The sequence below is a fragment of the Hypanus sabinus genome, unplaced genomic scaffold (assembly GCF_030144855.1).
Source record: "Hypanus sabinus isolate sHypSab1 unplaced genomic scaffold, sHypSab1.hap1 scaffold_236, whole genome shotgun sequence".
In the NCBI taxonomy this organism is placed as follows: Eukaryota; Metazoa; Chordata; class Chondrichthyes; order Myliobatiformes; family Dasyatidae; genus Hypanus; species Hypanus sabinus.
In genome coordinates, this window is record NW_026780476.1 from 645 (window position 1) to 289,002 (window position 288,358).

The 288,358-nt window shown below is 45.4% G+C and overlaps 1 protein-coding gene across 1 annotated transcript; it reads left to right on the forward strand.

The window, feature by feature from the left end:
- The first annotated feature begins 13,161 nt into the window (after positions 1–13,161).
- Positions 13,162–199,072, forward strand: LOC132387927 (NACHT, LRR and PYD domains-containing protein 3-like). The gene is made up of 8 exons (XM_059960244.1): positions 13,162–13,430; positions 14,822–14,918; positions 16,709–16,996; positions 18,538–18,704; positions 176,910–177,081; positions 177,192–177,257; positions 190,213–191,935; positions 199,063–199,072. The coding sequence occupies exons 2-8, from the start codon at positions 14,909–14,911 to the stop codon at positions 199,070–199,072; spliced, it is 2,436 nt and encodes an 811-aa protein (XP_059816227.1). The 5' UTR covers positions 13,162–13,430; positions 14,822–14,908.
- Positions 199,073–288,358: the final 89,286 nt, after the last annotated feature.

Sequence of the window (288,358 nt, forward strand, 5' to 3'; positions counted from 1 at the left end):
ATCAGAATTAACGAGCTGTTGTACAGGTGCACTTCAAAAAATTACCACTGAGTTTATTTCCGAATTAGACAACCCACTCACCCCCATCTCGGGTGGTATCAAGAATGAGATCTGGATCTATTGATTCATAACCCCTATTTCCACAACTGGATGCCGCAGACCAGACCGTGAACTAAACACTGTCGTGATGACAAGGGTGGGTTAATCTTAAGGGAACATAAAATCCTGGAATTTGTGCATACTAATCGCGAAGAGCAAATACATTTGAAAACGGCACGGTATCGCACTTCCCTGTCGCAGACGGGATATTGAGGCTGAAAAAGCAGCAAAAACTGTTTTATCGGCGACACACAGGCATCATGGAAATGGTAATGTGTAGCACAGAAAAACTGAATTCACCTCGTCAAGGGAATTGTACCGTGAGGCGATCAGGCAGTGCAGACAAGCCCTGTGGACGTGCCCCTCAAAAAGTAAATATACCACTCTGAGTATACACCGAGTGTGAGGGATGACCTATCAGCTGGAAGCACAACCTCTGTTGTCTCTGGCTCGGAAGGGAACAGAAGTGACGAGGTCTACCATGTGTATAAAAGATTCCATAGTCAGAGAAACAGAGACGAGATTCTGGAATTATTTTGCCTCCCAGGTGGCAGGGTCAGGGATGTCTCAGATCGGGTACATGGCATTCTATAGGGGGTGGGTGAGCAGCCAGATAGATGCCTTGGTGCATACTGGCACCAATGACATAGGCAGGAAAATGAAGGGGTTCCTGGGAGATATTATAGGAAGCTCGGTAGAAAGCTGAGAAACAGGACCTACAGGGTAGTAATCTGTGAATTGATGGAATGCCATGTGCCAGCGAGGACAAGAATGGAATGATTTTGCAGTGGCTGAGGAACTGGTGCAGGAGGCAGAGGTTCAGCTATATGGACGATTGGGATCTCGGCTGGGCAAGGTGTGACCTGTACAAAAGGGATGAGTTACACCAGAATCCCAGGGGAACCAAGATCCTTGCGGGCGGGCAGGTTTTCCAGAACAACTCAGGAGGGCTAATTTTGCAGGGGCATGGGAACTGGAGTTATAATGCTGAAAATAGGGTAGTCGGTTCATAAACAGAGGCAGCGTGCAGTGATTCTGCTAGAAAGGGGAGGCTGATGATAAGGCAAAATTTCAGCCAATGGTATGAGTTGCAATGTAAATGGCAGACAGAATGGGAAAGGGAGAGTACGAGACTGACGGTGTGACGGTTGAATGCGAGCAGTACGGGGAATAATAGACGGATGCAGCATATTGACAGATTGGCATGCATGAGATTGTGGGCGTCACTGAATCGTGGCTGAAAGAATATTTTAGTTGGGAGTTTAACATCAAATGATACACACTGTATGGAAAGGACAGGCAGGTCGGCAGAAAGGGTGGAGTGACTCTTGGTGGAAATGAAATCAAATCATTCGAAAGAGGTGACAGGGTATGAATGTTTTAAATCATTGTGGATAGAACTAGGAAACTGCAAGGGTACAAAGACTCTGATGGGGATTATATACAGACTCCCACACAGTAGTAATGACATGGTCTGAAAATTACAACGGGAGATAGAAAATGTATGTTAAAGGGACTACGTTACGGTAGTCATGGGATATTTTAACATGGTAAAATCGTGTTGCTATGGTGTTTTATTACCCCACGTCATCATAGTGTTTCTAGACCTTCCACCAGTTCAATATTGTCCAGAAAATTGCCTGAATTTACGGATGCGTGTTTTTTTTTTATTCTGTGTAATTTTGTGAGGATAGTCGGTGTATATCTGGCAATGATATTTAAAATTAAAAAATCCTGTAGTAAATCTCACTGGCAGTTGTTAAAACTGTGGACGTCTACACTTACTGGGCAATTCTTATCTACTTCCCGTACCAAATCATGTGGCCACTGAGCGTCCGTTCGGGGTTTACCGCGGCTGTACCCCGTCCAAATCCGATGTTCGGCTTTCAGTGACGCTGTTCTGCACCCTGGCTTTGGAGCGCATGGCTGTTTAAGATACTGTCACCTTACAGCATAATTCACTGGACCAACAATTCGTTAATCAGATACCGGACGAGCCCCCAATTTGTCACGTACCCCGTAACTGGGTGTCTAACCAGCAGTTATTTTATTAGTAAAATGCACAAATCAATATCAACAATGCAAATATATAGATAATACACGTTAGCAATACTAAACCAAAAAGTGTGGGTATAATAATAATCAATAATAAACAAGCTCTATCAATGTCTAGGGGATAATGAAATGTCATATGTGAATATACCGTACAGTTCAGTTCATACGTGCTGAGGTAGATGTTGGTCGTTGTGTTCTAATTGTTGGAGAGAGAGAGAGAGAGAGAGAGAGAGAGAGAGAGAGAGCAAGATGTAACAGCTGCAGGCAGGCACACTTCCTTTACGTTCCTGATCCGTCGATGTGTTGTGGCCATACAGGTATGACCTCTCTGTTCTTCAGCTAGACCGTTCTTCTGTGGTGGACTCGTCACTCTGGCATGAGTTGACACACACACAAGCCCCCATCGGCCCTGCTATAGCACCGTGAGTTAAACTGACCGATCCCTTTGTTCGGTTTCCGAAGCCCTACACCTTCACGTGGGTTCCAACACTCAAGCAGTGCTCAATAGTTGTGTTTCTGAAGGGTGTCTCCCCAGACCTCACTTGTATCCCTACTCATAGAGTCTCAGTTGTCCATCAATTTTGAATGGCTGTGTCCATCAAACCAGCCCACTCCGGCTGTCCACTGAGGAATTTTAATGAACAGAATGGTACAAGGTGAACAACCCTCTCAGAAGACATAAGTCTTTCAGAAGTCATAATATGGTGGATCAACAAGTCTCACTCCCCTGCTTTATCTCTCTCTTATCTGCAGCAGATGTTCCAATTCCAGCATGCTTTCTCTTACATCTCTCTCTCTCATTAGCAGCATAGCAACAGCAACGGTGTGTGATTCTCCAAAGGGGGGCGGGGGTCATGGGCAGCTCTGCACCCTTCTTCCCATCGGAGCTGTTCATCCTTCGTAACACCCCCATCATTCTGATAATTTTCACTAAGGTATAAATTATCTAATACAGCGTCTTACAGGATTACAGAGTTTAACAAAAATACAGAAGTGTTCTTAACTACAAAGGTAATGCAATTATACATTCAACTTAGCATCACCTTTAATATGTTGTATCTCAACATCTAATTCCTGTAGCATCAGACTCCAATCCAACAACCGCACACCTCCTTTCTTTTCGTCAGTAAAAACAAATTACCAAAGGGCTGTGATCCTAGCACAAAATGTGAACCAATGCATGTGTAAGTATACTGTGGTACATTACAGAAGTTTGTGCAAATACCAATCTCCATTTTACTTTCAAACCCAACAGTCAATCTTCCATGGTGTTGTCTTGATTATTCACATGCTTTGTCAAATTCCCTCCAAACCAGATCCTGCCATTCAACGTGGCACCTGTGCAATCTTTGCCCCTTTTCCACTTAACTCTCACATGGTTAGCTTGCTCACCAGTGTGGAATAGGCCTTCACATACTCCTTTCATAGGAGTTATATTATCACCAATATTTTCCAAACTTAGCCCATTCTCTGAACTTCCACACAATTCTTTATTTTTGAGCAAGTCATTAATTCTATCTTCAGGACCCTTCATTCTATTAATTTCCAATTTAAAATCCCTCTTTGCCAAAACAACACTTTTGGTTCTGTCTCTCCCAATCACCTCCTTGAATAACATCAGGCAGTTGTTTACCTTTAAATTCCAAAACAAACTGTAATTGATTCACAGGCATCTTGTTAACAAGCCATTATTCCTTCAGCCTGGTTACTGCTTCTAAAACCAATCCACAGTTTAAATTTTCTTTATTCAATTTAGGAACAACACCTTTCCCTTCTCCTTCAATAATATTCACATCACCATCTTTCATCTCCTCACTAACTTTTAACACACCTTTTAATACAAACAACTGAGAATTCTCACTTTCCACTGGTACCAAGGTTAACCCTTTCTTCACTAAACCAAGTCCATCTCACCCAAAATGACTGCATTCCTATTCAACTAAATCAGATATCTCAGACTTTTTCTGAGCTTCAACACGAGGTTCTGTATCCTGTGACTCCACAGGTACTTCAACAACCTGAACACAAGCAAACGGGATATCTGCCTCTTCTAGGCTTCCAATACCAGTCCCCATTTCAAGTTCCCCTGATCCTCCCATTTACTCTCTGGGCAACTCCCCTTCGGAGTAAACTCAACCCTGCCGGTTAAAACAACTCCATCTGCTAACCCAGCAGACTCCATCAAGGTAATGGCATCCTTTTCATCTAGTACTGCCCTAACATCATTATCGGGAACACATTTAAATTTTTCAACTTCTTCAAACAGTTCTGTCAAGCCAGACAGATCATCCATGTCCTATCCTGGACCTTCTAACTGCCTCATCTGTTTCTCATCCTTACTCTGTGCCTGTATAAATTCCCTCTTGGCTAAGGTTAAATCTACCTCCTCTCCTTTACCTTCTTTCACCTCCCTATTCTCCGATTTACCATCCCCTAACCCCTCTTGGTACAGAGTCGGTAAAAACGTCTCAGCCAAATCAACAGTGGACTCATTTAAACTGTCTTCTTTCTCAGCCGCCTTTCTCGACATGCTGCGAGTGATTGCGCATGCGGGGTAGATCTTAGAATTTAGGGCCGGGTCCTGAGCACTCACAGGCTTACTTGTCAGCTTCACTGCTGAACACACGTCACCACCTGTTAAATCATTACCAAGAAGGACGTCCACGCCGTCTCTCGGTAATTCTCAACGCACTCCGACTTCAACAGGTCCAGATACCAGATCACATTGTAAAATGATCCTGTGCAAAGCTACAGCTTCTGTCTCTTTTCCTATGCCTCTAAATACCACCTCTCCAGTTTCAGGACCGAAATCCAGCACCTTACTTAGGATCAATGACTGGTCATCCCCAGTATCCCTCCAGATTCTCACTGGAACTGGGGTTTCTCCTTCTTTCACAGACACCGTCCCTTCCAAAATAAATTTCTGACGGCCCTCTGGTACTCTATCTACATTTGCCTTCCTCGTTGATCTGCTGATCGACTCAATGCATCCTGTAGGGATTGCTGTTTTCCCTTTTCCTGTCTCCTTTTTCGGAGCAAAGCACTTAGATGCAATATGACCAAACTTTCCACAATTATAACAGGTCAAGCCAGGAACCTTCCTGCCAGCTTGCTTGTCCTCCTCCTTATCTTTACCACTAGCTCCCAGCTTATTCTCTACCTTAGCCCGTGGACTTTCTCTACCGTCTCTACTGCCTTTCTGGTAACTCTTAATTTGGGAATCAAATCCCGGACGAGCCCCCAATTTGGTTATGTACCCCGTAACTGGGTGTCTAACCAGCAGAGAAAGAAGTATCCGTTGGAGTCTGGTGGTACTATTTTCAAACAGTGTTTATTAGTAAAATACACAGATCAATATCAATCATGCAAATATATAGATAATACACGTTAGCAATACTAAACCGAAAAGTGTGGGTATAATAATAAGCAATAATAAACAAGCTCTATCAATGTCTAGTGGATAATGGATTGTCATATGTGAATATAACGTACAGTTCAGTTCATACTTGCTGAGGTAGATGTTGGTCGTTGTGTTATAATTGTTGGAGAGAGAGAGAGAGAGAGAGAGAGAGAGAGAGAGAGAGAGAGAGAGAGAGAGAGAGAGAGAGAGAGAGCAAGATGTAACAGCTACAGGCAGGCAAACCTTCCTTTACGTTCTTGATCCGTCGATGTGTTGTGGCCATTCAGGTATGACCCCTCTGTCATTCTGTGGTGGACTCGTCACTCTGGCATGAGTGGGCACACACACGAGCCCCCACCAGCCCTGCTATAACACTGTGAGTTAAACTGACCGATCCTTTGTTCGGTCTCCGATGCCCCACACCTTCACGTGGGTTCCAACATTCAAGCAGTGCTCAATAGTGTGTTCCTGGTCTGTCTGAAGGGAGTCTCCCCAGACCTCACTTTTATCCCTTCTCACGGGGTTTCAGTTATACATCAATTTTGAATGACTGTGTCCATCAAACCAGCCCACTCCAGCTGTCCACTGAGGAATTTTAATGAACAGAATGGTACAAGGTGAACAACCCTCTCAGAAGCCATAAGTCTTTCAGAAGTCAGAATATGGTGGATCAACAAGTCTCACTCCCCTGCTTTATCTCTCTCTCTTATCTGTAGCAGATGTTCCAATTCCAGCATGTTTTCTCTTACATTCTCTCTCTCATTAGCAGCATAGCAACAGTAACGGTTTGTGATTTTCCAAAAGGCGGGGTGGGGGGGGGGATGGGCAACTCTGCAACTCTGCACCCTTCTGCCCATCAGAGCTGTTCATCCTTCGTAACACTGGCAAATCCACATCTGACATTATTCCAAATGCATAATATTTCATCAGAGTTGAGAGCGCCCTTCCTTCTGCTCACTCTGTGCAATAAACCCACAGCGATCTTTGCCCTGAGCTATCGCTGGAGTTTATAATCTGACAATAAACTGGTCCCAAGTTGAGCAATAACTCAAAGCGACGGCACCAACCGAACGGAACCAGGATGCGGGTTATGATTCCTCTCTGGAGGTGGTCAAATGTCGCGCACTGAAGTATTAATTCTAGTTCGGACCACAAGTTAGAAAAACTCATTCAAGCAAGGTGAGTCTTTGTGTGGTTTAACACAAGCGTTGTGGAACAAGGTGTGGCGTTACATGCTGAATAGACTGAAGTTCAGGTTTAAGAGCGTGTTATCAACTGAACTTTGCTCAGGGTGTGTTCACTTACTGGTAGGGACATAAAATTCAGATACTCGGATTCACTGAAACTAGACCTAGGAGTCCTGCATCAAGTAGGAACATGGACTGTATCCGGCAATGTTATGGTGTTTTAATAATGCTACTTGTAACGGCAGTATTTCTAATATTTCTACCATATCGATATTACCACTGAAATCGCGCGGCTTTAAGGATCTGCGAGCTCGATTATTCTGTATGTGTTTTTTCAGCGAAGACGAGGTAGATCTGACGGTGATATTTATATTAACAAATAATGTGATAATTCTTACTGGCCGTAGACCAAAATAGCAAATTCTACACTCAATGGGCGCTTTACTATGTACCTACTGTACCTAATAATGTGGCCACTGAGTGCATGTCCGGGAGCATCTGCTGCTGTTACCAGGCCGCTTCAATGCTGACCTCTACTCTGTGTTCGCTGGAACTCGATAAAGACGGGAAGTTGATTGTATTCGCTGTCATTTAGATGAAAGTGAGGAGATTTTATCCGCTGGTGGTTACATAAATGAATTAAGCTTATGCTGGGGACATCGAACATCACCTGGATTCCGAACAGGAATGTGGGGAACATGTTTGCTGCTGTAAGGGGAAACAGTTTTTTTTCCACTGAGGTGGAACTAGTGTCACTTTTCCTCAGTGGAAAAGAGAAGAAGAGTTTTCTGTCAATGTGTTTAATTCGGCAGCGCACAGATCCTCGACAGAGAACGGAGTGAAGTGTTGCAGACGGTCGCAGGGACGTGTCACTGAGATCACGGTCCAGCTGTGATCATAGAGAATGGCGGAACAGGGCTGAGGGGACGAATGTCCTGTTACTACATCAATAGACCAGTAGCACATTCTGACAAATAAGAGACTCGGTGTATTTAACATTTGGTGTTTTTCCTTCGATCTCAGACGAGGAACGGTAGATGTATTTGTAAAATAAGTGCAATGCCTGCCAAATTGGCCGGCGGGATATGATCATAATTTCATATAATTCTACTTTGCCATGGTAACTTGTTTCCAGTAAGTGAGCAATAATCTGAAGGAGAAGGGCGTTCTTATCTCGCTGTTGACTTTGACCGGTTGTTATCTCTGGGAGATGGTTATCTCGGTACAGTTGCTCCACAATCGGCCCATTACTGTAATGGACCAACTGTGGACTTCTGTTAAAACTGGTTCTTTCTGAACAGGCTGACCTTCAAGGCAGCTCCAGGCAGCTGGGGCAGACTTAGGGAATGTCCTGTGTTCAAAAATAAACCAAATATAAAAATGACTCCAAACGCATAATATTTTACAATCCCCCTTCCTTCTGCTCTCTCTGTGCAATAAACCCACAGCGATCTTTGTCCTGAGCTGTACCTGGAGTTTATAACCCGACAATAAACTGCTCCCAAGGCGAACAATAAATCAAAGGGACAACACCAACAGAACCGAACCAGGATACGGGTAGTGCTCCCTCCCTGGAGCAGATCAAATTTTTGAGAGGAATGTAATCATTGGATCGGGCAGTGAAGTCGCACTTTTGGCTCGAACCACATGTTAGAAACGAGTTTTTGCGTTTTTCACTACAAGCGTTGTGGAACAAGATGCGGTGTTACATGCTGAATAGACTGAAGATCTGGTTTATGAGCGTGTTATCAACTGAACATTGCTCAGGGTGTGCTCACTTACTGTTAGGGCCAATAAAATTCAGATGCTCGGATTCACAGAAACCAGACTCAGGAGTCCAGCACCAGGTAAGAACAGGGACTGTACTGGGCTGTGTTATGGTGTTTCAATAAGCCCACTTGTCACGGGAATTATTTCTAGTTTTTCTCCCGTATCAATACTATCAGTTGTTGTTCCAGGGGAAGCTGAAACAGGTGAAGACAGATGAGGTTATTTTTATGAGGTGGAACAATTTTCAATGGAAATGAGGAGCAGAGTTTTGTTTTTTCAATGTTTTAAATTCCGCAGGGCAGAAATTCTGGACAGGCAAGAGAGTGAAGTGTTGCAGGCGGTCGCAGGGACGTGTCTCTGAGTTCTTAGTCCAGCTGTGATCATAGAGAATGGCGGAACAGGATGAGGGAGTGAATGTCCTTTTACTAATTCCACACCCTATGTGGTGTAACTTGTGTGTGTTTGGAATTCTCTTCCTCAAAGGAAACGAGAAGCAGGGATTATTTTCAGTGAGTTTAATTCCGCAGCGGAGAGATTCTTGACAGGCAAGGGAGAGAGATGTTGCAGACTGTCGCAGGGATGAGTCGCTGAGATCACAGTCCCCTGTGTTCATAGAGAATGACGGAACAGGACTGAGGGGGCGAATGCCCTGTTACTAATTCCACACCCTATGTGGTGTAACTTGTGTGTGTTTGGAATTCTCTTTCTGAAAGGAAACGAGAAGCAGGGATTATTTCCAGCGAGTTTAATTCCGCAGCGGAGAGATTGTTGACAGGCAAGGGAGAGAGATGTTGCAGACTGTCGCAGGGATGAGTCGCTGAGATCACAGTCCCCTGTGTTCATAGAGAATGACGGAACAGGACTGAGGGGGCGAATGCCCTGTCACTAATTCAACATAACAGCAGCACACTCTGACAGAGAAGAAACGCAGTGAAATTAACGTTTTTACCCATCGTTCTCTGACGAGGAACGGTACAAGCTCTTGTAAAATAAACGCGAAGCTGGTGGATGTATGTGCGAAGTAAACGGGTTGCCAGGCAAATTCGCCAGCGAGATATGATGATAATTTCATTTGATTGCTACTCTGATGTGGTTACTTGTTCCCAGTAAGTGAGCAATAAGCTGAAGGAGAAGGCCGTCCATATCTCGCTGTTGACTTTGACCGGTAGTTATCTCTGGGAGATGGTTATCCCGGGGCAGCTGCTCTCCAGTCGGCCCATTACTGCAATGGTCCAACTGCGGAGAACTGTTAAAGATGGCTCTTTATAAACAGGGTGACCTTGAAGTCTGCTCCAGGCAGAGGGGGCACAGTTAAATCTGGAGAAAAGGAATGCCTACTGTTCATGAGGGAACATTATTCCAAATACATAATATTCCATCAGAGTTGAGAGCGCCCTTCCTTCTGCTGTCTCTGTGCAATAAACCCACGGCGATCTTTGCCCTGAGCTGTCGCTGGAGTTTATAATCTGACAATAAACTGGTCCTAACTGGTACAATAAATAGAAGTGACGACGCCAACCCAACCGGACCAGGATGCGGGTTGTGATTCCTCTCCAGAGCAGATCAGGTATTCTGGAGAGAGGAAATTACTGCACCGCTTGCACTGTAGTATTAATTCTGGTTAAAAGTGACATTGTTCATGGAAATAAAGCTTTTATGTGGTTTAACACAACCATTGTGGAGCAAGGTGTGGCGTTACATGCTGAAGAGGCTGAAGTTCAGGTTTATGAGCGTGTTATCAACTGAATATTGCTCAGGGTGTGTTCACGTACTTGCAGGGACATAAACCTCAGATGTTCGGATTCGCTGGAAACAGAATCAGGAGTCCAGCACCAGGTAAGGACAAGTTCAGATGGGAAATGCTATGGTGCTTTATTACGCCCACTGGTCGCCCAGACAAGGAGGATAGGGAGATCAGTGCGGAGAGTACAAGTATACACAGGCATTTTAACGTAAGGGAGGAGACAGTGTTGGGTCTCTTAGAGTGCATTAAGACGTAAAAGTCTCCAGGCCCTGATGGGATATACCACACGTTACAGAGAGAGGCAAGTGAAGAGATTGCTGGGGCCTTGACCAATACACTTGTGACCAGCCTAGCCACAAGCAAACTCCGGGAGAACTGGCTAGTACCTCATATTGATCCGTCATTCAAGACGTGATCCAGGGAATAATCCTGATGAACATTGAAACTGCCGAGATACAGTCGGCTATGAACCAAGTGCTGATAAATGGGACCAGTGTAGACAGTGAGTGGATGGTCAGAACAGGTAAGGCCGGCCAAAGGCTGTTCCCGTGCTGTGTGACCCTCCACTCCGAACACGCTGAATTAAAGATGGTGGCACCACAAGGCATGGATTTCAAAACTCCACACACCTCTCCAATTTGAAATAAACCAGACTGAATCCCTTTGTCACCACTGCGAATATCTGTTTCTGTCAAGGTAATATACAGATTGGACACTTCAGCAACACAACTGGCAATTGACGACGTTCCTTTGTCTTCATCGATTAATGTTGCTTCCTTGCAGCAAAACTAACCCTCTGACTGAGTCAGAATCAGTGATTTAAACCTGTCCCAAAATTCAGATGTTCAGACCTGGAGTCCAGCACCAGGTCTGGACAGGGTCATAGGGGAAATGCTATTGTGCTTTATTGCGCCCACTGGTCGCCCTCGCAATGCTATTGTTTCTGTCAGTTCAATATTGTCCTTAGTGTTGCGTGGATTAACGAATATCTGTGTTTTATTCTGTTTGTGTGTTTTTTTGTTTTTACAAATACTTTATATATCTGGCAGTGATATTTAGAATAAAAATTCCTATAATGAATCTCACTGCCAGTTGATAAAACTATGGAGGTCTACACTCGGGGGCACGTTTTTATGTACCTCTGTTCCTAATGATGTGACACTGAGTGAATGCTCGGGTTTACTGCGGCTGCACCCAGTCCACATTCTATGTTCGGTGCTCAGTGACGCTCTCTTGCACTCCGCTGTTGGAGTGCGTGGTTATTTGAGTTCTTGCCGCTTTCCTGTCGGATTTAATCTGTCTGCCCAATCTCACTGAGTTCTCCCATTAACACGGCCTTTAGAACCGCTGTTCACTGGAGTTTCCTTTGGTTTGATTCCGGACCATTCTCAGTAAACCAAGAGATTTATACTTGAGAATCTAAGCTGCTGATCAGTTTCCGTAACACTCAGACCTCCCGGTCTGGCACCAGCGATCACTCCACGGTCAACGTCACTTACCTCACATTTATTTCCTATTCAGATGTTTGGGCTGAATAACCAATGAACCTGTTGACCGTATCTGCATGTGTTTGTGCTTTGAGTTGCAAGCAGATCATTAACAGATTCGCATTAATGAGCTGGTATACTCTTGTACCTACCGAAGAGGCCATTTAGTGCATTTCCCATTTAGGCAAACCCTCACCCATCTCGAATATGAACACGGATGAGTTCGGGCCTGATTGTTGACGATTTGCATGTTTCTAACAACAGGCTGTCTCAGGCAAGGCAGTGGTCAAAACACAATTACAAGGTGGGGATAATCTGGAGAGAGAGAGACCCGTCACTGTTCCCTCTAAACTGCGCGTCTGCATAACCAAAATGCTCCCGCGAACGGAGCCTTTGTTGTAGCGCAGATGGAATTAAACACTGTCGGATAAACGTTTATGAAACCTGATTTTTTTTTCTTTTTGTACTGCATTTTTATCCTATACTTTACTTAGTAATTAAAATCAAAAGAATGTTTGTTTTTTTCTCGTCTGTCTTCATCCTAAAATATTCATAGATGAATTTTACAAAAGAGGACACAACAACGATGTTGTGCTTTTTTCAGGCTGTGTGAAAATTCCCGGCTCAGAGCAATGGTTAATCCACGCAGCTGCAAAAATAGTAATTAGAGGGAACATTGGGGACGAAGCACGTTGCATTCTATGCATATTAATCACGATTGAATATGGTACATTATCGTGCTTCCCGTTATAGAGGAGATGTTAAAAGTCAATAGAGTGGACAAAACAGTTTCACCGGGAACCTCTCGTATCCAGGAAATAATAATGAATAACGCAAGAAAAATTATTAATAATTTCGCCTTGCCCGTGGGAGCGTACTGTGAGGCAATGTTGCTCAGCTGCTTAACAATATGGAACGAATTCTGAACAGCGAATAACTAGACGGTCCATTTACTATAAATTCAAGAGCTTTTCGTTTTCGTCTCTCGAAAGATCACTATTAATGCCCCGATAATCACTTTTACTACATTTTCAGAACACTGTGTGTAGTACAACCCCCATTATAGGTATGAGCAAGGATGAGATCTGGGCCAAATTGCGCAATTAAGCGTTCAGCATATCACGCATCATCCTGCATAATCCCAGTTCTGATACTGGGTCTTCCACGGTGTCTTTTTCCACAGATGCAATCTGATGCACCGAGTTTCCAGCACTATAAGGGGACGTAGGAATATGGCATTGGGGCAAAACAAAATCAACCATGATTGAATGATGGAGGAGACTCGATGGACTGAATCACTTCATTCTGCTCTGATATCTTATCATGACTGAATGATGAGTCCTTCGTATCCCGTATCCGGATTTGTGACGTGTGAGGGACAATTAATGATTTGTTCCATGAGATCCTTTTATTTGTCTTCAGCGTTTAAATTTCAGTGAGATTCGCTTTTGAAAAAATTGAGCAGAAATATTTTGTCTCCTTTGTATTGTTAATGTGCTTCATTATCTCTCTGGTTAAAGTTAGACCTGCGGTGAGAGATTTATTGGAAGAAAAGCCCACAGCTGGAAAGAAGCCACGACTAAGAACGAGGGAACAGCGACAAGTGAACCAGCCCGAGGACTGAGAGTACCAACTGAAGAGAACCCTCTGACTCAGAGTTTTCATTGATTCAGTCAGGAGAAAGTTTGGTGAGTCTCATTCACTCGAACATTGGTCCTGTAAACATTACAGACCTGTACAAAGGAAGTTACGAAATAGGTGGAATGCCTCGGTCAGAGCAAGTTGCAATCACTCCAGGTCCAGTAATGTGCTTTCAGAAGCCCAGCTCTTTAAAGTCACTCACATTCTCTGAGTGTTTGCTCATTTGAAGGTGCTGCATCATCTGAAGAAGCTTTTGGTTAGTTCTGATGTTTGTTACGTTATAATCATCTTAAAATGCGTTGACAATTTCCTCCCTTTATAAGAAGCCCCAACTGTGTCGTGTTGTAGTGATTGTAGAAATGTGGAATTACCATGAACTGCAGCAACATGCCCTTGATCCCATTGGCTATTGCAATCTGCAGTGATATACTTACCCTCGAATATATCGTCGCGTCGGCTTCTGCAGAGAACAGACCATTTATAAAGCAAAATATCCCAACTCTGCATTTTATTCAGTCCTAACTAGCACATGGCAACCCATAATTTACCTTGACATACATTTGCCTCATCAAGTACTTTTCTGGTAATTACATTGTCAGAACCTGTGAAGGTGACATTAAGCAGAGGTGGAAATTCAAAGTTATGTTCCCATGGACGTTGTGCATGGGACTTCAGCAAAGCATTTGACAAGGTGTCACGTGGCAGCTTGGTCTCGATGATCAGGTCCCATGCTGTCCGGAGAGAGCAAATTGGATGTATTCAAAATTAGCTTCAAGGTAGCAAGCAAAGAGTGGTGGTTGAATATTTCTCCTCGCAATGGTGGCGAGTAATTAGTGCTGTGCCGTGAGGCTACAACTTGGGACCTTTGATATTCGTTATTTTATTCGCAATGACTTGGATGCGATTACACAGGGATTACTTAACTGGTAAGTTTGCAGAAAGCACAACATTATAGTTCTGTTCACAGAGAAAATTATCGTAGCATCTAGGGGATCTAAATGGACAGGGGCTGGTAAAGAGATTGCAAACCCAATCTGATCAGCAGTGGATTCATGCAGATGTTGGGGATCATGTGGAGGAAACAACCAGAGGAAGTGGATGAGGCAGGTGCAGTTCCATAATTCAAAAAGCAGTTGGGGTGTGTAGATGGAGTGAAAAAGCCAGAAGGGATATGGCCCCATCGAGGCAATTGTGACCATCTCAGTGGGCACTGTAGTTGGCATTGTCTCGTTGGGCTGAACACTCTGAATTTGCATTTTATTGCTCTGCAACTCTGTCAGTAGATGTGCCAGGTATTAGTGGACAGATATGGTGTGGAAGTGGTTACTAGCAGTGAATGTTTGGTCCCCATGCCAAATGCTACAGCGGATGGAAATACTGTCATATTTGCAAAGTAGTCATACTCTGTGACTCACTGTCTGCTTGTTGTGAAATTTAGAGCCTCACCAGCAGGTGGAGCTGTCCTGCAGAGCGACCAAAGTGTAAACAAGACGACGACAATCAACAATCGTCAGTCAGAATCAGAATGGACAAAGGTATGATCACAGGGGTCTCTGAATTAAACTTTTGTCGCGTTTGTACACAATAGTTCAGATGAAAAAAAAACTGACACAGGTGTTAACAGCGCATAGAAAAGTTTCATCAAGCAGTGTCATTTATCCCACTGGTAAAGCGGCCTTGTGTAATTGATCAATCCAACAGTTCCAGCGCAGGGACCTGACACCAGTAATAGTCGAATCACTCCGCTCACCACACAAACCTTCAGCTGAGTGAAAGGAACAGGGGCTCCTGAATCAGGTGGTCGTGAGTGAAACACAGACAGGAATGTGACAGCAGTCTCATGCTTTATGTGAATGTTCAGGGTCAGGGTCCATTTCACCTCCAGACAGGCCCTGATATGTAAGACATCTTCAACTTTCACTTATAAAATTCAGAAGCAGATGATAGGAGCATTTCCGGGATTTCCGAGATTCTATGATAACACAGCATTTCAGGTTTTGGAAGGAAAGCTACCAACTCGCCCCTGGTTTTTCTTTCCTGCTACGCAAAGGAGGAGGGGTGTCACCGAAATCTGTTTTCTGTAGCGGAGCGGAGATCGTTGCCGGTGCTGGGAATGGCTGAGGATCAGGAGGCAGCTCATTGTAGATACATTTGTGATCTGCTTCGGAGTTTTAACACCCCAGTGAATGTCTGGGCTGTGGAGAAATGGTGAACCTGAGTTTCTAAATATTTCCCTCTTGATATGATCTTCTACCTGAATTTAAATTCCCAGGATCTTGGCTGGGAAACCCGGCATAACCAATGACCAAATGTCTCTGTCACCTGTAGACAATGTGATTGTGCTCATATCTGAGATTCCAGCTGGAATAAAAACGATGCTCCAGCCTGGAAACGGGTCCTTCGTCCCAGATAATTCATGCTGATCTAAATGTCCCATTTTCCTGCAGTTTTCCCAAACTTCCCTCGTAAACTTCCTCTCCCCTTTTTCCTGCCCACATGCTCTCAATTTTGTAATTTTATTTGTGTTTGTGGCCTCCTCCGGATGCATGTAATTTATACCCATCAGCCACCACGTGACAAAATGCCCCTTTGGTCCCTTTTAAATCTTTGCCCTTGTAAGACTCCCTTACCCGGGCAAAAAGACTGTGACCATCTACCCTATCTGCAGGTAGGTGTGTGTGTGTGTGTGTGTGTGTGTGTGTGTGTGTGTGTGTGTAAGATCACCCTTCAAGCTCCTGAGCTCCAGGGCAAGCTGTCCCAGCCCAACCATATAACACAAAAAACAACACCCTAGCCCAGTACCGTAGTGTTCATTCTTCACTTCACACTTTCCAGCTTCATCACCTCCATCCTATAGATTAGCAACTGTAACTACACACAAAGCTCTATAACCAAGACTTTGCCAATGACATGCATAGTTGTTACATGATGTTCAGCAATTGGGGGAGAAGATGGCAACCAGGGGAGAGGACAGCATAGATCGCAAGGGAATGGTCAGCCTGAGACCCAGGGGACTGGACAACGTGCGTCTCAAGGGAATTGTCAGTCGGTGACCAAGGGGACAGGAGAAAGCAACTGCAGTTGAACTCCAGTTCAACGGCCGTGATTAGTATTACTGTGCCTATCCTGCTATTTTACTGGGAGTAAATGTGTCCAGTCACCGGCTTATCGGGATGGTCACCTGACAGGATGTACGGTTCACATTAACCAGCACAGTTCCACTCCAAATCTGGTCAGCCAGAGTCTCGGCTCCTATGCAGTCTGAATCAATTTTGATCATCTCTAAATCATACTCGTATATCCTGCAATTCATCACTTATTTCAGGTGGGAAATTGAATCCAGTAGTGAAAGTACTGAAGAGGATTTTACCAGGCGGATCATCGAGGGAAGATGATCGGGACACGGGAAGTAAGGTACCAAAGCAGGGTCAGATTGAGAGCGATGTCCCAGTGGAATGCGATCCGGCCGCAGAGGATGAGGAGAAAATTCAGCCCACAGACAGTGACGTCAGAGACACTGATCCGGACCCTGGAACCGGCACAAGGGAGGCGACTGTCTGTCAGCTCGGAAGCTCATTAAACACAGAATTGTCAAGTCCCCAAGATGGAGCGGGTGAGTGAAATATGAGGGCAATGTGCTCACAAAATGCGGCAGGGTGGAGGGCTAAGGTGAGGCCTTGTTGACAGGTTGTTCAGAGGAGAGGGAAAACGGGTGGGTGTGGTACATGTGGTGCACTGGGCAGTCGTTACCCGACTACAGGAAATGTACTACCTGCTCTGAGGATTTCCAAGATGTGAATCGGGGGAAATGTATTCGCCAGGATGGAGAGAGTAACTCCGGGAAGCGAATATTACCAACAGTCCCAAAAGTTATGCCCATCCAAATTTAAATAGGTGAATGGGTCGGATTGGGGATGGGCTGCTTAATATTAAATGTGGTCCTTCTTTTACGTAATGCCTAGAACACTATTGGGTAGGCTTTAAGGCAAGTGTTAGATTCAAGTTAAGTCAAGTCACTTTTTTATTGCCATTTCGACCATAACTGCTGGTACAGTAAATAGTAAAAATGAGTCGTTTTTCAGGACCATGGTGTTACATGACACATTACAAAAACTAAACTGATCAACGTAAAAAAAAACAACACAGAGAAAAGAAAAGAAAAAAAAATACACAACAACTACACTAAACTACACACCTATCTAGGACGCATAAAGTGCACAAAACAGTGCAGACGTTACAATAAATAATATACGTGACAATAGAGCAGTAAGGTGTCAGTCCAGACGCTGGGTATTGAGGAGTCTCATAACTTGGGGGAAGAAACTGTTACATCGTCTGTCCGTGAGATCCGGAATGCTTCAGTGCATTTCCCAGATGTCAGGAGGGAGAAGAGATTGTATAAGGGGGGCATTGATCCTTTATAATGCTGTTTGCTTTACCGATGCAGCGTGTGGTGTAAATGTCCGTGATGGAGGGAAGAGAGACCCCGATGGTCTTCTCAGCTGACCTCACTATCCGTTGCAGGGTCTTGCGATCCGAGATGGTGCAATTTCCGAACCAGGCAGTGATGCAGCTGCTCAGGATGCTCTCAATACAGCCCCGGTAGAATGTGATGAGGATGGGGTTGGGGGATGGACTTTTCTTAGCCTTGGCAGAAAGTGGAGACGCTGCTGGGCTTTCTTGGCCATGGAGCTGGTGTTGAGGGACCAGGTGAGATTCTCCGTCAGGTGAACACCAAGAAATTTGTTGCTCTTAACGATCTCTACTGAGGAGCCGCCGATGTTCAGCGGGGAGTGGTCGCTCCGTGCCCTCCTGAAGTCAACAACCATCTCTTTTGTTTTGTTCACATTGAGAGACAGTTTGCTGGCTCTGCACCAGTCCGTTAGCTGCTGCACCTCCTCTCTGTAAGCTGACTCGTCGTTCTTGTTGTGTGTTGCAGCACAGCCGTGGGTCAGCAGAGTGAACAGCAGTGGTCTGTGCACACAGCCGTAGGGGGACTTCGTGCTCAGTGTGATGGTGTTGGAGATGGAGAATTAATCCAATTTTGTATCTGGAGACAGGTTCAAGACACGGTTTTTTTGTCGAGTTGGGTGAGAGCGGTGGAGACGAGGGATATCTGAGTTCAAGCCTACATTTTCCTTTTTATATTCACAGAGCCGCAGTTTACAATCTCTGACCTCCTGGCACAGGGGGAGGAATATCGACTGTACCAACTGACAAAGTTCTACAGGGACAGACTCAAACAAGCAATTGAAGAAAAGGTTGAGAGACTCGGTTTGATGTTGACAAAGGAGGGACATTTCAGTAGAGAAGAAAATGAGGTGAGAGCAGTTCGTGTATTGTCACTGATCTACTGGTATCAGAGGGAATAGTGATCAACATTAATCTCCTGCAGGTTTTAGGAGATCGACTTGGGAATGGAGACTTTGATCTCTGACTTGTCTCTCGCAGATCTGGTTTCAGTTTTTAAGGTGGGGAGCACTGGGAACTGCAGGTTGAGCATCACCTTTTCCTGTATCACCTGCTGTATTTATCAGTGTGAAGTAAGAGCAGTGGCTGCATATCAGGACTTCCAAAAGGCATTCGGTGTGAAACATTTCAAATCTTGGCTGAACCGACGGGTAGCTTCACCTCATCTCATTAATCCAGGATGAGTATTAAACTGTCAATTGGGCCAACCGGCTTCACTGCGGTACCAGAGGGAGGGAAACCAGCTAACCACAGCTTGTCTTGGTTCCGTGAGTTCCCAAACAATGTGTGGCTGACTTGTCATAGTCACAGAAAAGTACAGTACAGAAACAGGCCTTTTAGACCATCTGTTCCATGCCAGACTACAGAATCTACTTATTCCCACTGACCTGCACCGGGCCATGGCGCTCTATACGCTCATTACGCAAACATCTATTCAGAATTCTCTTCACCACTTGCACCACTTGCCCTGCTAGCTAGTTTTGCACTCTCACCACCCTCTGAGTAAACAGGTTTCACCTTTGTACCCTTTGAACTTCTCACCTTTCACCCTTTAGTGATAAACTCTTGTTGCAGTACCTCTTTACCTCAGTACAAAATGCCTGCTTGCATTTATCCTACCTATATCCCAATGTAATTGTGTACACTTCTGTCAAATCTCCGCTCAATCTTTCATGTTCCAATGAATAAAGTCCTAATCAGTTCACTCTTTTCATATAACTTATGTCTTCCAGTCCAGGTAACATCCTTGTAATGATTTTTCTGTACTCTTTCAAACTTATTTCCATCTCTCCTGCAGGTCGGTGTGCGGAACTGCACATAATATCCAAATTAATGCTCTCCAAAGTCTTATACAACATCATATCGTACACGATATTTTCATTTACCAAGCTTAATGCGCTAAGAAACTTTCATTCAGAGCCTATCAACATTTGCTGCCACTTTCAATGGCTTATGAACCTGTATTCCCAGATCACTTTGTTCTACAAGCCTCTCAGTAAGATCTACCCTGATTGGTCCATCCAAAGTGCAACATCTTGCACCTGTCTGCATTAAATTGCATCGGCCTCTTTTAAGCCCATTCTCCAGATGGTCCGGACCTCGCTGCAATCTCGTGTAGTCTTCCTCTTTGTCCACTGCACCTTCCCAATGTTGAAGTCATCAGCAAATTTGCTGATGCTGTTAACCGTAATTTCATCCAGATCATTGATATAGAAGACAAACAACAACAAGCACAGCACCGATCCCCGTGACACTGCATGAGATACAGGTGCCAATCAGAAATGCAACAGTTTATAGTGACACTCCGGATTCTTTCCAAAAAGTTAGTGTTTAATCCAGTTTACTACTTTATCTTGAATTCTAAGCAACTGAATCTTCTAGACCGTCCTCCTATACGGGAGCTTGACAAATACCGTGCTGAAGTCCATGTAGACAATATCCACAACCTTGCCCGCATCAACTTACCTGGTAAATTCCTCGAAAAACTCTAAGATTGATTGGATGTGAAAGATCACGCACAAAGCTGATATCTCATAACCACAAGCATCAATAGTTTTATCTAAAAGGGCAGAAGAAAGCACAGAACATAAATCTCCCGGCTGGCTGATATCTCATGAGACCAAAAAAATCAACAGATTGTCTTGAAAGGGAAGGGGCAAACAAAAACAACATCTGCTAACTTGCTGAATATCTGACTAATGAGATACAGGGACACACCTTTTCAGGTCACTCTCCTTGGAGCTCACAAACAGCGATTGTCTTGTCCTAGATCTGACCTATTCAGCCATGAGTGGTATTAGAAAATCAAGTGCGTTACATCCGTGAATAACTCTGTTCTCGTTGGGACTCATTGGCGCTGTCTGTAATGAATCACACAGGCATTATCCAAAGGCAAGAGGTAATCTGTAAATATGATGCTGATCTATAAATTCATCATCTGGAGACATCTGTTTTACTAGTTAAATTTCTTTCACAACGGTAACTCCTCAGACCTGGTAGCAGTGAAACTGAGGGATTATTTTACAGTGCAGTGGACCATCAGAGAATGATGCTGATTTGTTCCATAATTGTTGTCCATTATTCGTATAATGGGAAACCTTTCCAATTCCCTACTGATATCTGTTCTAGGAGATCAATCATTCAAATCCGGGACACAGAACATAGAACAGTACAACACAGTACAAGCCCTTTGGCCCACAATGTTCTACTTACCCTTAAACGCTGCCTCTCTTATTTCTCAGAGCAATGTCCTAAGCCCATCCATATTCAGTTACCTTAATTCCATCATAGGTGTATATTGCTTGAAGACTATTAAACGTTCAATTCATAATTCCTCAGTTAATCAGGAAGCCCATGCCTGCATTCAGGAAGTCATTACCATTTTACGGTATGAGTGCCAGGCAGTAACCATCTCCATTACAAGATAGCCGCACTGACATTTCTTAATCTTCTTTTGTCTTTACACATCATGAGACCATAAGGCATCAGAGCACAATTGGCCATTAGGCCCATCGCTTCTGCTCCGCCATTACATCATGGGTGATTTACTATCCCTCTCAACCCCATTCTCCTCCCAGTGAACTTTGCTGACCAGACGAGTCAAGAAGATACCAACCTCTGTTTCAAATATACCCAATGACCTAGTCTCCGCAGCTGTCAGTTCCAATGGATTCTACAGATTCACTACTCCTCGGCTAAATAATATCCTCATTTCTGTTCCAAATGGACGTCCCTCTAATCTGAGGCTGTTCCGTCTGGTTCTAGACTCCCCCACTTAGAAACATCATCTCCACGTCCTCTCAATGTCTTTCGATATTCCACAGGTTACAATTAGATTCCCCCTCATCCTTCCACACTCCGGCCAGTACAGGTGCATCCAGGATCCATTCCCATCAAAATCTGGTTTAATATCACAGGTTCTGTTCGTTTAGATTTCTCTCTGGATTTTTCACAATGCCATCACATATTTTCTCTGATCAGGGGATCAAAATATGAGAGTGTGGTCTGGCCAGTGCTTGTTCTTATATTCTGATCCTCTCGAAGTGAATGCTAGCTTTGTATTTGCCTTTCCGAACACCAACTCAAACTGCACGGAATCCTGCACTAGGTCTCCAGAGTCTCTTTACAACTCTGATTTCTGAATTTTCTCCCAGATTCAAAAATAGTCTACGTCTTCATAATTTCTGCTAAATATATGGCCACGTACCTCACTGTACTACATGGCAGATGCCACTGACGTGTCCATTTTTACATCGGTCTATGTGGGACACCTGGTCAAATATCCTCGGGAAAACAAGTAAACAACTTGCACTGACTGTCTGTTGTCGACCGAGCATGCTGTTCTCTCAAAAAACTCCAACAGTTCAGTCAGGCAGGATTCCCTTCCATGGATGTTGGCCTTTTTCTTATCATGTGCATCCGAATACCCCGAAACCTTATCCTCAATTATCGACTGCTGACATCTTCCCAAACGCTGATCAGGCTAACTGGCCTATAGTTTAAAATGATCAGTCCTCCGGAACCATTCCAAAATCTAGTGATTCTTGAGTGATCATTACTAATGTCTCCACAATCTCTTCAGCCCCCTCTTTCAGAAGCAATCGGGTGAGTTCATCTGGGCTCATCTATCTTCAGAACTTTCAGCTTGCCAAGCGCCTTCTCCGCAATAATGGCAAATACGCTCACTTCGGCCACCTGACATTCTCAAATGTCTGGCACGTTCCAGTGTTTTAGGGTAAAAACATCCCAGTCCTCCAGCTTTCTACTATATTTTGTAATATTCTGTGCCCTCACCTTTGCTTTTGTGCTGCTTTGACTACCTTGTCAGCTACGGTTGATCATCCTCCCTTTAGAATAATTCTTCATCATTGTGATCTTTTGTCCTGCACCTTCTGAATTGCTCCGAGAAACGTCAGCCATTCCTGTTCTGTCATTCTCCCTGTTAGTGTCTTTTTCGAATTTATTATTGCCCAGCTCCTCTCTCATGCAGAGGTAATTCCTTTATTCTACTGTAGCACTGATACCTCTAACTTCACAATAGACAATAGACAATAGGTGCAGAAGTAGACCATTCGGCTCCTCGAGTCTGCACCGCCATTCTGAGATCATGGCTGATCATTCACTATCAATACCCAGTCCCTGCCTTGTCCCCATATCCCTTGATTCCCCTATCCATCAGATATCTATCCAGCTCCTTCTTGAAAGCATCCAGGGAATTGCCCTCCACCGTCTTCCGAGGCAGTGCATTCCACACCTCCACAACTCTCTGGGAGAAGAAGCTCTTCCTCAACTCTGTTTTAAATAACTGACCTCTTATTCTCAATCCATGCCCTCTGGTACTGGACTCTCCCAACATCTGGAACATATTTCCTGCCTCAATCCTATCAAATCCTTTAATTATCTTAAACGTTTCAATCAGATCCCCTCTCAATCTCCTCAATTCCAGCGTGTACAAGCCCAATCTCTCCAATCTCTCTGCGTAAGACAGCCCTGCCATCCCAGGAATCAACCTAGTGAATCTACGCTGCACTTCCTCAATTGCCAGAATGTCCTTCCTTAAACCTGGAGACCAAAAATGTACACAATATTCCAGATGTGGTCTCACCAGGGCCCTGTACAAATGCAAAAGAACATCCTTGCTCTTGTATTCAATTCCCCTTGTAACAAAGGCCAACATTCCATTTGCCCTCTTCACTGCCTGTTGCACTTGCTCATTCACCTTCATTGACTGGTGAACTAGGACTCCTAGGTCTCTTTCACCTTCTCCCTTTCAACCTGCTGGCTGAGTTTTGCTATTTTATGATCACTGCCTCTTAACGGTTTATTCAGCTGAAGCTCCCTAATCAAATCTGGTTCAATACACAACACAGAATACAGATCTGCCTTTCCTATAGTGGTCTCAACCATAGGCTTCTCTCAAAAGCCATCTCATAGGCATTCTATAAATTCTCTCACTTGGGATTCAGCACCGACCTGATTTTCCAAAGCTACCTGCATTTTGAAACTGCCCGTGTCAATTTTAGCATTGACCTTTTTCCATGCGTCTCCTCTCCCCCGTTGTAATTTTTAGCTCACATCCTGGCTACTGTTAACACGCCTGTATGTAATTTCCATCAGGGTCATTTTACCTACGCAGTTTCTTAACATCCACATCGTCTAATCCGACATCACCTCTTTCTCAGGACTTTTCATTTTTAATGACAGCAGCTTCGACCCAACACTTTCACCTACCTGCGTATCCTTTCGATTCAATATTTATCCTTGGATTTAAGGACCCAACTGTAAACTTTTGTCAGCCACGATTCAATGATGCCCGCCATCCATTTGATTTTGCTCTCTCTCTCTCCTCTCTTCCGTTCTTGTTGGCACATCTTGTTGATGTAATGCTGCACATTGACAGATCGAGGAAATTAATCACATTGCATCTACTGCAGGGTGCCAGTATCCTTATTCTTACACACTATTGATTTAGAATTTCCTTCAGTTGCTGTTTCTCTGTTAATGTCTGAACCCAGAGAGGATGAGGCAGCAGCCCAGTGACTGCATCTGTTCTGAAGCTACTGGTGCAATGAACAGATACATTCCTGCACATTCTCCATGTCTGTCTGTCTGCTCCACAATAATTACATTGTTTCCTTTTGTAGACAGTCACTGAACTGACAGAGAATGGAAACCGGGCAGAGAGTTCTAGACTCTTCCTCAGTTTGGTGATGGGCAAAGGCGCCCGGGCCCGGAGGGCGATGTGGGAATCCTTTGTGACATGGAGGACTGAGTTACCAAAGTTGGACAGAATACTGAGGGAAATACAGGAACTCGGTATGTTAAAACCACGCACTGAACACAAAGGCACATTGAGATAAACATTTTAGTTATTTTAATTATTTTAGCTCTGTTTCCATGGATGTTTTTATTTAATATTTAAACAGGTCCTGATCTACAGGAATACATGAACATCGGCCAAGGTTTATCGGAATTACCCACTCAGCTGATCGGTGAGTGATGAAATGCACAGTTCAAACCACAGCTCAAGTGTTAGTCTGTGTCTTGGCAAAACCTGGGAATCAAAATTCGCCATTAATCATTCGCTGATCTCTGGAATCAAGTAACAATTCAAAACATCTCTCTTTGCAGCCTGAATATTCTACAATATATTTTTCTAGTAATCCAGCTGTTGGTTCTGATGAAGCCTTCACTCCAGGTGCTAACGCTCTGGGAATCCCAACACACCCTTGGTAGGCTCCCGATATACTGTATGACCCAGTCCAGGTGACTTTTCTATCTTCAGACCTTTCATCTTCCAAGCCCCTTTTCGTTTGTAACAGCATTACACGCAATTCTGTTCGCTGATGTTCTTTACCTTTTGGAATTCTGCCATTGACTTGCACAGAGTTTGTCTGGCATTTCCTTTTCACCCGTTACTGCATCTACAACAACAGTTTCTAGTGGTCCGATATCGACCCTCTCCCATTTTCCACTCTTTATATATCCGGGAAAGAAAGGAAAAATACTTTGGTATCCTTTCTTATATTATTGACCATTTCCTTGCATTTCCTGCACATTCATGTATAACTAGGAGCATCTATAACATAGTTGCCTCCGACATGACCCTAGTCACTAGACTCTAGACACTAGAATACTACAGCACAGTACAGGCTCTTCCGCCCTGGATGTTGTGCCGACCCATGTATTCCTTTAAAAAGAGTACTAAACCCACACTACCCCGTGACCCTCTATTTTTCTTTCATCCGTGTGTCTGTTCAAGAGGTTCTTAAATACCCTTAATGTTTTAGCCTCCACCGCCATTCCTGGCAAGTTGTTCCAGGCACCCACAATCCTTTTTAAAAAACTTACCCCTGATGTCTCCCCTAAACTTCCCTCCCTTAACTTTGTACATATGTCCTCTAGTGTTTGCTATTGGTGACCTGGGAAACAGGTACTAGCTATCCACCCTATCTATGCCTCTCATAATTTTTTAGACCTCTATCAAGTGCCCTCTCATCCTTCTACGCTCCAAAGAGAAAAGTCCCAGCTCTGTTAACCTTGCTTCACATGACTTGTTCCCCCAGCCAGGCAACATCCTGGTAAATCTCCTCTGCACCCTATCCATAGCTTCCACATCCTTCCTATAATGTGCTGACTGGAACTGAACACAATACTAAATACGGACTGACCAGAGATTTGTAGATTTGCAACTTGGCCTCTCTACTCTTGAACTCAATCCCCCTATTAATGAAGCCTAGCCTCCCATAGGGGTGCTTAACTATCCTATCAACCCGTGCAGCGACCTTAAGGGATGTATGGATTTGAACCCCAATGTCCCTCTGTTCATTCACACTCTAAAGTAACCAACGATAAAACTTGTACTCAGCAATCTGGTTTGTCCTTCCAAAATGCATCACCTCACACTTATCCGGATTGAACCCAATCTGCCACTTTTCTGCCCAAATCTGCACCCTGTCTATTTCCTCTTGTAACCTTCAACAACCTACAGCTCCATCCACAACTCCTCCAACCTTCATGTCATCCAGAAGTTCACTCACCCATTCTTCCACCTCTACATCCAGGTCATTTATAAAAATCAAAAATAGCAGGGGTCCCAGGACAGATCCCTGCAGCACTCCACTAGTCACCGACCTGCAGGTAGAATACTTTCCTTCCACTACTACCCTCTGCTCTCTTCCTGTAAGCCAATTATTTATCCAAACAGCCAAGGTTCCACTTATCCCATGCTCATGATTTTCTGGATGAGTCTCTCGTGAAGGACCTTGTCAAATGCCTTGCTAAAATCCATGCAGACCACATCTACTACCGTACCTTCATCAATTGCTTTTTGTTACATCTTCAAAAACTCAATTAGCCTCGTGAGGCACGACCTTCCCTTCACAAAGCAATTTTGACTCAGACAGTAAATTCCAGGCACCCACAACTCTGTTAAAAAAACTATCCACAATTTCTGTAAATTTACCCCATCTCACCTTAACCAAATGCCCTCTGGTATTAGACACCAGTCATATGTAAAAAAAAATAGCAAACAAAATACAGGCTGTCGAGCCAGACTCATATCTCTCAAACTTGTACAACTCAGTCCGATCTCTATTCTAACTCCAGTATAAACAAACCAGGTTTATCAAACCTCTACTTGTAGCACATGTCACCGAATCCAGGCAACATCCTGATGAACCTGTTCTGCACCCTCTCCAATCCTTCCAAAACCGGAACAATCAGAAGTGAACACAATACTACAGATGCTCCTTAAAACCTTAAGACCTAGTAGCAGAATTAAGCCATTCGGCTCAGTGAATTTGCTCTTCAATTCCTCTCTACCCCATTATCCCAGTAAACGTTGACGCTCTTCCTATTCAGGAACATATCGACCTGCATTTTAAATATATCCAATGAAGAGTCTTCCTCAGCCGTCTATGACAATAATTTCACAGATTCACCACCGGCCAGCCAAGACATTTCTCCCAGTTTGTGTCCCCGGCAGCCAGGACAATTCCCCACAGTTCTCAAGCATGTTAATATTCTGTATGAGCCTCCCATGTGGGACTTTGTCAAACACTCTACCAATATACAAGTAGACAATATCCATGTGTAACTGCATCCATCACCTTTGTCACCTCCTGGAGGAACCCAATCAAGCTGGCAAGACACAAACCTGACACAAAGCATTGCTACTGAACCCCAAACCACCTCATACTTCCTTTCCGTCCTACTCCCATGGGGCAGAACATATAAAAGGCTGAAGGTATGTACCACCAGTCTCAACGACAGCTTTATTCTGCGTTTATAAGACTACTAAATGGTCACCTACTATGTTATTATTGGCTCTTAATAATAATAAGACAATTTTATATCTAAAATTATAGCATCGTACATCTCGTAACTAATAACAACTCAGATAACAACTTAGATAATCACAATATACTCACAGGAGAGCAGACAGAATACCGTTCGGGTTTGAACAACAGATAGCAGATTATGTAATTCTATTTCAAACGCTGTGGAAAGCAGAAAACTTTCAGTGTTATATTGTCAATCAAAAAAAAAAACACATCTGTTTCTGTTCCTTGTGTGTTTAAGAGAAGTTCCAAATATATATAAAATTCATACAATACTTGTAATTTCTGCAACTGATGAAGCATTCGCGTAAAATAATCGTCCGATTAACAACCACAGAGGAACAACGACCACTATCAAAATAAATGGAGGGATTTTCCAGAGCGTCTCACTAAGCCCACTCTGGTTTTGTCTGGCTTTAATCGTACTCGTAATTTACCGAAACAGACAAAAATCAAGTATCTAATCAGAAAAAATACGAATTATGCCTTGATGCATCAATACATTGATGATTTGAAACTATTTGCTCTTGCATCAGTAAAGCTGAAACAAATAATTCAAATAATGGAACTAATTTCCAAATATATAAGCATGACCTTTAGACTAGGAAATGTACAGAACATGATTAAACATAAAGAAAGGTGCAATAGAGCCGGTAGAATATCAAACAGAGCATCAGGATGCAATGCAACAGAATATGAAACGGATATTTATGATATCAATAAGCAAAGAAAATAGACAATAGTGTGATGAAGGAAAACCTTCCAACAAAATTTACTTCAAGGCTGAAGAAAATCTGAATTTACTGCAAAGCTGAACAAACTTTGAATTTACATCAAGTATCAAGAAAATCTGCCAAACAGATCTGAAAAGTAAAAATATAACGAAGGTAGTAAACACTCACTGTGCCCATATTGACGTTAATTTTGGTAAAATATCCTGGTCTGAAACAGATCTGGAAAATATGCAAAACAATAAGAACTTAAATAGCAATTTCTGGAAAACACCATGTGCACTGGAGCGCGCTTGGATTGATATGAACGAGGACAGTATGAGGATGATGAATAACAGATCTAAAAACTGAGACAACAGCCAGAAAACAAATTTCATGATCAGGGTTAATATCATGGACACATGTAGTGAATTTTTTTTATCTGCCACAGCAGCACGAATACAGTAAAGTGTCTGAAGGGAGTCAGTATTTATGTATACAATTGTGGAAAATGTAGAATTGTATCAGCGTAAGTTAATCAGTTTGATGGCCTGGTGGAAGAAGCTGTCGCGGAGCCTGTTGGTCCTGGCTTTTAAGCTGCGGTACCATTTCCCGGATGATTGCAGCTGGAACAGTTTGTGCTTGGTGAGACTTGTGTCCAGATTGATCCTTCGGGCACTTTTTACCCCCTATCTCTGAAATGACCTTAGTAGTAGCAAGTTCACACCTACAGATGCACTGGGCTATCCGCACCACTCTCTGCAGAGTCCTGCGATTGAGAGAAGTACAGTTCCCAAACCAGGCAGTGATGCAGCCAGTCAGGATGCACAGAATTGTGCCCCTATAGAAAATCATTAGCATTTAGGAGCCATCTCAAACGTCCTCAACCATCTGTTTCTCTGTTTTTCTTTTTTTTTTGTTCAGACTAGAGGATATGCCAGGTAGTCTGTTGGAATTCTCCTCTTGCAGGATGTGGGAAGTCAGGGAGATATCCAGTGTCCCTGACAACGATATCTGTAAGAAGTGCATCCAGCTGCAGCTCCTAACAGACCGCGTTAGGGAACTGGAGCAGGAGCTGGATGTCCTCCGGATCATTCGGGAGACTGAGCAGATTATAGATAGTAGCTTCCGGGAGGTAGTTACACCTACGAAACAGGGCAGAGGTAATTAGGTTACCATCGGGCAAGGGAAGGGGAAAGGACAGTTAATGCAGGGTTCTTCTGTGGCCATTCCCCTCCAAAATTGGTATATCAATTTGGATACTGTTGTGGGGGAGGCTTACCTGCGACAAGAGGAGAGCGGTAGTGATAGGGGATTCCAGAGTCAGGGGTACAGACAGGAGATACTGTGGTTGTGACAGAGACTCCCGGATGGCTTGTTGCCTCCCGGGTGCCAGGGTCAGTGATGTCTCTGATCGCCTTTACAGTATTCTGAGGTGGGAGGATGATCAGCCAGATGTCGTGGTACACATCGGTACCAATGACATAGGTAGAAAGATTCAGGATGTCCTGAAGAGTGAGGACAGAGAGCTTGGTAGGAAGTTGAAAAACAGGAGATAGAGGGTAGTAATCTCCGGATTGCTGCCTGTGCCACGTGCCAGTGAGGGTAAGAGTGCGATGCTCTGGCAGATGAACACGTGGCTGAGAAACTGGTGTAGGGGGCAGGGTTTCAGATTTCTAGATCATCGGGATCTCTTCAGGGGCAGGTGGGACCTGTACAACAGAGCCGGGTTACACCTGAACTACAACGGGACCAAAATACTTGCAGGGAGGTTTGCCAGTTTTATTGGGGAGGGTTTAAACTAGATTGGCAGAGGGGTGGGAACCAGATTGCCAGAGTAGATAGTGGAACGAGGGTAAAAATAAATGATGTTGGTTGTTCATGCAAATTCATAAATAGTAAGGTTGGATGTGGTGGTAACAATTTCCTGAGGTGTGTATATTTTAATGCGAGAAGTATTGTGGGAAAGGCAGACGAGCTGAGGGCCTGGATTGACACATGGAATTATGACATCATAGCCATTACTGAAACTTGGCTACAGGAGGGGCAGGACTGGCAGCTCAGTGTTCCAGGGTTCCTATGTTTCAGACGTGATAGAGACAGAGGGATGAAGGGTGGGTGGTGGCTTTGCTCGTCAGGGAAAATATTACAGCCGTGCTTCCGCAGGACAGATTAGATGGCTTGTCCACTGAGGCCATATGGGTGGAGCTGAGAAACAGGAAGGTATGACCACATTTGTAGGGTTGTATTATGGACCACCCAATAGTCAGTGAGAATTGGAGCAAATCTGCAGAGAGATAGCAGACAACTGCAGGATACAGAAATTTGTGATTGCAGAGGATTTTAATTTTCGACACATTGATTGGGACTCCCATACTGTTAAACATCTAGATTGGTTAGAGTTTGTAAAATGTGTTCAGGAAAGTTTTCGAAATCAATATATAGCTGTACCAACTAGGGAGAATGCAATATTAGATCTCCTATTAGGAAATGAGTTAGGGCAGGTGACGGAAGTGTGTGTCGGTTAACACTTTTTTCCCAGTGATCATAACGTCATTAGTTTCAACTTAATCATGGATAAAGATAGATCTGGTCCTCAGGTTGACGTTCTAAACCTGAAAAGGGCCAAGTTTGAAGAAATGAGAAGGGATCTAAAAATCGTAGATTAGGGCAGGTTGTTCTCTGGCAAGGATGTCATTGGTAAGTGGGAGACCTTCAAAGGAGAAATTTTGAGAGTGCAGAGTTTGTATGTAAGTTAAAGGCAAAATGAATAAGAATAAGGAGCCTTGGCTATCGAGGGATATTGGAACTCTGATAAAGATGAAGAGAGAGATGTATAACATGTACAGGCAACAAGGAGGAAATAAGATGCTTGAGGAGTATAAAAAGAGTTAGAAAATACTTAAGAAAGAAATCAGGGGGGCTAAAAGAAGACATGAGGTTGCTTTGGCAGTCAGGGTGAAGGATAATCCTAAGAGCTTCTACAGGTATGTTAAGAGCAAAAGGACAGTAAGGGATAAAATTGATCCTCTTGAAGATCAGAGTGGTCGGCTGTGTATGGAACCAGATGAAATGGGAGAGATATTAAATGGGTTTTTTACATCTTTATTTAATGAGGAAACTGGACTGGAGTCTAAAGAAACAAGGCAAACAGGTAGGGAGGTCATGGAACTTATACAGATTAAAGAGGAGGAGCTGCTTGCTGTCTTGAGGCAAATCAGAGCAGATTAATCCCTAGGATCCGACAGAGTATTCCCTCGGACCTTGAAGGAGACTAATATTGAAATTGCAGTGGCACTGGCAGAAATATTTAAAATGTCGATATCCACGGATCGGGTGCCGAAGGATTGAAGGATAGCTCATGTAGTTCCGTTGTTTAAAAAAGGCTCAAAAGGTGAGTCGTGAAATTATAGGCCGATAAGTTTGACATCCGTAGTAGGTAAATTATTGGAAGGAATACTAAGAGATAGGATCTCCAGGTATTTGGATAGACAGGGACTTATTAGAAACAGTCAGCATGGCTTTGCACGTGGTAGGTCACGTTTAACCAATCTATTAGAGTTAATCGAGGAAGTTATCAGGAATGTGGATGAAGGGAAGGCGGTGGTTGTTGTCTACACGGACTTCAGTAAGGCCTTTCGCAAGGTCCCGCATGGGAGGTTAGTTAGGAAGATTCAGTCACTAGGTATACATGGAGAGGTAGTAAATTGGATTAGACATTGGTTCAGTGGAAGAAGCCAGAGAGTGGTAGTGGAGGATTGCTACTCTGAGTGGAGGCCTGTGACTAGTGATGTGTCACGGGGATCAGTGCTGGGTCCATTGTTATTTGTCATCTATATCAATGATCTGGATGAGAATGTGGCAAATTGGATCAGCAAATTCACTGATGATACAAAGATTGGAGGTGTAGTGGACAGTGAGGAAGGTTTTCAAAGCTTGCAGAGGGATTTGGGCCAGTTGGAGGAATGGGCTGAAAAACGGCATATGGAGTTTAATGCGGACACGTGTGAGGTATTGCACTTCGGAAGGTCAAACCAAGTTAGAACATACAAGGTAAATGGTAGGACACTGAGGAGGGCAGTATAAGAGAGGGATCTGGGAGTATAGATACATAATTCCTTAAAAGTGGCGTCACAAGTAGATAGGGTCATAAAGAGAGCTTTTGGTACATTGGCCTTTATAAATCAAAGTACTGAGTATAAGAGTTGGAATGTAATGGTGAGGTTGTATAAGACATTGGTGAGACCGAATTTGGAGTATTGTATGCAGTTTTGGTCACCTAATTACAGGAAGGATATTAATAAGGCTGAAAGAGTGCAGAGAAGATTTACAAAGATGTTGCCGGGACTTGAGAAAGTGAGTGAAAGGGAAAGTTTGAATAGGTTAGGACTTTATTCCCTGGCATGTAGGAGAATGAGAGGTGATTTGATAGAGGTGTATAAAATTATGCTGGGTATAGATAGAGGGAATACAAGCAGGCTTTTTCAACTGAGGCTAGGGGAGAAAAAAGAACAGAGGTCATGGGTTAAGGGTGAAGGGGAAAAGTTTAAAGGGAACATTAAGGAAGGTGCTTCTTCACGCAGAGAGTGGTGGGAGTGTGGAATCAGCTGCCAGATGAAGTGGTGAATGCGGGCTCACTTTTGACATTTAAGAAAAACTTCTCCAGGTATATGGATGAGCGGTGTATGGAGGGATACTGGCCAGATGCAGGTCAGTGCGACTAGGCAGAAAAATGGTCCGGCACACCCAAGAAGGCCTGTTTCTGTGCTGTAATTTTCTACGGTTCTATCTGAGGTGATAGAGGTGCTGTTGTGCCTTTTTTCACCACACAATTGATGTGTACAGACCAGGTGAGGTCCTCAGTGATGTGAATGCCGAGGAACTTGAAGCTGTTCACTCTCTCAACCCCAGATCCATTGATGTCAATAGGGGTTAGCCCGTCTCCATTCCTCTTGTCTTTGCGACATTGCATCCAGCTCCTTTCTTTTTGCGACATTGAGGGAGAAGTTGTTTTCTTGTCAACACTGTGTCAGGGTGATGACTTCTTCTGTGTAGGCTGCCTCGTTATTATTTGAGATTTGGCCAATAAATATAGTATCCTCAGCAAATTTAACTAGCAGATTGGAGCTGTGGGTGGTGACACAGTCATGCGCATACAGAGAGTAAAGGAGGGAGCTTAGGACACAGCCCTGAGGGGCTCCTGTGTTGAGGGTCAGAGGGGCAGAGGTGAGGGAGCCCACTCTTACCACTTGCTGGTGATCTGACAGGAAGTCCAGGACCCAGCTGCACAAGGCAGGGTGAAGGCCGAGGTCTCTGAGCTTCTTGTCAAGCCTGGAGGGAATGATGGTACTGAATGCTGAACTGTAGTCTAATAACTTCATTCTCACATAAGCATCCCTCTTCTCCAGATGTTTAAGGAGGTGTGCAGAGCAGTGGCTGTTGTGTCATCTGTTGATCGGTTGTGTCGGTAGGTGAATTGTAGGGGGTCCAGTATGGGTGGTAACAAGCTGCAGATGCAGTCCATGACCAGTCTCTCAAAGCATTTGCTTATTATTGAGGTGAGTGCGACAGGACGCCAGACGTTCAGACATGTTGCCTTAGTTGTTTTAGGTACAGGAACAATGGTGGATGATTTGAAGCAGGAGGGAACTCTACACTAGGAGAGGGTGAGATTAAAAATATCCATAAATACACCTGCCAGTTGTGCCGCGCGCATCCTGAGTACCCGCCCTGGGACGCCGTCCGATCCCGCAGGCTTGCGACTGTCCACTCGTTGGAAACACCTGCGAACTTCAGCCTCAGAGATGACCAATGTGCAGGTCGCTTTGCCGGTTCTCCCCGGGGTCTCAGTGTTGGCGATATCGAACTGAGCGTAAAGAGACTTAGATCCTCTGGGAGACAGGCAGCGATGTTGGCAGCACCACTGCACTTAGCTCTGAAGTCTGCATTGGGGTGTAGAGCTTGCCATAAGCTGTGTCTGTTGTTGGTGGAGAGCTGTGCCTGAATACGATCTCTGTGTTGTCGTTTCGCTGCCTGGATGACTTTGCACAGATCGGAGCTGAATTTCCTGAGCTCCTGCTGACACGACAAGTGCTGTTCACACTGAACTGTTGGTACAAATTTTGTGGTTTGGGAAGTCCTGACCGATTTCTGAAGGAAATCATCTCCCCTCTGTGACAATAACACACAAATGGGGGATGTTGTTATTACACAGCTGTGATAATAACAGCCGGGAACTCCCTTGGCAGCCGGAAAGGTTTACACAGCAGCACCAGGTACTCCAGATCCGGGGAACAAAAGGGTTTGAGGGCATGGACATTCCGGGGTTCCACCAAGCATTAATGATCATGAAACATACCCTAAATCCGGTTCTCTTCCGAAATAGGTGTGTGTGTGTGTGTGTGTGTGTGTGTGTGTGTGTGTGTGTGTGTGTGTGTGTGTGTGTGTGTGTGTGTGTGTGTGTGTGTGTGTGTGTATGTGTGTGCTTGTGTCTGTGTGTGTGTGTGTGTGTGTGTGTGTGTGTGTGTGTGTGTGTATGTGTGAGGTGGGGTTGGTGGTACTGGATGACAACACGATTGTTGATCCCGGTAGGGGCCAATTCTGGATCTGTGGACTCGGGAGCAGTTGGGCAAGAGGGACAGCTGGGATGCAGGCGCTTGGGTAGTTGGAATCTTCTTGCATCCCCTCTTCTTTTCAGCAGTCACTCTTCTGGGTTCCTCAAAATTCCTGGCTTTTCCGTGGATCAGCGGCTGCCACTCGTTGTCCTCCATATTTTCCTGAGGGAGCCTCTGCTTAATTTGGCCCTTGTACCTCCTGCGCGGGGCACCACGATCTCTCTTGCCCTGAGAGAGTTCTCCGTAGTGTACTGCTTTCGGTAACCTGGAGCTGTCCATGCGAGACATGTGGCCTGTCAGACGGTGGATCTGGCTGAGCAGCGAAGTGGCTTCAGGGCTGGAAGTTGAACATATATAGCTGTGCATGTCTGTGTGATTATATGAAATATTAAACTAAATAAGTAGTGCAGAAATAGAAATTTAAAAAGAGATTAGTGAGGCAGTATCGATGGGTTCAATGTCCATTCGGAAACTGCATGGTAGAGGAGAAGTTGCTCCTGAATCGTTGAGTGTGCACCTTACTCCGTTCCTCGTGAACCAGACGGTGTTGCAGCCAGTTACAATGCGCTGCAAGTTATACCTGTAGAAATACTCGAGTGATGCTGGAAACTCCTGAAGAAATATAGCCACTGTTGTGCCTTCTCTGTAGCTGCATCGATATATTGGGTCCACGTTAGATACTCGGAGATATTGACAGCCAGGAATTTGGAATTGCTCACTCTTTCCATTTCAGATCCCTCTGTGAGGACTGGTGTGTCGTGCTCCCTCATCTCGCCTTTTCTGAAATCCACAATTAGCTCTATTGACATAGATGTCGACAAGGAAGTGTCGAGCTCCTGTCTCAGAGTTGGAGACTTCTTCCCAGAAACAGAAGGGATCATTGTAGCAATACAGGACAAGGTTGTTGACACATGTAGTTATCAATAATACAGAATAAACGACCAATAGGTCCAAAACGATATATGCTGAAAATTATAAGAGAAACTACAAACAATCCGACTTTACATGATCCTGCAATAGTTCAACTGAATCTCATTACTTGCACAAGCACAATAAAATGGCGGACAACATTCACAAAAACATTGCTTAAACTACAACTGATGAAAAACACCATAATTTACTAAACGTACAAGCCTCTTCCACTTTTAGAGTTAGAGTCCTTCATTTCATACTGCGGCCGATCATTATTTCAGATAGGATAATACATGATCTGCGTTCGGATGTAATTTTACAGGATAAACAAGCAAAAGCAACTTTTTAAATATATGTAGAGATTCTAAACACACATAAATTACAGAAATGAATTAGTAAAAAAATACCAGAAATATGTTGAATTGAAAGGGCAAAATGAAAGACTATGGAACACGAACAGGGTATTATTTATCCCAATCGTAATATCGATAACTGGTATCATCCTAAAGGCTTTACAGAATAGTATTAATAAATTAGGCCCACACGGCGATACTTGTGTAAATCTTCGAAAAGCCATAACACTATACACCACAAGAATAGTCTGAAATCTCCTGTCAATTGAGACATGAGTGTGCTTGGCTATGCCTGTACCTCAAGTTTTACCAGTTTAGGCTAAGATAATAATAATAATAATAATAATAATAATAATAATAATAATAATAATAATAATAATAATAATAATAATAATAATAATAATAATAATAATAATAATAATAATAATAATAATAATAATAAGAACAACAACAACAACAACAACAACAACAACAACAACAACAACAATAATAATAATAATAATAATAATAATAATAATAATAATAATAATAATAATAATGACTTATTTATAAAGCACCTTTCATCCAGACGATGCTGTTCAAACTGCATCACAACGGGATAAAGTGCAAACTAGAAAATAAAAGCCAAAATGTTGTCGGTCGTAATATACAAGTCAAGTCACTTTTTATTGTTATTTCGACCATAAGGGCTGGTACAGTACATAGTAAAAATGAGACAGCATTTTTCAGAACTATGATGCTGCATGACACAGTACTAGACTACAGACCTACCCAGGACTGCATACAGTGCACAAAACAGTGCAGGCATTACAATAAATAATAACCAAGAGAATAGGCACAGGAGACTTCTGCACAGTGCTGTACTTTAAGGTGTTGAATTCTACACTTTAGGAACATAGACCCAAAAAAACTCAACGCTGACCTCCCAATGATCCTTTGGCCTTCTACCTTATCGTCTGCCTGCACTGCATTTTCTCGGCAACTGAAACACTGTTTCCCTGAACTATTCTGTTCCATTTTGCCTTGTACAACCTCACTGCACCGATGTGATGTAATGATCTATTTGGATCGCATGCAGAAAAGTTTTCCATTTTACAGTGGTGCATGTCACAATAATAAACCAATTTACCGATTCATTGTCAATAATACATCGCCCCTCGGTTGCTTAAGATTGTTATAACCGGGGGGTAGGGGGGGGGGTGACAGTGCGGATGAGCTGCCACGACCTATTAAATGCTCCCAGTGGCGAGTAGCCTCTGTCCAGCTCTTGTCCTTCACGTGCGGTTTAGCCACTAATCCCGGTGGAAGTGTTTCTTCTGACAGGAGAAGGGGCAGAGGTGGGTTACTGGTGCCTTACAACCAGTCGCTTTGGGCAGATGGAGCTCATTGGCCGTGATTGTTAGCTCCCCAGGAGTAGGAAAACTCTACTCTCAAAACTCCACTGCCTTGTAACTGTAACCCCTTATGGGGAAGAGTTTGGGAGTAAGGTCAGTAGGAAAACTCTAAACCTGGAGTCCCTGAGGCAGTTTTAAATGGTGTTCAACGTAGACTGGCATCTCCTGCGACACCTCTGGTGCCAAGCTGTGTCAGTCTCTGCTGTTCCTTTGTGCACATCAGATGCATGGAGAGAGGGAGCTTGCTACATCGGCAGAAGCTTCCTCTCCATATCGGAGTGTCCCGGCTTGCAGGGGCAGGACATCCATGGTCGACTCTGACAGACGGTGGCCTCCTAAGACAGAAACCACACCCCCACAGCAAGACTGATGAGTAGCAGTTGCCAAGACTTCACCACCCTCTCACACAGACACAATGTACTTCACTGAGACAGACCCTTGTGGCTTCTTCCATTAACACAGATTCCATCTTTCCACCAATCCTCCATCACTGCGATTGAAAGCTACCCTTTTTCATTCCTGTCATTCCGGTGGGTTATCGATCCGCAACTTCACTGTGATTCTCCCCCAGACGCTGCCCGACTTGAGTATTTCCCGCGTATTCTGCTCCTGTTTTGATGCGAGCAGTGGACACCTGTGACTCCCCAGTGTGCAGCCTTGCCAAAATGCACAGTGACCTGCTCTCCATAGTTCCACACCAGATCAACATTAACATCGTCTGTTAATGAGTCAAACAATGCTTTAAATATAGTGAAATGTTGTTATAACGGGAGGTGCAGTCAGGATTGCAATAGGATATTCAAGTTTCAAAAACTTTATTGTCGTTCCAACCGTACATCAGCTCTGCAGGGCAGAATGAGTCAGCGGTTCCCAGGAGCAGTGCAATCATAACATAACAAACGCAACACTAAATAATAAACACAACAATAAATAATAAAACACAACAGCCACATGTCGGTTTAAATCAAGTTATAAGTGTCCGGTACAATTTAAAAGTGTAGAAAGCAGAGTCAGATAGAGCAGCTATTTAGCAGTCTGACTGCCTGTGGGAGGAAGCTGTTTAGTAGCCTTGTGGTTTTAGTTTAGATGCTCCTGTAACGTTTACCTGATGGCGGAAGAACAAACAGTTCATGGAGAGGGTGTGAGAGGTTTTTAATGATGTACCGTGACTTCTGGAGGCATCGACGTTGAAGGAGGTCTTGGAAGAAGGTAGGGAGACCCCAATAACCTTCTCTGCTCCCCTAACCACCCCCTGCAAGGCTTTAATGTCGGCAGCACTGCAGCTGGAGTACCAGGTTGTGATGCAAAAGGTAAGCACACTCTCACCACGCCTCTGTTGAATGTAGTTAAGATGTTAGTGGGAAGTGATGCTTGTTTAAGCTTCCTCAGAAAGTGCAATCAGGGGAATGTTCACCTTCACAAATTACTAGAACCAGAACATGAGGATTGGACATTTTCTGGGACATCCATTGCTGTCAGTTCCGTGTCTGTGAACAGAATTTAACTTTCTGTCCTAATATCCATGGAAGCAGTGAATTTATTCATGTAATCTCAAACACTGAATGCTGAAATACCGTTATAAAGTTCTTTGTCAGATGAGCCATTTAACGTTTTGAATATGTTCTCTGTTCCCATGGAAGATGTTCAACAGAAACACAAGGAGACTCTGCGGACACAAACTGAAACACTGAGAGTGAACACGATCCTGATGACGGAGAAGGTGAAGGTTTTCCAGCTGGCTGATCGATACGCTGAGCTCACGGTCATTTCTACTGTTCGAGATCGGACACTGGTGGAACATGAGCTGCTGGCAAGAGGCAGAGACCATGAGGATTATAGAGAGAAACAACTCCGCAGACAGCTGGAAAAAATCCGGACTGATCAGTTATTCCAGAGCAGTTTTTCCCGGAGTAAATCCAAATCTGGGAGTTCAGCAGCAGTGGCCGGAGTCCCGGGGATCGGGAAAACAACGATGGTACAAAAGATTGTTTATGACTGGGCCACGGGGAGAATATACCAACAATTCCAGTTTGTCTTCAGTTTCAAATTCCGAGATTTAAACAGTATTGACTGTCGAATAAACCTGAAGGAACTGATTCTGGATCAGTATCCTTACTTTGGGAATATCCTGAGAGAAGTCTGGAAGAACCCAGAGGGATTACTGTTTATATTTGATGGTTTGGATGAATTCAAACACAAAATCGATTTTGCGGACAGTCGGAGAGATACAGAACCAAAGCACCAGTGCCCAGATCCCGAGTGGTGGTGTGAAGTGTCTGACATTGTGTACAGTTTAATCCAGGGCAAGCTGCTCCCAGGGTGTTCAGTGCTGGTGACCACCCGTCCCACTGAGTTACATTTGTTGGAAAAGGCGGATATCAGTGTCCGGGCTGAAATCCTGGGATTTGTTGGTGAGGAACGGAAGGAATATTTCATCAGACATTTTGAAGATCAGACGGTGGCGGAAGCTGTTTTCAAACACGTGCAGGAGAACGAGATCCTGTACACCATGAGCTACAACCCCTCCTACTGCTGGATCCTCGCTCTGGCACTGGGTCCCTTCTTCACACAAAGAGTCAAGGACCCACAGCGAGTTCCCAAGACCATCACCCAACTGTACTCCTACTATATTTATAACATCCTGAAAAACCACGGCCGTGAGATTGGGAGACCCCGTGATGTGTTTCTCAGGGTTGGTCAGATGGCCTTCAGAGGAGTGTCCGAGAAGAAGATTGTGTTTACAGATGGAGATTTGGTCAAGCACAATCTTCAGCCTTCCCAGTTCCTGTCCGGGTTCCTGATGGAGCTTTTGGAGAGAGAGGATTCTGCCTGGAGCGTGGTGTACACATTCCCACACCTCACCATCCAAGAGTTTGTAGCTGCAGTCGCACAATTCCTGACTATACATCCCAGGGAAATCCAGAAATTCCTGACTGAGACACACAACAGGAGAGATGGACAATTTGAGGTATTTTTCCGTTTTGTTGCTGGTCTCTCCAACCCAAGTACAGCTCGGGGCCTGGAGGAGATTCTGGGTCCATTTCCTAATGAAACAACCTGCCGGGTGATTGACTGGGTGAAGGAGGAAGTTAAACGCCAGAGTGGAAACACGGGGAGTGAAGCTGGTAAAAGGAGCCTCCTGAACACATTGCACTACCTGTTTGAGTCTCAGAATCGTGGACTGGCTCAGGACGCACTGGGATCTGTGAAAACACTTTCATTCCGTGGAATGACGGTGAACCCGATTGACTGCGCGGTCCTGTCTCATGTCATCGGACACTGCGATACAATAAAACATCTCGACCTGGAGGGCTGCCACATTCAGTGTGAAGGGATCCAGCGGCTGGGTCCCGGGCTGCACAAGTGCCAGGAGTTGAGGTAACTTGATTTATCTCTCACTCTGAACTGTGAAACTGTTCTGTTGTTTAATTTCAATGTGAAGAGATTTGGGTTAAACTGTGATAAATCAGATTGTGAAGAATTGTGACAAATGCCCAGGGGATCAGTCAGTAATTCCCCAAGGACGGGAGGATTCTGTGGTTCCTTGTGAAGGGATGTTGAAGACTTCATCAGATCAGTGAACAACGACCATTGGTTTAATGGTAGTAAATCACAGGAATGGCCGTGTTTCCTGCTGCCTGTGACACGGCCATTGACAATGTTCCTTCTCACTGTTACTGACACCCAGACTGACACTGACTGCAGCAGGAGGGTCAGAGATTCACACCCCCTTCCCGGTGAGGGACAAGAGACCTTCTGCAGACTGTCCCAGTGTGAAGGAAAGAAATACCACTGTGAGATTGTCCTCCCTGTCCTTTCCTGTTTGTGACTTTGCTCGCTACCAGATACACAGAGAGCGAGGCCGCATCTCCTCTGGGTCTCTGTTCAGAACCAACACACACGTACAAAAATTCCCCTTCCTCCTTTCGGATCTCTCTTCCAATCCCCCTTCCTCCTGTGGGATCTCTCTGCCTCATCCCCCTTCCTCCTCTCAGATCTCTTTTCCCCATCCCCCATCCTCCTATGGGTTCTGCATCCTCTCGTCTTGTAGGATTATCGTTTACCCTTGGAATCCCAATCCCCCTTCGATTCTTAGGGATCTCTTCCCCATCCCCAATCCTCCTGTGGGCTCTCTATTACCCTTTCTTCATCCTCCAGTGGAATGTCTTTCCCCCCCCCCCTTTCTGCGGGATCTCTCTTCCCCATCCCCCTTCCTCCTGTGGGATCTCTCTCCCCCTTCCTCCTGTGGGATCTCTCTTCCCCACCCCCTTCCTCCTGTGGGAACTGACCTCTCCATATTCCTTCATAGAATCGTAAAATCATAGAACACTACAGCACAGAAAACAAGCCATTCGGCCCATCTGCTCTGTGCCAAAACTTTAATCCGCTATTCCCATTGACCTACACCCTGTCCATAATCCTTCAGACCTCTCCCATCCATGCATCTATCAGATTTATTCTTAAAACCAAAGAGTGTGTCCGCTTTTTCCACATCAGATGGCAGCTCGTTCCGCATTGTCACAACTCTCTGAGTGAGGACGTTCCCCCTAAACATTTCCCCTTTCACCCCGAAGCAAAGTCCTTTTGTAATTTATCTCTCCTAATCCGTGTGGAAAGAGCCCATTCGCATCTACCCTGTCTATAACCCTCGTAATTCTGTAAACTTCTATCAAATCTCCCCTCACTCTTCTGCGCTCGAAGGAATAAAGTCCTAACCTGTTCAATCCTTCCTTGTAACTCAACTCCTGAAGAGCCGGCAACATCCTCGCAGATCTTTTCTGCGCACTTTCAGTCTTACCGATATCGGTCCTATAGTTCAGTGACCAGAATTGCACACAATACTCCAAATTTGGCTTCACCAATGTCTTGTACAACCTCACCATAACATCCCAACTCTTATACTCAACTTTGATTTATGAATGCCAGGATGCCAAAAGCCTTCTTTACAACCCTGTCTACCAGTGTCGCCACTTTCAGGGAATTATGTATCTGAACTCCCAGATCTCCTTCTTCCTGCGCACTCCTCAGTGCCCTACCCTTTACTGTCTATGTCCTTCCTTGATTTGTCCTTACAAAATGGGACACCTCACACTTGTCTGCATTAAATTCCATCTGCCATTTTCTGGACCATTTTGCCAATTGGTCCAGATCTCTCTGCAAGCTTTGAAAGTTTTCCTCGCTGTCCACAACGCCTCCATCTTAGTGTCATCAGCAAACTTTCTGATCCAATTTATCACACTATCATCTAGATCATTGAAATAGATAACAAACAACAATGGTCCCAGCACAGATCCCTGAAACACACCACTAGTCACTGGCCTCCAGTCTCAGAAGCAACGATCCACTACCACTCTCTGTCTTCTCACACACAGCCAATTTGGAATCCAATCTACAAACTCTCCATGGATACCTACTGTCTGAACCTTCTGATCTAACCTCCCATGTGGGACCTTATCAAAAGCCTTACTAAAGTTCATGTAGACAACATCCACAGCCATTCCTTCATGTGCATTCTTGGTAACCTCCTCGAAAAACTCTACAGGATTCATTAAACACGATCTGCCATGAACAAAGACATGCTGACTATCTTTAATCAGCCCTTGGTTGTCCAAATCCTTGTATATCCGATCTCTCAGAACACCTTCCAATAATTTACCTAATACCGATGTCAGGCTCACTGGCCTGTAATTACCTGGTGTACTTTTGGAGCCTTTTTCAAACAACGGAACAACATGAGCTACCCTCCAATCCTCTGGCACCGCACTTGTGGCAAAATACATTTTAAATATTTCTGCCAGGACCCCTGCAACTTCTACATTAGTCTCTCTCAAGGTCCAAGAAGTTATCATGTCAGGCCTGGGGGATTTATTTACCTTAATTTGCTGTAAGGCAGTAAGCACCTACTCCTCTTTAATCTCTATATGTTCCATAAAACATAGAATATTACAGCACATTGCAGGCCCATCGGCCCTCAATGTTGTGCCGACCCTCAAACTCTGCCTGCCATATAACCCCCCTCCTTAAATTCCTCCATGTACCTGTGTAGTAGTCTCTTAAACTTCACTGGTGTATCTGCCTCCACCACTGACTCAAGCACCAAACACTCTCTGAGTGAAAAACCTTCCTCTAATATCCCCTCTCCTTACCTTAAAGACATGTCCTCTTGTATTGTATTGGAGAAGAGGCGCTGGCTGTCCATTCTGTCTAATCCTCTTAATATCTTGTACACCTCTATCATGTCTCCTTTCATTCTCCTTCTTTCCAAAGAGTAAAGCCCTAGCTCCCTTCATCTCTGATCATAATCCATACTCTCTAAACCAGGCAGAATCCTGGTAAATCTCCTCTGTACCCTTTCCTATGCTTCCACATCCTTCCTATAGTGAGGCGCCCAGAACTGGACACAGTACTCCAAGTGGCCAAACCAGAGTTTTATAGAGCTGCATCATTACATCGCCTCTCTTAAACTCTACCCCGTGACTTATGAAAGCTAACACCCCATAAGCTTTCTTAACTACCCTTGCTACCTGTGAGTCAACTTTCAGGGATCTGTGGACATGTACCCCCAGATCCCTCTGCTCCTCCACACTACCAACTATCCTGCCATTTACTTTGTACTTTGCCTTGGAGTTTGTCCTTCCAAAGTGTATCACATCACACTCCTCTGGGTTGAACTCCATCTGCTACTTTTCAGCCCACTTCTGCATCCTATCAATGTCTCTCTGCAATCGTCGACAATCCTCTACACTATCGACAACACCACCAAACTTTGTGGCATCTGCAAACTTGCCAACCCAGCCTTCTACCCCCACATCCATGTCGTTAATAAAAATCGCGAGAAGTGGAGGTCCCAGAACAGATCCTTGCGGGACACCACTAGTCACAACCCTCCAATCTGAAAGTTCTACCTCCACCATGACCATCTGCCTTCTGCAGGCAAGCCAATTCTGAATCCACCTGGCCAAACTTCCCTGGATCCTGTGCCTTCTTACTTTCTGAATAAGCCTACCGTGTGGAACCTTGTCAAATGCCTTACTCAAATCCTTGTAGATCACTTCCACAGCACTACCTCATCTATAGGCCTGGTCACCTCCTCAAAGAAATCTATCAGGCTTGTTAGGGACGATCTGTCCTTCACAAAGCCATGCTGACTGTCCCTGATCAGACCATGATACTTTAAATGTCCATAGATCCTATCTCTAAGAATATTTTCCAACAGCTTTCCCACCACAGATGTAAGGCTCACTGATCTATAATTACCTGGACTATCCCTACTACCTTTTTTGAACAAGGTGACAGCATTCGCCTCCCTCCAATCCTCCGGTACCATTCCCGTGGATAACAAGGACATAAAGATCCTAGCCAGAGGTACAGCAATCTCTTCCCTTGCCTCGTGGACCAGCCTGGGGAATATTCCGACAGGCCCCGGGGACTTATCCGTGCTAACAACTCCAACACCTCCTCTCCCTTAATATCAACATGCTCCAGAACATCAACCTCACTCATGTTGTCCTCACCGTCACCAAGTTCCCTCTCAGTGGTGAATACCGAAGATAAGTATTCATTGAGGACCTTGCTCACTTCCACGGCCTCCAGGCACATCTTCCCACTTTTATCTCTATTCGGTCCTACCATCATTCCTGTCATCCTATTGTTCCTCACATAATTGAAGAATGCCTTGGGGTTTTCCTTTACCCTACTCGCCAAGGCCTTATGCCCCCTTCTTGCTCATGTCAGCTCCTTCTTAAACTCCTTTCTTGCTACCCTATATTCCTCAATAGACCCATCTGATCTTTGCATCCTAAACCTCATGTATGCTGCCTTCTTCCACCCGACTAGATTTTCCACTTCAGTTATCACCCATGGTTCCTTCATCCTACCATTCTTTATCTTCCTCAGCGGGACAAATTAATCCCTAACATCCTGCAAGAGATCCTTAAACATCGACCACATGCCCATAGTACATTTCCCTTCAAAAACATCATCCCAATTCTCACCCGCAAGTTCTAATCTTACAGCCTCATAATTTGCCCTTCCTCAATTAAAAATTTTCCTACTGTCTCTGATTCTATCCTTTTCCATGATAATGCTAAAGGCCAGGGAGCGGTGATCACTGTCCCCTAGATGCTCACCCACTGACAGATCTGTGACCTGACCCGGTTCGTTACCTAATACTGGATCTAGTATAGCATTCGGCCTAGTCGGCCTGTCAACATACTGTGACATGAATCCATCCTGGACACACTTAACAAACTCTGCCCCATCTAAACCCTTGGAACTAATCAAGTGCCAATCAATATTAGGGAAGTTAAAGTCACCCATGATAACAACCCTGTTATTTTTGCACCTTTCCAAAATCTGCCTCCCGATCTGCTCCTCGGTATCTCTGCTGCAACCAGGGGGCCTATAGAATACCCCCGGTAGAGTAATTGCTCCCTTCCTGTTCCTGACTTCCACCCATACTGACTCAAAAGAGGATCCTGCTACATTCCCCACCCTTTCTGCAGCTGTAATAGTATCCTTGACCAGTAATGCCATCCCTCCTCCCCTTCCCCCCCCCCCTCTCTATTCCTTTTAAAGCACAGAAATCCAGGAATATTGAGAATCCATTCCTGTCCTGGTGCCAGCCAAGTCTCTGTAATGGCCACTACATCAAAATTCCGTGCATGTATCCAAGCTCTCAGTTCATCACCTTTGTTCCTGATGCTTCTTTCATTGAAGTACACACACTTTAGCCCTTCTACCTTACTGCCTTTATACCCTTTATTCTGCTACTCTTTCCTCAAAGCCTCTCTATGTGTCAGGTCTGGCTTTACTCCATGCACTTCTTTCACTGCTCTATCGCTCTGTGTCCCATCCCCCTTGCAAATTAGTTTAAACCCTCCCGAACCATGATAGCAAACCTACCTGCAAGGATATTGCTCCCACTTGAGTTCAGGTGCAACCCAGCCAATCTGTACAGATCCCACTTTCCCCAGAAGAGATCCCAATGATCCAAAAATCTAAAACCCTGCCCCCTGCACCAACTCCTCAGCCACGCATTCAACTACCATCTCTTCCGATTCTTACCCTCACTATCACGTGGTACTGGCAACAATCCTGAGAACACCACCCTTGGGGTCCTCTTCTTCGGCCTTCTGCCTAGTTCCCGAAACTCACACTTCAGGACCTCATCCCTCTTCCTGTCTATGTCGTTGGTACCAATATGGATCACGACTTCTGGTTGCTTTCCCTCTCGTACCAGGATGTCATGCACCCTGTCAGAGACAACCCGGACCCTGGTACCCGGGAGGCAACAAACCATGCGTGTTTCCTTCTCACGTCCAAAAAATCTCCTCTCTGCTCCCCTGACTATAGAGTCTCCAATGACGACAGCTCTCCTCCACTCCGTCCCATCCTTCTGCACCACAGGTCAGACTCAGTGCCACAGGCCCTGCCGCCGTGGCTCACACCTGGTCGGTCGTCCTCACCAACAGCATCCAGGACTGTAAACTTTTTATTCAGGGGAATGGCTACAGAGGTGCTCTGCACTACCTGTCTACTCTCCTTCGCTTTCCCCCCTCGGACTGTCACCCAACGACCTGCTTCCGGCAGCCTAGGTGTGACTACCCCCCTGTAGCTCTCATCTATGGCAGCCTCATTCTCCCTTATGAGTCGAAGGTCATCCAGCTGCTGCTCCAGATTCCTCACACGGTCTTCCAGATCGCCCAGCCGCAAGCACTTCTGGCAGATGTGACTCTGCGGGAGCGGGGATTTCCCCCAAGACTGCCTCATCTCACAGGAGAGGCACATCACCGTCTCAGGAGGCATTGTAAAGACCTGTCAAAGCCTCAAATCTCTACTCACTCACTGGCCGCTTTCCACAGGCCGCTCAGCTTGAGCTACCCCTCTATTTATTTGTTTGAGCTTTTCAAACTGCTTGGTCAATCAGCTGCTTTCTGCTGAGTCTGAGCCATTCAAATATTGGTTGTCTTAATTTGCACAGTCCAATTGCCAAAACTGCCAGAATCTCTCAAGTCAAAGCCTCATATTTCCACTCCTTCACTGGCCCACTCACTCACTGGCCGCGTTCCATGACACTACTGTTTGTTTCCTTTAATTCCATATCCGCTATGCCAGTTTTCTAAGTAGACACTGACGCAAAAAAAAAAACGTTTAAGACCTTCCCCATCTCGTGATGCTCCACACATAGACAACCACTCTGATCTTCTAGGGGACCAATTTTGTCCTTTACTATCCTTTTACTCTTAATATACTTGTAAAAACCCTTCAGGTTTACCTTCACATTATTTGCCAACACAACCTCATATCTTCTTTATGCCTTCCTGATTTCCTTCTTTAGTATTCCCTTACATTCTCTATACTTTTCAAATATCTCATTTGTTCCTAGTTGCCTGTACGTGCTAAACACCTACTTAACCAGATCTCCAATATCCCTTGAAAAACAAGGTTCCCTATCCCTGTTAACTTTGCCTTTAATCCTGGCAGGAACATGTAAACTCAGGATGTAAGCGCAGTTCAGTAACTCCACTTACTGAATACATCACTGCCAGAAAACAACTTATCCCAATCCACTCTCCCCAGATCCTCTCTCATTTCCACCAAATTGGCCCTTCTCCAATTCAGAACCTTAACTGGTGGACTAGTCCTATCCTTATCCATAATTATCTTGAAACTAATGACATTATGGTCACTGGACCCAAAATGTTCGCTGACACATACTTCTGTCACCTGACCTGTCTGATTCCCTAATAGATCAGGTACTGCACCCTCTCTTGTTGGTACCTCAATGTATTGATTTAGAAAACTTTCCTGAACACATTTGACAAACTCCACGCCATCTAACCCTTTCACAGAGTGGGAGTCCAGGTCAATATGTGGGAAGTTAAAATCCCCTACGATTACAAATTTCTGTTTCTTACATTGGTGTGCTAACTCTCAACAGACTTGCTCCTCCGATTGGGCCGTATATAATAATACCCTATTAGTGTGGTCACACCTTTCCCGTTACTCAGCTCCACCCATACGGCCTCTGTAGACGAGCCCTCCGGGCTGTCCCGTCTGCACACAGCTGTGAGATTCCCCTGACGAGTAATGCCACTCCTCCCCCTTTCATCCCTCCCCCTCTATCACGTCTGAAACAACATAACCTCGGAACATGAAGCTGCCAGTCCTGCCCCTCTTGCAAACCAAGTCTTACTAATAGCAATAATGTTGAGATCATCATGTGCCAATCCACGCCCTAAACTCATCTGCCTTACACACAATACTCCTTGCATTGAAATAGATGCACCTGAGAACATTTCTATCACCGACAAACCATTGATATCTGTCGAAACAGGCAGTCCTCGCATGACCATTAACCTCCTCCACATCACTATCTGCACTAAAACTCTGCCCCGTCCCCGTGCAACCTTGATTAAAACCCCCAGAGCAGAACTTGCTAGCCTACCGATAAGGATGTTAGTTCCCCTCCAGTTCAGGTGCAAACTGCCCAATTCGAACTGGTCTCACCTCCCCTGGAAGAAATCCTAATTGTCCAGAAACATGAACCCCTCTATCATTCACCATCCCCTCAGCCACGTATTTAGCTGCATTATTTCTAGAATCACTAGCACGTGGCACGGGTAACAATCCTCCTGTGGGATCACTGTTCCCCTTCCTGCTTCCACTTGTGGGATATCTCTTCCCCATCCTCCTTCCATCTTCGGGATCGTTCGTCCATCCGATTTACTCCTGTCGGCTCTCTCATCCCCACCCCCTTCCACCTGTGGGATCCCTCTTTCCCATCCCCCTTCCTCCTGTTCCCATTACCTCACTTCCTGTGGGATCTGCCTTTTACATCCACATTCATCCTCCTGCGGGATCTCTCTTCCCCATCGCCCTTCCTCCTGGGAGTCCTCTGCTCCCATGCCCCCTCTTCCTGTCTGATCTCACTTCCCCATGCTCCTTCGTCCTGTGGGATTTATCGTCCCCATCCGCATTCCTCCTGTGTGATCTCTCTTCCCCAAACCCCTTCCTCCTGTGGGGTCTCTCTTCCCCATCCCCCTTCCTTCTGAGGGATCTCTCTTCAGCATCCTGCTTCCTGTTGTTGGGCCTCTGTTCCCCATCCCGCTTCCTCCAGTGAGATCTCTCTTCCCCATCCCCTTTCCTCTTGTGGGATCTCTCTTCCCCATCCCACTTCCTCCAGTGTGAACTCTCTTCCCCATCTTGATGGGGATGACCTACCAGGAATGAGTTGTATTGGTCCTGCCTCTGGCACAGAGGTTGAATCCTCAACTAGAAAGGGGACGAGGGAAGAGAAGAGAGCGATAGTTTTAGGGGATTCTATAGTCAGGGGGGCAGATAGGAGATTTTGTGGGGCTGATCGGGAGTCTCGGATGGTATGTTGCCTCCCTGGTGCCAGGGTCCGGGACATCTCAGATAGGGTGCAGGTTTTTCTTGAGAAAGAGGGCATGAACCCAGATGTAGTTGTCCATGTAGGGACCAACGATGTAGGTAAGGTGAGTGAGGGTGTCCTGCTTAGAGAGTTCAGGGAGTTAGGAGTGAAGCTGAAAGGCAGGACCTCCAGGGTGACAATCTCGGGATTGCTACCTGTGCCACGTGCGGGTGAGGCGAAGAATATAATGATTATGCACATTAATACGAGGCTGAGAGCATGGTGCAGGAAGGAAGGGTTCAGGTTTTTGGATAATTGGTCTTTGTTCCAGGGATATTGGGATCTGTTTCGAAGGGACGGTCTACATCTGAACTGGAGGGGTACTAACATTCTTGCAGGAGTGTTTGCCAGTGCTGCTCGGGGGGGGGGGGGGTTTAAACTAGATGTGCAGGGGGCAGGGATCCAGATTACGAGAGAAGATGATATGATGAAGGATAAGGGCCCGGTGGGGAATACACGTTTCCCAAATATTAATTGTGTAAAGGAGAAAGGTGAGACAGAACATGTGTTGGACAAGTTACATGTACTGATGGTTGGTCAGAAGGAGCATGGGGTTAGATGTGTAGAAGGTTTGGGTGATCTTGAGAAGGTCATCAAAATTCAAGGTGCAATTAGCCCGATGGAAGTTCAAGGAGCTGGGTTAGGTACAATAGACAGTGTTTTAAGCAAAGAGAGGAGGAATGGGCTAAGAATTCTATACTTGAATGCGCGTAGTGTCAGAAATAAAACAGATGAGCTTGAAGCTCAGATGAAAATGGGGAATTACTATATTGCTGGCATAACGGAGACATGGCTGCAAGGGGTTCAGGCCTGGGAATTGAGTGCACCAGGGTATTCGTGCTATCTTAGAGACAGAAATATGGGAAGAGGGGGTGGGGTGGCCCTGTTGGTGAGGAATGAGATTCAGTCCTTAGCAAGAGGTGACTTGGGAACAGGGGAAATAGAGTCGGTGTGGATTGAGCTGAGGAACAGTAAGGGTAAAAAGACCCTAATGGGTGTTGTGTACAAGCCCCCAAACAGTAGCGTGGATATTGGATACAAGTTGATTAGGGAGTTAACACTGGCATGCGTTATGGGAGATTTCAACATGCAGGTGAACTGGGAGAATCAGGTAGGTGCTGGACCCCAGGATAGGGAGTTTGTGGAGTGTCTAAGGGATGTATTTCTGGAATAGCTTGTGATTGAGCCAACCAGGAACGAGGCTATTTTGGACTTGGTGATGTGTAATGAACAGGAATTGATAAGTGATCTTGAAGTAAAGGGGCCAGTAGTGATCATAACATGATAAGTTTTTATCTACAATTTGAGAGGGATAAGGGCAGATCAGAGGTGTCAGTGTTGCAATTAAATAAAGGAGACTACGGAGCCCTGAGGGAAGAGCTGGCCAAAGTTAAATGGCCGGATGCCCTGGCAGGAAAGACAGTCGATCAGCAGTGGCAGATATTCTTGGGGATAATACAAAAGATGCAAAAGCAGTTCATTCCAATGAGAAGGGTGGATTCAAAGAAGGGGAAGGGGCGACAGTGGTTGACAAAGGAAGTCAGAGATTACATAGCATTAAAGAAAAAGAAGTATGACAGGGCTAAGATGAGAGGGTACACAGAAGATTGGGAAAATTTTAAGGAACAGCAGATCTTAACTAAAAAAGCAATACGGAGAGAAAAAATCAGGTATGAGCTCAGTCTTGCCAGGAATATAAAAGGGGATAGCAAAAGCTGTTTTAGCTATGTGAAGAGAAAGAAGATAGTTAAGAACAATGTTGGCCCCTTGAAGAATGAATTAGGAGAAATTGTTATGGGAAACAAGGAAATGGCAACAGAAATTAATGCGTACTTTGGATCTGCCTTCACCAGGAAGGACACAAGTAATTTCCCAGATGCATGGATGGGCCAGTGGCATAAGATATCAGAGGAATTGAGACAGATTGACATTAGGAAAGAAACTGTGATGAGAAGACTGGTAGGACTGAAGGCTAATAAATCCCCGGGTCCAGATGGTCTGCATCGGACGGTTCTGAAAGAGGTGGCTCAGGAAATTGAGGATGCATTGGCAATCAGTTTCCAATGTTCCTTAGATTCAGGATCAGTTCCTGAAGATTGGAGAGTGGCTAATGGTATCCCACTTTTCAAGAAGGGCGGAAAGGAGAAAACAGAGAACCTAACGTCAGTCGTGGACAAGATGCTTGAGTCCATTATTAAGGACGAAATAGTGGCACATCTTGATGGCAGTAATAGAATTAGGCCGAGCCAGCATGGAGTTACCACGGGCAAATCATGCTTGACTAATCTGTTGGAGTTTTTTGAGGGTGTAACTGGGATGTTAGACGAGGGTAAGCCAGTGGATGTTGTGTACCTAGATTTTCAGAAGGCATTCGATAAGGTGCCACATAGGAGATTGGTGAGTAAAATCAGAGCTCATGGCATTGGGGGCAGGGTTTCAACATGGATAGAAAACTGGTTGGCAGATAGAAAGCAAAGGGTAGCAGTGAATGGGTGTTTCTCAGACTGGCTGGAGGTGACTAGTGGGGTACCACAGGGCTCTGTATTGGGACTACAACTCTTTACGATTTATGTCAACGATTTAGATGCGGGCATTGAAAACTATATCAGCAAGTTTGCTGACGATACTAAACTGGGTGGCAGTGTGACATGCGAAGAGGACGTTAGGAGAATACAGGGAGACTTGGATAGGCTGAGTGAGTGGGCAGATACTTGGCAGATGTCATTCAATGTGAATAAATGTGAAGTTATCCACTTTGGAAGCTGGAACATGAGGGCAGAGTATTGTCTGAACGGTGTAGGGTTAGGTAAGGGAGAAATGCAAAGAGACCTAGGAGTCCTAGTTCATCAGTCAATGAAGGTGAATGAGCAAGTGCAACAGGCAGTGAAGAGGGCAAATGGAATGTTTGCCTTTATTACAAGGGGCATTGAGTACAAGAGCAAGGATGTCCTTTTGCATTTGTACAGGGCCCTGGTGAGACCACACCTGGAATATTGTGTACAGTTTTGGTCTCCAAGTTTGAGGAAGAACATTCTGGCAATTGAGGAAGTGCAGCGTAGATTCACTAGGTTGATTCCTGGGATGGCAGGGCTGTTTTACGCAGAGAGATTGGAGAGATTGGGCTTGTACACACTGGAATTGAGGAGATTGAGAGGGGGTCTGATTGAAACGTTTAAGATAATTAAAGGATTTGCTAGGATTGTGGCAGGAAATATGTTCCAGATGTTGGGAGAGTCCAGTACCAGAGGGCATGGATTGAGAATAAGAGGTCAGTTATTTAAAACAGAGTTGAGGAAGAACTTCTTCTCTCAGAGAGTTGTGGAGGTGTGGAATTCACTGCCTCGGAAGACGGTGGAGGCCAATTCTCTGGATGCTTTCAAGAAGGAGCTAGATAGATATCTGATGGATAGGGGAATCAAGGGATATGGGGACAAGGCAGGGATAGGTAATGATCAGCCATGATCTCAGAATGGCGGTGCAGACTCGAGGAGCCGAATGGTCTACTTCTGCACCTATTGTCAATTATCTATTATTATCTTCCTCATATGGGATCACACTTCTCCATCGCACTTCCTCCTGTGGGATCTCACTTCCCTATCGCCCTTTCTCCTCGGAGTCCTCCGCTCCCATGCTCCCTCTTCCTGTCGGATCTTTCTTCCTCATCTCCCTTCCTCCCATGGGATCTCTCTAACCAACCAACTTGTAGGGCCTCTATTCCCATCCCCCCACTTCCTGGGGGGTTTCTGTACCCCATCCCCTTACCATCTATGCGATCCCTTTTCCCCCTCCCAAATCCTCCTCTGTTCCCCTTCCTCATTCCACCTGTTGGATTTCTCTTCCCCATCCTCCGTCCTACTTCGGGATCGCTCGTCCATCCGATTTCCTTGTGTGGTCGCTCACATCCCCAACCTCTTCCAACTGTGGGATCCCCCTTTCCCAATCCCCTTCCTCCTGTGGGGCCTCTGTTCCCATCACCCCACTTCCTGTGGGATCAGACTTTTCCATCTACATTCATCCTGAGGTATCTCTCTTCCGCATACCGCTTCCTGCTGTTGGGCCTCTGTTCCCAATCCCCCTTCCTCTAATGGGTTCTCTCTTCCGATCCCCCTACCTTCTGAGGGATCTCTCTTCCCTACCCCCTGGAAGTCCTCTGCTCCCATGCACCCTCTGCCTGTTGGATCTCACATCCCCATGCTCCTTCCTCCAGTGGGATCCCTCTTCCCCATTCCCCCTCCTGTGGGATGTCTCTTCCACATCCTCTTCCTCCTGTGGGATCTTTCTTCCTATTCCTCCACCCTGCTATGGGATCTAACTTCCCGAACCAATTTCCTCCCGTGTGATCTCACTTCCTCATCAAATTTCTACTGTGGGATCTCTCTTCACCATCCCCCTTCCTCCCATGGGATCTCTCTTCCCCAACCACCCCTCCTCCTGTGGGTCTTCTTTTACCAACCCACTCTTCCCGTGGGATCACTCTTTCCCGTCCCCCAATGCTTATGAGGTATCTCTCCTACTCATCCCCATTTCTCCTGTACGATCACTCTTCCCCATCCCACATCCCCTGTGCGATCTCTTCCCTATCCCCCATTCATCCTGTGCCTTCTCTCTTCATCCACATTCCTCCTGTTGGGCCTCTGTTCCCATCACCACACCTCCTGTGGGATCTGTCTGTTCCATCCACATTAATTCTGATGTATCTCTCTTCCCCATCCCCCTTCCTCCTATGGGATCTCTCTTCCCCATCGCCTTTCCTCCTGTGGGATCTCTCTTCCCCATCGCCCTTCCTCATGGGAGTCCTCTGCTCCAATGCCTCCTCTTCCTGTCTGATCTCACTTCCCCATACTCCTTCGTCCTGTGGGATTTCTCTTCCCCATCCGCATTCCTCCTGTGGGATCTCTCTTCTCCTTCCTTCATTCTCCTGTGGGATCTCCCTTCCCGGTTCCCCTTCCTCCTGTGGGATCTCTCTTTTGCATCCCCGATCCTTCTGAAGGATTTCTCTTCGCATCCCGCTGTTGGTCCTCTGTTCCCAATCCCCCTTACTCCGGTGGGATCTCTTTTCCCCATCCCTTTAGCTTGGCTGTGTCTTTTGCACTGTGTCCCATTCGGTCAGCATTTCGGTCAGGAGCACTTTTCTCTCCATCAGGGAATGAGAGAGAATATGTGGAGACTACAGGGTTACACCGACAGACGAAATTACTGACATTCGGCGAATACCCTGGAGCTGGACAGTGAGGGACATTGACAGTGATGGAAACTCCGATCAGTGATTGACTGAAGGGTTTAATATTTCCTGAAATATCCGACTGAGAGAAATTCCCCCAGACACTCGGTTGGAATCACTTTGTTCATCAATCTCTCTGTTTGTGTTTAGACTTGGGCGAAATGACCTGGGAGATTCAGGAGTGAAACTGGTGTCTGCGGCTCTGGGGAACCCGGAGTGTAAAATACAGATACTGTGGTAAGTACCAGACTGTGGGAGATTGTGTTTACAGTCACTGGGTGTCTGACACTGAACATTAATGTGATCAGTAATTGTGTTACTGATAAACACTGGGGATTTGTACCGTCTCCTGTCTCTCTGTTTCCTTCACCCTCACACTCTCTCATCTCCAGGCTGTGGGGTGTCGGTCTCACAGATTCTGGTGCCGACGATCTTGCCTTCGCTGACAGTAAAACCCCATCACTGACGGAGCTGGACCTGGGATCAAACTCTCTGACAGATCGATCTGTCCCCGCTCTCCGCCGCCTCATACTGACCCTCCTGAATCTGGAGTGGATCGGGTGAGTGTTTGTGTTAATGTTCAATGTGATAAAATATCAGCGGATCCGCGGGTTTTCTGGTGATATTTGTCTGTGAGTGTTGTTGAAACATTAACCCCGGTCCCCTGTTACTGACATTGTTGTGTGCTCTGTTTATTTCATCTTTATTCTCCAATCTGTTTCAGGCTGGCGAAGAATCGGTTCAGTGAGACCATGAGGAAGGAACTGAGATCTCTGCAGGAAGTCAGACCCGGACTGACAGTGTATCTGTGAACATCTGAATGTGTGATCATCACCGCCGGCCGGATGGCTGCATTTTGGCCGACTCCCCGCCCTTCCCTTTAACTCCCGCCCTTGCCTTTAACGGCCGCGCGCCGGGGTGAATCACAACGGTTTTAACGGAACCGGCTCCAGTCGCGAGCTCGGTGACATCAGAAGCGGTCCCGCAGTGACGTATTTCCGCCTGTAGTCCAGCGGCGCAGCTTCCGCCAGATGTGCGGGTTCGAGACTCCCCGACGTCAGACCCCGGGGAATTACCCGGACAGGAAGAGCCCGGAGTCCGGGGCTCAGTCTGGGACACCGGTATCCCTGGGTGGGATTATCTGTGGAGAGAATCCTTTTGCTCCCTTTGCTGAGGACGGTGCATTCGGCAGCCTGGCCGATATAATGATGTTAAATGGACAAATCCCTCGGCAGTGACCCTGGATCTGCAGCGATCTCGGACACGGCCCTGAAGTGAGGTTCCCCGATGCAGAGTGACGGTGAGAAACGGGACTGATTATTCAAAATGCCACCCGTTGACGCCGGTCAATTAATTGTGTGTGACTGTGAGTGAGCAGCTCAGTTGTCCCCGCACATTTACTCACACCCGGGACCAGACACAGAGTGAATTTCCATCTGCACCGTCCCATCACACACTCCCGGGGTCAGACGCAAATTGGATCTCCCTCCGCACCGTCCAATCACACACACCCCTGGCGTCAGACACCGAGTGATTGTCCCTCCACACCGTCCCATCACACACTCCCGGGGTCAGACACAGAGTGAATCTCCCTCCACACCGTCCCATCACACACTCCCGGGGTCAGACACAGAGTGAATCTCCCTCCACACCGTCCGATCACACACTCCCGGGGTCAGACACAGAGTGAATCTCCCTCCACACCGTCCCATCACAGACTCCCGGGGTCAGACACAGAGCGAATCTCCCTCCGCACCATCCCATCACACACTTCCGGGGTCAGACACAGAGTGATTGTCCCTCCACACCGTCCCATCAAACACTCCCGGGGTCAGACACAGAGTGAATCTCCCTCCACACCGCCCCATCACACACTCCCGGGGTCAGACACAGAGTGAATCTCACTCCTCACCTTCCCAGCACACACTCCCGGGGTCAGACACAGAGTGAATCTCCCTCCACACCGTCCCGTCGCACACTCCCGGGGTCAGACACAGAGTGAATCTCACTCCTCACCTTCCCAGCACACACTCCCTGGGTCAGACACAGAGTGAATCTCCCTCCACACCGTCCCGTCGCACACTCCCGGGGTCAGACACAGAGTGAATCTCACTCCTCACCTTCCCAGCACACACTCCCTGGGTCAGACACAGAGTGAATCTCCCTCCACACCGTCCCGTCGCACACTCCCGGGGTCAGACACAGAGTGAATCTCACTCCTCACCTTCCCAGCACACACTCCCTGGGTCAGACACAGAGTGAATCTCCCTCCACACCGTCCCGTCGCACACTCCCGGGGTCAGACACAGGGGGAATCTCCCTCCACACCGTCCCATCACACACTCCCGGGGTCAGACACAGAGTGAATCTCCCTTCACACCGTCCCGTCACACACTCCCGGGGTCAGACACAGAGTGAATCTCCTTCCGTACCATCTCATCACACACTCCAGGAGTCAGACACAGAGTGAATCTCCCTCCGCACCGTCTCATCACACACGCCCGGGGTTGGACACAAAGTGAATCTCCTTCCACATTGTCCCATCACGCACTTGCAATGCCAAACACACAGTGAAGCTCCGTCTGCACCATTCCATCACTCAATTAATTCTACCCTGCAAAATGTCATCTCAGGGAAGCAGGCACAATCAATTTGCGGGAGACTTCCGGAACTCCCGGGAGTGGCGGGATGTCTGCAATAATGCAGCTCCTTAGCAGCTAGCCAGCTTGTTTAAGTAGCGTTATCTATGCTAATGAACGAATGTCAGCCATTAAACTCACCTCAACAGTGTTTTAACCCAGCATGGGCAAAGGAAAAATCACTGTTGGAAACAGTGCAGAGCGTGACACTGTCATAATTTTGACCCCTATTACGCAGGGGTACACTTTAGTGTTGTCTGGGTGAAATACGTTTTGTATTTTCTTTTTGTTTTTGAATACTATGCCATGGCTCTCTCTCTCTCTCTCTCTCTCTCTCTCTCTCTCTCTCTCTCTCGCTCTCTCTCTCTCTTGCTCTCTCTCGCATTCTTTCTGTCTCACTTTTTCTCTCTCTCAGTCTCTCTCTCGTTCTCAAAAAAATCGATTTCCGGGATATTGTATATAATTCGTTGGCATCAGGGGGCGGCTATCAATATGCGGGAGACTCCCGGAGCTGCACTTGAAATGGCCGCTGGGGAGGGAGTGACGGCTTTGGTAGAATTGAGCACAAGAGAGGGACGGACGCGCTGATTTAAAATGGGCGAATCCTTGGTTAATGTGGCCGCCAGGGATTGAGTGAGACACTGACTTACAATGGCCACTGTCACACACTGAATCTATGGTGAAGGAACATGCGGTGCCCACGGATACAATCCCGGGATCAAGTGTGTTATTGATTGTAATAACAGTATTTTAATTTGTGTTTTATATCGTCTTCCATATTGTATATATGTTTTAATTCTAATAATGTTGTCATTAAATAAACGAATGTATATATCTCAGATATTCACATATACACATATACATGAGGGTTTTGGTGAGGAGAGTGAGGGGTTTGGGAGGAAGCGGAGTGACGGGACGAGGAGTGGACTGATGAGACGGTGAGCGCGGCGAAGTCACTGACTCAATAGGGGACGGAAAGGGGAGGGGCGAAAGTCCCTGTCACAAACTGGTGGCCGACATGGAGAAGACAAAGACGGGGTGAGGAGGAGTGAATCGACAGGAAGGGAGCGGAAGTAGTGGGACGCAGAGAGGGGGGAAGTGGGAGGGAGTCGTCTGATTGGACAGGATGGGGGTGTGGGAGAGTGTCTTTTTCAATCGTGGAGGATGAAAGGGTGGTGACATTTCCTTCGCAAATAAGACGGGCGGCAATAAAGTGGGGAGTGGGCGGGAGAAAGGGGGACCGGGGGTCGGGGACGCGGTCAGGGCAGATGGGTCGGGGAGTTCATTGTCTCAACGAGGGAGAGGGGAGCGACTCACGCAACGGACGGGGGAGTTGGGATTGGGTGGGGGAGCGAAATTTCCCATTAGAAAATGGTCACCAAAATGTGGTGGATGGCGGGAGAAAGGGCAAGGGGTCAGAGAGGGGAAAGGGTGTCAGGAGTGAAGGGGTGAGTAGGGAGTAACAGAGAGAGAGTGGCCGTTGAGGAGAGGCGAAGGTTGGCACCGCAAAATGGCAGCCAACCAGCGTACGATGCAGAGCATCGATTAGCGAGGGGAGGGAGGGAAGGGGTATGCGAGTGATGGGATGGGAAGGAGGGTGACAAGATGGTGAGTGTGAGGGAGTGACACACTTCGTGGCGGAGGAAGTGGGAAGGAGGGACTCACACTGTCACAAAATGGCTGTCGGCAGCAGGTTAAATGGAGAGTCAGGAGATCGGGCACCGAGGGAAAGGAGAGGAGGAAGGAGGAGTTGAGATTGAATAAACAGAAATGGAAGTGAGTGGAATGTGAGGAAAAGGAAAATTGTACAATGGTGCGAGAGCGGTTGTCAATGGTAACCATCACAAAATGGCCGCCAGCCAGGGTGAGATGGGCGGTGAGAGAGGGGACAGAGAGCGAAGTATTTCAGGAATGACGGGAGCCGAGGGTGGGAGAGTGTAACTCGTAACAAGGGAGCAAGAACTGGGGGGTTCCCACGGGGGCGGAATGGGACTACGGAAAGAGGTTAGCACCGTTACTCTACCCTCTGCTCCTCAGTCTCGAAAGTCCTGCTTTGATTTTTTTTCGGGCTGAGCCTCAGGTCGCTCGGCCCGAATCCTTCAGGCTGTCCCGTGGAGTGGGGGGACGTGTCGTCACTGAGGCCCGTCAAAGGCGGCAGTGAGCGCCGGCTTGCCAGAGAAGACGGACGCGAGGTCTGGTGGTGCGGGTCTGGTTGGCGTGGATCACCACCATTTTCTGCAGGGTGGGTTAGAGGGAGGAATCTGAATGAGGAGGAGAGGGGAGAAAGATAAGGTGAGGAGAGGAGATGAGACCCACTGCCAACTCCTTCAGCCTCTCTCTCTCCCTCAGTCCGCTCTGTCCCCTCTTCACTCTCCACCTCTTCCCCCACCTCTCTCCCCACCCTATCCTCCTCTCTCCACCCCTCTCCCCACCCTATCCTCCTCTTTCTATCCCTCTCCCCACCTTTTATTCCTTTTCTGCCACCAACTCTCTCTACCCCGTCGCGCTCTTTTGCTTCGTGCCCACGCTGTTCACCTTCCCTATCTCTTATACCCATGCCCCATCCCTCGCCGCCCACACACACACACACGTGCACCGGAAGATCCCACTCACCACCGGAGGCTGTGCGGCGCAGCACTCGAGGTCCCTGCAGTTGGCGATGGCCGTGAGGACGGAAATCACTAGCGAGACCAGGCAGTTGTAACCAGATCACCGTGATCCCGCTGAAAAACCTCTGCGAGATTCGGTGTTTGGCGGAGGGACAGAGCGGAGCGAGCATGGGAGGGGGGGAGAGAGCCAGACGGAAAAAGAGAAGAAGGGGAGAGGTGAGCGGAGAGAGAGAGAGCGGGAGGGAGGGGCATGGTTGGAGATGGCCGGGGAAGAGAGAGGGGTGAGGGAGAGTAGGTATTGGGGTAGTCGGCGGAAATACCCAGACCGGGATGAAGAGTTGAGCAATGGGTGAGGAAGAGAGGGGTGGGTGGGAGAGATATGGAGGTAGGGAAGGGGGAGAAAGAAGAGAGGGGGTAGAGGACAGTTGACAGAGGGAGAGACATGAGAGTCAAATGGGGGAGAGAGAGGTGAGAGGCAGGAGATGATAGAGGTCGGACAGGGAGGGTAGAGAAAGGTGGAAAACAGGGGGGCAGAGACAGAAAGGGTGAGACATGGACAGGGTGAGAGGCGGAGAGGGATGAAAGAGGGAGAGTGGTGAGAGACGCAGAACTGTAGCCTTTGATTAAAGGAATGCGCCAAGTGTTGGTTTATAACCATATAACCATTACAGCACGGAAACAGACCATCTCGGCTCTTCTAGTCCGTGCCGAACGCTTACTCTCACCTAGTCCCACCGACATGCACTCAGCCCATAACCCTCCATTCCTTTCCTGTCCATATACCTATCCATTTTTACTTTAAATGACAAAATCGAACGTGCCTCTACCACTTCTACTGGAAACTCGTTCCACACAGCTACCACTCTCTGAGTAAAGAATTTCCCCCTCGTGTTACCCCTAAACTTTTGTCCCTTAACTCTCAACTCATGTCCTCCTTATTGAATCTCCCCTACTCTCAATGGAAAAAGCCTATCCACTCCAAATCTATCTATCCACCTCAGAATTTTAAATACCTGTATCACGACCCCCCTCAACCTTATACGCTCCAAATAATGAAGATCTAACTTGTTCAACCTTTCTCTGTAACTTAAGTGCTGAAACCCAGCTAACATTCTAGTAAATCTTCTCTGTACTCTCTCTATTTTGTTGACATGTTTCCTATAATTCGGTCACCAGAACTGTACATAATACTCCAAATTTTGCCTCACCAAAGCCATGTACAATTTTAACACTACATCATAACTCGTATACTCAATGCACTGATTTATAAAGGCCAACATACCGAAAGCTTTCTTCACCACCCTATCCACATGAGATTCCACCTTCAGGGAACTATACACCATTATTCCTAGATCCTAGATTCCTACATTTTCCTAGTTTTTTGATTCCCTGAAAGTGGGGTCACAAACAGACGGGGCAGTGAAGACGGCGTTTGGCATGCCCACCGTCGTCGGACAGGACGCCGCGTACGAGGACTCGAGGGACTGAGTTACGGAGAGAGTTCGGGCAGGTTGGGACTTCCCTGGAGAGTAGCGGTGACCTTACAGAGGTGTGAAAAAACCAAGAGGAGGCACAGATGTGAACAGACGTTTCCCCAGAGTTACGAACCTGTGACACGTGACCGTGGTGTTGAAGCTAAAAGATCGAGGAAAATCGATTTCGACGGTGAAACAGGTTCGACCTTGTTTGATCCTCATTTGGAAGGAATTCGTTGGCTGTCCCGATGTTAATCCCTGCAAATGGTAGCAGAAAGGATTGGGTACAGTGTTGTAAAGGAAAGGTCATTGCCTTTAAGCCATTACATTTTCATCTTCGTAAGTTCTCCGTGGGAAAAGTATAGTTCGACTGGGAACCGGAACGACACGACGTGAAAGAGAATTTAAATCGTCTAAAAAGTATCTCCTTTAATGAACTGTAAGCATTTTGAACTTTTGCAGTAATACTTTGAAGAACTGTTTTTTTTTTCAACATCGCTTTCAGAACTGTTTGAGCTTTATTGCTTTAAAAACTGTTTAAGCTGCCGCACAGCAGCTGATTTCCGGTTACGTTAGTGATTTGTTTGCTTTTGGGGGTTTGTTTTTCAGTGTTTAATAAATGTTTTATTTGTTATAAAAACACCTGCCTCACTCATATTTTTATAGTTGCTGAGTCCGTAACATAAATATGGGGGCTGCATCCGGGATGAATCATTTTTGAGTTTAAATGCTTGTTAAGTTTTAAATCGGTGTTTTGGAAAGGGGAATACTCGATTATTTTGTTTGATTGGCTTGTGAGTGGTATTCGGCAACAATGAATATTGATGAGTTTCTGGCTTCGCCAGACGCGGAGTTGTTAGCTAAGGCGAAAAAAACTGAGGTGTCTGAGATAGCTAGTAGATTGCAACTTAACGGTATTTTGAAGTCTACATCGAAGGCTCTAATACAGAGATAAATCGCGTCACGCTATGTAGATTCGGGTGTATTTGATGAATCGATTTTAGAGTCGTTTCCAATAAATAAGCTACAGATGCAGTTGCAAATCGAACAAATGAAGTTAAAGCGTTGTAGGTTAGCTGATAATAAAAAAAAGGAATTTGAATATGCGATGGCGAAATTAAGGTCTGGGAATCAGTCTTCTGGTTCTAGAAAACCGTTTGTTTCTAGTCAAGAAATTAAATTGGTCCCTCCATTTAGTGAAACAGAAGTGGAAAGATATTTCCAACATTTTCCAACATTCAAAAAACCAAGAAGTAGGCAGATGGGTGACGGTCCAGAGAGGCAGGGGGAGCAGGCAGAGAGAGCAGAGCACCCCTGCGGCTATTCCCATTAACAATAAGTATACCGTACTGGATACTGTTGATGGGGATGACCTACCAGGAATGAGTTGTAGTGGTTCTGCCTCTGGCACAGAGGCTGAACCCTCAACTAGAAAGGGGAGGAGGGAAGAGAAGAGAGCGATAGTTTTAGGGGATTCAATAGTCAGGGGGGCAGATAGGAGATTTTGTGGGGCAGATCGGGCGTCTCGGATGGTATGTTGCCTTGCTGGTGCCAGGGTCCGGGACATCTCAGATCGGGTGCAGGCTTTTCTTGAGAACGAGGGCATGAACCCAGATGTAGTTGTCCATGTAGGGACCAACGATGTAGGTAAGGTGAGTGAGGGGGTCCTGATTTGAGAGTTCAGGGAGTTAGGAGTGAAGCTGAAAGGCAGGACCTCCAGGGTGACAATCTCGGGATTGCTACCTGTGCCACGTGCGGGTGAGGCGAAGAATAGAATGATTATGCATATTAATAGAGGCTGAGAGCATGGTGCAGGAAGGAAGGGTTCAGGTTTTCGGATAATTGGTCTTTGTTCCAGGGATATTTGGATCCGTTTCGAAGGGACGGTCTACATCTGAACTGGAGGGGTACTAACATTCTTGCAGGAATGTTTGCCAGTGCTGCTCGGGGGGAGGGGGTTTAAACTAGATGTGCAGGGGGCAGGGATCCAGAATACGAGAGAAGATGATATGATGAAGGATAAGGGCCAGGTGGGGAATACACGTTTCCCAAATATTAATTGTGTAAAGGAGAAAGGTGAGACAGAACATGTGTTGGAAAAGTTACATGTACAGAGTGTTGGTCAGAAGGAGCATGGGGTTAAATGTGTAGAAGGTTTGGGTGATCTTGAGAAGGTCATCAAAATTCAAGGTGCAATTAGCCCGATGGAAGTTCAAGGAGCTGGGTTAGGTACAATAGACAGTGTTTTAAGCAAAGAGAGGAGGAATAGGCTAAGAATTCTATTCTTGAATGCGCGTAGTGTCAGAAATAAGACAGATGAGCTTGAAGCTCAGATGAAAATGGGGAACTACGATATTGTTGGGATAACGGAGACATGACTGCAAGGGGATCAGGCCTGGGAATTGAGTGTACCAGGGTATACGTGCTATCGTAGAGACAGAAATATGGGAAGAGGGGGTGGGGTGGCCATGTTGGTGAGGAATGAGATACAGTCCTTAGCAAAAGGTGACTTGGGAACAGGGGAAGTAGAGTCTGTGTGGATTGAGCTGAGGAACAGTAAGGGTAAAAAAACCCTAATGGGTGTTGTGTACAAGCCCCCAAACAGTAGCGTGGATATTGGGTACAAGTTGATTAGGGAGTTAACATTGGCATGTGCTAAAGGTAATGCAGTCGTTATGGGAGATTTCAACATGCAGGTGGACTGGGAGAATCAGGTAGGTGCTGGACCCCAGGATCGGGAGTTTCTGGAGTGTCTAAGGGATGTATTTTTGGAACAGCTTGTGCTTCAGCCAACCAGGAACGAGGATGTGTAATGAACAGGAATTGATAAGTGAAATTGAAGTAAAGGAGCCAGTAGGAAGTAGTGATCATAACATGATAAGATTTTATCAACAATTTGAGAGGGATAAGGGCAGATCAGAGGTGTCAGTGTTGCAATTAAATAAAGGAGACTACGGAGCCATGAGGGAAGAGCTGGCCAAAGTTAAATGGGCGGATGCCCTGGCAGGAAAGACAGTGGATCAGCAGTGGCAGATATTCTTGGGGATAATACAAAAGATGCAAAAGCAGTTCATTCCAATGAGAAGGAAGGATTCAAAGAGGGGAAAGGGGCCACAGTGGTTGACAAAGGAAGTCAGAGATTGTATAGCATTAAAGAAAAAGAAGTATGATAGGGCTACGATGAGTGGGAATACAGATGATTGGGAAAGTTTTAAGGAACAGCAGATCTTAACTAAAAAAGCAATACGGAGAGAAAAAAGAATCAGGTATGAGCTCAGTATAGCCAGGAATATAAAACGGGATAGCAAAAGCTTGTTTAGCTATGTGAAGAGAAAGAAGATAGTTAAGAACAATGTTGGCCCCTTGAAAAATGAATTAGGAGAAATTGTTATGGGAAACAGGGAAATGGCAACATAATTTAATGCGTACTTTAGATCTGTCTTCACCAGGGAGGACACAATCAATCTCCCAGACGTATGAATGGGCCAGGGTCATAAGATATCAGAGGAATTGAGAGAGATTGACATGAGGAAAGAAACTGTGATGAGTAGACTGGTAGGACTGAAGGCTAATAAATCCCCGGGTCCAGATGGTCTGCATCCGAGGGTTCTAAAAGAGGTGGCTCAGGAAATTGCAGATGCATTGGTAATCATTTTCCAATGTTCCTTAGATTCAGGATAAGTTCCTGAAGATTGGAGAGTGGCTAATGTTGTCCCACTTTTCAAGAAGGGAGGGAAGGAGAAAACGGAGAACTATCGCCCTGTTAGCCTAACGTCAGTCGTGGGGGAAGATGCTTGAGTCCATTATTAAGGACGAAACAGTGGCACATCTTGATGGCAGTAATAGGATTAAGCCGAGCCAGCATGGATTTACCAAGGGCAAATCATGCTTGACTAATCTGTTGGAGTTTTCTGAGGGTGTAACAAGGATGTTAGACGAGGGTAAGCCAGTGGATGTTGTGTACCTAGATTTTCAGAAGGCATTCGATAAGGTGCCACGTAGGAGATTGGTGAGTAAAATCAGAGCTCATGGCATTGGGGGCAGGGTTTTAACATGGATTGAAAACTGGTTGACAGATGGAAAGCAAAGGGTAACAGTGAATGGGTGTTTCTCGGACTGGCTGGAGGTGACTAGTGGTGTACCACAGGGCTCTGTATTGGGACCACAGCTCTTTACGATTTATGTCAACGATTTAGATGCGGGCATTGAAAACTATATCAGCAAGTTTGCTGACGATACTAAACTGGGTGGCAGTGTGACATGCGAAGAGGACGTTAGGAGAATACAGGGAGACTTGGATAGGCTGGGTGAGTGGGCAGATACTTGGCAGATGTCATTCAATGTGAATAAATGTGAAGTTATGCACTTTGGAAGCAGGAACAAGAGGGCAGAGTATTGTCTGAACTGTGTAGAGTTAGGTAAGGGAGAAATGCAAAGAGGCCTAGGAGTCCTAGTTCACCAGTCAATGAAGGTGAATGAGCAAGTGCAACAGGCAGTGAAGAGGGCAAATGGAATTTTGGCCTTTATTACAAGGGGCATTGATTACAAGAGCAAGGATGTCCTTTTGCATTTGTACAGGGCCCTGGTGAGACCACACCTGGAATATTGTGTACAGTTTTGCTCTCCAGGTTTAAGGAAGGACATTCTGGCAATTGAGGAAGTGCAGCGTAGATTCACTGGGTTGATTCCTGGGATGGCAGGGCTGTCTTACGCAGAGAGATTGGAGAGATTGGGCTTGTACACACTGGAATTGAGGAGATTGAGAGGGGATCTGATTGAAACGTTTAAGATAATTAAAGGATTTGATAGGATTGAGGCAGGAAATATGTTCCAGATGTTGGGAGAATCCAGTACCAGAGGGCATGGATTGAGAATAAGAGGTCAGTTATTTAAAACAGAGTTGAGGAAGAACTTCTTTTCCCAGAGAGTTGTGGAGGTGTGGAATGCACTGCCTCGGAAGACGGTGGAGGTCAAGTCTCTGGATGCTTTCAAGAAGGAGCTAGATGGATATCTGATGGATAGTGGAATCAAGGGATATGGGGACAAGGCGGGGACTGGGTATTGATAGTGAATGATCAGCCATGATCTCAGAATGGCGGTGCAGACTCGAGGGGCCGAATGGTCTACTTCTGCACCTATTGTCTATTGTCTGTTTTGAAACAATTGCTCAGATTTCACAGTGGCCGAAAGATAAATGGTCAGTGTTGTTACAAAGTGTAATTAAAGGCAAAGCACAACGAGTTTATACAGCTTTCACTGCTACGCAAACACTTGATTATGATATTGTGAAAAAGCATAATTTGAAAGCATACGAATTGGTCCCAGATGCGTATAGAGAAAGATTCAGAAGTCTGTGGAAAAAAACGTATGTGGAATTTGCCTATGATAAAGCTGCGTGTTTTGAGAGATGGGTTTCCTCTAAAAATCTAAATGGGGACTATAATACATTGAAAGAGCTGATTTTAATGGAGGAATTTAAAAGAAGCTTCCCTGTTTAAGTAAGGACCTACTTAAATGAGAGGGATACTGATACATTGCAGGATTCTGCTAGATTAGCTGATGAGCATATTTTAATCCATAAGAACAAATTTCCTCAGGGCAGAATTTTTAAGCGGAAAAATAACACAGAGACTCAAGGTAAATCAGAAATTAAATCAGAAGTTAATGAGAAAGGTAAGGAGAAAGGAAAACCTGTGAAGGAAAGACAGGTTGATCCTATTTGTAACTATTGTAAGAAACCTGGCCATGTAATAGCTAACTGTTTCCGATTGAAAAAGAAAGAGAAGCAGTTCTAAATGCTTGTGTGCAACATAGTGAACCACCTGTAAAATTACAGGGTTTGATAAACACAGATGAGGTTTTGTTCGAGTCTGACCAAGTTAAAAAGGAATATGATCACTTTATAACTGAAGTGTTTGTATCCTTGAAAGAAGGATCTACTCCGGTGCCAATAAAAATCCTTAAGGATACTGGAGCTTCTCAATCACTGATGTTAGACAGTGTGTTGAAATTTAATGTAGAGTCTGATACTGGCGAGGTAAATTACATAAGAGGTGTTGGAAGTGATTTTATGCCTGTACATTTACATAAAGTAAATTTAAAGTCAGGGTTAGTTACAGGATTTTTTAAAGTAGGATTACAGCATAGCTTTCCTGTGAAGGGTATTTATTTATTGTTAGGTAATGACTTGGCAGGTGGACAAGTTTTTCCTGATATAGATTCTTCCTGTGTTGTGACTAGAGCTCTGGCTAAAAAGATTGATGCGCAGAATGAAGTTGTTACTCATTACTGTTCAACTCAGGATTGAGTTTTGAGGATGTGTCAGAGACTTTCTCACCTTCATTGTTTGAACAAGTTTCTTGGAATAAGTCTGACTATGAAGATTTATCTCTGTCTCGGTAGGAGATGATAGCAGAGCAGAACTGAGACCGTGAAATTATAAAATTAAGAGAACAAGCTCGACTAGATAGTGAAATTGAGTAGGTGCCAGTAGGATACTGCTTGGAAAAAGGAGTGTTGATGTGGAAGTGGAGATCACCTACAATTCCTGCAAGTGATGAATGGAATATTGTTTACCAGGTAGTTGCCCCTAAAATTTATCGAAATGAGATTTTGACTTTAGCTCATAGTGTGCCCTTAGGGGGACATCAAGGGGTAAGGAAAACTGTGGACAAGATTGTCAAACATTTTTACTGGCCTGGTTTAAGAAATGATGTGACGATGTTTTGTAAAACGTGCCATACTTGTCAAATTGTGGGTAAACCAAATCAAGTTACACCAGTGGTTCCATTGCAATCTATTCCAGCATTTGGTGAACCGTTTTCTAAAGTTGTTATTGATTGTGTTGGTCCATTACCAAAGACAAAAACTGGTTTTCAGTATTTGTTGACTATCATGTATACTTCGTCTAGGTTTCCAGAGGCAGTACTACTTAGGAATATAACAGCTAAAACTGTGACAGAGGCTCTTATAAAATGTTTTACTTATTTTGGATTACGTAAGGAAATACAAAGTGATGAAGGCAGTAATTTTATGTCTGGATTGTTTCAACAGATAGTTTATAAATTGGGAGCTAAGCAAATCACTTCGTCTGCATGGATGTGATGTTGAGGCTCCATAAGGCACTCGTGAGACCGCATTTTGAATATTGTGTGCAGTTTTGGGCTCCTTATTTTATAAAGGAGTGTTAGATTCACAAAAATGATTCCGGAATCGCAAGGTGCCTTGGAGAGGTTTCATTCTACCCTCAAGAATGTGATTAGGACATATTGTGTGGAAAATGAAAGTGATTGTGATGAGGGTATACACTTACTTTTATTTGCAGTAAGGGAATCGGTACAAGAATCTTTAGGTTTCAGTCCTTTTGAACTTGTATTTGGTCATAGAGTTAGAGGTCCTTTAGCTTTATTATAAGAACAGTGGATTAGTAAGGAAGTACACTCTAATTTGTTGGACTATTTTGAAATTTAAGGACAGGTTACATAAAGCTTGTAGCTTAGCCAAGGAAAATTTAAAATTGGGTCAGGAGAAAATGAAAATTTGGTATAATAAGGAAACTAGGATGAGGATGGTTAAGCCTGGAGATAAGGTGCTGGTGCTTTTCCCAGTGCAAACAAATCCTTCACAAGCTAGATTTCACGGTCCTTATGAAATTGTGTCTAAAATCAATGATGTGGATTACGTGATAAAAACTCCAGATCGTAGAAGGCCAACCCAACTTGGCCATATAAATATGATAAAACCATAGTATGAGAAACAATCTGTTACTGTGACTGTTGTGGTTAATGATAATGAGTTTGATTTAACTAGGAACATGATAGTTGATTCATCTGAATTTCATTTTAATTCCAACATTGTTTCTGTCAGGTTACCAAATTCAACCATTTTTGAAAATATTGATGAGAAACTAGCACATTTACAGCTAGAGCAGAAACAGCAGATGAAGAAATTAATTTTTAAATATAAGGATTTGTTTCCAGATGTTCCGAGAAGGACTACTATAGCTTCACATGATGTAGATGTTGGAGATGCCAAACCTATTAAACAACACCCATATAAGATGAACATAGAAAAATGTGAACTTGCTGAGAAAGGTATTAAATATATGTTAGAGAATAATATTATTAGACATTCTAACTCAAATTGGAGTTCACCTTGTGTTATGGTGCCAAAACCATTGGTAATATTAGGTTTTCTACGGACTATAGGTGAATGCTGTAAAGAAAACAGATGCATATCCAATTCCTAGAGTAGATGATTGTGTAGATAAAGTTGGAAAAGCAAAGTTCCTTACAAAGATTGATTTATTGAAAGAGTATTGGTGTGTTCCACTGACGGACAGAGGTAAAGAGATTTCTGCATTTGTAACTCCATCTGGATTGTATGAACATAATGTTCTTCCATTTGGGATGAACAATGCCCCCGGTACTTTCCAGAGGATGATTAACTCTGTGATTCAGGGGTTGAAAGATACTGATGCTTATATGGATGATTTAGTGACAGGAAATTATACTTGGGAAGCACACATTATTGCGGTGGAGAAATTGTTTGAAAGGCTTTCAAAAGCTAACTTAACTGTTAATTTAGCTAAGAGTGAATTCGGAGATGCCACTGTGACTTAGCTTGGTTATGTTGTGGGTCAAGGTAAGGTAGCTCCTATTCAGGCAAAAGTTCAGGCAATTTTAGAGATTCCTACTCCAACGGGGGAAAAAACTCCCAGAAAATTCTTGGTAATGGTAAGATATTACCAAAAATTTTTGTAAGAATGTTGCTAATGTTACCCTTCCATTAACTAATCGTTTGCAGAAGAATGAGAAGCTTGTGTGGACAGTGCTTTGTCAAGAAGCATTTGATAAATTAAAAACTATGATACGTCAACAACCTGTGCTCAAGGCACCTGACTTTGAAAAACATTTTTCATTAGCTGTAGATGCTAGTGATGAGGCTGCAGGAGCAGTATTAATGCAAAGGACTGAGGGTGATGATATTGATCATCCAGTAGCTTACTTTTCTAAGAAATTTAATAAGCATTAAATAAACTATTCGACAATAGAGAAGGAATTGCTATCTCTTGTTTTAGCGTTGGAATATTTTGACGTATGTGTTGGTCCAACTCAAAAACCACTTATTGTTACACTGATCATAACTCGTTAGTGTTTCTGAGTAAGATGAAAAACAAAAACAGAAGGTTATTAAATTGGAATTTGATGTTACAGAGTACAATATTGTGATAACTCATATTAAAGGTAAAGATAATGTGGTTGCTGATTGTCTATCTCGATGTTGAATGTACAATGTAATTATTTTTATGGAGTTTTTTTTTTACAATTGTAACACTCCTACTGTATTGTAAGTTGTAAGATGTTATATGATGTTATGTGTATACTGTGTATGTTATAAAATTTATACATTTGTTTTTTTCTTGTAAATATTTATTAAAATTTTTGTTCTTGACAGACTAATTTTTTTCGGAAGGAGTTGTTACGTACCCGTGACACGTAACAGCAGTGTACTTGTCACGTGACAGTGGTGTTGAAGCTACACTGGACTTAAGGTCGTGGTCCTGTGATGGTGGAGTGATGTCATTTCCCGCAAGTAGAGGTCATGTGACAGCTTTTTTGTTACAGAGTATCAAAGCAGGACCCCTCCCTGTGAGGAGGGGCTGTTCGTGGCTGAATTTGCCATTTCGAATTTATGCCACTGCGTGGTCCAATATTATGACGCAGTTTAGTTGAAAGATGGAGTTTTATTTAATGCCTAAAGTTTAAAAGGTCATTGCCGGCAGTTTCTTTATAATACCGCCAGTTCAAAATCAGTGGAGTGTGAAGATTGGAGTTCGGGAGCTAAAAGATCGAGGAAAGTCGATTTCGATGGTGAAACAGGTTCGACCTTGTTTGATCCTCATTCGGAGGGAATTCGTTGGCTGTGCCCATGTTAATCCCTGCAAATGGTAGCAGAAAGGATTGGGTACAGTGTTGTAAAGGAAAGGTCAGTGCCTTTAAGCCGTTACATTTTCATCTTCGTAACTTCTCCGTGGGAGAAGTATAGTTCGACTGGGAACTACAACGACACGAACTGAAAGAGAATTTAAATAGTCTAAAAAGTATCTCCTTTAATGTACTGTAAGCATTTTGAACTTTTGCAGGCCTACCTTGAAGAACTGTTTTTTTTTCAACATCGCTTTCAGAACTGTTTAAGCTATATCGCTTTAAGAACTTTTTAAGCTGCCGCACAGCAGCTGATTTCCGGTTACGTTAGTGATTTGTTTGCTTTTGGGGGTTTGTTTTTCAGTGTTTAATAAATGTGTTATTTGTTATAAAGAGCCCCGCCTCATTCATATTTTTATTGTTGCTGAGTCCGTAACACCAGGGTCGAGGCATCTTGAACCAGATGGCACAGATTTTAGAGATTTAAAAGGGGACCCGAAGGGAAACTCTTTCACACAGAGGGTGGTCCGTCTCTGGAAGGAGCTGCCGGAGGAAATGGTCGAGGGAGGGAGGGGGGAGGAGAGGACAGAGGGTCCGCTACAACAGAGGGGAAAGAGAGTTCGGAGGAGGCTTTTGCGTGGAGTGAGGGAGCGCTACCGCGAGGGGAGCAAGGTAGCGCCGCGGGAGAGGGGGAAGGCCGTGAGTGGGGGGTGGGAGTGTGTGGATGAGGGCTGGCTCGTGTGTGTGTGTGTGTGTGTGTGTGTGTGTGTGTGTGTGTGTGTGTGTGTGTGTGTGTGTGTGTGTGTGTGTGTGTGAGTGTGTGTGTGTGTGTGTTGGGGGGCGGGCGGAACACTCACCATCTGGCATCCGGTGCAGCAGTAGCCGATGCAGGGGAAGATGCGGACGTTCAGCGACTACAGGCTGACGGCGGGAGTGCAGGCGAGGGCGCAGATCACATTCGCAACCAGGCAGGCGATGGTCTGCCGTAGAGAGAGACAGAAAGAAACAGAGTGAATGAGTGTGGGAGGACAGAGCGAGGGGCGAGGGACAAATTGAGAAGAGGCAGAGGAGGGGGGAGGAGGAGGGAGGGAGAGAGGGAGCGGGAAGAGACAAAGTGCTTGAGAGATAAGTTTGAAAGGGACAGTGGAAGTGATGGGGTGGGGGGAGACCAACTGAGCAGGGAAAACAGGGAGTGTGTGTGGGGAAACGGTGCGTGAGGAGGGACACAGAGAGTGAGGGTGGGAGAGGAATTGAAAAGGGAGGAGAGGGAGAATAGAGAGAGGGTGAGAGACAGAGAGGGATGCAGAAAGAGAGGGGGAGAGAGATAAGAGACGGGGGGGGGATGGAGAGAGAGATCGAGGGAGAGAGAGAGAGAGAGCCAGAAAGTCGAAAGGAAGAGGAGATAAGAACAGGGATAGAAATAGAGAGAAATTGTAAGGGAGGTGGGGGGGCGGGGGAAAGAAAGTTATCTGATGGACAATGAATGTTTTTCTTGCGGCTTGTTTTGAATAGAACACTCCAGCACCGTACAGGCCCTTCAGCCCTCCATGCTGTGCCGACCCATATAATAATTAAAATTAGTACTAAACCCACACTACCCCGTAACCCTCCATTTTGGACTGTGACTCCTGTCAACTGAGCTTGAATGAGTTTGAGAACTTTATTTTTACCTCTATATATGCATAATATTGTTAACTCTTGGTTTACTTTCTTACTATATTTGGTAGTTACGATTAAAATAGTGATTTGTTAACAGCAACGCCGGGCTCCAGCTGTATTCTGTTCTATTCACAGGGTTGCGTGTACGTGACGAAATGTAGAGGGGCGAGTGAAAGACTAAGAGAGAGAGATATAAGGTGGAAATAGAACAGGAGGGAGAGAGGGGTGGAAAAAGCGAAACGGGAGAGGTGGAAAGAGAGAGAGAGGTTGGAAAGGAAGAGGGGAGAGATAGAGAGGGAGGGGAGCGAGGGAGGTGGAATGGAGGAAGGGGCAGACAGAGAGCTAGAGAGAGGAAGAAAGAAAAATGGAGGAGAGGCGTGGAGGATTAGAGGCAGAGGGAGAGAAGGGGAGCGTGAGAGGGCGAAGAGAAGAAAGAGAAGAGTGGACAGAGGGAGAGGGTGTAGAGAAGAGATGAAGAAAGCGGGAGAGATGGAGAGCAGGGAAAAGGGAGGGAAGAGAGAGAAGAGATAGATAGATAGATAGAGAGAGAGAGAGAGAGGGAGAGAGAGAGAGAGAGAGAGAGAGAGAGAGAGAGAGAGAGAGAGAGAGGAAGAGAAGAGAAATGTGAGAGACACCGCGATGGGGGATAAAGAGAGGGAGAAGAGAGAGAGGGAAGTGAGAGAGAGGATGGGGAAGGAGAGAGAGAGAGAGGAGAGGGAAAGAGTGGGGAAAGATAATGGGGAAAGAGAGAGGGGAAAGTGGGAGAGAGAGAAGGGGAAGGAGAGAGAGTGGGAGAAAGGGGAGAGAGGGGGAAGGAGACAGGAAGAGGAGAGAGGGGAGGAGACAGGGAGGAGGAGGAGAGAGAGCGAAGGGGAGTGGAGAGAGGGAGAGGAGACAGGGAGGAGGAGGAGAGAGAGCGAAGGGGAGGGGAGAGAGGGGGAGGAGACAGGGAGGAGGAGGAGGAGAGAGAGCGAAGGGGAGGGGAGAGAGTGGACGAGGAAAGGGGGAAGGAGAGCGGGCGAAAGAGAGGCAGGGGAGGAGAGAGGGGTGGAGGGAGACTGGGAAAAAGCGAGAGAGAAGGCTGAAGGGGAGAGAGAAGGGCGAAGGAGAGAAAGAGAGAGGCGGGGAAGGGGAGAGAGTGGGGGGGGGGGGAGGATACGGAGACAGGGAACTGCAAACTCACCGTGGATTTGTTTGGACACTTGCGAACAGCCTTGATTAACATCCCGGCCACTGTGGACTGAATAAACCGCGTCAGGCGATCAATTCTGAGCAGGTGTAACTCCCTCCTCCCGCCCTCCTCTTCCTTTCTTTTCCCTCCCTGTCCATCTCCCTCTTGCCTCCCCCTCCGCCCCTCTCTCTCGTGGCCGCCTCCCTCCTCGCTGACCCGGCCCTGCCCGCACTCACAATGACGCCCGTCCACCAGGGAGTGCCGACCAGCATGGCGTAACCCAGCTGCCACCGGGCGATGAACAGGATCAGCAGACCCAGCAGAGCGCTGGAGATCCCCGAGGCCATTTGCCCGAACTGCGGGGGAAAGAGAGGGGGGAAGGGGTGAGAGGAAGCGGAGGGAGGGGGTGAGAGAGTAGGAGGGAGCTTGAGGGGGAAGGGAGTGGAGGAAGGCGAAGCGGGCAGAGATGAGGGAGGGGGAGAGGAGTGTGAGGTACGGGGAGGGCGGTAGGGAGGTGGGGAGAGAGAGATGAAGCGGGAAAGTGGGGGGAGTGGGGGAGAGGGAGAGTGTCGGTGTGAGGGCAGGGAGGTGCAGGGACGGGGATGAGTGGGGACTGAGAGACAGGGAGTTAGAGGGGGTAGGGTGCGGGTGTGAGAGGGCGAGACGGGGCAGACACAGCAACAAAGAGTACAGGCGGAGAACAGGTCGTTCAGCGACATAGTAGTGGCAAACGGTGCGGAGTGTGGAGGGATAGGGGGACCTCGGCGTTCGAGGTTTGGACACGCACGATGAACGGTGGGTAGTGTCGAGGGTCGGGGGGACCTCGGCGTATGAGGGTCGGACACACACCGTGAACGGTGGGGAGTGTCGAGGGATGGGGGGGACCTCGGCGTACGAGGCTGGGACACACACCGTGAACGGGGGGGAGTGCCTAGAGTCGGGGGGACCTCAGCGGACAAGGGTAGGTCACGCCCCGGGAACGGTGGGGAGTGTCGAGGCACAGGGGGACCTCGGCGTGCAAGGGTCGGACACGGACCGTGTCCCTTCCCTCCCCACTTCCCGATATCGGCACGGCCCCGCGGCGGATCCCTCGGCCAGGTTTCTCAGTCTCCTCCTGGTCACCTCCTCCTCGAGGCCGGGGGTCACGTAGGTCCCCCGCGGGATCTGCGCGCTGGCGTAGGACGGCAGGAATCCCGGGATCTGGCACAGCGGCTCCGTCACCAGGAACGTTGTGTCCGCCTTCGCCGGGATCGGCATCATGGAGAGAGGCTGAGGGGGGGGGGGGAGGAAGGGAGAAGAGGGTCTTTAACCGTTGTGCTGTCCGTTAAACCCTCCCTCAGTCCATCGTCCTGCATCATAGACCATAGAATGCAGCAGAAGAACAGGCCATTCGGCCCACAATGTCGTACCGTCCAAGCTGAAAATCAAGTCAAAAACAACACCAATCCCTTCACCTTCCTCATCTCCACGTGCCTCTCCAAACGTCTCTTAAAAGCCCCTAATGTATTTGCCTCTACCGGCTGATCAGGCATCCACAACTCTCTGAGTAAAAAAAAAACTTACCCCTCACATCCTCGCCCGTCAACTTCAGTGTCTCCCCTCTTGAGTTCGAAGTTTCGACAATGGGAAACAGATTACCCCTGTCCACTCTATCTATGCCTCTCATAATCCTGTAAACCTCTCTCAGATCTCCCCTCAGCCATCCGGCGAAAACAACAAAAGTTTCTCCAGCTTCTCGTGAGGGCACCCTGGTGTATCTCTTCTGCACCCTCCCCAAAATCGCAACGTCATTCCCGTACTGGGACGACCAGAACTGCCAACATTACTCCAGGTGTAGCCTGACCAGAGTTTGATAAAGTTGCAACATCACCCGCTGACTCTTGAGCTCAAAGCCCCGACTAACAAAAGCGAGCCTCCTTAGCCGCCTTATCGACCTGCGTGGCCACGTTCAAGGAGCTGTGAACTTGGATCACAAGATCTCTCTGCTCTGGTCCTATACTCCCCCACTATAGGAAACATACTCTCCGCATCTACTCTATCTGTGTCCTCAGGTCCCTGACACCCCCACTATTGGAAATATCCTCTCCACATCCACTCTATCTGTGTCCTCTGGTCCTAGATTCCCCCACTACAGGAAACATCCTCTCCGCATCCACTCTATCTGTGTCCTCTGGTCCTAGACATCCCCACTATCGGAAATACCCTCTCCACATCCACTCTATCTGTGTCCTCTGGTCCCAGACTCCCCACGATAGGAAACATCCTCTCCACATCCACTCTATCTGTGTCCTCTGGTCCTAGACTCCCCCACTATAGGAAACATCCTCTCCACATCTACTCTATCTGTGTCCTCTGGTCCCTGATACCCCCACTATTGGAAATATCCTCTCCACATCCACTCTATCTGTGTCCTCTGGTCCTAGACCCCCCACGATAGGAAACATCCTCTCCACATCCACCCTATCTGTGTCCTCTGGTCCTAGACTCCACCACCACAGGAAACATCCTCTCCACATCCACCCTATCTGTGTCCAGTGGTCCTAGACTCCCCCACGATAGGAAACATCCTCTCGACATCCACCCTATCTGTGTCCTCTGGACGTAGACTCCCACACTATAGGAAACATCCTCTCCACATCCACTCTATCTGTGTCCTCTGGTCCTAGACTCCCCCACTACAGGAAACATACTCTCCGCATCCACTCTATCTGTGTCCTCTGGTCCTAGACACCCCCACTATCGGAAATACCCTCTCCACATCCACTCTATCTGTGTCCTCTGGTCCCAGACTCCCCCACTATAGGAAACATCCTCTCCACATCCACTATCTGTGTCCTTTGGTCCTAGACCACCACCACAGGAAACATCCTCTCCACATCCACCCTATCTGTGTCCAGTGGTCCTAGACTCCCCCACTATAGGAAACATCCTCTCAACCACTCTATCTGTGTCCTCTGGTCCTAGACTCCCCCACTATAGGAAACATCCTCTCAACCACTCTATCTGTGTCCTCTGGTTCTAGACTCCCCCACTATAGGAAACATCCTCTCAACCACTCTATCTGTGTCCTCTGGTTCTAGACTCCCCCACTATAGGAAACATCCTCTCCACATCTACTCTATCTGTGTCCTGTGGTCCCTGATACCCCCACTATTGGAAATATCCTCTCCACATCCACTCTATCTGTGTCCTCTGGTCCCAGACTCCCCCACTATAGGAAACATCCTCTCCACATCCACTATCTGTGTCCTTTGGTCCTAGACCCCCCACGATAGGAAACATCCTCTCCACATCCACTCTATCTGTGTCCTCTGGTCCTAGACTCCCCCACTATAGGAAACATCCTCTCCACATCCACTCTATCTCTGTCCTCTGGTCCGAGACTCCCTCACTACAGGAAACATCCTCTCCACATCCACTCTATCTGTGTCCTCTGGTCCTAGACTCCCCCACTATAGGAAACATCCTCTCCACATCCACTCTATCTGTGTCCTGTGGTCCTAGACCCCCCACGATAGGAAACATCCTCTCCACATCCACCCTATCTGTGTCCTCTGGACGTAGACTCCCACACTATAGGAAACATCCTCTCCACATCCACTCTATCTGTGTCCTCTGGTCCTAGACTCCCTCACTACAGGAAACATCCTCTCCACATCCACTCTATCTGTGTCCTCTGGTCCCTGATACCCCCACTATTGGAAATATCCTCTCCACATCCACTCTATCTGTGTCCTCTGGTCCCAGACTCCCCCACTATAGGAAACATCCTCTCCACATCCACTATCTGTGTCCTTTGGTCCTAGACCCCCCACGATAGGAAACATCCTCTCCACATCCACTCTATCTGTGTCCTCTGGTCCAAGACTCCCCCACTATAGGAAACATCCTCTCCACATCCACTCTATCTCTGTCCTCTGGTCCGAGACTCCCTCACTACAGGAAACATCCTCTCCACATCCACTCTATCTGTGTCCTCTGGTCCTAGACTCCCCCACTATAGGAAACATCCTCTCCACATCCACTCTATCTGTGTCCTGTGGTCCTAGACCCCCCACGATAGGAAACATCCTCTCCACATCCACCCTATCTGTGTCCTCTGGACGTAGACTCCCACACTATAGGAAACATCCTCTCCACATCCACTCTATCTGTGTCCTCTGGTCCTAGACTCCCTCACTACAGGAAACATCCTCTCCACATCCACTCTATCTGTGTCCAGTGGTCCTAGACTCCCCCACTATAGGAAACATCCTCTCAACCACTCTATCTGTGTCCTCTGGTCCTAGACTCCCCCACTATAGGAAACATCCTCTCAACCACTCTATCTGTGTCCTCTGGTTCTAGACTCCCCCACTATAGGAAACATCCTCTCCACATCTACTCTATCTGTGTCATCTGGTCCCTGATACCCCCACTATTGGAAATATCCTCTCCACATCCACTCTATCTGTGTCCTCTGGTCCCAGACTCCCCCACTATAGGAAACATCCTCTCCACATCCACTATCTGTGTCCTTTGGTCCTAGACCCCCCACGATAGGAAACATCCTCTCCTCATCCACTCTATCTGTGTCCTCTGGTCCTAGACTCCCCCACTATAGGAAACATCCTCTCCACATCCACTCTATCTGTGTCCTCTGGACGTAGACTCCCACACTATAGGAAACATCCTCTCCACATCCACTCTATCTGTGTCCTCTGGTCCTAGACTCCCCCACTACAGGAAACATCCTCTCCGCATCCACTCTATCTGTGTCCTCTGGTCCTAGACACCCCCACTATCGGAAATACCCTCTCCACATCCACTCTATCTGTGTCCTCTGGTCCCAGACTCCCTCACTATAGGAAACATCCTCTCCACATCCACTATCTGTGTCCTTTGGTCCTAGACCACCACCACAGGAAACATCCTCTCCACATCCACCCTATCTGTGTCCAGTGGTCCTAGACTCCCCCACTGTAGGAAACATCCTCTCAACCACTCTATCTGTGTCCTCTGGTCCTAGACTCCCCCACTATAGGAAACATCCTCTCAACCACTCTATCTGTGTCCTCTGGTTCTAGACTCCCCCACTATAGGAAACATCCTCTCCACATCTACTCTATCTGTGTCCTCTGGTCCTAGACTCCCCCACTATAGGAAACATCCTCTCCACACCCACTATCTGTGTCCTTTGGTCCTAGACCCCCCACGATAGGAAACATCCTCTCCACATCCACTCTATCTGTGTCCTCTGGACGTAGACTCCCACACTATAGGAAACATCCTCTCCACATCCACTCTATCTGTGTCCTCTGGTCCTAGACTCCCTCACTACAGGAAACATCCTCTCCACATCCACTCTATCTGTGTCCTCTGGTCCTAGACTCCCCCACTACAGGAAACATCCTCTCCGCATCCACTCTATCTGTGTCCTCTGGTCCTAGACACCCCCACTATCGGAAATATCCTCTCCACATCCACTATCTGTGTCCTTTGGTCCTAGACTCCCCCACTAATGGAAACATCCTCTCCACATCCTCTCTATCTGTGTCCTCTGGTCCTAGACACCCCCACTATCGGAAACATCCTCTCCACATCCACCCTATCTGTGTCGTCTGGTCCTAGACTCCCACACTATAGGGAACATTCTGGTGGCATGATCATCGATTCCTCTTGCCGGTTAATTGCCTACTTCCTCTCTTTCACCACTCCTCTTTCCTGTTCCCCCCTTCACCTTGTCTTTGTACCTGCCTGTTACCGCTCCCTGGTGCTCCTCCCACTTTCCGTTCTTCCTTGCTCTTCTGTCTTCTCCTTTCAGATTCCGCCCCTTCTCCAGCCCTGCATCTCTTCCACCAATCAAACCACCCCCTTCTCCAGCCCTGTATCTCTTTCACCAATCAGATCATCCCCTTCTCCAGCCCTGTATCTCTTTCACCAATCAGATCCAACCCCTTCTCCTGCCCTGCATCTCTTTCACCAATCAAATCACTCCCTTCTCCAGCCCTGTATCTCTTTCACCAATCAGATCACCCCCTTCTCCAGCCCTGTATCTCTTTCACCAATCAGATTCCTCCTTAACCAACCCCTTCATCTCTTTCACCAATCAGATGACCCCTAATCCAGCCCTTTATCACTTTCAGCAATCAGATCTCTGCTTCTCCAGCCCAGGTATCTCTGTCACCAATCAACTTCCCAGCTCTTTACCTCACCCTGTCCCGGTTTCACCAATCTGTGGTGGATTGGTGATAACATCTTCTCCTCGCTGTCGAGCAACACTGGCTCACTTCAGTGGTGTGTGCTTAGCCCACTGATCTACTCTCTCTATACCCTTGATTGTGCGGCTAGACAGAGCTCAAATACCATCTACAAATTTGCAGATGATACAATTATTGTTGGTAGAATCTCAGCTGGTGACAAGAGGGCGTACAGGAGCGAGATAGGCCAACTAGTGGAGTGGTGGCACAGCAACAACCCGGCACTCAACGTCAGTAAGACTAAAGAGCTGATTGTGGACTTCAGGAAGGGGAAGTTGAAGGAACACATATCAATCCTCATACAGGGATCAGAAGTGGATAGAGTGAGCAGCTTCAAGTTCCTGCGTGTCAGCATCTCTAAGGATATAACCTGGTCACAATCTATCGATGCAGTGATAAAGAAGGCAAGACAGCGGCCATACATTATTAAGAGTTTGAAGAGATTTGGCATGTCAACTAATACGCTCAAAACCTTCTTTGGAGCATTCCGACAGGCTGTATCACTGTCTGGAATGGAAGAGCTAGTGCACAGGACCGAAAGAGGCTGTAGAAGGTTGTAAATCTAGCCAGCTCCATCTTGGGCACTGGCCTACAAAGTACCCAAGACATCTTCAGGGAACGGTGTCTCGGAAAGGCAGCATCCATCATTAAGGACCCTCCAGCACCCAGGGTATGCCCTCTTCTCACTGTCACCATCAGGGAGGAGGTACAGAAGCCCGAAGGCACACACTCAACGATTCAGGAACAGCTTCTACCCCTGTGCCATCCGATTCCTAAATGGACATTGAGCCTTTAGACACTACCTCACTGTTTCAAAAAAATATATTCTGGCGACCCACTTTCTCACAAATAGCCAGCGCGCAAGGAGAGACTTTGGTAATGTACCTCTGACGTCATTTCCGCCTGGAGAGTGCGGGACCGAGGGATTAAATGCCAGCTCCGCGAAGATTGAATAAACTAGTCTCGAAACGACTTACTGACTGCGAGTTGTTATTTCTAGCTCGGTATGTGGTACCTCGCTACATTGGTGACCCTAACGGTCCAAACGGGATTTGCACCAAAGATGACCGACTCTTCATCTTTTCTCGCAGTTTCGCTAAAATTGCCGACTTTCTGGACGCTGTGTCCACGCGTGTGGATTAGCCAAGCAGAAGCCCAGTTCCAGGTTCGGCAGATATCTTCTGATTCCACGCGTTATTATCACGTGGTGAGCGCCCTTGACCAGGAGACGGCCGCCCAGTTTGCAGATTTCATACAGTCGCCCTCGGAAGAAGGCAAATATGAAACATTCAAGGCCCTGCTCATTGGGAGCTTTGGCCTCTCGCGGCGTGAGCGGGGTGCCCGCCTGCTTCACCTGGACGGTTTGGGAGACAAACTGCCCTCAGCATTGATGAACGAGATGCTGGCCCTGGCTGACTGACACAAGCCCTGCCTAATGTTCGAGCAAGCGTTCCGAGAGCGACTGCCCGAGGACATACGTCTGCTGCTGGCCGACGCAGATTTCAGTGATCCCCGGAAGGTGGCGGCCCGGGCAGACGTGCTGTGGAAAGCCAAGAGGGAGAGCGTGACGTCCGTCGGTCAGATTACCAGGCCACGCACCCAACAACAGACCAGACCAGGCCCGGCAGAGGGGCGCACAGAACACAGAGGCAGGAGTGAGGAGGACAGTGAACAGTGGGGTTTCTACCACCAGCGGTGGGGCACAAAATCCCACCGTTGTCGCCTGCCCTGCAAGGGCCAGGACCAGGGCCAGTTGCCGCTAATGACTATGGCGGCTGGCCACCAGGACAGCCTCTTGTACGTCTGGAACAAACAGACGGGACGCCGCTTCTTGGTCGACACCGGAGCGGAGATCAGCGTCTTGCCCCCGACGGGGTACGACACCCGCAACAGGAAGCCAGGACCCACCCTGAGGGCTGCAAACGGCAGCACGATACGGACCTATGGCACCCGCACAGTGCAGCTGCAGTTCAGCGCCAGCCGGTTCACGTAGGACTTCACACTGGCCGCGGTGGCCCAACCACTCCTGGAGGCGGACTTCATGCGAGCTCACAGCCTCCTGGTCGACTTGCAAGGGAAAAGACTGATACATGCCGAGACTTTCCAGACGTTCACCGGGGTGAAGCCAAGTTGCCGGCCCCACACCTGGACTCCATCACGCTGTCGGACAACAAATTCACCAGAATCCTGGTGGACTTTCCATTGATTCTGGCACCGCAGTTCACGGCAGCCATGCCCAGACACGGGATTCAGCACCACATCCCGACCAAGGGACCACCCCTCCAAGCCCGCACACGAAGGCTCCCCCCCGGAAAAGCTCTGCCTGGCGAAGGAGGAGTTCAAGAGGATAGAGGAATTGGGGATCGTACGGAGGACCGACAGCCCATGGGCCTCCCCCCGGCACATGGTGCCCAAAGCAGCTGGGGGTTGGAGACCACGCGGCGACTACCGCAGACTGAACGATGCTACAACTCCATTCCGCTACCCCGTGCCGCACATACAGGACTTTGCAGCAAACCTGCACGGGGCAAGAATATTTTCCAATGTAGACCTCGTCCGGGGATACCATCAAGTCCCGGTGCACCCTGAAGATATCCCCAAAACGGCACACATCACCCCGTTCGACCTGTTCGAATTCCTCCGAATGCCGTTCGGCCTGAAGAATGCCGCTCAGACATTCCAGCGGCTAATGGATACGGTGGGACGCGACCTGGACTTTGCGTTCATCTATTTGGAGGACAACCTCATAGCCAGCAGTCGTCGGCAGGAGCATCTGTCCCACCTCCACCAGCTCTACTCCCGCTTGAGTGATTTCGGCCTCACGATCAACCCGGCCAAATGTCAGTTCGGTCTCGATACCATCGACTTCCTGGGCCACAGGATTACCAAGGACAGAGCAGCAACTCGGCCCGGCAATGTAGGCGCGATCCACCGCTTTGCCTGGCCCGACACAGTCAAAGGCCTGCAGGAGTTCGTTGGTATGGTGAACTTCTACCTCCGCTTCCTCCCTTCAGCTGCCCGAATCATGCGCCTCCTGTACACCCTGATGTCGGGTAAAGGCAAGGACATTACTTGGGACGATGAGGCCGAAGCCGCTATCGTTAAAGCCAAGGAAGCCTTGGCAGATGCTCCGATGCTGGTGCACCCCAGAACGGACGTTCCGACCGCCTTCACGGCGGACGCATCCGACACAGCAGTCGGTGGGGTGCTGGAGCAGCTCATCGAGGGGTGCTGGCAACCCCTAGCGTTCTTCAGCAAGCACCTACGACCACCCGAACTCAAGTACAGTGCTTTCGACCTGGAGCTGTTGGCACTGTATCTGACAATCCGGCATTTCAGGTACTTCTTAGAAAGCAGGCCGTTCACCGCGTTCACGGACCACAAACCGTTAACCTTCGCGTTCACGAAGGTGTCCGAACCTGGTCGGCCCGCCAGTAGCGACATCTGTCCTACATCTCCGAGTACACGACGGACATCCACCATGTCTCGGGGAAGGACAACGTCGTGGCGGACGCACACTCCAGACCAGCTGTCCAGTCCCTGTCCCTGGGGGTGGACTATGCAGCACTGGCGGAGGCGCAGCAGGCAGACGACGAGATGCCCAGCTACAGGGCCGCAGTCTCGGATTTGCAGCTGCAGGACTTTCTCATAGGCCCAGGTGAGAGGACTCTCCTGTGTGACGTGGCTACCGGCCAACCTCGCCCCATTGTCCCGGCAGCCTGGAGGCGGCGAGTTTTCGACTCCATACACGGTTTGGCGCACCCATCTATCAGGACAACCTTCCGGCTGGTCTCCAACAAGTTCGCGTGGCACAGACTTCGCAAGCAGGTCAGTGAATGGGCCAGAACGTGTGCGCTGTGCCAAACAGACAAGGTGCAGCGGCACACTAAAGCCCCGCCACAGCAGTTCGAACCCACCCACCGGAGGTTCGACCACATTCAGGTGGATATCGTGGGCCCCCTACCAGTGTCCCGAGGAGCGCGGGACCTCCTAACTATGGTAGACCGGTTCACGAGGTGGCCAGAGGCGGTCCCGCTCACCGACACTTCTGCCGATTCCTGCTCCCGAGCACTGATTGCAACCTGGGTAACACGTTTCAGGGTACCGGCCCACATTACCTCCGACAGAGGCGCCCAGTTCCCCTCCAGCCTGTGGTCGGCTGTGGCCAGCCTGCTGGGAACGCAGCTACACCACACTACTGCCTACCACCCACAGTCGAACGGACTGGTGGAACGCTTCCACCGTCACTTGAAATCTGCTCTCATGGCCCGCCTGAGAGGACCTAACTGGGTGGATGAGCTTCCCTGGGTCCTGATCGGAATCCGCACAGCGCCCAAAGAAGATTTTCACACATCGTCGGCCGAGTTGGTGTACGGCGCACCTCTGATCGTCCCAGGAGAGTTCATACCAGCCCCAAGGGGGCAGGAGACAGAACCCGCAACAGTCCCGGGCAGAGTACGCGAGAGGCTCGGTAACCTGGTCCCCATACCCACTTCGCAGCATGGGCAGAACCCGACCTACGTACCCAGAGACCTGCAAAACTCTAAGTTCGTTTTTGTACGACGGGGCGGAAATGGGGCACCGCTACAGCGGCCCTACGAGGGGCCGTTTACGGTGATCAGAAACAACGGGTCCACATTCGTGCTGGACATTGGGGGGAAGAGGAGGTTTTCACGGTGGACCGACTCAAACCGGCCCATGTGGACTTGGCGCAGCCGGTCGAGATTCTGGCACCGCGGCGCAGAAGCAGACCTCCCAAACAGATTGACCCAGACTAAGGACATTGGGGGGTTTATTGCCGGTTCTGGGTGGGGGTTATTATGTGGCGACCCACTTCCCAGCGCACTCGAACCGGCTCACAAAGCGATGCACGCCGGCATTGAGGCCGGTCCCAAAAAGGGCGCCAAGTGTGCTTCACCAGCAAGGGGAAAAGCCCACGCGCGGGAGGGGACTGTGAGTACGCGCCCCTTATAGCATTCCCGCCCGGGGGGCGGGAATCAGGACGGCTTTAAAGCGAGGCCGCGAAGTTTGCAACTGCAGCTCACCGACTCCGTGTCATTATTTCAGCGCTGCCTGCAGCACACCGCTACAATTGGTGACCCCGACGGCCCAAACGATATTTGGGCCGGAGATGAACGATGCCGTTTCTGTTCATGCGGTTTCGTTGAAACTGCCAAGCTTCTGGATGCTGCGACCTCGCCTATGGTTCCAACAAGCTGAAGCCTAATTCCACATTCGGCAGATAACCTCAGAGGACACACGTTACTACTACGTGGTGAGCACCCTCGACCAGGACACAGCGACCCAGGTTGAGGAGTTCATACAGTCGCCCCCGGAGGACGGCAAATACACGGACTTCAAAGCCCTGCTCATAAGGACTTTCAGACTCTTACGGCGCGAGCGGGCTGCCCGTTTACTGCACCTCGATGGTTTGGGGGACAGACCACCATCGGCTTTAATGAACGAGATGCTCTCCCTGGCCGGAGGTCACATGCGCTGCCTCATGTTTGAGCAGATATTTCTGGAGAAGCTGCCCGAGGACATACGCCTGCTGCTGTCCGACGCGGATTTCAGCGAACCCCGGAAGGTGGTGGCCCGGCCAGACGTGCTGTCGAAGGCCAAGAAGGTGAGTGGGGCGTCCTTCGCATAGATCACCAGGCCATGCTCCCAGCAGCAAACCAAACCAGGCCCGGCCACAGAGCCCGCTAATCCCATAGGCAGGGGTGAGGAGACCAACGAACAATGGTACTTCTACCACCAGCGGTGGGGCGCAAAGCCCGCCGCTGTAACCCGCTCTGCAAGTTCCCGGGAAACGCCAAGGTGAGCCGCCGCTGTTGGCTACGGCGGCTGGCTATCGGGATAGCCTCCTGTATGTAGTGAGGCAGTTCTCTTTTGGAAGCAGACAGCGAGGCTTTGAGAGGAAGTGCGGCGGCGGCGGCCATTTTCAAATTACTTTTCAGATCGGAGTTCTGAGAGGCGGGACTGCGCAGGCGCGTGAAGGAGGCCTGGGAAGGATGGAAGATATAAAAAGGAGAGAAAGAGTGAGGTAGTTCTCTTTTGGAAAAAGACAGCGAGGCTTTGAGAGGAAGTGCGGCGGCGGCCATTTTCAAATTGCTTCTGAGATCAGAGTTGTGGGAAGAAGGGAAGATATAAATAGAACGCAGCCTTATGCAGCGGGCAGCTTCGTTTGCGGGCAGCGGAGTGAGCCGGGAGCAGAGTGTAGGGCTTGGGCTCAGAGGGCTTAGGCGGAAGAGGGCACAGTAGGCTTATCTATTAGTTCTCCTTGTTATTGTCAGTTATTCGGGAAGTATGAGTGTGAGGGCAGCTTGTTGTTCTCGGTGTCGGATGTGGGAGGTCCTGGAGTCTCCGAGCCTCCCGGACATCCATATCTGTGCCAGGTGCGCCGAACTGCAGCTCCTGAAGGACCGAGTTAGGGAACTGGAGCTGCAGCTCGATGACCTTCGCCTGGTCAGGGAGAGTGAGGAGGTGATAGAGAGGAGTTACAGGCAGGTGGTCACTCCGGGGCCACGGGAGACAGATAGGTGGGTCACGGTCAGGAAGGGGAAGAGGCAGGTACTAGAGAGTACCCCAGTGGCTGTACCCCTTGACAATAAGTACTCATGTTTGAGTACTGTTGGGGGAGACAGCCTACCTGGAGGAAGTGACAGTGGCCGTGCCTCCGGCACAGAGGACGGCCCTGTAGCTCAGAAGGGTAGGAATAGAAGAAAGAGGACCATAGTAATAGGGGACTCGATAGTCAGGGGTTCAGGCAGGCGGTTCTGTGGAGGTGATCGGGAGTCCCGGATGGTAGTTTTCCTCCCTGGGGCCAGGGTTCGGGACGTTTCTGATCGCGTCCAAGATATCCTGAAGTGGGAGGGTGAGGAGCCAGAGGTCGTGGTACATGTAGGTACCAATGACATAGGAAGGAAAGGGGAAGAGGTCCTGAAACGAGAGTATAGGAAGTTTGGAAGGCAGTTAAGAACAAGGACCGCAAAGGTAGTAATCTCGGGATTACTGCCTGTGCCATGTGACAGTGAGAGTAGGAATAGAATTAGGTGAAGGATGAATGCGTAGCTGAGGGATTGGAGCAGGGGGCAGGGTTTCAAGTTTCTGGATCATTGGGACCTCTTCTGGGGCAGGCGTGACCTGTTCACGAAGGACGGTTACACCTGAATCCTGGGTGGACCAATATCCTAACGGGGAGGTATGCTAGGGCTACAGGGCAGACTTTAAACTCGTAAGATGGGGGGGGGGGGTTGGCGGGAATCAATTTGAGAAAACTATGGGAGAGGAGGTTAGTTCACCAGTAGAGCAAGTAAGTAGGCAGTGTGTGAGGGAGAAAAGACGGGTGATGGAGAAGGGATGCGCTCAGCCCGAAGATGTAGGGGAGAAGAAATAAAAGGATAATAAATTTGAATGCATTGTTAGGGATGAAAAGAGAGGAGGTGGTGGAGAGTATCTTAAATGAATCTATTTTAATGCTAGGAGCATTTTAAGAAAGGTAGATGACCTTAAAGTGTGGATTGATACCTGGATTTATGACGTTGTAGCTATTAGTGAAACATGTAACAGTAAGGGTGTGATTGGCAACCAAATATTCCTGAATTTAGTTGTTTCAGTTGTGATAGAGTAGGAGGGGCCAGAGAAGGAGGTGTTGCATTGCTTGTCCGAGAAAATCTTATGGCGGTGCTTTGGAAGGATAGATTAGAGAGCTCCTCTAGGGAGGCTATTAGGGTGGAATTGAGGAATGGGAAAGGTGTTATAGGGGTGTATTATAGGCCACCTAATGGGGAGCGTGAGTTGGAAGAGCAAATGTGTAAGGAGATAGCAGATATTTGTAGTAAACACAAAGTGGTGATTGTGGGAGATTTTAGTTTTCCACACGTAGATTGGGAAGTTCATTCTGTAAAAGGGCTGGATGGTTTAGAGTTTGTGAAATGTGTGCAGGATAGTTTTTTGCAACAATACATAGAAGTAACGACTAGAGAGGGGGCAGTGTTGGATCTCCTGTTAGGGAATACGATAGGTCAGCTGACAGATGTATGTGTTGGGGAGCACTTCGGGTCCAGTGATCACAATAGCATTAGCTTCAATATAATTATGGAGAAGGACAGGACTGGACCGAGAGTTGAGATTTTTGATTGGAGAACGGCTAACTTTGAGGAGATGCGAAGGGATTGAGAGAGAGTGGATTGGGTCAAGTTGTTTTATGGGATGGATGTAATAGAGAAATGGAGGTCATTTAAGGGTGAAATTATGAGGGTACAGAATCATGTATTCCTGTTAGGTTGAAAGGAAAGGTTAAAGGTTTGAAAGCACCATGGTTTTCAACTGATATCAGAAACTTGGTTCGGAAAAAGAGGGATATCTACAATAGATATAGGCAGCATGGAGTAAAGGAATTTCTCGGGAAATATAAAGAATGTAAAAGGAATCTTAAGAAAGAGATTAGAAAAGCTAAAAGAAGATACGAGGTTGGTTTGGTAAATAAGGTGAAAGTAAATCCGAAAGGTTTCTACAGTTATATTAAAAGCAAGAGGATAGTGAGGGATAAAATTGGTCCCTTAGAGAATCAGGGTGGTCAGCTATGTGTGGAGCCGAGGGAGATGGGAGAAATTTTGAACGATTTCTTCTCTTCGGTATTCACTAAGGAGAAGGATATTGAATTGTGTAAGGTGTGGAAAGCAAGTAAGGAAGTTATGGAACCTATGACAATTAAAGTGGTGGAAGTATTGGCGCTTTTAAGAAATTTAAAAGTGGATAAATCTCCGGGTCCTGACAGGATATTCCACAGGACCTTGAGGGAAGTTTGTGTCGAAATAGCAGGAGCTCTGACGGAGATCTTTCAGATGTCATTAGAAACGGGGATTCTGCCGGAGGATTGGCGTATTGCCCATGTGGTTCCATTGTTTAAAAAGGGTTCTAGAAGTAAGCCTAGCAATTATAGACCTGTCAGTTTGACATCAGTGGTGGGAAAATTAATGGAAAATATTCTTAGAGATAGTATTTATAATTATCTGGATAGACAGGATCTGATTAGGAGTAGCCAGCATGGATTTGTGCGTGGAAGGTCATGTTTGACAAAACATATTGAATTTTTTGAAGACGTTACGAGGAATGTTGACGAGGGTAAGGCAATGGATGTAGTCTATGTGGACTTCAGCAAGGCCTTTGAAAAAGTTCAACATGGAAGGTGAGTTAAGAAGGTTCAGTCGTTAGGTATTAATGCTGGAGTAATAAAATGGATTCAACAGTGGCTAGATGGGAGATGCCAGAGAGTAGTGGTGGATAATTGTTTATCGGGATGGAGACCGGTGACTAGCCGGGTGCCTCAGGGATCTGCTTTGGGTCCAATGTTGTTTGTAATATACATAAATGATCTGGATGATGGGGTGGTAATTTGTATTAGTAAGTATGCCGATGTTCCTAAGGTAGGAGGTGTTGTGGATAATGAGGTGGGTTTTCAAAGCTTGCAGGGAGATTTATGCCGGTTAGAAGAATGGGCTGAACGTTGGCAGATGGAGTTTAATGCTGAGAAGTGTGAGGTTCTACATTTTGGCAGGAATAATCGAAATAGAACATACAGGGTAAATGGTCGGGCATTGAGGAATGCAGTGGAACAGAGAGATCTAGGAATAACAATGCATAGTTCCCTGAAGGTGGAGTCTCATGTAGATAGGGTGGTGAAGAAGGCTTTTGCAACGCTGGCCTTTATAAATCAGAGCATTGAGTACATAAGTTGAGATGTAATGTTAAAATTGTACAAGGCATTGGTAAGGCCAAATTTGGAATATTGTGTACAGTTCTGGTCAACGAATTATAGGAAAGATATCAATAAATTAGAGAGAGTGCAGAGACGATTTACTAGGATGTTACCTGGGTTTCAGCACTTCAGTTACAGAGAAAGGTTGAACAAGTTAGGTCTCTATTCATTGGAGCGTAGAAGGTTGAGGGGGGATTTGATCGAGGTTTTTAAAATTTTGAGAGGGATAGATAGAGTTGACGTGAATAGGCTGTTCCCATTGAGAGTAGGGGAGTTTCAAACGAGAGGACATGAGTTGAGAGTTAGGCGGCAAAAGTTTAAGGGAAACACGAGGGGGTATTTCTTTACTCAGAGAGTGATAGCTGTGTGGAATGAGCTTCCTGTAGAAGTAGTAGAGGCTAGTTCAGTTGTGTAATTTAAGGTAAAATTGGATAGGTATATGGACAGGAAAGGAGTGGAGGGTTATGGGCTGAGTGCGGGTAGGTGGGACTAGGTGAGTTTAAGAGTTCGGCACGGACTAGGAGGGCCAAGATGGCCGGTTTCCGTGCTGTGATTGTTATATGGTTAAGGTCCATTTACTATAAATTCAAGAGCTTTTCGTTTTCGTCTCTCGAAATATCACTATTAATGCCCCGATAATCACTTTTACTACATTTTCAGAACACTGTGTGTAGTACCTGCCCCATTGTAGGTATGAGCAAGGATGCGATCTGGGCCAAATTGCGCAATTAAGCGTTCAGCAAATCACGCATCATCCTGCATAATCCCAGTTCTGATACTGGGTCTTCCACAGTGTCTTTTTCCACAGATCCAATCTGCTGTACCGAGTTTATTATGACTGAATGATGAGTCCTTCGTATCCCATATCAGGATTTGTGACGTGTGAGGGAAAATTAATGATTTGTTCCATGAGATCCTTTTATTTGTATTCAGCGTTTAAATTTCAGTGAGATTCGCTTTTGAAAAAATTGAGCAGAAATATTTTTTTCTCCTTTGTATTGTAAATGCGCTTCATTATATCTCTGGTTAATGTTAGACCTGAGGTGAGAGATTTATTGGAAGAAAATCCCACTGCTGGAAAGTAGCCACGACTGAGAACGAGGGACCTTGCAGCAAACCTGCACGGGGCAAGAATCTTTTCCAAAGTAGACCTTGTCCGGGGATACCATCAAATCCTGGTGCACCCTGAAAACATACCCAAAACAGCACTCATCACGTCGTTCAGCCTGTTCGAGGTCCTCCGTTTGCCGTTCGCCCTGAAGAATGCCGCACAGACGGTCCAGCGGCTAATGGATGCGGTGGGATGCGACCTGGACTTTGCTTTCATCTATTTGGACGACATCCTTATAGCCAGCAGCAGTCGTCAGGGGCATCTGTCCCACCTCCGTCAACTCTACGCCCGACTGATTGAATACGGCCTGACAATCAACCCCGCCAAGTGTCAGTTCGGGCTCGACACCATCGACTTCCTGGGCCACAGGATTACTTAAGACGGGGTAACCCCTCTGCCCGCTAAGGTAGAAGCAATCCGCCATTTCCCCCGACACAAAACAATCAAAATCCTACAGGAATTCGTGGGTATGGTGAATTTCTACCACCGCTTCCTCATCTCAGCTGCCCGAATCATGCGCCTCCTGTTCGCCCTGATGTCGGGTAATGGCAAGGACATTACCTGGAGCAAGGAGTCCGCCGCCGCTTTCATTAAAACCAAAGAAGCCTCAGCAATGCCGCGATTCTAGTGCACCCCACTACGGACGTCCGTACCGCCCTCACAGTGGACGCATCTAACACAGCAGTCGGTGGGGTGCTGGAACAACTCATCGAGGGTCGCTGACAAACACTTTTCAGCAAACACCTGCGGCCACCCGAGCTCAAATGCAGTGCTTTCGACCGGGAACTGTTGGCACTATACCTGGCAATCCGGCATTTCATGTACTTCTTAGAAGGTAGGCCTTTCACCGCGTTCACGGACCACAAACCGCATACCTTTGCGTTCACGAAGGCATCCTACCTCTGGTCCTCCCGCCAGCAGCCACATCTTTCCTACATCTCCAAATAAACGACGGATGTCCGAAATATCTCGGGAAAGGACAACGTCGTGACGGACATCTTCTCCCGCCCTAACATCCAAGTCCTGTACCAGAGGGTAGATCATGAAGAACTGGCGAAGGCGCAGCAGGCAGACGAGGATATCCCTAGCTACAGGACTGCAGACTCCGGTTTGCAGCTCCAGGACCTCCCTGCAGGCCCAGTTGAGAGGACCCGACACTGTGACGTCGCCACCGACCAACCCCGTTCCGTCGTCCCGGCACCTTGGCGGCGACGCGTTTTCGACTCCATTCATAACTTGTCGCACCCCTCCATCAGGACAACCGTCCGGATGGTCTCCAGCAGCTTCGTTTGGCACGGACTCCGCAAGCAGGTCAGTGAATGGGCCAGAACGTGCATGCACTGCCAAACTGCCAAGGTGCAGCAGCACACCAAAGCTCTGCCACAGCAGTTCCTCTCCAACCACCGGCGTTTCGACAACATTCACCTCCTGACTATCGTGGACCGGTTCACAGGATGGCCAGAGGCGGTCCCGCTTACCGACACCACCTCCGAATCTTGCGCCCGGGCACTGCTTGTCACCTGGGTATCTCGCTTTGGTGTACCGGCCCAAGTTACCTCTGACAGAGTCGCCCAGTTCACCTCCAGCCTGTGGTCAGCTATGGCCAGCCGTTTGGGGACACAGCTGCACCACACAACTGCCTACCACCCACAGTCGAACGGACTGGTAGAGCGTTCCCACCGTCAGCTGAAGTCGGCTTTCATGGCCCGCCTCAAAGGGCCTAACTGGGTGGACGAGCTTCCCTGGGTCCTGCTCGGAATCCGCACAGCGCGCAAAAAAGATCTTCACACATCGTCGGCCGAGTTGGTGTACGGAACACCCCTGGTCGTCCCAGGAGAGTTCATACCAGCCCCAAGGGGGCGAGAGGAAGAACCCGCACCAGTACTGGACAAACTACGCGAGAGGCTCGCTAACCTAGCCCCCATACCCACTTTACAGCATGGACAGAACCCGACCTGCGTACCCAGAGACCTGCAAATCTGTAAGTTCGTTTTTGTATGACAGGGTGGACATCGGGCACCGCTACAGCGGCCCTACCAGGGGCTGTTTATGGTGATCAGAAACAACGGGTCCACATTCGGACTGGACATTGGGGGGAGAGAGCAGGATTTCACAGTGGACCGACTCAAACCGGCCCATGTGGACTTGGCGCAGCCGGTCGAGATTGACGCAACGCGGCGCAGAGGCAGACCTCCCAAACAGAGTCCGACCCAGACAGTGGATATTGGGGGGTATATCGCCGGGTTCTGGAAGGTGGGGTTATATGGCGACTCACTTCCCAGCGCCCTCGAGCCGGCTCACATAGAGGGGGCGCGCCGGCATTGAGGCCGGTCCCAAAGAGGGCGCCAAGTGTATTTCACCAGCAAGGGGAAAAGACCATGTGCGGGACGGGACTGTGAATACGCGCCCGCTACAGTATTCCCGCTCGGGGGGGGGGGGCGGGATCAGGAAGGCTTTAAAGCGAGGCCGCGAAGTTTGAATAAACATCATTTGCAATTGCAGCTCAACGACTCCGTGTCGTTATTTCAGCGCTCCGTGTAGCACACCGCTACAAAGCAGTAATAAACAAGCTCTATCGATGTCTAGGGGTGAATGAATTGTCATAGGGAAGTATAGAGTTCAGTTCATAAATACTGAACTAGTTATGGTTGTTGTGTTGAAATCGTTGGAGAGAGAGAGAGCGAGAGATAACAGCTACAGCACCCAAACTTTCCTTTGCTTTCTTAATCCGTCGTATCGTTGAGGTCATTTAGTTATGACCCCTCTGGTCTTCAGCTAGACCGTACTACTGTGGTGGACTCGTCATTCTGGCATGAGTGGACACACACTCGTCCCCACCGGCCTCTCTGTGACACTGACAGTTTTACTGACCTTTCTCCTGATTCCTGTGGGTTTCCAACACTCAATCAGTGTCCACTGGTGTGCCTGTCTTTTTCTCCCCACTCAGGGGCTGTCAGCTATCCATCAACTCTGAATCACCGTGTCCATCAAATCAGGCCACTCCTGCTATCTCCTGAGGAATGTTAACGAGCAAAGTAGTAATTTAATAATCCTTGTAGAAGTCATAATACAGTAAATCAACAGTCTCTCACCCCCTTATTATCTGTAGCAAATGTTCTTGCCTGGGCTTTATCTCTCTCTTTCAATAGTAGCATAACAGCAGCAATAGTTCCTAGTTCTCGGGGGCCGGATGGGGGACGGGGTTGGGAATGGTTAACTCTGCACCCTATTGTCCATCACGTCTGTTTATCACTCATAACACTCTGCGAACCCTTTTTCAACAATGGAACAACATGAGCAATACGCCAATCCCCCTTTCTAATGACATTTGAAATATTTCTGTCAGAGACCCTGCTATTTCTACACTAACTTCCCTCAAGGTCCTGGGGAACATCCTGTCAGGACCGAGGACTTATCGGCTTTGTATTCTTTAAAAGCTTTAATACTTCCTCTTCTTTAATCCTCATAGTTTCCATAACTACCCTACTTGTTTCCCTTACCTTACACAATTCAATACACTTCTCCTAGGTGACTACCGATGAAAATATTTTTTTTCAAAATCTCCCCCACTCCTTTTGGCTCCACACATGGCTGTCCAATCTGATTCTCTAAGGGACCAATTTCTCCTCTCACTATTCTTTTGCTATTAATATATCTGTAGAAACCCTTTTGATTCCCTTTCACCTTACTTTGCCAAACCAGCCTCATATCCTCTTTTATCTTTTCTAATGTCTTTTTACATTCTTTATATTAAATTATTTTTACATTCTTTATATTCCTCGAGCACCTCATTTGCTCCATGTTGCCTATATTTATTATAGATCTCTCTCTTTTTCCCAACCAACTTTCCAATATCCCTTGAAAACCATGGCTCTCTCGAACTTTTAACCTTTCCTTTCAACCTATCAGGAGCATAAAGATTCCGTACCCTCAAAATTTCACCATTAAATTACCTCCAATTCTCTATTATATCCTTCCTATAAACACATTTTCCCAATCCACTCCTAAATCTTTTTGCATCTCCTCAAAGATCTCAACCCTCGTTCCAGTCCTATCCTTCTCCATAATTATTTAAGAGCTTTTTAAAAGCTATTTATTAAAGCTTTTTGGGAGAGTGATTTTAGATGCATATCATATTTATATTGAGTTAAATACTTATGTAATTAGATTTGCTACAATTTGTGTATGGGACTGGAAAAATGTTGAATTTCACCATGGGGATGAATAAAGTATCTATCTATCTATCTATCTATCTATCTATCTATCTATCTATCTATCTATCTATCTATCCATCTATCTATCTATCTATTGAAACTAATGGTATTGTAATCACTGGACCCGAAGTGCTCCCCAACACATACTTCTGTCACCTGACCTATCTCATTCCCAGCAGTAGATCCAAAATTGCCACTTCTCTAGTTGGTACCTCTATGCAGTGCTGCAAAAATCTATCCTGCACACATTTTACAAACTGCAAACCATCCATCCCTTTTACAGAATGGGCTTCCCAGTCTACGTGTGGAAAGTTAAAATCTGCCACAATCACAACCTCGTGCTTACTACAAATATCTGCCATCTCCTTACAAATTTGCTCCTCCAATTCTCGCTCCCCATTATGTGGTCTATAATACACCCCTGTAAGTATAATACACCCCTGTAACTACACCTTTCCCATTCCTCAATTCCACCTAAATAGCCTCCCTAGACGAGCCCTCTAATCTATCCTGTCACCACCCCAATATTTTCTCGGACAAGCAATGCAACGCCTCCCCCTCTTGCCCTTCTTGCCCCTCCGATTCTAACACTCCTGAAGCAACGATACAGAGGAATATTTAGTTGCCAATCACACCTCTTCTGCAACCATGTTTCACTAATAGCTGCAACATCATATTTTCAGGTGTCAATCCATGCTCTACACTCATCCACCTTTCTTACAACGCTGCTTCTTTTTCAATATTTTTATTAATATCAACATGATAATTTATCTTAAGCTTAAGTTATAAGCTTAAGTAATTAGGATTACAAAATTACAAAATTAAAATGAACATAAATGAATTCACAAGCAGTAAGTACAATATAGTTAAGTCTTCCCAAATCAGGAATGATACAAATACCATATAAAAGAAAGAACAAAAAAAAAACAGGTACATCATGTTGAGAAAAAAAAGAAAAGGGAAAAAGAGAAAAAAAATATTGCCCCAAGAAAAACTCATCTAACAAACTAACCACTAACTAACAAAGATAAATTAAGGAATAAAGGGAAGAAAAAAAGAATAAAATGTGCTGTTTATAGTATCTATAAAAAGACAAAGAATCTTCAGAGTCCCCCAACTCCGATCCTCTCAAGGTACATATAATCAAAACCGGGAAAAAAAATAGGACTGGAACAGGGTCTAATTACATCATGTGAAAATATTGAATAAATGGCCTCCAAGTCTTTTCAATTTTAATAGAAGGGTCATATTTGGCACATATTTTTTATCCAAATTTAGACATAACATTGTTTGAGAAAATCAATGAAATATGGTGGGGGGATTAATTTCTTTCCAATTCAACAAACTAGATCTTCTAGCCATTAATGTAAGGAATGCAATCATCCGACACACAGAAGAAGATAAATGAATTGACTCTTTCATTGGTAAACCAATGATTACATTAATCGGATGAGGTTGTAAATCAATGTTCAATACTGTGGAAATAATATCAAAAATGTCTTTCCAATATTTTTCTCAAAAACGACATGACCGAAACATATGAGTTAAAGAAGGTATCACAGAATGACATCTGACGCATAGAGATTTATATGGGAATAAAAACGAGCCAATTTATCGTTAGACATATGAGCCCTGTGCACAACTTTTAAATGCATCAATGAATGTTTAGCACATATAGAGGATAGATTAACTAATTGAAGAATTTTATCGCAATTTTCAATAAGGATAGTAAGGTTAAGTTCTCTTTCCCAATCATTTTTAATATAATAAAAGGTCTCTGAGCGGGTTTTCATAATTATATTGTAAACATTTGATATTACACCTTTCTGTAAAGGATTTAGTTCTAACAATTTCTCCAAAATACCTGAAGAAACAAGATTTGGAAAAGTAGGAAGTACAGTGTTTAGAAAATTCCTCATCTGTAAATATTTTTAAAAAATGAGATCTAATCAAATCATATTTATTAGATAATTGTTCAAAGACATAAAACAATTATCCAAAAAAATCAGAAAATCGTAGTATACTTTCAGTCTTCCAATCTGTATAAACTTGGTCCATAATAGAGAGATGAAAAAATAAATTGGATACAACAAGAGTTGCTAAAACAAACTGATGCAACCCAAAAAATTTCGGAAATTGAAACATATTCGTAAAGTGTCATTAACTATCGGATTGTCAATTCGTTTATGCCATATAGAAAGAGCAAAGGGAAAAGAAGTCCCGAAAATAGAACCGAAAGAAAATCCTTGTAAAGATTTAGTTTCCAGATTTAACCAATGAGGGCTAGGTGATGAATCCAGATCCCTTAACCAACATTTCAATATCGAATATTAATTGCCCAATAATAAAATCTAAAATTAGGCAAAGCCAATCCACCTTCCTTCCCTGACTTCTGTAAATATCTTTTACTAAATCTAGGATTTTTATTTTGCCATATATATGAGGAAATTTTTGAATCAACATTGTCAGAAAAGGATTTTGGAATAAAAATTGGTACCGCTTGAAATATATATAAGAACTTGGGTAAAATAATCATCTTAATAGCATTAATCCGACCTATCAGAGATAAAGACAATGGTGACCATTTAGTAAACGAACATTTAATCTGATCAATTAAGGGAAAAAATTAACCTTTAATAACTCCTTATGATTTTTTGTAATTTTAAACCCTAAGTATATAAAAAAGTCATTAACTAACTTAAAAGGTAAATTTAAATAAATTGGAACCTGTCTATTTAAGAGGAAAAATTCACTCTTATTAGGATTCAATTTATACCCGGAAAAACTACTAAACTGGGCCAATAATGATATAACTGCAGGAATGGATTTCTCAGGATCAGAAATGTATAATAGCAGATCATCTGCGTATAATGATAATTTATGTATATCTATCCCTCGAGTAATGCCAAAAATGTTAGGTTACTCTCTAATAGCAATTTCCAAAGTTTCCAGAGCAAAATCTAATAATAATGGACTAAGAGGACAGCCTTGCCTGGTACGCCGAAACAAACGGAAAAAGGGAGATCTTTGATTATTAGTAAAAACCGAGGCTACTGGAGTGTGATATATCAATTTAATCCAGGATATAAATGTTGGACTAAAATTAAACTTTCAAGCACAGTAAATAAATATTGCCATTCAACTCGATCAAATGGTTTCTGCGCATCTAATGAAATGACACATTCTGAGGTACTGCGTGAAGGAATATTATGAATGTTCAATAATCTCCTAATATTGAAAAAAAGAATAAAGACTTTTAATAAAACCAGTTTGATCCTCCGAGATAATTTGTGGTGATACCTTCTCCATCCTGGTCCCCAATAACTTGGAAAATATCTTAGAATATACATTCAATAGAGATATTGGTCTACAGGATGCACAGTCAGTAGGGTATTAAGGGTATTCAATATTAAAAAAATGGGTTGTGGTAGTTTACCTAGTCTAATTGCTTCTTCAAAAACCCTGCATAACCAAGGAGAAAGAGTGGAGGAAAAAAACTTTTAAAATTCCACTGCATACGCATCTGGACCTGGTGCCTTCCCGGAATTCATAGAGGAAATAACACCTTTAATTTCTGCATCCGTAATAGGAGTTTCTAATATTAAAATTTCTTCAGATGATAATTTTGGAAAATTCAATTTCCCTCGAAAGTCATGTGTTACGAATGCGCCACAACTCTGACGGGCCGAAGGGCACAAAGTCGCCCCCTCCTTTTTGAGAATCGCAAGATCGCTATTAATTCGGGTCTGGGACCCAGGAAATGAGAGAAAGACACGCAGTATTCACAAGGTTTTGGAATGTGTCCTGGCCTCCGCAAAAAAAAGCCACTGATAACGGCCATATAACCATATAACATATAACAATCACAGCACGGAAACAGGCCATCCCGGCCCTCCTAGTCCGTGCCGAACTCTTAGTCTCACCTAGTCCCACCTACCCGCACTCAGTCCATAACCCTCCACTCCTTTCCAGTCCATATACCTATCCAATTTTACCTTAAATGACACAACTGAACTGGCCTCTACTACATCTACAGGAAGTTCATTCCACACAGCTATCACTCTCTGAGTAAAGAAATACCCCCTCGTGTTTCCCTTAAACTTCTGCCCCCTAACTCTCAAGTCATGTCCTCTCGTTTGAATCTCCCCTACTCTGCATTGGAAACAGCCTATTCACGTCAACTCTATCTATCCCTCTCAAAATTTTAAATACCTCGATCAAATCCCCCCTCAACCCTCTACGCTCCAATGAATAGAGACCTAACTTGTTCAACCTTTCTCTGTAACTTAAGTGCTGAAACCCAGGTAACATCCTAATAAATCGCCTCTGCACTCTCTCTAATTTGTTGATATCTTTCCTATAATTCGGTGACCAGAATTGTACACAATATTCCAAATTTGACCTTACCAATGCCTTGTACAATTTTAACATTACATCCCAACTTCTGTACTCAATGCTCTGATTTATAAATGCCAGCGTTGCAAAAGCCTTCTTCACCACCCTATCTACATGAGACTCCACCTTCAGGGAACTATGCATTGTTATTCCTAGATCTCTCTGTTCCACTGCATTCCTCAATGCCCTACCATTTATCCTGTATGTTCTATTTGGATTATTCCTGCCAAAATGTAGAACCTCACACTTCTCAGCATTAAACTCCATCTGCCAACGTTCAGCCCATTCTTCTAACCGGCATAAATTTCCCTGCAAGCTTTGAAAACCCACCTCATTATTCATAGCACCTTCTACCTTAGTATCATCGGCATACTTACTAATCCAATTTACCACCCCATCATCCAGATCATTTATGTATATTACAAACAACATTGGGGCAAAAACAGATCCCTGAGGCACCCCGCTAGTCACCGGCCTCCATCCCGATAAACAATTATCCACCACTACTCTCTGGCATCTCCCATCTATCCACTGCTGAATCCATTTTATTACTACAGCATTAATACCTAATGACTGAATCTTCTTAACTAACCTTTCATGTGGAACTTTGTCTAAGGCCTTGCTGAAGTCCATATAGACTACATCCACTGCCTTACCCTCGTCAACATTCCTCGTAACCTCTTCAAAAAATTCAATAAGGTTTGTCAAACATGACCTTCCACACATAAATCCATGCTGGCTACTGCTAATCAGATCCTATCTATCCAGATAATTATAAATACCATCTCTAAGAATACTTTCCATTAATTTACCCACCACTGATGTCAAACTGACAGGTCTATAATTTCTAGGCTTACTTCTAGAACCCTTTTTAAACAATGGAACCACATGAGCAATACGCCAATTCTCCGGCACAATCCCCATTCCTAATAACATCTGAAAGATCTCCGTCAGAGCTCCTGCTATCTCTACACAAACTTCTCTCAAGGTCCTGGGGAATATCCTGTCAGGACCCGGAGATTTATCCACTTTTAAATTTCGTAAGAGCGCCTCTTTAATTGTCATAGGTTCCATAACTTCCTTACTTGTTTCCCACACCTTACACAATTCAATATCCTTCTCCTTAGTGAATACCGAAGAGAAGAAATCGTCAAAAATCTCTCCCATCTCCCTCGGCTCCACACATAGCTGACCACCCTGATTCTCTAAGGGGCCAATTTTATCCCTCACTATCCTCTTGCGTTTAATATAACTGTAGAAACCTTTCGGATTTACTTTCACCTTTTTTGCCAAACCAACTTCGTATCTTGTTTTAGCTTTTCTAATCTCTTTCTTAAGATTCCTTTTAAATTCTTTATATTCCTCGAGCAATTCCTTTACTCCATGCTGCCTATATCTATTGTAGACATCCCTCTTTTTCCGAACCAAGTTTCTGATATCCCTTAAAAACCATGGTGCATTCAAACCTTTAACCTTTCCTTTCAACCTAACAGGAGCATAAAGATTCCGTTCCCTCATAATTTCACCCTTAAATGACCTCTATTTCTCTATTACATCCTTCCCATAAAACAAATTGACCCAATCCACTCTCTCTGAATCCCTTCACATCTCCTCAAAGTTAGCCTTTCTCCTATCAAAAATCTCAACTCTAGGTCCAGTCCTCTCCTTCTCCATAATAGACAATAGAGACAATAGACAATAGGTGCAGAAGTAGACCATTCGGCCCCTCGAGTCTGCACCGCCATTCTGAGATCATGGCTGATCATTCACTATCAATACCCAGTCCCTGCCTTGTCCCCTTCTCCCTTGATTCCCCTATCCATCAGATATCTATCTAGCTACTTCTTGAAAGCATCCAGAGAATTGGCCTCCACCGTCTTCCGAGGTAGTGCATTCCACACCTGCACAACTCTCTGGGAGAAGGAGCTCTTCCTCAACTCTGTTTTAAATAACTGACCTCTTATTCTCAATCCATGCCCTCTGGTACTGGTCTCTCCCAACATCTGGAACATATTTCCTGCCTCAATACTATCAAATCCTTTAATTATCTTAAACGTTTCAATCAGATCCCCTCTCAATCTCCTCAATTCCAGCGTGTACAAGCCCAATCTCTCCAATCTCTGTGCGTAAGACAGCCCTGCCATCCCAGGAATCAACCCAGTGAATCTACGCTGCACTTCCTCAACTGCCAGAATGTCCTTCCTTAAACCTGGAGACCAAAACTGTACACAATTAAAATCTATTGAAACTAATGCTATTGTGATCACTGGACCCGAAGTGCTCCCCAACACATACATCTGTCAGCTGAGCTATCGCAATCCCTAACAGGAGATCCAACACTGCCCCATCTCTAGTCTGCCATTGTCTCTTGGAGACGGAATTATGTATTGAGTACTGTACAATTCATTGAAGCCCCTCAGGGGACGACCAGAGTGGGCTGGTTGAGCGATTGCATCATCCCAACCTGATGGACATCTGAGACCCCGTGAGTAAGGATAAAAGAGGGTCTGGGGAACAACCCCTTCAGACGCACCAGGAGAAACACTAGAAATCCCGTGACAGCGTTTAACAGCGACAGCCGGTGGGGCTCGTGTGCGTCCTTTCCCTTGCCTGGGATTGGCGGTCTCACCACGGAAGAACGTCTTTAGCTAAAGGAGAGGCCACAAGTGAACGGCCACCCCAACGGGACTCCCGAAAGATCGAAATCATAAGAGGAAAAGCCGGCAAATGTCTCAAAAGTCTCTCTCTCTCCAACCAAAGGCTGCAGCCTGCATGAACTGCAGTGAACTTTATATTTCCATCGGACAATACATTTATCCCCGAGACAACGATAGAGCTTATTTCTTATTGATTATTATTATACCCGCACTTTTAGATTTAGTATTGACGGTTTATATTATCTGTATGGTTGCCTTGATATTATTTTAGTGTATTTTTTCTAATAAATACTGTTAAAAATATTACCATCAGACCTCAATGGACCTCTCTATCTTTGCTGGTATTACGGGGTTCGTAACACATGCATGGTATTATGATCATGAGGAAATTCAGAATGATACAGGGAGGTATAAAAATCTTGAAAAGATTTATTTATCTCATCATGATTAACTGTCAATTCACAATTCTGTTGGCGAATCTTAATAATTTGACGTTCAACAGAAGCATTCGTCAATTGTTTGGCTAACAGTTTACCCGATTTATCACTATGTATATAAAAATTACTTGTGGTTTTCAATAATTGATTTTCAATCGAAGATGTAAGTAACAAAATGTGGTCCATTTGAAGCTCAACCCTTTGATTGTAAAGCTCCTTATTAGGAGCAATCGAATATTTCTTGTCAATTTCTTTAATCTGATCAACCAATAAAAAAGTTTTCTTCTTAATACGTTTTCTCAAACCAACAGAATAGGAGATAATCCTTCCACATATATATGCTTTAAAAGTGTTGCAAAGTGTTCTGCAGGAGATTTCATCCGTGTAATTAGTTGAAAAGAAGAAATTAATCTGCTCTTGTATAAATTTAATGAAATCCGGATCTTGTAGTAAGGTAGAATCAAATCGCCTTTTCTTAGTACTAGCAGCTGTGTCCATTAATTTAATAGACAGTTTCATTGGAGAATGATCAGAGATGGCTATAATGTCATAATTACAATCAATTACAGATGGAATAAAACGAGAGTCAATGAAAAAGTAATCAATTCTCGAGTAAGAATGATAGACATGTGAGGAAAATGAAGACTGTTTGTCCTTAAGGTGTAGAAATCTTCAAATATCGAAAATTCCAGTATCAGTCAAAAAATAATTGATATAAGTGGCCGACTTATTTGGTAAAGTCTGAATGTATATAGATCTATCCAGCAAAGGATTTAAGCAACAATTGAAGTCACCACCCATTATTAACATATATTCATTTAGATTAGGTATTTATTTATTCATTTAGAAGTAAGTAAAGACTTAAATATCAGGATAATCCACGTTTGGATAGTAAGCATTAACCATAGCAACCTTCTTATTAAAAAGTATCCCAGTAGTTAACAAAAACTCTACTATTCGGTTCCGAAATAATATCGTGTTGAACAAATGTAATAGAGGTGTCAATAAAAATTGAAACTCCTTTTACTTTGGCATTCGAATTCCAATGGTACTGTTGATCCCTCCAAAAGCTAAAAAAAACCGTCGATTGTCCTCTTTCCTTACTTGAGTTTCTTCTGCAAAACTAATATGCGCTTTCAGTCTTTGGAATACTTTAAAAATCTTTTTTTCCGTTTAATCAGATGGTTTAAGCCATTAGTATTCCAAGAGACAAAATTAATGGTTTAAACCATATTTCTCAAATCAACCCTTTGGTATATAAAGAGTTAACCAAAGTATGAACTCATGCACCCGCAAGAGGAACAAAAATAAGTGGAGGAACCGGCAATGACGACACAGCGGACATTTTAGTAGTTCATTTCAGCTCAAATGAAAAAAAAATAGAAAAACTAATAAAATAGCCAATAGAATTAGAAAGGAATCTGCCGCCCGCTACCCAAAAAAAGAAGTATCCCCTGAGCCTAAAGGAGGCCAGGAGAAAAAAAGTGTGATACCAAATTTACCCCCATGCCTCCAGAAGGCGACTCCAAATATATAAAGGAGGAAAAAAATCCACCCAAAATCCAAAAAAGTAATTAACTCTAGGCTAAAACAGACTTCTTAATATAATTGCTAGTGAAAAGAAAACAAAACGAATATGAACACTGGTAACTTATAAATCGGGTTAAAACCCGAACAAAGAAATGTTGGGATGTGATAAGAACGGCATTATAAGAAGAAGACAAAAAATAAGCCGAAATAAAAAAAAGCAATAAGTAATTTAGAAAAGAAACGGCCATCTTAGTTACACAAAAAATGAAAAAAAGATATATATCAAAACGTTAAAAAATTCCCCTTCAAAGGATTAATAATAATGACCAAAAAATGAAATTCGATGGTGAAAGTAAGTTCATTAAAAAGATTATTACGTCGATAAAGAAAAGCTTTAATAGGAATATAAAATGTAAAATAAACCTACACAAAAAACCAGAAAAAAAATCTGGTTTGGGAAACAAAAATTATTTTGTAACGATCAAAACCAGTACTTATTAGAAACGAGAATCCGAAGCAGTAGGATAATTCTCATTCAGAAAGCTTTGAGCATCAGATGTGGAAATAAAAAACACGTCGTGGTGCATTCGAAGGCGGGATTCTAAGTTTTGCAGGGTATAAAAGCGCTGGTTTAAGGTTTTTCTCATAACATTCAGACATCAAATGTCTAAAAGCGAGCCGCGCCTTCTTCACTTCTGGGCTGAAATTCTCCACAAGCCGAAATTGGAATTCTCTTAATTTAACCATCCCTAAACGACGAGTCAAACGAATAAGTTGCTCTTTAACATGCACATAATGAAATCGAACAATTACAACGGTGGTTTAGATGAAGAACTTGATTATCGGCGCATAATTCTGAGGGCACGATCAAGTAACAGAGGACTGTCCGGGAATACAGAAGGGAACGCATCCTTTAAAAGTTGAGCGAAATACTTCGAGGGGTCCCCTTGTTCGATACCTTCCGGGAAACCAAGTATGCGTAAATTCTGTCTTCTAGATCGATTTTCAAAATCCACACTCTTGGCTTTAAGTATTTCGAACTGTTTAATCGCCAAAGATAATTCCTGCTCCATTTTCTCGATTTTCAAGTCTCGCTTCCGAGCGTCCTCTTGCTGAGTTACGATTAAAGTTTGATGCTGTTTAACTTCATGACCAATCTTATCCAGAGAATCCTGGAAAGCCTTTAAATCTTCTTTCAAAGTTTGTCGATATTCTTCAAATGTTTCATTTAAGAGCTCCAATAACGTATCATAAGTCAATTCAGTACGTTTAGGATCAGTCTTTTTTTTTCTTTCCATTGCCATTAGAATCTTTACCTGGATTTCGCCCTTTAGATCTTGAAGCCATTTCTGTACTCATATCTTCGAAATTCACTGTACACTCTTAAAGATAAGTCCAAGAAAGTAACAAGAATCGTCTGGTGTTGAGGAAAAATAAGTTAAATAAGGGTGATCATAGGTTAAAAAAATAAAGGTTATGGAAAAAATCCAAAATAGTGCTCACACCATGAGCGTCTCCTGGTAACCTCATCTGGGTTTCTGCAGAGATCTCAGTTCCTTCCTCCCGCTCTCACTGAACCGATTTCCCCCCAGCCTGAAACAGATGGGAGAATAAAGATGAAATAGACAGATCACACAACAGTGTCAGTAACAGGGGACCGGGGTTAATGTTTCAACAACACTCACAGACAAATATCACCAGAAAACCCGCGGATCCGCTGATGTTTTATCACATTGAACATCAACACGAACACTCACAGCATCCACTCCAGACTCGGGAAGGTGCGTTTGAGGCGGCGGAGAGTGGGGACAGATTCGTGTGTCAGACAGTTTAATCCCAGGTCCAGCCACGACAGTGATGGGTTTGTACTGAGAGCAGAGACGAGATACTCGGCACCAGAATCTGTGAGACCGACATCCCCCAGCCTGGAGATGAGAGAGAGTGAGGGTGAAGGACACAGAGAGACAGGAGACGGTTCAAATCCCCAGTGCTTATCAGTAACACAATTACTGATCACATTAATGTTGAGTGTCAGACAACTGTAAACACAATCTCTCACAGTCCGGTACTTACCATATAATCTTTATTTTACCCTCCGGGTTCCTCAGAGCCGCAGACACCAGTTTCACTCCTGAATCTCCCAGTTTATTACTATTCAGGTTCAGCTCCGTCAGTGATCGGTTTGTGCTGAGAGCGGAGGCGAGATCCTCGGCACCAGAATCTGTGAGACCGACATCCCATAGCCTGGAGATGAGAGAGAGTGAGGGTAAAGGACACAGAGAGACAGGAGACGGAACAAATCCCCAGTGTTTATCAGTAACACAATTACCGATCGTATTAATGTTTGGTGTCAGACACCCAGTGACTGTAAACACAATCTCCCATAGTCTGGTACTTACTCCAGTCTCTGTATTTTACACTCCGGGTTCCTCAGAGCCGCAGACACCAGTTTCACTCCGGAATTTCCCAGTTCATTATAACCCAGTCTAAACACAAGCAGACACATTGATGAACAAGTGATTCAAACCATGGGTCTGGGGGCATTTCTCTCGGATATTTCAGGAAACATTAAACACTTCAGTAAATCACCGATCTGTGTTCCCATCACTGACGATGTCCCTCACTGACCAGCTCCAGGGGATTCACCGAATGTCAGTAATTTAGTCTGTCGATGTGACCCTGTAAACCCTACATACTCTGTCCCATTCTCCGATGGAGTGAAAAGTTTTCCTGACAGAAATGCAGAAATGTCAATGGGACACAGTGATATAGACCCACCCGAGCTAAAGAGATGGGGAACAGAACTTCCACGGGAGGAAGGGGGTTGAGAAAGAGAGGTGCAACAGAAGGAAGAGGATGGAAAAGAGAGATCCCAGAGGACGAAAGCCGGTGGGGCAGATAAATCCCAAAGGAGGAAGAGGAATTGGGACGAGATATCCCACAGCAGGAAGGGAGATAGTGAAGAAAGATCCCACAGGAAGAAATGGTATGGATAAGATGAATCCCAGAGGAGGAAGGGGTTGGGGAAGAAAGATCCGATAGGAAGAGGAGGGACAGGGAAGAGCGATTATACAGGAGGATGGGGATGAATAGGAGAGATACATCAGGAGGAATGGAGATGGGAAAGAGAGATCCCACAGGAAGAGGGGATATTGAACAGAGGAAACACAGGAAGAAGGGGATGGTGAAAAGAGATCCCACGGGGGGAAGGGGGTTTGGGGAAGGGAAATGCAACAGCAGGAAGTTGATGGGAAACAGAGCCCAGAGGAGGAGGTGGCATGTGGAAGAGAGGTCTAACAAAGGAAGTAAATGGGAAAGAGAGATCGCATAGGATGAAAGCTGGTGGGAAAGATAAATCCCTCAGGAGGAAGGAGATGGGGAAGAGAGAGCCCACAGGAGGAAGTCGGATGCACAAGCAATCAAACAAGAGGAAGGGGGATAGGGAAGGGATATCCCATAGGAGGAAGGGGGATAGGGAAGGCTGAGCCCACGAGAGGAAGGGGGATGTGGAAGAGCGATCCCATAGGAGGAAGGGGGATAGGGAAGAGAGATCCCACAGGTGTAAAGCGGATGCCGAAGTGAGAACCCACAGGATGAAGGGGAATGGGGAAGAGAGATCCCACATGAGGAAGGAGGATGGGGGAGAGAGATCCCAGAGGAGGAAGGGGGATATTCAAGAGAGATCCCACAGGATCGAGTAAAGAGATGCCAGAGCAGGAAAGTAGATGAGAAGAGATATCGAATAGCAGGAAGGTAATGGGCAGGAAAGATCCCACAAGGAGGATGTGGAAGAGAGATCCGATAGAAGGGAGGTGATGGGGAAGAGAACCCAGAGGAGGAAGGTGATGGGGAAGAGAACCCAGAGGAGGAAGTGGGATGTGGAAGAGGGATCCCACCCGATGTAGTGGATTGGGAAGAGAGATCCCACAGTAGGAAGATGTTCGGGAAAGAGAGATGCCACAGGAGGAAGGGTAATGGGGAAGCGAGATCTCATAGGAAGTGGGGAATGGGAACGGAGCCCCCACAGGAGTAAGGTGGATGGGGAAGAGAGTTCCCACGGGAAGAAAGGGGTGGGGAGGTTAAATCTCACATGAAGAAGGGGATGCGGAAGAGAGATCCAATAGCAGGAAGTTGATGGGGAAGAGAGGTCCCACAGACGGAAGTGCGATGGAACAGAGGCCCCACAGAGTGAAAGGGGATGGGGAAGATATAACTTTCAGGAGGAAAAGGGCTGGGGTAGAGTGATCCCACAGGAGCATGTAGGGTGGAGCAGAGAGATTCCAATCTAGGAATGGGAATGGGGAAGATAGATTCATCAGGAGGACGTGAGCTGGTGATGACAGATCACACAGGAGGAAGGTGTATAGGGAATAGAGAACCAACAGGAGGAAGGGGGATGGGGGAGAGAAATCCCACAGGAAGAAGGGGGATGTGGAATAGGGATCCCACACGAGGAAGGCGGTGGGGAAGAGAAATCCCAGAGGAGGAAGAGGGATGGGAAGGGATACCACTGGAGGAAAGGGGATGGGGTGGGGATCCCACAGGGACAATACGATGGGGAAGAGAAATCCCACAGGAGGAAGGGGGATGGGGACTAGGGATCGTACAGGGGAAATAGGGATCGTACAGGCAGAAGCAGGAATAGAAAATGAGATCACACTGTAGGAAGGAGATGGGGATTAGAGATTCAACATGAAGAAGAATGGGGAAGAGAGATTTCACAGGAGGAAGGGGGTGGGGAAGACAGATCCAACAGGATGAAGGGGGATGGGGAAGAGATATTCCACAGTAGGAAGGGGAATGGAGAAGATAGATCCCAGAGGAGGAAGGGGGAATGGGGAACAGAGATCCCACAGGAGGAAGGAGGATGGCAAAATAAATCCCACAAGAGGAAGGGGGATGGTGAAGTGATCACACAGGAGGAAGCGGGATGGGGAAGAAAGATCCCAGAGGAGGAAGCGGGATGGGGAAAAGAGATCCCACAGGAGGAAGGGGGTGCGGAAAAGAGATCCCACAGTAGAATGAGGAAAGGGTAATAGAGAGCCCACAGGAGGAATGGGGATGGCGACGAGATCCCTAAGAATGGAAGAGGGATTGGGATGAGAGCTCCCAGAGGAGGATTCCAAGGGTAAACAATAATCCTACAAGACGAGAGGATGCATAAATTTTTGTACGTGTGTGTTGGGTCTGAACAAAGACCCAGAGGAGATGCGCCCTCGCAAAGTGAGCAAAGTCATACACGGGGAAAGGCGGTGGGAGGACTATCTCACAATGGTATTTCTTTCCTTCTCACTGGGACAGTTTGCTGACGGTCTCTTGTCCCTCACCGGGAAGGGGGTGTGAACCTCTGACCTACCTGCTGAATCCAGTTTCGTTCTGGGTGTCAGTAACAGTGAGAAGGAACATTGTCAATGGACGTGTCACAGGCAGCGAGAAACACGACCATTCCTGTGATTTACTACCATTAAATCAATGGTCGTTTTTCAATTATCTGATTAAATCTCCAACATCCCTTCACAAGGAACCACAGAACCCTCCCGTCCTTGGGGAATTACTGACCGATTCCCAGCGCATTTGTCACAATTCTTCACAATCTGACTTACTACAGTTTTACCCAAATCCCTTCACATTGAAACAACACAAGGAAACCGCTTCACAGTTCAGAGTAAGAGATAAATCAAGTTACTTCAACTCCTGGCACTTGTGCAGCCCGGGTTCCAGCCGCTGGATTCCTTCACACTCAATGTGGCAATTCCACAGGTTGAGCTTTTTTATTGGATCACACAGTCCGCTGACATGAGACAGGACCGCGCAGTCAATCGGGGTCAGTGCAATTCCATTGAATGAAAGTGTTTCCACAGATCCCAGCGCGGCTTGAGACAGCTCACTATTCTGAGACTCAAAAAGGTAGTGCAATGTGTTCAGGAAGCTCCTTTTACCAGCTTTACTCTCCGTGTTTCCACTCTGGCGTTTAACCTCCTCCTTCACCCAGTCAATCACCCGGCAGGTTGTTTCATGAGGAAATGGACCCAGAAACTCCTCCAGTTCCCGAGTTGTCTCTGGGTTGGAGAGACCAGCAACAAAACGCCGAAATATCTCAAATCGCCCATCTGTCGTGTTGTGGGCATCAGTGAGGAATTTCAGGATTTCCCCAGGATGTGGATTAAGGAATTGTGCTACTGCAGCGACAAACTCTTGGATGATGAGGTGAGGGAATGTGTACACCACGCTCTGGGCAGAATCCTCTCTCTCCAAAAGCTCCATCAGGAACCCGGACAGGAACGGGGAAGGCTGCAGATTGTATTTGATCAAATCTCCCTCTGTAAATACAGTCTTCATCTCGGACACTCCTTCGAAGGCCATCTGACCAACCCTGAGTAACACATCACGGGGTCTCTCAATCTCACGGCCGTGGATTTTCTGGATGCTGGAAATATAGTAGGAGTACAGTTGGGTGATGGTCTTGGGAACTCGCTGTGGGTCCCTGACTCTTTGTGTGAAGAAGGGGCCCAGTGCCAGAGCGAGGATGCAGCAGTAGTAGGGGTTGTAGCTCATGGTGTACAGGATCTCGTTCTCCTTCACATGATTGAAAACAGCTTCCGCCACCGTCTGATCTTCAAAATGTCTGATGAAATATTCCTTCCGTTCCTCACCAGAAAATCCCATGATTTCAGCGCAGACAGCGATCTTTGCCTTTTCCAATCCAAGTAACTCAATGGGACGGGTGGTCACCAGCACTGAACACCCTGGGAGCAGCTTGCCCTGGATTAAACTGTACACAATATCAGACACTTCACATTTCCACTCGGGATCTGGGCACTGGTGCTTTGGTTCTGTATCTCTCCGTCTGTCCGCAAAATCGATTTTGTGTTTGAATTCATCCAAACCATCTAATATAAACAGTAATCCCTCTGCGTTCTTCAACACTTCTCTCAGGATATTCCCGAAGTAAGGATACTGATCCAGAATCAGTTCCTTCAGGTTTATTCGACAGTCAATACTGTTTAAATCTCGGAATTTGAAACTGAAGACAAACTGGAACTGTTGGTATATTTTCCCCATGGCCCAGTCATAAACAATCTTTTGTACCATCGTTGTTTTCCCGATCCCCGGAATTCCGACCACTGCTGCCGACCTCCCAGATTTGGATTTACTCCGGGAAAAGCTGCTCTGGAATAACTGATCAGTACGGATTTTTTCCAGCTTTTTGCGGAGATCTTTCTGTCTCTCTTCTTCGTGGTCTCTGCCTCTTGCCCGCAGCTCATGTTCCACCAGCGTCCGATCTCGAACAGTAGAAATGACCGTGAGCTCAGCGTATCGAACAGCCAGCTGGAAAACCTTCACCTTCTCCCTCATCAGGATCGTGTTCACTCTCAGTGTTTCAGTTCGTGTCCGCAGAATCTCCTGGTGTTTCTGTTGAACATCTTCCATGGGAACAGAGAACATAGAAAAAAATGTTAAATGGCTCAACTGACAAAGAATAATATAACTGCATTTCAACATTCTATGTTTGAGATTACATGAATTAATTCAATGCTTCCATGGATAATAGGATTGAAAGTAAAATTCTGTTCACAGACACAGAATTGACAGCGATGGTTGTCCCAGAAAATGTCCAATCCTCATATTCTGGTACTAGTTATTTGTGAATTTTAACATTCCACTGATATCCTATTCCAATTCTGACGGCACTCCCGTTACAACAACATTTCACTATATTTAAAGCATTGTTTGCCTCATTAACAGTGGATGTTAATGTTGATCTGGTGTGGAACTATGGAGAGCAGGACACTGTGCATTTTGGCCAATCTGCACGCTGGGGAGTCACAGGTGTCCACTGCTCTTGCATCTAAACAGGAGCAGAATACGCGGAAAATACTCAAGTCGGGCAGCGTCTGGGGGAGAATCACAGTGAAGTTGCGGATCGATAACCCATCGGAATGACAGGAATGAAAACAGGTAGTTTTCAATCGCAGTGATGGAGGATTGATGGAAAGATGGAATCTGTGTTAACGGAAGAAGCCACAAGGGTCTGTCTCAGTGATGGACATCGTGTCTGTGGGAGAGGGTGGTGAAGTCTTGGCAACTGCTACTCATCAGTCTTGCTGTGGGGTTGTGGGGCGCTATCTTAGGAGGCCTCCATCTGTCAGAGTCGACCATGGATACCCCGACCCTCCAAGCCAGCACAAGCTTTTGCCAAGGTTGCAAGCTCCCTTTCTCGATGCATCTGATGAACAGAAGGGAACGGCAGAGACTGACACAGATATACCAGTCTGCGTTGAACACCGTTTAAGACTGCCTAGGGGCTCCAGGTCAAGCATTTTGCCACTGAGTTTACTCCCAAACTCTTCCCATGAGGGGTTACAATTGCAGGGCAGTGCAGTTTTGAGATCAGAGTTTTCGTACTCCTGGGTGAGCTGCCAATCATGGCCGACAAGCCCCATCTGCTCAAAGCGACTGGTTGTAAGGCTCTAGTTACCCGCTGTTGCCCCTTCTCCTGTCGGGAGAAACTCTTCCACCGGGATTAGTGGCTAATTCACATGTGAAGGCCAGGAGCTGCACTTGGTTGTCAGAGGCTATTTTAATCGCACGCCACTGGGGGTTATCCCCAAAGCCAACCCTGAGTATAACGAACTTAAACAACCAAGGGGCGCTGTATTATTAACAAAAGTGAATCGATAAATTTGTTTATTATTGTCACCTGTACCACAGCAAAATGGAAACATTTTCCGCATGTGATCCAAATAGGTCATTCCATCAAATTGATGCAATGAGGTTGTACAAGGAAAAACGGAACAGGACAGTTCAGGGAAACAGTGTTTCAGTTGCCGAGAAAATGCAGTGCAGGCAGACAATAAGGTCGAAATTCAAAGGATCATTTTGAGGTCAGGGTTTAGTTTTTTGGAACTACTCTCCTAAAGTGTAGAATTCAACAACTTAAAGTGCAACACTGTGCCGATGTCTACTGTGCCTATTGTCCTGTTTATTATTTATTGTAATGCCTGCACTGCTTCCAGCATTGTATGCAGTCCTGGGGAGGTCTGTAGTCTAATGTAGCCTTTTTTCCTGTGTTGCTTTTCCGTAGTTCGGTGTAGATTTTGGATTGTCTCATGTAACACCATGGTCCGGAAAAACGTTGTCTCATTTTTATTGTGTACTGTACCAGCAGTTATGGTCGAAATGACAATAAAAAGTGACTTGACTTGACTTGTATTGTTTAAGTACAATACTGTTGTGTAAATACTATTGTGTAAATCCTTTGGGATGATACCAGTTATCGATATTGTGATTTGAATAACCTGTTCGTATTGCATAGTCTTTCAATCTCCCCTTTTATTTCAGCATATTTCTGGTGTTTCCCACTAATGCATTTCAGTAAGTTCTGTTTGGAATGGCTATTTATATTTATTCAAAAAAGTTGTTTTTGCTTGTTTATACTGTAAAATTATATCCAAACGGTCATCATTGATTATCCTATCTGAAATAATGTTTGGTCACAGTATGATATGAAGGACTCTAACTCTATAAGTGGAGCAGGCTTGTACATACAGTAGGTTATCGAGTTTTTCATCTGTTGTAGTTCAAGCAAGATTTTTGGGAATGTTTTCCACCACTTGATTGTGCTTGTGCAAGTCATGAGATTCAGTTAAATTACTGCAGGATGCTGTAAAGTGTTGGATTGTTTCTAGTTTCTCTTGTAATTTTCGGTTTTAATCGTCTTGAACCTAATGGTTGTTTATTCAGTATTATTGATAACTACATGTGTTAACAACCTTGTCCTGTATTGCTACAATGATCTCTTCTGTTTCTGGGAAGAGATCTCCAACTCTGAGCCAGGGACTCGACACTTCCTTGTCGACATCTAATCGGCTCAGATCGTGTGGATGTCCTCCGTGGCGAGTCAGACTCTTCCATTGGTTAACGTTTTCTACTTTTATGATAGTTTCATCATTTTTATGGGTTATGCATTCATTTACGTTCAGTGATGTGTACCCCTTATCGGATTTGCATATGCTTGTATGGAGTGCTGAATCTGTTATGAAATATAACCTTAGAACTAATTGTGGATTTCAGAAAAGGCAAGATGAGGGAACACAACACACGCGTCCTCATAGAGGGATCTGATGTGGAAAGAGTGAGCAATTCCAAATTCCTGGCTGTCAATATCTCCGAGTCTCTAACCTGGACCCAATATATCGATGCAGCTACAAAGAAGGCACAACAGTGGCAATATTTCTTAAGGAGTTTCCAGCATCACTCGAATATTTCTACAGGTGTAACTTGCAGAGCGTTGTAACTGTCTGCATCACCGTCTGGTTCATGAGGAACGGAGTAAGGCGCACACTCAACGATTCAGGAGCAACTTCTCCTCTACCATGCAGCTTCCGAATGGACATTGAACCCATCGATACTGCCTCACTAATCTCTTTTTTTAACTTCTATTTTTGTACAACTTATTTAATTTAATATTTCATAAAATCACACAGACATGCACAGCTATATGTGTTCAACTTCCAGCCCTGAAGCCACTTCGCTGCTCAGCCAGATCCACCGTCTGACAGGCCACATGTCTCGCATGGACAAATCCAGGTTACCGAAAGCAGTACACTACGGAGAACTCTCTCAGGGCAAGAGAGATCGTGGTGCCCCGCGCAGGAGGTACAAGGGCCAAATTAAGGAGCAGCTCTCTCAGGCAAATATGGTCACCGTCTCTCTCTCTATCTCTATCTTTATATCTATCTCTACCTCTATTCTGTGTAAACCTTTCTGGCTGCGAGAAACATCCCCCAGCTGCCTGTTCTTATCACAGAGGGGGGAGGTTTTCCACCAGAAACCGGTCAGGACTGCCTAAACCAGAAAATCTGGATCAACAGTTCCGTGTGAACAGCACTTGCCGTGTGACCGACAGCTTACATTGCCGGTGATCAGCAGGAGCTCAAGAAATTCAGCTCCGATCTGTGCAAAGTCATCCAGGCAGCGAAACGACAATACAGAGATCGTATTCAGGCACAGCTCTCCACCAACAACACACACAGCTTATGGCAAGCTCTGCACCCCAATACAGACTTCAGAGCTAAGTGCAGTGGTGCTGCTAACATCGCTGCCTGTCTCCCAGAGGATCTAAGTCTCTTTACGCTCGGTTCGATATCGCCAACACTGAGACCCCGGGGAGAGCCGACAAAGCGACCTGCACATTGGTCATCTCTGAGGCTGAAGTTCGCAGGTGTTTCCAACGAGTGAACAGTCGCAAGCCTGCGGGACCGGACGGCGTCCCAGGGCGGGTACTCAGGATGCGCGCGGCACAACCGGCAGGTGTATTTACGGATATTTTTAATCTCACCCTCTCCGAGAGTAGAGTTCCCTCCTGCTTCAAATTATCCACCATTGTTCCTGTACCTAAAACGACTAAGGCAATATGCCTGAACGTCTGGCGTCCTGTCGCACTCACCTCAATAATAAGCAAATGCTTTCAGAGGCTGGTCAAGGACTGCATCTGCAGCTTGTTACCACCCACACTGGACCTCCTACAATTCACCTACCGACACAACCGATCAACAGATGACGCAATAGCCACTGCTCTGCACACCAGTTCAAAAAGAAGGAAGCTTATGTGAGAATGTTGTTCTTGGACTACAGTTCAGCATTCAATGCCATCATTCCCTCCAGGCTTGACAAGAAGCTCAGAGACCTCGGCCTTAACCCTGCCTTGTGCAGCTGGGTCCTGGAGTTCCTGACAGATCAGCAGCAAATGATAAGAGTGGGCTCCCTCACCTCTGCCCCTCTGACCCTCAACACAGGAGCCCCTCAGGGCTGTGTCCTAAGCACCCTCCTTTACTCTCTGTATGCGCATGACTGTGTCGCTACCCACAGCTCCAAACTGCTAATTAAATTTGCTGAGGATACTATATTTATTAGCCAAATCTCAAATAATAACGAGGTAGACTACATAGAAGAAGTCACAACCCTGACACAGTGGTGTCAAGAAAACAACTTCTCCCTGAATATCGTAAAAACAAAGTTGCTGGTGTCGCAAAAGCAAGATGAATGTAGACGGGCTAACCCCTATTGGCATCAATGGATCTGGGGTTGAGAGGGTGAACAGCTTTAAGTTCCTCGGCATAAACATCACCAAGGACCTCACGTGATCTGTACACACCAGCTGTGTGTTGAAAAAAAAAAGCACAATAGCACCTCTTTCACCTCAGATGCTTGAGGAAGTTTGGTATGGCCTCCCAAGTGCTAATGATTTTCTATAGGGGCACAAGTTTGTGCATCCTGACTGGCTGCATCACTGCCTGGTATGGGAACTGTACTTCTCTCAATCGCAGGATTCTGCAGAGAGTGGTGCGGACAGCCCAGTGCATGTGTAGGTGTGAACCTCCTACTATTCAGGTCATTTCAGAGATAGGGGGTAAAAAGTGCCGAAGGATCATTCTGGACCAAAGTCTCACCAAGCACAAACTGTTCCAGCTGCAATCATCCGGGAAATGGTACCACAGCTTAAAAGCCTCCGTGACAGCTTCCAACAGGCTCCAACAGGCTCCGTGACAGCTTCTTCCACCAGGCCATCAGACTGATTAATTCACGCTGATACAATTCTATTTCCACAATTGTATACATAAATACAGACTCACTGCACACACTTTACTGTAATCGTGCTGCTGGCGCAGAAAAACAATTTTCACAACATGTGTCCGTGATATTAAACCAGATTCTGAGAACTTTTATCTGGTTGTTGTCTCATTTGATTTAGAACGGTTATTCATCATCCTCATACTGTCCTCTTTCATATCAATCCGAGTGCGCTCCAGTGCACATGGTGTTTTCCAGAAATTGCTATTTAAGTTCTTATTTTTCTTACCATATTTTCTAGATCTGTTTCAGACCAGGATATTTTACGAAAATTATGCGTCAATACGGGCACAGTGAGTGTTTGCTACCTTCGTTATATTTTTACTGCTCAGCTCAATTTGGCAGATTTTCTTGATCCTTGATGTAAATTCAAAGTTTGTTCAGCCTTGCAGTGAATTCAGATTTTCTTCAGCCCTAAAGTAAATTTTGTTGGAAGGTTTTCCTTTATCACACGATGATCTATTTTCTTTGCTTATTGATACCCTAAATATCCGTTTCATATTCTATTGCATTGCATCCCGATATTCTATCGGCTCCATTGCACCTTTCTTTATGTTTGATGTTCTGTACTTTTCTAATCTGTTCATGCTTATATCTTTGGAAATTAGTTCCATTATTTGTATTATTTCTTTTAGATTTACTGATGCAAGTGCAAATAATTTCAATTCGTCAATGTATAGCTGTGTCAACGTACAATTCGTATTTTTGCTGATTTGATACCTGATTTTTTCCCATTTCTGTAAATAATGAGATAGTTTAAAGCCAGATAAAATCATAGTGGCCTTAGTGAGTCGCTCTGGAAAATCCCTCGATTTATTTTGATAAAAATAGGAACTCCAAGATGGTGGCCACTCCGGAGCTGATTATCTGTTATTTGTGAAGCAGGGTGCTGTGCGCAATCATAACCGATTGAAAACGGACGTGGGAGCACGGTGGAACACCGGGAAATCTCTAGGAAGACCGTCTTCATTGCTGCTGTGAGGTCCGGGACTCTGCCGGGAAGAACAGGCCCCCAGTCGTCGGCGTCGCGTTGCCGATGACCCTTGGCGGGGCCATCTTAATACGCACGGCAGCGGATGGTCCTCGAAGAAGCTGTGCCGGAGGAGATGGTGAGAGGCTCGGAGGTTCGACGGACTCGGAGTCCGCTGCGGTCTGGTCGCTTTCGGTTTCTGCTGCGTCTGCGAGGCTAAGTCAGGCGGCGCCGTGTAAGTCCAAAGCGGGTGTATTCCCTTCGGCCGCCGGCGTGGGATGGCGAATTTGTCAGGACCCTGGGTACTTGTGGAAACTGTGTGATGATTTCTTTTAAACTTATAGTCCTTTAGCATCTTTGGACTATTTTTACTGTGTCCATGGTCTGTTTTTTTTATCAATTATGCTATTGTTTGCTCTGTTGTAACTATATGTTGTAACTATGTGGTTTTGTGCAGGGCTTGTAGCTTTAGTTTTTGGTCTTGTTTGTCTGGTGGATTTGGAGCTCCTTTCCGGGGAACGCGCTAGACGGCAGCGCGATATTAATACGCAGCAGCCTCTCCGGACTCTGGATTGGGGATTGCCAAACGTTATGCGGACTTTCTGGTGTAGTCTGTTTTGTCATGTGCTTTTGTGATATCATTCTGGAGGAACGTTGTCTCATTTTTTAACTGCATTGCATTTGTGATTTCTAAATGACAATAAACTGTATCTGAATATGATAATGGTTATTGTTCCTTTGTGGTTGTTAATAGGAAGATTATTGTACCCCAAAGCTTCATCAGATGTTGCCGAAATTTCACAAGTATTGGATGAATTTTCCATATATTTGGAACTTTTAACCATGTGAGGGAGAGAATCAAATGTTTTTTGATAGACAATCTAACACTGAAAGATTTCTGCTTTCCATAGGGTTTGAAAAATAATTACATAATCTGTTCTCTGTTATACATCCCCTAGCGGAATTCTTTCTGCTCTCCTGTGCATATATTGTGGTTATTTGAGTAACTTGTTATTAGTTACGAGATGCACGATGCTACCATTTTATATATAAAATTGTCTTATTAATAAGTTGAACAAGTTAGGTCTCTATTCATTGGACAGTAGAAGGTTGAGGGGGGATTTGATCGAGGTATTTAAAATTTTGAGAGTGATAGATAGAGTTGACGAGAATAGGCTGTTTCCATTGAGGGTAGGGGAAATTCAAACGAGAGGACATGATTTGAGAGTTAGGGGGCAAAAATTTAAGGGAAACACGAGGGGGTATTTCTTTACTCAGAGAGTGATAGCTGTGTGGAATGAGCTCCCTGTAAAAGTAGTAGAGGCCAGTTCAGTTGTGTCATTTAAGGTAAAATTGGATAGGTATATGGACAGGAAAGGAGTGGAGGGTTATGGGCTGAGTGCGGGTAGGTGGGACTAGGTGAGATTAAGAGTTCGGCATGGACTAGGAGGGCCGAGATGGCCTGTTTCCGTGCTGTGATTGTTATATGGTTATATGGTTATAAGAACCAATAATAACATGGCAGGTAGTCTTAAAGCTGTCATTGAGGCTGGTGGCACATACCTTCAGCCTTTTATTCCTTCTGCCCCATCAGAGTATGAAAGAGGGAATATTTGAAGTGGTTTAGGGTTCAGCAGCAAGGCTTTGGACGGGGAATGCGTCTTGCAAACTTGATTGAGCTCTTCCAGGAGGTGACAAAAGTGATGGATGAAGTTACACATGGATAGTTTCTATGTGTATATTGGTAGAGTCATTGGCAAGGCCCCACGTGGGAGTCTCATACAGAAAATTAACATGCTTGGGAACTGAGGTGAACCGTCCTGGCTGGCGGGGATCCACATTGGGAGAAATGTCTTGGCTGGTGTGTGGTGAATCTGTGAAATTTTTGTCATAGACGGCTGAGGAAGACAAGTCATTGAATATATTTAAAATGCAGGTGGATATATTCCTGATTAGGAAGAATGGGATAGTGGGGTCGAGAGGAATTGAAATTCACTAAGCCGAATGGCTTAATCCTGCTCCTAGATGTTATGGTTTTAGGGAGCATCTGGAGTATTGTATTCACTTCTGATTGTCCAGCTCTTGGACGGATTGGAGAGGGTGCAGAACAGGTTCGACAGGGTGTCGCCTTGATTCGGTGGCATGTGCTGCAAGTAGAGGTTTGATAAACTTGGTTTGTTTATTCTGGAGTTAGAATAGAGATCTGACTGAGGTGTACAAATTTGAGAGATGAGAGTTTGGTTCATCAGCCTGTATTTTGTTTGTTTATTTTACATGAGACTGGTGTCTAATACCAGAAGGCATTTGGTTAAGGTGAGATGGGGTAAATTTACATCAACTGTGGGTAGTTTTTTCACAGAGTTGTGTGAGCCTGGAATTTACAGCCTGGGTCGTCTCGGATGCAACTATGATATAGATGGTCCTAGATATATATGAATGTGCAGGAAATGCAAGGATTATAATATAATATAAGACAGGATACCAACGTCTCATTTTTCTCTTTCCCAGATATATAAAGAGTGAAAAAAGGGAGAGGGTCGATATCGGACCGCTGAAAAATGATGTTGCAGTTATAGAACGGGTGAAAAGGAAACGCCAGACAAACTCTGTGGAAGTCACTAGCAGAATTACAAAATGCAAAGAAAATCAACGAACAGAATTGCGTGTAGTGCTATTACAAAGGAAAAGGGTATTGGAAGATTAAAGGTCTAAAGATAGAAAAGTCACCTGGACTGGGTCATACAGTGTATCAGGAGCCTGCCTAGGGTGTGTTGGGATTCCCGCGTTAGGACCTGCAGTGAAGGCTTTACCAGAACCAACAGCTGGATTAATAGAAAAATAGAATGAAGAATATTCAGGTTGCAAAGAGAGATTCTTTGAACTGTTACTTGAATCAGAGAATGATTAATGGCGAATTTTGATTCCCAGGCTTTCCCAAGACCCAGACTAATATTTCAGATGTGGTTTGAACTGTGCATTTGATCACTCACCGATCAGCCGAGTGGATAATTCAAATAACCCTTGGGCGATGTTCATGTATTCCTGTGGATCAGGACCTGTTTAAACATAAAAATAAATCCATGGAAACAGAGCTAAAATAATTAAAATAACTAAAATGTTTATCTCAATGTGCCTTTGTGTTCAGTGCGTGGATTTAACATACCTAGTTCCTCTATTTCCCTCAGTATTCTGTCCAACTTCGGTGACTCAGTCCTCAATGTCACAAAGGATTCCCACATCGCCCTCTGGGCCCGGGAGCCTTTGCCCATCACCAAACTGAGGAAGAGTCTGGAACTCTCTGCCCGGTTTCCCTTCGCTGTCAGCTCAGTGACTTTCTACAAAAGGAAACATTGGACTTATTGTGGAGCAGATAGACAGACATGGAGAATGTGCAGGAAAGTATCTGTTCATGGTCCCGGTAGCTTCAGAACAGATGCAGTCACTGGGCTGCTGCCTCATCCTCTCTGGGTTCAGTCATTAACAGAGAAACAGTAACTGAAGGAAATTCTAAATCAATAGTGTGTAAGAATAAGGATTTACTGACACCCTGCAGTAGATGCAATGTGATTAATTTCCTCGATCTGTCAATGTGCAGCATTACATCAACAAGATGTGAGAGTGCAAAAGAAAATTTATAGGATGCCTATGAGATGGCTTTTGAGGGAAGCCTATGGTTGAGCCAACTATAGGAAAGGCGAATCTGGAATTGGTGTTGTCTATTGCACCAGATTTGATTAGGGAGCTTCAGTTAAATAAACCCTTAAGAGGCAGTGATCATAAAATAGCAGAACTCTGCCAGAAGTTTGAAAGGGAGAAGGTAAAGTTAAAGGTATCAGTGCAACAGCAGAATAAAGGAATTACCTCGGCATAAGAGAGGAGCTGGGCAATAATAAATTCGTAAATGACACTAACAGGCAGAATGGCACTAAATGGCAGAACAGGAATGGCTGAAGTTTCTCGGAGCAAATCAGAAGGTGCAGGACAAATGATCACAATGATGAACAATTATTCTAAAGGGAGGATAATCAACCGTGGCTGACGAGGTAGTCAAAGCAGCACAAAAGTAAAAGAGAGGGCATAGAGTATTACAAAATATAGTACAAAGCTGGAGGACTGGGATGTTTCTACAAACCAGCAGAAGGCAATTCAAAAATCTTAAATAGAGAAGATATGAAATATGAAAGCAAGCTAGAGAATAATGTAAAATAGCTTACCAAGCGTTTCGTCTGATATATGAAGAGTGAAAGAGAGGAGAGTGGATATTGGGCCACCGGAAAATGGCAGTGGAGAGGTATTGTCAGGGGACAAGGAAATGCCGGAAGATATTGGTCGGCATTTTGCGTCAGTCCTCACTGTCAAAACACTAGAACGTGCCAGATATTTGAGAATGTCAGGTGGCCGAAGTGAGCGTATTTGCAATTATTGCGGAGAAGGCGTTTGGTAAGCTGAAAGTTCTGAAGATAGATGAGTCCAGATCAACTCACCCGATTGCTTCTGAAAGAGGGGGCTGAAGAGATTGTGGAGACATTAGTAATGATCGCTCAAGAATCACTAGATTTTGGAATGGTTCCGGAGGTCTGATCATTTTAAACTATAGGCCAGTTAGTCTGATCAGCGTTTGGGAAGATGTCAGCAGTCGATAATCGAGGATAAGGTTTCGGGGTATTTGGATGCACTTGATAAGAAAAAGGCCAACATCCATGGAAGGTAATCTTGCCTGACTGAACTGTTGGAGTTTTTTGAGAGAACAGCATGCTGGGTCGACAACAGAGAGTCAGTGCAAGTTGTTTACTAGGACAAGAAAGACACTGGCATGGATAGAGGATCCAGGATTTTCTCCAGACAGATTTGTCTGACTGCCGGAAGCACAGAATGGGAACAAATAGGGCTTTCTCTGGTCGAATGTTGGTGACCAGAGGTGTTCTGCAGTGGTTGGTTTTGGGACAGTTTATTTTTCCGTTATGTCAATGATTTGTAGGCTTTATGGCCATTATTGTGGGCGTTACGAAGATATGGGGAGGGAGGGGAAGCGTTGAGGAAGCAGGGATTTCGCGGGAGGACATGGACTGATGAATAAAAGGAGAAATCAGTGGCAACTGGCATATGGTATAGGGAGATACGTGGCAGAAGTTGACTATTTTCGAATCTGGGAGAAAATTCAGAAATCAGAGTTGTAAAGGAGTTTGAGTCAGTGAATGCCAGCATTCATTTCCAGTGGATTAGAATATAAGAACATGTACTGGCCAGCCCGCACTTGCATATTGTGATCAGAGAAAGTATGTGATGGCATTGTGGAGAGGAATCAAAACTAACAGAAACAGTGATATTAAACCAGATTTTGATGGGAATGGATCCTGGATGCACCTGTACTGGCCGGAGTGTGGAAGGATGAGGGGGAATCTAATTGTAACCTGTGGAATATCGAAAGGCATTGAGAGGACGTGGAGATGATGTTTCTAAGTGGCGGAGTTTGGAACCAGACGGAAGAGCCTCAGATTAGAGGGACGTCCATTTTGATCAGAGATGAGGAGATTATTTAGCCTATTAGTAGTGAATCTGGAGAATTCATTGTCACTAACAGCTGTGGAGACCAGGTCATTCGGTATATTTAAGTCAGAGGTTGGTACCTTCTTGACTAGTCAGGTCAGCAAAGTTCACTGGGAGAAGGCAGGAGAATGGAGTTGAGAGGGATAGTAAATCACCCATGATGAAATGGTGGAACAGAATAGATGGGCCAAATGGCCTAATTGTGTTCCGATTGCTTATGGTCTTATGTTGTGTAAAGACAAAAGAACATTAAGGAACGTCAGTGCGGCTATCTTATAATGGAGATGGTTACTGCCTGGCACTCATACCATAAAATGGTAATGACTTCCTGAATGCAGGCATGGGCTTCCTGATTAACTGAGGACTTATAAATTAAACATTGAATAGTCTTCAAGCAACATACCCCTATGATGGAATTAAAGTAGCTGAATATGGACAGGCTTAGGACATCACTCTGAGAAATAAGAGAGGCAGCGTTTAAGGGGAAGCACAACATTGTGGGCCGAAGGGCCTGTACTGTGCTGTACTATTGTATGTTCTATGTTCTGTGTCCCGGATCTGAATGATTGATCTCCTAGAACAGATACCAGTAGGGAATTGGAAAGGTTTTCCATAATACGAAAAATGGACAACAGTTATGGAATAAATCAGCATAATTCCCTAATGGTCCACTGCACTGTAAAATCATCCCTCAGTTTCACTGCTACCAGGTCTGAGGAGCTACAGTTGTGAAAGAAATTTAACCAGTAAAGAAGACGTCTGCAGATGATAAATTTATAGATCAGCATCATATTTACAGATTACCCATCTTGCCTTTGGATAATGCCTGTGTGATTCATTACAGACAGCGCCAATGAATCCCAAAGAGAACAGAGTCACTGCCGGGTGTAACACACTTGATTTTCTAATACCACTCATGGCTGAATAGGTCAGATCTAGGACAAGACAATCACTGTTTGTGAGCTCCAAGGAGAGTGACCTGAAATGGTATGTCCCTGTCTCTCATTAGTCAGATATTCAGTAAGTTAGCAGAATTTTTTTGTTTGCCCCTTCCCTTTCATGAAATCCTATTGATCTTCTTCCCTTTCAGGACAACCTGTTGATTTTTTGGGATCATGAGGTATCAGCAAGTAACCAGATTTATTTTATGTTTTATGCTTTCTTCTGTCCTTTTAGATCAAAGTATTGATGTTTGTGGTCATAAGATATCAGCTCTGTGCGTCATCTTTCACATCTAATCAATCTCAGAGTTTTTCGCGGAGGTTACCAGGAAAATTGATGAAGGCAAGGTTGTGGATATTGTCTACAAGGTCTTCAGCGCGGTATTTGACAAGGTTATAGGAGGTTGTTCTAAAAGGTTCAGATACTTAGCATTCAAGATAAAGTAGCAAACTGGATGAGACACTAACTTTTTTGGAAGAATCCGGAGTGTCACTATAGACTGTTGCATTTCTGTTTAGTGCCTGTAGCTCGTGCAGTTTCAGGGGGATCGGTGCTGTGCCTGTTGTTGTTTGTCATATATATCAGTGATCTGGATGAAATTACGCTTAACAGTATCACCAAATTTGCTGACGACTACAACGTTAAGAAGGTGCAGTTGACCAAGAGGGAGATTACAAGAGCTTGCAGTGAGATCTGGACCAACTGAAGAATAGACTTGAAAGGGGCCGATGTAATTTAATGCAGACAGGTGCAAGATGTTGCACTTTCGATGGACCAATCAGGGTAGATCTTACACAGAGACCGGTAGAACAAAGTGATCTTGGAATACAGGTACATAAGTAATTGAAAATGGCGGCAAAATTTGATGGGCTCTGAAAGAAAGTTTTTTAGCGCATTGACCTTCATAAATGAAAATATCGTGTACAGTAAATGGGCTATAATAGTGCAGAAGACGTTGGCGAGGCCTAATTTATAAATTATGTGCAGTTCTGCTCACCTACCTACAGGGTAGCTGGAAATAACATTGAAACAGTACACAAAAAAACAACAAGGATGCTGTCGGGACTAGAAGACCTAAGTTGTGAGAAAAGAGTGACCGTGTTAGGACTTTATTCATTGAAACGTGGAAGATTGAGGGGAGATTTCAGAGAAGTTCACACAATTACATGGGATCTAGACAGGATAAATGCAAGTACCATTTTGTACTGAGCTAAAGAGGTGATACAACAAGAGGTTATCAGTAAAGCGTGAAAGGTGAAAAGTTTAAGGGGTAAAAAGGTGAAACTCGTTGATTCAGAGGTTGTTAAGATTGTGAAACTAGCTAGCAGTGCAAGTAATGCAAGCGGTTAAAAAATGTCTGGATAGATCCATGAATGTTAAGGGTATAGAGCGCCATGGCCTGGTGAAGGTCAATGGGAGTAGGTAGTTAAGTAGTCCAGCATGGAATAGATGGGCCAACAGGCCTGCTTCTGTGCTGTACTTTTCAATGACTATGACAAATCAGCCACACATTGTTTGGGAACTCACGGAGCCAAGACCAGATGTGGTTAGCAGGTTTCCCTCTGTCAAGTACTGCAGTGAAGCCGGTTGGCTCAGTTTACAATTTGACAGTTTAATATTCATCCTGGATTGATGAGATGAGGTGAATCTGCCCGATGGTTCAAACAAGATTTGAAATTAGTTTCAGACTGAATGCCTGTTCGAAGTCCAGATATCTATAACACCATATAACCATATAACAATTACAGCACGGAAACAGGCCATCATGTACGTGCTGATGCTTACACCCACCTAGTCGCATTACATCCCTGTCCATATACCGATCAAATTTTACTTTAAATGACAATACCGAACCTGCCTCTACAACTTCTACTGGAAGCTCGTTCCACACAGCTACCACTCTCTGAGTAAAGAAATTCCCCCTCGTGTTATCCATAAACTTTTGTCCCCTGATTCTCAAATCATGTCTTCTTGTTTCAATCTCCCCTACTCTCAATGGAAAAAACCTATCCACGTCTAACTTAATCTATTCCCCTCTTTATTTTAAATACCTCTATCAAATCCCCCCTCAACCTTCAACGCTCCAAAGAATAAAGACCTAACTTGTTCAACCTTTCCCTGTAACTTAGGTGCTGAAACCCAGGTAACATTCTGGTAAATCTCCTTGGTCCTCTCTCTATTTTGTTGACATCTTTCCTATAATTCGGTGACCAGACCTGTACACACTGCTCCAAAGCTGGACTCACCAATGCCTTGTAGAATTTTAACATTACCTCCCAACTCCTATACTCAATGCTTTGATTTATAAAGGCCAGCTTACCAAAATCTTTCTTCATCACCCTATCCACATGAGATTTCACCTTCAGGGAACTATGCCTCATTATTCCTAGGTCACTCTGTTCTACTGCATTCTTCAATGCCTTACCATTTGCCAGGTATGTCCTATTTTGATTATTCCGACCAAAATGTAGCACCTCACACTTATCAGCATTAAACTCCATCTGCCATCGTTCATTCCACTCTTCTAAGTGGCCTAAATCTCTCTGCAAGCTTTGAAAACCTACCTCACAATCCACAACGCCACTTCTGCATACTTAACATCTGCATACTTACTAATTCAATTTACCAACCCATCATCCAGATCATTAATGTATATGATAAACAACATTGGACAGATCCCTGAGGCACACCACTGGTCACCGGCCTCCAACCTGACAAACAGTTATCCACCACTACTTTCTGGCATCTCCCATCTAGCCACTGTTGAATCCATTTTACTACTTCAATATTAATACTTAATGATTGAATCTTCCTAACTAAACTTCCGTACATAACCTTGTCAAAGGCCTTACTGAAGTCCATATAGACAACATCCACTGCCTTACCCTCGTCAACATTCCTCGTAACTTCTTCAAAAATTTCAATAAGGTTTGTCAAACATGACCTTCCACGCACAAATCCATGTTGACTGTTCCTAATCAGACCCTGTCTATCCAGATAATTATATATACCATCTCTAAGAATACTTTCCTTTTATTTACCCACTACTGATGTCAAACTCACAGGCCGGTAATTGCTAGGTCTACTCTTAGAAACCTTTTTAAACAATGGAACCACACGAGAAATACGCCAATCCTCCGACACCATCCCCGTTTCTAATGACATTTGAAATATTTCTGTCAGAGTCCCTGCTATTTCTACACCAACTTCCCTCAAGGTCCTAGGGAAAATCCTGTCAGGACCCGGAGATTGAACCACTTTCATATTCCTTAAAAGTGCCAGTACTTCCTCCTCTTTAATCGTCATAGTTTCCATAACCTGCCGCCACTGCTCTGAAATCACTCTGATAAATACAGCAGGTGAGAGAAAAGCTGAGGCTCCCCACCTTAACAGCTGAAACCAAGTCAGAGATCAATGTCTCCATTGCCAGATAGAACGCCAAGAATGTGAAGATTAATTTTGGTCTCTATTCTCAGCAGTTCTGTGAAAATGCACAAACTAAACTCACCTCTTCTTCTTCTCTACTGAAATGTCCCTCCTTTCTCAACATCGAACCGAGTCTTTGAACCTTTTCTTCAATTGCTTGTTTGAGTCTGTCCCAGTAGAACTTTGTCAGTTGGTACAGTCGATATTCCTCCCCCTCTGCCAGGAGGTCGGATATGGTAAACTGTGGCTCTGTGAATATAAAAAGGAAAATGTAGGGTTGAACTCAAATATCCCTCGTCTCCACCGAGGGAAAAATGTATTGATTCCCCATCTCCAACACTGGCCTTAAAACCCAACAAACAATGTCCGAGGCATTAGGTTAATAGAAGGGCCATATTTAATGCAAACCAGTCCATCCCCCATCCCACCCACTCCCCTATTTTAGTTTTGGATGGGCAATAAATGCTGGGACTGCAGGTAATATTCATTTTTCAGTGATACTCTTTCAATTCTGGCGAATACATTTCCCCTGATACACATCCTGGAAACACTCTTCTCATCTGCTCAGTTGCATTTCCTCCATTGCACATTCTGGAAATCCTCAGAGCAGGTAGTGCATTTTCTGTAGTGGGGTAACGGCTGCCGACAGCACCATATGTACCACACCCACATCTGATCAGCCCTCGAAAAAGGCCTCACCTTTGTCCTCCTCCTTGCCACATTCTGAGAACCCATCAGTCTCATATTTCACTCACCTGCTCCTTGTTGAGGACTTGACAATTCCATGTTTAATGAGCGTCCGAGCCGACAGACGGTCGCCTCACTTGTGCTGGTTCCAGGGTACGGATCAGTGTCTCTGACGTCACTGTCTCTGGTCTGACATTCCGTTGCCTCACTTGTGCTGGTTCCAGGGTACGGATCAGTGTCTCTGACGTCACTGTCTCTGGGCTGACAGACAGTCACCTCACTTGTGCCGGTTCCAGGGTCCTGATCGGTGTCTCTGACGTCACTGTCTCTGGGCTGAATTTGCTCCTCCTCTTCTGCGGCCGGAGCACATTCCATTGGGACATCGCTCTCAATCTGACCCTGCTTTGGTACCTTGCTTCCCGTGTCCCGATCACCTTCCCTCGATGATCCGTCTGTTAAAATCCTCTTCAGTCTTATCGCTGCTCGTTTCAATATTCCACCTGAAATAAGTGATGAATTGCAGGTTATACAAGTATGATTTAGATCTGAGCAAAACTGATTCAGGCTGTAATGGAGCCGAGACTCTGGCTGACCAGATCTGGAGTGGAATGGTGCTGGTTATTGTGAAACGTACATCCTGTCAGGTGACCATCCCAATAAGCCGGTAACCAGACACATTCACTCCCAGTAAAATTACAGGAAACACACAGTAATACTAATCACTGAATTCACTGCAGTTGAACGCACGGATGACCACGGGATCATAATGCACCGGTGTCAGGTGAAACTGGGAAATATCACTGCGATTATCTTCCACAAGCTAAAATCTCCCTCGGTCACTAACTGTCCAGTCGTCTGTGTCACACACAGACCAACAACGGGATTACACGTGGCCCGGTCTGCTGGATCACACATTTTCCAATCACTTTGTAACACCATGTCCAGTCCCATTGGTCACAGACTGACCATTACCTTCAGACGCACATTGTCCGGTACCCTGGGTCGCAGGCTGAACATTCCCTTGAGATCTATGCTGACCTCTCCCCTGGTTCCCATCTTCTCCCCCACCTGCTGATCATCATGTAACAACTATGCAAGTCATTGGCAAAGTCTCGCTGAGAGAGCTCTGCGTGTAGCTGCAGTTGCTAATCTGTAGGATGGACGTGATTAAGCTAGAAAGAGTGTAGTGGAGAATGACCACTACGGTACTGACAGACAGACAGACAGACAGACAGACGGACAGACAGACAGACAGACATACTTTATTGATCCCGAGGGAAATTGGGTTTCGTTACAGCCGCACCAACCAGGAGTAGTGTAGATATATAGCAATATAAAACCATAAATAAGTAAATAATAATATAAATCATGTCAAGTGGAAGTAAGTCCAGGACCAGCCGATTGGCTCACGGTGTCTGACACTCCGAGGGAGGAGTTGTAAAATTTGATGGTCACAGGCAGGAATGACTTCCTATGACGCTCAATGTTACATCTCGGCGGAATGAGTCTCTGGCTGAATGTACTCCTGTGGAGTACTTTATGGAGTCCAGTACTTTATGGAGTGGATGGGAGACATTGTTCAAGATGGCGTGCAACTTGGACAGCATCCTCTTTTCAGACACCACCGTCAGAGAGTCCAGTTTGGCCCTTACAACATCACTGGCCTTACGAATGAATGTTGATTCTGTTGGTGACTGCTACACTCAGCCTGTTGCCCCAGCACACAACAGCAAACATGATAGTACTGGCCACCACAGACTCGTAGAACATCCTCAGCATCGCCAGGCAGATGTTAAAGGACCTCAGTCTCCTCAGGAATTAGAGTCGGCTCTGACCCTTCTTGTAGACAGCCTCAGTGTTCTTTAACCAGTCCAGTTTATTGTTAATTCGTATCCCCAGGCATTTGAAAAATCCTTTACCATGTCCATACTGACCAATGGATGGAAACAGGTGTCACCGGTGCATTACCCCTCCTCAGGTCCACCACCAGCTCCTTAGGCTTTTTCACAGTAAGGTGCAGATGATTCTGCTCACACCATCTGACAAAGTGTCCCACCGTAGCCCTGTATTCCACCTCATCGCCCTTGCTGATGCATCCAACTATGGCAGAGTCATCAGAAAACTTTTGAAGATGGCAAGATCCTCAGACAGTCAGAGGGAGGGGACGGAAAGAGAGAGAGGGAGGGAGGGGTCGGACAGACAGACAGACATACTTTATTGATCCCGAGGTAAATTGGGTTTCGTTACAGCCGCACCAACCAAAAATAGTGAAGAAATATAGCAATACAAAACCATAAATAATTAAATAATAATGTTAATCATGCCCGGTGGAAATAAGTCCAGTACCAGCCTATTGGCTCAGGATGTCTGACACTCCAAGGGAGGAGTTGTAAAGTTTGATGGCCACAGGCAGGAATGACTTCCTATGACGCTCAGTGTTACATCTCAGTGGAATGAGTCTCTGGCTGAATGTACTCCTGTGCCTAACCAGTACATTGTGGAGTGGATGGAAGACATTGTCCAAGATGGCATGCAACTTGGACAGCATCCTCTTTCATATGTTTCGGCTTGGACAGTTTTTCCTGGAGCTCAGGAGCCTGAAGAGTGACCATATACACATATATGAACATAAATAATCCGGGTCGTAGATAGGGTAGATGGTCACAGTCCTTTTCCCAGGGTAGACTTGAGTGCAGAAATTTAAAAGGGACCAAAGGGGTATTTTTTCACGTGGTGGGTGATGGGTATGAATAACGTGCAGCCAGAAGAGGCTGAAAACACAAATAAAATTACAAAATTGAGAGCATGTGAGCAGGAAAAGGGATAGAAGTTCACAAGAAAAATTTGGGAAAGGCTACAGGAAAATGGGACATTTAGATCAGCATGAATAAAAGGGCCGAACGACCTGTTTGTAGGCTGTATCTTTTTTTTTTTGTTGCACCTGGAATCACAGATTTGAGCACAATCACAATACCTGCAGGTGACAGAGACATTAGTTCATTGGTTATGCCGGGTTTCCCAGCAGGGATCCTGGGAATCTAAATTCAGGTAGAAGATCACTTCAACAAGGAAAAATTTAGTAACTCACGTTCCCAATTTCTCCACCGCCCATACATTCACTTGGCTATTTACATTAAGCTCCCTCCTGATCCTCAGCCATTCCCAGCACTGGCAATGATCTCCGCTCTGCTACAGAAAACAGATTTCGGAAACACCCCTCTTCTCCATTGCGCAGCAGGCAATAAAAACCCGCTGGATCTTGATAGATTTCTTTCCAAACCCTGAAATGCTATCACACAATCTCTGAAATCCCGGAAATGCTCCTGTCATCTGGCTTTGAGTTTTATGAATGAAAGTTGACGATGTCTTACACATCAGGGCCTGTCTGGAGGTGAAACGGACCCTGAACCTGAACATTCACATAAACCACGAGACCGCTGTGAAACTGCTGTCTGTGTTTCACTTACGACCACCTGATCCAGGAGTCCCTGCTCCTTTCACTCAGGTGAAGCTTTGCAGGATAAGCGGAGTGATTCGTCCATTACTGGTGTCAGGTCCCTGCGCTGGAACTGATACGTTAATCAATTCCTCCAAGCCGCTTTACCAGTGGGATAAATGACACTGCTTGATGAAAGTTTTCTATGCCCTGTTAACATCTGTGTAAGTTTATTCATTTGAACTACTGTGTACAAACGCGAGAAAAGATTAATTCAAAAATCCCGGTGATCATACCTGCGTCCATTCTGATTCTAACTGACGATTGTTGATTGTCGTCGTCTTGTTTACATTCTGCTCCCGGTTTTGGAAATCTCCACCTGCTGGTGATGCCCTGAATTACACAACAACAGACTGAGTCAGAGAGAGTTCGATTACTTTGCAAGTGTAAAAGTATTTCCATCCCCTGTATCAGAGAAGCAGTTGGCTGCGGTACCCTATTAACAACACCTTCCACACGATGATTCCTGGCGCAACTACTGATAGAGTCACAGAGCAACAGAGCACAAATATACACCGTTCAGCTCATCGAGACAATGCCAACCACAGTGCCACCGAGATGGCCACAGTTTCCTGTGATGGGCCCATTTCACTTCTGTCCTTTTCACTACATCTACACATCCCAGCTGCTTTTTGAATTATGCGAATGTTTCTGCCTCTGGCTGTTTCCTCCACATAATCCCCAACATCTGCATGAATCCGCTACTGCTCGGGTTACTTTTGCAAACTCTTTACTACGTGCTGTCCATTTAGATCCCCTATAGCTAAGATAATCTTCCTTGTGAACAGCAACTACAAATCTTCATTTTCTATCCTTTTATTGATTTTCAAATAAAGAATAAACAAATCAGAGAAAAAAATCCTTCCAGTCATCTCCGAACCTTCATGGATAAGGATTTTTCCCAAAGAGAATAAAGAAAAATAAAAAAAATTAAGCAAAATCCTTTTTTAAACCATCAACTTTGGAGAAGGCTTTTTAACATGGAAAATTAAGGGAATAAAAACTTTTTTAGATTTGCTTTTACAAGACTGTTTAATGTCTTTTTCACAGTTTATGCATAAATATGATATCTCTAATACACATTTTTTCAGAGATTTACTTTTTTATGAATTTTGAACGTGATATTTCGCCGAATTACCCCTCGACCTTCTCTTTAAATTTGGCTTATGCTATTTTTCAGTTAAAACCTTTCCAAAAACGATTAATAGCTATCATTTATAAACAGTTAATGAATGCTGGCATGTCTCCTAATGATTGGGTTCAACGCATCTGGAAAGTAGAACTTCAGCATTCACTTTCAGATCATCAACAGAGTAAAATGTATTACGTAGTTACTAATTCATCTATCTGCGCACGCCATATCTTAATTCAGTTTAAGATAGTACACAGGGCCCATATTTACAAGATAAATTGGCGTATAGTTTTCCTAATATAAGCCCTAATTGCCACAGATGTAATGCAGAAGTGGCTATTCTAACTCATAAGTTTTGGTCATGAGTAAGTTTAAACAATTTTTGGAGGGATGTGTTTGGAATATTATCTAAAGTTATAGACGTGGATGTTCAACTTAATCCACTTACAACAATTTTTTGTCTGCTTCCGCCCAGCATGTGATAGCTTTTTCATCCTTACTGCTAGGAGAGTTATTTTGCTACACTGGATAGAATCTAATCCGCCTACTGTTTTTTTTTATTGGCTCGCCTCCATTATGTCATGTCTAAGTTAGGAAAAATTAAAAGCTGGACATTTGATACATCCTTTAATTTTGAACAAGTCTGGCGACCCGTTATTCAATATTTTCACATGACTTAATTTATTTTTCTTTATTCTCTTTGGGGAACAGCAACTACTAATGTTGAGCATTCTGCGAACTTACCTGTTAAGTAATCCTTGTGCATCCGCATCCAAATCATTGCTATAAAATAACGAATATCAAAGGTCCCAACTTGTAGCTAATGACGCGCCTCCATTGCGAGGAGAAAACTTCAACCACCACTGTTTGTTTGCTACCTTGAAGCTAATATTGAATACATCCAATTTGCTCTCTCCGGACAGCATGGAACCTGATCATCGAGACCGAGCTGCCACGTGACACCTTGTCAAACGCTTTTCTGAAGTCTTATGTACAACATCCATGGAAACATAACATTGAATTTCCACCTCTGCTTAAAGTCACGTTCACAGGTTCTGACAAAGTAACGAGCAGAAAAGTACTTGATGAGGCCAAGGTATGTAAATGTAAACTGTTGGTTGCCATTTGCTTGTGAGGACTGAATAAAATGCAGTGTTGGGTGTTATGAAGGTTGAACAACTCTGATGGGCAGAAGGGTACAGAGTTGCCCATGCCCCCCCCCGGAGAATCACAAACTGTTACTATTACCACGATGCTAATGAGAGAAAAAGAGAGACAAAGGGAAAACATACTGGGACTGGAACATTTGCTTCAGATAAGGGAGAGATAACACCGGGAGAGAGAGACTTGTTGACACACCATGTTATGACTTCAGAAAGACTTATGGCTCCGGAGCGGTGCTGTTTACTTCGTACCATTCTGTTCATTAAAATTCCTCAGTGGACAGCCGGAGTGGGCTGGTTTGATGGACTAAGCAATTCAAAATTGATTAACACCTGAGACACCGCGAGTGGGGATAAAAGTGAGGTCTGGGGAGCCACCCCTCAGACACACCAGGAAACACACTAGTGTGCACTGCTTGAGTGTTGGAACCCACGAGAAGGTGTGGGCATCGGAGACCGAGCAAAGGAACGGTCAGTTTAACTCAGTGTTATAGAAGGGCGTGTGGGGGCTTGTGTGTGTGTCCGCCCTTGCCTGGGTGACGAGTCCACCACAGAAGAACGGTCTAGCTGAAGGACAGAGGGGTCATACCTGAATGGCCACAACACATCGACGGATCAAGAACGTAAAGGAAGGTTTGAAGGTTTGCCTCACAATAATTGTCACTGTTTGCTCTCTCTCTCTCTCTCTCTCTCTCTCTCTCTCTCTCTCTCTCTCTCTCTCTCTCTCTCTCTCTCTCTCTCTCTCTCTCTCTCTCTCTCTCTCTCTCTCTCTCTCTCAGACGATTAAAACACGAGCAAACAACTACCTCAGCACGTATGAACTGAACTGAACTTCATATTCACATATGACAATTCATTATCCCCTAGACATCGATAGAGCATGTTTATCTTGTTTATTATTGATTATTATTATACCCACACTTTTAGGTTTAGTATTTGCTAACGCGATATTATCTATATACTTGCATTGTTGATATTGATTTGTATATGTTACTAATAAACACTGTTTGAAAATAGTACCACCAGACTCCAACGGATTCTTCTACCTTGGCTGGTCCGACACCCAGTTATGGGGTGGGTAACAAATTGGAGGCTCGTCTGGGATTTAATTACCACCTTAGGGGCCAGTGAATCGGGCTATGTCCATTATTTGATCTGGCTGCGAGGGTAACCGGACGAGAAACCAGCAAAGATGGATACTGACAAAATTTTAGAAAGCCCGACTTTGAAGGCGATAGAGGATGCCACAAAGACGGACTTGGTGAATATTGCGAAACGGTTAAATCTCACAGAGGTGAAGTCGTCGGGCCTACGAGTTGGTACCGGAAGCGGATGGACAAAAGTTCAGAGATTTAAAGAAACTGGAGTCAGACGTATGCAGAGTTTGCCTATGAAAAGGGTGTGCTCTTGGATCTTTGGTGCGCTGTAGAAAGGGTGCAGAAGGATTTCCATCGTTTCAGAGAGTTAATTCTGATTGAGGAATTTATAGGTTGTGTTTCCGATAATATCCGGACGTATCTGAACGAGAAGTCGAATAAGTCTATAACGGAATTTGCCAGGTTCGCAGATGAATATGCCCTAACCCACAAGACAAAGTTTCCCCCAAATAAGAGTTACCAGAAAGGCAGTAGAGACGGTAGAGAGTCCACGGGCTAAGGTAGAGAATAAGCTGGGAGCTAGTGGTAAAGATAAGGAGGAGGACAAGCCGGCTGGCAGGAAGGTTCCTGGCTTGACCTGTTATAATTGTGGAAAGGTTGCTCATATTGCATCTAAATGCTTTGCTCCGAAGGAGTCAGGAAAAGGGAAAACAGCAGTCCCTACAGGATGCATTGAGTCGATCAGCAGATCAACGAGGAAGGCAAATGTAGATAGAGTATGTGAGGGCCGTCAGAAATTTCTTTCGGAAGGGGCGGTGTCTGTGAAAGAAGGAGAAACCCCAGTTCCAGTGAGAACCTGGAGAGGTACTGGGGCTGATCAGTCATTGATCCTAAGTGAGGTGCTGGATTTAGGTCCTGAAACTGGAGAGGTTGTACTAAGAGGCATAGGAAAAGGGGCAGAAGCTGTGCCTTTGCATGGGATCATTTTAAAATGTTGCCTGGTATCTGGACCTGTTGAAGTTGGGGTGCGGTCAGAATTACCGAGAGACGGCGTGGACGTCCTTCTTGGTAATGATTTAACAGGTGGTGACGTGTGTTCAGCAGTGAATCTGACAAGCAAGCCTGTGAGTGCTGAGGACCCGGCCTTAAATTCTAAGATCTACCCCGCATGCGCAATCACTCGCAGCATGTCGAGAAAGGCGGCTGAGAAAGAAGACAGTTTAAATGAGTCCACTGTTGATTTGGCTGAGACGTTTTTACCGACCCTGTACCAAGAGGGGTTGGGGGATGGTAAAGCGAAGAATAGGGAGGTGAAAGAGAATAAACGAGAGGAGGTCGACCTACCCTTAGCAAGGAAAGAATTTATAAAGGAGCAAGGACGTGACGAGGAGCTTGTGGCATTGAGAGAGTCAATTCTCTCTGAGACAGAACAGGATAAAGAACCAGAGCGCTACTACCTGAAGGACGGAGTGTTGATGAGGAAGTGTAGGCCAACCACGGTGCTACTCGATGAGGACTGGGCGGTGGAACATCACGTGGTGGTCCCGAAGGTGCATCGGGATGAACTTTTGAACTTAGATCACAAAGGACATCCAGGTGGACATTTGGGAATAAGAAAGACAGTGGATAGGGTTATGAAAGATTTATGATGGCCAAAAATGAGGAAAGATATAGCTGATTATTGTAAAAGGTGCCATACGTGTCAGGTGGTAGGAAAGCCAAACCAGGTTATCCCTAAGGCACCCCTCCGACCGACACCCGATTTGAGGAGCCTTTCTCCTGAATCATTGTGGATTTTGTGGGTCCTTTGCCCAGAACAGCGAGTGGGCGGCAGTACGTCATGACCATGATGTGCGCCGCTACACGATTTCCAGAGGCTGTGCCCCTGGGGAATATTAGGACCCCTGCGGTGGTGAAGGCCCTCATTAAATTATCTACCACAGTAGGGCTACCTAAAGAAATGCAGTCGGATCAGGGGAGTACATTAACATCCACAGCATTTCAGCAAATGTTGGCTCAGATGGGAGTTAAACAAATTATATCCTCTGCATACTATCCGGAATCTCAAGGAGCGTTGGAAAGATTCCACGCTACTTTAAAGACCATGATCAAAACTTACTGTCAGGAAAACACTCGAGACTGGGGTGATGCATTACCACTTCTGTTATTTGCAGTGAGGGATCCGGTTCAGGAATCTCTGGGGTTCAATCCGTTTGAGCTTGTTTTTGGTCACAAGCCCAGAGGACCTTTCATCCAACTTAAAGAGAAGTGGTCTAGCCCGAACGTTCAAGTCAATGTGATTGAATATGTTTTAAAATTCCGGGAAAGACTCCGTAAGGTATGCGCCTTGGCAAAGGAAAATTTAAAAGACTGCCAGATGAGAATGGTATGACAGACGTACCCGAGAGCAAGAATTTCACGTGGGCGATAAGGTTTTGGTCCTATTCCCTGTAGTTACCAACCGCCTACAGGCAATGTTTCAAGGACCATACAAAGTAGTTGAGAAAATAAACTCGCTGAATTATGTGATTGAAACACCTGATAGACGCAAGCCGAACCAGTGGGTTCATGTAAACATGCTGAAAGGTTATCATGAAACGACCCCCGCGGTGCTCGGTGCAGTCACGAAAAATGATGAGGCAGAGAGGAGTGTTGAGGAGGAACCAAAGCGTTTTGAAAAGATAAGTATAATACCCACCAGACTGGAGAACTCTGTTATTCCAGCCAACCTTGCTGATAAAGTCAATCACTGAGAGCCTGAACAAAGAGAGCAGTTAACACAACTCAGTAAACGGCATGCAGATTTATGTCCAGATGTTCCGAGGAGGTGTAAAGGAACAGAGCATGATGTCATTGTTACCTCGACCCAGCCTATTAAACAATCCCTTTATTGGATGAATTTGGAAAAGAGCAAGCTAGTAGAAAAATAAATTGAGCATATGCTAGCCGCTGGTATAATTCGTGAATCCTTTTCTGCGTGGGCCTCTCCCTGCTTGGTAGTACCGAAACCGGACGGTACCATAAGATTCTGTACCGATTACAGAAAGGTGAATGCTGTCACGCAGACAGATGCTTACCCGATCCCTAGGATGGACGATTGATTTGATAAAATGGGGAAAGCGAGATACAAAACTAAGGTTGTCTTGATTAAGGGATACTGGTGCGTTACTTTAACGGACAGTGCTCGAGAAATTTCAGCCTTTGTCACCCCAAGCGGGTTTTACGAGTACAACGTCTTGCCGTTCGGAATGAAAAATGCACCAGGGATATTTCATAGGATGATTGACATGGTGATAAAAGGGTTAACAAACACAAAGGCTTATATTGACGATGTGGTAGTTTGGAATGGTGATAAAAGGGGTAACGAACACAAAGGCTTATATTGACGATATGGTAGTTTGGAATGGTGATAAAACGGTTAACAAACACAAAGGCTGATATTGACGATATGGTAGTTTGGAATGGTGATAAAAGGGTTAACAAACACAAAGGCTGATATTGACGATATGGTAGTTTGGAATGGCGATAAAAGGTTAACAAACACAAAGGCTGATATTGACGATGTGGTAGTTTGGAATGGTGATAAAAGGGTTAACAAACACCAAGGCTTATATTGACGATGTGGTAGTTTGGAATGGTGATTAAAGGGTTAACAAACACAAAGGCTGATATTGACGATGTGGTAGTTTGGAATGGTGATAAAAGAGTTAACAAATACCAAGGCTTATATTGACGATGTGGTAGTTTGGAATGGTGATAAAAGGGTTAACAAATACCAATGATTATATTGACGATGTGGTAGTTTGGAATGGTGATAAAAGGGTTAACAAATACCAAGGCTTATATTGACGATATGGTAGTTTGGAATGGTGATAAAAGGGTTAACAAACACCAAGCCTTACATTGACGATGTGGTAGTTTGAAATGGTGATAAAAGGGTTAACAAATCCCAAGGCTTATATTGACGATGTGGTAGTTTGGAATGGTGATAAAAGGGTTAACAAATCCCAAGGCTGATATTGACGATGTGGTAGTTTGGAATGGTGATAAAAGGGTTAACAAACACAAAGGCTTATATTGACGATGTGGTAGTTTGGAATGGTGATAAATGGGTTAACAAATACCAAGGCTTATATTGACGATGTGGTAGTTTGGAATGGTGATTAAAGGGTTAACAAACACAAAGGCTTATATTGACGATGTGTTAGTTTGGAATGGTGATAAAAGGGTTAACAAACACAAAGGCTGATATTGACGATGTGGTAGTTTGGAATGGTGATAAAAGAGTTAACAAATACCAAGGCTGATATTGACGATGTGGTAGTTTGGAATGGTGATAAAAGGGTTAACAAATATCAATGCTTATATTGACGATGTGGTAGTTTGGAAAGGTGATAAAAGGGTGAACAAATATCAATGCTTATATTGACGATGTGGTAGTTTGGAATGACCCCTGGGATGACCACATTGACGCTGCAGAAAACCTGTTTAAAAGAATGTCTGCAGCCCAACTTATAGTGAACCTCGCAAAGAGTGAATTTGGTCATGCCTCAATCACCTACTTGGGGTATCTGGTAGCAGGGGCAGTTGGCTCCTATGCAGGCAAAAGTACATGCTATTTCTGAGGTTCCTGTACCGACAAATAAAAGACCCATGAGAAAATTGTTGGGCATGGTGGGATACTATCGAAGATTTTGTAAGAACTTTGCTGATATCGCTGTCCTGCTTACAAAACTCCTACGGAAGGAAGAAACATTTGAGTGGAAAAATTCTTGTCAGGATGCTTTTGACAAGTTAAAAACCATACTGTGCTATCACCCTGTGTTAAAGGCACCTGACTTGTTAGAAACTTTCTCCCTGGTGACTGATGCAAGTGATGAGGCTGCAGGGGCAGTCCTACTGCAGAAAGCAGGGGATGGGGTGGAACACCCAGTAGCGTATTTCTCTCGGAATTTCAATGTGCAACAGAGGAATTACTCTACCGTAGAAAAGGAATTGTTGGCACTTGTTTTGGCAATACAACATTTTGAAGTGTACATTTGTTCAGCAGAAGGACCCTTAATTGTTTACACAGATCACAACCCTTTGGTATTCCTGGCTAACGTGAAAAATAAAATCAAGAGATTACTAAGTTGGAGTTTGATGCTCGAAGAGTTTGATATTCAGATACAACATATTAAAGGAAGTGACAATGTAATCGCTGACTCTTTATCTAGATGCTAAGTTGAACGTATATATATATTGCTTTGTAGTTGAAAAGCACTTCTGTATTTTGTTAGATTCTGTAATTCTGTTAGACGATGTATTAGTTAATTTTCCCCTTTGGTGAAAATTCCTAGAAGGATGGGGGTGTTATGAAGGATGAACAACTCTGATGGGCAGAAGGGTACAGAGTTGCCTATATTTCCCCCCCACCCCCCGGGAGAATCACAAACTGCTACTGTTACCACGCTGCTAATGAGAGAGAAAGAGAGACAAAGGGGAAACATACTGGAACTGGACCATTTGCTTCAGATAAGGGAGAGATAACACCGGGAGAGAGAGACTTGTTGTTCCACCATATTATGACTCCTGAAAGACTTATGGCTCCGGAGAGGGCTGATTACTTGGTACCATTCTGTTCATTAAAATTCCTCAGTTGACAGCCGGAGTGGGCTGGTTTGATGGACTAAGCCATTCAAAACTGATTGACACCTGAGACCCCGTGAGTGGGGATAAAAGTGAGGTATGGGGAGACACCCCTCAGACACACCAGGAGACACACTAGTGTGCACTGCTTGAGTGCTGAAACCCACGAGAAGGTGTGGGCAGCGGGGACCGAACAAAGGATCGGTCAGTTTAACTCAGAGTGTTATGGCAGGGCCGGTGGGGGCTTGCATGTGAGTCCGCCCTTGCCTGGGTGACGAGTCCACCGCAGAAGACCGGTCAAGCTGAAGGACAGAGGGGTCATACCTGTATGGCCACAACACATCGACCGTAAAGGAAGGTTTGCCTCACAATAACTGTCACTGTTTGTTCTCTCTCTCTCTCTCTCTCTCTCTCTCTCTCTCCATCGATTAAAACACAAGAACCAACAACTACCTCAGCACGTATGAGCTGAACTGAAATGTATTTTCACATATGACAATTCATTATCCCTGAGGCATCGATAGAATTTGATTATTATTGATTATTATTATACCCACACCTTTATGTTTAGTATTTGCTAACGTGTATTATCTATATATTTGCATTGTAGATATTGATTTGTATATGTTACTCATAAAGACTGTTTGAAAATAGTACCACAAGACTCCAATGGATTCTTCCATCTTTGCTGGTCAGACACTCAGTTACGGGGTACGTAACATGGGTTATTTTGCTTTATCTGAACGCTTATTTTTGCAATTAGGCCCAGATGTCATCCTTGCTCAAACCTATAATGGGGGCGGTACTACACCTTAAAAGATAGTAAAAGTGATTATCGGGGCATTAATAATGATCTTTAGAGAAACGAAAACGAAAAGCTCTTGAATTTATAGTAAATGGACCGTCTGGTTATTCGCTGCTCAGAACTACTTCTGTATTGTTAAGCAGCTGAGCATCATTGCCTCACAGTACGCTCCCACGGACAAGGCGAAATTTTATTATTTTTCTTGCGTTATTCATTACTATTTCCTGGATACCAGAGAGGCTCCCATTGAAACTCCCAGTTTCCCAGTTTCCCAGCTCCCAGGCTCCCAGTTTTGTCCGCTCTGTTGACGTTTAACAACTCGTCTATAAGAGGAAGCACGATAATGTACCACATTCAATCGTGTTTAATATGCACAGAATGTAACGTGGGTCGGTCTCCGATGTTCCCACTAAATTACTATTTTTCAGCTGCGTGTATGAACCATTGTTCTGAGCCGTAATTTTTCACAGGGCCTGAAAAAAGCACAGCATCGTATATATATCTTTTTTTGTAATATGTATCTATGAATATTTAGAATGAAGACTGACAAGAAAGAATCATTAATTTGATTTAATTATTAATTAATGGATAGGATTAAAATGTAGTACAAAAAAGAAAAATTGTCAGGTTTCGTAAACGTTTTTCTGGCAGTGGTTAATTCCATCTGCGCTGCACCAAAGGCTGCGCTCGTGGGAGCATTTTGGTTCCACAGACGCGCGGTTTAGAGGGAACAGTGACGGGTCTCTCTCTCCAGATTCTCCCTACCTTATAACAGTGTTTTGTCCACTGCCTTGCCAGAGACAGCCTGTTGTTACAAACATGCAGATCATCAACAATCAGGCCCAGATCTCAACCGTGTTCATACTCGAGTTGGGTGAGGGTTTGCCTAAATGGGAAATGCACTAAATGGCCTCTTTGTTAGGTACAACTCTATACCAGCTCATTAATGCGAATCTGTTAATCATCTGCCTGCAGCTCAAAGCATAAACACATGCAGGTATGGTCAACGAGTTCACTTGTTATTCAGGCCAAAACACTGAATAGGAAATAAATGTGATGTAAGTGACGTTGACCGGAATATACACTGGAATTTAGAAGGATGAGAGAGGATCTGATTGAAACATATAAGATTATTAAGGAATTGGAGACGCTAGAGGCAGGAAAATTGTTCACAATGTTGGCAGAGTTCAGAACCAGAGGCCACAGTTTAAGAATAAGGGGTAGGCCATTTAGAACAGAGTTGAGGAAAACCCTTTTCACCCAGAGAGTTGTGGATCTGTGGAATGCTCTGCCCCCGAAGGCAGTCGAGGCCAATTATCTGGATGCTTTCAAGAAAGAGTTAGATAGAGCTCTTAAAGATAGCGGGGGTATGGGTAGCAGGCAGGAACGGGGTACTGATGGTAGGTTATCAGCCATGATCACATTGAATGGCAGTGCTGGTTCGAAGGGCCGTACGGCCTACTATTGCACCTATTGTCTGTTGACCGTGGAGTGATCGCTGGTGCCATACCGAGTGGAATGACCGTTACGGAAACTGATCAGCTACTTGGATTTTCACGTATAAATCTCTCGGTTTACAGAGAATGGACCAGAATCAAACCAAAGGAAAATCCAGTGAGCGGCGGTTCTAAAGGCCCCGTTAATGAGATAGCTCAGTGAGATTGGGCAGACTGATTAAATCCGACAGGAAGGCAGCAAGAAATCAGCAGCGGCGTGCAGAAGAGCGTCACTGAAGGCATATCCTTGGATTTCGACGGGATACAGCCGCAGTAAACCCAGAGCATTCACTGAGTGTCACATCATTAGGTACAAGGGTACATAAAAACGTGCCCCTGAGTGTAGACTTCCATACTTTTATCAACTGTCAGTGAGATTTATTACAGGAATTTCTATCCGAAATATCACAGCCAGATATATAATGTTTTTGCTAAAAAAAAAATCAAACAGTATAAAACACACATATACGTTAATCCACGCAATCCTAAGGACAATATTAAACTGGTAGAAATGTTAGCACTACTAGGGCGACCAGTGGGCGTAATAAAACATAACATTTCCCCTATGACTCTGTCCTGACCTGTTGCTGGACTCCTGATTTTGTTTCCAGCGAATCCGAACATCTGAATTTTTTGTCCCTAACAGTAAGTGAACACACCCTGAGCAATGTTCAGTTGATAACACGCTCATAAACCAGAACTTCAGTCTATTCAGCATGTAACGCCACACCTTGTTCCACAACGGTTGTGTTAAACCACATAAAAGCTTAATTTCCATGAACAAGTCACTCTTACAAGCGGTCTGAACCAGAATTGATACTACAGTGCAGTAATTTCCTCTCTCCAGAATACCTGATCTGCTCTGGAGAGGAATCACAACCCGCATCCTGGTCCGGTTGGGTTGGCGTCGTCACTTCAATTTATTGTACCAGTTAGGGCCAGTTTATTGTCAGATTATAAATTCCAGCGACAGCTCAGGGCAAAGATCGCTGTGGGTTTATTGCACAGAGACAGCAGAAGGAAGGGCGCTCTCAACTCTGATGGAATATTATGTATTTGGAATAATGTTCCCTCATGAACAGGAGGCATTCCTTTTCTCCAGATTTAACTGTGCCCCCTCTGCCTGGAGCAGACTTCAAGGTAACCCTGTTTATAAAGAGCCATCTTTCACATTAGTCCGCAGTTGGACCATTGCAGTAATGGGCCGACTGGAGAGCAGCTGTCCCGAGATAACCATCTCCCAGAGATAACTACCGGTCAAAGTCAACAGCGAGATATGGACGGCCTTCTCCTTCAGCTTATTGCTCACTTACTGGGAACAAATAACCACATCAGAGTAGCAATCAAATGAAATTATCATCATATCCCGCTGGCGAATTTGCCCGGCAACCCGTTTACTTCACACATACATCCACCAGCTTCGCGTTTATTTTACAAGAGCTTGTACCGTTCCTCGTCTGAGAACGATGGGTAAAAACGTTAATTTTACTGTGTTTCTTCTCTGTCAGAGTGTGCTGCTGGTATGTTGAATTAGTGACAGGGCATTCGCCCCCTCAGTCCTGTTCCGTCATTCTCTATGATCACAGGGGACTGTGATCTCAGTGACGCAACTCTGCGACAGACTGCAGCACTCCCCTCCCTTGCCTGTCAAGAATCTCTCCGCTGCAGAAGTTAACTTACAGAAAATAATCCCTGCTTCTCGTTTCCTTTGAGGAAGAGAATTCCAAACACACACAAGTTCCACCACATAGAGTGTGGAATTAGTAACAGGACATGCACCCCCTCAGTCCTGTTCCGCCATTCTCTATGATCACAGCTGGACTGAGAAATCAGAGAAACGTCCCTGCGACCGCCTGCAACACTTCACTCCCTTGACTGTCCAGAAACTGTGTCCTGCGGAATTTAAAATACTGAAAAAAAAACAAAACTCTGCTGCTCATTTCCATTGAAAACAGTTCCACCTCATAAAAATAACCACAACTATCTTCATCTGTTTCAGCTTCCCCTGGAACAGCAACTGATAGAATTGATACGGTAGAAAAACTAGAAATACTTGCCGTGACAAGTGGGCTTATTGAAACACCATAACACAGCCCAGTACAGTCCCTGTTCTTACCTGGTGCTGGACTCCTGAGTCTGGTTTAAGTGAATCCGAGTATCTGAATTTTCTGTCCCTAACAGTAAGTGAACACACCCTGAGCAATGTTCAGTTGATAACACGCTCATAAACCAGAACTTATGTCTATTCAGCATGTAACGCCACCCCTTGCTCCAAAACGTTTGTAGTGAAAAACGCAAAAGCTCGTTTCTAAAATGTGGTTCGAGCCAAAAGTGCGACTTCACGGCCCGATGCAATGCTTACCTTTCTCTCGAAAATTTGATCTGCTCCAGGGAGGGAGCACTACCCGTATCCTGGTTCGGTTCTGTTGATGTCGTCCCTTTGATTTATTGTTCGACTTGGGAGTAGTTTATTGTCGGGTTATAAACTCCAGGTACAGCTCAGGACAAAGATCGCTGTGGGTTTATTGCACAGAGAGAGCAGAAGGAAGGGCGATTGTAAAATATTATGCATTTGGAGTCATTTATATATATATTTTTCCTTTTGAACACTGGGCATTCCCTAAGTCTGCCCCAGCTGCCTAGAGCTGACTTGAAGGTCAGCCTGTTCAGAAAGGACCAATTTTAACAGAAGTCCACAGTTGGTCCATTACAATAATGGGCCGATTGTGGAGCAACTGTGCCGAGATAACCATCTCCCAGAGATACCAACCGGTCAAAGTCAACAGCGAGATAAGAACGCCCTTCCCCTTCATCTCATTGGTCACTTACTGGAAACAAGTTACCATGGCAACGTAGAATCATATGAAATTATGACCATATCCCGATGGCCAACTTGGCAGGCATTGCACTTATTTTACAAATACATCTACCGTTCCTCGTCTGAGATCGAAGGAAAAACATCAAATGTTAAATACACCGGGTCTCTTATTTCTCAGAATGTGCTACTGGTCTATTGAAATAGTAACAGGACATTCGTCCCCTCAGTCCTGTTCCGCCATTCTCTATGATCACAGCTGGACCGTGATCTCAGTGACTCATCCCTGCGACCGGCTACAACATTTCACTCCGTTGCCTGTCAAGGATCTGTGCACTGCCGAATGAACCACATTGGCAGAAAACTCTTCTTCTCTTTCCCTTTGAGGAAAAGAGACACGAGTTCCACCTCAGTGGATAAAAGACAGTTTCCCCTTACAGCAGCAAACATGTTCCCCACATTCCTGTTCGGAATCCAGGTGATGTTCGATGTCCCCAGCATCAGCTTAATTCATTTATGAAACCACCAGCGGATAAAATCTCCTCACATTCATCTAAATGACAGCGAATACAATCAACTTCCCGTCTTTATCGAGTTCCAGCGAACACAGAGTAGAGGTCAGCATTGAAGCGGACTGGTAACAGCAGCAGATGCTCCCGGACATGCACTCAGTGGCCACATTATTAGGTACAGTAGGTACATAGTAAAGCGCCCATTGAGTGTAGAATTTGCTATTTTGGTCTACGGCCAGTAAGAATTATCACATTATTTGTTAATATAAATATCACCGTCAGATCTACCTCGTCTTCGCTGAAAAAACACATACAGAATAATCGAGCTCGCAGATCCGTAAAGCCGCGCGATTTCAGTGGTAATATCGATATGGTAGAAATATTAGAAGTACTGCCGTTACAAGTAGGATTATTAAAACACCTTAACATTGCCGGATACAGTCCATGTTCCTACCTGATGCAGGACTCCTAGGTCTAGTTTCAGTGAATCCGAGTATCTGAATTTTATGTCCCTACCAGTAAGTGAACACACCCTGAGCAAAGTTCAGTTGATAACACACTCATAAACCAGAACTTCAGTCTATTCAGCATGTAACGCTACACCTTGTTCCACAACGCTTGTGTTAAACCACACAAAGACTCACCTTGCTTGAATGAGTTTTTCTAACTTGTGGTCCGAACTGGAATTAATACTTCAGTGCGCGACATTTTACCACCTCCAGAGAGGAATCATAACCCGCATCCTGGTTCCGTTCGGCTGGTGCCGTCGCTTTGAGATATTGTTCACCTTGGGACCAGTTTATCGTCAGATTATAAACTCCAGGGACAGCTCAGGGCAAAGATCGCTGTGGGTTTATTGCACAGAGTGAGCAGAAGCAAGGGCGCTCTCAACTCTGATGAAATATTATGCATTTGGAATAATGTTCTCTTTTGATCAGCGGACATTCCCTTTCTCCAGATTTAATTGTGCCCCCTTAGCCTGGGCTGGCACTGATTTTTGAGTTGGCCCATTTAAAAGCCATCTTTAACAGTTGCCCGCAGTTGTTAATGTCGGGTAATGGGCGACTGTGGCGAGATTGCTATCTCCCAGAGATAACTACCGGTCAAAGTTGACAGCGAGATATGGATGCCCTTCTCCTTCAGTGTATTTTTCACTTACTGGAAGCAAATTGCAGGATCGCAGCGCCATCATTTGCATTTTAGACCATTTCCCGCTGGTGAATTTGCCTGATATCGCATTTACTTTGCACATACATCAATCCTTTTCAATCAGTGAACGATGGAAAAACTCGAAACATTAAATTCACGGGGTCTCTTATTTGTCGGTGGTTGTTGCTGGCTTATTGAATTAGTAGCAGGATGTTCGGCTATTTTTATTTGAAGAAAGAACAAGCAGGACAGAGAGAGGTGACTACGTTGATGCTGTGTACTTGGATTTTCGAAAGGCCTGTGACAAGTTGCCACACTTGAGGCTGCTGAACAAGCCAGGACCCCATGGTATCACAGGAAAGGTTCCAGCATTGATGAATCAGTGCCTGATTGGAAGGAGGTCTTCTGGTCTTACGGAAATGCAGCTTCCCTGGAGGTGGAGGAAAGAGGTGGAAGAGGCAGCGGGAAGACATGGTTTGTCAGCTCTGAGAACGAGTTGAATGTACCATAACCTTCAGGGTGAATCGGAAAACCATCTGAGGGAATTGGAAAAGTCAGAAGCAGAGGAGTTGTGATCACATGTGTTGAGGGCAGGGGTTGTGTCTCCATCAGACCCTCAGTGAGATGGTTCAAGTTACAATGTGCAGGGAAATGTGCAGATGAAAGCATAGTGTTTGGGGTAGGTTTAAATGACTGATTCTAACACAGTGAAATGGTTAGTTTTGCTGTCAGGAAGCAAGATTAATCGATAAAGACAAAGGAACTTCGTCAATTGCCAGTTGTTTAGCTGAAGTGTCCAATCTGTATATTACCTTGACAGAAACAGATATTTACAGTGGTGACAAAGGGGTTCAGTCTGGTTTATTTCAAATTGGAGAGGGGTGTGGAGTTTTGAAATCAATGCCTTGTGGTGCCACCATCTTTAATTCAGCGTGTTCGGAGTGGAGGGTCACACAGCACGGGAACAGCCTTTGGCCGGCCTTACCTGTTCTGACCATCCACTCACTGTCTACACTGGTCCCATTTATCAGCGCTTGGCTCATATCCGACTGTATCTCGGCAGTTTCAATGATCATCAGGATTATTCCCTTGATCACTTCTTGAATGACGGTTCAAGATGAGGTACTAGCCAGTTCTCCCGGAGTTTCCTTGTGGCTAGACTGGTCACAAGTACATTGGTCAAGGCCCCAGCAATCTCTTCACTTGCCTCTCTCTGTAACGTGTGGTATATCCCATCAGGGCCTGGAGACTTATACGCCTTAATGCACTTTAAGAGACCCAACACTGTCTCCTCCCTTACTTCAAAATGCCTGTGTATACTTGTACTCTCCGCACTGATCTCCCTATCCTCCTTGTCTTTCTCCTTGGTAAATACTGATGTGAGTTACTCATTAAGGACCTCACACACATTCTCGACGGCTCTGTTTGATTCGACCTTCCTGAGCTTTACATACTTTTCCTTTTCCTGATTGACTAAATTCATCACTTCTCACGATATTTTAGGTTATCTGACGCTGCCAATCTTGTCATTTCGTCATACTGGAATATACCCGTCCTATACTCGGTGCAGATGGATTATAAGCACACTCCCTATGTCAGATGTGGACGCCAGAGATACGAAGAATGAACAGCTCTGATGGGCAGAAGGGTGCAGAGTTGCCCATGACCCCCCCCCCCCCGCTTGGAGAATCACAAACCGTTACTGTTGCTATCCTGCTAATGAGAGAGAGAGAGATGTAAGAGAAAACATGCTAAAATTGGAACATCTGCTACAGATAAGAGAGATAAAGCAGGGGAGTGAACTTGTTGATCTACCATATTATGACTTCTGAAAAACTTATGGGTTCTGAGAGGGTTGTTCACCTTGTACCATCCTGTTCATTAAAATTCCTCAGTGGACGGCCGCAGTGGGCTGGTTTGATGGACACAGCTATTCAAAATTGATGGACAACTGAGACCACGTGAGTAAGGATTAAAGTGAGGTCTGGGGAGACACCCTTCAGACACACCTGGAGAAAAACTATTGAGCACTGCTTGAGAGTTGGAACCCACGTGAAGGTGTGGGGCATCGGAGACCGAACAAAGGATCGGTCAGTTTAACCCACAGCTTTATAGCAGGGCCGGTGGGGGCTTGTGTGTGTGTCCACTCATGCCAGAGTGACGAGTCCACCACAGGAGAACGGTCTAGCTGAAGGACAGAGGGGTCATACCTGAATGGCCACAACACATCGACGGATCAAGAACGTAAAGGAAGGTTTGCCTGCCTGTAGTTGTTACATCTTGCTCTCTCTCTCTCTCTCTCTCTCCAACAATTACAACACAACGACCAACGTCTACCCTAGCATGTGTGAACTGAACTGAACCTTATATTGACATATGACAATTCATTATCCACTAGACATTGATAGAGCTTGTTTATTATTGATTATTATTGTACCCACACTTTTAGGTTTAGTTTTGCTAACGTGTATTGTCAATATATTTGCATTATTGATATTGATTTGTGTATTTTACTAATGAACACTATTTGAAAATAGTACCAGCAGACTCCAACGGATACTTCCTTCTCTGCTGGTTAGACACGCAGTTAAGGAGCACGTAAACAAATTGGGGACTCGTCCGGGATTCAAATAACAAATAGGGAGCCAGTGAATCGGGGTATATGTCCGTTATCTGATCTGGTTGCGTAGGTAACCAGACGGGAAACAAGAAGAGATTGACATAGACAAATTTATAAAGAACCCGACTTTGGGTGCATTGGAGAATGCCAAAAAGTTAGAATTGGTGAGTGTTGCGAGACGATTAAATCTCTCGGCGGTGAAATCGTCGATGAGAAAGTGGGAGATAAAGAGGGCCATTGTCCAGAATTATATATCCAAGGCTGTGTTCATGCCTGATGCATTGAACCTGTTCCCTGGGAAGAAACCAGTTGATGGGGGGGGGGGGGCTCAGTTAGAGATTGAAAAAATAAGGTTGGAGATGGAGAGGAGGAAAAGGGAGTATGAGATCCTGCTAAAGGAGTTGGAGGCGAAAAGGGAGAAATAATGTGCAGAGTTGGTTGAGAAGGAGAAGCAGAGGCAGCATTTACTTCAGATGAGGCAGCTGGAAGCAGAGGAGGAAGGAAGGAAAGCTGAAAGGAGGAAAGAGGAAGCTGAAAGGAGGATAGAGAAGGAAGAGAAACAACGGCAGTTCGAGAGGGAGTGATGGCAACATGTCGGTAGCGGTGCAGATCGAGCGGAGAACTTTAATGTTAGTAGGGTGTTTAGGTTAGTAACTCCGTTCGAGAAGTCGGACTTTGATAGTTACTTCTTGCATTTGGAAAAGGTGGCCTGAATCAGAAGTGGCCCAGAGATCAGTGGGTGGCGTTGTTACAAAGTGTATTAAAAGGAAAGGCTCAACAGGCATATGTGGCATTGTCCATGGAAGAGTCTGAGGATTATGAGGAAGTAAAACAGTCTATCCTTCGGGCCTATGAGTTGGTAGCTGAAGCGTATAGACAAAAGTTCAGAGATTTAAAGATACTGTGGAATCAGACGTATACAGAGTTTGCCTATGAGAAGGGTGAGCTCTTGGATAGTTGGTGCGCTGCAGAAAGGGTGGAGGAGGATTTCTATCGTTTAAGAGAGTTAATTCTGATTGAGGAATGTAAAGGTTGTGTTTCGGATAATATCCGGACGTATCTGAACGAGAAGTCGAATAAGTCTATAATGGAATTTGCCAGGTTAGCAGATGAATATGCCCTAACCCAAAAGACAAAGTTTCCCCCAAATAAGAGTTACCAGAAAGGCAGTAGAGACGGTAGAGAAAGTCCACGGGCTAAGGTAGAGAATAAGCTGGGAGCTCGTGGTAAAGGTAAGGAGGAGGACAAGCAAGCTGGCAGGAGGGTTCCTGGCTTGACCTGTTATAATTGTGGAATGGTAGGTCATATTGCATCTAAGTGCTTTGCTCCGAAGAAGGAGACGGGAAAAGGGAAAACAGCAATCCCTACAGGATGCATTGAGTCGGTCAGCAGATCAACGAGGAAGGCAAAGGTAGATAAGAGTCCGAGAGGGCCGTCAGAAATTTATTTCGGAAGGGACGGTGTCTGTGAAAGAAGGAGAAACCCCAGTTCTAGTGAGAATCTGGAGGGATACTGGGGCTGACCAGTCATTGATCCTAAGTAAGGTACTGGATTTCGGTCCAGAAACTGGAGAGGTGGTATTAAGAGGCATAGGAAAAGGGACAGAAGCTGTACCTTTTCAAAAGATCATTTTAAAATGTGACCTGGTATCTGCACCTGTCGAAGTAGGGGTGCGTTGAGAATTACCGAGAGACGGCGTGGACGTCCTTCTTGTAATGATTTAACAGGTGGTGACGTGTGTTCAGCAGTGAAGCTGACAAGCAAGCCTGTGAGTGCTGAGGACCCGGCCCTAAATTCTCAGATCTCTCCCGCATGCGCAATCACTCGCAGCATGTCGAGAAAGGCGGCTGAGAAAGAAGACAGTTTAAATGAGTCCACTGTTTATTTTGCTGAGACGTTTTTACCGACCCTGTATCTAGAGGGGTTAGGGGATGTTAAAGCGGGGAATAGGGAGGTGAAAGAAGGTAAATGAGAGGAGGTAGATTTACCCTTAGCCAACAGGGAATTTCTAGAGGCACAGAGTAAGGATGAGAAACAAATGAGGCAGCTAGAAGGTCCAGGATAGGACATGGATGATCTATCTGGCTTGATTTGACAAATTTAAATGTGTTCCCGATAATGATGTAAGGGCAGTCCTAGATGAAAAGGATGCCATTACCTTGAAGGAGTCTGCTGGGTTAGCAGATGAAGTTGTTTTAGCCCGCAGGGTTGAGTTAGCTGCTGCTGGGAGTTGCCCAGAGAGTAACTGGGAGGATCAGTGGAACTTACAATTTGAAAAGGGGTCTGGTATTGGAAGCCTAGAAGAGGCAGATGTCCCGTTTGCTTATGTTCAGTTTGTTGAAGTACCTGTGGAGTCACAGGATACTGAACCTAGTGTTGAAACTCAGAAGAAGTCTGAGATATCTGATTTAGTTGACAAGGAATGCAGTCCATTTGGGTCAGATGGACTTGGTTTAGTGAAGAAAGGGTTAAACCTGGTACCAGCGGAAAGTGCGAATTCTCAGTTGTTTGTATTAAAAGGTGTGTTAAATGTTAGTGAGGAGATGAAAGCTGGTGATCTGAATATTATTGAATTAGAAGGGAAAGGTGTTGTTCCTAAATTGAATAAAGAAAATTTAAAGTCTGGATTGGTTTTAGAAGCAGTAACCAGGCTGAAGGAAAACTGGCTTGTTAGCAAGCTGCCTGTGAATCAATTACAGTTTGTTTTGGAATTTAAAGGTAAACAACTGCCTGATGTTATTCAAGGAGGTGATTTGGAGAGACAGAACCAAAAGTGTTGTTTTGACAAAGAGGGATGTTAAACTGAAAACTAATAGAGTGAAGGGTCCTGAAGATAGAATTAATGACTTGCTCAAAAACAAAGAAGTGTGTGGAAGTTCAGAGAATGGGCTAAGTTTGGAAAACATTGTTGATAATATAACTCCTATGAAAGGAGTATGTGAAGGCCTATTCCACACTGGTGAGCAAGCTAACCATGTGAGAGTTCAGTGGAAAAAGGGCAAAGGTTGACCAGGTGCCACGTTGAATGACAGGATCTTGTTTTGAGGGAATTTGACAGAGCATGTGAATAATCAAGACAACACCATGGAAGATTGACTGTTGGGTTTGAAAGTGAAATAGAGGTTGGTATTTGCACAAACTTCTGTATGTACGACAGTATAGTTACACATGCATTGGTTCAAATTTTGTAGTGTGCCCTTGGGCTAGGATCGCAGCCCTTTGGTATTTTATTTTGGATGACGAAAAGAATGGAGGTGTGTGATTGCTGGACTGGAGACTGATGCTACAGGAATTTGATGCTGAGATACAACATATTAAAGTTGATGCTGAGTTGAATCTATAATTGTATTACCTTTGTAGTTAAGAACACTTCTGTATTTTTGTTAAACTCTGTAATCCTGTAAGACGCTGTATTAGTTAATTTTCATCTTAGTGAAAATTCTCAGAATGATGGGGGTGTTACGAAGGAAGAACAGCTCTGATGGGCAGAAGGATGCAGAGTTGCCCATGCCCCACCCCCTTTGGAGAATCACAAACCGTTACTGTTGCTATGCTGCTAATGAGAGAGAGAGATGTGAGAAAAAACATGATGGAATTGGAACATCTGCTACAGATAAGAGAGAGATAAAGCAGGGGAGTGAGACCTGTTGATCCACCAAATTATGACTTCTGAAAGACTTATGGCTTCTCAGAGAGTTGTTCACCTTGTACCATTCTGTTCATCAAAATTCCTCAGTGGACAGCCGGAGTGGGCTGGTTTGATGGACACAGCCATTCAAAATTGATGGACAACTGAGACCCCGTGAGTAGGGATAAACGTGAGGTCTGGGGAGACACCCCTCAGACACACCAGGAGACACACTATTGAACACTGCTTGAGTGTTGGAACCCACGTGAAGGTGTGGGACATCGGAGACCGAACAAAGGATCTGTCAGGTTAACTCACAGTGTTATAGCACTGTGGTGACTTGTCTTTGTGTCCAGTCTTGCAAGAGTGACGAGTCCACCACAGAAGAACGGACTTGCTGAAGGACAGAGGGCTCGCACCTGAATGGCCACAACACATGGACGGATCAAGAACGAAAAGGAAGGTTTGCCTGCCTGTAGCTGTTACATCTTGCTCGCTCTCTCTCTCTCTCTCTCCAACAATTACAACACAACGACCAATATCTAGCTCAGCACGTATGAACTGAACTGAACTTCATATTGACATATGACAATTCATAATCCACTAGATATTGATAGAACTTGTTTATTATTGATTGTTATTATACCCACACTTTTAGGTTTAGTATTGCTAACGTTTTTATCTATATATTTGCATTATTGATATTGATTTGTGTATTTTACAAATAAACACTGTTTGAAAATAGTATCACCAGACTCCAACGGATAGTTCTTTCTCTGCTGGTTAGACACCCTGTTACGGGGTACGTAACACATTGGGGGCTTGTCCGGGATTTAATTACCAATTTGGTGTGCCTGTGAATGCGGCTATGTCCATTATCTGATCTGGTTGCGTGGGTAACCAGACGGGAAAGCAGCAGAGATGGAAATAGACAAATTTATAAAGAACGCGACTTTGGGTGCATTGGAGAATGCCAGGAAGTTAGAATTGGTGAGTGTTGCGAGACGATTAAATCTCTCGGCGGTGAAATCGTCGATGAGAAAGTTGGAGATACAGAGGGACATAGCCCTGAATTATATATCCAAGGCTGTGTTCATGCCTGATGCATTGAACCTGTTCCCTGAGAAGAAACCAGTTGATAGGGCGGCTCAGTTAGAGATGGAAAAAATAAGGTTGGAGATGGAGAAGTGGAAAATGGATTACAAGATCCTGCTAAAGCAGTTGGAGGCGAAAAGGGAGAACGAAAGAGCTGAATGAACTTCAGATGCATGAACTTCAGATGAGGCAGCTGGAAGCTGAGAAGGAATAAAGGAAAGCTGAAAGGAGGAATGAGGAAGCTGAAAGCAGGGTGGAGGAGGAAGAGAAACAACGGCAGTTTGAAAGGGAGAGATGGCAACATGTGGGTAGCAAGGCAGACCGAGCGAAGAAGTTTAATGTTAGTAGAGAGTTTAGGTTAGTACCTCCGCTCGAGGAGACGGACGTTGATAGTTACTTCTTGCATTTTGAAAAGGTGGCCGTGAATCAGAAGTGGCCCAGAGATCAGTGGGTGGCGTTGTTACAAAGTGTATTAAAAGGAAAGGCTCAATAGGCATATGTGGCATTGTCCATGGAAGAGTCTGAGGATTATGAGGAAGTAAAACAGGCTATCCTTCGGGCCTACGAGTTGGTAGCTGAAGCGTATAGACAAAAGTTCAGAGATTTAAAGATACTGTGGAATCAGACGTATACAGAGTTTGCCTATGAGAAGGGTGTGCTCTTGGATCGTTGGTGCGCTGCAGAAAGGGTGGAGGAGGATTTCTATGGTTTAAGAGAGTTAGTTCTGATTGAAGAATTTAAAGGTTGTGTTTCGGATAATATCCGGACGTATCTGAAGTGAATTTGCCAGTTTAGCAGATGAATATGCCCTAACCCACAAGAAAAAGTTTCCCCCATATAAGTGTTACCGGAAAGGCAGTAGGGACGGTAGCGAAAGTCCACCTGCATGTATCCATCCAGGAGTCTCTGAAAAGAGCCTAACGTCTCCGCCTCCACGAAAGCCACCGGCAGCCCATTCCTCGCCCTCACCATTCTCTCCGTAAAAAAACATACCCCTGACATCTCCTCTGTACCTACTTCCAAGCAAGTTAAAACTATGCCCTCTCGTAATAGCCATCTCAGCCCTGTGAAAAAGACTCTCTCGATCAACACGATCAATGCCTCTCATCATCTTAAACTCTATCAGGTCACCTCCCATCCTCCGTCTCTCCAAGGCGAACAGGTCGAGTACACTCAAACTGTTCTCTTAAGGCATGCTCCGCAATCCAGGCAACATCCTCGTAAATCTCCTCTTCACCCTTTCTATGGTTTCCACGTTCTTCTTTTAGTGAGGCGACATAAATGAGCACCGTACTCCGAGTAGGGTCTCACCAGTGTCCTTTCTAGCTGCAACATTACATTCAGCTGTAAAACTCAGTCCGACGGTTGATGAAGACCAATGCACCGCCCGCTTTCTCAACCATAGAGTCAACCTGGGTAGCGGCTTTGACTGTTCTTTGGACTAGGACCACAAGATCCCTCTGGCCATCCGTACTACCAAGATCCTTGCCATTAATATGCATATTCTGCCATCACTTTGACCTACCTAAAGGAACAACCACACACTTATCTGGGTTGAACTCCACCTTCCACATGTCAACCCAGTTTTGCATCCTGTAAATGTCCTGCTGTAAACTTTGACAGCCCTCTATACTATCCACAACATTCCAACCTTTCTGTCATCAACAAATTTACGAGCCCAACCAACCAATTCTTCATCCAGTTCATTTATAAAAATCGCAAAGAGTAGGGGTCTGAGAACAGATCCCTAGGGCACTCCACTGGTCACCGGTCTCTGTGCAGAATATGACCCGCCTGCCAATACTTTTTGCCTTCTGTGGGCAGCCAGTTCTGTATCCACAAAAGCTTTGTCACCTTGGATCCCATGCCTTCTTACTTTCCCTATGATTCTTGCATGGGCTACGTTATCAAATATCCTGCTCAAAAATCCATACATTCTACATCTACGGCTCTACCTTCATCAACGTGTTTCGTCATATCTTCAAAAAATTCAATCAAGCTGATGAGACCCACTGGTCTCTAATTTCCTGGGCTGTCCATACTCCCTTTCCTGAATACGAGAGCAACATTCGCAACGCCCCAATCCTCCGGAATCCCTCCCGTCCTCATTGATGATGCAAACATCACCGCTAGAGGCTCAGCAATCTCCTCCCTCGCCTCCCACGGTTTCCTGGGATGCATCCCTTCCGGTCCAGGTGACTTATCCAACTTAATGATTTCTAACATCTCCAGAACATCCTATTCCCTAATATTTATTGGCAAAGGGTTTTCAGTCCTCTTCTAATCATCCCTACAATCGCCAAAATCTTTAACCGTAGTGAATACGGAAGCAAAGTTTTCATTAAATACCTTTTCCGATCCCATACACCTTTTTGTACTGTCTCACTTGATTGGTCCTATTCTCTCACGTCTTATCCGCTTGCTCTTCACATAGTTGTAGAATGCCTTGGGGTTTTCCTTAACCCTGTCTTGCAAGGCCTTCTCATGGCCCCTTCCGGCTCTCCTAATTTATTCTTAAGCTGCTTCCTGCTTATCTGACAGGTTTCTAGATCTCTATCATTACCCTGCTTTTTGAACCTTTCGTAAGCTCTTTTTTTCTTCTTCACTCGATTTACAACGGCCTGTGCACCAGGGTTCCTGTACCGTGTATGCTTGTACTTCCCACTGGTCCCGATGAATGGAACACAGTTAGCCAACCTCCAACCTTCGCAATTTTTCCCCGAGCCCTGTAACGTCCATCTCAAAACATCATGTCCTTCAAATTGAATAACTTCTTAATGTTTACTATTCATGGAATAATAAATGTTTGATTTCATTTTCAGATTCGTAACGGAATTCATAAATCTGCAGATTCTATTCTTGTGTCGTGCACTAACCAATCCCCTATCTTTCAACAGGACCTGTTTCCAATGTCACTGTTACATCTGATGCCACCAGACTGATTGAGTACAGCGACACCGTCAGACTAACCTGCTCCGCAACAGGCACGGATGTCTCTTACCTGTGGCTTGAGGAGAACAGCGTGATCATTCCCGGCGGCAGGTTTGAGCTGAGTGCCGATAACAACACACTCACTGTTTCTGGAGTGCGACGGACAGACGGAAATTTCACCTGTAGAGCAAGCAACGTGATTAACGAAATCACGAGCGCTCCGTTTTCTCTTAATGTCAACTGTAAGTGTCCCGAGACTCCGGTAGTTACCTGTTATATCACAGCTAAATTTCAAATCCGTGTCTTATTACGGCGACGGTTAAGCTAACACTATGTCGGTTCAAATCTGTACTTCAGGTAAATGAAACGTGCAGGATAGCCTGGTCTATCCTGCATGAGTCTTCACACAAAACAACGCGTTTTGAACAAGTCCGATGCCCACGGCTCAAAGGCAATGGTGATGTCCATTAAATTTGGATTTGACTCTGCTGAGCTTTGTGTGTCACTTCAGTTCTATTCATTCATATCGAAATCATCTCTGCAAAATTCTAATTCTGGTTTGTGTTTTTTCTCAACACAATGGAAGGTGATCCGGACTTGGTCCAGTGAGGGCAAAGATATTACTTTTTAGACAAATGGACATTTGAATCTCCGGCGCTGTGTAAGGCCGTTTAGGGACTTTGATAATAATTCCGTTCACCTGAAGGGACAGTGGAAGTTCAGAGTTTAAAACGCCCACAGCCCTTATCAGCCCCACAACCCTTCTGGCAAATGTCCATAGATACTACGAGGTGGGGATACATTGCTTTAGTGCACATGTGGAAGTGGGAAGTTACAGCTGTTAGATCGGGATGAAAATCACAATGTGCAGTGGTGTTACAACCACCGGTCCTCACTGATAGAGACTAAACCTAGAATATTGGAACTGAAAACGCGTCCTACCGCAACACACTGTAAACTGGAGTGTCCCGATAATTGCACACGTGGTCAGAGACTTGACAGTATAGTATGTGCCCACATGACATTAGGCCCGAACCATGGTTACATGAGTTATTGCATCTACACCAAGTTGCCTTACCTATCCCCGCAGAGCGACGCTTTGTATTTTGTCTGGAACGATTTGCTGAACTCTCTTCCACAAAACACACACTTAGGGAAGTTGTACAAAACGATACGCTTATGAGTGGCGTGCATTGTATCCAGCTTGGAGGAGGAGACGGGTTTTGGGATATGAGGTAACTGTGGAATTCATAGTTTCGGAAGACGTGGATAATCTGGCACTGTGTCCCGACTCTCCTCTTTCCCGCGCGTGGCTTCCAGACGGATGCATTCTCCGGTGTGTGGGAGCGCTTTCTCTGGTGGTGGGCTGTTCTTCCTCTGCAGCTGAGGTACTCTGTTGTATCTCCTGTTTGATTTGTTGCAACCTCTTTTGTCCTTTTCTTTTAGACGGACCGTATCATCCATCCATCGTCACTCAACCGCACTCTTCTTTTTACATTGCCGGAAGCACGATCAGGTTAACATGTTCCACAGAGTCCCGCCCAGATGCTGAATTGAATTGGGAACAGAATGGTGCCCGCCTACAAAGTGGGCATGAGGTCGTCCTCGACAGCATCTCTGTGGGCCACACTGGAGAGTATACGTGTGAGGCCTATAACAGGGTCACAAAAAGGATCAATGCCTCAACCACGGAAATCATTGTGTTCGGTAGGTAGTCCGTACCTCCCTTTGTTGAGGTCCTATAATCAATGGTGTTGGTGCAGACGGGCCCGTGTAATCCAACGAAATGCCTGAACAAATACGAACGATATCAATCCACAACGTTGCATATTGATGAATAAGAGTATTGATGAAGATGAAAATTGGAATTGTTCTGACTTGCTGATTAAATTACAAATGTTTACTTGCTGCAGTTAAGACCAGAAAGCCGTAATCATTGGAAGGAGATTTAGACCATTCGGCCAATGGAGTCCGCTCCGCCATTTCATCATGGCTGATCCAATATTCCTCGCAGTCCCGATCACAGCCGTTTCCACATATTCCTCGTGCCCTGACCAATTGTGAATCTGTCATCCTCGGCTGTAAACTTACATAACGATTCGCCCTCTACAGCTGCCTCTGGAACATAATTCCCAGATTCATCACGTTCTGTTGAAAGAGATTCACTTTCGCCTTGGTTTCTGAAAGGATACCACGGTATGCACAGGTTGTGTCTTCTGGGATTAGACTCTCCCGCAATGAGAATCATCTTTCCCACATCCACTCTAACAAGGCCTTTCACAATTCGATAGGTTTCCGTGAGGTCTCCCCACATTCTTCTGAACCCCAGTGGGTAGAGGCCCGGACCCATCAAACCCTCTTCTCCTGTAGAGCCGAAAAATCCTGGGATCATTTTGGCGAACTTCCTTGGAAACCGCTTCAGTTTGATCACATTCTCTCTCAACGACAAGGGTCCCAAAATGCATCACAATACTCCAAGTGAGGCCTCACCGGTGCTTCATCAAGTTTCAGCATTACATCCCTCCTTTTATATTCTAGTCCCCTTGTAATGAATGCTGACATCGCATGACCCCTGATACCTGAAACATCCAACAGTGTGTTCCACGGTGAGGGCTGATGCAGTTTGTCCACCAGTTCACATGAGATCACATCTGCCCTGCTTCTGTCATTTCCAATTCCCTCAGATGGTTTCCCGATTCACCCTGAAGGTTATGGTACATTCAACTCGTTCTCAGAGCTGACAAACCATGTCTTCCCACTGCCTCTTCCACCTCTTTCCTCCACCTCCAGGGAAGCTGCATTTCCGTAAGACCAGAAGACCTCCTTCCAATCAGGCACTGATTCATCAATGCTGGAACCTTTCCTGTAATACCATGGGCTCCTGGCTTGCTTAGCAGCCTCAAGTGTGGCAACTGGTCACAGGCCTTTCGAAAACCCAAGTACAGAACATCAACGTATTCACCTCTCTCTGTCCTGCTTGTTCTTTCTTCAAATAAAAATAGCCGAACATCCTGCTACTAATTCAATAAGCCAGCAACAACCTCCGACAAATAAGAGACCCCGTGAATTTAATGTTTCGAGTTTTTTAATCGTTCACTGAAAACGATTGATGTATGTGCAAAGTAAATACGATGTCAGGCAAATTCAGCAGAGGGAAATGGTCTAAAATGCAAATGACGGCGCTGCGATCCTGCAATTTGCTTCCAGTAAGTGAAAAATACACTGAAGGAGAAGGGCATCCATATCTCGCTGTCAACTTTGACCGGTTGTTATCTCCGGGAGACGCAATCTCACCACAGTCTCTCCCCATTGCTCATTACCCGAAGTACTCCGGACAACTGTTAAAGATGGCTTTTAAATTGGCCAACTTAAAATCAGTGCCAGCCCAGGCTAAGGGGGCACAATTAAATCTGGAGAAAGGGAATGTCCGCTGATCAAAAGAGAACATTATTCCAAATGCATAATATTTCATCAGAGTTGAGAGCGCCCTTGCTTCTGCTCACTCTGTGCAATAAACCCACAGCGATCTTTGCCCTGAGCTGCCGCTGGAGTTTATAATCTGACGATAAACTGGTCCCAAGGTGAACAATAACTCAAAGCGACGGCACCAACCGAACGGAACCAGGGTGCGAGTTATGATTCCTCTCTGGAGGTGGTAAAATGTCGCGCACTGAATTATTAATTCTAGTTCGGACCACAAGTTAGAAAGACTCATTCAAGCAAGGTGAGTCTTTGTGTGGTTTAACACAAGCGTTGTGGAACAAGGTGTAGCGTTACATGCTGAAGCGTGTTATCAACTGAACTTTGCTCAGGGTGTGTTCACTTACTGTTAGTGACATAAAATTCAGATACTCGGATTCACTGAAACTAGACCTAGGAGTCCTGCATCAGGTAGGAACATGGACTGTTTTCGGGAATGTTATGGTGTTTTAATAATCCTACTTGTAACGGCAGTAGTTCTAATATTTCTACGATATCAATATTACCATTAAAATCGCGCGGCTTTACGGATCTGCGAGCTCGATTATTCTGCATGTGTTTTTTCAGCGAAGACGAGGTGGATCTGACAGTGATATTTATATTAACAAATACCGTGATAATTCTTACTGGCCATAGACCAAAATAGCAAATTCTACACTCAGTGGGCGCTTTACTGTGTACCTACTGTACCTAATAATGTGGCCACTGAGTGCATGTACGGGAGCATCTGCTGCTGTTACCCGTTCTCTTCAATGCTGACCTCTGCTCTGTGTTCGCTGGAACTCGATAAAGACGGGGAGTTGATTGTATTCGCTGTCATTTAGAAGAAGGTGAGGAGATTTTATCCGCTGGTGGTTTCATAAATGAATTAAGCTTATGCTGGGGACATCGAACATCACCTGGATTCCGAACAGGGATGTGGGGAACATGTTTGCTGCTGTAAGGGGAAACTGTTTTTTATCCACTGAGGTGGAACTAGTGTCACTTTTCCTCAAAGGGAAAGAGAAGAAGAGTTTTATTTCAATGTGGTTCATTCGGCAGCGCACAGATCCTTGACAGGCAACGGAGTGAAGTGTTGCAGCCGGTCGCAGGGACGTGTCACTGAGATCACAGTCCAGCTGTGATCATAGAGAATGGTGGAACAGGACTGAGGGGACGAATGTCCTGTTACTACATCAATAGACCAGTAGCACATTCTGACGAATAAGGGACCCGGTGTATTTAACATTTGGTGTTTTTCCTTCGATCTCAGACGAGGAACGGTAGATGTATTTGTTAAATAAGTGCAATGCCTGCCAAATTGGCCGGCGGGATATAATCATAATTTCATATAACTCTACTTTGCCATGGTAACTTGTTCCCGGTAAGTGAGCAATAATCTGAAGGGGAATGGCATTCCTATCTCGCTGTTGACTTTGGCTCGTTATAAACAGGGTGACCTTGAAGTATGCTCCAGGCAGAGTGGGCACAGTTAAATCTGGAGAAAAGGAATGCCTCTTGTTCAAAAGAGAACATTATTCCAAATACATAATATTCCATCAGAGTTGAGAGCGCCCTTCCTTCTGCTGTCTCTGTGTAATAAACCCACAGTGATCTTTGCCCTGAGCTGACGCTGGAGTTTATAATCTGACAATAAACTGGTCCTAACTGATACAATAAATTGAAGTGACGACGCCAACCCAACCGGACCAGGATGCGGGTTGTGATTCCTCTCCAGAGCAGATCAAGTATTCTGGGGAGAGGAAATTACTGCACCGCTTGCACTCTAGTATTAATTCTAGTTAAAAGTGACATTGTTCATGGAAATTAAGCTTTTATGTGGTTTAACACAACCATTGTGGAACAAGGTGTGGCGTTACATGCTGAAGAGGCTGAAGTTCAGGTTTATGAGCGTGTTATCAACTGAATATTGCTCAGGGTGTGTTCACGTACTTGCAGGGACATAAACTTCAGATGTTCGGATTCGCTGGAACCAGAATCAGGAGTCCAGCACCAGGTAAGGACAAGTTCAGATGGGAAATGCTATGGTGCTTTCTTACGCACACTGGTCGCCCAGACAAGGAGGATAGGGAGATCAGTGCGGAGAGTACAAGTATACACAGGCATTTTAACGTTAGGCAGGAGACAGTGTTGTGTCTCTTAGAGTGCATTAACACGTAAAAGTCTCCAGGCCCTGATGGGATATACCACACGTTACAGAGAGAGGCAAGTGAAGAGATTGCTGGGGCCTTGACCAATACACTTGTGACCAGTCTAGCCACAAGCAAACACCGGGAGAACTGGCTAGTACCTCATATTGATCCGTCATTCAAGACGTGATCCAGGGAATAATCCTGATGAACATTGAAACTGCCAAGAGACAGTCGGCTATGAACCAAGTACTGATCAATGGGACCAATGTAGAGAGTGAGTGGATGGTCAGAACAGGTAAGGCCGGCCAAAGGCTGTTCCCGTGCTGTGTGACCCTCCACTCCGAACACGCTGAATTAAAGATGGTGGCACCACAAGGCATTGATTTCAAAACTCCACATCCCTCTCCAATTTGAAATAAACCAGACTGAACCCCTTTGTCACCACTGCGAATATCTGTTTCTGTCAAGATAACATACAGATTGGACACGTCAGCTAAACAACTGGCAATTGACGACGTTCCTTTGTCTTCATCGATTAATGTTGCTTCCTTGCAGCAAAACTAACCCTCTGACTGAGTCAGAATCAGTGATTTAAACCTGTCCCAAAATTCAGATGTTCAGACCTGGAGTCCAGCACCAGGTCTGGACAGGGTCATAGGGGAAATGCTATGGTGCTTTATTACGCCCACTGGTCGCCCTCGCAATGCTATTGTTTCTATCAGTTCAATATTGTCCTTAGGGTTGCGTGGATTAACGAATATGTGTGTTTTATTCTGTTTGTGTGTTTTTTTGTTTTTACAAATACTTTATATATCTGGCAGTGAAATTTAGGATAGAAATTCCTATAATAAATCTCACTGACAGTTGATAAAAGTATGGAAGTCTACACTCAGGGGGCACGTTTTTTTGTACCTCTGTTCCTAATGATGTGACACTGAGTGAATGCTCGGGGTTTACTGCGGCTGCACCCCGTCCACATTCTATGTTCGGTGCTCAGTGACGCTCTCTTGCTCTCCGCTGTTGGAGTGCGTGGTTATTTGAGTTCTTGCCACTTTCCTGTCGTATTTAATCAGTCTGCCCAATCTCATTGAGTTCTCCCATTAACGCGGCCTTTAGAACCGCTGTTCACTGGATTTTCCTTTGGTTTGATTCCGGACCATTCTCAGTAAACCGAGAGATTTATACTTGAGAATCTAAGCTGCTGATCAGTTTCCGTAACCCTCATACCACCCGGTCTGGCACCAACGATCATTCCCCGGTCAACGTCACTTACATCACATTTATTTCCTCTTCAGATGTTTGGCCTGAATAACAACTGAACCCGTTGACCATATCTGCATGTGTTTGTGCTTTCAGTTGCAAGCAGATGATTAAGAGATTCGCATTAATGAGCTGGCATACTCTTGTACCTACCGAAGAGGCCATTTAGTGCATTTCCCATTTAGGCTAATCCTCACCCATCTCGAATATGAACACGGATGAGTTCGGGCCTGATTGTTGACGATTTGCATGTTTCTAACAACAGGCTGTCTCTGGCAAGGCAGTGGACAAAACACTGTTATAAGGTGGGGATAATCTGGAGAGAGCGTGACCCGTCACTGTTCCCTCTAAACTGCGCGTCTGCATAACCAAAATGCTCCCGCGAACGGAGCCTTTGTTGTAGCGCAGATGGAATTAAACACTGTCGGATAAACGTTTATGAAACCTGATTTTTTTTTCTTTTTGTACTGCATTTTTATCCTATACTTTATTTAGTAATTAAAATCAAAAGAATGTTTGTTTTGTTTCTCGTCTGTCTTCATCCTAAAATATTCATAGATGAATTTTACAAAAGAGGACACAGCAACGATGCTGTGCTTTTTTCAGGCTGTGCGAAAATTCCCGGCTCAGAGCAATGGTTGATCCACGCAGCGGCAAAAATAGTAATTAGAGGGAACATTGGAGACGAAGCACGTTGCATTCTATGCATATTAATCACGATTGAATATGGTACATTATCGTGTTTCCTGTTATAGAGGAGATGTTATAAGTCAATAGAGTGGACAAAACAGTTTCACCGGGAGCCTCTCTGCTATCCAGGAAATAATAATGAATAACGCAAGAAAAATTATTAATAATTTCGCCTTGTCCGTGGGAGCGTACTGTGAGGCAATGATGCTCAGGTGCTTAACAATATAGAACTAATTCTGAGCAGCGAATAACTAGACGGTCCATTTACTATAAATTCAAGAGCTTTTCGTTTTCGTCTCTCGAAAGATTACTATTAATGCCCCGATAATCACTTTTACCACATTTTCAGAACACTGTGTGTAGTACAACCCCCATTATAGGTATGAGCAAGGATGAGATCTGGGCCAAATTGCGCAATTAAGCTTTCAACATATCACGCATCATCCTGGATAATCCCAGTTCTGATACTGGGTCTTCCACAGTGTCTTGTTCCACAGATGCAATCTGATGTACCGAGTTTCCAGCACTTTATAAGAGGACGCAGGAATATGGCATTGGGGCGGAAAAAATCAGCCATGTTTGAATGATGGAGGAGACTCGATAAAATGAATCACTTCATTCTGCTCTGATATCTCATCATGACTGAATGATGAGTCCTTCGTATCCCGTATGAGGATTTGTGACGTGTGAGGGACAATTACAAATTTGTTCAATGAGATCTTTTTATTTGTCTTCAGCGTTTAAATTTCAGTGAGATTCGCTTTTGAAAAAAAATGAGCAGAAATACTTTTTTCTCCTTTGTATTGTTAATGTGCTTCATTATCTCTCTGGTTAAAGTTAGACCTGCGGTGAGAGATTTATTGGAAGAAAAGCCGACAGCTGGAAAGAAGCCACGACTGAGAACGAGGGAACAGCGACAAGTGAACCAGCCCGAGGACTGAGAGTACCAACTGAAGAGAACCCTCTGATTCAGAGTTTCCATTGATTCAGTCAGGAGAAAGTTTGGTGAGTCTCATTCACTCGGACACTGGTCCTGTAAACATTACAAATCTTTACAAAGGAAGGTACGAAATAGGTGGAATGCCTCGGTCAGAGCAAGTTGCAATCACTCCAGGACTGGTAATGTGCTTTCAGAAGCCCAGCTCTTTAAAGTCACTCACATTCTCTGAGTGTTTGCTCATTTGAAGGTGCTGCATCATCTGAAGAAGCTTTTGGTTAGTTCTGATGTTTCCTTGTTACGTTATAATCATCTTAAAATGCGTTGACAATTTCATCCCTTTATAAGAAGCCCCAAGTGTGTCGTGTTGTAGTGATTGTAGAAATGTGGAATTACCATGAACTGCAGCAACATGTCCTTGATCCCATTGGCTATTGCAATCTGCAGTGATATACTTACCCTCGAATATATCGTCGCGTAGGCCTCTGCAGAGAACAGACCATTTATAAAGCAACATATCCCAACACTGCATTTTATTCAGTCCTAACTAGCACATGGCAACCCATAATTTACATTGACATACCTTGACCTCATCAATTACTTTTCTGCTAATTACATTGTCAGAACCTATGAACGTGACATTAAGCAGAGGTGGAAATTCAAAGTTATGTTTCCATGGATGTTGTGCATGGGACTTCAGTAAAGCCCTTGAAAAAGTGTCACATGGCAACTTGGTCTCGAAGACCAGGTCCCATGCTGTCCGGAGAGAGCAAATTGGATGTATTCAAAATTAGCTTCAAGGTAGCAAGCAAAGAGTGCTGGTTGAATGGTTCTCCTCACAATGGAGGCGAGTAATTAGCGGTGTGCTAAAAGTTGGGACGTTTGATATTCGTTATTTTATAGTAATGATTTGGATGCGGTTGCACAAGGATTACTTGACGGGTAAGTTCGCAGAATGCACAACATTAGCAGTTACTGTTCACAGAGAAGATTATCGTAGCATCTAGGGGATCTAAATGGACAGGGGCTGGTAAAGAGATTACAAACCCAATCTGATCAGCAGTGGATTCATGCAGATGTTGGGGATCATGTGGAGGAAACAGCCAGAGGAAGTGGATGAGGTAGGTGCAGTTCCATAAATCAAAAAGCAGTTGGGGTGTGTAGATGTAGTGAAGAGGCCAGAAGGGAGATGGCCCCATCACAGGCAACTGTGACCATCTCAGTGGGCACTGTAGTTGGCATTGTCTCGTTGGGTTGAACGCTCTGAATTTGGATTTTATTGCTCTGCAACTCTGTCAGTAGATGTGCCAGGTATTAGTGGACAAATATAGTGTTGCAGTGGTTACTAACAGTGAATGTTTGGTCCCCATGCCAAATGCTACAGCGGATGGAAATACTGTCATATTTGCAAAGTAGTCGTACTCTCTGACTCACTGTCTGCTTGTTGTGAAATTTAGAGAATCACCAGCAGGTGGAGCTGTCCTGCAGCGCGACCAAAGTGTAAACAAGACGACGACAATCAACAATCGTCAGTCAGAATCAGAATGGACAAAGGTATGATCACAGGGGTCTTTGAATTAAACTTTTATCGCGTCTGTACGCAATAGTTCAGATGAAAGAACTGACAGAGGTGTTAACAGTGCATAGAAGAGTTTCATCCAGCAGTGTAATTTATCCCACTGGTAAAGCGGCCTTGAGTAATTGATCAACCCAACAGTTCCAGCGCAGGGACCTGACACCAGTAATGGTCGAATCACTCCGCTCATCATACAAAGCTTCAGCTGAGTGAAAGGAGCAGGGACTCCTGAACCAGGTGGTCGTGAGTGAAACAGAGACAGGAATGTGACAGTGATCTTGTGGTTTATGTCCATGTTCAGGGTCAGGGTCATTACAGACAGGCCCTGATATGTAAGACATCTTCAACTTTCATTTATAAAATTCAGAAGCAGATGATAGGAGCATTTCCGGGATTTCCGAGATTCTATGATAACACAGCATTTCAGGTTTTGGAAGGAAAGCTACCAACTCCCCCCTGGTTTTTCTTGCCTGCTACGCAAAGGAGGAGGGGTGTCACCGATATCTGTTTTCTGTAGCGGAGCGGGGATCATTGCCGGTGCTGGGAATGGCTCAGGATCAGGAGGCAGCTCATTGTAGATACATTTGTGATCTGCTTCAGAGTTTTAACACCCCAGTGAATGTCTGGGCTGTGGAGAAATGGTAAACCTAAGTTTCTAAATATTTCCCTCTTGATATGATCTTCTACCTGAATTTAAATTCCCAGGATCTTGGCTGGGAAACCCGGCATAACCAATGACCAAATGTCTCTGTCACCTGTAGACATTGTGATTGTGCTCAAATCTGAGATTCCAGCTGGAATAAAAACGATGCTCCAGCCTGGAAACGGGTCCTTTGGCCCATATAATTCATGCTGATCTAAATGCCCCATTTTCCAACAGTTTTCCCAAATTTCCCTAGGAAACTTCTTCTCCTCTTTATCCTGCCCACATGCTCTCAATTTTGTAATTTTATTTGAGTTTGCGGCCTCCTCCGGATGCATGTAATTTATACCCATCAGCCACCTCGTGAAAAAATGCCCCTTTGGTCCCTTTTAAATCTCTGCCCTCGAGTCTCAGACTTCCTTACCCAGGCAAAAAGACTGTGACCATCTACCCTATCTGCAGGTAGGTGTGTGTGTGTGTGTGTGTGTGTGTGTGTGTGTGTGTGTGTGTGTGTGTGTGTGTGTGTGTGTGTGTGTGTGTGTGTGTGTGTGTGTGTGTGTGTGTGTGGTGCCCAGTACCGTAGTGTTCATTCTTCACTTCACACTTTCCAACTTCATCACCGATGCAGCGTGTGGTGTAAATGTCCGTGATGGAGGGAAGAGAGACCCCGATGGTCTTCTCAGCTGACCTCACTATCCGTTGCAGGGTCTTGCGATCCGAGATGGTGCAATTTCCGAACCAGGCAGTGATGTTCTCAATACAGCCCCGGTAGAATGTGATGCGGATGGGGTTGGGGGATGGACTTTTCTTAGCCTTGGCAGAATGTGGAGACGCTGCTGGGCTTTCTTGGCCATGGAGCTGGTGTTGAGGAACCAGGTGAGATTCTCCGTCAGGTGAACACCAAGAAATTTGTTGCTCTTAACGATCTCTACTGAGGAGCCGCCGATGTTCAGCGGGGAGTGGTCGCTCCGTGCCCTCCTGAAGTCAACAACCATCTCTTTTGTTTTGTTCACATTGAGAGACAGTTTGCTGGCTCTGCACCAGTCCGTTAGCTGCTGCACCTCCTCTCTGTAAGCTGACTCGTCGTTCTTGCTGTGTGTTGCAGCACAGCCGTGGGTCAGCAGAGTGAACAGCAGTGGTCTGTGCACACAGCCGTAGGGGGATTTCGTGCTCAGTGTGATGGTGTTGGAGATGGAGAATTAATCCAATTTTGTACCTGGAGGCAGGTTCAAGACACGGTTTTTTTGTCGAGTTGGGTGAGAGCGGTGGAGACGAGGGATACCTGAGTTCAAGCCTACATTTTCCTTTTTATATTCACAGAGCCGCAGTTTACAATCTCTGACCTCCTGGCACAGGGGGAGGAATATCGACTGTACCAACTGACAAAGTTCTACAGGGACAGACTCAAACAAGCAATTGAAGAAAAGGTTGAGAGACTCGGTTTGATGTTGACAGAGGAGGGACACTTCAGTACAGAAGAAAATGAGGTGAGAGCAGTTCGTGTATTGTCACTGATCTGCTGGTATCAGGGGGAATTGTGATCAACATTAATCTCCTGCACGTTTTAGGAGATCGACTTTGATCTCTGACTTGTCTCTCACAGATCTGGTTTCAGTTGTTAAGGTGGGGAGCACTGGGAACTGCAGGTTTAGCATCACATTTCCCTGTATCACCTGCTGTATTTATCAGTGTGAAGTAAGAGCAGTGACTGCATATCTGGACTTCCAAAAGGCATTCGGTCTGAAACTAATTTCAAATCTTGGCTGAACCGACGGGTAGCTTCACCTCATCTCATTAATCCAGGATGAGTATTAAACTGTCAATTGGGCCAACCGGCTTCACTGCGGTACCTGAGGGAGGGAAACCAGCTAACCACAGCTTGTCTTGGTTCCGTGAGTTCCCAAACAATGTGTGGCTGACTTGTCATAGTCAGAGCAAAGTACAGTACAGAAACAGGCCTTTTAGACCATCTGTTCCATGCCAGACTACAGAATCTACTTATTTCCACTGACCTGCACCGGGCCATGACGCTCGATACGCTCATTACGCAAGCATCTATTCAGAATTCTCTTCACCACTTGCACTACTTGCCCTGCTACCTAGTTTCGCACTCTGACCACCCTCTGAGTAAACCGGTTTCACCTTTGTACCCTTTGAACTTTTCACCTTTCACCCTTTAGTGATAAACTCTTGTTGTAGTACCTCTTTTCCTTAGTACAAAATGCCTGCTTGCATTTATCCTACCTATATCCCAATGTAATTGTGTACACTTCTGTCAAATCTCCACTCAATCTTTCATGTTCCAATGAATAAAGTCCTAATCAGTTCACTTTTTTCTTATAACTTAGGTCTTCCAGTCCAGGTAAGATCCTTGTAATGTTTTTTTCTGTACACTTTCAAACTTATTTCCATCTTTCCTGCAGGTCGGTGTGCAGAACTGCACATAATATCCAAATTAATGCTCTCCAACGTCTTATACAACATCATATCGTACACGATATTTTCATTTACCAAGCTTAATGCGCTAAGAAACTTTCATTCAGAGCCTATCAACATTTGCTGCCACTTTCAATGGCTTATGAACCTGTATTCCCAGATCACTTTGTTCTACCAGTCTCTCTGTAAGATCTACCCTGATTGGTCCATCCAAAGTGCAACATCTTGCACCTGTCTGCATTAAATTGCATCGGCCTCTTTTAAGCCCATTCTCCAGTTGGTCCAGACCTCGCTGCAATCTCGTGTAGTCTTCCTCTTTGTCCACTGCACCTTCCCAATGTTGAAGTCATCAACAAATTTGCTGATGCTGTTAACCGTAATTTCATCCAGATCATTGATATAGAAGACAAACAACAACAAGCACAGCACCGATCCCCGTGACACTGCATGAGATACAGGCGCCAACAGTCTATAGTGACACTCCGGATTCTTTCCAAAAAGTTAGTGTTTAATCCAGTTTACTACTTTATCTTGAATTCTAAGCAACTGAATCTTCTAGACCGTCCTCCTATACGGGAACTTGACAAATACCGTGCTGAAGTCCATGTAGACAATATCCACAACCTTGCCCGCATCAACTTTCCTGGTAAATTCCTCGAAAAACGCTGATTGATTGGATGTGAAAGATCACGCACAAAGCTGATATCTCATAACCACAAACATCAATAGTTTGATCTAAAAGGGCAGAAGAAAGCACAGAACATAATTCTCCCGGCTGGCTGATATCTCATGAGACCAAAAAAATCAACAGATTGTCTTGAAAGGGAAGGGGCAAACAAAAACAACATCTGCTAACTTGCTGAATATCTGACTAATGAGAGACAGGGACTCACCTTTTCAGGTCACTCTCCTTGGAGCTCACAAACAGTGATTGTCTTGTCCTAGATCTGACCTATTCAGCCATGAGTGGTATTAGAAAATCAAGTGCGTTACACCCGTGAGTAACTCTGTTCTCGTTGGGACTCATTGGCGCTGTCTGTAATGAATCACACAGGCAGTATCCAAAGGCAAGAGGTAATCTGTAAATATGATGCTGATCTATAAATTCATCATCTGGAGACATCTGTTTTACTCGTTAAATTTCTTTCACAACGGTAACTCCTCAGACCTGGTAGCAGTGAAACTGAGGGATTATTTTACAGTGCAGTGGACCATCAGAGAATGATGCTGATTTGTTCCATAATTGTTGTCCATTATTCGCATAATGGAAAACCTTTCCAATTCCCTACTGATATCTGTTCTAGGAGATCAATCATTCAAATCCGGGACACAGAACATAGAACAGTACAGCACAGTACAAGCCCTTCGGCCCACAATGTTGTACTTACCCTTAAACGCTGCCTCTCTTATTTCTCAGAGCAATGTCCTAAGCCCATCCATATTCAGTTACCTTAATTCCATCATAGGTGTATATTGCTTGAAGACTATTAAATGTTCAATTCATAATTCCTCAGTTAATCAGGAAGCCCATGCCTGCATTCAGGAAGTCATTACCATTTTACGGTATGAGTGCCAGGCAGTAACCATCTCCATTACAAGATAGCCGCACTGACATTTCTTAATCTTCTTTTGTCTTTACACATCATGAGACCATAAGGCATCAGAGCACAATTGGCCATTAGGCCCATCGCTTCTGCTCCGCCATTACATCATGGGTGATTTACTATCCCTCTCAACCCCATTCTCCTCCCAGTGAACTTTGCTGACCAGACGAGTCAAGACGATACCAACCTCTGTTTCAAATATACCCAATGACCTGGTCTCCGCAGCTGTCAGTTCCAATGGATTCTGCAGATTCACTACATCGAGGCTAAATAATATCCTCATTTCTGTTCCAAATCGACATCCCTCTAATCTGAGGCTTTTCCTTCTGGTTCTAGACTACCCCACTTAGAAGCATCATCTCCACGTCCTCTCAATGCCTTTCGATTTTCCACAGCTTGAAATTAGATTCCCACTCATCCTCCCACACTCCAGCCACTACAGGTGCATCCAGGATCCACTCCCATCAAAGTCTGGTTTAATATCACAGGTTCTGTTCGTTTAGATTTCTCTCTGGATTTTTCACAATGCCATCACATATTTTCTCTGATCAGGGGATCAAAATATGCGAGTGCGGTCTGGCCAGTGCTTGTTCTTATATTCTGATCCTCTCGAAGTGAATGCTAGCATTGTATTTGCCTTTCCGAACACCAACTCAAACTGCACGGAATCCTGCACCAGGTCTCCAGAGTCTCTTTACAACTCTGATTTCTGAATTTTCTCCCAGATTCAAAAATAGTCTACGTCTTCATAATTTCTGCTAAATATATGGCCACGTAAATCACTGTACTACATGGCAGATGCCACTGACGTGTCCATTTTTACATCGGTCTATGTGGGACACCTGGTCAAATATCCTCGGGAAGTCCAAGTAAACAACTTGCACTGACTCTCTGTTGTCGACCCAGCATGCTGTTCTCTCAAAAAATTCCAACAGTTCAGTCAGGCAGGATTCCCTTCCATGGATGTTGGCCTTTTTCTTATCATGTGCGTCTGAATACCCCGAAACCTTATCCTCAATTATCGACTGCTGACATCTTTCCAAACGCTGATCAGGCTAACTGGCCTATAGTTTAAAATGATCAGTCCTCCGGAACCACTCCAAAATCTCGTGATACTTGAGTGATCATTGCTAATGTCTCCACAATCTCTTCTTCCTCCTCTTTCAGAAGCAATCGGGTGAGTTCATCTGGGCTCATCTATCTTCTGAACTTTCAGCTTACCAAGCGCCTTCTCCGCAATAATTGCAAATACGCTCACTTCGGCCACCTGACATTCTCAAATGTCTGGCACGTTCCAGTGTTTTAGGGTAAAAACATCCCAGTCCTCCAGCTTTCTACTATATTTTGTAATATTCTGTGCCCTCACCTTTGCTTTTGTGCTGCTTTGACTACCTTGTCAGCTACGGTTGATCATCCCCCCTTTAGAATAATTCTTCATCATTGTGATCTTTTGTCCTGCACCTTCAGAATTGCTCCGTGAAACTTCAGCCATTCCTGTCCTGTCATTCTCCCTGTTAGTGTCTTTTTCGAATTTATTATTGCCCAGCTCCTCTCTCATGCCGAGGTAATTCCTTTATTCCACTGTAGCACTGATACCTCTAACTTCACAATAGACAATAGACAATAGGTGCAGAAGTAGACCATTCGGCCCCTCGAGTCTGCACCGCCATTCTGAGATCATGGCTGATCATTCACTATCAATACCCAGTCCCTGCCTTGTCCCCATATCACTTGATTCCCCTATCCATCAGATATCTATCCAACTCCTTCTTGAAAGCATCCAGAGAATTGGCCTCCACCGTCTTCCCAGGCAGTGCATTCCACACCTCCACAACTCTCTGGGAGAAGATGCTCTTCCTCAACTCTGTTTTAAATAACTGACCTCTTATTCTCAATCCATGCCCTCTGGTACTGGACTCTCCCAACATCTGGAACATATTTCCTGCCTCAATCCTATCAAATCCTTTAATTATCTTAAACGTTTCAATCAGATCCCCTCTCAATCTCCTCAATTCCAGCGTGTACAAGCCCAATCTCTCCAATCTCTCTGCGTAAGACAGCCCTGCCATCCCAGGAATCAACCTAGTGAATCTACGCTGCAGTTCCTCAATTGCCAGAATGTCCTTCCTTAAACCTGGAGACCAAAACTGTACACAATATTCCAGGTGTGGTCTCACCAGGGCCCTGTACAAATGCAAAAGAACATCCTTGCTCTTGTATTCAATTCCCCTTGTAACAAAGGCCAACATTCCATTTGCCCTCTTCACTGCCTGTTGCACTTGCTCATTCACCTTCATTGACTGGTGAACTAGGACTCCTAGGTCTCTTTCACCTTCTCCCTTTCAACCTGCTGGCTGAGTTTTGCTATTTTATGATCACTGCCTCTTAACGGTTTATTCAGCTGAAGCTCCCTAATCAAATCTGGTTCAATACACAACACAGAATCCAGATCCGCCTTTCCTATAGTGGGCTCAACCATAGGCTTCTCTCAAAAGCCATCTCATAGGCATTCTATAAATTCCCTCACTTGGGATTCAGCACCGACCTGATTTTCCAAAGCTACCTGGATATTGAAATTCCCTGTGACAATTTTAGCATTGACCCTTTTCCATGCTCTCCTCTCCCCCGTTGTAATCTGCAGCCTACATCCTGGCTACTGTTAACATGCCTGTATATAATTTCCATCAGGGTCATTTTACCTACGCAGTTTCTTAACATCCTCATCGTCTAATCCGACATCACCTCTTTCTCAGGACTTTTCATTTTTAATGACAGCAGCTTCGACCCAACACTTTCACCTACCTGCGTATCCTTTCGATTAAATATTTATCCTTGGATTAAAGCACCCAACTATAAACTTTTGTCAGCCACGATTCAGTGATGCCCGCCATCCATTTGTTTTTGCTCTCTCTCTCTTCCCTCTCTTCCGTTCTTGTTGTCACATCTTGTTGATGTAATGCTGCACATTGAGAGATCGAGGAAATTAATCCCATTGCATCTACTGCAGGGTGCCAGTAAATCCTTATTCTTACACACTATTGATTTAGAATTTCCTTCAGTTACTGTTTCTCTGTTAATGACTGAACCCAGGGAGGATGAGGCAGCAGCCCAGTGACTGCATCTGTTCTGAAGCTACTGGTGCCATGAACAGATACTTTCCTGCACATTCTCCATGTCTGTCTGTCTGCTCCACAATAAGTCCATTGTTTCCATTTGTAGAAAGTCACTGAGCTGACAGAGAAGGGAAACCGGGCAGAGAGTTCCAGACTCTTCCTCAGTCTGGTGAATGGCAAAGGCTCCCGGGCCCGGAGGGCGATGTGGGAATCCTTTCTGACATGGAGGACTGAGTTACCGAAGTTGGACAGAATACTGAGGGAAATACAGGAACACGGTATGTTAAAACCACGCACTGAACACAAAGGCACATTGAGATAAACATTTTAGTTATTTTAATTATTTTAGCTCTGTTTCCATGGATGTTTTTATTTAATATTTAAACAGGTCCTGATCCACAGGAATACATGAACATCGGCCAAGGTTTATCGGAATTACCCACTCAGCTGATCGGTGAGTGATGAAATGCACAGTTCAAACCACATCTCAAGTGTTAGGCTGTGACTTGGCAAAGCCTGGGAATCAAAATTCGCCATTAATCATTCGCTGATCTCTGGAATCAAGTAACAATTCAAAACATCTCTCTTTGCAGCTTGAGTATTCTACAATATATTTTTCTCGTAATCCAGCTGTTGGTTCTGATGAAGCCTTCACTCCAGGTCCTAACGCTCTGGGAATCCCAACACACCCTTGGTAGGCTCCCGATATACTGTATGACCCAGTCCAGGTGACTTTTCTATCTTCAGACCTTTCATCTTCCAAGCCCCTTTTCGTTTGTAACAGCATTACACGCAATTCTGTTCGCTGATGTTCTTTACCTTTTGGAATTCTGCCATTGACTTGCACAGAGTTTGTCTGGCATTTCCTTTTCACCCGGTACTGCATCTACAACAACAGTTTCTAGTGATCCGATATCGACCCTCTCCCTTTTTTTCACTCTTTATATATCTGGGGAAGAAAAAAAAAGAACTTTGGTATCCTTTCTTATATTATTGACCATTTTTTTGCATTTCCTGCACATTCATGTATAACTAGGAGCATCTATAACATAGTTGCCTCCGACATGACCCTAGTCACTAGACTCTAGACACTAGAATACTACAGCACAGTACAGGCTCTTCCGCCCTGGATGTTGTGCCGACCCATGTATTCCTTTAAAAAGAGTACTAAACCCACACTACCCCGTGACCCTCTATTTTTCTTTCATCCATGTGTCTGTTCAAGAGGTTCTTAAATACCCTTAATGTTTTAGCCTCCACCAACATCCCTGGCACGTTAGTGGCAGAATTAAGCCATTCGGCTCAGTGAATTTGCTCTTCAATTCCTCTCTACCCCATTATCCCAGTAAACGTTGACGCTCTTCCTATTCAGGAACATATCGACCTGCATTTTAAATATATCCAATGAAGAGTCTTCCTCAGCCGTCTATGACAATAATTTCACAGATTCACCACCCGCCAGCCAAGACATTTCTCCCAGTTTGTGTCCCCGGCAGCCAGGACAATTCCCCACAGTTCTCAAGCATGTTAATATTCTGTATGAGCCTCCAATGTGGGACTTTGTCAAACACTCTACCAATATACAAGTAGACAATATCCATGTGTAACTGCATCCATCACCTTTGTCACCTCCTGGAGGAACCCAATCAAGCTGGCAAGACACAAACCTGACACAAAGCATTGCTACTGAACCCCAAACCACCTCATACTTCCTTTCCGTCCTACTCCCATGGGGCAGAAACATATAAAAGGCAGAAGGTATGTACCACCAGCCTCAACGACAGCTTTATTCTGCATTTATAAGACTACTAAATGGTCACCTACTATGTTATTATTGGCTCTTAATAATAATAAGACAATTTTATATCTAAAATTATAGCATCGTATACCTCGTAACTAATAACAACTCAGATAACAACTTAGATAATCACAATATACTCACAGGAGAGCAGACAGAATACCGTTCGGTTTTGAACAACAGATAGCAGATTATGTAATTCTATTTCAAACGCTGTGGAAAGCAGAAAACTTTCAGTGTTATATTGTCAATCAAAAAAAACACATCTGTTTCTGTTCCTTGTGTGTTTAAGAGAAGTTCCAAATATATATAAAATTCATACAATACTTGTAATTTCTGCAACTGATGAAGCATTCGCGTAAAATAATCGTCCTAGTAACAACCACAGAGGAACAACGACCACTATCAAAATAAATGGAGGGATTTTCCAGAGCGTCTCACTAAGCCCACTATGGTTTTGTCTCGCTGTAATCCTACTCGTAATTTACCGAAACAGACAAAAATCAAGTATCTAATCAGAAAAAATACGAATTATGCCTTGATGCATCAATACATTGATGATTTGAAACTATTTGCTCTTGCATCAGTAAAGCTGAAACAAATAATTCAAATAATGGAACTAATTTCCAAATATATAAGCATGAACTTTAGAATAGGAAAGTACAGAACATGATTAAACATAAAGAAAGGTGCAATAGAGCCGGTAGAATATCAAACAGAGCATCAGGATGCAATGCAACAGAATATGAAACGGATATTTATGATATCAATAAGCAAAGAAAATAGACAATAGTGTGATGAAGGAAAACCTTCCAACAAAATTTACTTCAAGGCTGAAGAAAATCTGAATTTACTGCAAAGCTGAACAAACTTTGAATTTACATCAAGGATCAAGAAAATCTGCCAAACAGAGCTGAACAGTAAAAATATAACAAAGGTAGTAAACACTCACTGTGCCCATATTGATGTATAATTTTGGTAAAATATCCTGGTCTGAAACAGATCTGGAAAATATGCAAAACAATAAGAACTTAAATAGCAATTTCTGGAAAACACCATGTGCACTGGAGCGCGCTTGGATTGATATGAACGAGGACAGTATGAGGATGATGAATAACAGATCTAAAAACTGAGACAACAGCCAGAAAACAAATTTCATGATCAGGGTTAATATCATGGACACATGTAGTGAAATTTTTTTTATCTGCCACAGCAGCACGAATACAGTAAAGTGTCTGAAGGGAGTCAGTATTTATGTATACAATTGTGGAAAATGTAGAATTGTATCAGCGTAAGTTAATCAGTTTGATGGCCTGGTGGAAGAAGCTGTCGCGGAGCCTGTTGGTCCTGGCTTTTAAGCTGCGGTACCATTTCCCGGATGATTGCAGCTGGAACAGTTTGTGCTTGGTGAGACTTGTGTCCAGATTGATCCTTCGGGCACTTTTTACCCCCTATCTCTGAAATGACCTTAGTAGTAGCAAGTTCACACCTACAGATGCACTGGGCTATCCGCACCACTCTCTGCAGAGTCCTGCGATTGAGAGAAGTACAGTTCCCAAACCAGGCAGTGATGCAGCCAGTCAGGATGCACAGAATTGTGCCCCTATAGAAAATCATTAGCATTTAGGAGCCATCTCAAACGTCCTCAACCATCTGTTTCTCTGTTTTTCTTTTTTTGTTGTTCAGACTAGAGAATATGCCAGGCAGTCTGTTGGAATTCTCCTCTTGCAGGATGTGGGAAGTCAGTGTCCCTGACAACGATCCCTGCAAGAAGTGCTTCCAGCTGCAGCTCCTAACAAACCGCGTTAGGGAACTGGAGCAGGAGCTGGATGACCTCCGGATCATTCGGGCACTGAGCAGATTATAGATAGTAGCTTCCGGGAGGTAGTTACACCTACGAAACAGGGCAGAGCTAATTAGGTTACCATCGGGCAAGGGAAGGGGAAAGGACAGTTAATGCAGGGTTCTTCTGTGGCCATTCCCCTCCAAAATTGGTATATCAATTTGGATACTGTTGTGGGGGAGGCTTACCTGCGACAAGAGGAGAGCGGTAGTGATAGTGGATTCCATAGTCAGGGGTACAGACAGGAGATACTGTGGTTGTGACAGAGACTCCCGGATGGCTTGTTGCATCCCGGGTGCCAGGGTCAGTGATGTCTCTGATCGCCTTTACAGTATTCTGAGGTGGGAGGATGATCAGCCAGATGTCGTGGTACACATCGGTACCAATGACATAGGTAGAAAGATTCAGGATGTCCTGAAGAGTGAGGACAGAGAGCTTGGTAGGAAGTTGAAAAACAGGAGATAGAGGGTAGTAATCTCCGGATTGCTGCCTGTGCCACGTGCCAGTGAGGGTAAGAGTGCGATGCTCTGGCAGATGAACACGTGGCTGAGAAACTGGTGTAGGGGGCAGGGTTTCAGATTTCTAGATCATCGGGACCTCTTCAGGGGCAGGTGGGACCTGTACAACAGAGCCGGGTTACACCTGAACTACAACGGGACCAAAATACTTGCAGGGAGGTTTGCCAGTTTTATTGGGGAGGGTTTAAACTAGATTGGCAGAGGGGTGGGAACCAGAGTGCCAGAGTAGATAGTGGAACGAGGGTAAAAATAAATGACGTTGGTTGTTCATGCAAATTCATAAATAGTAAGGTTGGATGTGGTGGTAACAATTTCCTGAGGTGTGTATATTTTAATGCGAGAAGTATTGTGGGAAAGGCAGACGAGCTGAGGGCCTGGATTGACACATGGAATTATGACATCATAGCCATTACTGAAACTTGGCTACAGGAGGGGCAGGACTGGCAGCTCAGTGTTCCAGGGTTCCTATGTTTCAGACGTGATAGAGACAGAGGGATGAAGGGTGGGTGGTGGCTTTGCTCGTCAGGGAAAATATTACAGCCGTGCTTCCGCAGGACAGATTAGATGGCTTGTCCACTGAGGCCATATGGGTGGAGCTGAGAAACAGGAAGGTATGACCACATTTGTAGGGTTGTATTATGGACCACCCAATAGTCAGTGAGAATTGGAGCAAATCTGCAGAGAGATAGCAGACAACTGCAGGATACAGAAATTTGTGATTGCAGAGGATTTTAATTTTCGACACATTGATTGGGACTCCCATACTGTTAAACATCTAGATTGGTTAGAGTTTGTAAAATGTGTTCAGGAAAGTTTTCGAAATCAATATATAGCTGTACCAACTAGGGAGAATGCAATATTAGATCTCCTATTAGGAAATGAGTTAGGGCAGGTGACGGAAGTGTGTGTCGGTTAACACTTTTTTCCCAGTGATCATAACGTCATTAGTTTCAACTTAATCATGGATAAAGATAGATCTGGTCCTCAGGTTGACGTTCTAAACCTGAAAAGGGCCAAGTTTGAAGAAATGAGAAGGGATCTAAAAATCGTAGATTAGGGCAGGTTGTTCTCTGGCAAGGATGTCATTGGTAAGTGGGAGACCTTCAAAGGAGAAATTTTGAGAGTGCAGAGTTTGTATGTAAGTTAAAGGCAAAATGAATAAGAATAAGGAGCCTTGGCTATCGAGGGATATTGGAACTCTGATAAAGAAGAAGAGAGAGATGTATAACATGTACAGGCAACAAGGAGGAAATAAGATGCTTGAGGAGTATAAAAAGAGTAAGAAAATACTTAAGAAAGAAATCAGGAGAGCTAAAAGAAGACATGAGGTTGCCTTGGCAGTCAGGGGGAAGGATAATCCTAAGAACTTCTACAGGTATGTTAAGAGCAAAAGGATAGTAAGGGATAAAATTGATCCTCTTGAAGATCAGGGTGGTCGGCTGTGTATGGAACCAGATTAAATGGGAGAGATATTAAATGGGTTTTTTGCATCTTTATTTAATGAGGAAACTGGAATGGAGTCTAAAGAAACAAGGCAAACAGGTAGGGAGGTCATGGAACTTATACAGATTAAAGAGGAGGAGCTGCCTGCTGTCTTGAGGCAAATCAGAGCAGATGAATCCCTAGGATCCGACAGAGTATTCCCTCGGACCTTGAAGGAGACTAATATTGAAATTGCAGTGGCACTGGCAGAAATATTTAAAATGTCGATATCCACGGATCGGGTGCCGAAGGATTGAAGGATAGCTCATGTAGTTCCGTTGTTTAAAAAAGGCTCAAAAAGTGAGTCGTGAAATTATAGGCCGGTAAGTTTGACATCCGTAGTAGGTAAATTATTGGAAGGAATACTAAGAGATAGGGTCTCCAGGTATTTGGATAGACAGGGACTTATTAGAAACAGTCAGCATGACTTTGCACGTGGTAGGTCACGTTTAACCAATCTATTAGAGTTAATCGAGGAAGTTATCAGGAAAGTGGATGAAGGGAAGGCGGTGGTTGTTGTCTACATGGACTTCAGTAAGGCATTTCGCAAGGTCCCGCATGGGAGGTTAGTTAGGAAGATTCAGTCGCTAGGTATACATGGAGAGGTAGTAAATTGGATTAGACATTGGCTCAATGGAAGAAGCCAGAGAGTGGTAGTGGAGGATTGCTACTCTGAGTGGAGGCCTGTGACTCGTGATGTGTCACGGGGATCAGTGCTGGGTCCATTGTTATTTGTCATCTATATCAATGATCTGGATGAGAATGTGGCAAATTGGATCAGCAAATTCACTAATGATACAAAGATTGGAGGTGTAGTGGACAGTGAGGAAGGTTTTCAAAGCTTGCAGAGGGATTTCGGCCAGTTGGAGGAATGGGCTGAAAAACGGCATATGGAGTTTAATGCGGACAAGTGTGAGGTATTGCACTTCGGAAGTTCAAACCAAGTTAGAACATACAAGGTAAATGGTAGGACACTGAGGAGGGCAGTATAAGAGAGGGATCTGGGAGTATAGATACATAATTCCTTAAAAGTGGCGTCACAAGTAGATAGGGTCATAAAGAGAGCTTTTGGTACATTGGCCTTTATAAATCAAAGTACTGAGTATAAGAGTTGGAATGTAATGGTGAGGTTGTATAAGACATTGGTGAGACCGAATTTGGAGTATTGTATGCAGTTTTGGTCACCTAATTACAGGAAGGATATTAATAAGGCTGAAAGAGTGCAGAGAAGATTTACAAAGATGTTGCCGGGATTTGAGAAAGTGAGTTAAAGGGAAAGTTTGAATAGGTTAGGACTTTATTCCCTGGCATGTAGGAGAATGAGAGGTGATTTGATAGAGGTGTATAAAATTATGCTGGGTATAGATAGAGGGAATACAAGCAGGCTTTTTCAACTGAGGCTAGGGGAGAAAAAAGAACAGAGGTCATGGGTTAAGGGTGAAGGGGAAAAGTTTAAAGGGAACATTAAGGAAGGTGCTTCTTCACGCAGAGAGTGGTGGGAGTGTGGAATCAGCTGCCAGATGAAGTGGTGAATGCGGGCTCACTTTTGACATTTAAGAAAAACTTCTCCAGGTATATGGATGAGCGGTGTATGGAGGGATACTGGCCAGATGCAGGTCAGTGCGACTAGGCAGAAAAATGGTCCGGCACACCCAAGAAGGCCTGTTTCTGTGCTGTAATTTTCTACGGTTCTATCTGAGGTGATAGAGGTGCTGTTGTGCCTTTTTTCACCACACAATTGATGTGTACAGACCAGGTGAGGTCCTCAGTGATGTGAATGCCGAGGAACTTGAAGCCGTTCACTCTCTCAACCCCAGATCCATTGATGTCAATAGGGGTTAGCCCGTCTCCATTCCTCTTGTCTTTGCGACATTGCATCCAGCTCCTTTCTTTTTGCGACATTGAGGGAGAAGTTGTTTTCTTGTCAACACTGTGTCAGGGTGATGACTTCTTCTGTGTAGGCTGCCTCGTTATTATTTGAGATTTGGCCAATAAATATAGTATCCTCAGCAAATTTAATTAGCAGATTGGAGCTGTGGGTGGCGAAACAGTCATGCGCATACAGAGAGTAAAGGAGGGAGCTTAGGACACAGCCCTGAGGGGCTCCTGTGTTGAGGGTCAGAGGGGCAGAGGTGAGGGAGCCCACTCTTACCACTTGCTGGTGATCTGACAGGAAGTCCAGGACCCAGCTGCACAAGGCAGGGTGAAGGCCGAGGTCTCTGAGCTTCTTGTCAAGCCTGGAGGGAATGATGGTACTGAATGCTGAACTGTAGTCTAATAACTTCATTCTCACATAAGCATCCCTCTTCTCCAGATGTTTAAGGAGGTGTGCAGAGCAGTGGCTGTTGTGTCATCTGTTGATCGGTTGTGTCGGTAGGTGAATTGTAGGGGGTCCAGTATGGGTGGTAACAAGCTGCAGATGCAGTCCATGACCAGTCACTCAAAGCATTTGCTTATTATTGAGGTGAGTGCGACAGGACGCCAGACGTTCAGGCATGTTGCCTTAGTCGTTCAAGGTACAGGAACAATGGTGGATGATTTGAAGCAGGAGGGAACTCTACACAGGGAGAGGGTGAGACTAAAAATATCTGTAAATACACCTGCCGGTTGTGCCGCGCGCATCCTGAGTACCCGCCCTGGGACGCCGTCCGGTCCCGCAGGCTTGCGACTGTCCACTCGTTGGAAACACCTGCGAACTTCAGCCTCAGAGATGACCAATGTGCAGGTCGCTTTGTCGGCTCTCCCCGGGGTCTCAGTGTTGACGATATCGAACCGAGTGTAAAGAGACTTAGATCCTCTGGGAGACAGGCAGCGATGTTGGCAGCTCCACTGCACTTAGCTCTGAAGTCTGCATTGGGGTGCAGAGCTTGCCATAAGCTGTGTGTGTTGTTGGTGGAGAGCTGTGCCTGAATACGATCTCTGTATTGTCGTTTCGCTGCCTGGATGACTTTGCACAGATCGGAGCTGAATTTCTTGAGCTCCTGCTGATCACCGGCAATGTAAGCAGTCAGTCACACGGCAAGTGCTGTTCACACGGAACTGTTGATACGAATTTTGTGGTTTGGGAAGTCCTGACCGATTTCTGAAGGAAATCATCCCTTCTCTGTGACAATAACACACAACCGGGGGATGTTGTTATTACACAGCTGTGATAATAACAGCCGGGAACTCCCTTGGCAGCCGGAAAGGTTTACACAGCAGCACCAGGTACTCCAGATCCGGGGAACAAAAGGATTTGAGGGCATGGACATTCCGGGGTTCCACCAAGCATTTATGATCATGAAACATACCCTAACTCCTGTTCTCTTCCCAAATAGGTGTGTGTGTGTGTGTGTGTGTGTGTGTGTGTGTGTGTGTGTGTGTGTGTGTGTGTGTGTGTGTGTGTGTGTGTGTGTGTGTGTGTGTGTGTGTGTCTGTGAGGTGGGCGTGGTGGTACTGGATGACAACACGGTTGTTGGTGACGGTAGGGGCCAATTCCGAATCTGTAGACTCGGGAGCAGTTGGGACAGAGGGACAGCTGGGATGCAGGCGCTTCGGTAGTTGGATCCTTCTTGCATCCCCTCTTCTTTTCAGCAGTCACTCTTCTGGGTTCCTCAAAATTCCTGGCTTTTCCGTGGATCAGCGGCTGCCACTCGTTGTCCTCCATATTTGCCTGAGGGAGCCTCTGCTTAATTTGGCCCTTGTACCTCCTGCGCGGGGCACCACGATCTCTCTTGCCCTGAGAGAGTTCTCCGTAGTGTACTGCTTTCGGTAACCTGGAGCTGTCCATGCGAGACATGTGGCCTGTCAGACGGTGGATCTGGCTGAGCAGCGAAGTGGCTTCAGGGCTGGAAGTTGAACATATATAGCTGTGCATGTCTGTGTGATTATATGAAATATTAAACTAAATAAGTATTGCAGAAATAGAAATTTAAAAAGAGATTAGTGAGGCAGTATCGATGGGTTCAATGTCCATTCGGAAACTGCATGGCAGAGGAGAAGTTGCTCCTGAATCGTTGAGTGTGCACCTTACTCCGTTCCTCTTGAACCAGACGGTGTTGCAGCCAGTTACAATGCGCTGCAAGTTATACCTGTAGAAATACTCGAGTGATGCTGGAAACTCCTGAAGAAATATAGCCACTGTTGTGCCTTCTCTGTAGCTGCATCGATATATTGGGTCCACGTTAGATACTCGGAGATATTGACAGCCAGGAATTTGGAATTGCTCACTCTTTCCATTTCAGATCCCTCTGTGAGGACTGGTGTGTCGTGCTCCCTCATCTCGCCTTTTCTGAAATCCACAATTAGCTCTATTGACATAGATGTCGACAAGGAAGTGTCGAGCTCCTGTCTCAGAGTTGGAGACTTCTTCCCAGAAACAGAAGGGATCATTGTAGCAATACAGGACAAGGTTGTTGACACATGTAGTTATCAATAATACAGAATAAACGACCAATAGGTCCAAAACGATATATGCTGAAAATTATAAGAGAAACTACAAACAATCCGACTTTACATGATCCTGCAATAGTTCAACTGAATCTCATTACTTGCACAAGCACAATAAAATGGCGGACAACATTCACAAAAACATTGCTTAAACTACAACTGATGAAAAACACCATAATTTACTAAACGTACAAGCCTCTTCCACTTTTAGAGTTAGAGTCCTTCATTTCATACTGCGGCCGATCATTATTTCAGATAGGATAATACATGATCTGCGTTCGGATGTAATTTTACAGGATAAACAAGCAAAAGCAACTTTTTAAATATATGTAGAGATTCTAAACACACATAAATTACAGAAATGAATTAGTAAAAAAATACCAGAAATATGTTGAATTGAAAGGGCAAAATGAAAGACTATGGAACACGAACAGGGTATTATTTATCCCAATCGTAATATCGATAACTGGTATCATCCTAAAGGCTTTACAGAATAGTATTAATAAATTAGGTCCACAAGGCGATACTTGTGTAAATCTTCGAAAAGCCATAACACTATACACCACAAGAATAGTCTGAAATCTCCTGTCAATTGAGACATGAGTGTGCTTGGCTATGCCTGTACCTCAAGTTTTACCAGTTTAGGCTAAGATAATAATAATAATAATAATAATAATAATAATAATAATAATAATAATAATAATAATAATAATAATAATAATAATAATAATAATAATAATAATAATAATAATAATAACAACAACAACAACAACAATAATAATAATAATAATAATAATAATAATAATAATAATAATAATAATAATAATAATAATAATAATAATGACTTATTTATAAAGCACCTTTCATCCAGACGATGCTGTTCAAACTGCATCACAACGGGATAAAGTGCAAACTAGAAAATAAAAGCCAAAATGTTGTCGGTCGTAATATACAAGTCAATTCACTTTTTATTGTTATTTCGACCATAAGGGCTGGTACAGTACATAGTAAAAATGAGACAGCATTTTTCAGAACTATGATGCTGCATGACACAGTACTAGACTACAGACCTACCCAGGACTGCATACAGTGCACAAAACAGTGCAGGCATTACAATAAATAATAACCAAGAGAATAGGCACAGGAGACTTCTGCACAGTGCTGTACTTTAAGGTGTTGAATTCTACACTTTAGGAACATAGACCCAAAAAAACTCAACGCTGACCTCCCAATGATCCTTTGGCCTTCTACCTTATCGTCTGCCTGCACTGCATTTTCTCGGCAACTGAAACACTGTTTCCCTGAACTATTCTGTTCCATTTTGCCTTGTACAACCTCACTGCACCGATGTGATGTAATGATCTATTTGGATCGCATGCAGAAAAGTTTTCCATTTTACAGTGGTGCATGTCACAATAATAAACCAATTTACCGATTCATTGTCAATAATACATCGCCCCTCGGTTGCTTAAGATTGTTATAACCGGGGGGTGGGGGGGGGGGGGGTGACAGTGCGGATGAGCTGCCACGACCTATTAAATGCTCCCAGTGGCGAGTAGCCTCTGTCCAGCTCTTGGCCTTCACGTGCGGTTTAGCCACTAATCCCGGTGGAAGTGTTTCTTCTGACAGGAGAAGGGGCAGAGGTGGGTTACTGGTGCCTTACAACCAGTCGCTTTGGGCAGATGGAGCTCATTGGCCGTGATTGTTAGCTCCCCAGGAGTAGGAAAACTCTACTCTCAAAACTCCACTGCCTTGTAACTGTAACCCCTTATGGGGAAGAGTTTGGGAGTAAGGTCAGTAGGAAAACTCTAAACCTGGAGTCCCTGAGGCAGTTTTAAATGGTGTTCAACGTAGACTGGCATCTCCTGCGACACCTCTGGTGCCAAGCTGTGTCAGTCTCTGCTGTTCCTTTGTGCACATCAGATGCATGGAGAGAGGGAGCTTGCTACATCGGCAGAAGCTTCCTCTCCATATCGGAGTGTCCCGGCTTGCAGGGGCAGGACATCCATGGTCGACTCTGACAGACGGTGGCCTCCTAAGACAGAAACCACACCCCCACAGCAAGACTGATGAGTAGCAGTTGCCAAGACTTCACCACCCTCTCACACAGACACAATGTACTTCACTGAGACAGACCCTTGTGGCTTCTTCCATTAACACAGATTCCATCTTTCCACCAATCCTCCATCACTGCGATTGAAAGCTACCCTTTTTCATTCCTGTCATTCCGGTGGGTTATCGATCCGCAACTTCACTGTGATTCTCCCCCAGACGCTGCCCGACTTGAGTATTTCCCGCGTATTCTGCTCCTGTTTTGATGCGAGCAGTGGACACCTGTGACTCCCCAGTGTGCAGCCTTGCCAAAATGCACAGTGACCTGCTCTCCATAGTTCCACACCAGATCAACATTAACATCGTCTGTTAATGAGTCAAACAATGCTTTAAATATAGTGAAATGTTGTTATAACGGGAGGTGCAGTCAGGATTGCAATAGGATATTCAAGTTTCAAAAACTTTATTGTCGTTCCAACCGTACATCAGCTCTGCAGGGCAGAATGAGTCAGCGGTTCCCAGGAGCAGTGCAATCATAACATAACAAACGCAACACTAAATAATAAACACAACAATAAATAGTAAAACACAACAGCCACATGTCGGTTTAAATCAAGTTATAAGTGTCCGGTACAATTTAAAAGTGTAGAAAGCAGAGTCAGATAGAGCAGCTATTTAGCAGTCTGACTGCCTGTGGGAGGAAGCTGTTTAGTAGCCTTGTGGTTTTAGTTTAGATGCTCCTGTAACGTTTACCTGATGGCGGAAGAACAAACAGTTCATGGAGAGGGTGTGAGAGGTTTTTAATGATGTACCGTGACTTCTGGAGGCATCGACGTTGAAGGAGGTCTTGGAAGAAGGTAGGGAGACCCCAATAACCTTCTCCACTCCCCTAACCACCCCCTGCAAGGCTTTAATGTCGGCAGCACTGCAGCTGGAGTACCAGGTTGTGATGCAAAAGGTAAGCACACTCTCACCACGCCTCTGTAGAATGTAGTTAAGATGTTAGTGGGAAGTGATGCTTGTTTAAGCTTCCTCAGAAAGTGCAATCAGGGGAATGTTCACCTTCACAAATTACTAGAACCAGAACATGAGGATTGGACATTTTCTGGGACATCCATTGCTGTCAGTTCCGTGTCTGTGAACAGAATTTAACTTTCTGTCCTAATATCCATGGAAGCAGTGAATTTATTCATGTAATCTCAAACACTGAATGCTGAAATACCGTTATAAAGTTCTTTGTCAGATGAGCCATTTAACGTTTTGAATATGTTCTCTGTTCCCATGGAAGATGTTCAACAGAAACACAAGGAGACTCTGCGGACACGAACAGAAACACTGAGAGTGAACACGATCCTGATGACGGAGAAGGTGAAGGTTTTCCAGCTGGCTGATCGATACGCTGAGCTCACGGTCATTTCTACTGTTCGAGATCGGACACTGGTGGAACATGAACTGCTGGCAAGAGGCAGAGACCATGAGGATGAGAGAGAGAAACAACTCTGCAGACAGCTGGAAAAAATCCGTACCGATCAGTTATTCCAGAGCAGCTTTTCCCGGAGTAAATCCAAATCTGGGAGTTCAGCAGCAGTGGCCGGAATCCCGGGGATCGGGAAAACAACGATGGTACAAAAGATTGTTTATGACTGGGCCACGGGGAGAATATACCAACAATTCCAGTTTGTCTTCAGTTTCAAATTCCGAGATTTAAACAGTATTGACTGTCGAATAAACCTGAAGGAACTGATTCTGGATCAGTATCCTTACTTTGGGAATATCCTGAGAGAAGTCTGGAAGAACCCAGAGGGATTACTGTTTATATTTGATGGTTTGGATGAATTCAAACACAAAATCGATTTTGCGGACAGTCGGAGAGATACAGAACCAAAGCACCAGTGCCCAGATCCCGAGTGGTGGTGTGAAGTGTCTGACATTGTGTACAGTTTAATCCAGGGCAAGCTGCTCCCAGGGTGTTCAGTGCTGGTGACCACCCGTCCCACTGAGTTACATTTGTTGGAAAAGGCGGATATCAGTGTCCGGGCTGAAATCCTGGGATTTGTTGGTGAGGAACGGAAGGAATATTTCATCAGACATTTTGAAGATCAGACGGTGGCGGAAGCTGTTTTCAAACACGTGCAGGAGAACGAGATCCTGTACACCATGAGCTACAACCCCTCCTACTGCTGGATCCTCGCTCTGGCACTGGGTCCCTTCTTCACACAAAGAGTCAAGGACCCACAGCGAGTTCCCAAGACCATCACCCAACTGTACTCCTACTATATTTATAACATCCTGAAAAACCACGGCCGTGAGATTGGGAGACCCCGTGATGTGTTTCTCAGGGTTGGTCAGATGGCCTTCAGAGGAGTGTCCGAGAAGAAGATTGTGTTTACAGATGGAGATTTGGTCAAGCACAATCTTCAGCCTTCCCAGTTCCTGTCCGGGTTCCTGATGGAGCTTTTGGAGAGAGAGGATTCTGCCTGGAGCGTGGTGTACACATTCCCACACCTCACCATCCAAGAGTTTGTAGCTGCAGTCGCACAATTCCTGACTATACATCCCAGGGAAATCCAGAAATTCCTGACTGAGACACACAACAGGAGAGATGGACAATTTGAGGTATTTTTCCGTTTTGTTGCTGGTCTCTCCAACCCAAGTACAGCTCGGGGCCTGGAGGAGATTCTGGGTCCATTTCCTAATGAAACAACCTGCCGGGTGATTGACTGGGTGAAGGAGGAAGTTAAACGCCAGAGTGGAAACACGGGGAGTGAAGCTGGTAAAAGGAGCCTCCTGAACACATTGCACTACCTGTTTGAGTCTCAGAATCGTGGACTGGCTCAGGACGCACTGGGATCTGTGAAAACACTTTCATTCCGTGGAATGACGGTGAACCCGATTGACTGCGCGGTCCTGTCTCATGTCATCGGACACTGCGATACAATAAAACATCTCGACCTGGAGGGCTGCCACATTCAGTGTGAAGGGATCCAGCGGCTGGGTCCCGGGCTGCACAAGTGCCAGGAGTTGAGGTAACTTGATTTATCTCTCACTCTGAACTGTGAAACTGTTCTGTTGTTTAATTTCAATGTGAAGAGATTTGGGTTAAACTGTGATAAATCAGATTGTGAAGAATTGTGACAAATGCCCAGGGGATCAGTCAGTAATTCCCCAAGGACGGGAGGATTCTGTGGTTCCTTGTGAAGGGATGTTGAAGACTTCATCAGATCAGTGAACAACGACCATTGGTTTAATGGTAGTAAATCACAGGAATGGCCGTGTTTCCTGCTGCCTGTGACACGGCCATTGACAATGTTCCTTCTCACTGTTACTGACACCCAGACTGACACTGACTGCAGCAGGAGGGTCAGAGATTCACACCCCCTTCCCGGTGAGGGACAAGAGACCTTCTGCAGACTGTCCCAGTGAGAAGGAAAGAAATACCACTGTGAGATTGTCCTCCCTGTCCTTTCCTGTTTGTGACTTTGCTCGCTACCAGATACACAGAGAGCGAGGCCGCATCTCCTCTGGGTCTCTGTTCAGAACCAACACACACGTACAAAAATTCCCCTTCCTCCTTTCGGATCTCTCTTCCAATCCCCCTTCCTCCTGTGGGATCTCTCTGCCTCATCCCCCTTCCTCCTCTCAGATCTCTTTTCCCCATCCCCCATCCTCCTATGGGTTCTGCATCCTCTCGTCTTGTAGGATTATCGTTTACCCTTGGAATCCCAATCCCCCTTCGATTCTTAGGGATCTCTTCCCCATCCCCAATCCTCCTGTGGGCTCTCTATTACCCTTTCTTCATCCTCCAGTGGAATGTCTTTTCCCCCCCCCCCCTTTCTGCGGGATCTCTCTTCCCCATCCCCCTTCCTCCTGTGGGATCTCTCTCCCCCTTCCTCCTGTGGGATCTCTCTTCCCCACCCCCTTCCTCCTGTGGGAACTGACCTCTCCATATTCCTTCATAGAATCGTAAAATCATAGAACACTACAGCACAGAAAACAAGCCATTCGGCCCATCTGCTCTGTGCCAAAACTTTAATCCGCTATTCCCATTGACCTACACCCTGTCCATAATCCTTCAGACCTCTCCCATCCATGCATCTATCAGATTTATTCTTAAAACCAAAGAGTGTGTCCGCTTTTTCCACATCAGATGGCAGCTCGTTCCGCATTGTCACAACTCTCTGAGTGAGGACGTTCCCCCTAAACATTTCCCCTTTCACCCCGAAGCAAAGTCCTTTTGTAATTTATCTCTCCTAATCCGTGTGGAAAGAGCCCATTCGCATCTACCCTGTCTATAACCCTCGTAATTCTGTAAACTTCTATCAAATCTCCCCTCACTCTTCTGCGCTCGAAGGAATAAAGTCCTAACCTGTTCAATCCTTCCTTGTAACTCAACTCCTGAAGAGCCGGCAACATCCTCGCAGATCTTTTCTGCGCACTTTCAGTCTTACCGATATCGGTCCTATAGTTCAGTGACCAGAATTGCACACAATACTCCAAATTTGGCTTCACCAATGTCTTGTACAACCTCACCATAACATCCCAACTCTTATACTCAACTTTGATTTATGAATGCCAGGATGCCAAAAGCCTTCTTTACAACCCTGGCTACCAGTGTCGCCACTTTCAGGGAATTATGTATCTGAACTCCCAGATCTCCTTCTTCCTGCGCACTCCTCAGTGCCCTACCCTTTACTGTCTATGTCCTTCCTTGATTTGTCCTTACAAAATGGAACACCTCACACTTGTCTGCATTAAATTCCATCTGCCATTTTCTGGACCATTTTGCCAATTGGTCCAGATCTCTCTGCAAGCTTTGAAAGTTTTCCTCGCTGTCCACAACGCCTCCATCTTAGTGTCATCAGCAAACTTTCTGATCCAATTTATCACACTATCATCTAGATCATTGAAATAGATAACAAACAACAATGGTCCCAGCACAGATCCCTGAAACACACCACTAGTCACTGGCCTCCAGTCTCAGAAGCAACGATCCACTACCACTCTCTGTCTTCTCACACACAGCCAATTTGGAATCCAATCTACAAACTCTCCATGGATACCTACTGTCTGAACCTTCTGATCTAACCTCCCATGTGGGACCTTATCAAAAGCCTTACTAAAGTTCATGTAGACAACATCCACAGCCATTCCTTCATGTGCATTCTTGGTAACCTCCTCGAAAAACTCTACAGGATTCATTAAACACGATCTGCCATGAACAAAGACATGCTGACTATCTTTAATCAGCCCTTGGTTGTCCAAATCCTTGTATATCCGATCTCTCAGAACACCTTCCAATAATTTACCTAATACCGATGTCAGGCTCACTGGCCTGTAATTACCTGGTGTACTTTTGGAGCCTTTTTCAAACAACGGAACAACATGAGCTACCCTCCAATCCTCTGGCACCGCACTTGTGGCAAAATACATTTTAAATATTTCTGCCAGGACCCCTGCAACTTCTACATTAGTCTCTCTCAAGGTCCAAGAAATTATCATGTCAGGCCTGGGGGATTTATTTACCTTAATTTGCTGTAAGGCAGTAAGCACCTACTCCTCTTTAATCTCTATATGTTCCATAAAACATAGAATATTACAGCACATTGCAGGCCCATCGGCCCTCAATGTTGTGCCGACCCTTAAACTCTGCCTGCCATATAACCCCCCTCCTTAAATTCCTCCATGTACCTGTGTAGTAGTCTCTTAAACTTCACTGGTGTATCTGCCTCCACCACTGACTCAAGCACCAAACACTCTCTGAGTGAAAAACCTTCCTCTAATATCCCCTCTCCTTACCTTAAAGACATGTCCTCTTGTATTGTATTGGAGAAGAGGCGCTGGCTGTCCATTCTGTCTAATCCTCTTAATATCTTGTACACCTCTATCATGTCTCCTTTCATTCTCCTTCTTTCCAAAGAGTAAAGCCCTAGCTCCCTTCATCTCTGATCATAATCCATACTCTCTAAACCAGGCAGAATCCTGGTAAATCTCCTCTGTACCCTTTCCTATGCTTCCACATCCTTCCTATAGTGAGGCGCCCAGAACTGGACACAGTACTCCAAGTGGCCAAACCAGAGTTTTATAGAGCTGCATCATTACATCGCCTCTCTTAAACTCTACCCCGTGACTTATGAAAGCTAACACCCCATAAGCTTTCTTAACTACCCTTGCTACCTGTGAGTCAACTTTCAGGGATCTGTGGACATGTACCCCCAGATCCCTCTGCTCCTCCACACTACCAACTATCCTGCCATTTACTTTGTACTTTGCCTTGGAGTTTGTCCTTCCAAAGTGTATCACATCACACTCCTCTGGGTTGAACTCCATCTGCTACTTTTCAGCCCACTTCTGCATCCTATCAATGTCTCTCTGCAATCGTCGACAATCCTCTACACTATCGACAACACCACCAAACTTTGTGGCATCTGCAAACTTGCCAACCCAGCCTTCTACCCCCACATCCATGTCGTTAATAAAAATCGCGAGAAGTGGAGGTCCCAGAACAGATCCTTGCGGGACACCACTAGTCACAACCCTCCAATCTGAAAGTTCTACCTCCACCATGACCATCTGCCTTCTGCAGGCAAGCCAATTCTGAATCCACCTGGCCAAACTTCCCTGGATCCTGTGCCTTCTTACTTTCTGAATAAGCCTACCGTGTGGAACCTTGTCAAATGCCTTACTCAAATCCTTGTAGATCACTTCCACAGCACTACCTCATCTATAGGCCTGGTCACCTCCTCAAAGAAATCTATCAGGCTTGTTAGGGACGATCTGTCCTTCACAAAGCCATGCTGACTGTCCCTGATCAGACCATGATACTTTAAATGTCCATAGATCCTATCTCTAAGAATATTTTCCAACAGCTTTCCCACCACAGATGTAAGGCTCACTGATCTATAATTACCTGGACTATCCCTACTACCTTTTTTGAACAAGGTGACAGCATTCGCCTCCCTCCAATCCTCCGGTACCATTCCCGTGGATAACAAGGACATAAAGATCCTAGCCAGAGGTACAGCAATCTCTTCCCTTGCCTCGTGGACCAGCCTGGGGAATATTCCGACAGGCCCCGGGGACTTATCCGTGCTAACAACTCCAACACCTCCTCTCCCTTAATATCAACATGCTCCAGAACATCAACCTCACTCATGTTGTCCTCACCGTCACCAAGTTCCCTCTCAGTGGTGAATACCGAAGATAAGTATTCATTGAGGACCTTGCTCACTTCCACGGCCTCCAGGCACATCTTCCCACTTTTATCTCTATTCGGTCCTACCATCATTCCTGTCATCCTATTGTTCCTCACATAATTGAAGAATGCCTTGGGGTTTTCCTTTACCCTACTCGCCAAGGCCTTATGCCCCCTTCTTGCTCATGTCAGCTCCTTCTTAAACTCCTTTCTTGCTACCCTATATTCCTCAATAGACCCATCTGATCTTTGCATCCTAAACCTCATGTATGCTGCCTTCTTCCACCCGACTAGATTTTCCACTTCAGTTATCACCCATGGTTCCTTCATCCTACCATTCTTTATCTTCCTCAGCGGGACAAATTAATCCCTAACATCCTGCAAGAGATCCTTAAACATCGACCACATGCCCATAGTACATTTCCCTTCAAAAACATCATCCCAATTCTCACCCGCAAGTTCTAATCTTACAGCCTCATAATTTGCCCTTCCTCAATTAAAAATTTTCCTACTGTCTCTGATTCTATCCTTTTCCATGATAATGCTAAAGGCCAGGGAGCGGTGATCACTGTCCCCTAGATGCTCACCCACTGACAGATCTGTGACCTGACCCGGTTCGTTACCTAATACTGGATCTAGTATAGCATTCGGCCTAGTCGGCCTGTCAACATACTGTGACATGAATCCATCCTGGACACACTTAACAAACTCTGCCCCATCTAAACCCTTGGAACTAATCAAGTGCCAATCAATATTAGGGAAGTTAAAGTCACCCATGATAACAACCCTGTTATTTTTGCACCTTTCCAAAATCTGCCTCCCGATCTGCTCCTCGGTATCTCTGCTGCAACCAGGGGGCCTATAGAATACCCCCGGTAGAGTAATTGCTCCCTTCCTGTTCCTGACTTCCACCCATACTGACTCAAAAGAGGATCCTGCTACATTCCCCACCCTTTCTGCAGCTGTAATAGTATCCTTGACCAGTAATGCCATCCCTCCTCCCCTTCCCCCCCCCCCTCTCTATTCCTTTTAAAGCACAGAAATCCAGGAATATTGAGAATCCATTCCTGTCCTGGTGCCAGCCAAGTCTCTGTAATGGCCACTACATCAAAATTCCGTGCATGTATCCAAGCTCTCAGTTCATCACCTTTGTTCCTGATGCTTCTTTCATTGAAGTACACACACTTTAGCCCTTCTACCTTACTGCCTTTATACCCTTTATTCTGCTACTCTTTCCTCAAAGCCTCTCTATGTGTCAGGTCTGGCTTTACTCCATGCACTTCTTTCACTGCTCTATCGCTCTGTGTCCCATCCCCCTTGCAAATTAGTTTAAACCCTCCCGAACCATGATAGCAAACCTACCTGCAAGGATATTGCTCCCACTTGAGTTCAGGTGCAACCCAGCCAATCTGTACAGATCCCACTTTCCCCAGAAGAGATCCCAATGATCCAAAAATCTAAAACCCTGCCCCCTGCACCAACTCCTCAGCCACGCATTCAACTACCATCTCTTCCGATTCTTACCCTCACTATCACGTGGTACTGGCAACAATCCTGAGAACACCACCCTTGGGGTCCTCTTCTTCGGCCTTCTGCCTAGTTCCCGAAACTCACACTTCAGGACCTCATCCCTCTTCCTGTCTATGTCGTTGGTACCAATATGGATCACGACTTCTGGTTGCTTTCCCTCTCGTACCAGGATGTCATGCACCCTGTCAGAGACAACCCGGACCCTGGTACCCGGGAGGCAACAAACCATGCGTGTTTCCTTCTCACGTCCAAAAAATCTCCTCTCTGCTCCCCTGACTATAGAGTCTCCAATGACGACAGCTCTCCTCCACTCCGTCCCACCCTTCTACACCACAGGGTCAGACTCAGTGCCAGAGGCCCTGCCACCGTGGCTCACACCTGGTCGGTCGTCCTCACCAACAGCATCCAGGACTGTAAACTTTTTATTCAGGGGAATGGCTACAGAGGTGCTCTGCACTACCTGTCTACTCTCCTTCGCTTTCCCCCCTCGGACTGTCACCCAACGACCTGCTTCCGGCAGCCTAGGTGTGACTACCCCCCTGTAGCTCTCATCTATGGCAGCCTCATTCTCCCTTATGAGTCGAAGGTCATCCAGCTGCTGCTCCAGATTCCTCACACGGTCTTCCAGATCGCCCAGCCGCAAGCACTTCTGGCAGATGTGACTCTGCGGGAGCGGGGATTTCCCCCAAGACTGCCTCATCTCACAGGAGAGGCACATCACCGTCTCAGGAGGCATTGTAAAGACCTGTCAAAGCCTCAAATCTCTACTCACTCACTGGCCGCTTTCCACAGGCCGCTCAGCTTGAGCTACCCCTCTATTTATTTGTTTGAGCTTTTCAAACTGCTTGGTCAATCAGCTGCTTTCTGCTGAGTCTGAGCCATTCAAATATTGGTTGTCTTGATTTGCACAGTCCAATTGCCAAAACTGCCAGAATCTCTCAAGTCAAAGCCTCATATTTCCACTCCTTCACTGGCCCACTCACTCACTGGCCGCGTTCCATGACACTACTGTTTGTTTCCTTTAATTCCATATCCGCTATGCCAGTTTTCTAAGTAGACACTGACGCAAAAAAAAAAAAACGTTTAAGACCTTCCCCATCTCGTGATGCTCCACACATAGACAACCACTCTGATCTTCTAGGGGACCAATTTTGTCCTTTACTATCCTTTTACTCTTAATATACTTGTAAAAACCCTTCAGGTTTACCTTCACATTATTTGCCAACACAACCTCATATCTTCTTTATGCCTTCCTGATTTCCTTCTTTAGTATTCCCTTACATTCTCTATACTTTACAAATATCTCATTTGTTCCTAGTTGCCTGTACGTGCTAAACACCTACTTAACCAGATCTCCAATATCCCTTGAAAAACAAGGTTCCCTATCCCTGTTAACTTTGCCTTTAATCCTGGCAGGAACATGTAAACTCAGGATGTAAGCGCAGTTCAGTAACTCCACTTACTGAATACATCACTGCCAGAAAACAACTTATCCCAATCCACTCTCCCCAGATCCTCTCTCATTTCCACCAAATTGGCCCTTCTCCAATTCAGAACCTTAACTGGTGGACTAGTCCTATCCTTATCCATAATTATCTTGAAACTAATGTCATTATGGTTACTGGACCCAAAATGTTCGCTTTCACATGCTTCAGTCACCAGACTTGTCTGATTTCCTAATAGATCAGGTAGTGCACCCTCTCTTGTTGGTACCTCAATATATTGATTTAGAAAACTTTCCTGAACACATTTGACAAACTCCACGCCATCTAACCCTTTCACAGAGTGGGAGTCCAGGTCAATATGTGGGAAGTTAAAATCCCCTACGATTACAAATTTCTGTTTCTTACATTGGTGTGCTAACTCTCAACAGACTTGCTCCTCCGATTGGGCCGTATATAATAATACCCTATTAGTGTGGTCACACCTTTCCCGTTACTCAGCTCCACCCATACGGCCTCTGTAGACGAGCCCTCCGGGCTGTCCCGTCTGCACACAGCTGTGAGATTCCCCTGACTAGTAATGCCACTCCTCCCCCTTTCATCCCTCCCCCTCTATCACGTCTGAAACAACGTAACCTCGGAACATGAAGCTGCCAGTCCTGCCCCTCTTGCAAACCAAGTCTTACTAATAGCAATAATGTTGAGATCATCATGTGCCAATCCACGCCCTAAACTCATCTGCCTTACACACAATACTCCTTGCATTGAAATAGATGCACCTGAGAACATTTCTATCACCGACAAACCATTGATATCTGTCGAAACAGGCAGTCCTCGCATGACCATTAACCTCCTCCACATCACTATCTGCACTAAAACTCTGCCCCGTCCCCGTGCAACCTTGATTAAAACCCCCAGAGCAGAACTTGCTAGCCTACCGATAAGGATGTTAGTTCCCCTCCAGTTCAGGTGCAAACTGCCCAATTCGAACTGGTCTCACCTCCCCTGGAAGAAATCCTAATTGTCCAGAAACATGAACCCCTCTATCATTCACCATCCCCTCAGCCACGTATTTAGCTGCATTATTTCTAGAATCACTAGCACGTGGCACGGGTAACAATCCTCCTGTGGGATCACTGTTCCCCTTCCTGCTTCCACTTGTGGGATATCTCTTCCCCATCCTCCTTCCATCTTCGGGATCGTTCGTCCATCCGATTTACTCCTGTCGGCTCTCTCATCCCCACCCCCTTCCACCTGTGGGATCCCTCTTTCCCATCCCCCTTCCTCCTGTTCCCATTACCTCACTTCCTGTGGGATCTGCCTTTTACATCCACATTCATCCTCCTGCGGGATCTCTCTTCCCCATCGCCCTTCCTCCTGGGAGTCCTCTGCTCCCATGCCCCCTCTTCCTGTCTGATCTCACTTCCCCATGCTCCTTCGTCCTGTGGGATTTATCGTCCCCATCCGCATTCCTCCTGTGTGATCTCTCTTCCCCAAACCCCTTCCTCCTGTGGGGTCTCTCTTCCCCATCCCCCTTCCTTCTGAGGGATCTCTCTTCAGCATCCTGCTTCCTGTTGTTGGGCCTCTGTTCCCCATCCCGCTTCCTCCAGTGAGATCTCTCTTCCCCATCCCCTTTCCCCTTGTGGGATCTCTCTTCCCCATCCCACTTCCTCCAGTGTGAACTCTCTTCCCCATCTTGATGGGGATGACCTACCAGGAATGAGTTGTATTGGTCCTGCCTCTGGCACAGAGGTTGAACCCTCAACTAGAAAGGGGACGAGGGAAGAGAAGAGAGCGATAGTTTTAGGGGATTCTATAGTCAGGGGGGCAGATAGGAGATTTTGTGGGGCTGATCGGGAGTCTCGGATGGTATGTTGCCTCCCTGGTGCCAGGGTCCGGGACATCTCAGATAGGGTGCAGGTTTTTCTTGAGAAAGAGGGCATGAACCCAGATGTAGTTGTCCATGTAGGGACCAACGATGTAGGTAAGGTGAGTGAGGGTGTCCTGCTTAGAGAGTTCAGGGAGTTAGGAGTGAAGCTGAAAGGCAGGACCTCCAGGGTGACAATCTCGGGATTGCTACCTGTGCCACGTGCGGGTGAGGCGAAGAATATAATGATTATGCACATTAATACGAGGCTGAGAGCATGGTGCAGGAAGGAAGGGTTCAGGTTTTTGGATAATTGGTCTTTGTTCCAGGGATATTGGGATCTGTTTCGAAGGGACGGTCTACATCTGAACTGGAGGGGTACTAACATTCTTGCAGGAGTGTTTGCCAGTGCTGCTCGGGGGGGGGGGGGGGGTTTAAACTAGATGTGCAGGGGGCAGGGATCCAGATTACGAGAGAAGATGATATGATGAAGGATAAGGGCCCGGTGGGGAATACACGTTTCCCAAATATTAATTGTGTAAAGGAGAAAGGTGAGACAGAACATGTGTTGGACAAGTTACATGTACTGATGGTTGGTCAGAAGGAGCATGGGGTTAGATGTGTAGAAGGTTTGGGTGATCTTGAGAAGGTCATCAAAATTCAAGGTGCAATTAGCCCGATGGAAGTTCAAGGAGCTGGGTTAGGTACAATAGACAGTGTTTTAAGCAAAGAGAGGAGGAATGGGCTAAGAATTCTATACTTGAATGCGCGTAGTGTCAGAAATAAAACAGATGAGCTTGAAGCTCAGATGAAAATGGGGAATTACTATATTGCTGGCATAACGGAGACATGGCTGCAAGGGGTTCAGGCCTGGGAATTGAGTGCACCAGGGTATTCGTGCTATCTTAGAGACGGAAATATGGGAAGAGGGGGTGGGGTGGCCCTGTTGGTGAGGAATGAGATTCAGTCCTTAGCAAGAGGTGACTTGGGAACAGGGGAAATAGAGTCGGTGTGGATTGAGCTGAGGAACAGTAAGGGTAAAAAGACCCTAATGGGTGTTGTGTACAAGCCCCCAAACAGTAGCGTGGATATTGGATACAAGTTGATTAGGGAGTTAACACTGGCATGCGTTATGGGAGATTTCAACATGCAGGTGAACTGGGAGAATCAGGTAGGTGCTGGACCCCAGGATAGGGAGTTTGTGGAGTGTCTAAGGGATGTATTTCTGGAATAGCTTGTGATTGAGCCAACCAGGAACGAGGCTATTTTGGACTTGGTGATGTGTAATGAACAGGAATTGATAAGTGATCTTGAAGTAAAGGGGCCAGTAGTGATCATAACATGATAAGTTTTTATCTACAATTTGAGAGGGATAAGGGCAGATCAGAGGTGTCAGTGTTGCAATTAAATAAAGGAGACTACGGAGCCATGAGGGAAGAGCTGGCCAAAGTTAAATGGCCGGATGCCCTGGCAGGAAAGACAGTCGATCAGCAGTGGCAGATATTCTTGGGGATAATACAAAAGATGCCAAAGCAGTTCATTCCAATGAGAAGGGTGGATTCAAAGAAGGGGAAGGGGCGACAGTGGTTGACAAAGGAAGTCAGAGATTACATAGCATTAAAGAAAAAGAAGTATGACAGGGCTAAGATGAGAGGGTACACAGAAGATTGGGAAAATTTTAAGGAACAGCAGATCTTAACTAAAAAAGCAATACGGAGAGAAAAAATCAGGTATGAGCTCAGTCTTGCCAGGAATATAAAAGGGGATAGCAAAAGCTGTTTTAGCTATGTGAAGAGAAAGAAGATAGTTAAGAACGATGTTGGCCCCTTGAAGAATGAATTAGGAGAAATTGTTATGGGAAACAAGGAAATGGCAACAGAAATTAATGCGTACTTTGGATCTGCCTTCACCAGGAAGGACACAAGTAATTTCCCAGATGCATGGATGGGCCAGTGGCATAAGATATCAGAGGAATTGAGACAGATTGACATTAGGAAAGAAACTGTGATGAGAAGACTGGTAGGACTGAAGGCTAATAAATCCCCGGGTCCAGATGGTCTGCATCGGACGGTTCTGAAAGAGGTGGCTCAGGAAATTGAGGATGCATTGGCAATCAGTTTCCAATGTTCCTTAGATTCAGGATCAGTTCCTGAAGATTGGAGAGTGGCTAATGGTATCCCACTTTTCAAGAAGGGCGGAAAGGAGAAAACAGAGAACCTAACGTCAGTCGTGGACAAGATGCTTGAGTCCATTATTAAGGACGAAATAGTGGCACATCTTGATGGCAGTAATAGAATTAGGCCGAGCCAGCATGGAGTTACCACGGGCAAATCATGCTTGACTAATCTGTTGGAGTTTTTTGAGGGTGTAACTGGGATGTTAGACGAGGGTAAGCCAGTGGATGTTGTGTACCTAGATTTTCAGAAGGCATTCGATAAGGTGCCACATAGGAGATTGGTGAGTAAAATCAGAGCTCATGGCATTGGGGGCAGGGTTTCAACATGGATAGAAAACTGGTTGGCAGATAGAAAGCAAAGGGTAGCAGTGAATGGGTGTTTCTCAGACTGGCTGGAGGTGACTAGTGGGGTACCACAGGGCTCTGTATTGGGACTACAACTCTTTACGATTTATGTCAACGATTTAGATGCGGGCATTGAAAACTATATCAGCAAGTTTGCTGACGATACTAAACTGGGTGGCAGTGTGACATGCGAAGAGGACGTTAGGAGAATACAGGGAGACTTGGATAGGCTGAGTGAGTGGGCAGATACTTGGCAGATGTCATTCAATGTGAATAAATGTGAAGTTATCCACTTTGGAAGCTGGAACATGAGGGCAGAGTATTGTCTGAACGGTGTAGGGTTAGGTAAGGGAGAAATGCAAAGAGACCTAGGAGTCCTAGTTCATCAGTCAATGAAGGTGAATGAGCAAGTGCAACAGGCAGTGAAGAGGGCAAATGGAATGTTTGCCTTTATTACAAGGGGCATTGAGTACAAGAGCAAGGATGTCCTTTTGCATTTGTACAGGGCCCTGGTGAGACCACACCTGGAATATTGTGTACAGTTTTGGTCTCCAAGTTTGAGGAAGAACATTCTGGCAATTGAGGAAGTGCAGCGTAGATTCACTAGGTTGATTCCTGGGATGGCAGGGCTGTTTTACGCAGAGAGATTGGAGAGATTGGGCTTGTACACACTGGAATTGAGGAGATTGAGAGGGGGTCTGATTGAAACGTTTAAGATAATTAAAGGATTTGCTAGGATTGTGGCAGGAAATATGTTCCAGATGTTGGGAGAGTCCAGTACCAGAGGGCATGGATTGAGAATAAGAGGTCAGTTATTTAAAACAGAGTTGAGGAAGAACTTCTCTCAGAGAGTTGTGGAGGTGTGGAATTCACTGCCTCGGAAGACGGTGGAGGCCAATTCTCTGGATGCTTTCAAGAAGGAGCTAGATAGATATCTGATGGATAGGGGAATCAAGGGATATGGGGACAAGGCAGGGATAGGTAATGATCAGCCATGATCTCAGAATGGCGGTGCAGACTCGAGGAGCCGAATGGTCTACTTCTGCACCTATTGTCAATTATCTATTATTATCTTCCTCATATGGGATCACACTTCTCCATCGCACTTCCTCCTGTGGGATCTCACTTCCCTATCGCCCTTTCTCCTCGGAGTCCTCCGCTCCCATGCTCCCTCTTCCTGTCGGATCTTTCTTCCTCATCTCCCTTCCTCCCATGGGATCTCTCTAACCAACCAACTTGTAGGGCCTCTATTCCCATCCCCCCACTTCCTGGGGGGTTTCTGTACCCCATCCCCTTACCATCTATGCGATCCCTTTTCCCCCTCCCAAATCCTCCTCTGTTCCCCTTCCTCATTCCACCTGTTGGATTTCTCTTCCCCATCCTCCGTCCTACTTCGGGATCGCTCGTCCATCCGATTTCCTTGTGTGGTCGCTCACATCCCCAACCTCTTCCAACTGTGGGATCCCCCTTTCCCAATCCCCTTCCTCCTGTGGGGCCTCTGTTCCCATCACCCCACTTCCTGTGGGATCAGACTTTTCCATCTACATTCATCCTGAGGTATCTCTCTTCCGCATACCGCTTCCTGCTGTTGGGCCTCTGTTCCCAATCCCCCTTCCTCTAATGGGTTCTCTCTTCCGATCCCCCTACCTTCTGAGGGATCTCTCTTCCCTACCCCCTGGAAGTCCTCTGCTCCCATGCACCCTCTGCCTGTTGGATCTCACATCCCCATGCTCCTTCCTCCAGTGGGATCCCTCTTCCCCATTCCCCCTCCTGTGGGATGTCTCTTCCACATCCTCTTCCTCCTGTGGGATTTTTCTTCCTATTCCTCCACCCTGCTATGGGATCTAACTTCCCGAACCAATTTCCTCCCGTGTGATCTCACTTCCTCATCAAATTTCTACTGTGGGATCTCTCTTCACCATCCCCCTTCCTCCCATGGGATCTCTCTTCCCCAACCACCCCTCCTCCTGTGGGTCTTCTTTTACCAACCCACTCTTCCCGTGGGATCACTCTTTCCCGTCCCCCAATGCTTATGAGGTATCTCTCCTACTCATCCCCATTTCTCCTGTACGATCACTCTTCCCCATCCCACATCCCCTGTGCGATCTCTTCCCTATCCCCCATTCATCCTGTGCCTTCTCTCTTCATCCACATTCCTCCTGTTGGGCCTCTGTTCCCATCACCACACCTCCTGTGGGATCTGTCTGTTCCATCCACATTAATTCTGATGTATCTCTCTTCCCCATCCCCCTTCCTCCTATGGGATCTCTCTTCCCCATCGCCTTTCCTCCTGTGGGATCTCTCTTCCCCATCGCCCTTCCTCATGGGAGTCCTCTGCTCCAATGCCTCCTCTTCCTGTCTGATCTCACTTCCCCATACTCCTTCGTCCTGTGGGATTTCTCTTCCCCATCCGCATTCCTCCTGTGGGATCTCTCTTCTCCTTCCTTCATTCTCCTGTGGGATCTCCCTTCCCGGTTCCCCTTCCTCCTGTGGGATCTCTCTTTTGCATCCCCGATCCTTCTGAAGGATTTCTCTTCGCATCCCGCTGTTGGTCCTCTGTTCCCAATCCCCCTTACTCCGGTGGGATCTCTTTTCCCCATCCCTTTAGCTTGGCTGTGTCTTTTGCACTGTGTCCCATTCGGTCAGCATTTCGGTCAGGAGCACTTTTCTCTCCATCAGGGAATGAGAGAGAATATGTGGAGACTACAGGGTTACACCGACAGACGAAATTACTGACATTCGGCGAATACCCTGGAGCTGGACAGTGAGGGACATTGACAGTGATGGAAACTCCGATCAGTGATTGACTGAAGGGTTTAATATTTCCTGAAATATCCGACTGAGAGAAATTCCCCCAGACACTCGGTTGGAATCACTTTGTTCATCAATCTCTCTGTTTGTGTTTAGACTTGGGCGAAATGACCTGGGAGATTCAGGAGTGAAACTGGTGTCTGCGGCTCTGGGGAACCCGGAGTGTAAAATACAGATACTGTGGTAAGTACCAGACTGTGGGAGATTGTGTTTACAGTCACTGGGTGTCTGACACTGAACATTAATGTGATCAGTAATTGTGTTACTGATAAACACTGGTGATTTGTACCGTCTCCTGTCTCTCTGTTTCCTTCACCCTCACACTCTCTCATCTCCAGGCTGTGGGGTGTCGGTCTCACAGATTCTGGTGCCGACGATCTTGCCTTCGCTGACAGTAAAACCCCATCACTGACGGAGCTGGACCTGGGATCAAACTCTCTGACAGATCGATCTGTCCCCGCTCTCCGCCGCCTCATACTGACCCTCCTGAATCTGGAGTGGATCGGGTGAGTGTTTGTGTTAATGTTCAATGTGATAAAATATCAGCGGATCCGCGGGTTTTCTGGTGATATTTGTCTGTGAGTGTTGTTGAAACATTAACCCCGGTCCCCTGTTACTGACATTGTTGTGTGATCTGTTTATTTCATCTTTATTCTCCAATCTGTTTCAGGCTGGCGAAGAATCGGTTCAGTGAGACCATGAGGAAGGAACTGAGATCTCTGCAGGAAGTCAGACCCGGACTGACAGTGTATCTGTGAACATCTGAATGTGTGATCATCACCGCCGGCCGGATGGCTGCATTTTGGCCGACTCCCCGCCCTTCCCTTTAACTCCCGCCCTTGCCTTTAACGGCCGCGCGCCGGGGTGAATCACAACGGTTTTAACGGAACCGGCTCCAGTCGCGAGCTCGGTGACATCAGAAGCGGTCCCGCAGTGACGTATTTCCGCCTGTAGTCCAGCGGCGCAGCTTCCGCCAGATGTGCGGGTTCGAGACTCCCCTACGTCAGACCCCGGGGAATTACCCGGACAGGAAGAGCCCGGAGTCCGGGGCTCAGTCTGGGACACCGGTATCCCTGGGTGGGATTATCTGTGGAGAGAATCCTTTTGCTCCCTTTGCTGAGGACGGTGCATTCGGCAGCCTGGCCGATATAATGATGTTAAATGGACAAATCCCTCGGCAGTGACCCTGGATCGGTTCCCCGATGCAGAGTGACGGTGAGAAACGGGACTGATTATTCAAAATGCCACCCGTTGACGCCGGTCAATTAATTGTGTGTGACTGTGAGTGAGCAGCTCAGTTGTCCCCGCACATTTACTCACACCCGGGACCAGACACAGAGTGAATTTCCATCTGCACCGTCCCATCACACACTCCCGGGGTCAGACACAGAGTGAATTTCCATCTGCACCGTCCCATCACACACACCCGGGGTCAGACGCAAATTGGATCTCCCTCCGCACCGTCCAATCACACACACCCCTGGCGTCAGACACCGAGTGATTGTCCCTCCACACCGTCCCATCACACACTCCCGGGGTCAGACACAGTGAATCTCCCTCCACACCGTCCCATCACACACTCCCGGGGTCAGACACAGAGCGAATCTCCCTCCGCACCATCCCATCACACACTTCCGGGGTCAGACACAGAGTGATTGTCCCTCCACACCGTCCCATCACAGACTCCCGGTGTCAGACACAGAGTGAATCTCCCTCCACACCGTCCCATCATACACTCCCTGGGTCAGACACAGTATGAAACACCCTCCGCACCGTCCCATCGCACACTTCCGGTGTCGGACACAGAGTGAATGTCCCTCCACACCGTCTCATCACACATTCCTGGGGTCAGACACAGAGTGAATCTCCCTCCACACCGTCCCATCACACACTCCCGGGGTCAGACACAGAGCGAATCTGCCTCCGCACCGTCCCAGCACACAATCCCGGGGTCAGACTCAGAGTGATTGTTCCTCCACACCGACGCATCACACACTCCCGGAAACAGGCAGCGAGTGAATCTCCATCTGCACCTTCCCATCGCACACTCCCGGTGTCAGACACAGAGTGACTCTCACTCCACACCGTCCCATCACACACTCCCGGGGTCAGACACAGAGTGAATCTCCCTCCACACCATCCCATCACACACTCTCGGGAACAGACACAGAGTGAATCTCCCTCCTCACCGTCCCATCACACACTCCCAGGGTCAGACACAGAGTGAACCTCCCTCCCCACGGTCCCATCACACACTCCCGGGCTCAGAAACAGATTGAATCTCCCTCCACACCGCCCCATCACACACTCCCGGGGTCAGACACAGAGTGAATCTCACTCCTCACCTTCCCAGCACACACTCCCGGGGTCAGACACAGAGTGAATCTCCCTCCACACCGTCCCGTCGCACACTCCCGGGGTCAGACACAGAGTGAATCTCACTCCTCACCTTCCCAGCACACACTCCCTGGGTCAGACACAGAGTGAATCTCCCTCCACACCGTCCCGTCGCACACTCCCGGGGTCAGACACAGAGTGAATCTCACTCCTCACCTTCCCAGCACACACTCCCTGGGTCAGACACAGAGTGAATCTCCCTCCACACCGTCCCGTCGCACACTCCCGGGGTCAGACACAGAGTGAATCTCACTCCTCACCTTCCCAGCACACACTCCCTGGGTCAGACACAGAGTGAATCTCCCTCCACACCGTCCCGTCGCACACTCCCGGGGTCAGACACAGGGGGAATCTCCCTCCACACCGTCCCATCACACACTCCCGGGGTCAGACACAGAGTGAATCTCCCTTCACACCGTCCCGTCACACACTCCCGGGGTCAGACACAGAGTGAATCTCCTTCCGTACCATCTCATCACACACTCCAGGAGTCAGACACAGAGTGAATCTCCCTCCGCACCGTCTCATCACACACGCCCGGGGTTGGACACAAAGTGAATCTCCTTCCACATTGTCCCATCACGCACTTGCAATGCCAAACACACAGTGAAGCTCCGTCTGCACCATTCCATCACTCAATTAATTCTACCCTGCAAAATGTCATCTCAGGGAAGCAGGCACAATCAATTTGCGGGAGACTTCCGGAACTCCCGGGAGTGGCGGGATGTCTGCAATAATGCAGCTCCTTAGCAGCTAGCCAGCTTGTTTAAGTAGCGTTATCTATGCTAATGAACGAATGTCAGCCATTAAACTCACCTCAACAGTGTTTTAACCCAGCATGGGCAAAGGAAAAATCACTGTTGGAAACAGTGCAGAGCGTGACACTGTCATAATTTTGACCCCTATTACGCAGGGGTACACTTTAGTGTTGTCTGGGTGAAATACGTTTTGTATTTTCTTTTTGTTTTTGAATACTATGCCATGGCTCTCTCTCTCTCTCTCTCTCTCTCTCTCTCTCTCTCTCTCTCTCTCTCTCTCGCTCTCTCTCTCTCTTGCTCTCTCTCGCTCTCATTCTTTCTGTCTCACTTTTTCTCTCTCTCAGTCTCTCTCTCGTTCTCAAAAAAATCGATTTCCGGGATATTGTATATAATTCGTTGGCATCAGGGGGCGGCTATCAATATGCGGGAGACTCCCGGAGCTGCACTTGAAATGGCCGCTGGGGAGGGAGTGACGGCTTTGGTAGAATTGAGCACAAGAGAGGGACGGACGCGCTGATTTAAAATGGGCGAATCCTTGGTTAATGTGGCCGCCAGGGATTGAGTGAGACACTGACTTACAAAGGCCACTGTCACACACTGAATCTATGGTGAAGGAACATGCGGTGCCCACGGATACAATCCCGGGATCAAGTGTGTTATTGATTGTAATAACAGTATTTTAATTTGTGTTTTATATCGTCTTCCATATTGTATATATGTTTTAATTCTAATAATGTTGTCATTAAATAAACGAATGTATATATCTCAGATATTCACACATACACATATACATGTGGGTTTTGGTGAGGAGAGTGAGGGGTTTGGGAGGAAGCGGAGTGAGGGGACGAGGAGTGGACTGATGAGACGGTGAGCGCGGCGAAGTCACTGACTCAATAGGGGACGGAAAGGGGAGGGGCGAAAGTCCCTGTCACAAACTGGTGGCCGACATGGAGAAGACAAAGACGGGGTGAGGAGGAGAGAATCGACAGGAAGGGAGCGGAAGTAGTGGGACGCAGAGAGGGGGGAAGTGGGAGGGAGTCGTCTGATTGGACAGGATGGGGGGTGTGGGAGAGTGTCTTTTTCAATCGTGGAGGATGAAAGGGTGGTGACATTTCCTTCGCAAATAAGACGGGCGGCAATAAAGTGGGGAGTGGGCGGGAGAAAGGGGGAGCGGGGGTCGGGGACGCGGTCAGGGCAGATGGGTCGGGGAGTTCATTGTCTCAACGAGGGAGAGGGGAGCGACTCACGCAACGGACGGGGGAGTTGGAATTGGGTGGGGGAGCGAAATTTCCCATCAGAAAATGGTCACCAAAATGTGGTGGATGGCGGGAGAAAGGGCAAGGGGTCAGAGAGGGGAAAGGGTGTCAGGAGTGAAGGGGTGAGTAGGGAGTAACAGAGAGAGAGTGGCCGTTGAGGAGAGGCGAAGTTTGGCACCGCAAAATGGCAGCCAACCAGCGTACGATGCAGAGCATCGATTAGCGAGGGGAGGGAGGGAAGGGGTATGCGAGTGATGGGATGGGAAGGAGGGTGACAAGATGGTGAGTGTGAGGGAGTGACACACTTCGTGGCGGAGGAAGTGGGAAGGAGGGACTCACACTGTCACAAAATGGCTGTCTGCAGCAGGTTAAATGGAGAGTCAGGAGATCGGGCACCGAGGGAAAGGAGAGGAGGAAGGAGGAGTTGAGATTGAATAAACAGAAATGGAAGTGAGTGGAATGTGAGGAAAAGGAAAATTGTACAATGGTGCGAGAGCGGTTGTCAATGGTAACCACCACAAAATGGCCGCCAGCCAGGGTGAGATGGGCGGTGACAGAGGGGAGAGAGAGGGGACAGAGAGCGAAGTATTTCAGGAATGACGGGAGCCGAGGGTGGGAGAGTGCGACTCGTAACAAGGGAGCAAGAACTGGGGGGTTCCCACGGGGGTGGAATGGGACTACGGAAAGAGGTTAGCACCGTTACTCTACCCTCCCCTCCTCAGTCTCGAAAGTCCTGCTTTGATTTTTGTTCGGGCTGAGCCTCAGGTCGCTCGGCCCGAATCCTTCAGTCTGTCCCGTGGAGTGGGGGGACCTGTCGTCACTGAGGCCCGTCAAAGGCGGCAGTGAGCGCCGGCTTGCCAGAGAAGACGGACGCGAGGTCTGGTGGTGCGGGTCTGGTTGGCGTGGATCACCACCATTTTCTGCAGGGTGGGTTAGAGGGAGGAATCTGAATGAGGAGGAGAGGGGAGAAAGATAAGGTGAGGAGAGGAGATGAGACCCACTGCCAACTCCTTCAGCCTCTCTCTCCCTCAGTCCGCTCTGTCCCCTCTTCACTCTCCAACTCTTCCCCCACCTCTCTCCCCACCCTATCCTCCTCTCTCCACCCCTCTCCCCACCCTATCCTCCTCTTTCTATCCCTCTCCCCACCTTTTATTCCTTTTCTGCCACCAACTCTCTCTACCCCGTCGCGCTCTTTTGCTTCGTGCCCACGCTGTTCACCTTCCCTATCTCTTATACCCATGCCCCATCCCTCGCCGCCCACACACACACACACGTGCACCGGAAGATCCCACTCACCACCGGAGGCTGTGCGGCGCAGCACTCGAGGTCCCTGCAGTTGGCGATGGCCGTGAGGACGGAAATCACTAGCGAGACCAGGCAGTTGTAACCAGATCACCGTGATCCCGCTGAAAAACCTCTGCGAGATTCGGTGTTTGGCGGAGGGACAGAGCGGAGCGAGCATGGGAGAGGGGAGAGAGCCAGACGGAAAAAGAGAAGAAGGGGAGAGGTGAGCGGAGAGAGAGAGCGGGAGGGAGGGGCATGGTTGGAGATGGCCGGGGAAGAGAGAGGGGTGAGGGAGAGTAGGTATTGGGGTAGTCGGCGGAAATACCCAGACCGGGATGAAGAGTTGAGCAACGGGTGAGGAAGAGAGGGGGGGGGGGTGGGAGAGATATAGAGGTAGGGAAGGGGGAGAAAGAAGAGAGGGGGTAGTGGACAGTTGACAGAGGGAAAGACATGAGAGTCAAATGGGGGAGAGAGAGGTGAGAGGCAGGAGATGATAGAGGTCGGACAGGGAGGGTAGAGAAAGGTGGAAAACAGGGGGGCAGAGACAGAAAGGGTGAGACATGGACAGGGTGAGAGGCGCAGAACTGTAGCCTTTGATTAAAGGAATGCGCCAAGTGTTGGTTTATAACCATATAACCATTACAGCACGGAAACAGACCATCTCGGCTCTTCTAGTCCGTGCCGAACGCTTACTCTCACCTAGTCCCACCGACATGCACTCAGCCCATAACCCTCCATTCCTTTCCTGTCCATATACCTATCCATTTTTACTTTAAATGACAAAATCGAACGTGCCTCTACCACTTCTACTGGAAACTCGTTCCACACAGCTACCACTCTCTGAGTAAAGAATTTCCCCCTCGTGTTACCCCTAAACTTTTGTCCCTTAACTCTCAACTCATGTCCTCCTTATTGAATCTCCCCTACTCTCAATGGAAAAAGCCTATCCACTCCAAATCTATCTATCCACCTCAGAATTTTAAATACCTGTATCACGACCCCCCTCAACCTTATACGCTCCAAATAATGAAGATCTAACTTGTTCAACCTTTCTCTGTAACTTAAGTGCTGAAACCCAGCTAACATTCTAGTAAATCTTCTCTGTACTCTCTCTATTTTGTTGACATGTTTCCTATAATTCGGTCACCAGAACTGTACATAATACTCCAAATTTTGCCTCACCAAAGCCATGTACAATTTTAACACTACATCATAACTCGTATACTCAATGCACTGATTTATAAAGGCCAACATACCGAAAGCTTTCTTCACCACCCTATCCACATGAGATTCCACCTTCAGGGAACTATACACCATTATTCCTAGATCCTAGATTCCTACATTTTCCTAGTTTTTTGATTCCCTGAAAGTGGGGTCACAAACAGACGGGGCAGTGAAGACGGCGTTTGGCATGCCCACCGTCGTCGGACAGGACGCCGCGTACGAGGACTCGAGGGACTGAGTTACGGAGAGAGTTCGGGCAGGTTGGGACTTCCCTGGAGAGTAGGGGTGACCTTACAGAGGTGTGAAAAAACCAAGAGGAGGCACAGATGTGAACAGACGTTTCCCCAGAGTTACGAACCTGTGACACGTGACAGTGGTGTTGAAGCTAAAAGATCGAGGAAAGTCGATTTCGACGGTGAAACAGGTTCGACCTTGTTTGATCCTCATTTGGAAGGAATTCGTTGGCTGTCCCGATGTTAATCCCTGCAAATGGTAGCAGAAAGGATTGGGTACAGTGTTGTAAAGGAAAGGTCATTGCCTTTAAGCCATTACATTTTCATCTTCGTAACTTCTCCGTGGGAAAAGTATAGTTCGACTGGGAACCGGAACGACACGACGTGAAAGAGAATTTAAATCGTCTAAAAAGTATCTCCTTTAATGAACTGTAAGCATTTTGAACTTTTGCAGTAATACTTTGAAGAACTGTTTTTTTTTTCAACATCGCTTTCAGAACTGTTTGAGCTTTATTGCTTTAAAAACTGTTTAAGCTGCCGCACAGCAGCTGATTTCCGGTTACGTTAGTGATTTGTTTGCTTTTGGGGGTTTGTTTTTCAGTGTTTAATAAATGTTTTATTTGTTATAAAAACACCTGCCTCACTCATATTTTTATAGTTGCTGAGTCCGTAACATAAATATGGGGGCTGCATCCGGGATGAATCATTTTTGAGTTTAAATGCTTGTTAAGTTTTAAATCGGTGTTTTGGAAAGGGGAATACTCGATTATTTTGTTTGATTGGCTTGTGAGTGGTATTCGGCAACAATGAATATTGATGAGTTTCTGGCTTCGCCAGACGCGGAGTTGTTAGCTAAGGCGAAAAAAACTGAGGTGTCTGAGATAGCTAGTAGATTGCAACTTAACGGTATTTTGAAGTCTACATCGAAGGCTCTAATACAGAGATAAATCGCGTCACGCTATGTAGATTCGGGTGTATTTGATGAATCGATTTTAGAGTCGTTTCCAATAAATAAGCTACAGATGCAGTTGCAAATCGAACAAATGAAGTTAAAGCGTTGTAGGTTAGCTGATAATAAAAAAAAGGAATTTGAATATGCGATGGCGAAATTAAGGTCTGGGAATCACTCTTCTGGTTCTAGAAAACCGTTTGTTTCTAGTCAAGAAATTAAATTGGTCCCTCCATTTAGTGAAACAGAAGTGGAAAGATATTTCCAACATTTTCCAACATTCAAAAAACCAAGAAGTAGGCAGATGGATGACGGTCCAGAGAGGCAGGGGGAGCAGGCAGAGAGAGCAGAGCACCCCTGCGGCTATTCCCATTAACAATAAGTATACCGTACTGGATACTGTTGATGGGGATGACCTACCAGGAATGAGTTGTAGTGGTTCTGCCTCTGGCATAGAGGCTGAACCCTCAACTAGAAAGGGGAGGAGGGAAGAGAAGAGAGCGATAGTTTTAGGGGATTCAATAGTCAGGGGGGCAGATAGGAGATTTTGTGGGGCAGATCGGGCGTCTCGGATGGTATGTTGCCTTGCTGGTGCCAGGGTCCGGGACATCTCAGATCGGGTGCAGGCTTTTCTTGAGAACGAGGGCATGAACCCAGATGTAGTTGTCCATGTAGGGACCAACGATGTAGGTAAGGTGAGTGAGGGGGTCCTGATTTGAGAGTTCAGGGAGTTAGGAGTGAAGCTGAAAGGCAGGACCTCCAGGGTGACAATCTCGGGATTGCTACCTGTGCCACGTGCGGGTGATGCGAAGAATAGAATGATTATGCATATTAATACGAGGCTGAGAGCATGGTGCAGGAAGGAAGTGTTCAGGTTTTCGGATAATTGGTCTTTGTTCCAGGGACGTTGGGATCCGTTTCGAAGGGACGGTCTACATCTGAACCGGAGGGGTAATAACATTCTTGCAGGAATGTTTACCAGTGCTGCTCGGGGGGAGGGGGTTTAAACTGGATGTGCAGGGGGCAGGGATCCAGAATACGAGAGAAGATGATATGATGAAGGATAAGGGCCAGGTGGGGAATACACGTTTCCCAAATATTAATTGTGTAAAGGAGAAAGGTGAGACAGAACATGTGTTGGAAAAGTTACATGTACAGAGTGTTGGTCAGAAGGAGCACGGGGTTAAATGTGTAGAAGGTTTGGGTGATCTTGAGAAGGTCATCAAAATTCAAGGTGCAATTAGCCCGATGGAAGTTCAAGGAGCTAGGTTAGGTACAATAGACAGTGTTTTATGCAAAGAGAGGAGGAATGGGCTAAGAATTCTATTCTTGAATGCGCGTAGTGTCAGAAATAAGACAGATGAGCTTGAAGCTCAGATGAAAATGGGGAACTACGATATTGTTGGGATAACGGAGATATGGCTGCAAGGGGATCAGGTTTGGGAATTGAGTGTACCAGGGTATACGAGCTATCGTAGAGACAGAAATATGGGAAGAGGGGGTGGGCTGGTCATGTTGGTGAGGAATGAGATTCAGTCCTTAGCAAAAGGTGACTTGGGAACAGGGGAAGTAGAGTCTGTGTGGATTGAACTGAGGAACAGTAAGGGTAAAAAAAACCCTAATGGGTGTTGTGTACAGGCCCCCAAACAGTAGCGTGGATATTGGGTACAAGTTGATTAGGGAGTTAACATTGGCATGTGCTAAAGGTAATGCAGTCGTTATGGGAGATTTCAACATGCAGGTGGACTGGGAGAATCAGGTAGGTGCTGGACCCCAGGATAGGGAGTTTCTGGAGTGTCTAAGGGATGTATTTTTGGAACAGCTTGTGCTTCAGCCAACCAGGAACGAGGCTATTTTGGACTTGGTGATGTGTAATGAACAGGAATTGATAAGTGAAATTGAAGTAAAGGAGCCAGTAGGAAGTAGTGATCATAACATGATAAGATTTTATCAACAATTTGAGAGGGATAAGGGCAGATCAGAGGTGTCAGTGTTGCACTTAAATAAAGGAGACTACGGAACCATGAGGGAAGAGCTGGCCAAAGTTAAATGGGCGGATGCCCTGGCAGGAAAGACAGTGGATCAGCAGTGGCAGATATTCTTGGGGATAATACAAAAGATGCAAAAGCAGTTCATTCCAATGAGAAGGAAGGATTCAAAGAGGGGAAAGGGGCCACAGTGATTGACAAAGGAAGTCAGAGATTGTATAGCATTAAAGAAAAAGAAGTATGATAGGGCTAAGATGAGTGGGAATACAGATGATTGGGAAAGTTTTAAGGAACAGCAGATCTTAACTAAAAAAGCAATACGGAGAGAAAAAAATCAGGTATGAGCTCAGTATAGCCAGGAATATAAAACGGGATAGCAAAAGCTTGTTTAGCTATGAGAAGAGAAAGAAGATAGTTAAGAACAATGTTGGCCCCTTGAAAAATGAATTGGGAGAAATTGTTATGGAAACAGGGAAATGGCAACATAATTTAATGCGTACTTTAGATCTGTCTTCACCAGGGAGGACACAATCAATCTCCCAGATGTATGAATGTGCCAGGGTCATAAGATATCAGAGGAATTGAGACAGATTGACATGAGGAAAGAAACTGTGATGAGTAGACTGGTAGGACTGAAGGCTAATAAATCCCCGGGTCCAGATGGTCTGCATCCGAGGGTTCTAAAAGAGGTGGCTCAGGAAATTGCGGATGCATTGGTAATCATTTTCCAATGTTCCTTAGATTCAGGATAAGTTCCTGAAGATTGGAGAGTGGCTAATGTTATCCCACTTTTCAAGAAGGGAGGGAAGGAGAAAACGGAGAACTATCGCCCTGTTAGCCTAACGTCAGCCGTGGGGGAAGATGCTTGAGTCCATTATTAAGGACGAAACAGTGGCACATCTTGATGGCAGTAATAGGATTAAGCCGAGCCAGCATGGATTTACCAAGGGCAAATCATGCTAGACTAATCTGTTGGAGTTTTCTGAGGGTGTAACAAGGACGTTAGACGAGGGTAAGCCAGTGGATGTTGTGTACCTAGATTTTCAGAAGGCATTCGATAAGGTGCCACATAGGAGATTGGTGAGTAAAATCAGAGCTCATGGCATTGGGGGCAGGGTTTTAACATGGATTGAAAACTGGTTGGCAGATAGAAAGCAAAGGGTAACAGTGAATGGGTGTTTCTCGGACTGGCTGGAGGTGACTAGTCGTGTACCACAGGGCTGTGTATTGGGACCACAGCTCTTTACGATTTATGTCAACGATTTAGATGCGGGCATTGAAAACTATATCAGCAAGTTTGCTGACGATACTAAACTGGGTGGCAGTGTGACATGCGAAGAGGACGTTAGGAGAATACAGGGAGACTTGGATAGGCTGGGTGAGTGGGCAGATACTTGGCAGATGTCATTCAATGTGAATAAATGTGAAGTTATCCACTTTGGAAGCAGGAACAAGAGGGCAGAGTATTGTCTGAACGGTGTAGAGTTAGGTAAGGGAGAAATGCAAAGAGACCTAGGAGTCCTAGTTCATCAGTCAATGAAGGTGAATGAGCAAGTGCAACAGGCAGTGAAGAGGGCAAATGGAATTTCGGCCTTTATTACAAGGGGCATTGATTACAAGAGCAAGGATGTCCTTTTGCATTTGTACAGGGCCCTGGTGAGACCACACCTGGAATATTGTGTACAGTTTTGGTCTCCAGGTTTAAGGAAGGACATTCTGGCAATTGAGGAAGTGCAGCGTAGATTCACTAGGTTGATTCCTGGGATGGCAGGGCTGTCTTACGCAGAGAGATTGGAGAGATTGGGCTTGTACACACTGGAATTGAGGAGATTGAGAGGGGATCTGATTGAAACGTTTAAGATAATTAAAGGATTTGATAGGATTGAGGCAGGAAATATGTTCCAGATGTTGGGAGAGTCCAGTACCAGAGGGCATGGATTGAGAGTAAGAGGTCAGTTATTTAAAACAGAGTTGAGGAAGAACTTCTTCTCTCAGAGAGTTGTGGAAGTGTGGAATGCACTGCCTCGGAAGACGGTGGAGGTCAAGTCTCTGGATGCTTTCAAGAAGGAGCTAGATGGATATCTGATGGATAGTGGAATCAAGGGATATGGGGACAAGGCGGGGACTGGGTATTGATAGTGAATGATCAGCCATGATCTCAGAATGGCGGTGCAGACTCGAGGGGCCGAATGGTCTACTTCTGCACCTATTGTCTATTGTCTATTGTCTGTTTTGAAACAATTGCTCAGATTTCACAGTGGCCGAAAGATAAATGGTCAGTGTTGTTACAAAGTGTAATTAAAGGCAAAGCACAACGAGTTTATACAGCTTTCACTGCTACGCAAACACTTGATTATGATATTGTGAAAAAGCATAATTTGAAAGCATACGAATTGGTCCCAGATGCATATAGAGAAAGATTCAGAAGTCTGTGGAAAAAACGTATGTGGAATTTGCCTATGATAAAGCTGCGTGTTTTGAGAGATGGGTTTCCTCTAAAGATGTAAATGGGGACTATAATACAATGAAAGAGCTGATTTTAATGGAGGAATTTAAAAGAAGCTTCCCTGTTTAAGTAAGGACCTACTTAAATGAGAGGGATACTGATACATTGCAGGATTCTGCCAGATTAGCTGATGAGCATATTTTAATCCATAAGAACAAATTTCCTCAGGGCAGAATTTTTAAGCGGAAAAATAACACAGAGACTCAAGGTGAATCAGAAATTAAATCAGAAGTTAATGAGAAAGGTAAGGAGTAAGGAAAACCTGTGAAGGAAAGACAGGTTGATCCGATTTGTAACTATTGTAAGAAACCTGGTCATGTAATAGCTAACTGGTTCCGATTGAAAAAGAAAGAGAAGCAGTTCTAGATGCTTGTGTGCAACATAGTGAAGCACCTGTAAAATTACAGGGTTTGATAAACACAGATGAGGTTTTGTTAGAGTCTGACCAAGTTAAAAAGGAATATGATCATTTTATAACTGAAGTGTTTGTATCCTTGAAAGAAGGATCTACTCCGGTGCCAATAAAAATCCTTAAGGATACTGGAGCTTCTCAATCACTGATGTTAGACAGTGTGTTGAAGTTTAGTGAAGAGTCTGATACTGGCGAGGTAAATTACATAAGAGGTGTTGGGAGTGATTTTATGCCTGTACATTTACATAAAGTAAATTTAAAGTCAGGGTTAGTTACAGGATTTTTTAAAGTAGGATTACAGCATAGCTTACCTGTGAAGGGTATTTATTTATTGTTAGGTAATGACTTGGCAGGTGGACAAGTTTTTCCTGATATAGATTCTTCCTGTGTTGTGACTAGAGCTATGGCTAAAAAGATTGATGTGCAGAATGAAGTTGCTACTCATTACTGTTCAACTCAGGATTGAGTTTTGAGGATGTGTCAGAGACTTTCTCACCTTCATTGTTTGAACAAGTTTCTTGGAATAAGTCTGACTATGAAGATTTATCTCTGTCTCGGTAGGAGATGATAGCAGAGCAGAACTGAGACCGTGAAATTATAAAATTAAGAGAACAAGCTCGACTAGATAGTGAAATTGAGTAGGTGCCAGTAGGATACTGCTTGGAAAAAGGAGTGTTGATGTGGAAGTGGAGATCACCTACAATTCCTGCAAGTGAGGATTGGAATATTGTTTACCAGGTAGTTGCCCCTAAAATTTATCGAAATGAGATTTTGACTTTAGCTCATAGTGTGCCCTTAGGGGGACATCAAGGGGTAAGGAAAACTGTGGACAAGATTGTCAAACATTTTTACTGGCCTGGTTTAAGAAATGATGTGACGATGTTTTGTAAAACGTGCCATACTTGTCAAATTGTGGGTAAACCAAATCAAGTTACACCAGTGATTCCATTGCAATCTATTCCAGCATTTGGTGAACCGTTTTCTAAAGTTGTTATTGATTGTGTTGGTCCATTACCAAAGACAAAAACTGGTTTTCAGTATTTGTTGACTATCATGTATACTTCGTCTAGGTTTCCAGAGGCAGTACTACTTAGGAATATAACAGCTAAAACTGTGACAGAGGCTCTTATAAAATGTTTTACTTATTTTGGATTACGTAAGAAAATACAAACTGATGAAGGCAGCAATTTTATGTCTGGATTGTTTCAACAAATAGTTTATAAATTGGGAGCTAAGCAAATCACTTCGTCTGCATGGATGTGATGTTGAGGCTCCATAAGGCACTCGTGAGACCGCATTTTGAATATTGTGTGCAGTTTTGGGCTCCTTATTTTATAAAGGAGTGTTAGATTCACAAAAATGATTCCAGAATCGCAAGGTGCCTTGGAGAGGTTTCATTCTACCCGCAAGAATGTGATTAGGACATATTGTGTGGAAAATGAAAGTGATTGTGATGAGGGTATAAACTTACTTTTATTTGCAGTAAGGGAATCGGTACAAGAATCTTTAGGTTTCAGTCCTTTTGAACTTGTATTTGGTCATAGAGTTAGAGGTCCTTTAGCTTTATTATAAGAACAGTGGATTAGTAAGGAAGTACACTCTAATTTGTTGGACTGTTTTGAAATTTAAGGACAGGTTACATAAAGCTTGTAGCTTAGCCAAGGAAAATTTAAAATTGGGTCAGGAGAAAATGAAAATTTGGTATGATAAGGAAACTAGGATGAGGATGGTTAAGCCTGGAGATAAGGTGCTGGTGCTTTTTCCAGTGCAAACAAATCCTTCACAAGCTAGATTTCACGGTCCTTATGAAATTGTGTCTAAAATCAATGATGTGGATTACGTGATAAAAACTCCAGATCTTAGAAGGCCAACCCAACTTTGCCATATAAATATGATAAAACCATAGTATGAGAAATAATCTGTTACTGTGACTGTTGTGGTTAATGATAATGAGTTTGATTTAACTAGGAACATGATAGTTGATTCATCCGAATTTCATTTTAATTCCAACATTGTTTCTGTCAGGTTACCAAATTCAACCATTTTTGAAAATATTGATGAGAAACTAGCACATTTACAGCTAGAGCAGAAACAGCAGATGAAGAAATTAATTTTTAAATATCAGGATTTGTTTCCAGATGTTCCGAGAAGGACTACTATAGCTTCACATGATGTAGATGTTGGAGATGCCAAACCTATTAAACAACACCCATATAAGATGAACATAGAAAAATGTGAACTTGCTGAGAAAGATATTAAATATATGTTAGAGAATAATATTATTAGACATTCTAACTCAAATTGGAGTTCGCCATGTGTTATGGTGCCAAAACCATTGGTAATATTAGGTTTTCTACGGACTATAGGTGAATGCTGTAACGAAAACAGATGCATATCCAATTCCTAGAGTAGATGATTGTGTAGATAAAGTTGGAAAAGCAAAGTTCCTTACAAAGATTGATTTATTGAAAGAGTATTGGTGTGTTCCACTGACGGACAGAGGTAGAGAGATTTCTGCATTTGTAACTCCATCTGGATTGTATGAACATAATGTTCTTCCATTTGGGATGAAGAATGCCCCCGGTACTTTCCAGAGGATGATTAACTCTGTGATTCAGGGGTTGAAAGATACTGATGCTTATATTGATGATTTAGTGACAGGAAATTATACTTGGGAAGCACACATTATTGCGGTGGAGAAATTGTTTGAAAGGCTTTCAAAAGCTAACTTAACTGTTAATTTAGCTAAGAGTGAATTCGGAGATGCCACTGTGACTTACCTTGGTTATGTTGTGGGTCAAGGTAAGGTAGCTCCTATTCAGGCAAAAGTTCAGGCAATTTTAGAGATTCCCAATCCAACGGGGGAAAAAACTCTCAGAAAATTCTTGGTAATGGCAGGATATTACCAAAAATTTTTGTAAGAATGTTGCTAATGTTGCCCTTCCATTAACTAATCGTTTGCAGAAGAATGAGAAGTTTGTGTGGACAGTGCTTTGTCAAGAAGCATTTGATAAATTAAAAACTACGATACGTCAACAACCTGTGCTCAAGGCACCTGACTTTGAAAAACCTTTTTCATTAGCTGTAGATGCTAGTGATGAGGCTGCAGGAGTAGTATTAATGCAAAGGACTGAGGGTGATGATGTTGATCATCCAGTAGCTTACATTTCTAAGAAATTTAATAAGCATTAAATAAACTATTCGACAATAGAGAAGGAATTGCTATCTCTTGTTTTAGCGTTGGAATATTTTGACGTATGTGTTGGTCCAACTCAAAAACCACTTATTGTTACACTGATCATAACTCGTTAGTGTTTCTGAGTAAGATGAAAAACAAAAACAGAAGGTTATTAAATTGGAATTTGATGTTACAGAGTACAATATTGTGATAACTCATATTAAAGGTAAAGATAATGTGGTTGCTGATTGTCTATCTCGATGTTGAATGTACAATGTAATTATTTTTATGGAGTGTTTTTTTTACAATTGTAACACTCCTACTGTATTGTAAGTTGTAAGATGTTATATGATGATACTATGTATACTGTGTATGTTATAAAATTTATACATTTGTTTTTTTCTTGTAAATATTTATTAAAATTTTTGTTCTTGACAGACTAATTTTTTTCGGAAGGAGTTGTTACGTACCCGTGACACGTAACAGCAGTGTACTTGTCACGTGACAGTGGTGTTGAAGCTACACTGGACTTAAGGTAGTGGTCTTGTGATGGTGGAGTGATGTCATTTCCCGCAAGTAGAGGTCATGTGACAGCTTTTTTGTTACAGAGTATCAAAGCAGGACCCCTCCCTGTGAGGAGGGGCTGTTCGTGGCTGAATTTGCCATTTCGAATTTATGCCACTGCGTGGTCCAATATTATGACGCAGTTTAGTTGAAAGATGGAGTTTTATTTAATGCCTAAAGTTTAAAAGGTCATTGCCGGCAGTTTCTTTATAATACCGCCAGTTCAAAATCAGTGGAGTGTGAAGATTGGAGTTCGGGAGCTAAAAGATCGAGGAAAGTCGATTTCGATGGTGAAACAGGTTCGACCTTGTTTGATCCTCATTCGGAGGGAATTCGTTGGCTGTGCCCATGTTAATCCCTGCAAATGGTAGCAGAAAGGATTGGGTACAGTGTTGTAAAGGAAAGGTCAGTGCCTTTAAGCCGTTACATTTTCATCTTCGTAACTTCTCCGTGGGAGAAGTATAGTTCGACTGGGAACTACAACGACACGACCTGAAAGAGAATTTAAATAGTCTAAAAAGTATCTCCTTTAATGTACTGTAAGCATTTTGAACTTTTGCAGGCCTACCTTGAAGAACTGTTTTTTTTCAACATCGCTTTCAGAACTGTTTAAGCTATATCGCTTTAAGAACTTTTTAAGCTGCCGCACAGTAGCTGATTTCCGGTTACGTTAGTGATTTGTTTGCTTTTGGGGGTTTGTTTTTCAGTGTTTAATAAATGTGTTATTTGTTATAAAGAGCCCCGCCTCATTCATATTTTTATTGTTGCTGAGTCCGTAACACCAGGGTCGAGGCATCTTGAACCAGATGGCACAGATTTTAGAGATTTAAAAGGGGACCCGAGGGGAAACTCTTTCACGCAGAGGGTGGTCCGTCTCTGGAAGGAGCTGCCGGAGGAAATGGTCGAGGGATGGAGGGGGGAGGAGAGGACAGAGGGTCCGCTACAACAGAGGGGAAAGAGGGTTCGGAGGAGGCTTTTGCGTGGAGTGAGGGAGCGCTACCGCGAGGGGAGCAAGGTAGCGCCGCGGGAGAGGGGGAAGGCCGTGAGTGGGGGGTGGGAGTGTGTGGATGAGGGCTGGCTCGTGTGTGTGTGTGTGTGTGTGTGTGTGTGTGTGTGTGTGTGTGTGTGTGTGTGTGTGTGTGCGTGTGTGTGTGTGTGTGTGTGTCTGTGTGTGTGTGTGTGTGTGTGTGTATGTGTGTGTGTGTGTGCGTGCGTGTGTGTGTGTGTGCGTGTGTGTGCGTGTGTGTGTGTGTGTATATGTGCGTGTGTGTGTGTGTGCGTGTGTGTGCGTGTGTGTGTGTGTGCGTGTGTGTGTGTGTGTGTATGTGTGTGTGTGTGTGTGTGTGTGTGCGTGTGTGTGCGTGTGTGTGTGTGTGTGTGTGTGTGTGTGTGTGTGTGTGTGTGTGTGTGTGTGTGTGTGTGTGTTGGGGGGCGGGCGGAACACTCACCATCTGGCATCCGGTGTAGCAGTAGCCGATGCAGGGGAAGATGCGGACGTTCAGCGACTACAGGCTGACGGCGGGGAGTGCAGGCGAGGGCGCAGATCACATTCGCAACCAGGCAGGCGATGGTCTGCCGTAGAGAAAGACAGAAAGAAACAGAGTGAATGAGTGTGGGAGGACAGAGCGAGGGGCGAGGGACAAACTGAGAAGAGGCAGAGGAGGGGGGAGGAGGAGGGGGAGAGAGAGAGGGAGCGGGAAGAGACAAAGTGATTGAGAGTTAAGTTTGAAAGGGACAGTGGAAGTGATGGGGTGGGGGGAGACCAACTGAGCAGGGAAAACAGGGAGTGTGTGTGGGGAAACGGTGCGTGAGGAGGGACACAGAGAGTGAGGGTGGGAGAGGAATTGAAAAGGGAGAGGGAGAATAGAGAGAGGGTGAGAGACAGAGAGGGATGCAGAAAGAGAGGGGGAGAGAGCTAAGAGACGGGGGGGGGGGATGGAGAGAGAGATCGAGGGAGAGAGAGAGAGAGAGCCAGAAAGTCGAAAGGAAGAGGAGATAAGAACAGGGATAGAAACAGAGAGAAATTGGAAGGGAGGTTGGGGGGGCGGGGGAAAGAAAGTTATCTGATGGACAATGAATGTTTTTCTTGCGGCTTGTTTTGAATAGAACACTCCAGCACCGTACAGGCCCTTCAGCCTCCATGTTGTGCCGACCCATATAATCATTAAAATTAGTACTAAACCCACACTACCCCGTAACCCTCCATTTTGGACTGTGACTCCTGTCAACTGAGCTTGAATGAGTTTGAGAACTTTATTTTTACCTCTATATATGCATAATATTGTTAACTCTTGGTTTACTTTCTTACTATATTTGGTAGTTACGATTAAAATAGTGATTTGTTAACAGCAACGCCGGGCTCCAGCTGTATTCTGTTCTATTCACAGGGTTGCGTGTACGTGACAAAATGTAGAGGGGCGAGTGAGAGACTAAGAGAGAGAGATATAAGGTGGAAATAGAACAGGAGGGAGAGAGGGGTGGAAAAAGCGAAACGGGAGAGGTGGAAAGAGAGAGAGAGGTTGGAAAGGAAGAGGGGAGAGATAGAGAGGGAGGGGAGCGAGGGAGGTGGAATGGAGAAAGGGGCAGACAGAGAGCTAGAGAGAGGAAGAAAGAAAATAGAGAAGATAGGCAGAGAGAGGGAGAGTGGTAAGGGAGAAGGGGGAGCGGATGGTATTCCCAGAGATGGAAGGAAAGTGGAAAAGAGAAGGGAGAGAGACACGGAGAGTGAAAATGGAGGAGAGGCGTGGAGGATTAGAGGCAGAGGGAGAGAAGGGGAGCGTGAGAGGGCGAAGAGAAGAAAGAGAAGAGTGGACCGAGGGAGAGGGTGTAAAGAGATGAAGAAAGCGGGAGAGATGGAGAGCAGGGAAAAGGGAGGGAAGAGAGAGAAGAGATAGATAGATAGAGAGAGAGAGAGAGAGAGAGAGAGAAGAGAGAGAGAGAGAGAGAGAGAGAGAGAGAGAGAGAGAGAGAGGGAGAGAGAGAGAGAGAGAGAGAGAGCGAGAGAGAGAGAGAGAGAGAGAGAGAGAGGGAGAGAGAGAGAGAGAGCGAGAGAGAGAGAAGAGAGAGAGAGAGAGAGAGAGAGAGAGAGAGAGAGAGAGAGAGGAAGAGAAGAGAAATGTGAGAGACACCGCGATGGGGGATAAAGAGAGGGAGAAGAGAGAGAGGGAAGTGAGAGAGAGGATGGGGGAAGGAGAGAGAGAGAGAGGAGAGGGAGTGAGTGGGGAAAGATAATGGGGAAAGAGGGGAAAGTGGGAGAGAGAGAAGGGGGAAGGAGAGAGAGTGGGAGAAAGGGGAGAGAGGGGGAAGGAGACAGGAAGAGGAGAGAGGGGGAGGAGACAGGGAGGAGGAGGAGAGAGAGCGAAGGGGAGGGGAGAGAGACTGAAGGAGGAAAGGGGGAAGGAGAGCGGGCGAAAGAGAGGCAGGGGAGGACAGAGGGGTGGAGGGAGATTGGGAAAAAGCGAGAGAGAAGGCTGAAGGGGAGAGAAGGGCGAAGGAGAGAAAGAGAGAGGCGGGGAAGGGGAGAGAGTGGGGGGGGGGGAGGATACGGAGACAGGAACTGCAAACTCACCGTGGATTTGTTTGAGACTTGGCGAACAGCCTTGATTAACATCCCGGCCACTGTGGACTGAATAAACCGTGTCAGGTGATCAATTCTGAGCAGGTGTAACTTCCTCCTCCCGCCCTCCTCTTCCTCTCTTTTCCCTCCCTGTCCATCTCCCTCTTGCCTCCCCCTCCGCCCCTCTCCCTCGTGGCCGCCTCCCTCCTCGTTGACCCGGCCCCTGCCCGCGGAGGGGCCGCACTCACAATGACGCCCGTCCACCAGGTGCGGAGTGTGGAGGGATAGGGGGACCTCGGCGTACGAGGGTGGGACACGCACCGTGAACGGTGGGGAGTGTCGAGGGTCGGGGGGACCTCGGCGTACGAGGGTGGGACACAGACAGTGAACTGTGGGGAGTGTCGAGAGTCGGGGGGACCTCGGCGTACGAGGGTGGGACACACACCGTGAACGGTGGGGAGTGTCGAGAGTCGGGGGGACCTCGGCGGACAAGGGTAGGTCACGCCCCGTGAACGGTGGGGAGTGTCGAGGCACAGGGGGACCTCGGCGTGCAAGGGTCGGACACGGACCGTGTCCCTTCACTCCCCACCTCCCGATATTGGCACGGCCCCGCGGCGGATCCCTCGGCCAGGTTTCTCAGTCTCCTCCTGGTCACCTCCTCCTCGAGGCCGGGGGTCACGTAGGTTCCCCGCGGGATCTGCGCGCTGGCGTAGGACGGCAGGAATCCCGGGATCTGGCACAGCGGCTCCGTCACCAGGAACGTTGTGTCCGCCTTCGCCGGGATCGGCATCATGGAGAGAGGCTGAGGGGGGGTGGGGGAGGAAGGGAGAAGAGGGTCTTTAACCGTTGTGCTGTCCGTTAAACCCTCCCTCAGTCCATCGTCCTGCATCATAGACCATAGAACGCAGCAGAAGAACAAGCATTCGGCCCACAATGTCGTACCGTCCAAGCTGAAACTCAAATCAAAAACAGCACCAATCCCTTCACCTTCCTCATCTCCACGTGCCTCTCCAAACGTCTCTTAAAAGCCCCTAATGTATTTGCCTCTACCGGCTGATCAGGCATCCACAACTCTCTGAGTAAAAAAAACTTACCCCTCACATCCTCGCCCGTCAACTTCAGTGTCTCCCCTCTTGAGTTCGAAGTTTCGACAATGGGAAACAGATTACCCCTGTCCACTCTATCTATGCCTCTCATAATCCTGTAAACCTCTCTCAGATCTCCCCTCAGCCATCCGGCGAAAACAACCAAAGTTTCTCCAGCCTCTCGTGAGGGCACCCTGGTGTATCTCTTCTGCACCCTCCCCAAAATCGCAACGTCATTCCCGTACTGGGACGACCAGAACTGCCCACATTACTCCAGGTGTAGCCTGACCAGAGTTTGATAAAGTTGCAACATCACCCGCTGACTCTTGAGCTCAAAGCCCCGACTAACAAAAGCGAGCGTCCTCAGCCGCCTCATCGACCTGCGTGGCCACGTTCAAGGAGCTGTGAACTTGGATCACAAGATCTATCTGCTCTGGTCCTATACTCCCCCACTATAGGAAACATATTCTCCGCATCTACTCTATCTGTGTCCTCTGGTCCCTGACACCCCCACTATTGGAAATATCCTCTCCACATCCACTCCATATGTGTCCTCTGGTCCTAGACTCCCCCACTACAGGAAACATCCTCTCCACATCCACTCTATCTGTGTCCTCTGGTCCTAGACTCCCCCACTGCAGGAAACATCCTCTCCACATCCACTCTATCTGTGTCCTCTGGTCCTAGACTCCCCCACTGTAGGAAACATCCTCTCCACATCCACTCTATCTGTGTCCTCTGGTCCTAGACTCGCGACTATAGGATACATCCTCTCCACATCCACTCTATCTGTGTCCTCTGGTCCTAGACTCCCCCACTATAGGAAACATCCTCTCCACATCCAATCTATCTGTGTCCTCTGGTCCTAGACTCCCCCCACTACAGGAAACATCCTCTCCACATCCACTCTATCTGTGTCCTCTGAACCTAGACTCCCCCACTATAGGAAACATCCTCTCAACCACCCTATCTGTGTCCTCTGGTCCTAGAGTCCCCCACTATAGGAAACATCCTCTCCACATCCACTCTATCTGTGTCCTGTGGTCCTAGACCCCCCACGATAGGAAACATCCTCTCCACATCCACCCTATCTGTGCCCTCTGGTCCTAGACTCCACCACCACAGGAAACATCCTCTCCACATCCACCCTATCTGTGTCCAGTGGTCCTAGACTCCCCCACGATAGGAAACATCCTCTCGACATCCACCCTATCTGTGCCCTCTGGTCCTAGACTCCACCACCACAGGAAACATCCTCTCCACATCCACCCTATCTGTGTCCTCTGGTCCTAGACTCCCCTACTATAGGAAACATCCTCTCCACATCCACTCTATCTGTGTCCTCTGGTCCTAGACTACCCCACTATAGGAAACATCCTCTCCACATCCACTCTATCTGTGTCCTCTGGTCCTAGACTCCCCCACTATTGGAAACATCCTCTCCACATCCACTCTATCTGTGCCTCTGGTCCTAGTCTCCCCCACTACAGGAAACATCCTCTCCACATCCACTCTATTTGTGTCCTCTGGTCCTAGACTCCCCCACTACAGGAAACATCCACTCCACATCCACTCTATCTGTGTCCTCTGGTCCTTGAATCCCCCACTGTAGGAAACATCCTCTCCACATCCACCCTATCTGTGTCCTGTGGTCCTAGACTCCCCCAGTACAGGAAACATCCTCTCCACATCCACCCTATCTGTGTCCTCTGGTCCTAGACTCCACCACCACAGGAAACATCCTCTCCACATCCACCCTATCTGTGTCCTCTGGTCCTAGACTCCCCCACTATAGGAAACATCCTCTCCACATCCACCCTATCTGTGTCCTCTGGACGTAGACTCCCACACTATAGGAAACATCCTCTCCACATCCACTCTATCTGTGTCCTCTGGTCCTAGACTTCCCCACTATAGGAAACATCCTCTCCACATCCACACTATCTGTGTCCTCTGGTCCTAGACTCCCCCACTATTGGAAACATCCTCTCCACATCCACTCTATCTGTGCCTCTGGTCCTAGACTCCCCCACTGTAGGAAACATCCTCTCCACATCCACTCTATCTGTGTCCTCTGGTCCTAGACTCGCGACTATAGGATACATCCTCTCCACATCCACTCTATCTGTGTCCTCTGGTCCTAGACTCCCCCACTATAGGAAACATCCTCTCCACATCCAATCTATCTGTGTCCTCTGGTCCTAGACTCCCCCCACTACAGGAAACATCCTCTCCACATCCACTCTATCTGTGTCCTCTGAACCTAGACTCCCCCACTATAGGAAACATCCTCTCAACCACCCTATCTGTGTCCTCTGGTCCTAGAGTCCCCCACTATAGGAAACATCCTCTCCACATCCACTCTATCTGTGTCCTCTGGTCCTAGACTCCCCCACTGCAGGAAACATCCTCTCCACATCCACTCTATCTGTGTCCTCTGGTCCTAGACTCCCCCACTGTAGGAAACATCCTCTCCACATCCACTCTATCTGTGTCCTCTGGTCCTAGACTCGCGACTATAGGATACATCCTCTCCACATCCACTCTATCTGTGTCCTCTGGTCCTAGACTCCCCCACTATAGGAAACATCCTCTCCACATCCAATCTATCTGTGTCCTCTGGTCCTAGACTCCCCCCACTACAGGAAACATCCTCTCCACATCCACTCTATCTGTGTCCTCTGAACCTAGACTCCCCCACTATAGGAAACATCCTCTCAAACACCCTATCTGTGTCCTCTGGTCCTAGAGTCCCCCACTATAGGAAACATCCTCTCCACATCCACTCTATCTGTGTCCTGTGGTCCTAGACCCCCCACGATAGGAAACATCCTCTCCACATCCACCCTATCTGTGCCCTCTGGTCCTAGACTCCACCACCACAGGAAACATCCTCTCCACATCCACCCTATCTGTGTCCAGTGGTCCTAGACTCCCCCACGATAGGAAACATCCTCTCGACATCCACCCTATCTGTGCCCTCTGGTCCTAGACTCCACCACCACAGGAAACATCCTCTCCACATCCACCCTATCTGTGTCCTCTGGTCCTAGACTCCCCCACTATAGGAAACATCCTCTCCACATCCACTCTATCTGTGTCCTCTGGTCCTAGACTACCCCACTATAGGAAACATCCTCTCCACATCCACTCTATCTGTGTCCTCTGGTCCTAGACTCCCCCACTATTGGAAACATCCTCTCCACATCCACTCTATCTGTGCCTCTGGTCCTAGTCTCCCCCACTACAGGAAACATCCTCTCCACATCCACTCTATCTGTGTCCTCTGGTCCTAGACTCCCCCACTACAGGAAACATCCACTCCACATCCACTCTATCTGTGTCCTCTGGTCCTTGAATCCCCCACTGTAGGAAACATCCTCTCCACATCCACCCTATCTGTGTCCTGTGGTCCTAGACTCCCCCAGTACAGGAAACATCCTCTCCACATCCACCCTATCTGTGTCCTCTGGTCCTAGACTCCACCACCACAGGAAACATCCTCTCCACATCCACCCTATCTGTGTTCAGTGGTCCTAGACTCCCCCACGATAGGAAACATCCTCTCGACATCCACCCTATCTGTGTCCTCTGGACGTAGACTCCCACACTATAGGAAACATCCTCTCCACATCCACTCTATCTGTGTCCTCTGGTCCTAGACTTCCCCACTATAGGAAACATCCTCTCCACATCCACTCTATCTGTGTCCTCTGGTCCTAGACTCCCCCACTATTGGAAACATCCTCTCCACATCCACTCTATCTGTGCCTCTGGTCCTAGACTCCCCCACTATAGGAAACATCCTCTCCAGATCCACTCTATCTGTGTCCTCTGGTCCTAGACTCCCCCACTACAGGAAGCATCCACTCCACATCCACTCTATCTGTGTCCTCTGGTCCTAGAATCCCCCACTGTAGGAAACATCCTCTCCACATCCACCCTATCTGTGTCCTGTGGTCCTAGACTCCCCCAGTACAGGAAACATCCTCTCCACATCAACTCTATCTGTGTCCTCTGGTCCTAGACTCCCCCACTGTAGGAAACATCCTCTCCACATCCACTCTATCTGTGTCCTCTGGTCCTAGACTCCCCCACTACAGGAAACATCCTCTCCACATCCACCCTATCTGTGTCCTCTGGTCCTAGACTCCCACACTATAGGAAACATTCTGATGGCATGATCATCGATTCCTCTTGCCGGTTAATTGCCTACTTCCTCTCTTTCACCACTCCTCTTTCCTGTTCCCCCCTTCATCTTGTCTTTGTACCTGCCTGTTACCGCTCCCTGGTGCTCCTTCCACTTTCCGTTCTTCCTTGCTCTTCTGTCTTCTCCTTTCAGATTCCGCCCCTTCTCCAGCCCTGCATCTCTTTCACCAATCAAACCACCCCCTTCTCCAGCCCTGTATCTCTTTCACCAATCAGATCATCCCCTTCTCCAGCCCTGTATCTCTTTCACCAATCAGATCCAACTCCTTCTCCTGCCCTGCATCTCTTTCACCAATCAAATCACTCCCTTCTCCAGCCCTGTATCTCTTTCACCAATCAGATCACCCCCTTCTCCAGCCCTGTATCTCTTTCACCAATCAGATTCCTCCTTAACCAACCCCTTCATCTCTTTCACCAATCAGATGACCCCTAATCCAGCCCTTTATCACTTTCAGCAATCAGATCTCTGCTTCTGCAGCCCAGGTATCTCTGTCACCAATCATCTTCCCAGCTCTTTACCTCACCCTGTCCCGGTTTCACCAATCTGTGGTGGATTGGTGATAACATCTTCTCCTCGCTGTCGAGCAACACTGGCTCACTTCAGTGGTGTGTGCTTAGCCCACTGATCTACTCTCTCTATACCCTTGATTGTGCGGCTAGACAGAGCTCAAATACCATCTACAAATTTGCAGATGATACAATTATTGTTGGTAGAATCTCAGCTGGTGACAAGAGGGCGTACAGGAGCGAGATAGGCCAACTAGTGGAGTGGTGCCACAGTAACAACCCGGCACTCAACGTCAGTAAGACGAAAGAGCTGATTGTGGACTTCAGGAAGGGGAAGTTGAAGGAACACATACCAATCCTCATACAGGGATCAGAAGTGGATAGAGTGAGCAGCTTCAAGTTCCTGCGTGTCAGCATCTCTAAGGATATAACCCGGTCACAATCTATGGATGCAGTGATAAAGAAGGCAAGACAGCGGCCATACATTATTAAGAGTTTGAAGAGATTTGGCATGTCAACTAATACGCTCAAAACCTTCTTTGGAGCATTCCGACAGGCTGTATCACTGTCTGGAATGGAAGAGCTAGTGCACAGGACCGAAAGAGGCTGTAGAAGGTTGTAAATCTAGCCAGCTCCATCTTGGGCACTGGCCTACAAAGTACCCAAGACATCTTCAGGGAACGGTGTCTCGGAAAGGCAGCATCCATCATTAAGGACCCTCCAGCACCCAGGGTATGCCCTCTTCTCACTGTCACCTTCAGGGAGGAGGTACAGAAGCCCGAAGGCACACACTCAACGATTCAGGAACAGCTTCTACCCCTGTGCCATCCGATTCCTAAATGGACATTGAGCCTTTAGACACTACCTCACTGTTTCAAAAAAATATATTCTGGCGACCCACTTTCTCACAAATAGTCAGCGCGCAAGGAGAGACTTTGGTAATGTACTTCTGACGTCATTTCCGCCTGGAGAGTGCGGGAGCGAGGGATTAAATGCCAGCTCCGCGAAGATTGAATAAACTAGTCTCGAAACGACTTACTGACTGCGAGTTGTTATTTCTAGCTCGGTATGTGGTACCTCGCTACATTGGTGACCCTAACGGTCCAAACGGGATTTGGACCAAAGATGACCGACTCTTCATCTTTTTACGCAGTTTCGCTAAAATTGCCGACTTTCTGGACGCTGTGTCCACGCGTGTGGATTAGCCAAGCAGAAGCCCAGTTCCAGATTCGGCAGATATCTTCTGATTCCATGCGTTATTGTCACGTGGTGAGCGCCCTTGACCAGGAGACGGCCGCCCAGTTTGCAGATTTCATACAGTCGCCCTCGGAAGAAGGCAAATATGAAACATTCAAGGCCCTGCTCATTGGGAGCTTTGGCCTCTCGTGGCGTGAGCGGGGTGCCCGCCTGCTTCACCTGGACGGTTTGGGAGACAGACTGCCCTCAGCATTGATGAACGAGATGCTGGCCCTGGCTGACTGACACAAGCCCTGCCTCATGTTCGAGCAAGCGTTCCGAGAGCGACTGCCCGAGGACATAAGTTTGCTGCTGGCCGACGCAGATTTCAGTGATCCCCGGAAGGTGGCGGCCCGGGCAGACGTGCTGTGGAAAGCCAAGAGGGAGAGCGTGACGTCCTTCGGTCAGATTACCAGGCCACGCACCCAACAACAGACCAGACCAGGCCCGGAAGAAGGGCGCACACAACACAGAGGCAGGAGTGAGGAGGACAGTGAACCGTGGGGTTTCTACCACCAGCGGTGGGGCACAAAATCCCACCGTTGTCGCCTGCCCTGCAAGGGCCAGGGCCAGGGCCAGTTGCCGCTAATGACTATGGCGGCTGGCCACCAGGACAGCCTCTTGTACGTCTGGAACAAACAGTCGGGACGCCGCTTCTTGGTCGACACCGGAGCGGAGATCAGCGTCTTGCCCCCGACGGAGTACGACACCCGCAACAGGAAGCCAGGACACACCCTGAGGGCTGCAAACGGCAGCACGATACGGACCTATGGCACCCGCACAGTGCAGCTGCAGTTCAGCGCCAGCCGCTTCACGTGGGACTTCACACTGGCCGCGGTGGCCCTACCACTCCTGGAGGCAGGCTTCTTGTGAGCTCACAGCCTGCTGGTCGACTTGCAAGGGAAAAGACTGGTACATGCCGAGACTTTCCAGACGTTCACCGGGGTGAAGCCAAGTTGCCGGCCCCACACCTGGACTCCATCACGCTGTCGGACAACAAATTCACCAGAATCCTGGCGGACTTTCCATTGATTCTGGCACCGCAGTTCACGGCAGCCATGCCCAGACACGGGATTCAGCACCACATCCCGACCAAGGGACCACCCCTCCACGCCCGCACACGAAGGCTCCCCCCCGGAAAAGCTCTGCCTGGCGAAGGAGGATTTCAAGAGGATAGAGGAATTGGGGATCGTACGGAGGACCGACAGCCCATGGGCCTCCCCCCGGCACATGGTGCCCAAAGCAGCTGGGGGTTGGAGACCATGCGGCGACTACCGCAGACTGAACGATGCTACAACTCCAGTCCGCTACCCCGTGCCGCACATACAGGACTTTGCAGCAAACCTGCACGGGGTAAGAATATTTTCCAATGTAGACCTCGTCCGGGGATACCATCAAGTCCCGGTGCACCCTGAAGATATCCCCAAAACGGCACACATCACCCCGTTCGGCCTGTTCGAATTCCTCCGAATGCCGTTCGGCCTGAAGAATGCCGCACAGACATTCCAGCGGCTAATGGATACGGTGGGACGCGACCTGGACTTTGCGTTCATCTATTTGGAGGACAACCTCATAGCCAGCAGTCGTCGGCAGGAGCATCTGTCCCACCTCCACCAGCTCTACTCCCGCCTGAGTGATTTCGGCCTCACGATCAACCCGGCCAAATGCCAGTTCGGTCTCGATACCATCGACTTCCTGGGCCACAGGATTACCAAGGACAGAGCAGCAACTCGGCCCGGCAATGTAGGCGCGATCCACCGCTTTGCCTGGCCCGACACAGTCAAAGGCCTGCAGGAGTTCGTTGGTGTGGTGAACTTCTACCTCCGCTTCCTCCCTTCAGCTGCCCGAATCATGCGCCTCCTGTACACCCTGATGTCGGGTAAAGGCAAGGACATTACTTGGGACGATGAGGCCGCGGCCGCTTTCGTTAAAGCCAAGGAAGCCTTGGCAGATGCTCCGATGCTGGTGCACCCCAGAACGGACGTTCCGACCGCCCTCACGGCGGACGTATCCGACACAGCAGTCGGTGGGGTGCTGGAGCAGCTCATCGAGGGGTGCTGGCAACCCCTAGCGTTCTTCAGCAAGCACCTACGACCACCCGAACTCAAGTACAGTGCTTTCGACCGGGAGCTGTTGGCACTGTATCTGGCAATCCGGCATTTCAGGTACTTCTTAGAAAGCAGGCCGTTCACCGCGTTCACGGACCACAAACCGTTGACCTTCGCGTTCACGAAGGTGTCCGAACAGCAGCGACATCTGTCCTACATCTCCGAGTACACGACGGACATCCACCATGTCTCGGGGAAGGACAACGTCGTGGCGGACGCACACTCCAGACCAGCTGTCCAGTCCCTGTCCCTGGAGGTGGACTATGCAGCACTGGCGGAGGCGCAGCAGGCAGACGACGAGATGCCCAGCTACAGGGCCGCAGTCTCGGATTTGCAGCTGCAGGACTTTCTCGTAGGCCCAGGTGAGAGGACTCTCCTGTGTGACGTGGCTACCGGCCAACCTCGCCCCATTGTCCCGGCAGCCTGGAGGCGGCGAGTTTTCGACTCCATGCACGGTTTGGCGCACCCATCTATCAGGACAACCTTCCGGCTGGTCTCCAACAAGTTCGCGTGGCACAGACTTCGCAAGCAGGTCAGTGAATGGGCCAGAACGTGCGCGCGGTGCCAAATAGACAAGGTGCAGCGGCACACTAAAGTCCCGCCGCAGCAGTTCGAACCCACCCGCCGGAGGTTCGACCACATTCAGGTGGATATCGTGGGCCCCCCCACCAGTGTCCCGAGGAGCGCGGGACCTCCTAACTATGGTAGATTGGTACATGAGGTGGCCGGAGGCGGTCCTGCTCACCGACACTTCTGCCGATTCCTGCTCCCGAGCACTGATTGCAACCTGGGTAACACGTTTCAGGGTACCGGCCCACATTACCTCCGACAGAGGCGCCCAGTTCACTTCCAGCCTGTGGTCGGCTGTGGCCAGCCTGTTGGGAACGCAGCTACACCACACAACTGCCTACCACCCACAGTCGAACGGACTAGTGGAACGCTTCCACCGTCACTTGAAATCTGCTCTCATGGCCCACCTGAGAGGACCTAACTGGGTGGATGAGCTTCCCTGGGTCCTGATCGGAATCCGCACAGCGCCCAAAGAAGATTTTCACACATCGTCGGCCGAGTTGGTGTACGGCGCACCTCTGATCGTCCCAGGAGAGTTCATACCAGCCCCAAGAGGGCAGGAGGAAGAACCCGCAACAGTCCCGGGCAGAGTACGCGAGAGGCTTGGTAACCTGGTCCCCATACCCACTTCGCAGCATGGGCAGAACCCGACCTACGTACCCAGAGACCTGCAAAACTATAAGTTCGTTTTTGTACGATGGGGTGGACATCGGGCACCGCTACAGCGGCCCTACGAGGGGCCGTTTACGGTGATCAGAAACAACGGGTCCACATTCGTGCTGGACATTGGGGGGAAAGAGGAGGTTTTCACAATCGACCGACTCAAACCGGCCCATGTGGACTTGGCGCAGCCGGTCGAGATTCTGGCACCGCGGCGCAGAAGCAGACCTCCCAAACAGATTGACCCAGACTAAGGGCATTGGGGGGTTTATTGCCGGTTCTGGGTGGGGGTTATTATGTGGCGACCCACTTCCCAGCGCACTCGAACCGGCTCACAAAGCGATGCACGCCGGCATTGAGGCCGGTCCCAAAAAGGGCGCCAAGTGTGCTTCACCAGCAAGGGGAAAAGCCCACGCGCGGGAGGGGACTGTGAATACGCGCCCCTTATAGCATTCCCGCCCGGGGGGCGGGAATCAGGACGGCTTTAAAGCGAGGCCGCGAAGTTTGCAACTGCAGCTCACCGACTCCGTGTCATTATTTCAGCGCTGCCTGCAGCACACCGCTACAATTGGTGACACCGACGGCCCAAACGATATTTGGGCCGGAGATGAACGATGCCGTTTCTGTTCATGCGGTTTCGTTGAAACTGCCAAGCTTCTGGATGCTGCGACCTCGCCTATGGTTCCAGCAAGCTGAAGCCCAATTCCACATTCGGCAGATAACCTCAGAGGACACACGTTACTACTACGTGGTGAGCTCCTTCGACCAGGAGACAGCCGCCCAGGTTGAGGAGTTCATACAGTCACCCCCGGAGGACGGCAAATACACGGACTTCAAAGCCCTGCTCATAAGGACTTTCAGCGGGCTGCCCGTTTACTGCACCTCGATGGTTTGGGGGACAGACCACCATCGGCTTTAATGAACGAGATGCTCTCCCTGGCCGGAGGTCACATGCGCTGCCTCATGTTTGAGCAGGTATTTCTGGAGAAGCTGCCCGAGGACATACGCCTGCTGCTGTCCGACGCGGATTTCAGCGAACCCCGGAAGGTGGTGGCCCGGCCAGACGTGCTGTCGAAGGCCAAGAAGGTGAGTGGGGCGTCCTTCGCATAGATCACCAGGCCATGCTCCCAGCAGCAAACCAAACCAGGCCCGGCCACAGAGCCCGCTAATCCCATAGGCAGGGGTGAGGAGACCAACGAACAATGGTACTTCTACCACCAGCGGTGGGGCGCAAAGCCCGCCGCTGTAACCCGCTCTGCAAGTTCCCGGGAAACGCCAAGGTGAGCCGCCGCTGTTGGCTACGGCGGCTGGCTATCGGGATAGCCTCCTGTATGTAGTGAGGCAGTTCTCTTTTGGAAGCAGACAGCGAGGCTTTGAGAGGAAGTGCGGCGGAGGCGGCCATTTTCAAATTACTTTTCAGATCGGAGTTCTGAGAGGCGGGACTGCGCAGGCGCGTGAAGGAGGCCTGGGAAGGATGGAAGATATAAAAAGGAGAGAAAGAGTGAGGTAGTTCTCTTTTGGAAAAAGACAGCGAGGCTTTGCGAGGAAGTGCGGCGGCGGCCATTTTCAAATTGCTTCTGAGATCAGAGTTGTGGGAAGAAGGGAAGATATAAATAGAACGCAGCCTTATGCAGCGGGCAGCTTCGTTTGCGGGCAGCGGAGTGAGCCGGGAGCAGAGTGTAGGGCTTGGGCTCAGAGGGCTTAGGCGGAAGAGGGCACAGTAGGCTTATCTTTTAGTTCTCCTTGTTATTGTCAGTTATTCGGGAAGTATGAGTGTGAGGGCAGCTTGTTGTTCTCGGTGTCGGATGTGGGAGGTCCTGGAGTCTCCGAGCCTCCCGGACATCCACATCTGTGCCAGGTGCGCCGAACTGCAGCTCCTGAAGGACCGAGTTAGGGAACTGGAGCTGCAGCTCGATGACCTTCGCCTGGTCAGGGAGAGTGAGGAGGTGATAGAGAGGAGTTACAGGCAGGTGGTCACTCCGGGGCCACGGGAGACAGATAGGTGGGTCACGGTCAGGAAGGGGAAGAGGCAGGTACTAGAGAGTACCCCAGTGGCTGTACCCCTTGACAATAAGTACTCATGTTTGAGTACTGTTGGGGGAGACAGCCTACCTGGAGGAAGTGACAGTGGCCGTGCCTCCGGCACAGAGGACGGCCCTGTAGCTCAGAAGGGTAGGAATAGAAGAAAGAGGACCATAGTAATAGGGGACTCGATAGTCAGGGGTTCAGGCAGGCGGTTCTGTGGAGGTGATCGGGAGTCCCGGATGGTAGTTTTCCTCCCTGGGGCCAGGGTTCGGGACGTTTCTGATCGCGTCCAAGATATCCTGAAGTGGGAGGGTGAGGAGCCAGAGGTCGTGGTACATGTAGGTACCAATGACATAGGAAGGAAAGGGGAAGAGGTCCTGAAACGAGAGTATAGGAAGTTTGGAAGGCAGTTAAGAACAAGGACCGCAAAGGTAGTAATCTCGGGATTACTGCCTGTGCCATGTGACAGTGAGAGTAGGAATAGAATTAGGTGAAGGATGAATGCGTAGCTGAGGGATTGGAGCAGGGGGCAGGGTTTCAAGTTTCTGGATCATTGGGACCTCTTCTGGGGCAGGCGTGACCTGTTCACGAAGGACGGGTTACAACTGAATCCTGGCTGGACCAATATCCTAACGGGGAGGTATGCTAGGGCTACAGGGCAGATTTTAAACTCGTAAGATGGGGGGGGGGGGGGGTTGGCGGGAATCAATTTGAGAAAACTATGGGAGAGGAGGTTAGTTCACCAGTAGAGCAAGTAAGTAGGCAGTGTGTGAGGGAGAAAAGACGGGTGATGGAGAAGGGATGCGCTCAGCCCGAAGATGTAGGGGAGAAGAAAGAAAAGGATAATAAATTTGAATGCATTGTTAGGGATGAAAAGAGAGGAGGTGGTGGAGAGTATCTTAAATGAATCTATTTTAATGCTAGGAGCATTTTAAGAAAGGTAGATGACCTTAAAGTGTGGATTGATACCTGGAATTATGACGTTGTAGCTATTAGTGAAACATGTAACAGTAAGGGTGTGATTGGCAACCAAATATTCCTGTATTTAGTTGTTTCAGTTGTGATAGAGTAGGAGGGGCCAGAGAAGGAGGTGTTGCATTGCTTGTCCGAGAAAATCTTATGGCGGTGCTTTGGAAGGATAGATTAGAGAGCTCCTCTAGGGAGGCTATTAGGGTGGAATTGAGGAATGGGAAAGGTGTTATAGGGGTGTATTATAGGCCACCTAATGGGGAGCGTGAGTTGGAAGAGCAAATGTGTAAGGAGATAGCAGATATTTGTAGTAAACACAAAGTGGTGATTGTGGAGATTTTAGTTTTCCACACGTAGATTGGGAAGTTCATTCTGTAAAAGGACTGGATGGTTTAGAGTTTGTGAAATGTGTGCAGGATAGTTTTTTGCAACAATACATAGAAGTAACGACCAGAGAGGGGGCAGTGTTGGATCTCCTGTTAGGGAATACGATAGGTCAGCTGACAGATGTATGTGTTGGGGAGCACTTCGGGTCCAGTGATCACAATAGCATTAGCTTCAATATAATTATGGAGAAGGACAGGACTGGACCTAGAGTTGAGATTTTTGATTGGAGAAAGGCTAACTTTGAGGAGATGCGAAGGGATTGAGAGAGAGTGGATTGGGTCAAGTTGTTTTATGGGATGGATGTAATAGAGAAATGGAGGTCATTTAAGGGTGAAATTATGAGGGTACAGAATCATGTATTCCTGTTAGGTTGAAAGGAAAGGTTAAAGGTTTGAAAGCACCATGGTTTTCAACGGATATCAGAAACTTGGTTCGGAAAAAGAGGGATATCTACAATAGATATAGGCAGCATGGAGTAAAGGAATTTCTCGGGAAATATAAAGAATGTAAAAGGAATCTTAAGAAAGAGATTAGGAAAGCTAAAAGAAGATACGAGGTTGGTTTGGTAAATAAGGTGAAAGTAAATCCGAAAGGTTTCTACAGTTATATTAAAAGCAAGAGGATAGTGAGGGATAAAATTGGTCCCTTAGAGAATCAGGGTGGTCAGCTATGTGTGGAGCCGAGGGAGATGGGAGAAATTTTGAACGATTTCTTCTCTTCGGTATTCACTAAGGAGAAGGATATTGAATTGTGTAAGGTGTGGAAAGCAAGTAAGGAAGTTATGGAACCTATGACAATTAAAGAGGCGCTCTTACGAAATTTAAAAGTGGATAAATCTCCGGGTCCTGACAGGATATTCCCCAGGACCTTGAGAGAAGTTTGTGTAGAGATAGCAGGAGCTCTGACGGAGATCTTTCAGATGTTATTAGGAATGGGGATTGTGCCGGAGAATTGGCGTATTGCTCATGTGGTTCCATTGTTTAAAAAGGGTTCTAGAAGTAAGCCTAGAAATTATAGACCTGTCAGTTTGACATCAGTGGTGGGAAAATTAATGGAAAATATTCTTAGTGATAGTATTTATAATTATCTGGATAGACAGGATCTGATTAGGAGTAGCCAGCATGGATTTGTGCGTGGAAGGTCATGTTTGACAAACCATATTGAATTTTTTGAAGACGTTACGAGGAATGTTGACGAGGGTAAGGCAATGGATGTAGTCTATGTGGACTTCAGCAAGGCCTTTGAAAAAGTTCAACATGGAAGGTGAGTTAAGAAGGTTCAGTCGTTAGGTATTAATGCTGGAGTAATAAAATGGATTCAACAGTGGCTAGATGGGAGATGCCAGAGAGTAGTGGTGGATAATTGTTTATCGGGATGGAGACCGGTGACTAGCCGGGTGCCTCAGGGATCTGCTTTGGGTCCAATGTTGTTTGTAATATACATAAATGATCTGGATGATGGGGTGGTAATTTGTATTAGTAAGTATGCCGATGTTCCTAAGGTAGGAGGTGTTGTGGATAATGAGGTGGGTTTTCAAAGCTTGCAGGGAGATTTATGCCGGTTAGAAGAATGGGCTGAACGTTGGCAGATGGAGTTTAATGCTGAGAAGTGTGAGGTTCTACATTTTGGCAGGAATAATCGAAATAGAACATACAGGGTAAATGGTCGGGCATTGAGGAATGCAGTGGAACAGAGAGATCTAGGAATAACAATGCATAGTTCCCTGAAGGTGGAGTCTCATGTAGATAGGGTGGTGAAGAAGGCTTTTGCAACGCTGGCCTTTATAAATCAGAGCATTGAGTACATAAGTTGAGATGTAATGTTAAAATTGTACAAGGCATTGGTAAGGCCAAATTTGGAATATTGTGTACAGTTCTGGTCAACGAATTATAGGAAAGATATCAATAAATTAGAGAGAGTGCAGAGACGATTTACTAGGATGTTACCTGGGTTTCAGCACTTCAGTTACAGAGAAAGGTTGAACAAGTTAGGTCTCTATTCATTGGAGCGTAGAAGGTTGAGGGGGGATTTGATCGAGGTTTTTAAAATTTTGAGAGGGATAGATAGAGTTGACGTAAATAGGCTGTTCCCATTGAGAGTAGGGGAGTTTCAAACGAGAGGACATGAGTTGAGAGTTAGGCGGCAAAAGTTTAAGGGAAACACGAGGGGGTATTTCTTTACTCAGAGAGTGATAGCTGTGTGGAATGAGCTTCCTGTAGAAGTAGTAGAGGCTAGTTCAGTTGTGTAATTTAAGGTAAAATTGGATAGGTATATGGACAGGAAAGGAGTGGAGGGTTATGGGCTGAGTGCGGGTAGGTGGGACTAGGTGAGTTTAAGAGTTCGGCACGGACTAGGAGGGCCAAGATGGCCGGTTTCCGTGCTGTGATTGTTATATGGTTAAGGTCCATTTACTATAAATTCAAGAGCTTTTCGTTTTCGTCTCTCGAAATATCACTATTAATGCCCCGATAATCACTTTTACTACATTTTCAGAACACTGTGTGTAGTACCTGCCCCATTGTAGGTATGAGCAAGGATGCGATCTGGGCCAAATTGCGCAATTAAGCGTTCAGCATATCACGCATCATCCTGCATAATCCCAGTTCTGATACTGGGTCTTCCACAGTGTCTTTTTCCACAGATCCAATCTGCTGTACCGAGTTTATCATGACTGAATGATGAGTCCTTCGTATCCCGTATCAGGATTTGTGACGTGTGAGGGAAAATTAATGATTTGTTCCATGAGATCCTTTTATTTGTCTTCAGCGTTTAAATTTCAGTGAGATTCGCTTTTGAAAAAATTGAGCAGAAATATTTTTTTCTCCTTTGTATTGTAAATGCGCTTCATTATATCTCTGGTTAATGTTAGACCTGAGGTGAGAGATTTATTGGAAGAAAATCCCACTGCTGGAAAGTAGCCACGACTGAGAACGAGGGACCTTGCAGCAAACCTGCACGGGGCAAGAATCTTTTCCAAAGTAGACCTTGTCCGGGGATACCATCAAATCCTGGTGCACCCTGAAAACATACCCAAAACAGCACTCATCACGTCGTTCAGCCTGTTCGAGGTCCTCCGTTTGCCGTTCGCCCTGAAGAATGCCGCACAGACGGTCCAGCGGCTAATGGATGCGGTGGGATGCGACCTGGACTTTGCTTTCATCTATTTGGACGACATCCTTATAGCCAGCAGCAGTCGTCAGGAGCATCTGTCCCACCTCCGTCAACTCTACGCCCGACTGATTGAATACGGCCTGACAATCAACCCCGCCAAGTGTCAGTTCGGGCTCGACACCATCGACTTCCTGGGCCACAGGATTACTTAAGACGGGGTAACCCCTCTGCCCGCTAAGGTAGAAGCTATCCGCCATTTCCCCCGACACAAAACAATCAAAATCCTACAGGAATTCGTGGGTATGGTGAATTTCTACCACCGCTTCCTCATCTCAGCTGCCCGAATCATGCGCCTCCTGTTCGCCCTGATGTCGGGTAATGGCAAGGACATTACCTGGAGCAAGGAGTCCGCCGCCGCTTTCATTAAAACCAAAGAAGCCTCAGCAATGCCGCGATTCTAGTGCACCCCACAACGGACGTCCGTACCGCCCTCACAGTGGACGCATCTAACACAGCAGTCGGTGGGGTGCTGGAACAACTCATCGAGGGTCGCTGACAAACCCTTTTCAGCAAACACCTGCGGCCACCCGAGCTCAAATGCAGTGCTTTCGACCGGGAACTGTTGGCACTATACCTGGCAATCCGGCATTTCATGTACTTCTTAGAAGGTAGGCCTTTCACCGCGTTCACGGACCACAAACCGCATACCTTTGCGTTCACGAAGGCATCCTACCTCCCGCCAGCAGCCACATCTTTCCTACATCTCCAAATAAACGACGGATGTCCGAAATATCTCGGGAAAGGACAACGTCGTGACGGACATCTTCTCCCGCCCTAACATCCAAGTCCTGTACCAAAGGGTAGATCATGAAGAACTGGCGAAGGCGCAGCAGGCAGACGAGGATATCCCTAGCTACAGGACTGCAGACTCCGGTTTGCAGCTCCAGGACCTCCCTGCAGGCCCAGTTGAGAGGACCCGACACTGTGACGTCGCCACCGAACAACCCCGTTCCGTCGTCCCGGCACCTTGGCGGCGACGCGTTTTCGACTCCATTCATAACTTGTCGCACCCCTCCATCAGGACAACCGTCCGGATGGTCTCCAGCAGCTTCGTTTGGCACGGACTCCGCAAGCAGGTCAGTGAATGGGCCAGAACGTGCATGCACTGCCAAACTGCCAAGGTGCAGCAGCACACCAAAGCTCTGCCACAGCAGTTCCTCTCCAACCACCGGCGTTTCGACAACATTCACCTCCTGACTATCGTGGACCGGTTCACAGGATGGCCAGAGGCGGTCCCGCTTACCGACACCACCTCCGAATCTTGCGCCCGGGCACTGCTTGTCACCTGGGTATCTCGCTTTGGTGTACCGGCCCAAGTTACCTCTGACAGAGTCGCCCAGTTCACCTCCAGCCTGTGGTCAGCTATGGCCAGCCGTTTGGGGACACAGCTGCACCACACAACTGCCTACCACCCACAGTCGAACGGACTGGTAGAGCGTTCCCACCGTCAGCTGAAGTCGGCTTTCATGGCCCGCCTCAAAGGGCCTAACTGGGTGGACGAGCTTCCCTGGGTCCTGCTCGGAATCCGCACAGCGCGCAAAAAAGATCTTCACACATCGTCGGCCGAGTTGGTGTACGGAACACCCCTGGTCGTCCCAGGAGAGTTCATACCAGCCCCAAGGGGGCGAGAGGAAGAACCCGCACCAGTACTGGACAAACTACGCGAGAGGCTCGCTAACCTGGCCCCCATACCCACTTTACAGCATGGACAGAACCCGACCTGCGTACCCAGAGACCTGCAAATCTGTAAGTTCGTTTTTGTATGACAGGGTGGACATCGGGCACCGCTACAGCGGCCCTACCAGGGGCTGTTTATGGTGATCAGAAACAACGGGTCCACATTCGGACTGGACATTGGGGGGAGAGAGCAGGATTTCACAGTGGACCGACTCAAACCGGCCCATGTGGACTTGGCGCAGCCGGTCGAGATTGACGCAACGCGGCGCAGAGGCAGACCTCCCAAACAGAGTCCGACCCAGACAGTGGATATTGGGGGGTATATCGCCGGGTTCTGGAAGGTGGGGTTATATGGCGACTCACTTCCCAGCGCCCTCGAGCCGGCTCACATAGAGGGGGCGCGCCGGCATTGAGGCCGGTCCCAAAGAGGGCGCCAAGTGTGTTTCACCAGCAAGGGGAAAAGACCATGTGCGGGACGGGACTGTGAATACGCGCCCGCTACAGTATTCCCGCTCGGGGGGGGGGGGGCGGGATCAGGAAGGCTTTAAAGCGAGGCCGCGAAGTTTGAATAAACATCATTTGCAATTGCAGCTCAACGACTCCGTGTCGTTATTTCAGCGCTCCGTGTAGCACACCGCTACAAAGCAGTAATAAACAAGCTCTATCGATGTCTAGGGGTGAATGAATTGTCATAGGGAAGTATAGAGTTCAGTTCATAAATACTGAACTAGTTATGGTTGTTGTGTTGAAATCGTTGGAGAGAGAGAGAGAGCGAGAGGTAACAGCTACAGCACCCAAACTTTCCTTTGCTTTCTTAATCCGTCGTAACGTTGAGGTCATTTAGTTATGACCCCTCTGGTCTTCAGCTAGACTGTACTACTGTGGCGGACTCGTCATTCTGGCATGAGTGGACACACACTCGTCCCCACCGGCCTCTCTGTGACACTGTCAGTTTTACTGACCTTTCTCCTGATTCCTGTGGGTTTCCAACACTCAATCAGTGTCCACTGGTGTGCCTGTCTTTTTCTCCCCACTCAGGGGCTGTCAGCTATCCATCAACTCTGAATCACCGTGTCCATCAAAGCAGGCCACTCCTGCTATCTCCTGAGGAATGTTAACGAGCAAAGTAGTAATTTAATAATCCTTGTAGAAGTCATAATACAGTAAATCAACAGTCTCTCACCCCCTTATTATCTGTAGCAAATGTTCTTGCCTGGGCTTTATCTCTCTCTTTCAATAGTAGCATAACAGCAGCAATAGTTCCTAGTTCTCGGGGGCCGGATGGGGGACGGGGTTGGGAATGGTTAACTCTGCACCCTATTGTCCATCGCGTCTGTTTATCACTCATAACACTCTGCGAACCCTTTTTCAACAATGGAACAACATGAGCAATACGCCAATCCTCCGGCACCATCCCCCTTTCTAATGACATTTGAAATATTTCTGTCAGAGACCCTGCTATTTCTACACTAACTTCCCTCAAGGTCCTGGGGAACATCCTGTCAGGACCGAGGACTTATCAGCTTTGTATTCTTTAAAAGCTTTAATACTTCCTCTTCTTTAATCCTCATAGTTTCCATAACTACCCTACTTGTTTCCCTTACCTTACACAATTCAATACACTTCTCCTAGGTGACTACCGATGAAAATATTTTTTTTCAAAATCTCCCCCACTCCTTTTGGCTCCACACATGGCTGTCCAATCTGATTCTCTAAGGGACCAATTTCTCCTCTCACTATTCTTTTGCTATTAATATATCTGTAGAAACCCTTTTGATTCCCTTTCACCTTACTTTGCCAAACCAGCCTCATATCCTCTTTTATCTTTTCTAATGTCTTTTAACATTCTTTATATTAAATTATTTTTACATTCTTTATATTCCTCGAGCACCTCATTTGCTCCATGTTGCCTATATTTATTATAGATCTCTCTCTTTTTCCCAACCAACTTTCCAATATCCCTTGAAAACCATGGCTCTCTCGAACTTTTAACCTTTCCTTTCAACCTAACAGGAGCATAAAGATTCCGTACCCTCAAAATTTCACCATTAAATTACCTCCAATTCTCTATTATATCCTTCCTATAAACACATTTTCCCAATCCACTCCTAAATCTTTTTGCATCTCCTCAAAGATCTCAACCCTCGTTCCAGTCCTATCCTTCTCCATAATTATTTAAGAGCTTTTTAAAAGCTATTTATTAAAGCTTTTTGGGAGAGTGATTTTAGATGCATATCATATTTATATTGAGTTAAATACTTATGTAATTAGATTTCCTACAATTTGTGTACGGGACTGGAAAAATGTTGAATTTCACCATGGGGATGAATAAAGTATCTATCTATCTATCTATCTATCTATCTATCTATCTATCTATCTATCTATCTATCTATCCATCTATCTATCTATCTATTGAAACTAATGGTATTGTGATCACTGGACCCGAAGTGCTCCCCAACACATACTTCTGTCACCTGACCTATCTCATTCCCAGCAGGAGATCCAAAATTGCCACTTCTCTAGTTGGTACCTCTATGCAGTGCTGCAAAATACTATCCTGCACACATTTTACAAACTGCAAACCATCCATCCCTTTTACAGAGTGGGCTTCCCAGTCTATGTGTGGAAAATTAAAATCTGCCACAATGACAACCTCGTGCTTACTACAAATATCTGCCATCTCCTTACAAATTTGCTCCTCCAATTCTCGCTCCCCATTATGTGGTCTATAATACACCCCTGTAAGTATAATACACCCCTGTAACTACACCTTTCCCATTCCTCAATTCCACCTAAATAGCCTCCCTAGACGAGCCCTCTAATCTATCCTGTCACCACCCCAATATTTTCTCGGACAGGCAATGCAACGCCTCCCCCTCTTGCCCTTCTTGCCCCTCCGATTTTAACACTCCTGAAGCAACGATACAGAGGAATATTTAGTTGCCAATCACACCTCTTCTGCAACCATGTTTCACTAATAGCTGCAACATCATATTTTCAGGTGTCAATCCATGCTCTACACTCATCCACCTTTCTTACAACGCTGCTTCTTTTCCAATATTTTTATTAATATCAACATGATAAGCTTAATTTATCTTAAGCTTAAGTTATAAGCTTAAGTAATTAGGATTACAAAATTACAAAATTAAAATGAACATAACTGAATTCACAAGCAGTAAGTACAATATAGTTAAGTCTTCCCAAATCAGGAATGATACAAATATCATATAAAAGAAAGAACAAAAACAAAAACTAGGTACATCATGTTGAGAAAAAAAAGAAAAGAGAAAAAGAGAAAAAAATATTGCCCCAAGAAAAACTCATCTAACAAACTAACCACTAACTAACAAAGATAAATTAAAGAATAAAGGGAAGAAAAAAAGAATAAAATGTGCTGTTTATAGTATCTATAAAAAGACAAAGAATCTTCAGAGTCCCCCAACTCCGATCCTCTCAAGGTACATATAATCAAAACCGGGAAAAAAAATAGGACTGGAACAGGGTCTAATTACATCATGTGAAAATATTGAATAAATGGCCTCCAAGTCTTTTCAATTTTAATAGAAGGGTCATATTTGGCACATATTTTTTATCCAAATTTAGACATAACATAGTTTGAGAAAATCAATGAAATATGGTGGGGGGATTAATTTCTTTCCAATTCAACAAACTAGATCTTCTAGCCATTAATGTAAGGAATGCAATCATCCGATACACAGAAGAAGATAAATGAATTGACTCTTTCATTGGTAAACCAATGATTACATTAATCGGATGAGGTTGTAAATCATTGTTCAATACTGTGGAAATAATATCAAAAATGTCTTTCCAATATTTTTCTCAAAAACGGACATGACCGAAACATATGAGTTAAAGAAGGTATCACAGAATGACATCTGTCACATAGAGGATTTATATGGGAATAAAAACGAGCCAATTTATCGTTAGACATATGAGCCCTGTGCACAACTTTTAAATGTATCAATGAATGTTTAGCACATAGAGAGGATAGATTAACTAATTGAAGAATTTTATCGCAATTTTCAATAAGGATAGTAAGGTTAAGTTCTCTTTCACAATCATTTTTAATATAATAAAAGGTCTTTGAGCGGGTTTTCATAATTATATTGTAAACATTTGATATTACACCTTTCTGTAAAGGATTTAGTTCTAACAATTTCTCCAAAATACCTGAAGAAACAAGATTTGGAAAAGTAGGAAGTACAGTGTTTAGAAAATTCCTCATCTGTAAATATTTAAAAAAATGAGATCTAATCAAATCATATTTATTAGATAATTGTTCAAAAGACATAAAACAATTATCCAAAAAAATCAGAAAATCGTAGTATACTTTCAGTCTTCCAATCTGTATAAACTTGGTCCATAATAGAGAGATGAAAAAATAAGTTGGATACAACAAGAGTTGCTAAAACAAACTGATGCAACCCAAAAAATTTCGGAAATTGAAACATGTTCGTAAATTGTCATTAACTATCGGATTGTCAATTCGTTTATGCAATATAGAAAGAGCAAAGGGAAAAGAAGTCCCGAAAATAGAAGCCAAAGAAAATCCTTGTAAAGATTTAGTTTCCAGATTTAACCAATGAGGGCTAGGTGATGAATCCAGATCCCTTAACCAACATTTCAAATATCGAATATTAATTGCCCAATAATAAAATCTAAAATTAGGCAAAGCCAATCCACCTTCCTTCCTTGACTTCTGTAAATATCTTTTACTAAATCTAGGATTTTTATTCTGCCATATATATATGAGGAAATTTTTGAATCAACATTGTCAGAAAAGGATTTTGGAATAAAAATTGGTACCGCTTGAAATATATATAAGAACTTGGGTAAAATAATCATCTTAATAGCATTAATCCGACCTATCAGAGATAAAGACAATGGTGACCATTTAGTAAACGAACATTTAATCTGATCAATTAAGGGAAAAAAATTAACCTTTAATAACTCCTAATGATTTTTTGTAATTTTAAACCCTAAGTATATAAAAAAGTCATTAACTAACTTAAAAGGTAAATTTCCATAAATTGGAACCTGTCTATTTAACAGGAAAAATTCACTCTTATTAAAATTCAATTTATACCCGGAAAAACTACTAAACTGGGCCAATAACGATATAACTGCAGGAATGGATTTCTCAGGATCAGAAATGTATAATAGCAGATCATCTGCGTATAATGATAATTTACGTATTTCTATCCCTCGAGTAATGCCAAAAATGTTAGGTTACTCTCTAATAGCAATTTCCAAAGTTTCCAGAGCAAAATCTAATAATAATGGACTAAGAGGACAGCCTTGCCTGGTACGCCGAAACAAACGGAAAAAGAGACGTCTTTGATTATTAGTAAAAACAGAGGCTACTGAAGTGTGATATATCAATTTAATCCAGGATATAAATGTTGGACTAAAATTAAACTTTCAAGCACAGTAAATAAATATTGCCATTCAACTCGATCAAATGGTTTCTGCGCATCTAATGAAATGACACATTCTGAGGTACTGCGTGAAGGAATATTATGAATGTTCAATAATCTCCTAATATTGAAAAAAAGAATAAAGACTTTTAATAAAACCAGTTTGATCCTCCGAGATAATTTGTGGTAATACCTTCTCCATCCTGGTCGCCAATAACTTGGAAAATATCTTAGAATATACATTCAATAGAGATATTGGTCTACAGGATGCACAGTCAGTAGGGTATTAAAGGGTATTCAATATTAAAGAAATGGGTTGTGGTAGTTTACCTGGTCTAATTGCTTCTTCAAAAACCCTGCATAACCAAGGAGAAAGAGTGGAGGAAAAAAACTTTTAAAATTCCACTGGAGACGCATCTGGACCTGGTGCCTTCCCGGAATTCATAGAGGAAATAACAACTTTAATTTCTGCATCCGTAATAGGAGTTTCTAATATTAAAATTTCTTCAGATGATAATTTTGGAAAATTCAATTTCCCTCGAAAGTCATATGTTACGAATGCGCCACAACTCTGACGGGCGGAAGGGCACAAAGTCGCCCCCTCCTTTTTGAGAATCGCAAGATCGCTATTAATTCGGGTCTGGGACCCAGGAAATGAGAGAAAGACACGCAGTATTCACAAGGTTTTGGATTGTGTCCTGGCCTCCGCAAAAAAAAAGCCACTGATAACGACCATATAACCATATAACATATAACAATCACAGCACGGAAACAGGCCATCTCGGCCCTCCTAGTCCGTGCCGAACTCTTAGTCTCACCTAGTCCCACCTACCCGCACTCAGCCCATAACCCTCCACACCTTTCCAGTCCATATACCTATCCAATTTTACCTTAAATGACACAACTGAACTGGCCTCTACTACATCTACAGGAAGCTCATTCCACACAGCTATCTGAGTAAAGAAATACCCGCTCGTGTTTCCCTTAAACTTCTGCCCCCTAACTCTCAAGTCATGTCCTCTCGTTTGAATCTCCCCTACTCTGCATTGGAAACAGCCTATTCACGTCAACTGTATCTATCCCTCTCAAAATTTTAAATACCTCGATCAAATCCCCCCTCAACCCTCTACGCTCCAATGAATAGAGACCTAACTTGTTCAACCTTTCTCTGTAACTTAAGTGCTGTAACCCAGGTAACATCCTAGTAAATCGTCTCTGCACTCTCTCTAATTTATTGATATCTTTCCTATAATTCGGTGACCAGAACTGCACACAATATTCCAAATTTGACCTTACCAATGCCTTGTACAATTTTAACATTACATCCCAACTTCTGCACTCAATGCTCTGACTTATAAAGGCCAGCGTTGCAAAAGCCTTCTTCACCACCCTATCTACATGAGACTCCACCTTCAGGGAACTATGCACTGTTATTCCTAGATCTCTCTGTTCCATTGCATTCCTCAATGCCCTACCATTTATCCTGTATGTTCTATTTGGATTATTCCTGCCAAAATGTAGAACCTCACACTTCTCAGCATTAAACTCCATCTGCCAATATTCAGCCCATTCTTCTAATCGGCATAATTTTCCCTGCAAGCTTTGAAAACCCACCTCATTATACATAGCACCTCCTACCTTAGTATCATCGGCATACTTACTAATCCAATTTACCACCCCATCATCCAGATCATTTATGTATATTACAAACAACATTGGGCCAAAAACAGATCCCTGAGGCACCCCGCTAGTCACCGGCCTCCATCCCGATAAACAATCTCTGGCATCTCCCATCTAGCCACTGCTGAATCCATTTTATTACTCCAGCATTAATACCTAATGACTGAACCTTCTTAACTAACCTTTCATGTGGAACTTTGTCAAAGGCCTTGCTGAAGTCCATATAGACTACATCCACTGCCTTACCCTCGTCAACATTCCTCGAAACCTCTTCAAAAAATTCAATAAGGTTTGTCAAACATGACCTTCCACACACAAATCCATGCTGGCTACTCCTAATCAGATCCTATCTATCCAGATAATTATAAATACTATCTCTAAGAATACTTCCCATTAATTTACCCACCACTGATGTCAAACTGAAAGGTCTATAATTGCTAGCCTTACTTCTAGAACCCTTTTTAAACAATGGAACCACATGATCAATACGCCAATCCTCCGGCACAATCCCCGTTTCTAATGACATCTGAAAGATCTCCGTCAGAGCTCCTGCTATCTCTACACAAACTTCCCTCAAGGTCCTGGGGAACATCCTGTCAGGACCCGGAGATTTATCCACTTTTAAATTTCTTAAGAGCGCCAGTACTTCCACCTCTTTAAATGTCATAGGTTCCATAACTTCCTTACTTGTTTCCCACACCTTACACAATTCAATATCCTTCTCCTTAGTGAATACCGAAGAGAAGAAATCGTCAAAAATCTCTCCCATCTCCCTCGGCTCCACACATAGCTGACCACCCTGATTCTCTAAGGGGCCAATTTTATCCCTCACTATCCTCTTGCTTTTAATGTAACTGTAGAAACCTTTCGGATTTACTTTCACCTTTTTTGCCAAACCAACTTCGTATCTTGTTTTAGCTTTTCTAATCTCTTTCTTAAGATTCCTTTTAAATTCTTTATATTCCTCGAGCAATTCCTTTACTCCATGCTGCCTATATCTATTGTAGACATCCCTCTTTTTCCGAACCAAGTTTCTGATATCCCTTAAAAACCATGGTGCATTCAAACCTTTAACCGTTCCTTTCAACCTAACAGGAGCATAAAGATTCCGTACCCTCATAATTTCACCCTTAAATGACCTCTATTTCTCTATTACATCCTTCCCATAAAAGAAATTGACCCAATCCACTCTCTCTAAATCCCTTCACATCTCCTCAAAGTTAGCCTTTCTCCAATCAAAAATCTCAACTCTAGGTCCAGTCCTCTCCTTCTCCATAATAGACAATAGAGACAATAGACAATAGGTGCAGAAGTAGACCATTCGGCCCCTCGAGTCTGCACCGCCATTCTGAGATCATGGCTGATCATTCACTATCAATACCCAGTCCCTGCCTTGTCCCCTTATCCCTTGATTCCCCTATCCATCAGATATCTATCTAGCTACTTCTTGAAAGCATCCAGAGAATTGGCCTCCACCGTCTTCCGAGGTAGTGCATTCCACACCTCCACAAATCTCTGGGAGAAGAAGCTCTTCCTCAACTCTGTTTTAAATAACTGACCTCTTATTCTCAATCCATGCCCTCTGGTACTGGACTCTCCCAACATCTGGAACATATTTCCTGCCTCAATCCTATCAAACCCTTTAATTATCTTAAACGTTTCAATCAGATCCCCTCACAATCTCCTCAATTCCAGCGTGTACAAGCCCAATCTCTCCAATCTCTCTGCGTAAGACAGCCCTGCCATCCCAGGAATCAACCTAGTGAATCTACGCTGCACTTCCTCAACTGCCAGAATGTCCTTCCTTAAACCTGGAGACCAAAACTGTGCACAATTAAAATCTATTGAAACTAATGCCATTGTGATCAGTGGACCCGAAGTGCTCCCCAACTCATACATCTGTCAGCTGAGCTATCGCAATCCCTAACAGGAGATCCAACACTGCCCCATCTCTAGTCTGCCATTGTCTCTTGGAGACGGAATTGTGTATTGAGTACTGTACAATTCATTGAAACCCCTCGGGATGACCAGAGTGGGCTGGTTGAGCGATTGCATCATCCCAACCTGATGGACATCTGAGACCCCGTGAGTAAGGATAAAAGAGGGTCCGGGATACAACCCCTTCAGACGCACCAGGAGAAACGCTAGAAATCCCGTGACAGCGTTTAATAGCGACAGCCGGTGGGGCTTGTGTGCGTCCTTTCCCTTGCCTGGGATTGGCGGTCTCACGACGGAAGAACGTCTTTAGCTAAAGGAGAGGCCACAAGTGAACGGCCACCCCAACGGGACTCCCGAAAGATCGAAATCATAAGAGGAAAAGCCGGCAAATGTCTCAAAAGTCTCTCTCTCTCTCCAACCAAAGGCTGCAGCCTGCATGAACTGTAGTGAACTTTATATTTCCATCGGACAATACATTTATCCCCGAGACAGCGATAGAGCTTATTTCTTATTGATTATTATTATACCCGCACTTTTAGATTTAGTATTGACGGTTTATATTATCTGTATGGTTGCCTTGATATTATTTTAGTGTATTTTTTCTAATAAATACTGCTAAAAATATTACCATCAGACCTCAATGGACCTCTCTATCTTTGCTGGTATTACGGGGTTCGTAACACATGCATGGTATTATGATCATGAGGAAATTCAGAATGATACAGGGAGGTATAAAAATCTTGAAAAGATTTATTTATCTCATCATGATTAACTGTCAATTCACAATTCTGTTGGCGAATCTTAATAATTTGACGTTCAACAGAAGCATTCTTCAATTGTTTGGCTAACAGTTTACCCGATTTATCACTATGTATATAAAAATCACATGTGGTTTTCAATAATTGATTTTCAATCGAAGATGTAAGTAACAAAATGTGGTCCATTTGAAGCTCAACCCTTTGATTGTAAAGCTCCTTATTAGGAGCAATCGAATATTTCTTGTCAATTTCTTTAATCTGATCAACCAATAAAAAAGTTTTCTTCTTAATACGTTTTCTCAAACCAACAGAATAGGAAATAATCCGTCCACATATATATGCTTTAAAAGTGTTGCAAAGTGTTCTGCAGGAGATTTCATCCGTGGAATTAGTTGAAAAGAAGAAATTAATCTGCTCTTGTATAAATTTAATGAAATCCGGATCTTGTAGTAAGGTAGAATCAAATCTCCTTTGCTTAGTACTAGCAGCTGTGTCCATTAATTTAATAGACAGTTTCATTTGAGAATGATCAGAGATGGCTATAACGTCATAATTACAATCAATTACAGATGGAATAAAACGAGAGTCAATGAAAAAGTAATCAATTCTCGAGTAAGAATGATAGACATGTGAGGAAAATGAAAACTGTTTGTCCTTAAGGTGTAGAAATCTTCAAATATCGAAAATTCCAGTATCAGTCAAAAAATAATTGATATAAGTGGCCGACTTATTTGGTAAAGTCTGAATGTATATAGATCTATCCAGCAAAGGATTTAAGCAACAATTGAAGTCACCACCCATTATTAACATATATTCATTTAGATTAGGTATTCATTTATTCATTTAGAAGTAAGTAAAGACTTAAATATCAGGATAATCCACGTTTGGATAGTAAGCATTAACCATAGCAACCTTCTTATTAAAAAGTATCCCAGTAGTTAACAAAAACTCTACCATTCGGTTCCGAAATAATATCGTGTTGAACAAATGTAATAGAGGTGTCAATAAAAATTGAAACTCCTTTTACTTTGGCATTCGAATTCCAATGGTACTGTTGATCCCTCCAAAAGCTAAAAAAAATCGTCGATTGTCCTCTTTCCTTACTTGAGTTTCTTCTGCAAAACTAATATGCGCTTTCAGTCTTTGGAATACTTTAAAAATCTTTTTTTCCGTTTAATCAGATGGTTTAAGCCATTAGTATTCCAAGAGACAAAATTAATGGTTTAAACCATATTTCTCAAATCAACCCTTTGGTATATAAAGAGTTAAGCAAAGTATGAACTCATGCACCCGCAAGAGGAACAAAAATAAGTGGAGGAACCGGCAATGACGACACAGCGGACATTTTAGTAGTTCATTTCAGCTCAAATGAAAAAAAATAGAAAAACTAATAAAATAGCCAATAGAATTAGAAAGGATTCTGCCGCCCGCTACCCAAAAAAAGAAGTATCCCCTGAGCCTAAAGGAGGCCAGGAGAAAAAACTGTGATACCAAATTTACCCCCATGCCTCCAGAAGGCGACTCCAAATATATAAAGGAGGAAAAAAATCCTCCCAAAATCCAAAAAAGTAATTAACACTAGGCTAAAACAGACTTCTTAATATAATTGCTAGTGAAAAGAAAACAAAACGAATATGAACACTGGTAACTTATAAATCGGGTTAAAACCCGAACAAAGAAATGTTGGGATGTGATAAGAACGGCATTATAAGAAGAAGACAAAAAATAAGCCGAAATAAAAAAAAGCAATAAGTATTTTAGAAAAGAAACGGCCATCTTAGTTACACAAAAAATGAAAAAAAGATATATATCAAAACGTTAAAAAATTCCCCTTCAAAGGATTAATAATAATGACCAAAAAATGAAATTCGATGGTGAAAGTAAGTTCATTAAAAAGATTATTACGTCGATAAAGAAAAGCTTTAATAGGAATATAAAATGTAAAATAAACCTACACAAAAAACCAGAAAAAAAATCTGGTTTGGGAAACAAAAATTATTTTGTAACGATCAAAACCAGTACTTATTAGAAACGAGAATCCGAAGCAGTAGGATAATTCTCATTCAGAAAGCTTTGAGCATCAGATGTGGAAATAAAAACACGTCGTGGTGCATTCGAAGGCGGGATTCTAAGTTTTGCAGGGTATAAAAGCGCTGGTTTAAGGTTTTTCTCATAACATTCAGACATCAAATGTCTAAAAGCGAGCCGCGCCTTCTTCACTTCTGGGCTGAAATTCTCCACAAGCCGAAATTGGAATTCTCTTAATTTAACCATCCCTAAACGACGAGTCAAACGAATAAGTTGCTCTTTAACATGCACATAATGAAATCGAACAATTACAACCGGTGGTTTAGATGAAGAACTTGATTATCGGCACATAATTCTGAGGACACGATCAAGTAACAGAGGACTGTCCGGGAATACAGAAGGGAACGCATCCTTTAAAAGTTGAGCGAAATACTTCGAGGGGTCCCCTTGTTCGATACCTTCCGGGAGACCAAGTATGCGTAAATTCTGTCTTCTAGATCGATTTTCAAAATCCACACTCTTGGCTTTAAGTATTTCGAACTGTTTAATCGCCAAAGATAATTCCTGCTCCATTTTCTCGATTTTCAAGTCTCGCTTCCGAGCGTCCTCTTGCTGAGTTACGAATAAAGTTTGATGCTGTTTAACTTCATGACCAATCTTATCCAGAGAATCCTGGAAAGCCTTTAAATCTTCTTTCAAAGTTTGTCGATATTCTTCAAATGTTTCATTTAAGAGCTCCAATAACGTATCATAAGTCAATTCAGTACGTTTAGGATCAGTCTTTTTTTTTCTTTCCATTGCCATTAGAATCTTTACCTGGATTTCGCCCTTTAGATCTTAAAGCCATTTCTGGACTCATATCTTCGAAATTCACTGTACACTCTTAAAGATAAGTCCAAGAAAGTAACAAGAATCGACTGGTGTTGAGGAAAAATAAGTTAAATAAGGGTGATCATAGGTTAAAAAAAATAAAGGTTATGGAAAAAATCCAAAATAGTGCTCACACCATAGTCTCCTGGTAACCTCATCTGGGTTTCTGCAGAGATCTCAGTTCCTTCCTCCCGCTCTCACTGAACCGATTTCCCCCCAGCCTGAAACAGATGGGAGAATAAAGATGAAATAGACAGATCACACAACAGTGTCAGTAACAGGGGACCGGGGTTAATGTTTCAACAACTCTCACAGACAAATATCACCAGAAAACCCGCGGATCCGCTGATGTTTTATCACATTGAACATCAACACAAACACTCACAGCATCCACTCCAGACTCGGGAAGGTGCGTTTGAGGCGGCGGAGAGCGGGGACAGATTTGTGTGTCAGACAGTTTAATCCCAGGTCCAGCCACGACAGTGATGGGTTTGTACTGAGAGCGGAGACGAGATCCTCGGCACCAGAATCTGTGAGACCGACATCCCCCAGCCTGGAGATGAGAGAGAGTGAGGTTGAAGGACACAGAGAGACAGGAGACGGTTCAAATCCCCAGTGCTTATCAGTAACACAATTACTGATCACATTAATGTTGAGTGTCAGACAACTGTAAACACAATCTCTCACAGTCCGGTACTTACCATATAATCTTTATTTTACCCTCCGGGTTCCTCAGAGCCGCAGACACCAGTTTCACTCCTGAATCTCCCAGTTTATTACTATTCAGGTTCAGCTCCGTCAGTGATCGGTTTGTGCTGAGAGCGGAGGCGAGATCCTCGGCACCAGAATCTGTGAGACCGACATCCCATAGCCTGGAGATGAGAGAGAGTGAGGGTAAAGAACACAGAGAGACAGGAGACGGAACAAATCCCCAGTGTTTATCAGTAACACAATTACTGATCACATTAATGTTCAGTGTCAGACACCCAGTGACTGTAAACACAATCTCCCATAGTCTGGTACTTACTCCAGTCTCTGTATTTTACACTCCGGGTTCCTCAGAGCCGCAGACACCAGTTTCACTCCGGAATCTCCCAGTTCATTATAAGCCAGTCTAAACACAAGCAGACACATTGATGAACAAGTGATTCAAACCATGGGTCTCGGGGCATTTCTCTCACTCGGATATTTCAGGAAACATTAAACACTTCAGTAAATCACCGATCTGTGTTCCCATCACTGACAATGTCCCTCACTGACCAGCTCCAGGGGATTCACCGAATGTCCGTAATTTAGTCTGTCGATGTGACCCTGTAAACCCTACATACTCTGTCCCATTCTCCGATGGAGTGAAAAGATTTCCTGACAGAAATGCAGAAATGTCAATGGGGCACAGTGATATAGACCCACCCGAGCTAAAGTGATGGGGAACAGAAATTCCACGGGAGGAAGGGGGTTGAGAAAGAGAGGTGCAACAGAAGGAAGAGGATGGAAAAGAGAGATCCCAGAGGACGAAAGCCGGTGGGGCAGATAAATCCCACAGGAGGAAGGGGATGGGGAAGAGAGCCCGCAGGAGGTTGGGGGAAAGATAAGAGAGATCCCATAGGAGGAATGGGGAAGTGGAAAAGTGATCCCACTGGAGGAAGAGGAATTGGGACGAGATATCCCACAGCAGGAAGGGAGATGGAGAAGAGAGATCCCACAGGAAGAAATGGTATGGGTAAGATGAATCCCAGAGGAGGAAGGGGTTGGGGAAGAAAGATCCGATAGGAAGAGGAGCGACAGGGAAGAGCGATTATACAGGAGGATGGGGATGAGTAGGAGAGATACCTCAGGAGGAATGGAGATGGGAAAGAGAGATCCCACAGGTGGAAAGCGGTTGCCGAAGTGAGAACCCACAGGATGAAGGGGAATGGGGAAGAGAGATCCCACATGAGGAAGGAGGATGGGGGAGAGAGATCCCAGAGGAGGAAGGGGGATATTCAAGAGAGATCCCACAGGATCGAGTAAAGAGATGCCAGAGCAGGAAGGTAGATGAGAAGAGATATCGAATAGCAGGAAGGTAATGGGCAGGAAAGATCCCACAAGGAGGATGTGGAAGAGAGATCCGATAGAAGGAAGGTGATGGGGAAGAGAACCCAGAGGAGGAAGGTGATGGGGAAGAGAACCCAGAGGAGGAAGTGGAATGTGGAAGAGAGGTCCAAAAGAAGGAAGTGGATGGGGAAGAGAGATCCCACAGAAGGAAGTGGGATGTGGAAGAGGGATCCCACCCGATGTAGTGGATTGGGTAGAGAGATCCCACAGTAGGAAGATGTTCGGGAAAGAGAGATGCCACAGGAGGAAGGGGGATGGGGAAGCGAGATCTCATAGGAAGTGGGGAATGGGAACGGAGCCCCCACAGGAGTAAGGTGGATGGGGAAGAGAGTTCCCACGGGAAGAAAGGGGTGGGGAGGTTAAATCTCACATGAAGAAGGGGATGCGGAAGAGAGATCCAATAGCAGGAAGTTGATGGGGAAGAGAGATCCCACAGACGGAAGTGCGATGGAACAGAGGCCCCACAGAGTGAAAGGGGATGGGGAAGATATAACTTTCAGGAGGAAAAAGGCTGGGGTAGAGCGATCCCACAGGAGCATGTAGGGTGGAGCAGAGAGATTCCAATCTAGGAATGGGAATGGGGAAGATAGATTCATCAGGAGGACGGGAGCTGGTGATGGCAGATCACACAGGAGGAAGGTGTATAGGGAATAGAGAACCAACAGGAGGAAGGGGGATGGGGCAGAGGGATCCTACACGAGGAAGGGGGTGGGGAAGAGAGATCCCACAGGAGGAATGGGGATGCGGAAGAGAAATCCCAGAGGAGGAAGAGGGATGGGAAGGGATACCAATGGAGGAAAGGGGATGGGGTGGGGATCCCACAGGGACAATGCGATGGGGAAGAGAAATCCCACAGGAGGAAGGGGGATGGGGACGAGTGATCGTACAGGGGAAATAGGGATCGTTCAGGCAGAAGCAGGAATAGAAAATGAGATCACACTGAAGGAAGGAGATGGGGAAGAGAGATTCAACATGAAGAAGAATGGGGAAGAGAGATTTCACAGGAGGAAGGGGGTGGGGAAGACAGATCCAACAGGATGAAGGGGGATGAGGAAGAGAGATCCTACAGGATGAAGCAGGATGGGGAAGAGATATTCCACAGTAGGAAGGGGGATGGAGAAGATAGATCCCAGAGGAGGAAGGGGGAATGGGGAACAGAGATCCCACAGGAGGAAGGGGGATGGCAAAATAAATCCCATAAGAGGAAGGGGGATGGTGAAGTGATCACACAGGAGGAAGCGGGATGGGGAAGAAAGATCCCACAGGAGGATGGGGGATGGGGAAAAGAGATCCCACAGGAGGAAGGGGGTGCGGAAAAGAGATCCCACAGTAGAATGAGGAAAGGGTAATAGGGAGCCCACAGGAGGAATGGGGATGGCGACGAGATCCCTAAGAATGGAAGAGGGATTGGGATGAGAGCTCCCACAGGAGGATTCCCAGGGTAAACAATAATCCTACAAGACGAGGGGATGCATAAATTTTTGTACGTGTGTGTTGGGTCTGAACAGAGACCCAGAGGAGATGCGCCCTCGCAAAGTGAGCAAAGTCATACACGGGGAAAGGCGGTGGGAGGACAATCTCACAATGGTATTTCTTTCCTTCTCACTGGGACAGTTTGCTGACGGTCTCTTGTCCCTCACCGGGACGGGGGTGTGAATCTCTGACCCACCTGCTGCAGTCAGTGTCGGTCTGGGTGTCAGTAACAGTGAGAAGGAACATTGTCAATGGACGTGTCACAGGCAGCAGGAAACACGGCCATTCCTGTGATTTACTACCATTAAATCAATGGTCGTTTTTCAATTATCTGATTAAATCTCCAACATCCCTTCACAAGGAACCACAGAACCCTCCCGTCCTTGGGGAATTACTGACCGATTCCCAGCGCATTTGTCACAATTCTTCACAATCTGACTTACTACAGTTTTACCCAAATCCCTTCACATTGAAACAACACAAGGAAACCGCTTCACAGTTCAGAGTAAGAGATAAATCAAGTTACTTCAACTCCTGGCACTTGTGCAGCCCGGGTTCCAGCCGCTGGATTCCTTCACACTCAATGTGGCAATTCCACAGGTCGAGCTTTTTTATTGGATCACACAATCCGCTGACATGAGACAGGACCGCGCAGTCAATCGGGGTCAGTGCAATTCCATTGAATGAAAGTGTTTCCACAGATCCCAGCGCGGCTTGAGACAGCTCACTATTCTGAGACTCAAAAAGGTAGTGCAATGTGTTCAAGAGGCTCGTTTTACCAGCTTCACTCTCCGTGTTTCCACTCTGGCGTTTAACCTCCTGCTTCACCCAGTCAATCACCCGGCAGGTTGTTTCTTTATGAAATGGACCCAGAACCTCCTCCAGTTCCCGAGCTGTCTCTGGGTTCGAGAGACCAGCAACAAAACGCCGAAATATCTCAAATCGCCAATCTGTCGTGTTGTGGGCTTCAGTGAGGAATTTCAGGATATCCCCGGGATGTGGATTCAGGAATTGTGCTACTGCAGCGACAAACTCTTGGATGATGAGGTGAGGGAATGTGTACACCACGCTCTGGGCAGAATCCACTCTCTCCAAAAGCTCCATCAGGAACCCGGACAGGAACGGGGAAGGCTGCAGATTGTATTTGATCAAATCTCCCTCTGTAAATACAGTCTTCATCTCGGACACTCCTTCGAAGGCCATCTGACCAACCCTGAGTAACACATCACGGGGTCTCTCAATCTCACGGCCGTGGCTTTTCTGGATGCTGGAAATGTAGCAGGAGTACAGTTGGGTGATGGTCTTGGGAACTCGCTGTGGGTCCCTGACTCTTTGTGTGAAGAAGGGGCCCAGTGCCAGAGCAAGGATGCAGCAGTAGTAGGGGTTGTAGCTCATGGTGTACAGGATCTCGTTCTCCTTCACATGATTGAAAACAGCTTCTGCCACCGTCTGATCTTCAAAATGTCTGATGAAATATTCCTTCCGTTCCTCACCAGAAAATCCCATGATTTCAGCGCAGACAGCGATCTTTGCCTTTTCCAATCCAAGTAACTTAATGGGACGGGTGGTCACCAGCACTGAACACCCTGGGAGCAGCTTGCCCTGGATTAAACTGTACACAATGTCAGACACTTCACACCTCCACTCGGGATCTGGGCACTGGTGCTTTGGTTCTGTATCTCTCCGTCTGTCCGCAAAATCGATTTTGTGTTTGAATTCATCCAAACCATCGAATATAAACAGTAATCCCTCTGCGTTCTTCAACACTTCTCTCAGGATATTCCCAAAGTAAGGATACTGATCCAGAATCAGTTCCTTCAGGTTTATTCGACAGTCAATACTGTTTAAATCTCGGAATTTGAAACTGAAGACAAACTGGAACTGTTGGTATATTTTCCCCATGGCCCAGTCATTAACAATCTTTTGTACCATCGTTGTTTTCCCGATCCCCGGAATTCCGACCACTGCTGCCGACCTCCCAGATTTGGATTTACTCCGGGAAAAGCAGCTCTGGAATAACTGATCAGTACGGATTTTTTCCAGCTTTTTGCGGAGATGTTTCTGTCTCTCTTCTTCGTGGTCTCTGCCTCTTGCCCGCAGCTCATGTTCCACCAGTCTCCGATCTCGAACAGTAGAAATGACCGTGAGCTCAGCGTATCGATCAGCCAGCTGGAAACCCTTCTCCGTCATCAGGATCGTGTTCACTCTCAGTGTTTCAGTTCGTGTCCGCAGAATCTCCTGGTGTTTCTGTTGAACATCTTCCATGGGAACAGAGAACATAGAAAAAATGTTAAATGGCTCAACTGACAAAGAATAATATAACTGCATTTCAACATTCTATGTTTGAGATTACATGAATTAATTCAATGCTTCCATGGATAATAGGATTGAAAGTAAAATTCTGTTCACAGACACAGAATTGACAGCGATGGTTGTCCCAGAAAATGTCCAATCCTCATATTCTGGTACTAGTTATTTGTGAATTTTAACATTCCACTGATATCCTATTCCAATTCTGACGGCACTCCCGTTATAACAACATTTCACTATATTTAAAGCATTGTTTGCCTCATTAACAGTGGATGTTAATGTTGATCTGGTTTGGAACTATGGAGAGCAGGACACTGTGCATTTTGGCCAATCTGCACGCTGGGGAGTCACAGGTGTCCACTGCTCTTGCATCTAAACAGGAGCAGAATACGCAGAAAATACTCAAGTCGGGCAGCGTCTGGGGGAGAATCACAGTGAAGTTGCGGATCGATAACGCATCGGAATGACAGGAATGAAAACGGGTAATTTTCAATCGCAGTGATGGAGGATTGATGGAAAGATGGAATCTGTGTTAACAGAAGAAGCCACAAGGGTCTGTCTCAGTGATGGACATCGTGTCTGTGGGAGAGGGTGGTGAAGTCTTGGCAACTGCTACTCATCAGTCTAGCTGTAGGGTTGTGGGGCGCTATTTTAGGAGGCCTCCATCTGTCAGAGTCGACCATGGATACCCCGACCCTCCAAGCCAGCACAAGCTTTTGCCAAGGTTGCAAGCTCCCTTTCTCGATGCATCTGATGAACAGAAGGGAACGGCAGAGACTGACACAGATATACCAGTCTGCGTTGAACACCGTTTAAGACTGCCTAGGGGCTCCAGGTCAAGCATTTTGCCACTGAGTTTACTCCCAAACTCTTCCCATGAGGGGTTACAATTGCAGGGCAGTGCAGTTTTGAGAAAAGAGTTTTCGTACTCCTGGGTGAGCTGCCAATCATGGCCGACAAGCCCCATCTGCTCAAAGCGACTGGTTGTAAGGCTCTAGTTACCCGCTGTTGCCCATTCTCCTGTCGGGAGAAACTCTTCCACCGGGATTAGTGGCTAATTCACATGTGAAGGCCAGGAGCTGCACTTGGTTGTCAGAGGCTATTTTAATCGCACGCCACTGGGGGTTATCCCCAATGCCAACCCTGAGTATAACGAACTTAAACAACCAAGGGGCGCTCTATTATTAACAAAAGTGAATCGATAAATTGGTTTATTATTGTCACCTGTACCACAGCAAAATGGAAACATTTTCCGCATGTGATCCAAATAGGTCATTCCATCAAATTGATGCAATGAGGTTGTACAAGGAAAAACGGAACAGGACAGTTCAGGGAAACAGTGTTTCAGTTGCCGAGAAAATGCAGTGCAGGCAGACAATAAGGTCGAAATTCAAAGGATCATTGGGAGGTCAGGGTTTAGTTTTTTGGAACTACTCTCCTAAAGTGTAGAATTCAACAACTTAAAATGCAACACTGTGCCGATGTCTACTGTGCCTATTGTCCTGTTTATTATTTATTGTAATGCCTGCACTGCTTCCAGCACTGTATGCAGTCCTGGGGTGGTCTGTAGTCTAGTGTAGCCTTTTTTCCTGTGTTGCTTTTCCGTAGTTCGGTGTAGATTTTGGATTGTCTCATGTAACACCATGGTCCGGAAAAACGTTGTCTCATTTTTATTGTGTACTGTACCAGCAGTTATGGTCGAAATGACAACAAAAAGTGACTTGACTTGACTTGTATTGTTTAAGTACAATACTGTTGTGTAAATACTATTGTGTAAATCCTTTGGGATGATACCAGTTATCGATATTGTGATTTGAATAACCTGTTCGTATTGCATAGTCTTTCAATCTCCCCTTTTATTTCAGCATATTTCTGGTGTTTCCCACTAATGCATTTCAGTAAGTTCTGTTTGGAATGGCTATTTATATTTATTCAAAAAGTTGTTTTTGCTTGTTTATACTGTAAAATTATATCCAAACGGTCATCATTGATTATCCTATCTGAAATAATGTTCGGTCACAGTATGATATGAAGGACTTTAACTCTATAAGTGGAGCAGGCTTGTACTTACAGTAGGTTATCGAGTTTTTCATCTGTTGTAGTTCAAGCAAGATTTTTGGGAATGTTTTCCACCACTTGATTGTGCTTGTGCAAGTCATGAGATTCAGTTAAATTACTGCAGGATGCTGTAAAGTGTTGGATTGTTTCTGGTTTCTCTTGTAATTTTCGGTTTTAATCGTCTTGAACCTAATGGTTGTTTATTCAGTATTATTGATAACTACATGTGTTAACAAGCTTGTCCTGTATTGCTACAATGATCTCTTCTGTTTCTGGGAAGAGATCTCCAAATCTGAGCCAGGGACTCGACACTTCCTTGTCGACATCTAATCGGCTCAGATCGTGTGGATGTCCTCCGTGGCGAGTCAGACTCTTCCATTGGTTAACGTTTTCTACTTTTATGATAGTTTCATCATTTTTATGGGTTATGCATTCATTTACGTTCAGTGATGTGTACCCCTTATCGGATTTGCATATGCGTGTATGGAGTGCTGAATCTGTTATGAAATATAACCTTAGAACTAATTGTGGATTTCAGAAAAGGCAAGATGAGGGAACACAACACACGCGTCCTCATAGAGGGATCTGATGTGGAAAGAGTGAGCAATTCCAAATTCCTGGCTGTCAATATCTCCGAGTATCTAACCTGGACCCAATATATCGATGCAGCTACAAAGAAGGCACAACAGTGGCTATATTTCTTAAGGAGTTTCCAGCATCACTCGAATATTTCTACAGGTGTAACTTGCAGAGCATTGTAACTGTCTGCATCACCATCTGGTTCACGAGGAACGGAGTAAGGCGCACACTCAACGATTCAGGAACAACTTCTCCTCTGCCATGCAATTTCCGAATGGACATTGAACCCATCGATACTGCCTCACTAATCTCTTTTTTAACTTCTATTTTTGCACAACTTATTTAATTTAATATTTCATAAAATCACACAGACATGCACAGCTATATATGTTCAACTTCCAGCCCTGAAGCCACTTCGCTGCTCAGCCAGATCCACCGTCTGACAGGCCACATGTCTCGCATGGATAACTCCAGGTTACCAAAAGCAGTACTCTACGGAGAACTCTCTCAGGGCAAGAGAGATCGTGGTGCCCCGCGCAGGAGGTACAAGGGCCAAATTAAGGAGCAGCTCTCTCAGGCAAATATGGTCACCGTCTCTCTCTCTCTATCTCTATCTTTATATCTATCTCTACCTCTATTCTGTGTAAACATTTCTGGCTGCGAGAAACATCCCCCAGCTGCCTGTTCTTATCACAGAGGGGGGAGGTTTTCCACCAGAAACCGGTCAGGACTGCCTAAACCAGAAAATCTGGATCAACAGTTCCGTGTGAACAGCACTTGCCGTGTGACCGACAGCTTACATTGCCTGTAATCTAATCTGTGCAAAGTGACCCAGACAACGAAACGGCCATACAGAGACAGGATTCAAGCACAGCTCTCCACCAACAACACACACAGCTTATGGCAAAGTCTGCACACCATCGCAGACTACAAAGCCAAGCACAGTGGCGCTGCCAACATCGCTGCCTGTCTCCCAGAGGATCTAAGCCTCTGTCCCAGTTGAGCCACATCTTTTTAACGCTCTGTTCAATATAGCCAATACTGAGTCCCCGAGGAGAGCCGACAAAGCGACCTGCACATTGGTCATCTCTGAGGCAGAAGTTCGCAAGTGTTTCCAACGAGTGGACAGTCGCAAGCCTGTGGGACCGGACGGCGTCCCAGGGCGGGTACTCAGGGTGCGAGCGGCACAACTGGCAGGTGTATTTACGGATATTTTTAATCTCACCCTCTCCCAGTGTAGAGTTCCCTCCTGCTTCAAATCCTCCACCATTGTCCCTGTACCTAAAACGACTAAGGCAACATGTCTGAACGACTGGCGTCCTGTCGCACTCACCTCAATACTAAGCAAATGCTTTGAGAGACTGGTCAAGGACTGCATCTGCAGCTTGTTACCACCCACACTGGACCCCCTACAATTCACCTACCGACACAACCGATCAACAGATGACACAACAGCCACTGCTCTGCACACCTCCTTAAACATCTGGAGAAGAGGGATGCTTGTGTGAGAATGATGTTATTAGACTACAGTTCAGCATTCAATACCATCATTCCCTCCAGGCTTGACAAGAAGCTCAGAGACCTCGGCCTTCACCCTGTCTTGTGCAGCTGGGTCCTGGACTTCCTGTCAGATCACCAGCAAGTGGTAAGAGTGGGCTCCCTCACCTCTGCCCCTCTGACCCTCAACACAGGAGCCCCTCAGGGCTGTGTCCTAAGCCCCGTCCCTGTATACCCATGACATTTGTCGCCACCCACAACTCCAATCTGCTAATTAAATTTGCTGAGGATACTATATTTATTAGCAAATCTCAAATAATAACGAGGTAGACTACATAGAAGAAGTCACCACCGTGACACAGTGGTGTCAAGAAAACAACTTCTCCCTGAATATCGTAAAAACAAAGTTGCTGGTTGCAATATCGCAAAAGCAAGATGAATGTAGACGGGCTAACCCCTATTGGCATCAATGGATCTGGGGTTGAGAGGGTGAACAGCTTTAAGTTCCTCGGCATAAACATCACCAAGGACCTCACGTGATCTGTACACACCAGCTGTGTGTTGAAAAAAAAAGCACAACAGCACCTCTTTCACCTCAGATGCTTGAGGAAGTTTGGTATGGCCTCCCAAGTGCTAATGATTTTCTATAGGGGCACAAGTTTGTGCATCCTGACTGGCTGCATCACTGCCTGGTATGGGAACTGTACTTCTCTCAATCGCAGGATTCTGCAGAGAGTGGTGCGGACAGCCCAGTGCATGTGTAGGTGTGAACCTCCTACTATTCAGGTCATTTCAGTGACGGGGTAAAAAGTGCCGAAGGATCATTCTGGACCCAAGTCTCACCAAGCACAAACTGTTCCAGCTGCTGCCATCCGGGAAATGGTACCACAGCTTAAAAGCCTCCGTGACAGCTTCCAACAGGCTCCAACAGGCTCCGTGACAGCTTCTTCCACCAGGCCATCAGACTGATTAATTCACGCTGATACAATTCTATTTCCACAATTGTATACATAAATACAGACTCACTGCACACACTTTACCGTAATCGTGCTGCTGGCGCAGAAAAACTATTTTCACAACATGTGTCCGTGATATTAAAGCAGATTCTGAGAACTTTTATCTGGTTGTTGTCTCATTTGATTTAGAACGGTTATTCATCATCCTCATACTGTCCTCTTTCATATCAATCTGAGTGCGCTCCAGTGCACATGGGGTTTTCCAGAAATTGCTATTTAAGTTCTTATTTTTGTTGCCATATTTTCTAGATCTGTTTCAGACCAGCATATTTTACGAAAATTATGCGTCAATATGGGCACAGTGAGTGTTTACTACCTTCGTTATATTTTTACTGCTCAGTCCTATTTGGCAGATTTTCTTGATCCTTGATGTAAATTCAGATTTTCTTCAGCCCTAAAGTAAATTTTGTTGGAAGGTTTTCCTTTATCACACGATGATCTATTTTCTTTGCTTATTGATATCCTAAATGTCCGTTTCATATTCTGTTGCATTGCATCCCGATGCTCTGTTTGATATTCTCCCGGCTCTATTGCACCTTTCTTTATGTTTGATGTTCTGTACTTTTCTAATCTGAAGTTCATGCTTATACCTTTGGAAATTAGTTCCATTATTTGTATTATTTCTTTTAGATTTACTGATGCAAGTGCAAATAATTCCAATTCGTCAATGTATAGCTGTGTCAACGTACAATTCGTATTTTTGCTGATTTGATACCTGATTTTTTCCCAATTCTGTAAATAATGAGAGAGTTTAAAGCCAGACAAAATCATAGTGGCCTTAGTGAGTCGCTCTGTAAAATCCCTCGATTTATTTTGATAAAAATGGGAACTCCAAGATGGCGGCCACTCCGGAGCTGATTATCTGTTATTTGTGAAGCAGGGTGCTGTGCGCAATCATAACCGATTGAAAACGGACGTGGGAGCACGGTGGAACACCGGGAAATCTCTAGGAAGACCGACTTCATTCTGCCGGGAAGAACAGGCCCCCAGTCGTCGGGGTCGCGTTGCCGATGGCCGTTGGCGGGGCCATCTTAATACGCACGGCAGCGGATGGTCCTCGAAGAAGCTGTGCCGGAGGAGATGGTGGGAGGCTCGGAGGTTCGACGGACTCGGGGTCCGCTGCGGTCTGGTCGCTTTCGGTTTCTGCTGCGTCTGCGAGGCTGACTCGGGCAGTGTCGTGTGTCCAAAGCGGGTGTATTCCCTTCTGCCGCCGGCGTGGGATGGCGAATTTGTCAGGACCCTGGGTACTTGTGGAAACTGTGTGATGATTTCTTTTAAACTTATAGTCCTTTAGCATCTTTGGACTATTTTTACTGTGTCCATGGTCTGTTTTTTTTTTTATCAATTATGCTATTGTTTGCACTGTTGTAACTATATGTTGTAACTATGTGGTTTTGTGCAGGGCTTGTAGCTTTAGTTTTTGGTCTTGTTTGTCTGGTGGATTTGGAGCTCCTTTCCGGGGAACGCGCTAGACGGCAGCGCGATATTAATACGCAGCAGCCTCTCCGGACTCTGGATTGGGGATTGCCAAACGTTATGCGGACTTTCTGGTGTAGTCTGTTTTGTCATGTGCTTTTGTGATATCATTCTGGAGGAACGTTGTCTCATTTTTTAACTGCATTGCATTTGTGATTTCTAAATGACAATAAACTGTATCTGAATATGATAATGGTTATTGTTCCTTTGTGGTTGTTAATAGGAAGATTATTGTACCCCAAAGCTTCATCAGATGTTGCCGAAATTTCACAAGTATTGGATGAATTTTCCATATATTTGGAACTTTTAACCATGTGAGGGAGAGAATCAAATGTTTTTTGATAGACAATCTAACACTGAAAGATTTCTGCTTTCCATAGGGTTTGAAAAAGAATTACATAATCTGTTCTCTGTTATACATCCCCTAGCGGAATTCTTTCTGCTCTCCTGTGCATATATTGTGGTTATTTGAGTAACTTGTTATTAGTTACGAGATGCACGATGCTACCATTTTATATATAAAATTGTCTTATTAATAAGTTGAACAAGTTAGGTCTCTATTCATTGGACAGTAGAAGGTTGAGGGGGGATTTGATCGAGGTATTTAAAATTTTGAGAGTGATAGATAGAGTTGACGAGAATAGGCTGTTTCCATTGAGGGTAGGGGAAATTCAAACGAGAGGACATGATTTGAGAGTTAGGGGGCAAAAATTTAAGGGAAACACGAGGGGGTATTTCTTTACTCAGAGAGTGATAGCTGTGTGGAATGAGCTCCCTGTAAAAGTAGTAGAGGCCAGTTCAGTTGTGTCATTTAAGGTAAAATTGGATAGGTATATGGACAGGAAAGGAGTGGAGGGTTATGGGCTGAGTGCGGGTAGGTGGGACTAGGTGAGATTAAGAGTTCGGCATGGACTAGGAGGGCCGAGATGGCCTGTTTCCGTGCTGTGATTGTTATATGTTTATATGGTTATAAGAACCAATAATAACATGGCAGGTAGTCTTAAAGCTGTCATTGAGGCTGGTGGCACATACCTTCAGCCTTTTATTCCTTCTGCCCCATCAGAGTATGAAAGAGGGAATATTTGAAGTGGTTTAGGGTTCAGCAGCAAGGCTTTGGACGGGGAATGCGTCTTGCAAACTTGATTGAGCTCTTCCAGGAGGTGACAAAAGTGATGGATGAAGTTACACATGGATAGTTTCTATGTGTATATTGGTAGAGTCATTGGCAAGGCCCCACGTGGGAGTCTCATACAGAAAATTAACATGCTTGGGAACTGAGGTGAACCGTCCTGGCTGGCGGGGATCCACATTGGGAGAAATGTCTTGGCTGGTGTGTGGTGAATCTGTGAAATTTTTGTCATAGACGGCTGAGGAAGACAAGTCATTGAATATATTTAAAATGCAGGTGGATATATTCCTGATTAGGAAGAATGGGATAGTGGGGTCGAGAGGAATTGAAATTCACTAAGCCGAATGGCTTAATCCTGCTCCTAGATGTTATGGTTTTAGGGAGCATCTGGAGTATTGTATTCACTTCTGATTGTCCAGCTCTTGGACGGATTGGAGAGGGTGCAGAACAGGTTCGACAGGGTGTCGCCTTGATTCGGTGGCATGTGCTGCAAGTAGAGGTTTGATAAACTTGGTTTGTTTATTCTGGAGTTAGAATAGAGATCTGACTGAGGTGTACAAATTTGAGAGATGAGAGTTTGGTTCATCAGCCTGTATTTTGTTTGTTTATTTTACATGAGACTGGTGTCTAATACCAGAAGGCATTTGGTTAAGGTGAGATGGGGTAAATTTACATCAACTGTGGGTAGTTTTTTCACAGAGTTGTGTGAGCCTGGAATTTACAGCCTGGGTCGTCTCGGATGCAACTATGATATAGATGGTCCTAGATATATATGAATGTGCAGGAAATGCAAGGATTATAATATAATATAAGACAGGATACCAACGTCTCATTTTTCTCTTTCCCAGATATATAAAGAGTGAAAAAAGGGAGAGGGTCGATATCGGACCGCTGAAAAATGATGTTGCAGTTATAGAACGGGTGAAAAGGAAACGCCAGACAAACTCTGTGGAAGTCACTAGCAGAATTACAAAATGCAAAGAAAATCAACGAACAGAATTGCGTGTAGTGCTATTACAAAGGAAAAGGGTATTGGAAGATTAAAGGTCTAAAGATAGAAAAGTCACCTGGACTGGGTCATACAGTGTATCAGGAGCCTGCCTAGGGTGTGTTGGGATTCCCGCGTTAGGACCTGCAGTGAAGGCTTTACCAGAACCAACAGCTGGATTAATAGAAAAATAGAATGAAGAATATTCAGGTTGCAAAGAGAGATTCTTTGAACTGTTACTTGAATCAGAGAATGATTAATGGCGAATTTTGATTCCCAGGCTTTCCCAAGACCCAGACTAATATTTCAGATGTGGTTTGAACTGTGCATTTGATCACTCACCGATCAGCCGAGTGGATAATTCAAATAACCCTTGGGCGATGTTCATGTATTCCTGTGGATCAGGACCTGTTTAAACATAAAAATAAATCCATGGAAACAGAGCTAAAATAATTAAAATAACTAAAATGTTTATCTCAATGTGCCTTTGTGTTCAGTGCGTGGATTTAACATACCTAGTTCCTCTATTTCCCTCAGTATTCTGTCCAACTTCGGTGACTCAGTCCTCAATGTCACAAAGGATTCCCACATCGCCCTCTGGGCCCGGGAGCCTTTGCCCATCACCAAACTGAGGAAGAGTCTGGAACTCTCTGCCCGGTTTCCCTTCGCTGTCAGCTCAGTGACTTTCTACAAAAGGAAACATTGGACTTATTGTGGAGCAGATAGACAGACATGGAGAATGTGCAGGAAAGTATCTGTTCATGGTCCCGGTAGCTTCAGAACAGATGCAGTCACTGGGCTGCTGCCTCATCCTCTCTGGGTTCAGTCATTAACAGAGAAACAGTAACTGAAGGAAATTCTAAATCAATAGTGTGTAAGAATAAGGATTTACTGACACCCTGCAGTAGATGCAATGTGATTAATTTCCTCGATCTGTCAATGTGCAGCATTACATCAACAAGATGTGAGAGTGCAAAAGAAAATTTATAGGATGCCTATGAGATGGCTTTTGAGGGAAGCCTATGGTTGAGCCAACTATAGGAAAGGCGAATCTGGAATTGGTGTTGTCTATTGCACCAGATTTGATTAGGGAGCTTCAGTTAAATAAACCCTTAAGAGGCAGTGATCATAAAATAGCAGAACTCTGCCAGAAGTTTGAAAGGGAGAAGGTAAAGTTAAAGGTATCAGTGCAACAGCAGAATAAAGGAATTACCTCGGCATAAGAGAGGAGCTGGGCAATAATAAATTCGTAAATGACACTAACAGGCAGAATGGCACTAAATGGCAGAACAGGAATGGCTGAAGTTTCTCGGAGCAAATCAGAAGGTGCAGGACAAATGATCACAATGATGAACAATTATTCTAAAGGGAGGATAATCAACCGTGGCTGACGAGGTAGTCAAAGCAGCACAAAAGTAAAAGAGAGGGCATAGAGTATTACAAAATATAGTACAAAGCTGGAGGACTGGGATGTTTCTACAAACCAGCAGAAGGCAATTCAAAAATCTTAAATAGAGAAGATATGAAATATGAAAGCAAGCTAGAGAATAATGTAAAATAGCTTACCAAGCGTTTCGTCTGATATATGAAGAGTGAAAGAGAGGAGAGTGGATATTGGGCCACCGGAAAATGGCAGTGGAGAGGTATTGTCAGGGGACAAGGAAATGCCGGAAGATATTGGTCGGCATTTTGCGTCAGTCCTCACTGTCAAAACACTAGAACGTGCCAGATATTTGAGAATGTCAGGTGGCCGAAGTGAGCGTATTTGCAATTATTGCGGAGAAGGCGTTTGGTAAGCTGAAAGTTCTGAAGATAGATGAGTCCAGATCAACTCACCCGATTGCTTCTGAAAGAGGGGGCTGAAGAGATTGTGGAGACATTAGTAATGATCGCTCAAGAATCACTAGATTTTGGAATGGTTCCGGAGGTCTGATCATTTTAAACTATAGGCCAGTTAGTCTGATCAGCGTTTGGGAAGATGTCAGCAGTCGATAATCGAGGATAAGGTTTCGGGGTATTTGGATGCACTTGATAAGAAAAAGGCCAACATCCATGGAAGGTAATCTTGCCTGACTGAACTGTTGGAGTTTTTTGAGAGAACAGCATGCTGGGTCGACAACAGAGAGTCAGTGCAAGTTGTTTACTAGGACAAGAAAGACACTGGCATGGATAGAGGATCCAGGATTTTCTCCAGACAGATTTGTCTGACTGCCGGAAGCACAGAATGGGAACAAATAGGGCTTTCTCTGGTCGAATGTTGGTGACCAGAGGTGTTCTGCAGTGGTTGGTTTTGGGACAGTTTATTTTTCCGTTATGTCAATGATTTGTAGGCTTTATGGCCATTATTGTGGGCGTTACGAAGATATGGGGAGGGAGGGGAAGCGTTGAGGAAGCAGGGATTTCGCGGGAGGACATGGACTGATGAATAAAAGGAGAAATCAGTGGCAACTGGCATATGGTATAGGGAGATACGTGGCAGAAGTTGACTATTTTCGAATCTGGGAGAAAATTCAGAAATCAGAGTTGTAAAGGAGTTTGAGTCAGTGAATGCCAGCATTCATTTCCAGTGGATTAGAATATAAGAACATGTACTGGCCAGCCCGCACTTGCATATTGTGATCAGAGAAAGTATGTGATGGCATTGTGGAGAGGAATCAAAACTAACAGAAACAGTGATATTAAACCAGATTTTGATGGGAATGGATCCTGGATGCACCTGTACTGGCCGGAGTGTGGAAGGATGAGGGGGAATCTAATTGTAACCTGTGGAATATCGAAAGGCATTGAGAGGACGTGGAGATGATGTTTCTAAGTGGCGGAGTTTGGAACCAGACGGAAGAGCCTCAGATTAGAGGGACGTCCATTTTGATCAGAGATGAGGAGATTATTTAGCCTATTAGTAGTGAATCTGGAGAATTCATTGTCACTAACAGCTGTGGAGACCAGGTCATTCGGTATATTTAAGTCAGAGGTTGGTACCTTCTTGACTAGTCAGGTCAGCAAAGTTCACTGGGAGAAGGCAGGAGAATGGAGTTGAGAGGGATAGTAAATCACCCATGATGAAATGGTGGAACAGAATAGATGGGCCAAATGGCCTAATTGTGTTCCGATTGCTTATGGTCTTATGTTGTGTAAAGACAAAAGAACATTAAGGAACGTCAGTGCGGCTATCTTATAATGGAGATGGTTACTGCCTGGCACTCATACCATAAAATGGTAATGACTTCCTGAATGCAGGCATGGGCTTCCTGATTAACTGAGGACTTATAAATTAAACATTGAATAGTCTTCAAGCAACATACCCCTATGATGGAATTAAAGTAGCTGAATATGGACAGGCTTAGGACATCACTCTGAGAAATAAGAGAGGCAGCGTTTAAGGGGAAGCACAACATTGTGGGCCGAAGGGCCTGTACTGTGCTGTACTATTGTATGTTCTATGTTCTGTGTCCCGGATCTGAATGATTGATCTCCTAGAACAGATACCAGTAGGGAATTGGAAAGGTTTTCCATAATACGAAAAATGGACAACAGTTATGGAATAAATCAGCATAATTCCCTAATGGTCCACTGCACTGTAAAATCATCCCTCAGTTTCACTGCTACCAGGTCTGAGGAGCTACAGTTGTGAAAGAAATTTAACCAGTAAAGAAGACGTCTGCAGATGATAAATTTATAGATCAGCATCATATTTACAGATTACCCATCTTGCCTTTGGATAATGCCTGTGTGATTCATTACAGACAGCGCCAATGAATCCCAAAGAGAACAGAGTCACTGCCGGGTGTAACACACTTGATTTTCTAATACCACTCATGGCTGAATAGGTCAGATCTAGGACAAGACAATCACTGTTTGTGAGCTCCAAGGAGAGTGACCTGAAATGGTATGTCCCTGTCTCTCATTAGTCAGATATTCAGTAAGTTAGCAGAATTTTTTTGTTTGCCCCTTCCCTTTCATGAAATCCTATTGATCTTCTTCCCTTTCAGGACAACCTGTTGATTTTTTGGGATCATGAGGTATCAGCAAGTAACCAGATTTATTTTATGTTTTATGCTTTCTTCTGTCCTTTTAGATCAAAGTATTGATGTTTGTGGTCATAAGATATCAGCTCTGTGCGTCATCTTTCACATCTAATCAATCTCAGAGTTTTTCGCGGAGGTTACCAGGAAAATTGATGAAGGCAAGGTTGTGGATATTGTCTACAAGGTCTTCAGCGCGGTATTTGACAAGGTTATAGGAGGTTGTTCTAAAAGGTTCAGATACTTAGCATTCAAGATAAAGTAGCAAACTGGATGAGACACTAACTTTTTTGGAAGAATCCGGAGTGTCACTATAGACTGTTGCATTTCTGTTTAGTGCCTGTAGCTCGTGCAGTTTCAGGGGGATCGGTGCTGTGCCTGTTGTTGTTTGTCATATATATCAGTGATCTGGATGAAATTACGCTTAACAGTATCACCAAATTTGCTGACGACTACAACGTTAAGAAGGTGCAGTTGACCAAGAGGGAGATTACAAGAGCTTGCAGTGAGATCTGGACCAACTGAAGAATAGACTTGAAAGGGGCCGATGTAATTTAATGCAGACAGGTGCAAGATGTTGCACTTTCGATGGACCAATCAGGGTAGATCTTACACAGAGACCGGTAGAACAAAGTGATCTTGGAATACAGGTACATAAGTAATTGAAAATGGCGGCAAAATTTGATGGGCTCTGAAAGAAAGTTTTTTAGCGCATTGACCTTCATAAATGAAAATATCGTGTACAGTAAATGGGCTATAATAGTGCAGAAGACGTTGGCGAGGCCTAATTTATAAATTATGTGCAGTTCTGCTCACCTACCTACAGGGTAGCTGGAAATAACATTGAAACAGTACACAAAAAAACAACAAGGATGCTGTCGGGACTAGAAGACCTAAGTTGTGAGAAAAGAGTGACCGTGTTAGGACTTTATTCATTGAAACGTGGAAGATTGAGGGGAGATTTCAGAGAAGTTCACACAATTACATGGGATCTAGACAGGATAAATGCAAGTACCATTTTGTACTGAGCTAAAGAGGTGATACAACAAGAGGTTATCAGTAAAGCGTGAAAGGTGAAAAGTTTAAGGGGTAAAAAGGTGAAACTCGTTGATTCAGAGGTTGTTAAGATTGTGAAACTAGCTAGCAGTGCAAGTAATGCAAGCGGTTAAAAAATGTCTGGATAGATCCATGAATGTTAAGGGTATAGAGCGCCATGGCCTGGTGAAGGTCAATGGGAGTAGGTAGTTAAGTAGTCCAGCATGGAATAGATGGGCCAACAGGCCTGCTTCTGTGCTGTACTTTTCAATGACTATGACAAATCAGCCACACATTGTTTGGGAACTCACGGAGCCAAGACCAGATGTGGTTAGCAGGTTTCCCTCTGTCAAGTACTGCAGTGAAGCCGGTTGGCTCAGTTTACAATTTGACAGTTTAATATTCATCCTGGATTGATGAGATGAGGTGAATCTGCCCGATGGTTCAAACAAGATTTGAAATTAGTTTCAGACTGAATGCCTGTTCGAAGTCCAGATATCTATAACACCATATAACCATATAACAATTACAGCACGGAAACAGGCCATCATGTACGTGCTGATGCTTACACCCACCTAGTCGCATTACATCCCTGTCCATATACCGATCAAATTTTACTTTAAATGACAATACCGAACCTGCCTCTACAACTTCTACTGGAAGCTCGTTCCACACAGCTACCACTCTCTGAGTAAAGAAATTCCCCCTCGTGTTATCCATAAACTTTTGTCCCCTGATTCTCAAATCATGTCTTCTTGTTTCAATCTCCCCTACTCTCAATGGAAAAAACCTATCCACGTCTAACTTAATCTATTCCCCTCTTTATTTTAAATACCTCTATCAAATCCCCCCTCAACCTTCAACGCTCCAAAGAATAAAGACCTAACTTGTTCAACCTTTCCCTGTAACTTAGGTGCTGAAACCCAGGTAACATTCTGGTAAATCTCCTCTGTCCTCTCTCTATTTTGTTGACATCTTTCCTATAATTCGGTGACCAGACCTGTACACACTGCTCCAAAGCTGGACTCACCAATGCCTTGTAGAATTTTAACATTACCTCCCAACTCCTATACTCAATGCTTTGATTTATAAAGGCCAGCTTACCAAAATCTTTCTTCATCACCCTATCCACATGAGATTTCACCTTCAGGGAACTATGCCTCATTATTCTTAGGTCACTCTGTTCTACTGCATTCTTCAATGCCTTACCATTTGCCAGGTATGTCCTATTTTGATTATTCCGACCAAAATGTAGCACCTCACACTTATCAGCATTAAACTCCATCTGCCATCGTTCATTCCACTCTTCTAAGTGGCCTAAATCTCTCTGCAAGCTTTGAAAACCTACCTCACAATCCACAACGCCACTTCTGCATACTTAACATCTGCATACTTACTAATTCAATTTACCAACCCATCATCCAGATCATTAATGTATATGATAAACAACATTGGACAGATCCCTGAGGCACACCACTGGTCACCGGCCTCCAACCTGACAAACAGTTATCCACCACTACTTTCTGGCATCTCCCATCTAGCCACTGTTGAATCCATTTTACTACTTCAATATTAATACTTAATGATTGAATCTTCCTAACTAAACTTCCGTACATAACCTTGTCAAAGGCCTTACTGAAGTCCATATAGACAACATCCACTGCCTTACCCTCGTCAACATTCCTCGTAACTTCTTCAAAAATTTCAATAAGGTTTGTCAAACATGACCTTCCACGCACAAATCCATGTTGACTGTTCCTAATCAGACCCTGTCTATCCAGATAATTATATATACCATCTCTAAGAATACTTTCCTTTTATTTACCCACTACTGATGTCAAACTCACAGGCCGGTAATTGCTAGGTCTACTCTTAGAAACCTTTTTAAACAATGGAACCACACGAGAAATACGCCAATCCTCCGACACCATCCCCGTTTCTAATGACATTTGAAATATTTCTGTCAGAGTCCCTGCTATTTCTACACCAACTTCCCTCAAGGTCCTAGGGAAAATCCTGTCAGGACCCGGAGATTGAACCACTTTCATATTCCTTAAAAGTGCCAGTACTTCCTCCTCTTTAATCGTCATAGTTTCCATAACCTGCCGCCACTGCTCTGAAATCACTCTGATAAATACAGCAGGTGAGAGAAAAGCTGAGGCTCCCCACCTTAACAGCTGAAACCAAGTCAGAGATCAATGTCTCCATTGCCAGATAGAACGCCAAGGATGTGAAGATTAATTTTGGTCTCTATTCTCAGCAGTTCTGTGAAAATGCACAAACTAAACTCACCTCTTCTTCTTCTCTACTGAAATGTCCCTCCTTTCTCAACATCGAACCGAGTCTTTGAACCTTTTCTTCAATTGCTTGTTTGAGTCTGTCCCAGTAGAACTTTGTCAGTTGGTACAGTCGATATTCCTCCCCCTCTGCCAGGAGGTCGGATATGGTAAACTGTGGCTCTGTGAATATAAAAAGGAAAATGTAGGGTTGAACTCAAATATCCCTCGTCTCCACCGAGGGAAAAATGTATTGATTCCCCATCTCCAACACTGGCCTTAAAACCCAACAAACAATGTCCGAGGCATTAGGTTAATAGAAGGGCCATATTTAATGCAAACCAGTCCATCCCCCATCCCACCCACTCCCCTATTTTAGTTTTGGATGGGCAATAAATGCTGGGACTGCAGGTAATATTCATTTTTCAGTGATACTCTTTCAATTCTGGCGAATACATTTCCCCTGATACACATCCTGGAAACACTCTTCTCATCTGCTCAGTTGCATTTCCTCCATTGCACATTCTGGAAATCCTCAGAGCAGGTAGTGCATTTTCTGTAGTGGGGTAACGGCTGCCGACAGCACCATATGTACCACACCCACATCTGATCAGCCCTCGAAAAAGGCCTCACCTTTGTCCTCCTCCTTGCCACATTCTGAGAACCCATCAGTCTCATATTTCACTCACCTGCTCCTTGTTGAGGACTTGACAATTCCATGTTTAATGAGCGTCCGAGCCGACAGACGGTCGCCTCACTTGTGCTGGTTCCAGGGTACGGATCAGTGTCTCTGACGTCACTGTCTCTGGGCTGACAGACAGTCAACTCACTTGTGCCGGTTCCAGGGTCCTGATCGGTGTCTCTGACGTCACTGTCTCTGGGCTGAATTTTCTCCTCTTCTGCGGCCGGAGCACATTCCATTGGGACATCGCTCTCAATCTGACCCTGCTTTGGTACCTTGCTTCCCGTGTCCCGATCACCTTCCCTCGATGATCCGTCTGTTAAAATCCTCTTCAGTCTTATCGCTGCTCGTTTCAATATTCCACCTGAAATAAGTGATGAATTGCAGGTTATACAAGTATGATTTAGATCTGAGCAAAACTGATTCAGGCTGTAATGGAGCCGAGACTCTGGCTGACCAGATCTGGAGTGGAATGGTGCTGGTTATTGTGAAACGTACATCCTGTCAGGTGACCATCCCAATAAGCCGGTAACCAGACACATTCACTCCCAGTAAAATTACAGGAAACACACAGTAATACTAATCACTGAATTCACTGCAGTTGAACGCACGGATGACCACGGGATCATAATGCACCGGTGTCAGGTGAAACTGGGAAATGTCACTGCGATTATCTTCCACAAGCTAAAATCTCCCTCGGTCACTAACTGTCCAGTCGTCTGTGTCACACACAGACCAACAACGGGATTACACGTGGCCCGGTCTGCTGGATCACACATTTTCCAATCACTTTGTAACACCATGTCCAGTCCCATTGGTCACAGACTGACCATTACCTTCAGACGCACATTGTCCGGTACCCTGGGTCGCAGGCTGAACATTCCCTTGAGATCTATGCTGACCTCTCCCCTGGTTCCCATCTTCTCCCCCACCTGCTGATCATCATGTAACAACTATGCAAGTCATTGGCAAAGTCTCGCTGAGAGAGCTCTGCGTGTAGCTGCAGTTGCTAATCTGTAGGATGGACGTGATTAAGCTAGAAAGAGTGTAGTGGAGAATGACCACTACGGTACTGACAGACAGACAGACAGACAGACGGACAGACAGACAGACAGACATACTTTATTGATCCCGAGGGAAATTGGGTTTCGTTACAGCCGCACCAACCAGGAGTAGTGTAGATATATAGCAATATAAAACCATAAATAAGTAAATAATAATATAAATCATGTCAAGTGGAAGTAAGTCCAGGACCAGCCGATTGGCTCACGGTGTCTGACACTCCGAGGGAGGAGTTGTAAAATTTGATGGTCACAGGCAGGAATGACTTCCTATGACGCTCAATGTTACATCTCGGCGGAATGAGTCTCTGGCTGAATGTACTCCTGTGGAGTACTTTATGGAGTCCAGTACTTTATGGAGTGGATGGGAGACATTGTTCAAGATGGCGTGCAACTTGGACAGCATCCTCTTTTCAGACTCCACCGTTAGAGAGTCCAGTTCCACCCCCACAACATCACTGGCCTTACGAATGAATTTGTTGATTCTGTTGGTGTGTGCTACACTCAGTCTGCTGCCCCAGCACACAACAGCAAACATGATAGTACTGGCCACCACAGACTCGTAGAACATCCTCAGCATCGTCAGGCAGATGGTAAAGGACCTCAGTCTCCTCAGGAATTAGAGTCGGCTCTGACCCTTCTTGTAGACAGCCTCAGTGTTCTTTAACCAGTCCAGTTTATTGTTAATTCGTATCCCCAGGCATTTGAAAAATCCTTTACCATGTCCACACTGACCCATGGATGGAAACAGGTGTCACCGGTGCATTAGTCCTCCTCAGGTCCACCACCAGCTCCATAGGCTTTTTCACAGTAAGGTGCAGATGATTCTGCTCACACCATCTGCCAAAGTGTCCCACCGTAGACCTGTATTCCACCTCATCTCCCTTGCTGATGCATCCAACTATGGCAGAGTCATCAGAAAACTTTTGAAGATGGCAAGATCCTCAGACAGTCAGAGGGAGGGGACGGAAAGAGAGAGAGGGAGGGAGGGGACGGACAGACAGACAGACATACTTTATTGATCCCGAGGTAAATTGGGTTTCGTTACAGCCGCACCAACCAAGAATCGTGTAGAAATATAGCAATACAAAACCATAAATAATTAAATAATAATAAGTTAATCATGCCCGGTGGAAATAAGTCCAGTACCAGCCTATTGGCTCAGGATGTCTGACACTCCAAGGGAGGAGCTGTAAAGTTTGATGGCCACAGGCAGGAATGACTTCCTATGACGCTCAGTGTTACATCTCGGTGGAATGAGTCTCTGGCTGAATGTACTCCTGTGCCTAACCAGTACATTGCGGAGTGGATGGAAGACATTGTCCAAGATGGCATGCAACTTGGACAGCATCCTCTTTCATATGTTTCGGCTTGGACAGTTTTTCCTGGAGCTCAGGAGCCTATACACATATATGAACATAAATAATCCGGGTCGTAGATAGGGTAGATGGTCACAGTCCTTTTCCCAGGATAGACTTGAGTGCAGAAATTTAAAAGGGACCAAAGGGGTATTTTTTCACGTGGTGGGTGATGGGTATGAATAACGTGCAGCCAGAAGAGGCTGAAAACACAAATAAAATTACAAAATTGAGAACATGTGAGCAGGAAAAGGGATAGAAGTTCACAAGAAAAATTTGGGAAAGGCTACAGGAAAATGGGACATTTAGATCAGCATGAATAAAAGGGCCGAACGACCTGTTTGTAGGCTGTATCTTATTTTTTGTTGCACCTGGAATCACAGATTTGAGCACAATCACAATACCTGCAGGTGACAGAGACATTAGTTCATTGGTTTCCCAGCAGGGATCCTGGGAATCTAAATTCAGGTAGAAGATCACTTCAACAAGGAAAAATTTAGTAACTCACGTTCCCAATTTCTCCACCGCCCATACATTCACTTGGATATTTACATTAAGCTCCCTCCTGATCCTCAGCTATTCCCAGCACTGACGATGATCTCCGCTCTGCTACAGAAAACAGATTTCAGAAACACCCCACTTCTCCATTGCGCAGCAGGCAATAAAAACCCGCTGGATCTTGATAGATTTCTTTCCAAACCCTGAAATGCTGTGTTATCACACAATCTCTGAAATCCCGGAAATGCTCCTGTCATCTGGCTTTGAGTTTTATGAATGAAAGTTGACGATGTCTTACACATCAGGGCCTGTCTGGAGGTGAAACGGACCCTGAACCTGAACATTCACATAAACCACGAGACCGCTGTGAAACTGCTGCCTGTGTTTCACTTACGACCACCTGATCCAGGAGTCCCTGCTCCTTTCACTCAGGTGAAGCTTTTCAGGATAAGCGGAGTGATTCGTCCATTACCGGTGTCAGGTCCCTGCGCTGGAACTGATACGTTAATCAATTCCTCCAAGCCGCTTTACCAGTGGGATAAATGACACTGCTTGATGAAAGTTTTCTATGCCCTGTTAACATCTGTGTAAGTTTATTCATTTGAACTACTGTGTACAAACGCGAGAAAAGATTAATTCAAAAATTCCGGTGATCATACCTGCGTCCATTCTGATTCTAACTGACGATTGTTGATTGTCGTCGTCTTGTTTACATTCTGCTCCCGGTTTTGGAAATCTCCACCTGCTGGTGATGCCCTGAATTACACAACAACAGACTGAGTCAGAGAGAGTTCGATTACTTTGCAAGTGTAAAAGTATTTCCATCCCCTGTATCAGAGAAGCAGTTGGCTTCGGTACCCTATTAACACCTTCCACACGATGATTCCTGGCGCAACTACTGACAGAGTCACAGAGCAACAGAGCACAAATATACACCGTTCAGCTCATCGAGACAATGCCAACCACAGTGCCATCGAGATGGCCACAGTGTCCTGTGATGGGCCCATTTCACTTCTGTCCTTTTCACTCCATCTACACATCCCAGCTGCTTTTTGAATTATGCGAATGTTCCTGCCTCATCCACTTCCTCTGGCTGTTTCCTCCACATAATCCCCAACATCTGCATGAATCCGCTACTGCTCGGGTTAGTTTTGCAAACTCTTTACTACGTGCTGTCCATTTAGATCCCCTATAGCTAAGATAATCTTCCTTGTGAACAGCAACTACAAATCTTCATTTTTCTATCCTTTTATTGATTTTCAAATAACGAATAAACAAATCAGAGAAAAAAATCCTTCCAGTCATCTCCGAACCTTCATGGATAAGGATTTTCCCCAAAAAGAATAAAGAAAAATAAATAAATTAAGCAAAATCCTTTTTTAAACCATCAACTTTGGAGAAGGCTTTTTAACATGGAAAATTAAGGGAATAAAAACTTTTTTAGATTTGCTTTTACAAGACTGTTTAATATCTTTTTCACAGTTTATGCATAAATATGATATCTCTAATACACATTTTTTCAGATATTTACTTTTTTATGAATTTTGAACGTGATTTTTCGCCGAATTACCCCTCGACCTTCTCTTTAAATTTGGCTTATGCTATTTTTCAGTTAAAACCTTTTCAAAAACGATTAATAGCTATCATTTATAAACAGTTAATGAATGCTGGCATGTCTCCTAATGATTGGGTTCAACGCATCTGGAAAGTAGAACTTCAGCATTCACTTTCAGATCATCAACAGAGTAAAATGTATTACGTAGTTAATAATTCATCTATCTGCGCACGCCATATCTTAATTCAGTTTAAGATAGTACACAGGGCCCATATTTACAAGATAAATTGGCGTATAGTTTTCCTAATATAAGCCCTAATTGCCACAGATGTAATGCAGAAGTGGCTATTCTAACTCATAAGTTTTGGTCATGAGTAAGTTTAAACAATTTTTGGAGGGATGTGTTTGGAATATTATCTAAAGTTATAGACGTGGATGTTCAACTTAATCCACTTACAACAATTTTTTGTCTGCTTCCGCCCAGCATGTGATAGCTTTTTCATCCTTACTGCTAGGAGAGTTATTTTGCTACACTGGATAGAAGCTAATCCGCCTACTGTTTTTTTTATATTGGCTCGCCTCCATTATGTCATGTCTAAGTTAGGAAAAATTAAAAGCTGGACATTTGATACATCCTTTAATTTTGAACAAGTCTGGCGACCCGTTATTCAATATTTTCACATGACTTAATTTATTTTTCTTTATTCTCTTTGGGGAACAGCAACTACTAATGTTGAGCATTCTGCGAACTTACCTGTTAAGTAATCCTTGTGCAACCGCATCCAAATCATTGCTATAAAATAACGAATATCAAAGGTCCCAACTTGTAGCTAATGACGCGCCTCCATTGCGAGGAGAAAACTTCAACCACCACTGTTTGTTTGCTACCTTGAAGCTAATATTGAATACATCCAATTTGCTCTCTCCGGACAGCGTGGAACCTGATCATCGAGACCGAGCTGCCACGTGACACCTTGTCAAACGCTTTTCTGAAGTCTTATGTACAACATCCATGGAAACATAACATTGAATTTCCACCTCTGCTTAAAGTCACGTTCACAGGTTCTGACAAAGTAACGAGCAGAAAAGTACTTGATGAGGCCAAGGTATGTAAATGTAAACTGTTGGTTGCCATTTGCTTGTGAGGACTGAATAAAATGCAGTGTTGGGTGTTATGAAGGTTGAACAATTCTGATGGGCTGAAGGGTACAGAGTTGCCCATGCCCCCCCCCCCCCCGGAGAATCACAAACTGTTACTATTACCACGATGCTAATGAGAGAAAAAGAGAGACAAAGGGAAAACATACTGGGACTGGAACATTTGCTTCAGATAAGGGAGAGATAACACCGGGAGAGAGAGACTTGTTGACCCACCATGTTATGACTTCAGAAAGACTTATGGCTCCGGAGCGGTGCTGTTTACTTGGTACCATTCTGTTCATTAAAATTCCTCAGTGGACAGCCGGAGTGGGCTGATTTGATGGACTAAGCAATTCAAAATTGATTAACACCTGAGACCCCGCGAGTGGGGATAAAAGTGAGGTCTGGGGAGCCACCCCTCAGACACACCAGGAAACACACTAGTGTGCACTGCTTGAGTGTTGGAACCCACGAGAAGGTGTGGGCATCGGAGACCGAGCAAAGGAACGGTCAGTTTAACTCAGAGTGTTATAGAAGGGCCTGTGGGGGCTTGTGTGTGTGTCCGCCCTTGCCTGGGTGACGAGTCCACCACAGAAGAACGGTCTAGCTGAAGGACAGAGGGGTCATACCTGAATGGCCACAACACATCGACGGATCAAGAACGTAAAGGAAGGTTTGAAGGTTTGCCTCACAATAACTGTCACTGTTTGCTCTCTCTCTCTCTCTCTCTCTCTCTCTCTCTCTCTCTCTCTCTCTCTCTCTCTCTCTCTCTCTCTCTCTCTCTCTCTCTCTCTCTCTCTCTTTCTCTCTCTCTCTGTCTCTCTCTCAGACGATTAAAACACGAGCAAACAACTACCTCAGCACGTATGAACTGAACTGAACTTCATATTCACATATGACAATTCATTATCCCCTAGACATCGATAGAGCATGTTTATCTTGTTTATTATTGATTATTATTATACGCACACTTTTAGGTTTAGTATTTGCTAACGCGATATTATCTATATACTTGCATTGTTGATATTGATTTGTATATGTTACTAATAAACACTGTTTGAAAATATTACCACCAGACTCCAACGGATTCTTCTACCTTGGCTGGTCCCTCACCCAGTTATGGGGTGGGTAACAAATTGGAGGCTCGTCTGGGATTTAATTACCACCTTAGGGGCCAGTGAATCGGGCTATGTCCATTATTTGATCTGGCTGCGAGGGTAACCGGACGAGAAACCAGCAAAGATGGATACTGACAAAATTTTAGAAAGCCCGACTTTGAAGGCGACAGAGGATGCCACAAAGACGGACTTGGTGTATATTGCGAAACGGTTAAATCTCACAGAGGTGAAGTCGTCGGGCCTACGAGTTGGTACCGGAAGCGGATGGACAAAAGTTCAGAGATTTAAAGAAACTGGAGTCAGACGTATGCAGAGTTTGCCTATGAAAAGGGTGTGCTCTTGGATCTTTGGTGCGCTGTAGAAAAGGTGCAGAAGGATTTCCATCGTTTCAGAGAGTTAATTCTGATTGAGGAATTTAAAGGTTGTGTTTCGGATAATATCCGGACGTATCTGAACGAGAAGTCGAATAAGTCTATAACGGAATTTGCCAGGTTCGCAGATGAATATGCCCTAACCCACAAGACCAAGTTTCCCCCAAATAAGAGTTACCAGAAAGGCAGTAGAGACGGTAGAGAGTCCACGGGCTAAGGTAGAGAATAAGCTGGGAGCTAGTGGTAAAGATAAGGAGGAGGACAAGCGGCTGGCAGGAAGGTTCCTGGCTTGACCTGTTATAATTGTGGAAAGGTTGCTCATATTGCATCTAAATGCTTTGCTCCGAAGAAGGAGTCAGGAAAAGGGAAAACAGCAATCCCTACAGGATGCATTGAGTCGATCAGCAGATCAACGAGGAAGGCAAATGTAGATAATGAGAGGGCCGTCAGAAATTTCTTTCGGAAGGGGCGGTGTCTGTGAATGAAGGAGAAACCCCAGTTCCAGTGAGAACCTGGAGAGGTACTGGGGCTGATCAGTCATTGATCCTAAGTGAGGTGCTGGATTTAGGTCCTGAAACTGGAGAGGTTGTATTAAGAGGCATAGGAAAAGGGGCAGAAGCTGTGCCTTTGCATGGGATCATTTTAAAATGTTGTCTGGTATCTGGACCTGTTGAAGTTGGGGTGCGGTCAGAATTACCGAGAGACGGCGTGGAC

What these genes read in the sequence shown, in the direction of transcription:
- LOC132387927 (XM_059960244.1), top strand. An exon ending in AAGTCCCCAAGATGGAGCGG is followed by an intron (nt 16,997 to 18,537) that starts GTGAGTGAAATA and finishes TTATATTCACAG; the next exon opens with AGCCGCAGTTTACAATCTCT. An exon ending in ATTACCCACTCAGCTGATCG is followed by an intron (nt 177,258 to 190,212) that starts GTGAGTGATGAA and finishes TTCCCATGGAAG; the next exon opens with ATGTTCAACAGAAACACAAG.